This window comes from Ranitomeya variabilis, chromosome 4 (genome assembly GCF_051348905.1).
Source record: "Ranitomeya variabilis isolate aRanVar5 chromosome 4, aRanVar5.hap1, whole genome shotgun sequence".
Lineage (NCBI taxonomy): Eukaryota > Metazoa > Chordata > Amphibia > Anura > Dendrobatidae > Ranitomeya > Ranitomeya variabilis.
The window spans coordinates 757,594,478-757,882,835 of NC_135235.1; the positions used below are offsets into that span (position 1 = coordinate 757,594,478).

Sequence of the window (288,358 nt, forward strand, 5' to 3'; positions counted from 1 at the left end):
AAGGCACTCAAATCACCTTTCTTCACCATACTGATGCTCGGTTTGAACTGCAGGAGATTGTCTTGACCATGTCTACATGCCTAAATGCACTGAGTTGCCGCCATGTGATTGGCTGATTAGAAATTAAGTGTTAACAAGAAGTTGGACAGGTGTACCTAATAAAGTGGCCGGTGAGTGTATATATATATATCTATATATATAATTGTCTAAGGGTTTTTCCGTCTGTCTGTCTGTCTGTCTGTCCTGGAAATCCCGCCTCTCTGATTGGTCGAGGCCGCCGGGCCTCGACCAATCAGAGACGGGCACAGCATGGCGACGATGATGTCATAATGGAAATCCCGCGTCTCTGATTGGTCGAGGCCGCCAGGCCTCGACCAATCAGCGACGGGCACAGTATCGACGTAGATGTCATAATGGTTGCCATGGCGACGATGATGTCATAAAGGTATACTACGGGGACATGCATATTCTAGAATACCCGATGTGTTAGAATCGGGCCACAATCTAGTATATATATATATATATATATATATTTACGTGTGGAGTGAGTGTGGCTATGTGGAGTGGGTGGAGCTATGTGGAGTGGGCGTGGCTACACACACACACACACACACACACATACATATATATACATACAGTGGGGCAAAAAAGTATTTAGTCAGTCAGCAATAGTGCAGGTTCCACCACTTAGAAAGATGAGAGGCGTCTGTAATTTACATCATAGGTAGACCTCAACTATGGGAGACAAACTGAGAAAAAAAAATCCAGAAAATCACATTGTCTGTTTTTTTATCATTTTATTTGCATTTTATGGTGGAAAATAAGCATTTGGTCAGAAACAAACAATCAAGATTTCTGGCTCTCACAGACCTGTAACTTCATCTTTAAGAGTCTCCTCTTTCCTCCCCTCATTACCTGTAGTAATGGCACCTGTTTAAACTTGTTATCAGTATAAAAAGACACCTGTGCACACCCTCAAACAGTCTGACTCCAAACTCCACTATGGTGAAGACCAAAGAGCTGTCAAAGGACACCAGAAACAAAATTGTAGCCCTGCACCAGGCTGGGAAGACTGAATCTGCAATAGCCAACCAGCTTGGAGTGAAGAAATCAACAGTGGGAGCAATAATTAGAAAATGGAAGACATACAAGACCACTGATAATCTCCCTCGATCTGGGGCTCCACGCAAAATCCCACCCCGTGGGGTCAGAATGATCACAAGAACGGTGAGCAAAAATCCCAGAACCACGCGGGGGGACCTAGTGAATGAACTGCAGAGAGCTGGGACCAATGTAACAAGGCCTACCATAAGTAACACACTACGCCACCATGGACTCAGATCCTGCAGTGCCAGACGTGTCCCACTGCTTAAGCCAGTACATGTCCGGGCCCGTCTGAAGTTTGCTAGAGAGCATTTGGATGATCCAGAGGAGTTTTGGGAGAATGTCCTATGGTCTGATGAAACCAAACTGGAACTGTTTGGTAGAAACACAACTTGTCGTGTTTGGAGGAAAAAGAATACTGAGTTGCATCCATCAAACACCATACCTACTGTAAAGCATGGTGGTGGAAACCATGCTTTGGGGCTGTTTCTCTGCAAAGGGGCCAGGACGACTGATCCGGGTACATGAAAGAATGAATGGGGCCATGTTTCGTGAGATTTTGAGTGCAAACCTCCTTCCATCAGCAAGGGCATTGAAGATGAAACGTGGCTGGGTCTTTCAACATGACAATGATCCAAAGCACACCGCCAGGGCAACGAAGGAGTGGCTTCGTAAGAAGCATTTCAAGGTCCTGGAGTGGCCTAGCCAGTCTCCAGATCTCAACCCTATAGAAAACCTTTGGAGGGAGTTGAAAGTCCGTGTTGCCAAGCGAAAAGCCAAAAACATCACTGCTCTAGAGGTGATCTGCATGGAGGAATGGGCCAACATACCAACAACAGTGTGTGGCAACCTTGTGAAGACTTACAGAAAACGTTTGACCTCTGTCATTGCCAACAAAGGATAGATTACAAAGTATTGAGATGAAATTTTGTTTCTGACCAAATACTTATTTTCCACCATAAAATGCAAATAAAATGATAAAAAAACAGACAATGTGATTTTCTGGATTTTTTTTTCTCAGTTTGTTTCCCATAGTTGAGGTCTACCGATGATGTAAATTACAGACGCCTCTCATCTTTTTAAGTGGTGGAACTTGCACTATTGCTGACTGACTAAATACTTTTTTGCCCCACTGTATATGTATACATGATTGATTACCACTTCTGTCTCTGTTAAAACAATCCACTTTAACCCCTTTCCAACATCAGGCGTAAATGTACGCCAATGTCGGACTTCTTCCTTTTGATGTGGGCTCCAGCGCTGAGCAACATCTTTTCTGGCACATGTCAGCAAGCGCGTCGGAAATACCGCCCATCAGTGACCCCGTCACATGATCGCGGGTCACCGATGGGTTGGCAGGACAACCAGAGGTCTCCACCAGAAGTCTATGGTTGCCACTGCCGGATTGCTATGAGCGCCGCCCACTAGCAAAAAACGCATGGACCAGGGATCGTCTCGCCGAACTCCCGCTCTCCTTTTAATATGGGCAAAACACTAATCAGGCAACACAGGGTGAGGGTAAAACAGTGTGGCAAAGCTTTATTGAACTACAAAACAGGCAGATAACATATAGAACAGTTCCAGCACAGTACCCAAGATGGTGCACATTACAGAGTCTCACCCTTCTGCTGACTCGCCGGGATAATAGTAGCTGTGATGACTACAGATCTTCCAGGGTCATTACATCACCTGTGGCACACACAGAGAGGAGGTAATGACAAGTGTAGGAAGATGCCAGTCCATACAAGGCCAGTTGATCCAAGGATCACAACCTGGCTTCATATTCCAGGGTTGTTTACTCAACCTGTGGCATGCACACAGAGAGGAGGTAACAAGAAGTGTAGGAAGATGACAGTCCATTGAGTCCATACAAGGTACAAGGCCAGTTGATCTGAGGATCACAACCTGGCTTCTCCAAACATATCCATGGTTCAGCGATGGTCAATGGAGCAGATCTGTATTCTTCCAACCAAAGCTGAAAACTCCTAGGTTGTTTCCTATAGAATGATAGATCTGTGTCTCTCGTAATGGAGCCATGATGTAAAACGGCTGCTGTCCTGTCTCTGGTCCTTTTGAAATGTATGGATGTCTTGGCAGATTTTCTCTGGCCGCTTCTCTCTCTGAGTCTCTTTATACAGAGGCATGTAACCTATTTTTAGACTTAACAGGTGTCTCTCATTCAGTATTTACATAAAGGGTAATAATGGATAGAGAACAAGTAGCATTACTTGATTATTTAAACTATTTGCATAGTTTTTCCCTCTCTGGTTTAGAAGTCAACAAACTGGCTCAACAAAGGTACCTTCACACTAAGCGACGCTGCAGCGATATCGACAACGATGCCGATCGCTGCAGCATCGCTGTGTGGTCGCTGGAGAGCTGTCACACAGACAGCTCTCCAGCGACCAACGATGCCGAAGTCCCCGGGTAACCAGGGTAAACATCGGGTTACTAAGCGCAGGGCTGCGCTTAGTAACCCGATGTTTACCCTGGTTACCTTTGTAAAAGTAAAAACAACAAACAGTACATACTCACCTTCTGCTGTCTGTCACACGTCCCTCGCCGTCTGCTTCCCGCACTGACTGTGAGTGCCGGCCCTAAAGCACAGCACAACGGTGACGTCACCGCTGTGCTCTGCTTTTACTTTACGGCTGGCACTCAGAGTCAGTGCGGGAAGCAGACGGTGAGGGACGTGTGACAGACAGCAGAAGGTGAGTATGTACTGTGTTTTTTTTTTTACAATGGTAACCAGGGTAAATATCGGGTTACTAAGTGTGGCCCTGCGCTTAGTAACCCGATATTTACCCTGGTTACCATTGTAAAACATCGCTGGCATCGTTGCTTTTGCTGTCAAACACAACGATACACGCCGATCTGACGACCAAATAAAGTTCTGAACTTTCAGCAACGACCAGCGATATCACAGCAGGATCCTGATCGCTGCTGCGTGTCAAACACAATGATATCGCTATCCAGGACGCTGCAACGTCACGGATCGCTATCGTTATCGTTGCAAAGTCGGTTAGTGTGAAGGTACCTTAACACAATGCATAATTAGCATATCAGCAAACATCACTAGTAATCAAGGATAAGCCACAATAAAAGTTAATATTACCGGCCTACACAAACAAAAGTCTGTTTTCTTGACCAACCAGAAATCAACACTTAACTTGAAAGCCAACATACAGATAACATTCTATTATTCTTCATTTGCTAAAAAATAGTCATCTGGTTACTTAAGATACAATGCCGAATTTCTTCACAATGCCAAAAGTAAACAAAAAATGTTTTAAGAAATATAAAAAAAATATAAAAGTTCAAATCACCCCCTTTTGCCCCATTCAAAATAAAATAAAAAAAATCAAACATGCACATATTTGGTATCGCCACGTTCAGAATTGCTTGATGTATCAATATAAAAAAACAATTAACCCAATCGCGTAGCGCGAAAAAAAAGTCAAAACGCCAATTACTTTTTTTTGGTCACCGCAACATTGCATTAAAATGCAATAACGGGCGATGAAAAGAATGTATCTGCACCAAAATGGTATCATTAAAAACGTCAGTTCGGCACGCAAAAATAAGCCTTCACCCAAACCCAAGATCGTGAAAAATGGAGATGCGACGGGTATCGGAAAATGGCGCAATTCTATTATGCTTTACCTAATAAAGAGGAGTTATTTTTACTGATGTTTGTTTTGGGTCATTTATTTTCTGTCGGTATTTGGTTTATCCTATAAAACACCCATATAGTATTCCATCCTTGAACGCACGCTGCACACATCATGTTTTTGTACAATTTGTCAATAATATATATAGGTTCTCCCCATCTGAGTTATTTTTGAAGGTTAACAAAATACGATTTTCCTGTAATTCATTTCCCACACTCTAGGTATAATAATGACTTTTCCCTGTGTGGGATTTTTGCTGTTTATAAAGGTTGACAACTAGTTGGACAAGCCGTTCTCATTCCTCATGTTTGGTCCTGTTAAAATAAAAATCCTCATACAAACCTCCCATGGTGGCGCCGTTTCACTGGTGTTGGCGCTTGTGTTCTTTGGGCTCTTTTGAGGTTTTTACGTCATGTGAGCCCTGTGCCCAATCAGCGCTTACGTCAATGTCCCCACCTTCAGACAAATCAAGCATCATGAGGCAGTCAGAAAGCAGCCGTGACCCTGGCTTCCTGGTCATGTTCAATATGTCAGAAGGAAGGAACAGTGAAGCTGCCGCCGATTGGGTGCAGGGCTCGTGTGATGTAACAACCTCACATAAGCCCCAGGACAGTGAGTCTCGACACCGCTGAAGTGGAGCCGGCCGCCAGCAGAGTATGAACGTTTTTATTTTAATGAAGCCAAACAGGAGGAATGAGTTCACGGAGAGAAAAAAAAAAAAAAAAGATATATGTACCGTATTTTTTGGACTATAAGATGCACCTAGGTTTTAGAGGAAATTAGGCAAAAAAAAATAGAAGCAAAAAATGTGGTGAATTCTGTACTTAATATCCCCTATCCTGGTATATATGGCCCCCTCATCCGAACCCTGATACACATGGCCCCCTAATCCCTATCCTGGTATGCATGGCCCCCTCATCCCTAGCCTGGTATGCATGGATCCCTCATCCATATCCTAGTATGCAGGGCCCCATCTCTATTCTGGTATGACTGGCCCCCATCCCGGTCCTGGTATGCAGAGCCCAATCATTATAATTGGCCCCCACCACCATTCTGGTATGCATGGCCCCATTAGAGAACATAAAAAAACAACCATTACACTTGCCTACCCCGAGCGGGGTCTAGGACAATTTGTCTGCACTACTAATTAACAGCTGTTACAATACTAAACTAGGGCAGTCCCTATAGGAATAAAAACACAAGAATTATACTGTATTGTCACATACTATCTATTCCTGACACTGGAGTGGCTTATAAACTTACGAAGTATATAGTGTGAGGTCTGGGATCTGCCAATATGTGGCTGGTTTTCTGACTTTTGGATAACATGACACATGATTTTAGCTTTTTTTTTTTGTTTAGTCTCACTTGAATATAGTTCAATATTAAATAGTCTCCTGATGAGTCGCCTTTGGTGAGGGCGATGAAACCCGTAGAAATGAGAGGCTTGGAGAATGTGTATACGTCACCTCAACCTATATACGGAGATATGGGGTACATGTTTTTATATTAGTCACCTACTGACTAACCTTCAGGGGGTAAATTATGGGTATAGTTTTACACTTGGAATTAATTAAGGTTAGTTTTATCCTTTTGTCAGCAAACATGAGGAATGACAAGAGAGAACCCATTTAAGATTCAATTTTGGTTAAAACTATTCCAACATTATGAACATAAAAAAGGCTTCTCCCCTATGTGACGTATCTGATGTTTATTAACAGTTGATTTCCAAGTAAAATATTTCCCACATTAAGAAAATGTAAAAGGCTTCTCCCCTGTGTGACTGCTCTGATGTCTAACAAGATTACCTTTCTGGTTAAAACATTTCCCACATTCTGAACAGGAAAAAGGCTTCTCCTCTGTGTGAATGCTCTGATGTCTAACAAGATTCCTTTTCTGGTTAAAACATTTCCCACATTCTGAACAGGAAAAAGGCTTCTCCCCTGTGTGAGTTCTTTGGTGTCTAATAAATTGTGATTTGTTGGTAAAATATTTCCCACATTCTGAACAGGAAAAAAGCTTCTCCCCTGTGTGAGTTCTATGGTGATTAACCAAATCTGATTTACGGTTAAAACATTTCCCACATTCTGAACATGAAAAAGGCTTCTCTCCTGTGTGAGTTCTTTGGTGTCTAATAAATTGTGATTTGTTGGTAAAATATTTCCCACATTCTGAACAGGAAAAAGGCTTCTCCCCTGTGTGAGTTCTATGGTGATTAACCAAATCTGATTTACGTTTAAAACATTTCCCACATTCTGAACATGAAAAAGGCTTCTCTCCTGTGTGAGTTCTTTGGTGTTCATCTAGATTCCCTTTGTAGGTAAAACATTTCCCACATTCTGAACATGAAAAAGGCTTCTCTCCTGTGTGAGTTCTTTGGTGTTCATAAAGATTTCCTTTCTGGTTAAAACATTTCCCACATTCAGAACAGGAAAAAGGCTTCTCCCCTGTGTGAGTTCTCTGGTGACTAACAAGAAGCATTTTACCTTTAAAACATTTCCCACATTCTGAACATAAAAAAGGCTTCTCCCCTGTGTGAGTTCCATGGTGATGAACCAAATATGATTTCCATTTAAAACATTTCCCACATTCTGAACATGAAAAAGGCTTCTCTCCTGTGTGAGTTCTTTCATGTATAACAAGATGCCCCTTGGAGGTAAAACATTTCCCACATTCTGAACATGAAAAAGGCTTCTCTCCTGTGTGAGTTCTTTCATGTATAACAAGATTCCCTTTGGAGGTAAAACATTTCCCACATTCTGAACATGAAAATGACTTATTTGCTTTAGCAGCAGTTTGTTTTTTAATGCCTCTTTTGTGACTTTGATTTTCCTTAGTAGTCAGTAATGAATCAGAAGATGGGACCTGTTTCATAGGATCAGATGACAGATCTTTGCCGTGAATGGATGATGATATATCTGGAGTAACAGCAATCACTTCAGTTGTTTCTTGTAGGATCTTAAGATCATCAGATTTAAAAATTGAAGATGTCAGCTGTCCCTCTGATCGCCTGGTACAGTCATCTGCTAAGAAAAAAAAATATATATATATATTCTTGAGTTTTATATTTTTGAACATTTCTACTTAAACTGTCCATAAAAATGGAAAGCTATGTAAAAAAAACTTTACTTATTTACCAAGACAATGACAGTTCAAAGTCTAATAGAAGACCTTGTTGGATGAACCAGTAGTGTGTGGTGTTCAGCTGTTTGTTCATTCTGCTTCCCAAATATCGAATAAAAAGACACCAATCAATGTTATGTAGGCGAAAATAATACTAATTATCATCTCACAAAAAACAAGTCCTCACTTGGATCCCTGTATTTACCAATATTATAGTGACAAGAATCCACTTAATCTGCGGTGTGTGTCTCCTGGAGCACAATCTGGGCATTATGTGCTGGGTAATAAAATGTCAAATATGTAATTTTCACTCTCCAACATCCACTTCCAGAAAGTGGCTGTGGAGTCAAAATATTAATTCCACCTACATTTGTGGTCAAAATTGCTGGTACACCTCGTTAAATGACAGAAAAACCCACAATGGTCACAGAAATAACTTGAATCTGACAAAAGTAATAATAAATCAAAAATCTATGAAAATGAACAAATGAAAGTCAGACATTGCTTTTCAACCACGCTTCCACAGAAATAAAAAAAAAAATAAAACTCATGAAGTAGGCCTGGACAGAAATGATGATACCCTTAACTTACCTGCTTCGTGACCGCCAACGGTAGATGAACATCGGCGCTAGCAGGGCTTTGTACAGCGCCGACATTTGTCTACGGTCGGGAGTTTGGTGCTCATCAGGACGCCCACGTACCTTCTAACGAGGGGATTCCAGCGCACAACACTTCCTGTGACCCCAACCTCATCGAGACCAGATTGGTTCAGGTCCTGATGACATCAGCGTCACACCAGCCAATGAGACAAATCACCAGGAAAGTTTGTTGTAGCAATGAACTTTCCAGAGCGATCTGCTTCATAAAAACGCTGTTTCTCCTCAGATCTCCTGTCAGTTAGAGATTAGAGGAGAAACAGTGTTACAAGTGCTGCTGGCAACAAAAACAGATAAGGCAGGTTAGGGTTAGTGCCATAGTTAGGGTTAGTGTTGGGTCTTTTAACCACCCTTCTTTTATATCCACCTTTTTATCAGCTCCACTGTTCTTATTCTAATATTTTTTAAATATTTTTTTTACTATTTTAGGATATCATGATATTTAATTTTTCATCTATTGGCTCATCTTTTGTATCTGGTAGACTGATGGGATCATTCGACACCAGAACTGGATCTTATATGATGCGCATCTATTCTAAATAATTCATCTATGAAAATGAATAAATATAGTATTCTTATATATTGGTTATTTATTATTTATTATCACAATTATTATATTGGTAATTATTAATTATTATTTTTTTATTTTTTCTAATTTTCTATTTTTTGTTTTATTATTTATTTTATATTTATTTTATTATTCATGTCTTAACCCCTTCATGACCCAGCCTATTTTGGCCTTAATGACCTTGCCGTTTTTTTGCAATTCTGACCAGTGTCCCTTTATGAGGTAATAACTCAGGAACGCTTCAACGGATCCTAGCGATTCTGAGATTGTTTTTTCGTGACATATTAGGCTTCATGTTAGTGGTAAATTTAGGTTGATAATTTCTGAGTTTATTTGTGAAAAAAACGGAAATTTGGCGAAAATTTTGAAAATTTCGCAATTTTCACATTTTTATTCTGTTAAACCAGAGGGTTATGTGACACAAAATAGTTAATAAATAACGTTTCAAACATGTCTACTTTACATCAGCACAATTTTGGAAACAAATTTTTTTTTTGCTAGGAAGTTATAAGGGTTAAAATTTGACCAGTGATTTCTCATTTTTACAACAAAATTTACAAAACCATTTTTTTTAGGGACCACCTAACATTTGAAGTCATTTTGAGGGTTCTATATGGCTGAAAATACCCAAAAGTTACACCATTCTAAAAACGGCACCCCTCAAGGTGCTCAAAACCACATTCAAGAAGTTTATTAACCCTTCAGGTGTTTCACAGCAGCAGAAGCAACATGGAAGTAAAAAATGAACATTTAACTTTTTAGTCACAAATATGATCTTTTAGCAACAATTTTTTTATTTTCCCAAGGGTAAAAGGAGAAACTGGACCACGGACGTTGTTGTCCAATTTGTCCTGAGTACGCTGATACCTCATATGTGGGGGTAAACCACTGTTTGGGCGCACGGCAGGGCTCGGAAGGGAAGGAGCGCCATTTGACTTTTTGAATGAAAAATTGGCTCCAATCTTTAGCGGACACCATGTCGCGTTTGGAGAGCCCCCGTGTGCCTAAACATTGGAGCTCCCCCACAAGTGACCCCATTTTGGAAACTAGACCCCCCAAGGAACTTATCTAGAAGCATACTGAGCACTTTAAACCCCCAGGTGCTTCACAAATTGATCCGTAAAAATGAAAAAGTACTTTTTTTTCACAAAAAAATTATTTTAGCCTCAATTTTTTCATTTTCACATGGGCAACAGGATAAAATGGATCCTAAAATTTGTTGGGCAATTTCTCCTGAGTACACCGATACCTCACATGTGGGGGTAAACCACTGTTTGGGCACATGGTAAGGCTCGGAAGGGAAGGAGCGCCATTTGACTTTTTGAATGAAAAATTATCTCCATTGTTAGCGGACACCATGTCGCGTTTGGAAAGCCCCTGTGTGCCTAAACATTGGAGCTACTCCACAAGTGACCCCATTTTGGAAACTAGACCCCCCAAGGAACTTATCTAGAGGCATAGTGAGCACTTTAAACCCTCAGGTGCTTCACAAATTGATCCGCAAAAATGAAAAAGTACTTTTTTTTCACACAAAATTTCTTTTAGCCTCAATTCTTTCATTTTCACATAGGCAACAGGATAAAAATGGATCCTAAAATTTGTTGGGCAATTTCTCCTGAGTACGCCGATGCCTCATATGTGGGGGTAAACCACTGTTTGGGTGCACGGCAAGGCTCGGAAGGGAAGGAGCGCATTTGACTTTTTGAATGGAAAATTAGCTCCAATCGTTAGCGGACACCATGTCGCGTTTGGAGAGCCCCTGTGTGCCTAAACATTGGAGCTCCCCCACAAATAACCCCATTTTGGAAACTAGACCTCCCAAGGAACTAATCTAGATGTGTGGTGAGCACTTTGAACTCCCAAGTGCTTCACAGAAGTTTATACCGCAGAGCCGTGAAAATAAAAAAATAATTTTTCTTTCCTCAAAAATGATTTTTAGCCCAGAATTTTTTATTTTCCCAAGGGTAACAGGAGAAATTGGACCCCAAATGTTGTTGTCCAGTTTGTTCTGAGTACGATGATACCCCATATGTGGGGGTAAACCACTGTTTGGGCGCACGGCAGGGCTCGGAAGGGAAGGCACGCCATTTGGCTTTTTGAATGGAAGATTAGCTCCAATCATTAGCAGACACCATGTCGCGTTTGGAGAGCCCCTGTGTGCCTAAACATTGGAGCTCCCCCACAAGTGACCCCATTTTGGAAACTAGACCTCCCAAGGAACTAATCTAGATGTGTGGTGAGCACTTTGAACCCCCAAGTGCTTCACAGAAGTTTATAACGCAGAGCCATGAAAATAAAAAATAATTTTTCTTTTCTCAAAAATGATTTTTTAGCCCACAATTTTTTATTTTCCCAAGGGTAACAGGAGAAATTAGACCACAAAAGTTGTTGTCCAGTTTCTCCTGAGTACGCTGATACCCCATATGTGGGGGTAAACCACTGTTTGGGCACAAGTCGGGGCTCGGAAGGGAGGTAGTGACGTTTTGAAATGCAGGCTTTGATGGAGTGGTCTGCGTGCGTCACATTCCATTTCCAGAGCCCCTGACGTGCCTAAACAGTAGAAACCCCCACAAGTGACCCCATTTTGGAAACTAGACCCCCCAAGGAACTTATCTAGATGTATAGTGAGCACTTTGAACCCCCAAGTGCATCACAGAAGTTTATAACGCAGAGCCGTGAAAATAAAAAATCATTTTTCATTCCTCTAAAATTATGTTTTAGCAAGCAATGTTTTATTTTCGCAAGGGTAACAGGAGAAATTGGACCCCGATAATTGTTGCCCAGTTTGTCCTGAGTATGCTGGTACCCCATATGTGGGGGTAAACCACTGTTTGGGCACACGTCGGGGCTCGGAAGGGAGGGAGCACCATTTGACTTTTTGAACGCAAGATTGGCTGGAATCAATGGTGGCGCCACGTTGCGTTTGGAGACCCCTGATGTGCCTAAACAGTGGAAACCCCTCAATTCTAACTCCAACACTAACCCCAACACACCCCTAACCCTAATCCCAACCCTAACCCCAACACACCCCTAACCCTAATCCCAACTCTAGCCATAACCCTAATCACAACCCAACCCCAACACATCCCTAACCACAACCCTAACCCCAACCACAACTTTAACCCCAACACACCCCTAACCATAACCCTAACCACAAGCCTATTCTTAATCCTATTTCCAACCCTAGCCCTAATTCCAACCCTAACTCTAATTCCAACTCTAACCCTAAGGCTATGTGCCCACGTTGCGGATTCGTGTGAGATTTTTCCGCACCAGTTTTGAAAAATCCGCAGGTAAAAGGCACTGCGTTTTACCTGCGGATTTACCGCGGATTTCCAGTGTTTTTTATGCGGATTTCACCTGCGGATTCCTATTGAGGAACAGCTGTAAAACGCTGCGAAATCCGCACAAAGAATTAACATACTGCGGAAAATACAGCGCAGCATTTCCGCGCGGTATTTTCCGCACCATGGGCACAGCGGATTTGGTTTTCCATAGGTTTACATGGTACTGTAAACCTGATGGAACACTGCTATGAATCCGCAGCGGCCAATCCGCTGCGGATCCGCAGCCAAATCCGCACAGTGTGCACATAGCCTAATTCTAACGCTAACCCTAGTTCTAACCCTAACCCTACCCCTAACCCTACCCCTAACCCTACCCCTAACCCTAACCCTAACCCTAACCCTAGTTCTAACCCTAGTGGAAAAAAAAAATATTTTATTTTATTATTGTCCCTACCTATGGGGGTGATAAAGGGGGGGGTCATTTACTATTTTTTTATTTTGATCACTGTGATAAGTTTACCACAGTGATCAAAATGTACATGGAACGCATCTGCCGGCTGGCAGATTCGGCGGGCGCACTGAGCATGCGCCCGCCATTTTGGAAGATGGCGGCGCCCAGGGAGAATACGGACCGACTTCGGGAGGCTCGGTAAGTATGAGGGGGTGGTGGGGGGTTGGATCGGAGCACGGGGGGGGGGGGGGGAATCGGAGGACGGGGGGAGCGGACAGGAGCACGGGGGAGCGGACAGGGGGACGGAGGGGGGTACCGGACAGAACGGAGGACTGGGGAGGAGATCGGGGGCGGTGGGGGGGGGGGGGGCAGAACATGATTTTAGCCATGGCAGATGCTATTGCATCGGCCATGGCTGGATTGCAATATTTCACCATTTTCATAGGTGAAATATTGCAAATTGCTCTGATTGGCTGTTGCACTTTCAACAGCCAATCAGAGCGATCGTAGCCCCTGGGCTGAAGTACAACTCCCCCTCTCCCTGCAGATCGGGTGAAATAGGAGTTAACCCTTTCACCCGATCTGCAGGGACGCGATCATTCTGTGACACAGCATATCCGCCACAGGTCGGATTGGCACAGACTTTCATGACGCATACGCTGTGTCACAGGTCGGGAAGAGGTTAATTTTCATTTTTTATTTGTATTTATTTTTTCATTTTTCTTTTTTTTTGCCTCATTTTTTTGCATATATGAGATTATGATTGTACATATACATTTGTGTAGATCAATTGATGTGATATAGAATTATGATATTATGTATTAATATTTGTTTGTTCTACTGTATTTGACCATGATTATGTATATAGATTTGCATATGATGAGATTTTGTTCCATGATGTGATATCTTGAATTATATATTTGCTCGTTTTTGTATGTTTAGAATTATATCTATGACTTCATTTCCCCATTGATATTCCCTCGGATGCCGCGTCCCTAGTTGTGCGCATGCGCTACCCGAGTCCCCTGGTCTGTGCTCGCCGCGTCTGTGTGACCTAGGAAACGCCGGACCACAGTTCCGTGCATCCGGTCACATGACGTGGCTACCGAGGACTTCCGGGACCTCCTGGCGGCGCACGCGCCGCTACACTCGGGCTGCGTGCATCCCCGATAATATGAGACTATATAAATAAGAGCAGTTCGGACAGTATGCTCGCCCCTGATGAAGGACTTGCTCCGAAACGTGCGTCGGGGCGCGTGTATGCTGGACCCATTCATCCCTTAAAGGTATATCATTCTATACTTATAACCCAATATGCTTTGTAAGTTCACCTGATTATTGATTTGCACTGGTTCACTTCTTCAGAGTGCTGGCTTTTTATTTAGGGAACTGCTGTCCCTTGCACCTTATTTTTATATCACTTGGCACAATGTTGTGACAGTATATACGGTCGTTATTTTATATTTCATATATGTTTTTGCGTTCTTTGCACATTGCAATTTTTGCACAGATATATTAGCATATTGGTTTATAAATTATTATCCTTTCTAGGGATTTTAAATGATGTATTATGTATATTGATTTTTTTTTTCATATTTATCCTGCATACATGCGCATTGATTTTTATTAGTATTTTTATAGTGGAATGTTGTTACCACAAATAATTAATACAATTTTGTAATATTTCACCTATTTTCCTTGTCTGACTCCTGGTTAGTCCATTGCTTCTGCACCGTGGTGTTTTTCAAACTACTACACTAGCATAGCCCAGTCACAAAAATCATCAGGGGTTTCCACAATAACTGGGCAACGAAAAGTTCTGAAAGGGGCAGTCAGGAGCTTTACGCAATGGAGAGATGCTTGCTCTTAAGTATAAGGATAAAAAAGATATTTTTATCCTGAGCTCGATCCACACAGAGGCCACAAGGGCCACTGCAGACCAACAGGGATCCACTACTCCAACACCTGTGTCTGTCATTGACTACAACAAATATATGGGGGGTGTGGACCTTGCAGATCAGGTTCTACAGCCATACCGGGTATCAAGAAAATCATATATCTGGTATAAGAAGTTAGTCATTTATTTGTTTCAGGTGGCCACATATAATTCTTTTGTGCTATACAAAAAAGCTGGAAATGCAGATACTTTCCTTGATTATCTGGAAAAGGTCATTGAAAATCTTGTTTTTGAAAATGTCCCCGCCAATCCTTTAGAATCTGAAGATGTCAGAAGACTCACTGAGGGACATTTTATTGCCCTCATTCCAGCAACTGAAACAAGAAAGAACCCCAGAGAAGATGTCGTGTATGTTCCAAGAGAGGAATGAGGCATGATACCCGCTATTATTGCCCACAATGCCCATCATTGCCGGCCTTATGCCTCCATGGCTGATTTACAATCTTCCACACAGAACCACGTTTTAACCCCTTAGTGACGGAGCCAAATTTTTTAAATCTGACCAGTGTCATTTTATGTGGTAATAACTCTCGAACGCTTCAACAAATCCCAGTGATTTTGAGATTGTTTTTCGTGACACATTATACTTTATGATAATGATAAATTTAGGTCGATATGTTTTGTGTTTATTTACAAAAAATGTCAGAAATTTGAGAAAAATTTAAAAAAATAGCAATTTTCACACTTTGAATGATTATCCCTTTAATTCAGATAGTCATACCACAGCAAAACATTAATAAATAACATTTCCCACATGTCGGCTTTACATCAGCACCATTTGTCAAATGTTCTTTATTTTGTTAACATTTTAGGAGGTTTAAAAATGCAGCAGTAATTTTTCATTTTTTCAAGGAAATGTACCAAATTTTTTTTTAGGGACCTATCCATGTTTGCAGTGACTTTAGAGGTCTCATATATTGGGAAACCCCCAAAACTTATACCATTTTAAAAATAGCACCCCCTGACATATTGAAAACTGCAGTCAGATAGTTTATTAACCCTTCAGGTGATTTTCAGGAATTAATGCAAAGTGGTATGAGAGAAATGAAAATGTGTATTTTTACCACCTAAATGCCTCTAACTTCTGAACAGGTTACTACAGCCGTCAGACTCTAAGGCGGCTATTTGGTCATGAATTGCCATGGCAAACTTCAGGACCACTAAATGATGATCTGAGGGCACCAATTGGGATAAAAAGGAAGCCGCCACACTCTGTTAACCATTTATAATGAAGTAGTCACTATTGACAGCAGCATCTAAGGGGTTAAACAGATTTGGACGGTGCCAACACTGATCGTGGCTGATGCAGCAAGTTGTCAGCTATAGTGTACAGCCGGCAGCTGCTGGATTGTCACCTGTATGGGGAGGCTATTCTCTAAGGCTACGTTCACACTAGCGTTGTGCGCCGTTGCGTCGGCGACGCAACGCACGCAAAAACGCGTCAAAACGCATGCAAAAACGCTGCGTTTTGCGACGCATGCGTCGGTTTTTGCCGAAAATCGGACGCAAGAAAAATGCAACTTGTTGCGTTTTCTTGGTCCGACGCTTGCGGCAAAAAAGACGCATGTGTCGCACAACGCAACAAAAAAAAACGCATGCGTCCCCCATGTTAAGTATAGGGGCGCATGACGCATGCGTCGCCGCTGCGTCGCCGACGCAAACCCGACGCACATTAGCTTAACGCTAATGTGAACGTAGCCTAATATCTCAGGTCAGTTAAAAGACGTATTGGCCGTCATTAAGGGGTTAAATCTGTTTTGACAGTCAAGCATTTGGTTTATTTAGTGACAGACACATCTGAGTAGAGCTGACTTAATTTCCGGGGGTAGGTGGGGGGATGTCTCCAGAGACACAAGCTGGGCACAATATATTGGGCACTACAATTACATTTTTGCTCTAAAACTTCCACTACGTGTTTCTGGAAATCATCCATGTAGTGGAAATGGTCACTATATCCATAGATGAATAACCAGAGGGGTGTCATTTCCAAAATGGGGTCACTTCAGGGGGGAATTCTGTTGTTCTGGCACCCAGAATTCCCCCTGAAGTGACCCCATTTTGCAAATGACGCCCCTCTGGGAATTCATCTATGGGTGTAGTGACCATTTACCGATCTCCCTATTTTCCAATGTAAAATCTGGGGTTAAGACAACATTTCAGTGGTAAAAATGTAATTATTTTTTCTTCACTGCCCAATGGTGTAATTTTCTATGGAACAGCTTTGGTGTCAGTATGCTCACTGCACCTCTAGAAGATTTCATTCAGGGAAGTATTGTGTAAAATGCAGTCACTTTTGGGGGCTTATGTTGTTCTGGCACCTCAGGGGGCTTTGACAATGTGACATGTCACCCACAAACAATTCTAGAAAAATCTGCTCTCCAATCTGCGCTCCTTCCCTTCTGAGCTCTGCCATGCGCCCTAACAGTGGTTTACCCCCACATATGGGATGTCAGCATGCTCAGGAGAAATTGCACAACTTACTTTTGGGATCTCCTGTTACCCTTTTGAAAAAAAAAAATTGAGGGCCATAAGCTAATTTCTTGTGGAAAAAAAACCATGATTTTTTATTTTCAGGGCTCTACGTAATTAACTTCCGTGTAGCACTTGGGGGAAAGTGCCCACCACACCTAGATAAGTTCCTTGGGCGGGTCTAGTTTTCAAAATGGTGTCACTTGTGGGGGGTTTCCACTGTTTAGGCACATTAGGGGCTCTCCAAACGCGACATGGCAACGGCTAATTATTCCAGCATATTTTACATTCAAAAAATCAAATGGCGCTCCTTACCTTCCTAGCCCCACAACAGTAGATTTCCCCCACATATGGGTCATTCCATATCAAGTAATCCAAATATGAATATTTTTTTTACCTGACGTCTTTAGATTTTTTTTTATTTTTTGTTTTTATGAAGTACAACTTTAGTTAATTACAAATTAAAAGTTTAGAATTTTTTTCTTCATCAGTTAATTTTTTACAGATTTTTAAAGTTTTAAAAAAGCGCAGATTTTGGCCTGGTATGGCTTTACATTTTTTATTATATCTCGGGCTAGAATTAAGATATAGAGGTGGGAGAGGCATCATTTTTCTCAGAACGGTACCGGCTTTCATTTGATATGTCACAAGACTATGTTTCTTTATATTTTATTTTGGTGAAATCAAATTAAACATTTTGATGCGCAATTCTGAAAAAAACGTATGTTTTAGAATTGTGAAAACATGCATGTGTGTTACTTGTGTCCTTGTTTATATTTGCACAGGGATTCAACTTGGGACCTATCAAATTTTTATTTTTTTTTTAAGCCTTGAATCATCTGATTTTAGGTTTGTGCGAGTTTCTTCCCTTTTTCTTTTCAAATTACAACTTATTGCATTCAGCATTTATATGTAACAATAAAGAAACACAAAAAACAAATACCGAAGTGCCAGAATAAATACACTCACTGGCCACTTTATTAGGTACACCTGTCCAACTTCTTGTTAACACTTAATTTCTAATCAGCCAATCACATGGCGGCAACTCAGTGCATTTAGGCATGTAGACATGGTCAAGACAATCTCCTGCAGTTCAAACCGAGCATCAGTATGGGGAAGAAAGGTGATTTGAGTGCCTTTGAACGTGGCATGGTTGTTGGTGCCAGAAGGGCTGGTCTGAGTATTTCAGAAACTGCTGATCTACTGGGATTTTCACGCACAACCATCTCTAGGGTTTACAGAGAATGGTCCGAAAAAGAAAAAAAATTCAGTGAGCGGCAGTTCTGTGGGCGGAAATGCCTTGTTGATGCCAGAGGTCAGAGGAGAATGGGCAGACTGGTTCAAGCTGATAGAAAGGCAACAGTGACTCAAATCGCCACCCGTTACAACCAAGGTAGGCCTAAGAGCATCTCTGAACGCACAGTGCGTCGAACTTTGAGGCAGATGGGCTACAGCAGCAGAAGACCACACCGGGTACCACTCCTTTCAGCTAAGAACAGGAAACTGAGGCTACAATTTGTACAAGCTCATCGAAATTGGACAGTAGAAGATTGGAAAAACGTTGCTTGGTCTGATGAGTCTCGATTTCTGCTGCGACATTCGGATGGTAGGGTCAGAATTTGGCGTAAACAACATGAAAGCATGGATCCATCCTGCCTTGTATGGAGCATCTTTGGGATGTGCAGCCGACAAATCTGCGGCAACTGTGTGATGCCATCATGTCAATATGGACCAAAATCTCTGAGGAATGCTTCCAGCACCTTGTTGAATCTATGCCACGAAGAATTGAGGCAGTTCTGAAGGCAAAAGGGGGTCCAACCCGTTACTAGCATGGTGTACCTAATAAAGTGGCCGGTGAGTGTACATCTTAATCATCATAACAACTTGCTCAGCATTTTCAACCTGAATGCATTGAACAAGCCAAAAGAAAAAACGTGATCACATCCTCCAGTGTGGTTTTCTAAATACAGTCTGATCCTAATTATATGTTAAAAACCAGATTAAAAGAACCAATATTTCTACCACCTATTTATACATGGAACAATTTTTTTTCTACTATATCACTAAACATGTCATTTCTGAAGTGTTTAAGAAGAATAGTCCAGTAGTTAAATCCTCGTACTATAAAATATGAACTAATCAAACAATTAATAGTAGGTTTTTACACTGGCCTTCTATCATCAGTGTGTCCCTTCTAGTGGGTGAAATGTCATCTTGTCCATAAGCGCTCACTAGCAATGGCCATTTCCTTCTGTGTCAGAGTATGTGCGGCTGTCATGGCGCTCGGCTCCACCTGAGTTATATCTGATTTTTGTTCACTTTTACAACGTCTGGTTTTCTTGGATACACAAAGGACGGCGCCGGACCAGAAGGTGCAGAAAAGACACTTCTACGTCTTCAATTTCACAATCTTTGGAGAGTCCAGTAGCCGTCAGCGCTGATCATATTCACAGGTCACATCACCAGTTGTGTCATCCATTGCCGATCTTGTGCCGCCTTCTACCACGTCATGGACGTCACTGTCTTTATTTCCACTACATAGGATGACAGTCTGGTATTGCTGAGTCCCTGTGATGGGTTCTGCTTCCTGTAACCGATGTTATAACAAACTCTCCTCCTCTTCGTAGTCCTGGTTTGTACAATACATGAACTGGAGGTTAAGAATATGTTCCTCCCTCCATTTGAGGAGTTACCTCTCCTGGGTGATAAGATTTGGTGTGAATATGGCCTGTGGAGGCTCGAGCTGCCGGCCTGTCATCTGCTCTGCAGTCACCGTCTACCCCTGGTCATTCTCAGCCCCGACAAAGCTTCTCCTCTGTCCTCTCCTGCTTCTAAGCTCTAATGTAATAAAATAATACAGGAATATCTAACAATCTTGGATTATTTGGTAAATATGGACCCCACACTGTTAGACCACAGGCTGGACAGACCTGAAATCAAGATTTTTGAACTGACACGGTTATAGTTTTATTTTTTTAAATATGATCCCATCATGATCCCATCTTGTATTTTGGTACAGATGTGAATAGGAGCATAGCAGGCACATGTGCAGTTCTGGAAATTTTTAAATTAAACGTTTTTTTTCGGAAATGCGTTTTAAAGATTTGCGCTTGCGTTCGCATAGGTAAAATATTATTAAAGATACTCTTGTGACATATCTGGTGAAAGCCTGTACAGTTCTGAGTAGAATGGTGTTTATTTTGTTTCTCTATCTCTTTTCTAGCCTGAGTTATAGGGAGAAATGTAAGGGCAGGCAACACCGAAATTCGCACTTTTTCCGAACTTTGAAAATCAATAAAAAATAAAAAAAAATATCTAGAATTTTTTTTTCCTTCACATTTTGCATTCTCTAACACACTATTACCAAATAACAAAATCTCAAAAGAATTAAAAATATAGTGGTAAAAATCATTGGTTCACTTGACATGGAATGACCCATATGGGGTATCGGCATTCTCAGGAGAAATTGCAAAACAAAATGTATAGTCCATTTTCTCCTGTTACCCTTGCAAAAGTAAAAAAAATTAGGTCTAAAGGAAAAATTTTGAGAAAGAAAAGTAAATGCTTATTTTTTCCTACCGCATTCCATTCATTCCTGTGAAGCATCTGAAGAGTTAATAAACGTCTTGAATGTGGTTTTAAGCACCTTGAGGGGTGCACTTTTTAGAATGGTGTCACTTTTGGGTATTTTCTGTCATACTGACCCCCCAAACTCACTTCAAATGTGATGTGTGTCACGATATTGTATGAAATAATATAAGTTAGTTTTCTTGCTAGCATGCTGTGGGCTAAAGCCCCCCTTCTTGGGGTGATTCTGCAACAGCTTTTATGGATTTTAACTGCAAATTCCTGACTTTCAGCTCCCAAATCCCTCATGCCCCTCCCAAAAGAATTTTTACGATCGCTTGGGTAGGCTCAAACTCTTCTCCAGCTATAACTGGATTAGAAGTCTCCAGAAACATGAGGTTCTTTGTTCCATTATTGTAAGATATTGGGCCAACCATTTAGGCTATAGTACGAATCTGGGGTCTGGTGACATGACTGACACGGCATACACACATATGTGACACTAGAACAAAGGATTGTGGCATTGCTATACCCCATCGACTGTAATATCAAACTGCATTAACCAAAGTTGATTATTAACCATATTACCGCTCATCACAGCTGAAGTGACAAAGTTCAGCCCTAGTTGTCTTGGTGACAAGACCAGTGAAGGCAAGGGGAAAGCCTTAACTATTGCATTACTACTCACAGTAGTCTCATGTCTTGCTCTCACTGTGTACAAACTATAAGGCTGGGTTCACACTGCGTCAATGGTGTCCGTTAGACAGACCACGTTACACCGCGGCATAAACGCGGTGTAACGTAGTCCGTTACGGCCGCCATTGACTGCAATGTCGGACGCATTGCTAGCGCACGCCCACAGTGGGCATGCGCTAGGGATGTTCCGTCATTGAGTCAAGGACCCGGAGACGCGGGCTGCAGCGTTTCCGGGTCCGTCACTGCTAGCGCAGATAGAGCTGGCAGATGCTCTATCTGCGCTAGCGCGATGCAAACGCCGGCACTTGCGCTAACAGCAGCCCGTTAGCATATGTCCTGAATGGGCTGCTGCTAACGCAATGTGAACTAAGCCTAATATTCAGTATCTCACAAGAGGGTTGGCGCATTATTAAAGTAACATAGTTTCGTTTCGTTTGTTTGTTTAATCCCACCGGGAAACGAGTATTGAGATGGAAAATCCAGTATGCCTCTCGCGTAAGGAGACGCCTCCTGGCGTCTCCACCGCGAGGAGACATATTAACCTGTTCGATTCCCTGAACCTGGAAACATGTAGTACTTCGTGCATGGTGAGTAACAAAGTGTTTGGATGCTGCCGATATATTTCTATTGCCGCTCTGCGTATTGCCTATATCATATAAATGTTCCCGGAAGCGTGTTTTTAGTTTCCTAGTCGTGCATCCTACATAGGACAGATTGCACTCTCTACAATTAATCTTATACACTACATTGCTAGAATTGCAGTTAATATATTGCTTAGTATAGAATTTGATTGTTGCATCCGCATTATGGAAAATTTTGGCCACAACAGCATATTTGCAAGTACTGCAATTATTTGTACCACATCTGAAAACCCAGGATAGTTTAACCATGTTCTCATGTACTTTGTCCCCTCAGATCGAAACACACTGGGAGCAATTTTATTGCCAATAGTTGGCGCTCTCCTTGACACCACATTTATGCCTGATTGTAATATATCATATAGTTGTGGATCTTCATGAAGAATAGGCAAATGTCTATAAATAATATCTTTGATCTCAGTGAATTGAGGACTATACTGGAAACATATATACGTTTTTTTCTTCCTTTCTAGGTCTACATTTCTTTGTGTTGTTATCATCTCTTTACGATCTTTCCCTTCTACAATCTTTTTTGCCCTATTAATTGTCCATTGGGGGTATTTACGATTTTTTTATTTACTTGCTATCTGCTCAAACTCTCCCTGCAAGTCCTCTTCCCGATTGCAATTTCCCTTGATCCTGGTGTACTCGCCTACCGGAATTGATTTGATTGTATGTCTACTGTGGCTACTGCTGGCATGTAGAATGGTATTGCCTCTCACTGGTTTATGATATGTTCTAGTGATGATATTGTGATCCGTATAACCCGTAAGTTCCAGGTCCAGGAAAGAGATATTTCTACCATCATACTTATGTGTAAACCTAATGTCATAATCATTGGTATTGAGATAATCCATGAAGTGTGGTATGGCAGACACATCCCCCTCCCATATAATGAGGGTATCATCTTTGTATCTGCCATACCACACCACATGATCCAAAAACGGATTAGTCACAGAAAAAATTAATTCCATCTTCCAAAAGGCCATGACCAGATTTGCGAGGGAGGGTGAATATTTAGCACCCATAGCCACTCCCGTTTGTTGCAAATAAAACTGGCCATCAAAGGAGAAGAAATTACTTGTCAACAAAAATTGTATCACCATAATCAAATACCCAATTAAATCCTCGGAATAGTTACTAGATTTTACAAGATGATATTGTACCGCTCGTATTGCTAAGCTGTGGGGAATGCAGGTATACAAAGATATAACATCATCACAACATAGCCAGGAATAATTGGCCTGCCATATCTTATCATCCAGACTGTGTAATACCTCTTTAGAGTCTCTAATATATCCTGGAGTTCGTTTCACCAGGGGCTGAAGAAGTTAATCGACCCATTGGCAAAGTTTTTCATTGCAAGAACCGATTCCGGACACTATTGGACGCATAGGGGGTATACCCTCTTTTTTGTGTATTTTAGGTACCCCATATATAATAGGGAGAATTGAGTTTTCTACTGTGAGGTATTCTATTTGTTTTTTAGTTAATACCCCTAAGCTTTGACCCTCCATAATAATCAAATCTCTCTTTTTTATAATTTCCCGAGATGTATTTTGTGTCAATTTTTTGTATGTATTTTGGTCAGACAGTAGCTCTAACATTTTATTGTGGTAATCCACTGTATTTAACCCCTTCACCCCCAAGGGTGGTTTGCACGTTAATGACCGGGCCAATTTTTACAATTCTGACCACTGTCCCTTTATGAGGTTATAACTCTGGAACGCTTCAACGGATCTTGGCGATTCTGACATTGTTTTCTCGTGACATATTGTACTTCATGATAGTGGTAAAATTTCTTCGATATAACTTGAGTTTATTTGTGAAAAAAACGAATATTTGGCGAAAATTTTGAAAATTTTGCAATTTTCCAACTTTTAATTTTTATGCCCTTAAATCACAGACATATGTCATGCAAAATACTTAATAAGTAACATTTCCCACATGTCTACTTTACATCAGCACAATTTTGGAACCAAAATTTTTTTTTGTGACGGAGTTATAAGGGTTAAAAGTTAACCAGCAATTTCTCATTTTTACAACACCATTTTTTTTTTAGGGACCACATCTCATTTGAAGTCATTTTGAGGGGTCTATATGATAGAAAATACCCAAGTGTGACACCATTCTAAAAATTGCACCCCTCAAGGTACTCAAAACCACTTTCAAGAAGTTTATTAACCCTTCAGGTGTTTCACAGGAATTTTTGGAATGTTTAAATAAAAATGAACATTTAACTTTTTTTCACACAAAATTTATTTCAGATCCAATTTGTTTTATTTTACCAAGGGTAACAGGAGAAAATAGACCCCAAAATTTGTTGTACAATTTGTCCTGAGTACGCTGATACCCCATATGTGGGGGTAATCCACTGTTTGGGCGCATGGCAGAGCTCGGAAGGAAAGGAGCGCCATTTGACTTTTCAATGCAAAATTGACTGGAATTGAGATGGGACGCCAAGTTGCATTTGGAGAGCCCCTGATGTGCCTAAACATTGAAACCCCCCACAAGTGACACCATTTTGGAAAGTAGACCCCCTAAGGAACTTATCTAGATGTGTGGTGAGCACTTTGACCCAACAAGTGCTTCACAGAAGTTTATAATGCAGAGCGGTAAAAATAAAAAATCATATTTTTTCACAAAAATGATCTTTTCGCCCCCAATTTTTTATTTTCCCAAGGGTAAGAGAAGAAATTGGACCTCAAAAATTGTTGTGCAATTTGTCCTGAGTACGCTGATACCCCATATGTGGGTGTAAACCATTGTTTGGGCGCAGGGCAGAGCTCGGAAGGGAAGGAGCGCCATTTGACTTTTCAATGCAAAATTGACTGGAATTGAGATGGGACGCCATGTTGCATTTGGAGAGCCCCTGATGTGCCTAAACATTGAAACCCCCCACAAGTGACACCATTTTGGAAAGTAGACCCCCTAAGGAACTTATCTAGATGTGTGGTGAGCACTTTGACCCAACAAGTGCTTCACAGAAGTTTATAATGCAGAGCCGTAAAAATAAAAAATCATATTTTTTCACAAAAATGATCTTTTCGCCCCCATTTTTTTATTTCCCCAAGGGTAAGAGAAGAAATTAGACCACAAAAGTTGTTGTGCAATTTGTCCTGAGTACGACGATACCCCATATGTGGGGGTAAACCACTGTTTGGGCGCATAGCAGAGCTCGGAAGGGAAGGAGCGCTATTTTACTTTTCAATGCAAAATTGACTGGAATTAAGATGGGATGCCATGTTGCGTTTGCAGAGCCCCTGATGTGCCTAAACATTGAAACCCCCCACAAGTGACACCATTTTGGAAAGTAGACCCCCTAAGGAACTTATCTAGATGTGTGGTGAGCACTTTGACCCAACAAGTGCTTCACAGAAGTTTATAATGCAGAGCCGTAAAAATAAAAATTCTTTTTTTTTTTTCACAAAAATGATTTTTTAGCCCCCAGTTTTGTATTTTCACAAGGGTATCAGGATAAATTGGACCTCAAAAGTTGTTGTCCAATTTGTCCTGAGTGCGCTGATACCCCATATGTGGGGGGGAACCACCGTTTGGACGCATGGAAGGGCTCGGAAGTGAAGGAGCGCCATTTGGAATGCAGACTTAGATGGAATGGTCTGCAGGCGTCACATTGCGTTTGCAGAGCCCCTAATGTATCTAAACAGTAGAAACCCCCCACAAGTGACACCATGTTGGAAAGTAGACCGCCTAAGGAACTTATCTAGATGTTTGGTGAGCGCTTTGACCCACCAAGGGTTTCACAGAAGTTTATAATGCAGAGCCGTAAAAATAAAACTAAAAATTTTTCCCACATAAAATATTTTTCAGCCCCCGGTTTTGTATTTTCCCGAGGGTAACAGGAGAAATTGGACCCCAAAGGTTGTTGTCCTATTTGTCCTGAGTACCCTGATACCCCATATGTTGGGGTAAACCCCTGTTTGGGCACACGGGAGAGCTCGGAAGGGAAGGAGCACTGTTTTACTTTTTCAACGCAGAATTGGCTGGAATTGAGATCGGACGCCATGTTGCGTTTGGAGAGCCCCTGATGTGCCGAAACAGTGGAAACCCCCCAATTATAACTGAAACCCTAATCCAAACACACCCCTAACCCTAATCCCAACAGTAACCCTAACCACACCCCTAACCCTAACACACCCCTAATCCCAACCCTATTCCCAACCGTAAATGTAATCCAAACCCTAACCCTAACTTTAGCCCCAACCCTAACTGTAGCCTTAACCCTAGCCCCAACCCTAGCCCTAATGGGAAAATGGAAATACTTTTTTTTAATTTTTCCCTAACTAAGGGGGTGATGAAGGGGTGTTTGATTTACTTTTATAGCGGGTTTTTTAGCGGATTTTTATGATTGGCAGCCGTCACACACTGAAAGACGCTTTTTATTGCAAAAAATATTTTTTGCGTTACCACATTTTGAGAGCTATAAATTTTCCATATTTTGGTCCACAGTCATGTGAGGTCTTGTTTTTTGCGGGACGAGTTGACGTTTTTATTGGTAACATTTTTGGGCACGTCACATTTTTTGATCGCTTTTTATTCCGATTTTTGTGAGGCAGAATGACCAAAAACCAGCTATTCATGAATTTCTTTTGGGGGAGGCGTTTATACCGTTCCGCGTTTGGTAAAATTGATAAAGCAGTTTTATTCTTCGGGTCAGTACGATTACAGCGATACCGCATTTATCTCATTTTTTTATGTTTTGGCGCTTTTATACGATAAAAACTATTTTATTGAAAAAATAATTATTTTTGCATCGTTTTATTCTCAGGACTATAACTTTTTTATTTTTTTGCTGATCATGCTGTATGGCGGCTCGTTATTTGCGGGACAAGATGACGCTTTCAGCGGTACCATGGTTATTTATATCAGTCTTTTTGATCGCGTGTTATTCCACTTTTTGTTCGGCGGTATGATAATAAAGCGTTGTTTTTTGCCTCGTTTTTTTTTTTTTTTCTTACGGTGTTTACTGAAGGGGTTAACTAGTGGGCCAGTTTTATAGGTCGGGTCGTTACGGACGCGGCGATACTAAATATGTGTACTTTTATTGGTTTTTTTTATATATATTTAGATAAAGAAATGTATTTATGGGAATAATATATATATTTTTTTTTTCATTATTTTGGAATATTTTTTTTTATTTTTTTTTACACATTTGGAAATTTTTTTTTTTACTTTTTTACTTTGCCCCAGGGGGGGACAATACAGATTGGTGATCTGTCAGTTTGCATAGCACTCTGACAGATCACCGATCTGCGAGAAGTGCAGGCTGCTTCACAGTGCCTGCTCTGAGCAGGCTTCTGTGAAGCCACCTCCCTCCCTGCAGGACCCGGATCCGCGGCCATCTTGGATCCGGGACTGGAGCAGGCAGGGAGGGAGGTAAGACCCTCGCAGCAACGCGATCACATCGCGTTGCTGCGGGGGGCTCAGGGAAGCCCGCAGGGAGCCCCCTCCCTGCGCGATGCTTCCCTGCACCGCCGGCACATCGCGATCATGTTTGATCGCGGTGTGCCGGGGGTTAATGTGCCGGGGGCGGTCCGTGACCGCTCCTGGCACATAGTGCCGGATGTCAGCTGCGATATGCAGCTGACACCCGGCCGCGATCGGCCGCGCTCCCCCCGTGAGCGCGGCCGATCGCGTATGACGTACTATCCCGTCGGCGGTCATGGGGGCCCACCCCACCTCGACGGGATAGTACGTCTGATGTTAGGAAGGGGTTAATACCACCACTACCCCTCATTTATCTGACATTTTAATAGTAAGGTCTGCCATTTCTTTGAGCTCTTTTATTGCATTCTGAAGTTTTTTGGGTATATTCCTCTGGCTACTTTTACCATTAATTTTTTTGTTATTATATAGCCGTCTCAATTCCCTCTCTACACTATCCTGGAAACGGTCCATGCATTCTGATCTAGCCTGAACTGGATAATAATATGGATTTTTAGTACCGTATTTTCCGGCGTATAAGACGACTGGGCGTATAAGACGACCCCCCAACTTTACCAGTTAAAAAATAAAATCTTGTTAAAAGTCGGGGGTCTTCTTATACACCGTATGTCGTCTTATAGGGCCGGTGAATATGTGCCTTTTGGGGGGGGGGGGGGGTAGAGTGATCCTGATGACGACGAGGGGGCGTCTCACAGGAAAGTGAGTATCCCCCATTACCTTATCATAGCGCTGCAGCGTGGGGTCTCTGTGCTGGGAGCGGCGGCTGCTGTGCTGTGGTGCGGCGGCTCCTCTTCTGCAGTGTGGGGCCTCTGTGCTGTGGGGTGGCGGCGGCGGCGTATCTTTATGCAGTCGGGGCTCCTCCGGCATCTCATTAAAGCCTGGAGGCCCCGCCGGCAACTCCATCGGTACAATGCGGTGGCCTCCGGGAAAATGGCCGCTGCTCAGATTCAGATCTCGTCCCGAGATCTCGGGAGACGAGATCTGAATCTGAGCAGCGGCCATTTTCCCGGAGGCAGCTCAATAGGTGCGATGCGGTGGCCTCCGGGAAAATGGCCGCTGGGGGCTGCGCATGCTCAGATTCAGATCTCGTCCCGAAATCTCGGGACACGAGATCTGAATCTAAGCAGCGGCCATTTTCCCGGAGGCCACCGCATTACACCGATGGAGTTGCCGGCGGGGCTTCCAGGCTTTGAGATGCCGGAGGAGCCCCGACTGCATGAAGATACGCCGCCGCCACCGCCCCACAGCACCAGAGGCCCCACACTGCAGAAGAGGAGCCGCCGCACCACAGCACAGCAGCCGTGGCTCCCAGCACAGAGACCCCACGCTGCAGCGCTATGATAAGGTAATGGGGGATACTCACTTTCCTGTGAGACGCCCCCTCGTCGTCATCAGGATCACTCCCCCCCCCCACCATATACACCCGGCGTACAAGGCGATTCCTGGCGTACAAGACGACCCCCGACTTTTAAGAAGATTTTCAGGGGTTAAAAAGTCGTCTTGTACGCCGGAAAATACAGTACTAAAATCCTGAGAAAAATTAATTCGCTCTGTCACCTTGTTCATGTGATTTTTATTCTGGATATCATTAAAGACTGAATATTTTAAGGAGCTGGAACTCAACCTTTTTTCTTTTTCCTGATGAACTACTCGTCTTCCTGCAATGGAGTTCCGTGCACCTGCGGTGGTTACTGGTGAGCTGGCTACGTTTTTTCTTTGTTAGCATTATTAAAGTACTAGACACACCCGTCCGCAGATTCAACACTGGCTACACTGCCTTTTCAGCTGAATTTCCTGAATTCAAAGTGCTTAGACTGAACATTCACGCTAAGATATCTGTTCCTAGTCCAGAGGGTGCACTACTATACCATATCGAGTCTAATAGGTTGTATCATCCTACACACACAACACCCTTCAGGTGTATCCACAATTACGGTAGTCCAGAGGTATATGAAGTACGGTGGTTGGAACTTAAACTAACATGGGTACCAGCGAGTCTAAAACCAGTCACTTCTCTGCACAAGAGATAGTGGCAGAAAGAAAAGGCAAACAGTATGTTAAAAATGCAAAGCTCCTCCTGAAACTTACGGGATCTACAACCCGAGGGGGAAGGCTTGATGAGACAGAATGGAAAAGTATGTTGTCTAGCAAGAAAGGACTCTTACGAGATAATAATGTTTTAAGAGATGCCGAAGCATGGTATAGAACGGCAAAAGAGATTAAGAGACAAATGTTATGTTGGTATGTAGGGTTGAGCGAAACGGGTCGGCAATTTTCAGAAGTCGCCGACTTTTGGCAAAGTCGGGTTTCATGAAACCCCACCCGACCCCTGTGTGGGGTCGGCCATGAAGTCGGCGATCTTCTGAATCTGGAATCGGAATTCCGATACCGATTCCCGATATGTTTAAGATATCGGGAATTGGTATCAGAATTCAGATTTAAGTGTAAAATAAAGAATTAAAATAAAAAATATCGCTATACTTACCCTCTGATGCGCCCTGGTACTAACCGGGAACCTTCCTTCCTTAGAATCAGCCTTCCAGGACCTCGCGGTGACGTCGCGGCTTGTGATTGGTGCGCGGCCGCCCATGTGACCGTGACGTCACCGGAGGTCCTGGAAGGGCTGATTCTTAGGAAGGAAGGCTGCCGGAACGACGCAGGGCGTGTCCGAGAGTGAGTATATACCTAATAGGAATATACTCACCCTCGGCTTCGTTCCGGCAGCCTTCCTTCCTAAGAATCAGCCCTTCCAGGACCTCCGGTGACGTCACGGTCACATGGGCGGCCGCGCACCAATCACAAGCCGTGACGTCGCGGCTTGTGATTGGTGCGTGGCCGCCTATGTGACCGTGACGTCACCGGAGGTCCTGGAAGGGCTGATTCTTAGGAAGGAAGGCTGCCGGAACGACGCAGGGCATGTCCGAGAGTGCGTATATACCTAATAGGAATATACTCACCCTCGGCTTCGTTCCGGCAGCCTTCCTTCCTAAGAATCAGCCCTTCCAGGACCTCCGGTGACGTCACGGTCACATGGGCGGCCGCGCACCAATCACAAGCTGCGACGTCACCGCGAGGTCCTGGAAGGCTGACTCTAAGGAAGGAAGGTTCCCGGTTAGTACCAGGGCCCGTCAGAGTGTAAGTATAGCGATATTTTTTATTTTAATTCTTTATTTTACACTTAAATATGGATCCCAGGGCCTGAAGGAGAGTTTCCGCTCCTTCAGACCCTGGGAACCATTGGAAACCCAATGCACTGCATTGGGTTTCGAGTTTCGGCCGACCCCGACTTTTTTATAGGATCGGCCGATTTCACTCGACCCGACTTTTGAAAAAGTTGGGTTTCGTGAAACCCGACCCGATCCTATAAAAGTAAAGGTCGCTCAAACCTATTGGTATGGTATGTTATTTAATGTGGTCTTTCCTTTTTTTTCTCACTCTTAATACATGTAGGAGGCCGTAATGGCACAATGTAAATATAATACGTAGAGTAGGACTGCCCCATTATGAGAATGCCGTGAAGTGGCAGGGTAGCTCAAAGAATTGATCAATTGTTTGCTAAATGTCTCATATTTGAAAAACAGATAGCATTTAGTATGTGCACCTTATGTATTGTGTCCTAACCTTAAGCAGTGCTGGCTTCTCCTTTTTTTTGTCTTTAAGAGACAAATGTGGGTTGAAGAATGTAATTCTGCCACTGGTGAATATATGTACCGACCACCTCCCGATAAAATGGCTCTAGCAGCTGCACCCGCACCACAGATCACCCCCATACTCTCCAGAGGGAAGGACATGTGCAGTCTGCCAAAATCAGAATCCAGACTGGAGGGACACGTGTGCTGTGTGTGGGGCACCACGCAATCCTACTTCCTTGTACCCAGTCTTTAATACAAATGGCACGCCCCATGTCCCAGCGGCCATCTTGTGTCAGGCCACACCTACACCAGCCATTTTAAGTAAGGGCACAAGTCACCGAGCGGCCATTTTAGCTCTGGTAGCATCTGGCATATACACAAATGGGGATGAGGATAAAGATGAGGAAGAAAGGATTAAGGAGGAAAAGGTAGAAACCGTCCACCCTCCAACCATATCCTCACAGCAAGAAACAGACACCAGCAGTCCCACAGTAGGGCGGAAAGCGAACCCAAGAGACATTACAGCAGCACCGGACCCCTATACACCAAAAATATCCATACCCTACTATGTAGATGAGAGCCCAGAAAGGACCGGATCCATAAGTGGTTCGGATCACCTCCATATTAGGCGTACAGCTCCCATCCATGACAGCTTAATCCCTGCCAGAGGTAGCACCCGCTACGTGAGTTGGAAACGTCAGGAAGCTGCTACTCTAGTAAACAGTTTACCAGACCCGGAAGGGCACCCTATACCTTTCTACAGGAAGATGAGTCAGATACACAAGACACATGCTGCCTCATGGATAGACTTAATTGGACTAGCAGAAATTAAAAGCAGGTGACTCCTTCTGGCCCGTAATGGAACCAGCCTTGAGGCCCATAAGTGGGCTACCCGAATACTATCAGTCCCTATCAGGGCAGGACTTCCTCGACAACCTCCGACTTTGGGCTAAGGACTGCCTGGCAGAACAAGTCACCTCTCTGCAGGACACCATGCAGGAGAAAGGGAAGTCTGTGGAAAAATTTTACCACAGACAATCAATTGTTTACTGATCTAGGATTTGATCTCCTTGACAAAGCCCATCGCCAAATCTGGGTGCAGGACTTTGTGCAGGGCCTCCGAGAGCCAATACGCAAGCAGTTGCAGACCACAAGGCCAGAGTACCGAAGGCTAGATTCAGAAGTGCTCCACACAGTAGCAAAAGGGGTAGAGTTGAACCAACCAGCCAGGCCCCGTACACCACTCTCCTGTCCTCTCAGGACCCTTCTGACACCGCAAAACCACAAAGGCCTAGGGCCATCTGCTACAACTGTGGCAAAGTAGGGCACCTTAAAAGGAACTGCAGATCAGCTCCTCAGGAGGGGGCCATGGCAGCCGCAGCCCACCCAGGGACCACCTGGGCCCCATCCACAATAGGACAATGGCAAGCCGGATCCACTGCACACACCACTCATACTCTTACACTCCACAAAACAGCAGAGTGGACCAACGCCTACCATCCAGATACAGGTTGAGGGTAAACCCCTTAATTTCCTGGTGGATACCGGTGCAGCCAGAAGTGTATTCAGGAACATTGACTTACCCGACCCGGACTGTCTCACGGATGAAGTAGTGCCTTGTGTAGGGGTGGATGGTAACACACGGTACACTCCAATGACCAGACCCCTTCATATTGGTCTACAACCCACACATAGTATGCTGTCTCAACTAGTAGTCTCATCCACTTGCCCCGTCAACCTACTAGGATCAGACCTACTATCAAAACTCCAAGCCAGTATTCTGTTGCACGAGGATGGAACCCCACTTTCACAGGAGCAGTCTGCAGAAGTTTACGGTCTCTTCTCTTTACAGGACACACCTGTGGATTCTGTGGACATTGAACTGATGGCACTGATCCCAGACTCGCTGTGGGCTCGAGGACCAAGTCCAGCCTGTGAAGGTGGAGCTGAAACCAGGAGCTCTGTTGCCACGGAAACCGCAATACCCACGCTCCATGTCACAATCTGCCGTCATCACACAACAACTGAAAATATACCTGGAAAATAGAGCAATCATCCCCGCCAAGTCACCATGCAACACCCCTTTGTTTCTGGTAAAGAAGAAAACACCTAAAGGACAGCCTACAAAGTTCCGCATGGTACATGACTTGCGTGCTGTCAATGAAGCCACAGTGTTGGACACGCCCATTGTGCCCAACCCACACACACTGCTTTCATCAATCCCACCCACCTCCTCATGGTTCACGGTGATTGACCTGGCCAATGCCTTCTTCAGTGTACCTCTACATCCTGACAGCCAGTACCTGTTTGCTTTCACACACGAGGGTCGGCAATACACTTGGACTGTGATGCCTCAAGGGGCACAAAATAGCCCCTCCATGTTGACCCAAGCTATGACAATGGTCCTGGAACCCTGGAAGATGACACATCCCACTACAACTCTCCTACAGTACGTGGATGACCTCCTCCTCTGTGCTGACACCCTGTCAGAAGCACAGACCGAGTCCATTTCTTTACTACAGTTCCTGGCCAACAATGGATGCAAGGCATCTAAAGACAAGCTACAGTTCTGCAAGGAAAAAGTTGTGTTTCTGGGACACTGCATCTCCCACCAGACCAAACACCTAAGTGAAGACAGGAAAACAGCTGTCCAGAACATACCTCTGCCAACCAAGCCCCCACAACTGCAGTCCTTCCTTGTATCCTACTGCTGTCCCTGGATCCTAGATGCCTCTCTCCACATGCAACCCCTGTATGACTGCCTCATCGACACTCTGTTCAGTCTGACCAAGGAAGCCATTGATCAGCTAAAGGCTGCTATCACATCCTCTCCTGCCCTGGGACTCCCACACTACAGCAAACCATTCTGACTATTCGTCATGGAGAAGCAAGGCCATGCAACTGGAGTCCTCACTCAGCTCCACGGAGGCAGACATCGGCCTCTTGGGTACTACTCGGATAAACTTGACCCAGTGGCCCTTGGAGCCCCAACCTGCATGAGAGCTGTGTTTGCAACCCACCTGTTGCTGGATAAGACTTCTCACATAATACTAGGCCACGAACTGAAGCTAATGGCACCTCATGACATTACATCTATTCTGGCCCACACACAGCCAAAGCATCTGTCTGTCGCCTGCCATTTACGCCTACAATGCTCTCTTCTGCTTCCAGACAACATCACCATCTCCAGATGTGCTGTTCTTAACCCAGCTACTCTCCTACCTCTGCCAAGGGTGGGAGGAGGATGAAGCCCACATCTCTGACACAATGATGGAAGAGGTATTCGACTCTGAAATGGCTCAGCATGATAGTCTCGCTCTGATGAGACAGGAAACCTCCGGATTTGACTCAGTCACTGATGTACCTTTGGAAGATCCTGACCCGACACTCTTCGAGGATGGATCAAGGTACACAGACCAAGAAGGCCGCTTTCACACTGGTATAGCGGTGGTCACAGAAGATACTGTGCTGCTGGCACAACCACTGCCTCCATCCGTCTCTGCACAGGAGGCAGAACTGAGGGCCTTGACAGAAGCATGCAAAATGTCTGCCCAACTCAAAGCCACAATATACTCTGACTCACGCTACGCTCATTGCATATGTCACGACTATGGACCAATCTGGAGGGCAAGAGACTTCATCACGGCAAATGGAACGCCTGTCAGAAACCACAAAGCCATACAGGAACTGATGGAGTCCTTATTGATGCCAGAAAGAGTTGCAGTGGTAAAAATTAAGGCGCACACTGGAGGCACTTCAAAGGAAGCGGTGGGCAACAGACTGGCTGATGTCACAGCAAAAGAAGTGGCCTTACTACCACTTGACACAGAAACATCTCACCTGTACTCTCTTGTGGACTCTGAAGTAGAAGAAAAGAAGCAATCCTGGGAAAAGATGCTCTCCACACTCCAGAAGCTTGCTTCCAAGGAAGTAAAGGACCAATGGACCCAAGATGGAGCCACACAGGATGAAAGACACCTAATGATGAACAAGGGAAAACCCTGTCTACCCAGAGTCCTCTACCCTATGGTGGCCAAATGGGCCCATGTCACCACTCACCAGTCCAAGATTTAGATGCACAATCTTGTCCGCCAGTACTACCATGCCCCAGGCTTCTCGACAACAGCCACCAACATCACAAAGGGATGTCTTGTCTGTGTCCGATGCAATCCAGGGAAAACAGGAAAAATACCTCAGAAATGCACATCTAGACCCCTATACCCTTTCCAGTGCATACAGATAGATCATATACAAATGCCGCGCTCAGTGGGGTTTGAGTATGTCTTATTGGTGATAGACATATTCTCAGGGTGGCCAGAAGCCTTTCCAGTCAAAAATCAGTCAGCAAAGACCACTGCAAAGAAGCTCCTCTCTGAGATAGTGTGCAGATATGGTCTCCCAGAAACCACAGAGAGTGACCAAGGGCCTGCATTCACTGCTAACCTCACAAAAGAGCTATGGGACGCACTCGGGACCGACTTGGCCCTTCACACTCCATATCACCCACAGAGAAGTTGCAAGGTTGAGAGGTTAAATGGGATGCTGAAATGTAAAATGCTGAAAGCAGCACAGGAAACAGGGAAACCATGGCATGAGAGTCTCCCTCTTGCACTATTTAGTGTCACACACACACACCATCTGGTTCTACCAAACTTAGCACATATGAGATCCTGTTTGGAAGTGCTCCCAGGCTAGGATTGTACTTCCCACAGCAGTTGTCCATGCAGTATGACACTTTGACTAAGTTTGTGATTGAATTAACAAAGCACCCAACTAAAATACATTCTCGAGTGTTTTCATCCATCCCAGCTCCTGAGGACCTAGAGGGAACCCACCAGATCCAGCTTTGATTGGGTCCTAACCAAGGGGTTCAACTGATGTCCCCTCGAGACCAGATACGATGGCCCGTACCAAGTCCTGTTGACCACTGCCACAGCATTCAAGCTTGAAGGAAAGCCCACATGGATCCACGCTTCCCACTGCAAGAAGGTGCCAGATCCAGAGGCCAGTGGCGACTGCCACTCTTCATCCATCTGATACTTATCCTTTATCTAGCTCCAGCAGTAGCCAAGGGGCTATCACCCATGAGGAGGGTATAGTAACTTTCTGGTATAATGTCTCCACCCCCAGGGTCACATATCAATTTGATTATTGTCTCACAGTTGAATGCCCAGGCCCCATGGCACAGTTTGATATCTGGCCAGGCACTCAATTCATCTGTGTCACCACAGCTGAAAGGTAAGGGGGGGGGTCAAACTGTGAGGATTGGACACTTGTTGGGTGGCACGCCGGTGAAAGTAGTTGGGGATATCAGCCAGTCCTAGCCCTGCAACGAAGGGACAAACGGGGAGCCAGCCTAATCACCCGTATGACCCTGACCAGTGCCCCTTTCAAAGGCCAGAGAGCCTTTCGGGGTTCAGTGCTCCCCATCCCTGCCACCCACTGTCCCAAAGAGGGATGCATAGTTCTCTACCTTACTATTGACAATCCTTCAGAAGATGACCAAGGGTTATGTGTACTAGGCTCAAGTACAAAACTTGGTAGAGAGGGGGAAGAAGGTGACAAAATGGGGAAATTTCGATTGAGAAATCTTGATTCCAGGCGCATCTCTGAAACTGAAGAGATAGATGAAATAATACCAGGAGCCAAATTCCTGTTAGATTTGACCTATGAGGATAAACTTGCCATAGAAACAGGATTCTCTGACTCCAATGTCTGGCTCGAGTGGGTAAGATACACTGTTACTAATGCGAATCGCTCCTCATGCATAGCCTGTACCGCTGCCAGACCTCGTTTAGGCACAGTACCTTTCCCAATAGACCCACGAGTAGATGAAAAGGGATTCTTATGTGTCCTGTCCCTGTACATGGATAACCAACCAGGTAACTCACATAAATGCCAAACTGTATCTCACTTATACCCACCTCACCAAAGTAATGAACCAACTGGCCATGGGATCACCCCTTATCCAGGGAACTACACATGTTTTGAAAGGAAAGGTCCCGGACGACAGTAAATAACCTACCATCTGAATACTGTAATGACCAGATAATCCCGGTTCAGGAGGGCAGTCTATACAATGACTATTTACTGGTAGGCCAAATCTACCAATTGCCTGATGTATATTGGCTATGTGGGGACATGAAAATAAGGCCTAGACTTAATATCCCGTGGAAAGGACAGTGTGCTATGATAAAAGCCCTTTTAGATCTTTGATCTACCTATTTTTGTTTTCTAATCCTCCCAATAGCCACAATATTATAGGCGTTATCAACAATAATATCAACACTATTATATGCATTATGTAAAAACGGGGGCAGGTCAGTAAGGGATCAGCGACCTGTCATAAGCCAATAAGATGACTATGTAATCCGAGCACCACACAAAGCCACACTCTCACCCTCAGAGCACCAAAAAAGCTCCGCCCTCAGAGCACCACATAAAGCCCCGCCCACAGCACCAATAAAGCCACGCCCACAGCCCCACATAAAGCCCCGCCCCAGAGCACAAGAATCTCATTAACTGAAAACTACAAACAAAGATTAAAGAACAGTAAACCAGAGTTACATTCATCTATGGTGGACCATTAGAGCTACTATGAATCCTGACCAGAAGATTAGAGACAATAATATTGCTCCCCATTTCAGGAGAGACTGTGCAGTAATCTGAATTTCTTAGGATCAAAAACAATGTAATTTATGAGGTGGAGCGAATCCATGAAACCAGGGCTGGAGCCAACACATCTCCTGCAGGCGGGAATAAATGTATATTACAGCCATCAGCCACGCACAGCTCAGAGATATATCATGGCACCGGTGTGATGGGTTTATGTAGATTATCACAATCCTCCTGGAAGTTAGTCGGTTTTAATGCAAATTGAAAAGTCAGGATAAAGGGAAACTCTGTTATTGTCCAGAAATTCACACTTGGCCTCACTGCACATTTAATGTTGTCGACCATAAAAGTGAAGTTTGGCCAGAAAGACTGGACCTGGTCTTGTAGGGACCATATGATCACATTCAGCAGCACAGAAGGGAGAGAAGGGAGATTCATCCGATAAGATCTCAGGGTTCTAGGAAGCCAACAGCATCATTACCCTCCGCTTTCTCTTACAGGACCATCATAATAGTTTTCTCCAAGTGATTTTCTATCTTGTCAGCACATTCTACGTACGCTGTCATTTGGCTTTATAGATCACAGATCTGGGCAGGTAACAGCATCCCCTAAACCCAGGGGGTAGGTGGATCTACCAGGTTGTAAGTTCTATAGAAAAGGGCTCTCAATGACCAAAGTCATTAGAACAGTTTTGGGTGGAGGAGAATGTTGTGGTCTAGAGGCAAAATGGTGATCATGGTAATACGGCCGGACTACACCACCGATAAAGCAGCCACAGCCGGTGACTGAGAAGAATCTGTGACCTCTCTGCATTTAGTGGTTACTACTCACCTGGGTAGTCATATGTAGGAATCTTCTCTTTACACCACTCATCCCCCCTCACATGTGTCTCTGTAGTATTAATATGGGTCAGATCTTCACCCTGAAACAAATATTATAAAAGTCACCGACAGATGGAGAAGTCACATCTATGATCAGCCGTAATCCTGCCATCTCCACCGTTCTCATTACACAAGTATAAAACATATAATACTGGTGGATAAAACAAGACTGAGTAAAAGACCTTCACCGGCGTCTACACATCATAGGGGAGATCTCCTGACACCTTCTCTCCATCTACCTGATGATCCTGAGGAGCATTGGGATCTTCTTGGTTACAGTCCTGTGGAAGAGGACGGGGACATCTCTCTGGTGTTGTCCTCTTACTGGATAGATCTGGAGGAAACACATACAGGGAGTGAATTCATTCTTTACATACAGATAATTATAGGCTGTGTGTATTTAGTCCTGTCTATTACCTGGAGATGTGAGGGGCTGGGGAACCTCCATTATGACGTTCTTGTACAGATCTCTGTGTCCTTCTAAATACTCCCACTCCTCCATGGAGAAATAGACAGCGACATCCTGACACCTTATAGGAACCTGACACATACAATGATACCGTCATCCCCCGATCCCTTCATAGTGTTACTGTATAATGTCCCAGCATTCCCAGCAGTGTCACCTCTCCAGTCAGCAGCTCAATCATCTTGTAGGTGAGTTCTAGGATCTTCTGGTCATTGATGTCCTCATGGATCAGGAGGTGAGGTGGAGGCCCCGTGATTGGGCTCAGGGGTCTTCCCCATCCCTCAGACACAGGGTCCTGACAGCGATCACTAGAGGTCTTCTTCACCACTGTGTAATCCTGGTAATGGAGAGACACATTAATAAACCTCACTACAGACATTTCCAGAGTCCTCACCTCTCCAGTTCTGTCCATCTGTTATTCCCATAGATAAGAATGATGTAATGTGACGTCATCAGAATCTCTCACCTCTCCAGTAAGCCGGAAGAGGATCTCTAGGGTGAGGTGTAATATCCTCTCCGCCATCTTGTCTCTGTCCATATCCATCTTTGATGGGTAAATCAGGACAATTTTCTTTTGTAAAAGATCTTCACTGAGAGGATCCGATATTGTAGAGACCTGAATGAGAAGATGAGCTGATGGAACATCATAACAATCCTTCGTTATATATATGGGGGCACACGGGGGCCAGTAGTAATATATGGGGGCACACGGGGGCCAGTAGTAATATATGGGGGCACACAGGGGCCAGTAGTAATATATGGGGGCACACGGGGGCCAGTAGTAATATATGGGGGCACACAGGGGCCAGTAGTGATATATGGGGGCACACGGGGGCCAGTAGTAATATATGGGGGCACACGGGGGCCAGTAGTAATATATGGGGGCACACGGGGGCCAGTAGTAATATATGGGGGCACACGGGGGCCAGTAGTAATATATGGGGGCACACGGGGGCCAGTAGTAATATATGGGGGCACACAGGGGCCAGTAGTGATATATGGGGGCACACGGGGGCCAGTAGTAATATATGGGGGCACACGGGGGCCAGTAGTAATATATGGGGGTACACGGGGGCCAGTAGTAATATATGGGGACACACGGGGGCCAGTAGTACTATATGGGGGCACACGGGGGCCAGTAGTAATATATGGGGGCACACGGGGGCCTGTAGTAATATATGGGGGCACACGGGGGCCAGTAGTAATATATGGGGGCACACAGGGGCCAGTAGTAATATATGGGGACACACAGGGGCCAATAATACTATTTAGGGCCACATAGAAGGACTTATGGCCCCTGTAGGTGAATAGGGGAATATTACCATGTGGGGGAAGAAGGGAGAATTCTTACAGCGGCCGGTACACAGGGGAGGACATTACTGTCTGGAGACAAAGAGGAAAACGCACTCACTGCAGACACAGCCAGTACTCCCAGGTGTGAATAAGCGCTATAGTGAGGGGGCGGAGTATGGAGGCGATATAGGAGGAATCCCCTACATGGAGGAGGACGAGGACTGCGCAGACTCCACCTGCAGAGCCGCACACCGGGAACCCAAGGGGTGGAAGGAGCTCTCCAACACTAAACTGTGCGGCTCCTCCCAGGTGTGACATCATTTCCGGGACGTGTCACACTGGGGGCGTGCCCTGACTTAGTACAGGCAGAGAAGCCGCCATTACAGGGGCAGGCAGCGGCCATACAGCCCAGGCTCACCCGGGAAAACACAGAGCCCTGCCGTGTCCTGACCGCACTGTGCGGCCGGCGGCTCCAGCTCTCACCAGCCAGTGTGCTGCCCCCCTACTGCGCAGCCGCAGGAGGCCCCGCCCCCTGCCGTCCCGTGCCGCTCACAGAGTCACGATACTACATTTCCCGGCGTTCCCTGCGTGTCACTTCCAGAGTGACGCTCGGGTTGTCAAGTGCGGGTAACTTTCTCTGCAGCTTTTGCACAACATCCGGATGGCGGCTCTGTGCACACAGGACCTGTGATGAGGTCACAGGAGGGGAGGAGTCAGGGGTCACGTGATCAGGGCCTCAGTGTATGCAGGACTCTGCTGGTTGTTATGGTGCTGGATGAGGGGAAGTTTATGTGTGAGGTCAGGAGGGGCCTACAGTGTGGATGTAGCAGAGCCGTGTGTGTACGAGGTGTACGGAGCGGAGCCGTGTGTGTACGAGGTGTACGGAGCGGAGCCGTGTGTGTACGAGGTGTACAGAGCAGAGCCGTGTGTGTACGAGGTGTACGGAGCGGAGCCGTGTGTGTACGAGGTGTACGGAGCGGAGCCGTGTGTGTACGAGGTGTACGGAGCGGAGCCGTGTGTGTACGAGGTGTACGGAGCGGAGCCGTGTGTGTACGAGGTGTACGGAGCGGAGCCGTGTGTGTACGAGGTGTACGGAGCGGAGCCGTGTGTGTACGAGGTGTACGGAGCGGAGCCGTGTGTGTACGAGGTGTACGGAGCGGAGCCGTGTGTGTACGAGGTGTACGGAGCGGAGCCGTGTGTGTACGAGGTGTACGGAGCGGAGCCGTGTATGTACGAGGTGTACGGAGCAGAGCCGTGTATGTACGAGGTGTACGGAGCGGAGCCGTGTATGTACGAGGTGTGCGGACCGGAGCCGTGTGTGTACGAGGTGTACGGAGCGGAGCCGTGTGTGTGCGAGGTGTACGGAGCGGAGCCGTGTATGTACGAGGTGTACGGAGCGGAGCCGTGTGTGTACGAGGTGTACGGAGCGGAGCCGTGTGTGTACGAGGTGTACGGAGCGGAGCCGTGTGTGTACGAGTTGTACGGAGCAGAGCCGTGTATGTACGAGGTGTACGGAGCGGAGCCGTGGGTGTACGGAGCGGAGCCGTGTGTGTACTAGGTGTACGGAGCGGAGCCGTGTGTGTACGAGTTGTACGGAGCGGAGTCGTGTGTGTACGAGGTGTACGGAGCGGAGCCGTGTGTGTACGAGGTGTACGGAGCGGAGCCGTGTGTACTAGGTGTACGGAGCGGAGCCGTGTGTGTACGAGGTGTACGGAGCGGAGCCGTGTGTGTACGAGATGTATGGAGCAGAGCCGTGTATGTACGAGGTGTACGGAGCAGAGCCGTGTATGTACGAGGTGTGCGGACCGGAGCCGTGTGTGTACGAGGTGTACGGAGCGGAGCCGTGTGTGTGCGAGGTGTACGGAGCGGAGCCGTGTGTGTACGAGGTGTACGGAGAGGAGCCGTGTGTGTACAAGGTGTACGGAGCAGAGCCGTGTGTGTACGAGGTGTGCGGAGCAGAGCCGTGTGTGTACGAGGTGTGCAGAGCAGAGCCGTGTGTGTACGAGGTGTACAGAGCAGAGTCGTGTGTGTACGAGGTGTACGGAGCGGAGCCGTGTGTGTACGAGGTGTACGGAGCGGAGCCGTGTGTACTAGGTGTACGGAGCGGAGCCGTGTGTGTACGAGGTGTACGGAGCGGAGCCGTGTGTGTACGAGATGTATGGAGCAGAGCCGTGTATGTACGAGGTGTACGGAGCAGAGCCGTGTATGTACGAGGTGTGCGGACCGGAGCCGTGTGTGTACGAGGTGTACGGAGCGGAGCCGTGTGTGTGCGAGGTGTACGGAGCGGAGCCGTGTGTGTACGAGGTGTACGGAGAGGAGCCGTGTGTGTACAAGGTGTACGGAGCAGAGCCGTGTGTGTACGAGGTGTGCGGAGCAGAGCCGTGTGTGTACGAGGTGTGCAGAGCAGAGCCGTGTGTGTACGAGGTGTACAGAGCAGAGCCGTGTGTGTACGAGGTGTACGGAGCGGAGCCGTGTGTGTACGAGGTTAACGGCGCGGAGCCGTGTGTGTACAAGGTGTACGGAGTGAAGCCATGTGTGTACGAGGTATACGGAGCGGAGCCGTGTGTGTACGAGGTCTATATAGCGGAGCCGCGTCTGTACGAGGTGTACGGAGTGGAGCCGTGTGTGTACGAGGTGTACGGAGCGGAGCCGTGTGTGTACTAGGTGTACGGAGCGGAGCCGTGTGTGTACGAGTTGTACGGAGCGGAGCCGTGTGTGTACGAGGTGTACGGAGCGGAGCCGTGTGTGTACTAGGTGTACGGAGCGGAGCCGTGTGTGTACGAGTTGTACGGAGCGGAGCCGTGTGTGTACGAGGTGTACAGAGCGGAGCCATGTATGTACGACGTGTACGGAGCGGAGCCGTGTGTGTACGAGGTGTGCGGAGCGGAGCCGCGTGTGTACGAGGTGTGCGGAGCGGAGCCGCGTGTGTGCGAGGTGCGAGATTAGATATACGGTCAGCCCAGTTACCACTGCCCTATGAGCTGGTTTTGTGTTTGCAGACTTGGTATTTATTTCTGAGACCCTCTGCCATTGGGGTCATAACAGTTCACACTGAGCACATGTGACAGACGTGACAGTCTGGAGACACCATGGACAGAGATCTGCTGCCTGCAATATCTTTCAGCATGACCAGTTTGCAGTGGGTCGGTAATGGTGTGGTGTGGCATTTCTTTGGAGGGCCACACAGCCCTCCATGTGCTCACCAGAGGTAGCCTGACTGCCATTAGGTACCGAGATGAGATCCTCAGACTCCTTGTGAGACCATATGCTGGTGCGGTTGGCCCCTGGTTCCGCCTAATGCAGGACAATGCCAGACCTCTTGTGGCTGGAGTGTGTCAGCAGTTCTGCAAGATGAAGGCATTGAAGCTATGGACTGGCCCGCCCCTTCCCCAGACCTGAATCTGATTGAACACAACTGGGACATCATGTCTTGCTCCATCCACCAACGTCACGTTGCACCACAGACTGGCCAGGAGTTGGCGATTGCTTTAGTCCAGGTCTGGGAGGAGATCCCTCAGGAGACCATTCTCCACCTCATCAGGAGCATGCCTAGGCATTGTAGGGAGGTCATACAGGCACGTGGAGGCAACACACGCTATTGAGCATCATTTCCTTGTCTTGAGGCATTTCCACTGAAGTTGGATCAGCCTGCAATTTGATTTTCCTCTTTGATTTTGAGCGTTATTCCAACTCCAGACCTCCATAGGATAGTAGTTGTGATTTACATTGATCATTTTTAGGTTTTACTGTTCTCAACGCACTCCACTATGTAATGAATAAAGATTTACAACTGGAATATTTCATTCAATGATATCTAGGATGTGAAATTTTAGTGCTCCCTTTATTTTTTGGAGCAGTGTATATATTTATTAGATTATATATATACTGTATATATATATTTATTATACGGGGATTAGGGTGTGGAGTGAGTGTGGCTATGTGGAGTGGGCGTGGCTTCATATATACACACACATGTATGTTGTATACATGATTGATTACCACTTCTGTCTCTGTAAAAACAATCCCCTTTAACCCCTTTCCAACATCAGGCATAAATGTACGCTGATGTTGGACTCCTGGCAGGTGCGGTACTGAATAAGGTGTGCGCCTCTGACTGGGGAGCGCACAGAAAGAGCAGCATTAAAATGTCAGTGCCAGTTCCCCCCCGGCATCACTCCCCCTTAGTGATGCATTAATTAGGAGACCCCCGGCCGGCCAGTGGTCACTAGAGGGGAGGGGTCCTACGGCCACTCTTACAGGGGTTAAATCCAGGTGTTCGGCCGGGAACTTCCTCTTTTCCTCCCAGCGGACACCTGGAAGTTTTTGTATCCCTGCAGTAATGGCAGATCCCCTGGTTGAGGCCCTGCTGAGGAGAGTGGCACAGGAAGGTGAGCAATGGCTTCAGGACCTTTTTACCGGCGTCAGGGCTCACCTCCCTGGGTCTTCTCCCAATCCCAATTTGGCCTCCCTCACCCCTTCGCCCCCGGGTGCCCTTGGTCTGTCCTCCCTCACCCCTTCGCTCCAGGGTCCCCTTGGGCCTAGCTCACCTCCGCTGCCTTCTGGAGCGCCAGCACCCTGTGGACCAGAGGTTGGTGCAGCCCATATCGGTGGACAGAGGCCCCTCTCTGCGCCGCTGATGGTGCCGGGGCTCTCGGCTGCAGATGGTCTGGGGACCTCACAAAGGCGGCGGGGAAGAGCCGGGCGTCGCACCCGTCGGAGGGCGGTTGGCGTCTCCTCGCTGGCGGCGTCGCATGCTCCTGTGCGGGCTCCTGAAGGGGCGGAGGGTGGCGATGTGCAGCTGGCGCCGGGTGCTCCGTACTGGGTTTCAATCAAGGCGCTCAACAGCTGCACAACACACATTTACTGTGAAATTTCGTTAATGGCACCAAACACGGATACATTTACACCTCCCCCCACAGACCATATTCCCAATAAAAATTATCCGTTAACCGCTGCCCCGTTAAATCCCAATAATGGGTTTGAATGCAGTTACCTCCTACCCCCCCTTCTAAGTAGCACGACGGGACCGTTTATGGCCAATAATCCCCATCGGACTACTGATAGAATCCCTCCCATAACACCGCATAGTAACGGCGGACGAAGGCGTAGACGCCGCACGTCCTCCCAATCTTCCTCCGATAACTCCCATCGCCATTCGCGCTACCCCTCTATACGCCCCTCCCGTCACCGACGCAGACGCAGCTCCCATAGGAGCCGACGCAGATCGCGGGCCTCAGAATGGCCATCATCAGCAACATCCAAGGGGTCCGAGGTATCGCAGAGCCCGGATATCAGTTATCGTGCACGGGACATATCCTCTAAATCACGTGCACATGCTAGGGCTATCGGCCGGGGAGAACAGTCCCCCGCGGCTTCTGGCCACAACAACTGCCAGGAAGTCACTGAAGACAGAGCCATTAATCTGCCACTACGTGGTTGTAATCAGGCTCCAACATGCGATAGTCAGCACATCGGCCAGTCCCTCGCTGTAGCGGGAGCCAGTTTCCCCGTCCTGTGACATCACCCCGTCAACATCAGCGGGAGCCAGGGTTCCTCCAGGATCGGAGTACACTCGTCAAGAGTTACACAGCGGTGAGTGTTCCAAGGGTAGCGAGGAAATGTTAAGCTACGTGATTAACTTAAAGGAAATGGAGCTAACCTCAGCGTTAAAGGAGTTAATCCTACAATTATCACATCCGAGCGTAAAAGTGGTGAACAATACAGCACCACAGTCAGCTAATCTACACAAAGACGCCTTCTTCTGCGGGATCAGCCCACTAGGCGCTCATATAGATCAGGAAACTAGACAGAAAATCTGGAACAATGATTACATTGACATATGGTCGCATATATCAGCGGACCAACAAACGGTGGATAAAGCTAACGAAAGGGGTTTCGATAGGGAGAGATCAAGAATAGCATTAATCATGAATAATTGGCTACAGGCCTTCGCAGTATTGGGCTGTATTATGGGCCAGAAACATCCGGAACGCTGCTCTGAATTGTTTATATACAGTGGGGCAAAAAAGTATTTAGTCATTCAGCAATAGTGCAAGTTCCACCACTTAAAAAGATGAGAAGCGTCTGTAATTTACATCATAGGTAGGCCTCAACTATGGGAGACAAACTGAGAAAAAAAAATCCAGAAAATCACATTGTCTGTTTTTTTTATCATTTTATGTGCATTTTATGGTGGAAAATAAGTATTTGGTCAGAAACAAAATTTCATCTCAATACTTTGTAATAAATCCTTTGTTGGCAATGACAGAGGTCAAACGTTTTCTGTAAGTCTTCACAAGGTTGCCACACACTGTTGTTGGTATTTTGGCCCATTCCTCCATGCAGATCTCCTCTAGAGCAGTGATGTTTTTGGCTTTTCGCTTGGCAACACGGACTGTCAACTCCCTCCAAAGGTTTTCTATAAGGTTGAGATCTGGAGACTGGCTAGGCCACTCCAGGACCTTGAAATGCTTCTTACGAAGCCACTCCTTCGTTGCCCTGGCGGTGAGCTTTGGATCATTGTCATGTTGAAAGACCCAGCCACGTTTCAACTTCAATGCCCTTGCTGATGGAAGGAGGTTTGCACTCAAAATCTCACGATACATGGCCCCATTCATTCTTTCATGTACCCGGATCAGTCGTCCTGGCCCCTTTGCAGAGAAACAGCCTCAAAGCATGATGTTTCCACCACCATGCTTTACAGTAGGTATGGAATTTGATGGATGCAACTCAGTATTCTTTTTCCTCCAAACACGACAAGTTGTGTTTCTACCAAACAGTTCCAGTTTGGTTTCATCAGACCATAGGACATTCTCCCAAAACTCCTCTGGATCATCCAAATGCTCTCTAGCAAACTTCAGACGGGCCCGGACATGTACTGGCTTAAGCAGTGGGACACGTCTGGCACTGCAGGATCTGAGTCCATGGTGGCGTAGTGTGTTACTTATGGTAGGCCTTGTTACATTGGTCCCAGCTCTCTGCAGTTCATTCACTAGGTCCCCCCGCGTGGTTCTGGGATTTTTGCTCACCGTTCTTGTGATCATTCTGACCCCACGGGGTGGGATTTTGCGTGGAGCCCCAGATCGAGGGAGATTATCAGTGGTCTTGTATGTCTTCCATTTTCTAATTATTGCTCCCACTGTTGATTTCTTCACTCCAAGCTGGTTGGCTATTGCAGATTCAGTCTTCCCAGCCTGGTGCAGGGCTACAATTTTGTTTCTGGTGTCCTTTGACAGCTCTTTGGTCTTCACCATAGTGGAGTTTGGAGTCAGACTGTTTGAGGGTGTGCACAGGTGTCTTTTTATACTGATAACAAGTTTAAACAGGTGCCATTACTACAGGTAATGAGTGGAGGAAAGAGGAGACTTAAAGAAGAAGTTACAGGTCTGTGAGAGCCAGAAATCTTGATTGTTTGTTTCTGACCAAATACTTATTTTCCACCATAAAATGCAAATAAAATGATAAACAGACAATGTGATTTTCTGGATTTTTTTTTCTCAGTTTGTCTCCCATAGTTGAGGTCTACCTATGATGTAAATTACAGATGCCTCTCATCTTTTTAAGTGGTGGAACTTGCACTATTGCTGACTGACTAAATACTTTTTTGCCCCACTGTATCAGGACATGATATATAGTTCATACAAGTCGCATGGCGGTTCAGCCTGGAGGTGGTATGACGAGGAGTTCTGCAGGCGTCTGGCCCTACAGCCCAATCTAGGCTGGGGAGTCAAAGCAACAGACGTGTGGTTGCAACTGATGCTGTCCCAGAAGCAACCCCCCTTTTCAGCCACGACCACTAATTACTCCGCAGCAGCAGGTCAGAACTCAGTGGTCGTACGAAAACCCAGGGCCTGCTGGTTATTCAACAAGGGAAACTTCCGTTTCCATGCGTTATGCAAATTCAGACATGATTGCTCCGCTTGCGGAGGGGGGACACAAGGTGCACTTGTCAGCCATACAAAGCGCCTACAAGACAGAACCCCAGTGAGCGTAACCGTGATGGCCCCCTGGCTAAGTCTCTACCCCAATAAGAAAGCGGCACAGCAGTTACAAGCTGGCTTCTCGGACGGGTTTTTCATCCCCTTCAAGCTTACAAGAACTCCAACCCTATCGGATAACCTAAAATCTGCTCACGAATTCCCCGAAATACTTAGACAAAAAATAGAAATGGAGGTAGAATTGGGTAGAATAGCAGGCCCCTTCCAGTCGCTCCCCTTCAAAAACATTAAAATATCTCCGTTAGGCATCATTCCAAAAAAGGAACCCGGTAAATACTGCCTAATCCATCATTTATCTCACTCAAAGGGCGATTTGGTTAACGACGCAATTTCCCCTGAGGAAGCTTTCGTCACATACGCGTCTTTCGATAAGGCGGTTGAATTAGTCCGGGCTGCCGGACACGGCGCCCTGCTTGCCAAATCCGATATAGAATCGGCATTCCGGTTACTACCCGTGCACCCCGAATGTTTCCACCTTCTGGGCTGCAAGGTGGACCAGCTCTATTACATTGATATGTGCCTTCCGATGGGATGTTCCATCTCATGTCACTATTTCGAGCTATTCAGCACCTTCCTAGATTGGGTAGTTCGGTACGAAACGGGCAACAAATCCCTAATTCACTACCTCGACGATTTCCTGTTCGTGGGCCCCAGAAATTCTAAACTCTGCTCTGATCTACTAGAAAAATTCAAATCTATCTCACGCAAATTTGGCGTTCCGTTATCACCGGAGAAAACGGAGGGACCATGTAATGTATTGCCTTTCTTGGGCATCGAAATAGATACCAATTCGATGGTTTTCCATTTACCAAAAGAAAAAATTCTAAAAACCCAGAAAATGTTACAAGGCTTTCGTGAACTTAACAAGGTAACCCTCCAGCAAATGCAGGCATTATTGGGCCTACTGATGTTCGCGTGCCGCGTAATGCCGGTCGGCAGAGCATTCTCGCGAAGACTATATTTGGCAACTAAAGGTGCTTCTCAGCCCGGCCATAGAATTAGGCTCACTCATTCGCTAAAGGCAGATCTGCTAGTATGGCAGACGTTCCTACAATCGTACAACGGTCACACGTGCGTCATGGCTAGAGAGATCGCAAGGAAGGAATTAGGGCTGACAATAGGGTGGAACAGAAAAGCGGGTTTTGCGGCATTTTATTAAAACCAATGGTGCAAATCTGATTGACCAGAGCAATGGACGACGGCAAAATGGGGGCAAGACCCAGCCCTATGGGAATTGTTTGCGGTAGTAGCAGCGCTGGAGATATGGGCTGATCAGTTGAGAAACATGAACATTCGTTTCCAAACAAAAAATGCAAAAACAGCAAGGAATCTAAATCACATGTCTTCGCCATCCTTGCCCATACTAGTTCTTGCACCGGCTGGCGCTGATATGCCTTGAAAACAATATTTGGTGTAGAGCCACCGTGGTGGCGGAAGTAGATGATAACATCATTAACACACTGTTATTTTCCAATTGGCAGGCTTTCAGAATCCAGCAGCCCAACGCGCAACCCCGGGGTATTCTGTGTCCACTGTCCCTGTGGGACACTGTGGCCAATCATTGATGCCCTTAATCCGGGCCTCCGTTTCGCCAGCTACCTGGCAGGTGAATGTTAAGGCTTGGGAGGAGTAGTGCTCAATAATTCAGGGTAGGCCAGTTGATAAATGCAACCGAGCACGAAGCGCGGTGACAACTGATTTTCTATTACGGATGAGAGAAGGCAGGGCGTCGGGCACTTCGGCACAATGGAAATTATCAGGGCTAGCCTTTTTCAGTTATTGGGATGGGTAGACGTAACTAAATCCTTCTGCATAAAACAAGCCATTAAAGGTTGGAAAAGGCTTTAGCTAAGCCAAGAATGTCGCCGCCCCATATCATTGAGACTATTGCATGACCTAATTTCGATATCCCCGTCAGTCTGTTCATCACAACATGAGGCGGCCCTTATATTAGCAGCTTTTGCGACCGTTTTTTTTCGGAGCACTGTGCATTAGTGAATTTTTACCACGGTCAAAGAACGCGTCGGAAGGAGGCCTAATCAATGAGGACATAGTAATATGCAGCGACGCATCAGGGTTAGAAAATCCAAATGCGATCCCACCGGTAGGGGCACATGGGTCCTGGTTAACTCTACAGATTGCCCAGTTTGCCCGTTAAAAATTGTTAAAAAACACGCTGTAATAAGACACGTAGGGAGATTTTTCTTCACTCATACAGACGGCTCCCCTCTGACCAAGTACCAATTCCAGGCAATGTTCAAGCTATGCTTGGAAAAAAACGGCACAAATCCAAAGGAGTACGGAACACATTCATTCCAGATTGGGGCGGCTACAGAGGCAGTTAAGGCAGGAGTGTCAGAGGCCGAAGTGCAGAGAATGGGTCCCTGGAAGTCCGCATGCTTTGCTAGATACATAAGACCTGATTTGCTGAATTAACATGTGTTGTCTCTTACAGGGGTGGAAGTTTGGGTGGTAGGCGATTCCTAAGTATACTGGGCCGAAAAGAGGGCCAAACTACGGCCAGGAGGAACAAATCTTCACCTCCCAGGCATAAAAGTTAACTGGAGGGGGATCAGAGGCCTCCAGTGGAAACAGGTGTTCAAGGAGATGGTTGGCATAGCAAGGTTGGCGGAACGCCCGGTGATAATGGTGTTACACGCGCATGGCAATGACCTAGGCAAACAAAAGGCGGGCGAATTGTACAAATGGGTGACAACGGATATGGAACGGTTCAGCTGTCTATTCAAGAAAATAATAATGGCGTGGTCGGATATTACACCACGGGCTGTTTGGCGAGAAGCAAGAGATAAAAAAGCCATAGAGCGGACAAGGAGTAAATTCAATGCTCGGATCGGAAAATATGTGAGGAGAAGAGGTGGTATCGTGATTCGTCACCAACACCTACAAGGGGATAACACGCTACAATTGAGACCGGACGGAGTTCGCCTAACGGACATTGGTCTCGATATTTTTCTGTCTGGTTTACAGGATGGGGATGAACAGGCCCTAACATTGATGGGTGGGGTCGGAGTCCCGCATAGGTAACACACGGGATCCTCCGTGGCGGAAGAAGTGGAGGTGGGCAAAGGTCGAAACCGCTCGTTGGGCCAATTCTCCTGTCAATCACGGACAGGAGCTCGGCGTTAGCGCCCATTGCGATATGTAATTGCCTTTCTCTGCTTATTTAATTAATAAACTGTGACCGACCTGTTCAACTCACCTAGGACTGTGTTTCATTACGGGAGTGATGGGAAAGGGGAAGGCACTGGTTACGACACCCAGGTCTCCACAGTCTGGCAGGCGCGGTACTGAATAAGGTGCGCGCCTCTGACTGGGGAGCACACAGAAAGAGCAGCATTAAAATGTCAGTGCCAGATACCCCCTGGCATCACTCCCCCTTAGTGATGCACTAATTAGGAGACCCCCTGCCAGCCAGTGGTCACTAGAGGGGAGGGGTTCTACGGCCACTCCTACAGGGGTTAAATCCAGGTGCCCGGCAGGGAACTTCCTCTTTTCCTCCCGGCGGACACCTGGAAGCTTTTGTCCCACCCTCCCTCCCTTTTAAAGGCTATTGGCGATACTAACCCGTGGGATAATGTAAATTTGTAAATTCTATTGCAATATATATATAAAAAAATGTATATATGTATGTGGATGTAACTAACCTTAGTAATCTTTATTAAGTCACAGTGATAGAAGCAGAGGAGGGCAAAGGTCGTAACCGCTCGTTGGGCCAATTCCCCTGTCAATCACAGACAGGAGCTCGGCGCGAGCGCCCGTTGCGATATGTAATTGCCTTTCTCTGCTTATTTAATTAATATACTGTGACCGACCTGTTCAACCCACCTAGGACTGTGTGTGTTTCATTACGGGAGTGATGGGAGGGGGGAAGGCACTGGTTACGACACCCAGGTCTCCACAGTCTTCCCTTTGATATGGGCTCCAGCGCTGAGCCACATCTTTGTTGGCACATGTCAGGAAGTGTGCCGGAAATCCCGCCCATCAGTGACCTCGTCCTGAATCTGATTGAACACATCTAGGACATCAGGTCTCGCTCCATTCACCAACATCACATTGCACCACAGACTGTCCAGGAGTTGGTGAATGCTTTAGTCCAGGTCTGGGAGGAGATACCTCAGGAGACCATCCATCGCCTCATCAGGAGCATGCCCAGGCATTGTAGGGAGGTCATACAGGCAGGTGGAGGCCACACACACTACTGAGCATCATTTCCTTGTGTTGAGGCATTTCCACTGAAGTTGGATCAGCCTGCAATTTGATTTTCCACTTTGATTTTGAGCATCATTCCAACTCCAGACCTCCATGGGATATTAGTTGTGCTTTACATTGATCATTTTTAGGTTTTACTGTTCTCAACGTATTTCACTATATAATGAATAAAGATTTACACCTGGAATATTTCATTCATTGATATCTATAATGAGAGATTTTAGTGTTCCCTTTATTTTTTTGAGCAGTGTGTATATATATATATATATATATATATATATATATATATATATATATATATATATATATATATTGTAAGAGTCATGTCGGTCTGGTAGTTGGGGGCAGGTATATCTCGCCTAGATACCTGTCCTATGTGTGTTAGGCTGCTCTGTGTCTTCAGCATACTCATGGGTTAATTAGTGCAGGTTTAAAAGATGACCAGCTGGAGGAATCAGGTGTCAGCCTGGGGCACACAGAATGTCTGTCTGTGTGAGACAAATGTGAGTAAGGAGCTGTGCTCATGACCTGTGTTATGTTTGCTGGGTGGGAGTAGCCCCCCAGTTGTTAGATAGGAACGTGTCTGTTTAGTAAGTGCCGGACAGGCAAGGATTTCTTTTTATGATTTGTTTTCTGTATTTGCTTTCACTTTAATAAACCTGACCTGAGGTCAGTCTACCTGGAAAACTGCTGTCGCCTCTGAGTTTAATGCACAAACCACGTGACCTTTGACCCCAGCAAAGGCGATCCCGGAGTGTTTTGTCACATTGTGGTGGAGAACGCGGGCACTCCGTGGCACAGGCGACAGTATGGAAGACGTGGTGAAAGCCCTAGTACAGTCCACTGCCATACAGCAGCAGGCCACTGCAGCACAGCAGGAAGCTAACCGCTTGATGGCCGCACAGCTGAAGGAGTTAATGGACGTGACGACTGCAGACCGCCAGCTTCTCCAACAGGTGGCGCAGCGCCTGGTGAGCATGCCTGAGGCTAACCTGGAAGCAGAGTCCAGGAGAATCCATGTGAGTCGGTACTGGCAAAAGCTGACCGCAGAAGATGACGTCGAGGCGTACCTGACAACGTTTGAGCGGACAGCGTTGAGAGAGAAGTGGCCGAAGGAACGATGGGCCAATCTAATTGCTCCGTTTCTCTCCGGTGAGGCCCAAAAAGCTTACCATGACTTGGACCCGGAAGTCGCTCAGGACTTTGAGAGGCTGAAAGCTGAGGTCCTGGCCCGGCTGGGTGTGACGACGGCTGTCCGTGCACAGAGGGTACATCAGTGGACCTATCAGCCTGATAAACCGCCGCGATCGCAGATGTTCGACCTGATCTACTTGATAAAGAAATGGCTGCAACCCGAGGTACTGACAACTCCGGAGATAATCCAGCGGATCGTTCTGGACAAGTACCTGAGAGTACTACCACCGGCGCTGAAAAAGTGGGTGAGCCAAGGAAATCCCACGACAGCGGATCAACTTGTGGAATTGGTGGAGCGTTATTCCGTGGCGGAAGGACTTCCTGACGATACCTCCACCACCCGGTCTGTGCCTCCTCCTCGTGGAACCGGTAAGACTGTTCCAGGGACTGCGGGTGAGGGAAAATTACCTAAAACTGTGGGGGAGATACCCGGGACTGCTCGCGCTCCGAGACCGAGACTGTCGGACTATGGTCTCAATAGGGGGCCTGTTAGGTGTTTCCGCTGCCATGAGAAGGGCCATGTTTCTGCGAACTGTCCTGTTACCGCTGAACCCATGCAATGCGATGTTACAGACTCTAAAAAACGCATGTCTTTGGTTACACGGCTAGTGAGTGTGAATGCGGGTCAAAATGATGCAGCGAAACATCTGTGTGAATTATCTGTTGATGGGAAAAATGTTGTGGCGTTACTAGACTCTGGAAGTGTGGTGACTCTAGTGAATGCCAGTCTGGTGGCACTCCCGTCTGGCCCGTCTGACAAGTTTTCTGTAACATGTGTGCATGGTGACACCTGCTCGTATCCTACAGCGGTCATATGTATTTCCACTCCATATGGGTCTGTGCAACACAAAGTGGGACTCATTCCCGCGTTGTTACACGATATAATCCTGGGTAGGGATTTTCCCCATTTCTGGCAGTTATGGGAGAATCAGTTGCTCCTTCACGGTAGCTGTGAACCTTCCCCCATGCCGTCTGGAGGTCCCGAGTTCCTAGACGAGACCCCACAGGAAGATGTTGCTGGGGAGGTTATTGAATCTAACCTTCAGTTCCCCTTCTCAGTTATGGCGGGGGAAACTGAGGAAACTGAGGAAACTCAGCGAGAGGCGGAGGCAGACAGCCATCCAGCACCCTGCCTACCCGATTTGGGAGTCCAGTTGGATGACTTCCACAGCGAACAAATGAAAGATCCTACCCTGATTCAGGCTAGGAAAAATGTAAAAATGATTGATGGGGTACCCGTAGAACCTCTCACTAGGCTAGCGTATCCGTACATGGTTCTTGAGAATGATTTACTCTACCAGGTAGAGAAAAAAGGGGAAGACACTGTGCAACAGTTAGTGGTACCCAAACCTTATCGGCGGAAGGTACTGGACCTGGCCCACGGACATATAATGGGGGGACATCTGGGGGTACAAAAAACCACAGAAAGGATATTGCATTGTTTTGTGTGGCCTGGAATACACAATGAGGTGCGTAACTATTGTGAGTCCTGTCCAGAGTGCCAAATCTCTGCGCCTAAACCTCGGTTCTGTAGCCCTTTGGTACCCCTCCCTATTATTGGGGTCCCATTTGAGAGAATTGGGATGGATTTGGTTGGGCCCCTTCCCCGGTCCGCACGTGGGCATCAACATATCCTCGTCATCATGGACTATGCCACCCGTTACCCCGAAGCCATCCCTTTGCGTAACACTGCTACCAAAACGATCGCCAAAGAGTTGGTACAAGTGTTTAGTCGGGTGGGAATTCCAAAACAGATACTCACCGACCAGGGGACTCCCTTTATGTCAAGGGTGATGAGGGAGCTCTGCAGGCTCTTACAAATAGACCAGGTGCGTACGTCTGTCTATCACCCCCAAACAGACGGTCTGGTGGAGCGGTTCAATAAAACCTTAAAACAAATGCTCCGAAAGGCGATAGACAAAGATGGGAAGAACTGGGATTACTTGTTACCCTATTTGCTGTTTGCCATTAGGGAAGTTCCCCAGTCTTCCACAGGATTCTCGCCTTTCGAGCTATTATATGCCCGTCGTCCCCGTGGACTGTTGGACGTCGCAAAAGAAACCTGGGAAGGTCAAGTCACTCCCTTTAAAACGGTGATAGATCATGTAACGCACATGCAGGACCGTATTGCTGCTGTTATGCCCCTTGTGAGGGAACATATGTTACAGGCCCAGGGAGCCCAGAGGCAAAGTTATGATAGAGGCGCCAAGGTCCGTACGTTTGCACCCGGGGATAGGGTGTTGATCCTAATCCCTACGGTAGATAGTAAATTTCTGGCAAAGTGGCAGGGCCCCTTTGAGGTCATGGAACGAGTTGGAGAGGTAAACTATAAAGTATACCAGCCTGGTAAGAGAAAACCAGAGCAGATTTATCATGTGAATCTGATAAAACCCTGGAAAGACCGCGCTGCCCTAACAGCGGATCTGCCCCATCCGGTTTGTTCACCTACCATACCGGAGGTGCAGATTGCCGTGACTCTCTCTGAACGACAAAAATCTGAGGTTAAGCAGTTTTTGTTGCAGAACCAACAGTTTTTCTCGGAAAAACCTGGCCAGACTAGGCTAGTGAAACATGAGATTGTCACAGAGCCTGGTGTCACAGTTCATGTGAAGCCATACCGGATTCCGGAAGCACGCCGTGAAGCCGTCTCCCGGGAGGTGAAGGCGATGTTGGACTTAGGAGTCATTGAAGAATCGCACAGCGCCTGGTCCAGTCCAATCGTGTTGATACCTAAGCCGGATGGCTCTATACGATTTTGCAATGATTTTAGGAAACTGAATGCGGTTTCTAAATTTGATGCCTACCCTATGCCCCGGGTCGATGAGTTGATCGATTGGCTGGGTAAAGCCCGATATATTACGACCCTGGATCTAACAAAGGGGTACTGGCAGATCCCTCTGGCCGAAGCGGCCAGAGAGAAGACGGCATTTGCTACACCGGAAGGGCTGTTCCAATATATCTACATGCCGTTTGGACTTCACGGAGCCCCAGCAACGTTCCAGAGACTGATCGATCGAGTCTTGAGGCCCCACAGGCAGTACGCTTCTGCCTACCTCGATGACATCGTAATTTACAGCATGGACTGGGGGACTCACCTCCAGAAAGTACAAGCGGTGATTGATGACCTGAGAGACGCAGGCTTAACGGCGAATCCCAAGAAATGTCACATCGGCCTTGAAGAAGCCCGATACTTGGGCTACGTGATTGGCAGAGGAGTGGTTAAACCCCAGTTCGACAAAATACAGGCAATTCAGCGCTGGCCGCAACCAGTGAACAAAAAACAAGTTCAAGCGTTCCTGGGGATTGCCGGCTATTATCGCCGGTTCATACCCAACTTTGCAGCCATTGCCACCCCCTTGACGGATCTTACCAAAGGGAAGGATTCCGTCATGGTAAAGTGGACTTCAGCGGCCGAAGAGGCCTTCCACAGCCTGAAACGGGCTTTGTGCTCTCAGCCCGTACTAGTGACTCCCGATTTCAGCAGCGAGTTTGTGGTGCAAACTGATGCCTCTGATACTGGTATAGGAGCTGTTCTTTCCCAGGTGAAGGACGGAGTGGAACACCCGGTCCTCTACCTCAGCCGGAAATTAAATGTACATGAGCAGAGGTATGCCGTGGTTGAAAAAGAGTGCCTAGCCATTAAATGGGCTCTCGACTCCCTCAAGTATTACCTGGCAGGTAGGAAGTTTAAGCTGGTCACAGACCATGCCCCTCTCAAGTGGATGCACCTCCACAAGGACCGTAATAGTAGGGTAACTCGCTGGTTCCTAGCCCTGCAGGCCTACTCTTTCACAGTAGAGCATCGCCCAGGGGCGCAGATGGGAAACGCCGATGCCCTATCCCGAGTGCACTGTTTCGGGAGTGTCCTTGCTCGACCGGAGTGGTCTGAGCAGGAGGGGGGGATATGTAAGAGTCATGTCGGTCTGGTAGTTGGGGGCAGGTATATCTCGCCTAGATACCTGTCCTATGTGTGTTAGGCTGCTCTGTGTCTTCAGCATACTCATGGGTTAATTAGTGCAGGTTTAAAAGATGACCAGCTGGAGGAATCAGGTGTCAGCCTGGGGCACACAGAATGTCTGTCTGAGACAAATGTGAGTAAGGAGCTGTGCTCATGACCTGTGTTATGTTTGCTGGGTGGGAGTAGCCCCCCAGTTGTTAGATAGGAACGTGTCTGTTTAGTAAGTGCCGGACAGGCAAGGATTTCTTTTTATGATTTGTTTTCTGTATTTGCTTTCACTTTAATAAACCTGACCTGAGGTCAGTCTACCTGGAAAACTGCTGTCGCCTCAGAGTTTAATGCACAAACCACGTGACCTTTGACCCCAGCAAAGGCGATCCCGGAGTGTTTTGTCACAATATATATATATATATATATATATTTATTTACGTGTGGAGTGAGTGTGACCATGTGGAGAGGGTGGGGCTATGTGGAGTGGGCGTGGCTTCACACACACACACACACACACACACACACACACACACACACACACACACATATATACATATATGTATGTATACATGATTGATTACCACTTCTGTTTCTGTTAAAACAATCCACTTTAACCCCTTTCCAACATCAGGCGTAAATGTACGCTGATGTCGGACTTCTTCCCTTTGATGTGGGCTCCAGTGCTGAGCCACATCTTTTCTGTCACATGTCAGCAAGCGCGTCAGAAATCCCGCCCATCAGTGACCCCGTTGGGTTGGCAGGACAACCAGAGGTCTCCAGCAGAAGTCTATGGTTGCCACTGCCGGATTGCTATGAGCGCCACCCACTAGCCAAAAACGCATGGACCAGGGATCGTCTCGCCGAACTCCCGCTCTCCTTTTAACATGGGCAAAACACTAATCAGGCAACACAGGGTGAGGGTAAAACAGTGTGGCAAAGCTTTATTGAACCACCGAACAGGCAGATAACATATAGAACAGTTCCAGCACAGTACCCAAGATGGTGCACATTACAGAGTCTCACCCTTCTGCTCACTCGCTGGGATAATAGTAGCTGTGACTACAGATCCTCCAGGGTCGTTACATCACCTGTGGCACACACACAGAGAGGAGGTAATGACAAGCGTAGGAAGATGACAGTCCATACAAGGCCAGTTGATCCAAGGATCACAACCTGGCTTCATATTCCAGGGTTGATTACTCCACCTGTGGCATGCACACAGAGAGGAGGTAACAACAAGTGTAGGAAGATGACAGTCCATTGAGTCCATACAAGGTACAAGGCCAGTTGATCTGAGGATCACAACCTGGCTTCTCCAAACATATCCATGGTTCAGCGATAGTCAATGGAGCAGATCTGTATTCTTCCAACTGAAGCTGAAAACTCCTGGGTTGTTTCCTATAGAATGATAGATCCGTCTCTCTCGTAATGGAGCCATGATGTAAAATGGCTGCTGTCCTTTCTCTGGTCCTTTTGAAATGTATGGATGTCTTGGCAGATTCTCTCTGGCTGCTTCTCTATGAGTCTCTTTATAAAGAGGCATGTAACCTATTTTTAGACTTAACAAGTGTCTCTCGTTCAATATTTACATAAAGAGTAAGGCTGGTTTCACATTTGCGTTTTTTGCTGCTGCGTTTTACCGCAAAAAAAGCATGCGTTTTTTTCCCTATATTTAACATTAAAAACGCATGCGTTTTTTTTGCATGCGTTTTGCCGCGTTTGACAATGCATGCGTTGTTTCTATGCTTGCGTTTTTTTGCGGAAATGCAACATGTAGTAATTTCTAGAGGCTTTTTTTGCCGCAAAAAAAGTATTGCTGTTTATAAGCACATGCGTTTGTTTGCATTAAAAACGCATGCGTTTTTATAGAAAAAAACAAGAATACACACTGATAAGCCACCCCCCACCATCAAGGTGATAAAGGGATCCAAACCCTAACCCTAACCCTACCCCTAACACTAGGGATCCTAACCCTACCCCTAACCCTAGGGATCCTAACCTTAACCCTACCCTTAACCCTAACCCTAGCTATTTCTATTTATAGTGGGTTTTCTGGTTGATTTTGATGATTGGCAGCTGTCACACACTTCTCAGCATGCGTTTCAAAAACGCAAATGCAGGAAAAAATGCATGTAAACGCGGAAAAACACCGCGTGTTTTTTTACCGCATGCAAAAATGCATGCATCTAAAAAACGCAGCGTTTGCACGCGTTTACATGCGTTTTTTCACCACCTGCGTTTGCGATAAAAACGCTGCGTTTTTAAACGCAAATGTGCAACTAGCCTTAGAATGGAGACAAGGTCAAGTAGCATTACTTCATTATCTAAACTATTTGCATAGTTTTTCCCTCTCTGCTTTAAAAGTCAACAAACTGGCTCAATAACACAATGCTGTCAGGAATCCCACCGCTGCCACCAAATTGTCAGGTAATCCACACCTCTGCCACCAATTTGTCACGATTCCCACCGTGACCGTCACCCCTACGTCACGCATCGGAGTGACTTTAGGCTAACAGACGGCTATCACAGGTGCAGGGGGGCTTATCTTAGTTATTGCTCCACTCCACAATGTGATGAAAAAAACACACACAAGGCTATTGACCTCTTAGTTTACAGCAGGGGCTGCTCTTCCATATACCACGAACTGCAGGGATTTATGTATATCCCGCTTACAGTTCCATTTAACACTTGCCGCTCTCTGGCACCCCCTTACTCTCAGGTCAGATTAGGTACTGCACCTTGGGTAATTAGTCACCAGAAAGGCTGCCTGCTATGTACTGGCTATTGGGCACGCTGCAGCGACGCGATAAGCTACTCCCACTCAGGCAGGAACAATAATTATCAATGCCGCAGTCACTACAACAACACCCAAATGCCTGTACACGGTATTGCTGCCACCAGCTTCGATTAAACGGTCCAAAGCTGACTCAAAACAGTACTGTAATTCCCTTCAGGAGACAGGGCACGTTTTAGAGCATGAAGAACGAACTAGTATTAAATATTATACTACATAAAGTTTAGGCAGTGTTTTATCAAAATATTACAAGGATGTTACAAAAGAGACAATTGAAATATGTACAAGGTAATTATAAAAAAAAACACGGATTACATAAGAAATAACACTTACATGTGGTCAGATCATTTGAGGCAACCAGGCTAGTGGAGTTTCCATCTGTCCCAGTGCATTAGGACTCTTGGTAGGAACAGCTCTTCAAGGTAGACTCACATAGGCTCCAGCAGACAGAGTGTGATGTGGGGTGAGGGTAGAAACTGATAAAGGGTAGCTCGGTGACATCACCAAAAGGGTTGAGTTAAGATCGCCCTCCTTTTTCTTCAGTCTTAGTAAATGTCACACAAGTTTTTCTAATGCCTATATCTTTGCTCCAGAACATGTCATAGTCATAACAAACCCAGCATTCATCTCGTATTAACGTTGGCATTCTAATGAAATTAAATATGTCCTATTTGTGATGCATAATTACAGAGAAATCCAAACTTTTTACCTGATGGAGTTAGAAGCTCATGTTTACCGTAATGGATAGATGCTCCGATGGACTTTAGCAATCTCTATCTAAGATTCTCTTAGCCCCAGTTATTGGCCAATTACTCACAATAATGGAACAAAAGACCCTCATGGATTCTATAGACTTCTAATCCAGTTCTAGCTTGCAAAGCTTTCCAATGCAGCTATGCCGGTCGTAAATTCCTTTCTTCAATAAAACTCCCCCCACATACATTGGCAAGGCAAGGTATTGCCTGAGTGAAAGGGAAGGGGGTTTTTTAGCCCACAGCCTGGGCTAACAAGAGAAACTAAACATATGATATTTCATACCATATCGTGACAAATGCATAATTAGCATATCAGCAAACATCACTAGTAATCAAGGATAAGCCACAATAAAAGTTAATATTAACGGCCTACACAAACAAAAGTCTGTTTTCTTGACCAACCAGAAATCAACACTTAACTTGAAAGCCAACATATAGATAACATTCTATTATTCTTGATTTTCTAAAAATAGTCATCTGGTTAACTAAAATACAATGCCGAATTTCTTCACAATGCCAAAAGGAAACAAAAAATGTTTTAGGAAATATTAAAAAAATATAAAAGTTCAAATCACCCCCTTTCGCCCCATTCAAAATAAAACAATAAGAAAAATCAAACATCCACATATTTGTTATCGCCACGTTCAGAATTGCTTGATGTATCAATATAAAAAAAGAATTAACCAATCGCGTAGCAAGAAAAAAAAGTCAAAACGCCAATTACTTTTTTTGGTCACCGCAACATTGCATTAAAATGCAGTAACGGGCGATCAAAAGAATGTATCTGCACCAAAATGTTATCATTAAAAAGTCAGCTCGGCACGGAAAAAAATAAGCCCTCACCCAAACCCAGGATCGTCAAAAATGGAGATGCGACGGGTATCGGAAAATGGCGCAATTCTTTTATGCTTTACCTAATAAAGAGGAGTTATTTTTACTGATGTTTGTTTTGGGTCATTTATTTTTTGGTGGCATTTGGTTTATCGTATAAAACTCCCATATAATATTCCATTCTTTAACGCACGCCACGTGCATCATGTTTTTGTACAATTTGTCAATCTAATATATAAAGCTGAATGTGTGTGTGTGTATGTGTGTGTTTATGTGTGTATGTCTGGGACTGGCATCTGCACCGTCGCAGCTACAGCCACAAAATTTTGCACAGTCACACCTCTGGACTCCAAGAGCGTCATAGGCTATGTTGTGAGGCGAAATTTTAAATTCACCAAACAATTTTGCCCCTATCTACATAATGGGGAAAAAGCGTGTGTGTGTGTATCAGCCACACCCACTCCATATAGCAACCAATCACTAAGCATCTTTCATTTCACCAGAGCTGTTTATAAGAAGCTGTGATTGGTTGCTATGAGCAAGTTTTCCTTGTAGACAGTTGTGGTAACTGAGGCCTATTAATCTTATAATTTCTATGGTGTTATCGTCCTTCTGTAAAGCTGGAAATAACACAATTTATTATCGTGCCGACACAGACCCCCCTCTGCCACAGACTGCAGGGGGCCCAGAGGGAGCCCAGTATCTAACAAAGATTAGGCACGGCCCAGCAGACAGTATCACACAGGAGAGGATTAGATACACGGCTCAGCAGACTGTATCACACAGGATGGGATTAGATACACGGCTCAGCAGTCAGTATCATACAGGATAGGATTAGATACAGCTCAGCAGTCAGTATCACACAGGAGAGGATTAGATACACGGCTCAGCAGTCAGTATCACACAAGATAGGATTAGATACACAGCTCAGCAGACAGTATCACACAGGAGAGGATTACATACACGGCTCAGCAGACTATCACACAGGATGGGATTAGATACACGGCTCAGCAGACTGTATCACACAGGAGAGGATTAGATACACGGCTCAGCAGTCAGTATCACACAAGATAGGATTAGATACACAGCTCAGCAGACAGTATCACACAGGAGAGGATTACATACACGGCTCAGCAGACTGTATCACACAGGATGGGATTAGATACACGGCTCAGCAGACAGTATCACACAGGATAGGATTAGATACACGGCTCAGCAACCAGTATCACACATGATAGGATTAGATGCATGGCTCAGCAGACAGTATCACATAGGATAGGATTAGATACACGGCTCAGCAGACAGTATCACACAGGAGAGGATTACATACACGGCTCAGCAGACACTATCACACAGGAGAGGATTAGGTACACAGCTCAGCAGACTATCACACAGGATAGGATTAGATTCACAACTCAGCAGACTGTATCACACATGAGAGGATTAGATACACGGCTCAGCAGTCAGTATCACACAGGAGAGGATTAGATACACGGCTAAGCAGACTGTATCACACAGGAGAGGATTAGATGCACGGCTCAGCAGACTATCACAGGATGGGATTAGATACACGGCTCAGCAGACTATCACACAGGATTGGATTAGATACACGGCTCAGCAGACAGTATCACACAGGATAGGATTAGAGACATGGCTCGGCAGACTATCACACTTGATAGGATTAGATACACGACTCAGCAGAAAGTATCACACAGGATGGGATTAGATACACAGCTCAGCAGATTGTATCTCACAGGAGAGGATTAGATGCACGGCTCTGCAGTCAGTATCACACAGGATAGGATTAGATACACAGCTCAGCAGACAGCAACACACTGGATAGGATTAGATACACAGTTCAGGAGACAGTATCACACAGGATAGGATTAGGTACACAGCTCAGCAGACAGTATCACACAGGACAGAATTAGATACGCAACTCAGCAACAGGATGTGCCAAAGAAGAGGACCTTTTCATTCCAAGAATTCCACTCTTTCCATCTGATTTGCCTTTTCATTTTAAAGGCCTCCAGTTTCCACTTCGGCTGGCATTTGCAATGTCCACTAACAAGGCTCAGGGACAGTCCTTGAAAGTAGTAGGGATCGATTTGCAATCTCCATGATTTTCTCATGGTCAGCTTTATGTGGCCTGTTCAAGAGTTGGAACTGCCAAAAATCTGTTCATCTTTGCCCCGGAAGGAAAAACCATAAATGTTGTTTATCCAAAAGGCTCATGAATTAGTTGAAAATAAAATACTATCAATTCTTAGGTAATCGTTTAGTTTGTGTTGCAAATCTGTAGTGTTGAGTATATGATGTGTAATGTTTTTATGTGCAATATAATAATTGTAATTTGTTATAACTAACTAAAGTTAGTTACTATGCCCGGGCAAAGCCGGGCTCTTCAGCTAGTAATATATATAGGTTCTACCAGTCGGAGTTATTTTTGAAGGTTAACAAAATACGATTTTCCTGTAATTAATTTCTCACACTCTAGGTATAGTAATTACTTTTTCCTGTGTGGGATTTTTCATATTTAAAAAGGTTGACAACTAGTTGGACAAGCCTTTCTCATTCCTCATGTTTGGTCCTGTTAAAATAAAAATCCTCCGTCAAACCTCCCATGGTGGCATCGTTTTAGTGGTGCTGGCGCTTGTGTTCTTGGGGCACTTTTGAGGTTGTTACGTCATGTGAGCCCTGTGCCCAATCAGCGCTTACGTCAATGTCCCTACCTTCAGACAAATCAAGCATCATCAGGCAGTCAGACAGCAGCCGCGGCCCTGGCTTCCTGGTCATGTTCAATATGTCCGAAGGAAGGAACAGTGAAGATGCCGCTGATCGGGTGCAGGGCTCGTGTGATGTAACAACCTCACATAAGCCCCGGGACAGGGAGTCTCGTCACCGCTGAAGTGGAGCCGGCACGCCAGCGGTGTATGAACGATTTTATTTTAATGAAGCCAAACAAGAGGAATGAGTTCACTGAGAGAAAAAAAAGATATATACCGTATTTTTAGGACTATAAGATGCACCTAGGTTTTAGAGGGGGAAATTAGGCAAAAAATAGAAGCAAAAAATGTGGTCAATTCTGTACTTAATATCCCCTATCCTGGTATATATGGCCCCCTCATCCGAACCCTGATACACATGGCCCCCTAATCCCTATCCTGGTATGCATGGCCCCCACATCCCTAGCCTGGTATGCATGGATCCCTCATCCATATCCTAGTATGCAGGGCCCCATCTCTATTCTGGTATGATTGGCCCCCATCCCAATCCTGGTATGCAGGGCCCAATCATTATAATTGGTCCCCACCACCATTCTGGTATGCATGGCCCCATTAGAAAACAAAAAATAACAACAAAAAAAACCCAACCATTACACTTACCTACCCTGAGCGGGGTCTAGGACAATTTGTCTGCACTACTAATTAACAGCTGTTACAATACCAAACTAGGGCAGTCACTATAGGAGAAAAAACACAAGAATTATACTGTATTTTCACATACTATCTATTCCTGACACTGGAGTGGATTATAAACTTACAAAGTATATAGATTGAGGTCTGGGATCTGCCAATATGTGGCTGGTTTTCTGACTTTTGGATAACATGATACATGATTTTAGTTTTTTTTTTTAGTCTCGCTTGAATATAGTTCAATATTTAATAGTCTCCTGATGAGTCGCCTTTGGTGAGGGCGATGAAACCCGTAGAAATGAGAGGCTTGGAGAGTGAGTGTGTATACGTCACCTCACCCTATATACTGAGATGTGGGGTACATGTTTTTTCTATTAGTCACCTACTGACTAACCTTCAGGGGGTAAATGATGGGTATAGTTTTACACTTGGAATTAATTAAGTTTAGTTTTATCCTTTTGTCAGCAAACATGAGGAATGACAAGAGACAACCCATTTAAGATTCAATTTTGGTTAAAACTATTCCAACATCCCCTTCAAGATCTGAATTTGTAGCAGAGTGGAACCATCTCCTTCGTATGGAACAATTGGTTGGCCAGGATACGGGAACTTCAGATGTCTTAAACACATGGACTCCTTGGATAGTGTTTAGAGAGACTGAGGAACTGGTTACTTGGCTGGGTTAACTTACTGAATATACTATTGATACCCTCATGCATTTATATTCAAGGTGGTGGAACAATTATACTCTAATATTAATTAACAGCTGAGTTGGACAAGATACCAGAAACCATACCCTTCTTCCCCATCCCATCTCATCCTTTCGCTTTTCTTTCTATTTACTTTCTATTCTTCTTTGTTAATCATAAAGCTGGTTTAAATTACATTAAAGTTTTGCATAATGAAACAATCTAGATACTCTTACTCCAGTATTGTTTATCTTTAGTTAACGGAATGGGTCTTGGAGAATTGGACTTGCAATAACCATGAATCCCACTGCTAATAGTAGTAATCTGTTTTATAGTCAACAGGAGAGTGTCCATAGGTCCGATCTCTGGAACTTAGTCAATGTTTCCAGACTCTCTTTTGAATAGTTACTAGAATAGCATTCCTCATATTTAAAGGAGACCAAGAAATCATTTTACAGGTTGATACTGAAAAACTTTATTATATTTTTCTTGAATAACAGTGCTTGAAAGTGTCAAAAGGTACTTGATTTATTTCTGTTCGTTATTATACTAATTTGCAATGTACTTTTATATGCAACTTCTTTTAATAAACTTGATTTACACAAAAACTATTCCAACATTATGAACATAAAGGCTTCTCCCCTATGTGACGTGTCTGATATTTATGAACAGTTGATTTCCAAGTAAAATATTTCCCAAATTAAGAAAATGTAAAAGGCTTCTCCTCTGTGTGGCTGCTCTGATGTCTAACAAGAAGCAGTTTCCATTTAAAACATTTCCCACATTCAGAACAGGAAAAAGGCTTCTCCCCTGTGTGAGTTCTCTGGTGACTAACAAGATATGATTTCCGGTTAAAACATTTCCCACATTCTGAACATGAAAAAGGCTTCTCTCCTGTGTGAGTTCTTTGGTGTTGATCAAGAGTCCCTTTCTGGTTAAAACATTTCCCACATTCAGAACAGGAAAAAGGCTTCTCTCCTGTGTGAGTTCTCTGGTGTCTAACAAGAAGCATTTTCCCTTTAAAACATTTCCCACATTCAGAACAAGAAAAAGGCTTCTCCCATGTGTGAGTTCTATGGTGATTAATCAAATCTGATTTATGGTTAAAACATTTCCCACATTCTGAACATGAAAAAGGCTTCTCTCCTGTGTGAGTTATTTGGTGTCTAACAAGACTCTCTCTGTTGGTATAACATTTCCCACATTCTGAACAGGAAAAAGGCTTCTCCCCTATGTGAGTTCTATGGTGCCTAACCAAATCTGATTTCAGGTTAAAACATTTCCCACATTCTGAACAGGAAAAAGGCTTCTCCCCTGTGTGAATCCTATGGTGAGTAACAAGTAGTGATTTACGTGTAAAACATTTCCCACATTCTGAACAGGAAAAAGACTTCTCCCCTGTGTGAGTTCTCATGTGACTAACAAGATTCCCTTTTCGGTTAAAACATTTCCCACATTCTGAACATGAAAAAGGCTTGTCTCCGGTGTGAATTCTCATGTGACTAACAAGACAAGATTTCTGGTAAAAACATTTCCCACATTCTGAACATGAAAAAGGCTTCTCTCCTGTGTGAGTTCTTTGGTGTTCATCAAGATTCCTTTTGTAAGAAAAACATTTTCCACATTCTGAACATGAAAAAGGATTCTCCCCTGTGTGAGTTCTTTGGTGTCTAATACATTGTGATTTGTTGTTAAAACATTTCCCACATTCTGAACATGAAAAAGACTTATCTCCTGTGTGAGTTCTTTGGTGTCTAATACATTGTGATTTGTTGGTAAAACATTTCCCACATTCTGAACATGAAAAAGGCTTCTCTCCTGTGTGAGTTCTTTGGTGTTCAACAAGATTCCCTTTGTAGGTAAAACATTTCCCACATTCTGAACATGAAAAAGGCTTCTCTCCTGTGTGAGTTCTTTGGTGTTCAACAAGATTCCCTTTGTAGGTAAAACATTTCCCACATTCTGAACAGGAAAAAGGCTTCTCCCCTGTGTGAGTTCTACGGTGATTAACCAAATATGATTTATGGTTAAAACATCTCCCACATTCTGAACAGGAAAAAGGCTTCTCTCCTGTGTGAGTTCTTTGGTGTTCAACAAGACTCTCTCTGTGGGTAAAACATTTTCCACATTCTGAACAGGAAAAAGGCTTCTCCCCTGTGTGAGTTCTATGGTGATTTACCAAATCTGATTTCCGGATAAAACATTTCCCACATTCTGAACAGGAAAAAGGCTTCTCCCCTGTGTGAGTTCTATGGTGATTAACCAAATATGATTTCCATTTAAAACATTTCCCACATTCTGAACAGGAAAAAGGCTTCTCCCTTGTGTGAGTTCTATGGTGACTAATCAAATCTGATTTCCATTTAAAACATTTCCCACATTCTGAACATGAAAAAGGCTTCTCTCCTGTGTGAGTTCCATGGTGATTAACCAAATCTGATTTATGGTTAAAACATTTCCCACATTCTGAACAGGAAAAAGGCTTCTCCCCTGTGTGAGTTTTTTGATGTGTAACAAGATGCCATTTCTTGTTAAAGCATTTCCCACATTCTGAACATAAAAATGACTTATTTGCTTTAGCAGCAGTTTGTTTTTTAATGCCTATTTTGTGACTTTGATTTTCCTTAGTAGTCAGTAATGAATCAGAAGATGGGACCTGTTTCATAGGATCAGATGACAGATCTTTGCTGTGAATGGACGATGATATATCTGGAGTAACAGCAATCACTTCAGTTGTATCTTGTAGGTTCTCAAGATCATCAGATTTAAAAATGGAAGATGTCAGCTGTCCCTCTGATCGCCTGGTACAGTCATCTGCTAAGATAAAAAAAATTTTTTAATAAAATATCCTTAAGCTTTATATTTTTGAACATTTCTACTTAAACTGTCCATAAAAATGGAAAGCTATGTAAAAAAAACTTTATTTACCAAGACAATGACAGTTCAACGTCTAATAGAAGACCTTGTTGGATGAGCCAGTAGTGCGTGGTGTTCAACTGTTTGTTTATTCTGCCTCCCAAATATCGAATAAAAAGACACCAATCAATGTTATGTAGGCGAAAATAATACTAATTATCATCTCACAAAAAAGAAGTCCTCACTTAGGCCCATCATCTGTGAATGGAAAAACAGAGGTTCCCACACTATTAGTGGCTCAAAGGCTGTTGAAAAGCAACAGAGTTTCCATAAACCAATCCAGCAAAATCTGCTCTCTCTTTGGAGTCTTGCAGTGTGCTCAAACATATAGAATCCCTGTATTTACCAATATTATAGTGAGAAGAATCCACTTAATCTGCGGTGTGTGTCTCCTGGAGCACAATCTGGGCATTATGTGCTGGGTAATAAAATGGCAAATATGTCATTTTCACTCTCCAACATCCACTTCCAGAAAGTGGCTGTGGAGTCAAAATATTAATTCCACCTACATCCTTGGTCAAAATTGTTGTTACCCCTCGCTTAATGACAGAAAAACCCCACAATGGTCACAGAAATAACTTGAATCTGACAAAATAAAGCAAAAATTTATGAAAATGAACAAATGAAAGTCAGACATTGCTTTTCAACCATGCTTCCACAGAATTTAAAAAAATATAAAACTCATAAAATAGGCCTGGACAGAAATGATGATACCCTTAATTTACCTGCTTCGTGACCGCCAACGGTAGATCAACATCGGCGCTAGCAGGGCTTTGTACAGCGCCGACATTTGTCTACGGTCGGCAGTTTTATGCTCATCAGGACCCCCACGTACCTTATAACGAGGGGATTCCAGTGCACAACACTTCCTGTGACCCCAACCTCATCGAGACCAGATTGGTTCAGGTCCTGATGACATCAGCATCACACCAGCCAATGAGACAAATCACTAGGAAAGTTTGTTGAAGCAATGAACTTTCCAGGGCGATCTGTTTCATAAAAACGCTGTTTCTCCTCAGATCTCCTGTCAGTTAGAGATTAGAGGAGAAACAGTGTTACAAAGGTGGTTGTCAACAGCTGTTTCAGTCAGCGATTTTGCTATAAAGTAAAAAAACAGATAAGGCAGGTTAGGGTTAGTGCCATAGTTAGGGTTAGTGTTGGGGCTAAAGTTAGGGTTACTGTTAGGCTAAAGTTAGGGTTGCTGTTAGGCTAAAGTTAGGGTTGCTGTTAGGCTAAAGTTAGGGTTGCTGTTAGGCTAAAGTTAGGGTTGCTGTTAGGCTAAAGTTAGGGTTGCTGTTAGGCTAAAGTTAGGGTTGCTGTTAGGCTAAAGTTAGGGTTGCTGTTAGGCTAAAGTTAGGGTTGCTGTTAGGCTAAAGTTAGGGTTGCTGTTAGGCTAAAGTTAAGGTTACTGTTAGGCTAAAGTTAGAGATAGGGTTTATTCTAAAGTTAGGCTTAGGCTAAAGAATTAGGCTTTTCTCAATTGTCTCCCCAATAATTTGGTCACCTCAGTCATGTAACGTCGAATTTTCTATTTCCGAAAAAAAAAAAATAAAAACAAGTAAAATGGCCAATCAGCATTATAGTACAGACGAGACTTATGCACTTTTATGTTCTGACAGCAAAGAAAGTGCAGTGCCAGATGGCGATGTGGATTTTGAGGGCTTTAGTAGCAGCGACAGTGATAGCTCAGAAATGAGCAGTGATTCTGGTCCATCCTCACACACAAGGATCAGTACAAAAAGGAAGGACAAATTGCGCTTCGGGAGAAATGTCTCCAACTCAGGGAACAATGCCCAGTACTAGCGCTGTCCCTCGTGTTCGTGAATTGGTGCACATCAATTTGCAAGGGGCTTTGCCTCTTGATGTAGCATTTTCCAGATGGGAAGCTTCGGATTTGGCTACTCCATTCATCCCTAATTTTAATGCCATTCCTGGTACAAATGTGGAGGTTGAAAATTTTGGACCAGTTAATCTATTTCAATTTGCTTCTGACAGATAGCGTGCTAGAGCATATTAACCTACAAATTTATATGTGTCCCAATTCATCACCCAGAATCCACGATCCTATTATGCTAAGTCAAATTTATGGACACAAACTAATGTCCTAGAAATGAAAAAAAATTTAAGACTTACATTCGCTATTGGGCTTGTTAAAAAAAAACGAGCATTCGGTCCTATTGGTCCAACCGCCCTGTTCAAGCCACCCCAATGTTTTCTGCCATTCTTCCTAGGATCTGTTATGAAATGCTCATGAGGTTTTTTGCCATTTTAACGACAATAGTTGATGCCTGCCCAGAAATGCCCCAGAACATGACAGACTATTCAAAATCAGACCCATCATCTAAGATTTGACAGAAAAGTTCTTAAAGCTTTACACCCCAACAGAAACATTTCCATTGATGAGTACCTTGTAAAATTCAAAGGAAGACTGCACCTCAAGCAATTTATTCCTTCTAAGAGGGGAAGGTTCGGAATAAAGCTCTATAAATGTGCGAGAGTTCAACTGGATACACATCAGCTTTTCGCATTTATGAGGGGAAAGATAGCCAACTGAGCCCACCAGGATGCCCTACTTATCTGGGGACATCTGGAAAAACCGTTTGGGAGCGGATAACCCCATTTTTACAAAAACCTAACATGGGGGCTTGTGGGCTTGTGGGACCATTCACAAAAATCATCAGGGGTTTCCACAATAATTGGTCAATGAAAAGTTCCGAAAGGGGCAGTCAGGGGCTTTACGCAATGGAGAGCTGCTTGCCCTTAAGTATAAGGATAAAAAAGATATTTTTATCCTGAGCTCTATCCACACAGATGCCACAAGGGCCACTGCAGACCAACAGGGATCCACTACTCCAAAACCTGTGTCTGTCATTGACTACAACAAATATATGGGGGGTGAGGACCTTGCAGATCAGGATCTACAACCATACCAGGTATCAAGAAAACCATACACCTGGTATAAAAATTTAGTCTTATATTTGTTTCAGGTAGCCACATATAATCATTTTGCGTTATACAAAAAAGCCGTAAATGCAGATAATTTCCTTGATTGTTTTTTAAAATTTTGTCCAAGCCAATCCTTTAGAATCTGAAGATGTCAGAAGACTCGCTGAGTGACATTTTATTGCACTCATTCCAGCAATTGAAACAAGAAAAATCCCCCAGAGAAGATGTCGTGTATGTTCCAAGAGAGGAATGAGGCATGATACCCGCTATTATTGCCCACAATGCCCATCATTGCCAGCCTTATGCCTCCATGACTGCTTTAAAATTTTCCACACAGAACCACATTTATAAACTGTTTTGACATTCAATCATTTGGTTTATTTAGTGACAGACACATTTGAGTAGAGCTGGCTTAACAGTTTCCGGGGGTAGGTGGGGGGATGTCTCCAGAGACACAAGCTGGGCACAATATATTGGGCACTACAATGAAATTTTTGCTCTAAAACTTCCACTTCGTGTTTCTGGAAATCATCCATGTAGTGGAAATGGTCACTATATCCATAGATGAATTCCCAGAGGGGTGTCATTTCCCAAATGAGGTCACTTCAGGGGGGAATTCTGTTCTGGCACGTAGCGGCTCTCCAAAGTGCCATCCCCCCTCAGAAGTGACCCCAGAATCCCCCCTGAAGTGACCCCATTTTGGAAATGACACCCCCCTAAGAATTGGAAATGACACCCTTCTGCAAATTCATGCATGGGTGTAGTGACCATTTACCTATCTACCTATTTTCCAATGTAAAATCTGGGGTTAAACAACATTTTAGTGGTAAAAATGTTATTAATTTTTCATCACTGCCCAATGGTATAATTTTCTATGGAACAGCTGTGGTGTCAGTATGCTCACTGCACCACTAGAAGATTTCATTCAGGTTAGTATTTAGTAAAATGCAGTCCCTTTTGGGGGCTTATGCTGTTCTGGCACCTCAGGGGCTCTGGCAATGTGACATGTCGCCCACAAACATTTCAAGCAAAACCTGCTTTCCAATATGGCGCTCCTTCCCTTCTGAGCTCTGCCATGCGCCCAAACAGTCATTTACCCCCACATATGGGATGTCAGCATACTCAGGACATATTGCACAACTACTTTTGGGGTCTCCTGTTACCCTTTTGAAAAAAAAATTGAGGGCAAAAAGCTAATTTCTTCTGGAAAAAAATATTATGTTTTATTTTCAGGGCTCTACGTAATTAACTTCTGTGTAGCACGTGGGGGTTGAAAGTGCCCACCACACATCTAGATAAGTTCCTTGGGGGGTCTAGTTTCCAAAATGGTGTCACTTGTGGGGGGTTTCCACTGTTTAGGCACATCAGGGGCTCTCCAATCGTGACATGGCAACCGCTAATTATTCCAGCATATTTTACATTCAAATAATCAAATGGCGCTCCTTACCTTCCGAACCCTGCCGTGCCTCACAACAGTAATTTCCCCCACATATGGGGTATCGGCATGCTCAGGAGAAATTGCAAAACAAAATGTATAGTCCATTTTCTCCTGTGACCCTTGCGAAGGTTAAAAAAAAAAAAAAAAAAAGGTCTAAGGCTGGTTTCACACTTGCGTTTTTGTCTGCAGCGTTTTTTGCAAAAAAACGCATGCGTTTTTTCCCCTATATTTAACATTGAAAACGCATGCGTTTTTTTTGTATGCGTTTGGTCGCGTTTTCAAACGCATGCGTTTATTTTATGCATGCGTTCATTTTCAAAAATGCAACCTGTAGTATTTTTTTGCGCGTTTTTTTTGCCGTGAAAAAACGCATGCGTTTTTTCGCGGCAAAAAAATGCATTGCTGTCTATGTAAACGCACGCGTTTTTAAGCACATGCGTTTGTTTGCGTTAAAAACGCATGCGTTTTTATAGAAAAAAACCAGAAAACACACTGAAAAGTCACCCACCACCAAGGTGATAAAGGGATCCAAACCCTAACCCTACCCCTAATCAGTGGCCACTTATATAAGTGCCACGTATATAAGTGCCACGTATTTCAGTGCCACGTATTTCAGTGCCACGTATTTCAGTGCCACGTATTTCAGTGCCACGTATTTCAGTGCCACGATATTTCAGTGCCACGTATTTAAGTGCCACGTATTTAAGTGCCACGTATTTAAGTGCCACGTATTTCAGTGCCACGTATTTCAGTGCCACGTATTTCAGTGCCACGATATTTTAGTGCCACGTATTTAAGTGCCACGTATTTAAGTGCCACGTATTTAAGTGCCACGTATTTCAGTGCCACGATATTTCAGTGCCACGATATTTCAGTGCCACGTATTTCAGTGCCACGTATTTAAGTGCCACGTATTTCAGTGCCACGTACTATAAATACTATAACTACGTGGTTATACGTGGCACTGAAATACGTGGCACTTATATACGTGGCACATATATACGTGGCACTTATATACGTGGCACTTATATACGTGGCACTTATATAAGTGGCCACTGATTAGGGTTAGGGGTAGGGTTAGGGGTAAGGTTAGGGGTAGGGTTAGGGTTTGGATCCCTTTATCACCTTGATGGTGGGGGGTGGCTTAGGGTTAGGGTATGTGCACACGTTGCAGATTTCTTGCAGAAATTTCCTGAAGAAAACCGGAAATTTTCTGCAAGAAATCCGCATTTTTTTTCAGTTTTTTTCGCTTTTTTTAGCATTCTGCAAGCGTAATTAGCTTGCAGAATGCTAAAGTTTTCCAAGCGATCTGTAGCATCGCTTGGAAAACTGCCTGACAAGTTGGTCACACTTGTCAAACATACTGTTTGACAAGTGTGACCAACTTTTTACTATAGATGCTGCTTATGCAGCATCTATAGTAAAAGATAGAATGTTTAAAAATAAAAAAAATAAAAAAAATGCTTATACTCACCCAGACATCTCCTCAGCGGCGTCCCGTTCCTCTTCCTATAGCTAGTGTGTGCGCACAGGACCTTCCGTGACGTCACGGTCACGTGAGCGGTCACATGACCGCTCACGACCAATCACAGGACAGTGACGTCATCGGCAAGGTCCTTCAGCGTACATCAGCTACAGGAATAGGAAGCGACAGCGTGCAGTGGAGGCGGGAAGACATCGAGGGTGAGTATAGGACTATTTTTTATTTTAATTCTTATTTTTTGACCACTTATATGGTGCCCAGTGCGTGGAGGAGAGTCTCCTCTCCTCCACCCTGGGTACCAACCGCACATAATCTGCTTACTTCCCGCATCGTGGGCACAGCCCCGTGCGGGAAGTAAGCAGATCAATGGACCCCTAGGTGTGCGGAATCCCCTGCAATTCCGCATTTTAATGAACATGTTGCTTTTTTTTCCGCGATGCGATTTTTTCGTGGAAAAAAAGGCTACATTTGCACAAAAAATGCGGAATACACTTAAAATAATAGGAGGCATATGTTAGCGTTTTTTTCGCGTTTTTATCATGTTTTTATAGCGAAAAAACGCGAAAAAAACGCGAAAAATACTTAACGTGTGCACATGGCCTTAGGGTTTGGATCCCTTTATCACCTTGATGGTGGGGGGTGGCTTATCAGTGACCTGGTGACCAGGACATTCTAATAAAAAGCTACCCCTAACCCTAACCCTAGGGATCCTAACCCTAACCCTAAGGGTACCGTCACACAGTGAAATTTCCATCGCTACGACGGTACGATTCGTGACGTTCTAGCGATATCGTTACGATATCGCTGTGTCTGACACGCTACTGCGATCAGACATCACGCTGAGAATCGTACGTCGTAGCACATCGTATGGAACTTTCTTTCGTCGCTTGATCACCCGCTGACATCGCTGGATCGTTGTGTGTGACAGCGATCCAGCGATGTGTTCGCTTGTAACCAGGGTAAACATCGGGTAACTAAGCGCAGGGCCGCGCTTAGTAACCCGATGTTTACCCTGGTTACAAGCGTAAACGTAAAAAAAACAAACAGTAAATACTCACATCTCGGTGTCTGTCCTCCGGCGTCTCAGCTTCTCTGCACTGTGTGAGCGCCTGCCGGCCGGAAAGCGAGCAGAGCGGTGACGTCTGACGTCACCGCTCTGCTTTCCGGCCGCTGTGCATAACACAGTGCAGAGAAGCTGAGACGCAGAGGGACAGACACCGGAATGTAAGTATGTACTGTTTGTTTTTTTACGTTAACGCTGGTAACCAGGGTAAACATCGGGTTACTAAGCGCGGCCCTGCGCTTAGTTACCCGATGTTTACCCTGGTTACTCGGGGACTTCGGCATCGCTCCAGCGCCATGATTGCAAAGTGTCACCGCAGTCTACGACGCTGGAGCGATATTCATACGACGCTGCGACGTCACGAATCGTGCCGTCGCAGCGATGGAAATTTCACTGTGTGACGGTACCCTGACCCTAGCTAATTCTATTAATAGTGTGTTTTCTAGTTGATTTTGATGTTTGGCAGCTGTCACACACTTCTCAGCATGCGTTTCAAAAACGCAAACGCGGGAAAAAACGCATGTAAACGCGGGAAAACGCCGCGTTTTACCGCAAATTTTTTTTTTGGCCGCAAAAACGCATGCGTTAAAAAAACGCGGCGTTTTGCCGCGTTTACATGCGTTTTTTCACACATGCGTTTTTTTTTAAAACGCATGCAGATAAAAACGCAAGTGTGAAACCAGCCTAAAGGAAAATTTTTGAGAAAAAAATTGCTTATTTTTTCCTACCGCATTCCATTCATTCCTGAGAAGCATCTGAAGAGTTAATAAACTTCTTGAATGTGGTTATGAGCACCTTGAGGAGTGCAGTTTTTAGAATGGTGTAACTTTTGGGTATTTTCTGTCATATTGACCCACCCAAACTCACTTCAAAAGTGACGTGGTCTCAAAAAAAAAATGATTTGGTAAATTTTGTTGTAAAATGAGAAATCGCTGGTCAACTTTTAACCCTTATAACTTTCTAACAAAAAAAAATAAAAAATAAATGGTTTCCAAAATTGTGCTGATGTAAAGTAGACATGTGGGAAATGTTATTTATTAACTATTTTGTGCAATATGACTAATTTAAGAGCATAAAAATTTAAATTTAGAAAATTGTAAGATTTTCGCCAAATTTCCATTGTTTTAACAAATAAATGCAAGTTATATCAAAGAAATTCTACCACCATCATAAAGCATCATTGAAGCATTAGAGTTATGACCTCAAAGTGACACTGGTCAGAATTGAAAAAATTGGCCCGGTCACGAAGGCAAAAACAGGCTCTGGCGCGAAAGGGTTAATATTTTGTTGCACAACCTTTTGAGGCAATCACTGCAATCAAACGATTCCTGTAACTGTCAATGAGACTTCTGCACCTCTCGACAGGTATTTTGGCCACTCCTCAAGAGCAAACTGCTCCAGTTATCTCGTTTTTGAATGTTGCCTTTTCCAGACAGCATGTTTGAGCTCTTTCCAAAGATGATCAATAGGATTTATGTCAGGGCTCATAGAAGGCCACTTCAGAATAGTCCAATGTTTTCCTCTTAGCCATGGGTGTTTTTAGCTGTGTGTTTTGGGTCACTATCCTGTTGCAAGACTTAAGACCTGCGACTGAGACCAAGCTTTCTGACACTGGGCAGCACATTTCGCTCTAGAATCCCTTGATAGTCTTGAGATTTCATTGTACCCTGCACAGATTCTAGACACCCTGTGCCAGATGTAGCAAAGCAGCCCCAGAACATAACAGGGCCTCCTCAATGTTTCACAGTAGGGACAATGTTCTTTTTCGGGCAGCACGGTGGCGCAGTGGATAGCACAGCAGCCTTGCAGCGCTGGAGTCCTGGGTTCAAGCCCCACTAAGGACAACATCTGCAAAGAGTTTGTATGTTCTATCCATGTTTGCGTGGGTTTCCTCCGGGTACTCCGGTTTCCTCCCACATTCCAAAAGACATACTGATAAGGAATTTAGATTGTGAGCCCCAACTGGGACAGCGACGATAATGTGTGCAACCTGTAAAGCGCTGCGGAATATGTTAGCGCTATATAAAAAAAATAAGATTATTATTTTTTGTCTCATCTGTCCATAGGACATTCTCCCAGAAGCTTTGTGGCTTGTCAACATGTAGTTTGGCAAATTCCAGTCTGGCTTTTTTAATGATTTTTTTCAACAATGTCGTCCTCCATGGTCTTCTCCCGTGAAGTTCACTTTGGCTCATACGACGGATGGTGTGATCTGACAATGATGTTCCTGGAGTTTGAAGTTCACCTTTACTCTGTTTAGAAAGTTTTTCTGGGCTCTATTGTTACCATTCGTATTATAAGTGTCTTTGATTTGTCATCAATTTTCCACCTGCGGCCACATCCAAAGTGGTTGGCTACAGCCCCATGGATCTTAAATTTTTTAATATATGCAACTGTAGTCACAGGAACATCAAGCTGCTTGGAGATGGTCTTATACAGGGACGTATTTGCCACTAGGCAAGTGAGAACACGTGCCTCGGGCGCCAGGATGTGGGGGGGCGGCACCTGAGCAAGGCTTTTTATTCTTGAAGTCTGGGGTCAACCGTCCGCCCCCCTCCCCCTCCTTGAAGACGACATACTCCCCCTCCTCCAGCGGTGGCTGCAGCTCCGTTGGTTTCAGCGCCGGCAGCTTGTCCTGTGCTCACAGCGGTCACGTGGTACCACTCATTAAGGTGATGAATATGGACGCATATTCATGACCTTAATGAGCGGTACCATATGACGGCTCACACAGGAAGCTGCCACGCCGGGAGTCAGGACAGAGATGCAGGGAGTCCGTTCAGCACGCTGTGAGGAGGGAGAGTATGATGGCTGGGGGGAGGAGAACTGGGGAGGATGGAGGCCGACGGGGGAGCCACGAATACAAGATGGGAGGGGGAAAGCCGAGCCATGCATACAAGGATGTGAGGGGAGGAGCCATGCATACAAGTATGTGAGGGGAGGAGCCATGCATACAAGGATGTGAGGGCGGAGCCATGCATACAACGATGTGAGGGGGAGCCATGCATACAAGAATGTGGGGGGGGGAGCCATGCATACAAGATGGGACAGGAAAGCCATGCATACAAGAATGGGAGGGGGGAGCCATGCATACAAGATGGGACAGGGGTCCCATGCATACAAGATGGGACAGGGGAGCCATGCATACAAGGATGGGAGGAGGGAGAGCCAAGCCATTCATACAAGGATGGGAGGGGGGGAGCCGAGCCATGCATACAAGATGGGACTGGGGGACCCATGCATAAAAGATGAGACGGGGGAGCAATGCAGACAACATGGAGAGAGAGACAGGACGGGGGGAACCACACATACCGGGATAGGAATGAGGGGACAATGCATACCCGGCTTATACTCGAGTCAATAAGCCTATCCAGTTTTCTGTAGCAAAATTAGATGCCTCGGCTTATACTCGAGTCGGCCTATACTCTAGTATATATGGTATGTAGTACATACACATGTATGTGTGTGTGGAGATATATAGATATATATAGATAGATATAGATTATATATTGTAGAGGTGTCACTCACTCAGGTGTGACGGCTGACACTTAGGAGGCATGTTCCAACAAAAGTTCAAAGGTTTATTGCTCCATAAACCAACTAGCATAAACAGAAAACAAATAGCCTTTAGCTCAGGCAAAGGAAAAAGCAAGTGTCCATTCCTTCAGGCTCAGTCCTGGAGCCTTAACACACTCTGGAGGCTAGCACCTCCACACATATCTACCTGTGTTAAGCATTAACCTTTCTTTTATAGATCTAACCACACCCAGGAACCCATCACATGATTAGACATGTGGTTACGACATCACCACAGGTCCTGAAACACATATAGATAGCTATGGTTATATCACAGCGGCAAGCCACCTATGTGACACATATCTCCCGTCGATTGGACACCCTTTAGCCACACTACATACCTCCCCCCTCTGCCTAAAGCCATGGGGCTTTGCACTTTCCCCCACTAGACAAGGGATTCTTGACAGGGCATCAGCATTACCGTGCAGCTTCCTGGCCCTATGTTCCACATGAAAACAGAAGTCCTGCAGGGCTAAGAACCAGCGGGTGACCCTAGCATTTCTACCCTTCGTTTCCCTCATCCATCTAAGTGGGGCATGGTCGGATATCAGTCTAAATTTATGTCCCAGCAGATAGTACCGTAATGTGTCCACCGCCCACTTTATGGCCAAGCACTCCTTCTCTACAACTGAGTAGTTCTTTTCAGATGAGGACAGCTTCCTACTCAGATAGAGAACAGGATGCTCCTCCCCATGTAGTTCTTGGGAAAGGACTGCTCCCATCCCAACATCTGAGGCATCTGTCTGAAGAATAAACTCTTTCTTGAAGTTTGGGGCCATCAGAACGGGTTGCTTACACAGAGCCTCTTTCATTTCTTGGAAGGCTGACTGTTTCTTCGGACCATTTAACCATTACTGATTTTGTCCCTTTTAGCAGATCAGTCAGAGGCGCAGCCATCATGGCGAAGTTTGGGATGAACCTCCTGTAATATCCCACGATTCCCAGGAAGGCTTTAACTTGCTTTTTGGAAACTGGTTTTGGCCATGTTTGAATTGCCTCCACTTTACTTATTTGGGGTTTTATTTCTCCACGACCCACTATATATCCAAGGTACTTAGCTTCTTCTTTACCCAAGGCACACTTCTTCGGGTTTATTGTAAACCCCGCCTATCTTATAGCATCAAACACCGCTTGGACCTTTTCCAGATGACTCTCCCAGTCCGGGCTAAAGATGACGATATCATCCAGGTACGCAGCAGCGTATGCCTTATGGGGTGCAAGGATTCTATCCATAGCCTTCTGGAAGGTCACTGGAGCTCCCTGTAGGCCAAACGGCATCCGGACATACTGGAAGCATCCATCTGGTGTAGAAAACGCCGTCTTCTCCTTGGCTTCCTGTGCCATGGGAATTTGCCAATACCCCTTCGTCAAGTCCAAGGTGGTTATATACCTGGCAGGCCCAAGCCTTTCGATGAGCTCATCAACGCGGGGCATGGGATATGTGTCGAACTTTATGAGACCTCATTCAACTTCCTATAGTCGTTGCAAAATCTCCACTCCCCATCTGGTTTTGGGACCAGGACAATTGGGCTCGACCAACCGCTCTTGGATTCCTCAATGACTCCAAGCTTCAACATACGCTCCACTTCCTTGGAGATTACTTCTCGACGGGCCTCAGGAATTCGATAGGGCTTCACGTTCACCCGCACATGTGGCTCTGTCAGGACCTCGTACTCTATGACCTTCGTGTACCCTGGCAACTCTGAAAACAGGTCCCAGTTCTTCTGGAGTAACTCCCAGCACTGCTGTTTCTGGGCCTTCGATAGCGTCTCTGCTATAGTAACCCCTCCAACCTCACCTTCTGGGTTGCTTAGCAAAGACGGAGTTACTGCCGGCTCTCTATCTTGCCATGGCTTGATGAGGTTGACATGGTAGACTTGGATCGGTTTCCGTCTACCTGGTTGGTGAATTTTATAGTTTACCTCACCAAGCTTCTCGACGAACTCATATGGCCCTTGCCATTTGGCCAAGAACTTGCTCTCCACCGTCAGAACTAACACAAGAACTCGGTCTCCCGGATTTAACTGCCTAACTCTTGCAGACCGGTTGTAGACCCTGGCCTGACCTTCTTGTGCCCGGAGAAGGTGTTCTTTCACGATAGGCATCACCTTTGCAATCCTCTGCTGCATCAGGGCCACATGCTCAATGACGCTTCTGTGGGGCGTAACTTCGGCTTCCCAAGTTTCCTTGGCTATATCCAGGAGTCCTCTCGGATGTCGGCCATATAGAAGCTCAAACGGTGAGAACCCTGTGGAGGCCTGTGGAACTTCACGAATGGAAAACATCAGATATGGTAAAGAGACAGTCCCAGTCTCTACCGTCTTTCTCTATAGCTTTTCTCAGCATGCTCTTCAGTGTCTTGTTAAACCTCTCAACAAGACCATCTGACTGGGGATGGTACACCGAGGTCCTCAACTGGGAGATTTTCAGGACTTTGCATAACTCCCTCATCACCTTTCTCATGAAAGGTGTTCCCTGGTCCGTCAATCTCCTTCGGCAGACCTGTCCAGGAAAACACATGAACCAACTCGCGGGCTATACTCTTCGAGGAAGAATTTCTCAGAGGAATTGCCTCAGGATAGCGTGTGGCATAGTCCAGGATGACATATATACTGATGGCCCCAGGCTGATTTAACTAAGGGACCGACCAAGTCCATGGCAATTCTCTCGAATGGCACCTCAATAATGGGCAATGGCACAAGGGGGCTCCGGAAATGAGGAGTGGGGGCAGTTAGCTGACATGTAAAGCAAGACCTGCAATAGTTCACTATTTCCCGGTGACACCCAGGCCAATAGAACCTCTGCACAACCCGTTCTTGCGTTTTTTCCACCCCTAGGTGTCCACCCAATATGTGTGAATGGGCCATATCCAACACCTTCCGTCTATATGGACACGGCACTACCAACTGCTCTATCAACTCCTCCCTTATTTTCGTGACCCGGTACAACTCTCCACTCATCAGAAAATAGGGAAATCTTATGTCTGCCCCCGGCTCCTGTACAACCCCATTAACAACTGTGACATTATTAAAGGCTTCCCTCAGAGTTGGGTCCCTATGTTGGGCAGTCCCAAAATTTTCACCGGTTACCTCTAACTCCAGAATGTCAGATGTGGGGGACACTTCCTCCTCATCCCCAACCAGGACACAAAAAGGAAACCTGTCTGTCTCTGGGGGTGGCGATACCTTTTTAGGGTTCATTGGTTCCCTACTCTTGCTAGCGACCTCAGAACCCTTACCCCACAAATCCCAAAACAAACAGAAATCCCGACCAATAATTATAGGGTGCAACAAGTCCCAAACGACGCCGACTTCATGGGACTCAGTGCCACATGCCGTTTCAATATCCACCCTGGCCATAGGGTAGTCCTTTGCATCACCATGTATGCATCACACGCCAACCTTCTTTCCCGGGAGCAGGTGGAGAGGAAAAGTGGCCCTCACCAGGGTCACTAAGCTCCCCGAGTCTAACAGCGCCGTTACTGCTCGACCGTTCACCTTTACGGAACACACATGAGGCCCCTCGTTGGGCAGAGAGTTCACACTGCAGGCAGGATATGCATAGTATGAACTACGACGTCCCATGCTGCAGTCCATCTGCTCAGTGGTCTGTGTACAACGGGCAGCTATATGTCCTGGCCCGTGGCACCTCCAGCAAATATCACCCGTAAGGACCTTGGGCACCACCTCCCCCCACCCTTTGTGACCTTGGACGCCCCACCCCTTTTTGGGACTCAGCACCTTTCTGGGACCCCCAGTACGACATGGGCTGCCTCCCAAAGGAGCCTTCCATCCCTTGGTATCTCTCGACCAGTCCGATCAGTTCATCGGCATTCTGGGGATCACCCTGGGCAACCCAAGTCTGTATGGGCCTCGGGAGGGAGTGCACAAACCGATCCATCATCACCCGTTCTACCATCTGTGCAGGCGTAGAGGACTCTGGCTGCAGCCATTTCTGGACCAGGTGCAACAGGTCAATTATTTGGGAACGAGGCGGTTTGTCCCGGTGATAGGCCCAGCAGTGAATTCGCTGTGCCCTAACAGTTAGTGTCACCCCCAAATGTGCGAGAATCTCGGCTTTCAATTTGTGATACTCCTTGGCATCCTGCAAGGTCAAATCATAGTACGCCTTCTGAGGTTCTCCCGTCAGGTATGGCGCCAGTACCTCTGCCCACTGCTCTGGTGGAAGTTTTTCCCTCTCGGCAACCCTCTCAAACACCATCAGGAAGGCCTCAGCATCATCCCCAGGAGTCATTTTCTGCAATGCACATCTTACCGTCTTCCGGACGTGGGTGTCATCAGCCAGACCTGGGGTTGGGGTGCTCGTCTTGCCCTGCATGGCAGTTACCAGAAGCTGCATCTGCTGCTGTTGCTCCTGCTGGCTCTGTTGTATCTGCTGCATCAACAGCCTGTTGGTCGCTTGCTGTACCTGCTGCCGTTGCTCCTGCTGTGATTGCAACTGGACCAAGTGTTTCAGCAGGTCCTCCATTTTCCCTGGCAATGCTTGCTGGCTTACAGCAGACTTGACCCAGGACATTCAAAAATAGACTTACATCTCCACTGGGAACGCTGCCCGCATTCTCAACCAATTGTAGGAGTTTCACTCACTCAGGTGCGACGGCTGACACTTAGGAGGCACGTTCCAACAAAAGTTCAAAGGTTTATTGCTCCATAAACCAACTAGCATAAACAGAAAACAAATAGCCTTTAGCTCAGGCAAAGGAAAAAACAAGTGTCCATTCCTTCAGGCTCAGTCCTGGAGCCTTAACACACTCTGGAGGCTAGCACCTCCACACATATCTACCTGTGTTAAGCATTAGCCTTCTATATTTCTTTTATAGATCTAACCACACCCAGGATCCCATCACATGATTAGACATGTGGTTACGACATCACCACAGGTCCTGAAACACATATAGATAGCTATGGTTACATCACAGCGGCAAGCCACCTATGTGACACATATCTCCCGTCGATTAGACACCCTTTAGCCACACTACAATATATATAGTATGGACCAAAAGTTTGGACACCTTCTCATTCAAAGATTTTTCTGTATTTTCATGACTAAGAAAATCATACATTCACACTCTGGGCATAATATAGCCGGATTACTTACCGGTAATGCTCTTTTAATGAATCCATGACAGCACCCACTGGAGAGCTAGGGATCTGCCCCAAGGAACAGGAAACTTACAGAAGAATAAAAGGGGCGGTCCGCCTCTCCTCCTCAGTTTAATTTTCAGAGCACCCGGAGGACCACCAGTATTAGGCAAATATTTACACTTATATTTAAACTTATTTACTCTTACAAAGGAAGTAATTCAATTAGTAACTATTAATTATTAGGGAGGGATGTGACTGGGTGCTGTCGTGGACTCATTAAAAGAGCATTACCGGTAAGTAATCCGGCTATTTACCCTTCGCCACGACAGCACCCACTGGAGAGATTTCCAGAGACCAACACCTAGGGGGGGACCACCGTGCTGAGGACAGTCCTGCCAAAGTGTAGATCAAAAGTTGATGAAAGATCAAGCCTATAGTGGTTATAGAAGGTAGAAGGAGCCAACCACGTTGCCACCTTACATATGTCCTCAATTGGAACGTTTCCCCTTTCGGCCCAGGAGAATGCCATAGCTGTTGGAATGTGCTTTAATGCCATCCAGAGGTTCCTTATTTTTCATGGAGTAGGCCAGCCGGTTAGCGTCTCTAACCCACCGGGATAATGTGGCTCTTGTGACTCCATACCCCTTCTTTTTGCCCTTGAGGGATATGAAAAGAGCCCTACACTGCCTCCAACTACTAATTCTTTCAATATATTGTAAAAATTCTCTCCTGACATCTAGAGTGTGAAACTTGTATTCTTCAGGAGTGGAGGGGTCTTTAAAGAAAGTGGGAAGATGTATCTCTTGTGATCTATGAAATTTTCCCGCTACCTTAGGGAGGTATAAGGGGTCTGGTTTTAAAATTAGAAGTATATATAAAGGTAATACCTGCGCTTGGATGTATGCACTTGTGAGAAGCCCCTCACTGTGAACAGTTAATGTGAATAATTACCTTTTTTGTTGTTGTGCAAATGAGCTGGCTGATGCTGTATGTTCAGGTAGGCAGTTTCAGGGGAATATCTATGAATACAACTAAGATAAAGCACAAGGAGTTCAATATAATCCCTTATTTATCGGAAAATATACAAAAGGACACAATTGGAATAAGAAACTTCTTTTTGCAAGTGTATGTGAAACTATGTATCATAAGCAATATGTGGAGCCACGGTGGTAGATCTATCTACCAAATCAGTGAAATAAAATAAAAGCGGCAGGACTTATTAAAACAAAGTGGCAGGAGTTATTAAAACAAAGTACCTGTGCTTAAGGTACACATTGTTTCCGGAAGCGAATGTCTTGGAGTGAGACAATTAGATGTTTACTTATCTCCTTATCTCCTTAATCCTGTGCTGGCGGCTTGCAGGAGAATTTCAGAGCACACTGTCCCGGCCGGTGACAGGCGCTCGAAGTTGCTTCACTAGTACTAGGCGGCAGATTGCAGCTTGCAGGACCTGCGTGACGTTCGGGTCACGTGACTAGCCTGGTCACGTGGTGCCCCTGTGTGCAGTACGGCGTCTGAGAAGAGCCAAAAACCAACGCGTTTCGGAATGTCAACGGATTCCTTCATCAGGGTTGGCTCCCTCTGTGTCACGGGGCTTTAAATACCCTCCTTGTGACAAGCTCATAGATTGTTACGTTATTAATCAAAGGCAAATAGTTCCACTTCATTATTTAACCCCTTGGGTTTAAGGGTGTCCAGCTCAAAAATGAGTCTTGTTTCTTCTCTGGACATTTGTTTTATATAGTCCCCATTTCGCCAATCCTTTTTTACCACCTTTATGCCTGTCACTTTAACCCCTTGTAAGGATCCTCCATGGCAAGCTGCAAAGTGTTTAGACAGGGGGTGTTCATCATATTTATTTTTTATGTTGCACAAATGTTCATTTATTCTTCTGCAGAGGGGGCGTTTGGTGCGCCCTACATATAATTTTCTGCAGGGGCACTCGATCGCATATATAACCCCCTGTGTAGTGCACGTAATGAAGTCTGTGATCTGTATTTGGATATCATTCTGAGATGTCACAGACTTCTGCTTTACTAGATGTAGGGACTTACACATTTTGCACTTCCTACACGGAAAAAAACCTTTTGCGGCTTGTTTAAAATATCCCTTATTCATATTTGGTTGTGCAAAATTCCTTGTTGTAGGAGCAATAATAGTGTTTAGATTACGTGCTTTTCGAAAAACGAAACTAGGGTGGTCAGATAATATTTCCCCAATTACTTTATCCTCCTTTAGTAGGAACCAATGTTTATTAACAATTTTTTTAAAGATATTTATATTAGAATTATATTGGGTAATAATTGGAACAAACATTGGATTCGTTTCCTTCTCTTTTCTACTCCTTATTGAATCCTGGAGGAGTTGTTCTCTGGGGATATCTTGAACTATTCTCTGAGTTGTCAATAAATGCTGATGATTATAGCCTTTATTTAAAAATTTATCAATAAGGGTATTGGTTTCCCTGACATAGTCTGCACTATTAGAACAATTTCGATTTGCCCTCATAAACTGGCTACGTGGGACATTAAGCAGCCATCTTGGTAGATGGCAGCTGCCCATTGAGATAAAGCTATTAGAATCGGTTGGTTTGGTGAACGTGGATGTATGAATTTTACCCTCATCAATAAAAACTTTAAGATCCAAAAAATGTATGTTAGTTTTGCTGGTAGTAGCCGAAAATTGCAGATAAAAATCATTTTTATTTATATCGATTAAAAACTGATTTAGTGAATCTTCATCATTTTCCCATATAAAAAATACATCATCAATAAAACGTAGCCACAGGGCCAGACCCGCGCGCAGGGAACCCCCCGGGTAGATGTGGAGATCCTCCCACCTACCCACATAGAGGTTCGCATAACTGGGCGCGAATCTGGTCCCCATGGCTGTGCCCCACCGCTGGGCGTAGTAGTCCGCCTTGTATTTAAAAAAGTTATGTGTAAGAATAAATAGTGCACATTCTTTTAAAAATTCCACTTTTCCTGGAGACAGTTGTTTTGCTGTATTTAAAAAGTGACACATAGCTTCTGTGCCTTTCTCATGCTGTATCACTGTATATAAAGAGGATACATCAAGTGTGCCTAAAATATAGTTATTCTGCCATTCTAAATTACCAAGGATTTGTAGGATGTGTTTACTATCTTTCAGATAGGCTGGTAATGTAGGAACCACTTTTTGCAGGAAACAGTCCACATAATGGGACAAATTGGAGGTTAAATTATCAATGCCCGAAATAATGGGCCGGCCTGGTGGATCAATCATGTCTTTATGGACTTTAGGGAGATGGTAGAATATGGCCATTCTTGGATATGGAGTATATATATAATCATATTCCTGCTTATTTATAAATCCATCCTCTAGGCCTTGGGTGAGGAGTCTTTTTAGGTCGTTCGTGTATTCTATTGAAGGGTCATATGACAATTTCTCGTACGTCCTAGTATCGCCCAAAAGGCGTTGAGATTCCCTGTCATAATGTGTTTGATCCAAAATGACAATACCCCCCCCTTTGTCAGCCGGACGGATAACAATGTCCCTTTTTTGTTGTAGCTCTTGTATTGCGGAACGTTCTTTATATGAAAGATTATATTTAATTTGAGAACACCTTCGTTCACTTACTTTTTTTATATCATTAATTACATTTTTTTGAAAGGCCTCAAACGCTTGTGAGTACTCATTTTTGGATCTTAAAGTTTTTATTGATGAGGGTAAAATTCATACATCCACGTTCACCAAACCAACCGATTCTAATAGCTTTATCTCAATGGGCAGCTGCCATCTACCAAGATGGCTGCTTAATGTCCCACGTAGCCAGTTTATGAGGGCAAATCGAAATTGTTCTAATAGTGCAGACTATGTCAGGGAAACCAATACCCTTATTGATAAATTTTTAAATAAAGGCTATAATCATCAGCATTTATTGACAACTCAGAGAATAGTTCAAGATATCCCCAGAGAACAACTCCTCCAGGATTCAATAAGGAGTAGAAAAGAGAAGGAAACGAATCCAATGTTTGTTCCAATTATTACCCAATATAATTCTAATATAAATATCTTTAAAAAAATTGTTAATAAACATTGGTTCCTACTAAAGGAGGATAAAGTAATTGGGGAAATATTATCTGACCACCCTAGTTTCGTTTTTCGAAAAGCACGTAATCTAAACACTATTATTGCTCCTACAACAAGGAATTTTGCACAACCAAATATGAATAAGGGATATTTTAAACAAGCCGCAAAAGGTTTTTTTCCGTGTAGGAAGTGCAAAATGTGTAAGTCCCTACATCTAGTAAAGCAGAAGTCTGTGACATCTCAGAATGATATCCAAATACAGATCACAGACTTCATTACGTGCACTACACAGGGGGTTATATATGCGATCGAGTGCCCCTGCAGAAAATTATATGTAGGGCGCACCAAACGCCCCCTCTGCAGAAGAATAAATGAACATTTGTGCAACATAAAAAATAAATATGATGAACACCCCCTGTCTAAACACTTTGCAGCTTGCCATGGAGGATCCTTACAAGGGGTTAAAGTGACAGGCATAAAGGTGGTAAAAAAGGATTGGCGAAATGGGGACTATATAAAACAAATGTCCAGAGAAGAAACAAGACTCATTTTTGAGCTGGACACCCTTAAACCCAAGGGGTTAAATAATGAAGTGGAACTATTTGCCTTTGATTAATAACGTAACAATCTATGAGCTTGTCACAAGGAGGGTAATTAAAGCCCCGTGACACAGAGGGAGCCAACCCTGATGAAGGAATCCGTTGACATTCCGAAACGCGTTGGTTTTTGGCTCTTCTCAGACGCCGTACTGCACACAGGGGCACCACGTGACCAGGCTAGTCACGTGACCCGAACGTCACGCAGGTCCTGCAAGCTGCAATCTGCCGCCTAGTACCAGTGAAGCAACTTCGAGCGCCTGTCACCGGCCGGGACAGTGTGCTCTGAAATTCTCCTGCAAGCCGCCAGCACAGGATTAAGGAGATAAGGAGATAAGTAAACATCTAATTGTCTCACTCCAAGACATTCGCTTCCGGAAACAATGTGTACCTTAAGCACAGGTACTTTGTTTTAATAAGTCCTGCCACTTTGTTTTAATAAGTCCTGCCGCTTTTATTTTATTTCACTGATTTGGTAGATAGATCTACCACCGTGGCTCCACATATTGCTTATGATACATAGTTTCACATACACTTGCAAAAAGAAGTTTCTTATTCCAATTGTGTCCTTTTGTATATTTTCCGATAAATAAGGGATTATATTGAACTCCTTGTGCTTTATCTTAGTTGTATTCATAGATATTCCCCTGAAACTGCCTACCTGAACATACAGCATCAGCCAGCTCATTTGCACAACAACAAAAAAGGTAATTATTCACATTAACTGTTCGCAGTGAGGGGCTTCTCACAAGTGCATACATCCAAGCGCAGGTATTACCTTTATATATACTTCTGTCTTTAGTTTTTTCCCCACTGTGGTTGGGGATTATACTTGCAGCTGACCGCATGCACTCGCACTAGCGCCGCTACAATATACTTAATTTTTTGGTTTTAAAATTAGTCTGTCCTAAAATGTTAGAAGGAAATGTGGATCTATTGATAGGGCCTGAATGTCGCTAACTCTTCTAGCCGATATTAGTGCTACTAAGAAGGCCGGTTTTAACGATAAGTGTTTTAGAGACGCTGTATCTATAGGCTCAAATGGAGGTTGTTAGAGAGTCTAGAACTAGGTTTAAATCCCAAGGAGATACTCTAGGGATGTGGACAGGAGTAACTCGTTCACAGGCCGTGATGAAACGGGATACCCATTTATTCCCTGCAACATTATGGCCATAGAGGGCGCCCAGAGCGGATACTTGGACTTTTAGTGTATTAAGAGAAAGACCTAACTCTTTCCCTTTTTGTAAGAATTCTAAGATAGGTCTTATTGGAATTTCTGAGGGGTCAGAACCTGTATGGAACTGAATAATTTTTCCATATTTTGGTATAGATTTTTGTAGTAGGTGGTTTCCTGCTAAGCAATTAGACCTTTTGAAAAACCTCTAGAAATTAGTATCTGCCTTTCAAATTCCAGGCCGTCAAGTGGAGGCTGTCCACTTGGGGTGGAAGAAAGGTCCCAGAAAGAGTAGGTCTGGGATTGAGGGAAGGACCCATGGGTCTGTCACCGACATTGATTGTAGGCACGAGAACCATGTTCTCTTGGGCCAAAATGGTGCTATTAATATTATCCTGGCCCGCTCCGCTCTGATTTTCCATATGATTTGAGGAAGTAGAATTTTCGGAGGAAAGGCATATGCTAGATTGAATTGCCAGGGTATTTAAAGAGCATCTAGAATGTCCGGGTGATCTGCACGGGACCGAGATGCAAATTTCCCTACTTGTCTGTTTTGTCTCGTAGCAAACAGGTCTATCCGAGGCTGGCCCCATAATAATGTTGTCTTGTAGAAAATGCGAAGATTTAGGCACCATTCTCCCTGATGTAGAGTGTGTCGACTTAGGAAGTCCGCCTGTTGATTGTTCTCTCCCCTGAAGTGGAGGGCAGAGAGAGACAACATATGTTTTCCGGCCAGGTTCAAGATGTTCTCTGCGAAAGACATTAGAGCGTCCGACCAAGTACCCCCTTGGTTAAGTAAGCCACTGTCGTAGTGTTTCTGAACAGACTCTGACGTGATTTCCTCGGAGCTGTGGAAGAAATTGACATAATGCATAGTTTACTGCATTTAGTTAATTTAAATTAGATGAATATTGGATTTCTTCTTCATTCCACATTCCCTGGCAGAAACTAACCCTTATATGTGCGCCCCACCCGTGGGGACTAGCATCAGTAGTTAAAGTGTGGGATGGTGTTATCACCCAAGGGACCCACCCGCTAAATTTCTACTATCTAACCACCATATCAGGGATGCTAGAACATCTTGCGATAAGGTTATCTTAGATTCAAGGTGGCCAAGGAGTTTTTTCTGTTCCCGAAGAATTTGGTGTTGCAATGTTCGGGTATGGAATTTTGCCCACTGGACAGCTGGAGTACAGGAAGAAAGGGATCCCAAAAAGGACATTCCTTCCCTCAGTGACATTCGGGGTTTATGAATTGCAGCAGTTACTTTTTTCTCTATTAGTGATATTTTTCCGACAACTAAAAAATCATCCAAATAGGGGATGATTAAAGTGTCCTTTTGACGAAGGTAGGCCATCACCTCTAGCATCACTTTGGTGAAAATTCTTGGTGCCGTGGAGAGACCAAAGGGCATGGCCGTGTACTGGAAATGATGAATCTCCCCTTCGAGTGTTAGTGCGACTCTGAAGTATCTTTGATATCTTTTATGGATAGGGAGATGATAATAAGCATCTTTTGAATCAATGCCTCCCATTTTACAGTTTGGAAAAAGGAGCTTAATGGTGGATCTAATGGATTCCATTTTGAATTTATAATTTTAAATGTATTGAGATATTTTAAGATTTATAATTGTTCTGAACGAACCATTGGGCTTAGGGATTAGAAATAATGGACAGTAGAACCCACTACCCTCTAGTCCCTTTGGTACTTTTACTAAAACATTTTTATCTATCAGGCTTTGAATCTCAAGTTCAAGGGCTCTTTGTTGTATCAGTGAGCTAAGGGCTGTTATAATGAATGAATCGTGGGGGAATTTGGAGGAATTCTATCTTAATTCCTTCTTTAATGATAGGCTATCTGCACACGTTGCAGATTAGGCTTAGGAATTTCTGGTGCGGATTCTGCCTCTCCAGGAAGAAAATGCAACTGCGGATTTGTCGCGTTTTTTGTGCGGTTCTCCAGGGTTTTTGCTGCGGTTTTCTTGTGGATTTGCTGCGTTTTTTACCCCTTTTCTATAATGGAATGGGTACAAAAATGCTGCAGATTCACAAAAAAGTGACATGCTGCTACTTTTAATCCGCAGCGTTTCTGCAGCAAATTTTCCGCAAACTGTGCACAGCATTTTTTTTTCTCATTGATTTACATTGTACTGTAAATCAATTGCGGATCTGCAGCGTTTCTGCGCTGCAAAAAACGCTGCGGATCCGCAGAGAATCCGCAACGTGTGCACATACCCTTAGAATCCACGGATTTGATGTTATTTTTTCCCATTGAGGGAGGAATAATTTTAGCCTACCACCTACTGGAATGACCTGTGCTTTAATATTTATTGTCTCTGCGGAAGGGGGGTCCTTTAAACATAGTACTCCTTTGTTTTTCTTCCTTTGTGGTCCACCGCGTTGGTCTTTCATTTTGTCTCCTTTTACCGAATGATCTTCTCCTGAAAGTCTTCCTGTAGAAAGGAATTGAGGGGTCAGGGAAGGCTTTTTTCCTTTCTTTCGCTTTTTTAAAGATATCATCCAGAGCTTTTTCAAAGAGAAACTCACCCTCACACGGGATCGCACAGATTTTGGTCTTCGATTGCGTATCCCCCTTCCAACTCTTTATCCACAAGGCTCGTCTGGCATTAACTAAGCCTGCTGATCTTGCTGCAAGGCGTAGAGAGTCAGCTGATGCGTCAGCCATGAAGGCTGCCGCTCCTCTAATCAAAGGTATAGCATCCCGCATTTTCTGCCTAGAGACTCTTTGTTCAATCTGTTGATCTAATTGATCAATCCAGACCAGCATGGATCTAGCAGTACATGTACTGCCAGCTTAAATATGCCTGTGGAAGCTTCCCATGATCTTTTTAGTGACGATTCCGCTTTCCGGTCTAGAGGATCTGAAAGTAGGCCTGCATCCTCAACTGGTAAGGTGGATTGTTTTGAAGTGGAGGCGACCGCTGCATCCACTTAAGGGATCTTAGTCCATGATATAAGTTCATCATCACTAAAGGGGTACTTCCTTTTGGAGGCTGACGGGAGAAAACCTCTCTGGTCCTGTTTTTCCCATTCCCTCTTTCTCTAGTCACCTTTCACGACAGCATAGGAGGATGTCTCCATTCCCTAATGGGGGACAGGAAGCACAAAGAGGTTAAAAGGCCCCTCCTACCTCCAAATCGCCAGTGTCTTTCCTGTCCCCAATGGGGCATGGAGAGGTTTTTCTATGCTGCGTGGCCGGTGACCATGGCATACCTGATTTTTAGCCGGGCAGTGGTGGTTGTGGGCTCTGCCCTCCTCCACGGGTTGCGCTGCTCCTGTCTCCTCCGGACTCGGGAGTTGTCTTGGCCCACCTGCGCCTCATTGAGGTAAAGCGGGCCAGTGATCCCCGGCGGTGTCCTCCTGAGCTCACCGCCATGTTCCTCATCCTTCAGCGGCTCAGCGTTCCGGAAGTGACGTCGGCGGTCGCTCGCGCGTCAATTCCGGTTCCTGTGTTTTACCTCGTGGAGCGCACACACTTCCTGGTGTGGCCTTGCCGGCCTCCTGAGCCTCAACACCGCGGCGGCGCGCCCCCCACGTGGTGGCCTGCCTGGGACCCGAGGATGAGGAGGGGACTTTTGCACCTGCGCTGGGGGCTGGGTTTATGGCTATATAAACAAGCCTGAAGACACCTCCAGGTAAGACTGATCCCTTCAGTATGGATGGTGCTTTCTGCCCTGCTTCTGTAGAGCCCTGCGCTGCCCCAGCTCCTGTAAGTCAGTCGCGGGGTGGGTCCACGTCCAGGGTAATAGGGGCCTTATTTTAATTTCCGTCTCCACTCTCCCTTTATTTTAGGGAGACAAGTCGGCCCAGAGAAACCCGGTTAAGAAAACGGCAAAATGTGCAATCTGCAGTATAAAGCTTCGCTCTTTATGGGAGAAGAAACTATGTCAGGCCTGCACGGACAAAATTGTTAGAGCCAAGCAGCCTTCCCTGCTAGAAGAAATCCGTATGCTAGTCAAAAGTGAAGTGCAATCTTCCTTAGCTGCCTTCAATCCTCCTATGCCTCCTCAGAATCCTTCTCCTTCCAAAAAAAAGGAAAATTCAAACTGAGTATTCTGACTCTGATTCTGATTCTAACCGTTCCTATTCTTCCTCTTTGGAAAATTGGGGTGAAACCTCAGGTTATAAAATTTCCGAAGAAAGTATTTTTTCTCCTCAGATTACATTGACGAACTAGTGATGGCTGTACGCAGCACTATGGGGCTTCAGGAGGAACCTATATCTCAAACTATTCAGGATGAAATGTTTGGAGGATTGAAGTCAGAAAAGCGAATGGGGTTCCCAGTACATCAGAACATCATAGACATGATATCTCAGGAGTGGGAATGCCCGGAGAAGCGACTTGTTACACCATCAGAAATGAGAAACAGGTTTCCCTTAGAGGCAGGTTCCCCTTCCTGGGATGTACCAAGGGTGGACATACAGGTGGCTAGAGTGGCTAAGAAAACTTCACTCCCCTTTGAAGACTCCTCCCAGCTAAGGGATCCATTGGATAGGAAAATGGAGAGTCTATTAAAAAAAATCCTGGGAAACGTCCACCTCTGGTTTAAAATCTAACATTGCAGCTACCTGTGTCTTACCTGTGTCGCTAGAGCCCTTTCTCGCTGGATAGATGAGCTTGAGAAGCATATTTCTCAAGGCACATCAAGGGGAGAACTGCTGGATTCTCTACCCATGCTTTAAAAGGCGTCGGCCTTTCTCTCAGACGCCTCCTGTTATGATCCCAGTGGCTGAGGATCGCAAATCTGACCAGCTAAGTAACTAAACACAAAACCAGCTCTGGGGAAGTGGTAACTGGACTGACCGCATACCTGATCCTAACCGCACACAACTATAGGCAGCCGTGGAACGTTACCTAAAATCCTAGACGTCTCGTCACGGCCTGAGAAACTGACTACCCCTAGAGAGAAAGCAAGACCTCCCTTGCCTCAGAGAAATGACCCCAAAGATATAGAAAAGCCCCCCACAGATAATAACGGTGAGTTAAGGGGAAAATACAAACGCAGAGATGAATCAGATTTAGCAAAGGAGGCCCGCTAACACTAGATAGCAGAAAATAGAAAGGGATCTATGCGGTCAGTAAAAAACCCTTATGAAAATCCACTCAGAGAATGCGCAATCCCTCACACCAGCTAACGGTGTGAGGGGAGCAAACTCTGTACCCCAGAGCTACCAGCAAGCTGGACTAAACTCATCATACACAGAGCACATATTGACAATTGATGAGCAAAACTGAACAACAGAAACTTAGCTTCTCTGAAGAGACTGAGACCGGACGTAGTCAGATGAAATCAGAGTAGGTCTGAACACATTGACAGCAGGCAACAAGTGAAGTTGCAGCTGAGTTAAATAGGAAACCTCCCTAGTGGATAATGAGACAGCTGATCCAGCCATGGACCCGCAGGATGATAAAGCCACCAGAGGGAGCCCAAAGACAACACTCACACAGTACCACTTGTGACCACAAGAGGGAGCCCAAGAACAGAGTTTCACAACAGCCTCCATGGAGTCTATTAGGATTGCGGCTAGGTCTTTAGTCCAATCCAGTTCTGCACGAAGAGCCCTCTGGCTTAAAATGTGGAGTGGTGACGTAACCTCCAAAATTAAGCTGTGCTCAATACCCTTTAACCCCTTCATGACCCAGCCTATTTTGGCCTTAATGACCTTGCCATTTTTTGCAATTCTGACCAGTGTCCCTTTATGAGGTAATAACTCAGGAACGCTTCAACGGATCCTAGCGATTCTGAGATTGTTTTTTTGTGACATATTGGGCTTCATGTTAGTGGTAAATTTAGGTCTATAATTTCTGCGTTTATTTGTGAAAAAAACGGAAATTTGGCGAAAATTTTGAAAATTTCGCAATTTTCACATTTTTAATTTTTATTCTGTTAAACCAGAGAGCTATGTGACACAAAATAGTTAATAAATTACATTTCCCACATGTCTACTTTACATCAGCACAATTTTGGAAACAAATTTATTTTTTGCTAGGAAGTTATAAGGGTTAAAATTTGACCAGTGATTTCTCATTTTTACAACAAAATTTACAAAACCATTTTTTTTAGGGACCACCTCACATTTGAAGTCATTTTGAGGGTTCTATATGGCTGAAAATACCCAAAAGTGACACCATTCTAAAAACTGCACCCCTCAAGGTGCTCAAAAGCACATTCAAGAAGTTTATTAACCCTTCAGGTGTTTCACAGCAGCAGAAGCAACATGGAAGTAAAAAATGAACATTTAACTTTTTAGTCACAAAAATGATATTTTAGCAACAATTTTTTTATTTTCCCAAGGGTAAAAGGAGAAACTGGACCACGAACGTTGTTGTCCAATTCGTCCTGAGTACGCTGATACCTCATATGTGGGGGTAAACCACTGTTTGGGCACACGGCAGGGCTCGGAAGGGAAGGAGCGCCATTTGACTTTTTGAATGAAAAATTGGCTCCAATCTTTAGCGGACACCATGTCGCGTTTGGAGAGCCCCTGTGTGCCTAAACATTGGAGCTCCCCCACAAGTGACCCCATTTTGGAAACTAGACCCCCCAAGGAACTTATCTAGACGCATAATGAGCACTTTAAACCCCCAAGTGCTTCACAAATTGATCCGTAAAAATGAAAAAGTACTTTTTTTTCACAAAAAATTATTTTAGCCTCAATTTTTTCATTTTCACATGGGCAACAGGATAAAATGGATCCTAAAATTTGTTGGTCAATTTCTCCTGAGTACAACGATACCTCACATGTGGGGGTAAACCACTGTTTGGGCACATGGTAAGGCTCGGAAGGGAAGGAGCGCCATTTGACTTTTTGAATGAAAAATTATCTCCATTGTTAGCGGACACCATGTCGCGTTTGGAAAGCCCCTGTGTGCCTAAACATTGGAGCTCCTCCACAAGTGACCCTATTTTGGAAACTAGACCCCCCAAGGAACTTATCTAGAGGCATAGTGAGCACTTTAAACCCTCAGGTGCTACACAAATTGATCCGCAAAAATGAAAAAGTACTTTTTTTTTTTCACACAAAATTTCTTTTAGCCTCAATTCTTTCATTTTCACATGGGCAACAGGATAAAAATGGATCCTGAAATTTGTTGGGCAATTTCTCCTGAGTACGCCGATGCCTCATATGTGGGGGTAAACCACTGTTTGGGTGCACGGCAAGGCTCGGAAGGGAAGGAGCGCCATTTGACTTTTTGAATGGAAAATTAGCTCCAATCGTTAGCGGACACCATGTCGCGTTTGGAGAGCCCCTGTGTGCCTAAACATTGGAGCTCTCCCACAAGTGACCCCATTTTGGAAACTAGACCTCCCAAGGAACTAATCTAGATGTGTGGTGAGCACTTTGAACCCCCAAGTGCTTCACAGAAGTTTATACCGCAGAGCCGTGAAAATAAAAAATAATTTTTCTTTCCTCAAAAATGATTTTTAGCCCAGAATTTTTTATTTTCCCAAGGGTAACAGGAGAAATTGGACCCCAAATGTTGTTGTCCAGTTTGTCCTGAGTACGATGATACCCCATATGTGGGGGTAAAGCACTGTTGGGGCGCACGGCAGGGCTCGGAAGGGAAGGCACGCCATTTGGCTTTTTGAATGGAAGATTAGCTCCAATCATTAGCGGACACCATGTCGCGTTTGGAGAGCCCCTGTGTGCCTAAACATTGGAGCTCCCCCACAAGTGACCCCATTTTGGAAACTAGACCTCCCAAGGAACTAATCTAGATGTGTGGTGAGCACTTTGAAACCCCAAGTGCTTCACAGAAGTTTATAACGCAGAGCCATGAAAATAAAAAATAATTTTTCTTTTCTCAAAAATGATATTTTAGCCCACAATTTTTTATTTTCCCAAGGGTAACAGGAGAAATTGGACCCCAATAGTTGTTGCCCAGTTTGTCCTGAGTACACAGATACCCCATATGTGGGGGTAAATCCCTGTTTGGGCACAAGTCAGGGCTCGGAAGGGAGGTAGTGACGTTTTGAAATGCAGGCTTTGATGGAGTGTTCTGCGTGCGTCACATTCCATTTGAAGAGCCCCTGATGTGCCTAAACAGTAGAAACCCCCACAAGTGACCCCATTTTGGAAACTAGACCCCCCAAGGAACTTATCTAGATGTATAGTGAGCACTTTGAACCCCCAAGTGCTTCACAGAAGTTTATAACGCAGAGCCGTGAAAATAAAAAATCATTTTTCATTCCTCTAAAATTATGTTTTAGCAAGCAATGTATTATTTTCACAAGGGTAACAGGAGAAATTGGACCCCAATAATTGTTGCCCAGTTTGTCCTGAGTATGCTGGTACCCCATATGTGGGGGTAAACCACTGTTTGGGCACACGTCGGGGCTCGGAAGGGAGGGAGCACCATTTGACTTTTTGAACGCAAGATTGGCTGGAATCAATGGTGGCGCCATGTTGCGTTTGGAGACCCCCGATGTGCCTAAACAGTGGAAACCCCTCAATTCTAACTTCAACACTAACCCCAACACACCCCTAATCCTAATCCCAACTGTAGCCATAACCCTAATCACAACCCTAACCCCAACACACCTGTAACCCTAATCCCAACCCTAACCCTAATCCCAACCCTAACCACAACTGTAACCCCAACACACCCCTAACCCTATCCGTAACCCTAACCACAAGCCTAATCTTAACCCTATTTCAAACCCTAGCCCTAATTCCAACTCTAACCCTAAGGCTATGTGCCCACGTTGCGGATTCGTGTAAGATTTTTCCGCACGATTTTTGAAAAATCTGCAGGTAAAAGGCACTGCGTTTTACCTGCGGATTTACAGCGGATTTCCAGTGTTTTTTTGTGCGGATTTCACTGCGGATTCCTATTGAGGAACAGGTGCAAAACGCTGCGGAATCCGCAAAAAGAATTGACATGCTGCAGAAAATACAACGCAGCGTTTCTGCACGGAATTTTCCGCACCATGGCCACAGCGGATTTGGTTTTCCATAGGTGTACATGGTACTGTAAACCTGATGGAAAACTGCTACAAATTCCAATCTGCTGCGGATCCGCGGCCAATCCGCTGCGGATCCGCGGCCAATCCGCTGCGGATCCGCAGCCAAATCCGCACTGTGTGCACATGCCATAACCCTAACCCTACCCCTAACCCTACCCCTAACCCTAGTTCTAACCCTAGTTCTAACCCTAACCCTAGTGGAAAAAGAAAAAAAAATATTTTCTTTATTTTATTATTGTCCCTACCTATGGGGGTGATAAAGGGGGGGTTTATTTATTATTTTTTTTATTTTGATCGCTGTGATAGAACCTACCACAGCGATCAAAATGTACTTGTAACGAATCTGCCAGCCGGCAGATTCGGCGGGCGCACTGAGCATGCGCCCGCCATTTTGGAAGATGGCGGCCCGACACCAGGAGCCTCGGTAAGTATAAGGGGGGGGGAGATCGGGGCACGGGGGAGGCATCGGAGCACGGGGGGTGGCATAGGAGCAGGGGGGAGCGGACAGGAGGACGGGGGAGCGGAGCACAGGACGGAGGGGACTACGGGACAGATCGGTGGCTTGGGGGGGGGGGTCACTTCAGTATTTCCAGCCATGGCCGATGATATTGCAGCATCGGCCATGGCTGGATTGTAATATTTCACCAGTTTCTTAGGTGAAATATTACAAATCGCTCTGATTGGCTGTTTCACTTTCAACAGCCAATCAGAGCGATCGTAGCCACGGGGGGGGTGAAGCCACCCCCCCTGGGCTGAAGTACAACTCCCCCTCTCCCTGCAGATCGGGTAAAATAGGAGTTAACCCTTTCACCCGATCTGCAGGGACGCGGTCATGGGTCGGATTGGCACGGGTTTTCATGACGCCTATGTGGCGTCATGGGTCGGGAAGGGGTTAAAGGTGACTACCTATTTGGCCCCTCTCTAGATGAAATTCTAAAAAAGGCAACGGATAGGAAAAAGGCCCTTCCGGAGCAAAAGACTATTAGGAAGCGTTTTCTTCGTGCTCCCCAGTGAAGTACCCCTCAGGCAAGAGGTAAAGGTAAAACGGGGAGATGGAGCTATGCCAAAGGGAGGGGAAAAATATCCTCATACCCCAGCAGCAGCAGCATCAGCAGCAAGAGAAATGACTCCATACCGGTGGGGGGGAGGCTCGCAAAATTCGTCCATCACTGGCGGGCTATCTCCGAATCTCAGTGGGTCCTCAATATAGTACAAGAGGGCCTTCTGATAGAATTCTCCCCCCCCCCTTGGAATCTGCGAATTACCTCCCCATCATCGCAGAGAGACTTTTTGACAATGATGACAGGCCTGAGGGAATTGCTAAAATCAAACGCAATTTCCCAGATACCTCCAGAAGAATGGGGTGTAGGACATTATTCCTGGTTATTCCTGGTAAGGAAACCCACAGGGGACCCAAGAGTTATTATAAACCTGAAAGAGCTGAATCGTCACATTGTATACCACAGATTCGAGATGGAATCCGTGAAGTCTGCCATTCCCCTAATAGGTCCTGGGTTCTTTATGGTAACGATAGACCTAAAAGACGCTTATTTTCACGTGCCCATTCACCCCGTCACAGAAAATTCCTCAGGTTTGCGATTCAGTTCAATCAGCAAGTGACTCATTTTCAGTTCAATGTGCTCCCTTTTGGAATCTCTTCAGCTCCAAGAGTTTTCTCAAGGAAAATGGCAGAGACAGTATCTCATATCTGCAAACAGGGCGTCTGTATCATCCCTTATCTGGACGATCTGCTTCTAATAGGCCCTTCAGTTCAGACTCTCACCGATCATGTTGCGAGAACCCTGGACATTCTCAAAACATTAGGGTGGCTCCTGAATTTTAAAAAATCCCAGTTACAACCTTCCAAAACAAGAAGGTTCCTGGGAGTTCTGCTGGACTCAGTGAAACAGAAATCTTTTCTCCCGGAAGACCATCTTCGGGCCCTAACAAAAAAGGTGATAGATTTCAGAGAAACCAGATCTCCGACCATATGGAAGGGCATGTCGGTCCTAGGCTCCATGACGGCATGTATCCAGTCAGTGTCTTGGGCTCAGGCCCATTCCAGAGTCCTCCAGGCCCACATCCTTGCAAACTGGGATGGAAATGAGGGTTCCCTAAACAAAAGAGTGTTTACCCCAGGTCGTGTGAAGGCATCTCTTGCATGGTGGTTGAACCCCAGAAATCTTCGCAGGAGGGTAAGCTGGTCACAATCTCCCCTTGTGACAATCACGACGGATGCCAGGAAGCGGGGTTGGGGAGCGGTAATCCTGCATACTCCGTTTCAGGGCCTCTGGAGTCAGTCAATAAGTGCCAGATCCTCCAATTTCAAGGAACTGAAAGCAGTGGAGGAAGCCCTCAAAGCAGCAAGCAGCTTAATTTCTGGGAAACATGTCCAGATTTACTCAGACAATACAACTACTGTCGCCCACCTCAAACATCAGGGGTGCTCAAAATTCAACAACTTGGCAGGCGTCTCGAGTCAAATTTTTTGCTGGGCAGAAAAAAGCCTTCTCTCCCTCATGGCTGTCCATCTGAAGGGGTCATCAAACATCCAGGCGGATTTCCTGAGTCGTCAGGACATTCAACCCGGGGAGTGGAGCCTGAACAGAAGAACTTTCAGGATGCTGGTGTACAAATGAGGCCTTCCGGAGGTAGATCTCTTTGCCTCAGGTCAGAATGCCCAGGTGAAAACATTTTTTTCCCTAAATCCCAGGGACAATCCCAGAGGGGTAGATGCCATGGTCCAGGCCTGGAATTTTCAACTGGCATACGCTTTCCCACCAATTCCTCTGTTGGCGAAAGTTCTGCGGAAGATACGAGAGGAACAGGTACCTACCATACTGGTAGCTCCGGCATGGCCGAAGAGGAGTTGGTACAACCTCATCGTCAAACTACATGCAGATGGGCCAGTCCTTCTACCGGTGGATGCCGATCTTCTCATTCAGGGGTCCTTTCAACACTGTAACCCCCAGAAATGGAACCAAACTAGCAGCCTGGTTGTTGAAACCCAGGTCCTAAAGGCGGGGGGACTATCAGATGCAGTAATTTCAACTTTACAAAGATCAAGAAAACCTGTCACAAATGCAATCTATAGTAAGGTATGGAAGACCTTCTCCACCTTTTGACTTCCAAGTATTCCTGATCCTCTCCGTCCTAAAATATCTAAAATATTAGATTTTCTTCAGCGCGGCTTAGAATTAGGGCTTAAGCCTAGCACATTGAAGGTTCAAGTCTCTGCTCTCAGTGCTGTCTTCGATCAGGAGCTGGCCAACCATCGTTGGATCAGAAGATTTATGGTATCAGCTCTCAGATTGCAACATGTAAAACAACCAGTTATTCCCTCTTGGGATTTAAACCTGGTCCTCAAGGGTCTCACTCAAGCACCGTTTGAACCCCTGTCTTCTTGCTCTCCTCACCTCCTATCCTACAAAGCTGCCTTTTTAGTGGCAATAACCACTGCAAGAAGAGTAGGAGAGCTTCAATCCTTATCAGTAAGAGAACCCTACTTGACAATAACAGACGACTCCATAAATCTCCGTCTGGATCCCTTTTTTCTACCTAAAGTGGTGTCTGATTTTCACCGATCTCAAAATATCATCCTTCCCTCCTTCTGTCAGAATCCGACAAACTCTAGAGAGGAAGAATTCCATACTCTTGATGTTAGACGTATCATCATACACTACCTTGAACAAACTAGCTCTTTCAGAATCGACCAGAACCTGTTTGTCCATATGTCAGGTCAGAGGAAAGGGAAGAGGGTGGCAAAAAGCACCATCTCTAGCTGGATTAAGAGGCCTATACAAGAATCTTATCTAGCCCAAAAGCTAACACCACCAACTGGAGTCAGGGCTGAATGAGCGGGCGCTTCCATCGAGCAGATCTGCAGGGCCGCAACTTCGTCTTCACCACATACATTTACCAAACACTACAGATTGGACTTACTGTCCAACCGGGATCTAGTCTTTGGCCAGAAAGTGCTCCAGGCTATTGTCCCTCCCTAGTGCTGAATTGGTTGATACTCCTCCTATGCTGTCGTGGAAGGTGACTAGAGAAAATAGAATTATTCTTACCGTTAATTCGGTTTCTAGGAACCTTCCACGACAGCACTAATTCCCTCCCTTCCTTTGGATTTATCCTGGGTTTATTAAGGTAGCTAGTGCTATGGTATCCGTTATAAGTCACTGGCGATTTGGAGGTAGGAGGGGCCTTTTAACCTCTTTGTGCTTCCTGTCCCCCATTAGGGAATGGAGACATCCTCCTATGCTGTCGTGGAAGGTTCCTAGAAACCGAATTAACGGTAAGAATAATTCTATTTTATCAATGCTTTAACTGCAGGGATTACTGGGAAAGCTCTCCTTTTCCTCTCCGCTAACCTTGCAAACATGATATCTTGCGTCGTCTGGTCATCCTTTGTATCTTCATAACCTATTGTGTTTCTGATTGATTTTACTAGGTTGTCCACCCCATCAAGGGGAAAACAAAACCGACCTTCAATATCTGATGTTAATGAAGATGAAGATGAGGATGATGCGTGTGAGGAGTCTGAGTTGATTACGTGATCCTCATCGGACTCAGAGCTGGACGCTATTTTTCCTTCACTAGTTTTCTTAAGGGGTGCGTCTCGGGTGATGGCTTGTAACTCTTCCCTGATTATGGCCCGTATATCCGTAACGGACATAGATGGACCCTGCATGGTTTCACTAATACATTGCTTGCAGAGTTTTTTAGGGTAGGAATCTGGGAGAGGTTGATCACATAACGCACATTGTTTATGTTTGGATTTTTGTTTCCTTTTGGCCTGGGGGGGAGAATATTGTAGAAAAAGTGTCAGCTTAATAGGTAGAGGTTTTTAACACTCACCCAGTGAAGCTCTTTGGTACCGGATCAGGTGGCCGAAGCGCCGTTCTGGACCTTGAATCCGCGGTATCACTCTTACGGCTGATGTCCGAGGACCTCCTGCTGGCTGAATCCCCTGCTTGGTCCACCGTCTTGCCTGGGGATGACATGTTGCATCGCCTGTGTGCCCGCAACCATCCCCCTTTTTAAACATAAGATCCGGTCTCCATTTTTTTTCCTTTTTGCGGTGTACTGCGCATGCGCGAATTGCGCTTTCCCCCCCACCGCTGTGCTGAATGCCCCGAAAGTGCTATGATCACTTCCAGACAGGTAATGGAGACTCACACCGATCTGCGCATGCGCGGCTGCGTTCTTACCTTGGCCCGCGCTATGGAGTGGCGACTCAGCTGCTGCTGGAGACAGTGCGGTGGACCCCCGGACCCCATATGCCGGCCGATGTCCCAGAGCTATCTTCCAGCCCGCACATCTCGCCGCAGAGCTCCTCGGTGAGACCGGGCGGCCTCTCCCGGATCCAGTCATCACTGTGCCGAACAGATGAGGGGGGAGCCATCTAATGGAAACTCCCCCGACGCTGCATCTGGACTGCATCCCCTGCCATTCCCGCAGAGACCACACAGGCGGATGCCCTGGCCCAGGTATGGTCTTCTGAGAATCCAGAGAACCTATCCCCTGGGAACAGGAAACCTAAACTGAGGAGAAGAGGCGGACCGCCTCTTTTATTCTTCTGTAGGTTTCCTGTTCCTTGGGGCGGATCCCTATCTCTCCAGTGGGTGCTGTCGTGGCAAAGGGTAAAACTATGAATTAACACATTTGGAATTATATACTTAATAAAAAGTGTGAAACAACTGAAAATATGTCTTATATTCTAGGTTCTTCAAAGTAGCCACCTTTTGCTTTGATTACTGCTTTGCACACTCTTGGTATTCTCTTGATGAGCTTCAAGAGGTAGTCATTGGAAATGGTTTTCACTTCACAGGCGTGCCCTGTCAGATTTAATGAGCGTGATTTCTTGCCTTATAAATGGGGTTGGGACCATCAGTTGTGTTGTTCAGAAGTCTGGTGGATACACAGCCGATAGTCGTACTGAATAGACTGTTAGAATTTGTATTGTGGCAAGAAAGTCTTAGTTACTCACCGCTTAATGGTGTTTTTCGGAGTCTATGACAGCACCACAGAGAGAGAGGGGATCCGCCCTTCAGGAACAGGAAACCTACAGATACATAAGGGCGGCACCTCTCCCACACATCAGTTGGTTTAGAGAGCACAAGAGGACCACCAAGGTTAATAGCATACTTAATAAACAACAATACAACTACTAACTATTCACTACCCGTGAATTATATAAACAAAGGAAGAGGTGTATACCCAGAACTTAAGACAGGAAGGTATGTACGGGTGCTGTCATAAACTCCGAAAAACACCGTTAACCGGTGAGTAACTAAGACTTTATCGGTCGTCCATGACAGCACCACAGAGAGAATTACTGAGAGTAAAGGTACCTTCACACTGAACAACTTAACAACGATAACGATAGCGATCCGTGACGTTGCAGCATCCTGGATAGCGATATCGTTGTTTTTGACACACAGCAGCGATCAGGATCCTGCTGTGACATCGTTGGTCGGAGCTAGAAGGCCAGCACCTTATTTCGTCACTGGATCACCCGCTGACATCGCTGAATCGGTGTGTGTGACGCGGATTCAGCGATGTCTTCACTGGTAACCAGGGTAAACATCGGGTTACTAAGCGCAGGGCCGCGCTTAGTAACCCGATATTTACCCTGGTTACCATTGTAAATGTAAAAAAAACCCCAAACACTACATACTTACATTCCGGTGTCTGTCGAGTCCCCCGGCGTCCGCTGCCCTGCACTGTGTCAGCGCCGTCCGGCCGTAAAGCAGAGCACAGCGGTGACGTCACCGCTCTGCTTTAGGGCCAGCGCTTACACAGTGCAGGGAAGCGGATGCCGGGGGACGTAGGGGGATGTAGTGTTTGGTTTTTTTTACATTTACACTGGTAACCAGGGTAAACATCGGGTTACTAAGCGCGGCCCTGCGCTTAGTAACCCGATGTTTACCCTGGTTACCCGGGGACTTCGGCATCGTTGGTCGCTGGAGAGCTGTCTCTGTGACAGCTCTCCAGCGACCACACAACGACGAAACAGCGACGCTGCAGCGATCGGCATCGTTGTCTATATCGCTGCAGCGTCGCTTAATGTGACGGTACCTTAACTGTTTTAGGGAGGGACTGCGGCTTGCAGCACCCTTACACCAAAAGAGAGGTCAGAAGAGGCACCCAGGTTTAGTCTATAGTGGTTATAGAAAGTGTTTGGAGAAGACCAAGTAGCAGCCTTACAAATTTGGTCGATCGACACCTCCAACCTTTCCGCCCACGAGGCCGCCATAGCTCTAGTGGAATGCGCTTTTAGACCTCCAGGCGCCGGTTTGCCTTTTGAGATGTATGCCAGCGAAATAGCCTCCCTTATCCATCTAGCTAATGTAGATTTTGATGCTCTATGACCTTTCCTGCTACCCTGATAGGACACGAATAGGGCGTTACCGATTTTCCAAGGATCAGTCACTGCTAGATACTCCAGGATACATTTTTTACATCTAAAGTGTGTAGTTTCCTTTCCTTATTAGTAGGATTAAGGAGGAAAGATGGAAGAACTATTTCCTGTGTTCTGTGGAACTTGGACACTACCTTAGGAAGATATGCTGGATCAGGGGACAGTATCACTCTATCATCCATAAGTTGCATGTGAGGGGGAACCCTGGATAACGCCTGGATGTCGCCTATCCTACGCGCTGACGTTAGGGCCACCAAGAAGGCTACTTTAAGAGACAGATTTTTAATAGAGGCTGAAGAAATTGGCTCAAATGGGGCCTCTGTTATGGCTGAGAGGACTAGGTTTAGGTCCCACGGCATGACCCTATTCTTCACCATTGGCCTAGAACGTTTTGTCGCCCTGATGAATCTGCTGACCCAGTAATTTTCGGCTATGTTGCAGCCAAAGAGGGCCCCTAAGGCTGACACCTGTACTTTAAGAGTATTTGGGGATAACCCCATATCCAACCCCTTTTGCAAGAATTCCAAAATCTGGTCTATTGGTGTTGACTGACCAGCTACTACCCCTGAGTTTTGAAGAAATGTCTTCCAAATCCTAACATAAATTTTTGTGGTGATTATTTTTCTGCTCTTCAGCAGAGTGTTAATGAAGCCCGGAGAGAACCCCCTATCTTTTAACAGCGCCCGCTCAAAATCCACGCCGTCAGATGAAGGTCAACCACCCGAGGATGATAGACTGGGCCCTGGGATAGGAGATCCGGGATGTCTGGTAAGACCCATGGGTCGGATATTGACATAGTCCTGAGGCATGGAAACCACGTCCTTCTGGGCCAGAAGGGGGCAATTACTATAAATGTGGCCTTGTCCTTCCTGATTTTCCTCACTACCAGAGGAAGTAGAGATAGGGGAGGAAAGGCGTAAGCTAGCCTGAAGTTCCAGTCTATGAGGAGGGCGTCTACTGACAGGATTTTCTCTGGGGTTCAGAGAGCAGAATTGTGTCACTTTTCTGTTTTCCTTTGTGGCGAAAAGATCTACCTCCGGTTGACCCCACCTTTCCACAATGAGGTTGAAGATGGAGCCGTTTAGGGACCATTCTCCCTGCCTCAATGTGTTGCGGCTTAAGTAATTCACCATAGTATTTTCTGCTCCTCTTATGTGAAGATCCGCCAATGACAGAAGATGTTGCTCTGCTAGCTGGAACAGACGACCTGCTACGTTCATTAGGGATTTGGAACGGGTTCCGCCTTGGTGATTTATATATGCCACGGCGACCCGATTGTCGGAGAATATCCGCACGTGGTGGCCCTGTAGATTGACAAGGAGTGTTTCAACTGCCTGTTCCACTGCCGTTAATTCCTTCAGGTTGGAGGACATTTCCGTCTGACGCTGATCCCAAAGCCCCTGGATCAATATTTCACCCATGTGAGCCCCCCAACCAGAAGGGCTGGCGTCTGAGGTGACTATACGAGTTACATTATATTCCCAGGGGACCCCTGTGGATAGGTTCTCTCGGTCTAGCTACCATTCAAGGGATACAATAGTGTTTTGGGACAAAGTCAGCTGGCTCTCTAGACGACCCCCCAACATTTTTTGTTGTGACAGCACCTCGCCCTGAAGTATTCTTGTATGATACTGGGCCCATCGGACCGCTGGAATGCAGGACGAGAGAGAGCCCAACAGAGACATCGCTTTCCTAAGGGACATGGTGGGGTTTTTAGAGGCACTCAGCACCTGAAGGTGCAGGCGATCAATTTTTTCATGAGGTAAACAGCATTCTAGAACCTGGGAATCCAAGGTGAGACCTGAAAATCGCGGCACCGTCATGGGCTGTAACCGTGATTTTTTAACATTTAGCAACCACCCCAGACGCTCCAGGGCAGACATTACTTTAGGAATTGTTCTAGACAGTGATCCGCCGTTTTACCCACGATAAGGAGATCATCGAGGTAGGGGATTACCAGAATGTCAGACTCATGCAGGTGGGCCATGACCTTAGTAAATACCCGGGGGGCGACCGATATACCAAAAGGGAGGGCCATATACTGTAAATGTCTGACCACCCCATCCAACCGGACCGCCACCCTCAGGAATCGTTGGTGTCCTGCATAAATGGGGATATGGTAATAGGCGTCCTTTAAATCCAATACTACCATAAAGCAGTTTTTAAACAGTAGCTTTATTGCGGTGTTAACAGTTTCCCTTTTAAATGATTGTACGGTCAGAAAATTGTTAAGAGCCCTAAGGTTGATAATAGTTCTGAAGGAGCTGTCTGGTTTACGTATCAGGAATAGAGGAGAGTAGAATCCTCTACCCTGTTCTCCTTCCGGAACCTCTGATAGGACATTCTTATTGAGCAGATCATGAACTTCCATTTCCAGGGCCAGCTGTTCTGCTGGAGAGGACCTGAGCGGGGTAACTCTGAAAAAATTATGAGGGATAGAGGAGAACTCTAGCCGCAGACCCGTAGCTATTATTCCTAAAATCCACTTGCTACTGGAAATTTTGGACCAGGCCGGGTAGAAGGCAGATAGTCTACCTCCCACCGGGGCGACTAGTCATTGGGGTGGTTTTTTGATCTCACCGGATGGTTCCTGACGTCCCCCACCTCCAAACAGAAATCCAGTACCTTTTTTCTTTTTATCATCCCATCTGCTCTGGTCCCTAGCCGGTCTTCTGCGAAAGAACCTCTTTCCTGTGAAGGGATGCCTATAAGTGGTCGGTAGACTGGGAAATTTCTTTTTCTCGTCTCCGGCTTTCTCCAGCAGTTCGTCTAGGACTGGACCGAACAGGTATTCTCCTTCACACGGAATAGAGCACAGACGGGATCTGGATTGAAGGTCACCTGGCCAACATTTCAGCCATAGGGCCCTGCGTGCCGCATTTGATAATCCTGCCACCCTAGCCGCCATCCATGCAGAATCTGCAGATGCGTCCGCGAGAAAAGCAGCGGCATTCTGAATTGTTGGCAGAAATTTTAACATGGATTCTCTGGAGACTCCATCTTCTAGTTTAGAGCCTAGTTGATCCAGCCAGACCATCATTGATCTGACTGCACATGTCGCAGCTACTGCAGGTCTTAGGGCACCCGTCGACATCTCCCAAGTCCCTTTAAGAAACGAGTCTGCTTTCTTATCAAGAGGATCTTTTAAGGAAGCCACGTCATCAAAAGAAATAGAGGATTTTTTAAACGCCTTAGCCACCGCTGCGTCCAATTTGGGTGCCTTATCCCACGTGTTCACCAAGGGTTCATCAAAGGGATATCTCCGTTTAAAGGCAGGTGGAAGGGAGCCCTTTTTCTCTGGCTTTTTCCATTCCCTTTTAATAAGGTTCTGAACCTTGTCATTAAGCGGAAATGATTTACGCTTTTTCGGGTCTAGACCGCTAAACATTAGGTCTTGCGCTGAAAGCTCTGGCCTTTCATCAGCCACCCCCATGGTGGATCTAACTGATTTAATCAGCTTGTCCATCTGGTCCAGCGGGAAGCAGAATCGATTAGAATCCTCTTCTGAAGAGGACGCCGAGGAGATGGATGTTTCCGAATCATTTTCCTTTCTAGGGCCAGTGGACGAATCTGAATCTGAGACGCTAGGCTCCCTTTTTCTCTTGAAAGGCTCCCCCCGGGACAAGGATTTTAGGGAATCTTTCACTTCTTTCCTGATAATCTCTCTAAGGTTTGAAGTAAAATCGGGAGACTCTTCCACCACCTATGGGAGCGGAAAAAAAAGAAAAAACCCTATGTAATTTAACTGGTGCTACCGCTACACAATGTTCCCATCGTTTTATTCCCTACCGTCTGTCGCACACACGACTGACATAGTCTCTTAGGGTAGGCGTCTGGCAAAGGGCAGCCGCATAGTGCGCACTTCTTATTCTTTACTTTACCAGTGCATTTTTTCCCCTAAGGAAATAAACATAGGAAAAAGACTGCATCAGGGTACGTTCACGAAGATCTCTTACCCAGGCAGTAGCGGTAGGTACCGGATTACTGGGGGAGCGGACCGGATCCTTCAGTCTAGATTTGCGACTGGGCTGGTTACTGCGTCCGCGGGTCTTCAGCTGGGGGTTTGCAAGTGACCTTTCTGAGGCTCTGTCCTGCTCCTGCTCCAGCAGACCAACGGCAGCTTCTGGCTCATCCATAGCTGCAGATGGGCTCACAAGCATCCCTGCAGCCTTCTGGACGGCTATACAGTCATGGCCAAAAGTATTCACACCCCTGCAATTCTGTCAGATAATACTCAGTTTCTTCAGGAAAATGATTGCAAACACAAATTCTTTGGTATTATTATCTTCATTTAATTTGTCTTAAATGAAAAAACACAAAAGAGAATGAAGCAAAAAATTGATCATTTCACACAAAACTCCAAAAATGGGCCAGACAAAAGTATTGGCACCCTCAGCCTAATACTTGGTTGCACAACCTTTAGCCAAAATAACTGCAACCAACCGCTTCCAGTAACCATCAATGACTTTCTTACAATGCTCTACTGGAATTTTAGACCATTCTTCTTTGGCAAACTGCTCCAGGTCCCTAATATTTGAAGGGTGCCTTCTCCAAACTGCCATTTTTTAGATCTCTCCACAGGTGTTATATGGGATTCAGGTCTGGACTCATTGCTGGCCAACTTAGAAGTCTCCAGTGCTTTCTCTCAAACCATTTTCTAGTGCTTTTTGAAGTGTGTTTTGGGTTATTGTCCTGCTGGAAGACCCATGACCTCTGAGGGAGACCCAGCTTTCTCACACTGGACCCTACATTATGCTGCAAAATTTGTTGGTTGTCTTCAGACTTCATAATGCCATGCACACGGTCAAGCAGTCAAGTGCAAGAGGCAGCAAAGCAACCCCAAAACATCAGGGAACCTCCGCCATGTTTGACTGTAGGGACCGTGTTCTTTTCTTTGAATGCCTCTTTTTTCTCCTGTAAACTTTATGTTGCCTTTGCCCAAAAAGCTCTACTTTTGTCTCATCTGACCAGAGAACATTCTTCCAAAACATTTTAGGCTTTTTCAGGTAAGTTTTAGCAAACTCCAGTCTGGCCTTTTTATGTCTCGGGATAAGAAGTGGGGTCTTCCTGGGCCTCCTACCATACAGTCCCTTTTCATTTAGACGCCGATGATAGCATGGGTTGACACTGTTGTACCCTCAGACTACAGGGCAGCTTGAACTTGTTTGGATGTTAGTCGAGGTTCTTTATCCAACATCAGCACAATCTTGCGTTGAAATCTCTTGTCAATTTTTATTTTCTTTCCACATCTAGGGAGGTTAGCCACAGTGCCATGGGCTTTAAACTTCTTGGTGACACTGCGCACGGTAGACACAGGAACATTCAGGTCTTTGGAGATGGACTTGTAGCCTTGAGATTGCTCATGCTTCCTCACAATTTGGTTTCTCAAGTCCTCAGACAGTTCTTTGGTCTTCTTTCTTTTCTCCATGCTCAATGTGGTACACACAAGGAAACAGGACAGAGGTTGAGTCAACTTTAATCCATGTCAACTGGCTGCAAGTGTGATTTAGTTATTGCCAACACCTGTTAGGTGCCACAGGTAAGTTACAGGTGCTGTTAATTACACAAATTAGAGAAGCGTCACATGATTTTTCCAACAGTGCCAATACTTTTGTCCACCCCCTTTTTTATGTTTGGTGTGGAATTATATCCAATTTGGCTTTAGGACAATTCTTTTTGTGTTTTTTTCATTTAAGACAAATTAAATGAAGATAATAATACCAAAGAATTTGTGTTTGCAATCATTTTCAGGAAGAAACTGAGTATTATCTGACAGAGTTGCAGGGGTGTGAATACTTTTGGCCATGACTGTATATAGCCCTTCCCCCGCATCCGGATTGTCAGCAGGTGTGAGGCCAGCGGTACCGCCCCCTCCCCGTGTGGCCGCCAGTCCCCCTACAGCCTCCGACCGCCCCCCACGCCGCCGCCATCGCTGCATGTGGCCGCAGCACAGCACATCCTCCGGACTCCGCTCCCCTGCTCACTGTCGTGGAGCCCTACTCGGACCCACCGTGGCGCTTCCAGGGACCTGCACTGCCCGAGGTAGGAGACCCCCTCGCTGCCCGAGTCGGACAGCCGGCCCGGAGATGTCTGTAGGGCATCCTGTCCTCCAGGAACAGGAAACAAACTGATGCGTGGGAGAGGTGCCGCCCTTATGTATCTGTAGGTTTCCTGTTCCTGAAGGGTGGATCCCCTCTCTCTCTGTGGTGCTGTCATGGACGACCGATAAAAAAGCAGCTAAGAAAAACAAGTGGCCATAAATACATTAAGAAATGAAGGTCAGTCAGTCCGAAAAATTGGGAAAACTTTGAAAGTGTCCCCAAGTGCAGTTGCAAAAACCATCAAGCGCTACAAAGAAACTTGCTCACATGAGAGTGTTGCCATAAGTGATCTGTTACGCAGCAAATGCAGAAAAACTGCCGGATCTGCTGCAAAAGGCTACTTTCACATCAGCGATTTTTGCCAAAGTCACTGCCGATAGTGTCATACTCACCAATGGGGGAGGCAGCACTAAAGGTGACTAGGGCAGCAGGAACTCTAAATACGGCCCTGGACTTATAGCTTTTACCTTTAACATGTTTGTCTATAATTTTCTTTCTAATCTCCTCAGACAACTCTTTCACTTCCTTTGGTCCATGTTGAGTGTGATACACACCATGTCACCAAACAGCACAGTGAATGATGCTAGTTAGTGGACACACCGAGATTTCACATGTCCCTTTGTCACATTATTTTCAGGGGTCCCATCATTTCTGTCCAGGCCTATTTTATGAGTTTTATTTTCATAGATCTTTTATTTCTTATTACTTTTGTCAGATTCAAGTTATTTGTGACCATTGTGGGTTTTTCTGTCATTAAACGAGGGGTACCAACAATTATGACCACATATGCATAAATTATAGCCCTCAGTGAATTAACCCCTTCATGACCCAGCCTATTTTGGCCTTAATGACCTTGCCGTTTTTTGCAATTCTGACCAGTGTCCCTTTATGAGGTAATAACTCAGGAATGCTTCAACGGATCCTAGCGATTCTGAGACTGTTTTTTCGTGACATATTGGGCTTCATGTTAGTGGTAAATTTAGGTCGATAATTTCTGAGTTTATTTGTGAAAAAAAACGGAAATTAGGCGAAAATTTTGAAAATTTAGCAATTTTCACATTTTGAATTTTTATTCTGTTAAACCAGAGAGTTATGTGACACAAAATAGTTAATAAATAACATTTCCCACATGTCTACTTTACATCAGCATAATTTTGGAAACAAATTTTTTTTTTGCTAGGAAGTTATAAGGGTTAAAATTTGACCAGTGATTTTTCATTTTTACAACAAAATTTACAAAACCATTTTTTTTAGGGACCACCTCACATTTGAAGTCAGTTTGAGGGTTCTATATTGCTGAAAATACCCAAAAGTGACACCATTCTAAAAACTGCACCCCTCAAGGTGCTCAAAACCACATTCAAGAAGTTTATTAACCCTTCAGGTGTTTCACAGCAGCAGAAGCAACATGGAAGTAAAAAATGAACATTTAACTTTTTAGTCACAAAAATGATCTTTTAGCAACAATTTTTTTATTTTCCCAAGGGTAAAAGGAGAAACTGGACCAGGAACGTTGTTTTCCTATTTGTCCTGAGTACGCTGATACCTCATATGTGGGGGTAAACCACTGTTTGGGCGCACGGCAGGGCTCGGAAGGGAAGGAGCGCCATTTGACTTTTTGAATGAAAAATTGGCTCCAATCTTTAGCGGACACCATGTCGCGTTTGGAGAGCCCCCGTGTGCCTAAACATTGGAGCACCCCCACAAGTGACCCCATTTTGGAAACTAGACCCCCCAAGGAACTTATCTAGAAGCATAGTGAGCACTTTAAACCCTCAGGTGCTTTACAAATTGATCCGTAAAAATGAAAAAGTACTTTTTTTTCACACAAAATTTATTTTAGCCTCAATTTTTTCATTTTCACATGGGCAACAGGATAAAATGGATCCTAAAATTTGTTAGGCAATTTCTCCTGAGTACACCAATACCTCATATGTTGGGGTAAACCACTGTTTGGGTGCACGGCAAGGCTCAGAAGGGAAGGCGCGCCATTTGACTTTTTGAATGGAAAATTAGCTCCAATCGTTAGCGGACAGCATGTCGCGTTTGGAGAGCCCCTGTGTGCCTAAAAATTGGAGCTCCCCTACAAGTGACCCCATTTTGGAAACTAGACCCCCCAAGGAACTTATCTAGATGCATAGTGAGCACTTAAAACCCCCAGGTGCTTCACAGAAGTTTATAACGCAGAGCCATGAAAATAAAAAATTATTTTTCTTTCCTCAAAAATGATCTTTTCGCAACAATTTATTTATTTTCCCAAGGGTAATAGGAGAAATTGGACCCCAAATGTTGTTGTCCAGTTTGTCCTGAGTACGATGATACCCCATATGTGGGGGTAAACCACTGTTTGGGCGCACGGCAGGGCTCGGAAGGGAAGGCACGCCATTTGGCTTTTTGAATGGAAAATTAGCTTCAATCATTAGTGGACACCATGTCGCGTTTGGAGAGCCCCTGTGTGCCTAAACATTGGAGCTCCCACACAAGTGACCCCATTTTAGAAACTAGACCTCCCAAGGAACTAATCTAGATTCATAGTGAGCACTTTGAACCCCCAAGTGCTTCACAGAAGTTTATAACGCAGAGCCATGAAAATAAAAAATAATTTTTCTTTTCTCAAAAATGATTTTTAGCCCACAATTTTTTATTTTCCCAAAGGTAACAGGAGAAATTGGACCCCAAAAGTTGTTGTCCAGTTTCTCCTGAGTACGCTGATACCCCATATGTGGGGGTAAACCACTGTTTTGGCACACGTCGGGGTTTGGAAGGGAAGTAGTGACGTTTTGAAATGCAGACTTTGATGGAATGCTCTGCGGGCGTCACGTTGCGTTTGCAGAGCCCCTGATGTGCCTAAACAGTAGGAACTCCCCACAAGTGACCCCACTTTGGAAACTAGACCCCCAAGGGAACTTATCTAGATGTGTGGTGAGCACTTTGAACCCCCAAGTGCTTCACAGAAGTTTATAACGCAGAGCCGTGAAAATAATAAATGTGTTTTCTTTCCTCAAAAATATTTTTTTAGCCCACAATTTTTAAATTTTCCCAAGGGTAACAGGAGAAATTTGACCACAAAAGTTGTTGTCCAGTTTCTCCTGAGTACGCTGATACCCCATATGTGGGGGTAAACCACTGTTTGGGCACATGCAGGGGCTCGGAAGGGTAGTGACGATTTGGAATGCAGACTTTGATGGAATGGTCTGCGGGTGTCACGTTGCATTTGCAGAGCCCCTGATGTGCCTAAACGGTAGAAACACCCCACAAGTGACCCCATTTTGGAAACTAGACCCCCCAAAGAACTTATCTAGATGTGTGGTGAGCACGTTCAACCCCCAAGTGCTTCACAGAAGTTTACAACGCAGAGCCGTGAAAATAAAAAATAATTTTTCTGTCCTCAAAAAAGATGTTTTAGCAAGCAATTTTTTATTTTCACAAGGGTAGCAGGAGAAATTGGACCCCAATATTTGTTGCCCAGTTTGTTGTGAGTACGCTGGTACCCCATATGTGGGGGTAAACCACTGTTTGGGCGCACGTCAGGGCTTGGAAGGGAAGTAGTGACATTTGAAATGCAGACTTTGATGGAATGGTCTGCGGGTGTCACGTTGCATTTGCAGAGCCCCTGATGTGCCTAAACAGTAGAAACACCCCACAAGTGACCCCATTTTGGAAACTATACCCCCCAAGGAACTTATCTAGATGTGTGGTGAGCACTTTGAACCCCCAAGTGCTTCTCAGAAGTTTATAACGCAGAGCCGTGAAAATAAAAAATAATTGTTGTTTCCTCAAAAATTATGTTTTAGCAAGTAATTTTTTATTTTTGCAAGGGTAATAGGAGAAATTGGACCCCAACAGTTGTTGCCCAGTTTGTCCTGAGTATGCTGGTATCCCATTTGTGGGGGTAAACCACTGCTTGGGTGCACGTCGGGGCTTGGAAGGGAGGGAGCACCATTTGACTTTTTGAAAGCAAAATTGGCTGGAATCAATGGTGGTGCCATGTTGCGTTTGGAGACCCCTGATGTGCCCAAACAGTGGAAACCCCTCAATTCTAACTTCAACACTAACCCCAACACACCCCTAACCCTAATCCCAACTGTAGCCCTAACCCTAATCACAACCCTAACCCAAACACACCCGTAACCCTAATCCCAACCCTAACCCTAATCCCAACCCTAACCACAACTGTAACCCCAACACACTCATAACCTTATCCGTAACCCTAACCACAAGCCTAATCTTAACCCTATTTCCAACCCTAGCCCTAATTCCAACCCTAACTCTAATTCCAACCCTAACCCTAAGGCTATGTGCCCACGTTGCGGATTCGTGTGAGATTTTTCCGCACGATTTTTGAAAAATCTGTAGGTAAAAGGCACTGCGTTTTACCTGCAGATTTACAGCGGATTTCCAGTGTTTTTTTGTGCGAATTTCACCTGCGGATTCCTATTGAGGAACCGGTGTAAAACGCTGCGGAAACCGCACAAAGAATTGACATGCTGCGGAAAATACAACGCAGCGTTTCCGCACGGAATTTTCCGCACCATGGGCACAGCGGATTTTGTTTTCCATAGGTGTACATGGTACTGTAAACCTGATGGAAAACTGCTACGAATTCGCAGCAGCCAATCCGCTGCGGATCCGCGGCCAATCCGCTGCGGATCCGCAGCCAAATCCGCACTGTGTGCACATGCCCTAACCCTAACCCTAACCCTACCCCTAGTTCTAACCCTACTTCTAACCCTAACCCTAGTGGAAAAAGAAAAAAAAATATTTTCTTTTTTTTTTTTATTGTCCCTACCTATGGGGGTGATAAAGGGGGGGGGGGGGGTCATTTACTATTTTTTTTATTTTGATCACTGTGAGGTTTTATCACAGTGATCAAAATGTACATGGAACGAATCTGCCGGCTGGCAGATTCGGCGCCCAGCGAGGAGACGTACGGACACCGGGAGGATCGGTAAGTATGAAGGGGTGGGGGTGGGGGGTGGATCGGAGCAGGTGGGGGGGTGGATCGGAGCACAGGGGGGGTGGACCTGAGCAAGGAGGGAGCGGACAGGAGGACGGGGGAGCGGGCAGGCGGACGGAGGGGACCGGACCACATAACGGAGGACTGGGGATGAGATCGGTGGGGGGGGTCACTTCAGTATTTCCAGCCATGGCCGATGATATTGCAGCATCGGCCATGGCTGGATTGTAATATTTCACCACTTTTCATAGTGAAATATTACAAATCGCTCTGATTGGCTGTTGAACTTTCAACAGCCAATCAGAGCGATCGTAGCCACGGGGGGGTGAAGTCACCCCCCCTGGGCTAAAGCACCACTCCCCCTGTCTCTGCAGATCGGGTAAAATGGGAGTTAACCCTTTCACCCGATCTGCAGGGACGCGATCATTCTGTGACACAGCATATGCATCACAGGTCAGATTGGCACCGCCTTTCATGATGCATACGCTGTGTCACAGGTCGGGAAGGGGTTAATTTATAAAATGGAATCACTTTATGGGGATTTCGACTCTTCTGGTTTAATTTCATGTAGTTTTATTAGGACTTCTGCATATGGTGTGTCCAATCTCATCTGGGATCTGTTCCTGCTGTCCAGCTGGAGTAATCTGCTCCCTACCTCAGCCAATTGGAAAGTACCACACCCTACTAAAGCTCAAAGCACATGGCCAGAATCTGCCAGAAACAGCGTTGTTCTCCTCTGGTTCAGTCCTCTGTGCTCAGCTTGCGGCTTGTGTATTTGTTTACTGTTGTGACCGTGGCCCGTTTACCGACTACTCTTGTGTCTTCTGATTCTGTCCTTCCAGTACTAACCCAGCTACCTATTGTTCTTGCCATCTAATACGACAGAATAGCAGGTAACACCATGGTCCAAGCCTAGGGGTCCCAGTGTAAGTCCAGATCCATGTAATGGTGTTAAAGGGCGAGATGAGCAAGGCAATCCTTGGGATATGGTGTTAAGGAATGTATGGCATATGAAGATATACTGAAATCAAACTATATGGATGCTTTGCTTAATATTAGATTTGTGTAACTTTAAGGTTTTCTGATTCACTGTTATAAGACTTAAATTCTGTTTATTAATCTATACCAGGATGTGCCAAGATATGCCAATGTCTAGATGGACTTTGTAATTCCCCTAGTATTATCAAGAATAAACGCACCTGCACGTAGGGAGGTCAATTCCCAATAAACCAAAGATCAGTAGAATACATGCATAGACAGTTGTCCGCCTGACCTAGAGCAGGCCATTAGGGTGATAACGGTACAGAATAATCAACAAGCAATAATCAATCAAAAGTGACTTGTGATAATTGTTATGTTGGAAAAATCCATGATGCAATGTGTTGAGACTGCCTGATTTCTCCTATAAAAGGAGGTATTCTGCGAAGCATTAAAGCAGGGAAGAATAATTTGATACATGATCCACCGTGTCTTGTGTGTTCTTTCCTCCGTGCACGTATCATCTCTTTCAGAGACCCAATTTGGCCACAGACAATTAAGAGGGGTCACACCCTTGTGTGACAGAATTCACATATTGCGCTACCAACGTGGGGCTCAGGACGATACCCAGACGACTACAGCCGCACCAAGTCTCCCCCCGTCATCGGTGGGAAGAGTCTGCAGCTCTGAACAAGGTAAGAAAATATATCATCTTACCTGACCTCTGTATTCACGTCCGGGCCTGGGTCAAGATATTTGGCTGTCGTCTCTAGGACAATAGACCACATTTGAAAGTCCCGAGTCTACGAACCTGGTCTGATATATACTTCCTAAAGGTACCGTTACACTAAACGACTTACCAATGATCACAACCAGCGATACAACCTGGCCGTGATCGTTAGTAAATCATTGTGTGGTCGCTGGGGAGCTGTCACACAGACAGTTCTCTCCAGCGACCAACGATCAGGGGAACGACTTCGGCATCATTGAAACTGTCTTCAACGATGCCGAAGTACCCCTGCAGCACCCGGGTAACCAGGGTAAACATCGGGTTACTAAGTGCAGGGCCGCGCTTAGTAACCCGATATTTACCCTGATTACCATTGTAAAGGTAAAAAAAAAAAAAACACTACATACTCACATTCTGATGTCTGTCACGTCCCCCGCCGGCGTCCACCGGCGTGCACTGAATGTGTACAGTCAGTGCAGGGAAGCTCTCGGCAGCAGTGCGTGCATATTAGCAGCACTCCTGCCGACTGCAGTTTTAACCCTGTGGACGCCGGGGGACGTGACAGACATCAGAATGTGAGTGTGCACTGGTTTTTTTTTAACTTTTACAATGGTAACCAGGGTAAATATCGGGTTACTAAGCGCGGCCCTGCGCTTAGTAACCCGATATTTACCCTGGTTACAAGTGAACACATCGCTGGATCAGCGTCCCACACGCCGATCCAGCGATGACAGCGGGTGATCAGCATAAAAAAAAAGGTCCTGATCATTCCCATCGACCAACGATCTCCCAGCAGGGGCCTGACCGTTGGTCGCTGTCACACGTAAATGACATCGTTAGTGGGATCGTTGCTACGTCACCAAAAGCGTGACGTTGCAACGATATCGTTAACGATATTGTTATGTGTGACTCAGCCTTTAATTGTCTGTATCTGTGTGTATTGTCCAGTCCAATTAAGGGTGTGTCTGGTGTCTAGGCATAAGCCATCCCACACTGTGCAAGGGCTGTTAGAATAGTACAGTGCGGAGGGGGTGTTATTTTAACACCGTGCAATTGCCCTGGTTCCGACCTTAGATGGTCAATGAGTTAGGCTAGGTTCACATTGCGTTAATGTGTGCACGCTAACGGACAGCGTTGCACGGCGAAAATGTCGCAATTAACGCCGTGCAACGGGTCCGTTAGCGCACCCATTGACAGCAATGTAAATTTCGCCTGCAGCGCATCACTAGCGCGTGCCTTTTTCGGCTCGCGCTAGTGATGTGCCGTTCTTCTGTGGCGCGCCTTGGACGCTGCTTGCAGCGTCCGCGGCGCGCCCGAGGTCCGTTCCCCGCTCTCGCAGATCGGGGATCTGCGAGAGCGGGGACGTTAACGCGACCCCTAACGCGGCACCTAAATAAACATTGCGTTAGCGCAATCCGCTAGCGCTAAACGGATTGCCCCTACGCAATGTGAACCTAGCCTTAAACTTATACAGGTGCTCACGTCCGGCCATTCGCCCCATAGTGCGAATCTGCGGTTTGGTGACATGACTGACACGGCATACACACACATGTGACACTAGAACAAAGGATTGTGGCATTGCTATACCCCTCCACTGTAATATCAAACTGCATTAACCAAAGTTGATTATTAACCATATTACCGCTCATCGCAGCTGAAGTGACAAAGTTCAGCCCTAGTTGTCTTGGCGACAAGACCAGTGAAGGCAAGGGGAAAGCCTTAACTATTGCATTACTACTCACAGTAGTCTCATGTCTTGCTCTCACTGTGTACAAACCCTAATACTCAGTATCTCACAAGAGGGTTGGCGCATTATTAAAGTACTAGACACCCCCGTCCGCAGATTCAACACTGGTTACACTGCCTTTTCAGCTGAATTACCTGAATTCAAAGTGCTTAGACTGAACATTCACGCTAAGATATCTGTTCCTAGTCCAGAGGATGCACTACTATACCATATCGAGTCTAATAGGTTGTATCATCCTACACACACAACACCCTTCTGGTGTGTCCACAATTACGGCAGTCCAGAGGTATATGAAGTTTTGGCAAAACAGGAAGTACGGTGGTTGGAACTTAAACTGTAACATGGGTACCAGCGAGTCTAAAACCAGTCAGTTCTCTGCACAAGAAATAGTGGCAGAAAGAAAAGGCAAACAGTATGTTAAAAATGCAAAGCTCCTCCTGAAACTTACAGGATCTACAACCCAAGGAGGAAGGCTTGATGAAACAGAATGGAAAAGTACGTTGTCTAGCAAGAAAGGACTCTCACGAGATAATAATGTTTTAAGAGATGCCGAAGCATGGTATAGAACGGCAAAAGAGATTAAGAGACAAATGTGGGTTGAAGAATGTAATTCTGCCACTGGGGAATATATGTACCGACCACCTCCCGATAAAATGGCTCTGGCTCTAGCAGTTGCACCCGCACCACACAGATCACCCCCATACTCTCCAAAGGGATGGACGTGTGCAGTCTGCCAAAATCAGAATCCAGACTGGAGGGACACGTGTGCTGTGTGTGGGGCACCACGCAATCCTACTTCCTTGCATCCAGTCCTTAATACAGATGGCACGCCCCATGTCCCGGCGGCCATCTTGTGTCAGGCCACACCTACACCAACAGCCATTTTAAGTAAGGGCACAAGTCACCGAGCGGCCATTTTAGCTCCGGCAGCATCTGGCATATACACAAATGGGGATGAGGATAAAGATGAGGAAGAAACGATTAAGGAGGAAAAGGTAGAAACCGTTCACCCTTCAACCATATCCTCACAGCAAGAAACAGACACCAGCAGTACCACCGTAGGGCGGGAAGCGAACCCAAGAGACATTAAAGCAGCACCGGACCCCTACACACCAAAAATATCCATACCCTACTACATAGATGAGAGCCCAGACAGGACAGGATCCATAAGTGGTTCGGACCACCTCCGTAGTAGGCATACAGCTCCCATCCGTGACAGCTTAATCCCTGCCAGCCGGAGCACCCGCTACGTGAGTTGCAAGCCTCAGGAAGCTGCTACTCTCGTAAACAGTTTACCAGACCCGGAAGGGCACCCTATACCTTTCTACAGGAAGATGAGTCAGATACACAAGACACATGCTGCCTCATGGATAGACTTAATTGGACTAGCAGAAATTAAAGCAGGTGACTCCTTCTGGCCCGTAATGGAACCAAGCTTGAGGCCCATAAGTGGGCTACCCGAATACTATCAGTCCTTATCATCAGGGCAGGACTTCCTCGACAACCTCCGACTTTGGGCTAAAGACCACCTGGCAGACCAAGTCACCTCCCTGCAGGACACCATGCAGGAGAAAGGGGAGTCTGTGGAAAAATTTGACCACAGACAATCAAATGTTTACTGATCTAGAATTTGATCTCCTTGACAAAGCCCATCGCCAAAACTGGGTGCAGGCCTTTGTGCAGGGCCTCCGAGAGCCAATACGCAAGCAGTTCGCACCACAAGGCCAGAGTACCGAAGGCTAGATTCAGAAGTGCAACACACAGTAGCAAAAGGGGTAGAGTTGAACCAACCAGCCAGGCCCCGTACCACTCTCATTTTCTCTCAGGACCCTTCTGACACCGCAAAACCACAAAGGCCTAGGGGCATCTGCTACAACTGTGGCAAAGTAGGGCACCTTAAAAGGAACTGCAGATCAGCTCGTCAGGAGGGGGCCATGGCAGCCGCAGCCCACCCAGGGACCACCTGGGCCCCATCCACAATAGGACATTGGCAAGCCGGATCCACTGCACACACTACTCATACTCTTACACTCCACAAAACAGCCGAGTGAGTGGACCAACGCCTACCATCCAGATACAGGTTGAGGGTAAACCCCTTAATTTCCTGGTGGATACCGGTGCAGCCAGAAGTGTAATCAGGAACACTGACTTACCCGAACCGGACTGTTTCACGGATGAAGTAGTGCCTTGTGTAGGGGTGGATGGTAACACACGGTACACTCCAATGACCAGACCCCTTCATATTGGTCTACAACCCACACAAAGTATGCTGTCTCAACTAGTAGTCTCATCCACCTTCCCCGGCAACCTACTATGATCAGACCTATCAAAACTCCAAGCCAGTATTCTGTTGCACGAGGATGGAATTGTCACTCTTACAACCCCACTCTCACCGGAGCAGTCTGCAGAAGTGTACGGTCTCTTCTCTTTACAGGACGCACCTGTAGATTCTTTGGACATTGAACTGATGGCACTGATCCCAGACTCGCTGTGGGCGCGAGGACCGGAAGATATTGGCAGGCTCAAAGTCCAGCCTGTGAAGGTGGAGCTGAAACCAAGAGCTCTGTTGCCACGGAAACCGCAATACCCACTCTCCACGTCACAATCTGCCGCCATCACACAACAACTGAAAATATACCTGGAAAATAGAGCAATCATCCCCACCAAGTCACCATGCAACACCCCTTTGTTTCTGGTAAAGAAGAAAACACCTAAAGGACAGCCTACAAAGTTACGCATGGTACATGACCTGCGTGCTGTCAATGAAGCCACAGTGTTGGACACGCCGATTGTGCCCAACCCCCCCCCCCCCCACACACACACACTGCTTTCATCAATCCCACCCACCTCCCCATGGTTCACGGTGATTGACCTGGCCAATGCCTTCTTCAGTGTACCTCTACATCCTGACAGCCAGTACCTGTTTGCTTTCACACACGAGGGTCGGCAATACACTTGGACAGTGATGCCTCAAGGGGCACAAAATAGCCCCTCCATGTTGACCCAAGCCATGACAATGGTCCTGGAACCCTGGAAGATGACACATCCCACTACAACCCTCCTACAGTACGTGGATGACCTCCTCCTCTGTGCTGACACCCTGCCAAAAGCACAGACCAAGTCCATTTCTTTACTACAGTTCCTGGCCAACAATGGATGCAAGGCATCTAAAGACGAGCTACAGTTCTGCAAGGAAAAAGTTGTGTTTCTGGGACACTGCATCTCTCACCAGACCAAACACCTAACTGAAGACAGGAAAACAGCTGTCCAGAACATACCACTGCCAACCAAGCCCCCACAGCTGCAGTCCTTCCTTGGACTTGTATCCTACTGCTGTCCCTGGATCCTAGATGCCCCTCTCCACATGCAACCCCTGTTTGACTGCCTCAAGGACACTCCGTTCAGTCTGACCAAGGAAGCCATTGATGGGTTCTACATACTAAAGGCTGCTATCACATCCTCTCCTGCCCTGGGACTCACAGACTACAGCAAACTATTCTGCCTATTTGTCATAGAGAAGCAAGGCCATGCAACTGGAGTCATCACTCAGCTCCACAGAGGCACACAACGGCCTCTTGGGTACTACTCGGATAGACTTGACCCAGTGGCCCTTGGAGCCCCAACCTTTATGAGAGCTGTGTTTGCAACTCACCTGTTGATGGATAAGACTTCTCACATAATTCTAGGCCACGAACTGAAGCTAATGGCACCTCATGACATTACAGCTATTCTGGCCCACACACAGCCAAAGCATCTGTCTGTCGCCCGCCATTTACGCCAACTGATGTACCTTTGGAAGATCCTGACCTGACACTCTTCGTGGCTGGATCAAGGTACGCAGACCAGGAAGGCCACTTTCACACTGGTATAGTGGTGGTCACAGAAGATACTGTGCTGCTGGCACAACCACTGCCTCCATCCATCTCTGCACAGGAGGCAGAACTGAAGGCCTTGACAGAAGCATGCAAAATGTCTGCCCAACGCAAAGCTACAATATACTCTGACTCATACTACGCTCATTGCGTATGTCACGACTATGGAGCAATCTGGAGGGCAAGAGACTTCATCACGGCGAATGGAACGCCTGTCAGACACCACAAAGCCATACAGGAACTGATGGGGTCCTTATTGATGCCAGAAAGAGTTGCGGTGGTAAAAATTAGGGCGCACACTGGAGGCACTTCAAAGGAAGCGGTGGGCAACAGACTGGCTGATGTCACAGCAAAAGAAGCGGCCTTACTACCACTGGACACAGAAACATCTTATCTGTACTCTCTTGTGGACTCTGGAGTAGAAGAAGCAATCCTAGGAAAAGATGCTCTCCACACTCCAGAAGCAGGCATCCAAGGAAGAAAAGGACCAATGGACCCAAGATGGAGCCACACAGGATGAAAGACACCTGATGATGAACAAGGGAAAACCCTGTCTACCCAGAGTCCTCTACCCTATGGTGGCCAAATGGGCCCATGGCACCACTCACCAGTCCAAGATTAAGATGCACAATCTTGTCCTCCAGTACTACCATGCCCCAGGCTTCTCGACAACAGCCGCCAACATCACAAAGCAATGTCTTGTCTGTGCCCGATGAAATCCAGGGAAAACAGGAAAAATACCTCAGAAATGCACACCTAGACCCCTATACCCTTTCCAGCGCATACAGATAGATCATGTACAAATGCCGCACTCAGTGGGGTTTGAGTATGTCTTATTGGTGATAGACATATTCTCAGGGTGGCCAGAAGACTTTCCAGCCAAAAATCAGTCAGCAAAGACCACTGCAAAGAAGCTCCTCTCTGAGATAGTGTGCAGATATGTTCTCCCAGAAACCATAGAGAGTGACCAAGGGCCTGCATTCACTGCCAACCTCACAAAAGAGATATGGGACGCACTCACGACTGAGTAGGCCCTTCACACTCCATATCACCCACAGAGAAGTTGCAAGGCTGAGAGGTTAAATGGGACGCTGAAATGTAAAATACTGAAAGCAGCACAAGAAACAGGGAAACCATGGCATGAGAGTCTCCCTCTTGCACTATTTAGTGTCAGACACACACCATCTGGTTCTACCAAACTTAGCCCATATGAGATCCTGTTTGGAAGTGCTCCCAGGCTAGGATTGTACTTCCCACAGCAGTTGTCCATGCAGTATGACCCTTTGACTAAGTTTGTGATTGAATTAACAAAGCACCCAACTAAAATACATTCTCGAGTGTTTTCATCCATCCCAGCTCCTGAGGACCTAGAGGGAACCCACCAGATCCAGCCCGGTGATTGGGTCCTAACCAAGAGGTTCAACAGACGTACCCTCGAGCCCAGATACGACCGCCCGTACCAAGTCCTGTTGACCACTGCCACAGCAGTCAAGCTTGAAGGAAAGCCCACATGGATCCACGCTTCCCACTGCAAGAAGGTGCCAGATCCAGAGGCCAGTGGCGACTGCCACTCTTCATCCATCTGATACTTAGCCCCTTGGCTACTGCTGGAGCTAGATAAAGGATATCACCCATGAGGAGCTTATAGTAACTTTCTGGTATAATGTCTCCAGCCCCATAATCAAATTGATATTTGACTCTTGTCTCATAGTTGAATGCCCAGGCCCCATGGCACAGTTTGATATCTGGCTAGGCACTCAATTCATCTGTGTCACCACAGCTGAAAGGGGGGGGGGGGGGGGGAAGGGTCAAACTGTGAGGATTGGTCACTTGTTGGGTGGCACGCCGGTGAAAGTAGTTGGGGATATCAGCCAGTCCTAGCCCTGCAATGAAGGGACAAATGGGGAGCCAGCCTAATCACCCGTATGACCCTGACCAACGCCCCTTTCAAAGGCCAGAGAGCCTTTCGGGGTTCAGTGCTCCTCATCCCTGCCACCCACTCTCCCAAAGAGGGATGCATAGTTCTCAACCTTACTATTGACAATGCTCCAGAAGATGACCAAGGGTTATATGTACTAGGCTCAAGTACAAAACTTGGTAGAGAGGGGGAAGAAGGTGACAAAATGGGGAAATTTCGATTGAGAAATCTTGATTCCAGGCACATCTCTGAAACTGAAGAGATAGATGAAACAATACCAGGAGCCAAATTCCTATTAGATTTGACCTATGAGGATAAACTTGCCATAGAAACAGGATTCTCTGACGCCAATGTCTGGCTCGAGTGGGTAAGATACACTGTGACTAATGCGAACCGCTCCTCATGCATAGCCTGTACCGCTGCCAGACCTCATTTAGGCACAGTACCTTTCCCAATAGACCCACGCATAGATGAAAAGGGATTCTTATGTGTCCTGTCCCTGTACATGGATAACCAACCAAGTACCTCACATAAATGCCAAACTGTATCTCACTTATACCCACCTAACCAAAGTAACGAACCAACTGGCCATGGGATCACCCCTATCCAGAGAACTACACCTGTTTTGAAAGGAAAGGTCCCGGACGACAGTAAATAACCTACCATGTCAAACTGCACCTTTAACCCAATCCCGCCTCTTCCTTCCCTTATCCTCCCCTCTTTTGAAGTCCATTCTGTCCGCATCTACTCCCCCTCCAACCTCCAAGTGGCCGTCATATACCGACCTCCAGGCCCAGCCACTGCCTTTATTGACCAATTCTCCACCTGGCTTCTTCACTTTCTCTCTGCTGACATTCCCACCATCATCATGGGTGACTTCAACATCCCCATTGATAACCTTCAGTCAACAGCCTCCAAACTTCTGTCCCTTACCTCATCCTTTGGACTTACTCAATGGTCCTCCGCAGCCACCCACACAGACGGGCATACACTAGACCTGGTATTCACCCGTCTCTGCTCTCTATCTAACTTCAACACCTCCCCTCTCCCTCTATCCGACCACCATCTGCTCACCTTCTCATCCCTGTCCTCCTCACCGGTCATCCATTTCCAGCAACATGCGCACCCCCGCAGAAACCTTGCACACCTAGACACCCACACACTCTGACTCCATCCTACCACTGGCATCCATATCCTCACTCCACGACACAGACGCTGCCACTGCTTTCTACAATGCCACTCTCGCATCAGTTATTGACACGGTTGCCCCTCTCGTCCATGGCAGAGTGTGAAGTATCAATAGACAACCTTGGCACAATAGCACCACTAAAAAGCTCCGGCAAGTGTCCAGAGTTGCGGAGCGGCATTGGAAGAAAACACACTCGCAAGATGACTTCACTGTAATCAAACAAGCAACACTCACTTTTAAATCTGCTCTCACCTCTGCTAAACAGGCCTACTTCACAACCCTCGTATCTTCCCAATCCTACAACCCCAAAAAGTTATTCAAAACCTTAAACTCCCTCCTCCGCCCCCAACTGCCCCCTCCAACCTCCCTCATCTCTGCTGAGGACTTTGCCACACACTTTAAAAATAAGATCGACCAGACAAGGCAAATCTTCATTGTTCAACCACCACAACCCCTTTGTATACCAGACCAATGCTCAAACCCCATAACATCCCTATCCAACATCACTGAACGGGGGCTTAACTGTCTCCTCTCCAAATCGCACCTCACGATCTGTGCGCTCGACCCCATCCCATCCCACCTCCTCCCCAACCTCACCACCACACTTATCCCATCCCTAACCCACCTGTTCAACCTATCACTAACTTCTGGCACCTCCTCCTTCTAGACCTGTCCTCTGCTTTTGACACAGTTGACCACTGCCTCCTACTACAGATCCTCTCCTCCTTTGGCATCAAAGACCTCGCCCTATCCTGGATCACCTCGTACCTTTACAACCGCACTTTCAGCATCTCCCACTCCCACACTACCTCCTCATCCCACCCTCTCTCTGTTGGAGTCCCCCAAGGCTCTGTTCTAGGACCCCTACTCTTCTCAATCTATACACTTGGCTTGGGACAACTCATAAAGTCCCATGGATTCCAGTCCACCTCTATGCTGATGACACTCAGATCTACCTCTCTGGCCCAGACGTCACCGCTCTGCTGTCCAGAATCCCAGGGTGCTAATCAGCCATATCCTCCTTCTTCTCCTCTCGCTTCCTCAAACTCAATGTGAACAAATCTGAGCTCATCATCTTTCCTTCATCCCACAGATCTTCCTTATCTGACCTATCTATCGCAATCAATGACATCATGCTTTCCCCCGTACCGGAAGTCCGCTGCCTCGGAGTAACCTTCGACTCTGCCCTGTCCTTCAAACCGCACATTCAAGCTCTTTCCACCTCCTGTCGCCTCCAGCTCAAAAATATCTCCAGAATCCATCCTTTCCTCAACCTTCAATCTACTAAAATGCTTGTGCATGCCCTCATCATCTCCCGCCTTGACTACTGCAACAATCTTTTCTGCGGCCTACCTGCTAACACCCTTGCACCTCTCCAGTCCATCCTTAACTCTGCTGCCCGACTAATCCATCTCTCTCCTCGCTACTCCTCCGCTTCCCCCCTCTGCAAATCTTTTCACTGTCTCCCATTCTCTCAGCGTATCCAGTTCAAATTACTAATACTGAACTACAAAGCCATCCATAACCTGTCTCCTCCATATATCTCTGAACTAATCTCCATATATCTTCCCTCACGTAATCTCCGGTCCTCCCAAGACCTCCTTTTCTCCTCCACACTTATTCGCTCCTCATCCAATCGCCTCCAAGACTTCTCCCGAATATCCCCCATCTTCTGGAATTCTCTGCCCCAACACGTCCGGTTATCCACCACATTCGGATCCTTCAGACGGAACCTGAAAACTCATCTCTTCTGGAAAGCCTATAGCCTGCACTGACCCCGCTGCCTCCTCACCACTACCGGAGATACCGCCTCACCAACACTGGAGCTCCTGCAACCCTCAACCTACTGTCTCCTTCCCCATAATCCTGCAGAATGTAAGCCCGCAAGGTCAGGGTCCTCGCCCCTCTGTATCAGGCTGTCATTGTTAGTTTGTTTATTGTAAGTGATATCTGTAACTTGTATGTAACCCCTTCTCATGTACAGCACCATGGAATCAATGGTGCTATATAAATAAATAATAATAAAAAATCTAAATACTGTAATGACCAGATAATCCCAGTCCAGGAGGGCAGTCTAAACAATGACTCTTTACTGGTAGGCCAAATCTACCAATTGCCTGATGTATATTGGCTATGTGGGGACAGGAAAATAAGGCCTAGACTTAATATCCCTTGGAAAGGACAGTGTGCTATGATAAAAGCCCTTTTATATCTTTGATCTACCTAATTTTTTTTTTTTAAGCCTCCAATAGCCACAATATTATATGCATTATCAACAATAATATCAATGCTATTATATGCATTATGTAAAAATGGGGGGCAGATCAGTGAGGGATCAGTGACCTGTCATAAGCCAATACAGATGAATATGTAATCAGAGCATCACATAAAGTCCCGCCTACAGCCCCGCCCCAGAGCATGAGAATCTCATTAACTGAGCACTACAAATACAGATTACACAACAGTAAACCAGAGTTGCATTCATTTATGGTGGACCATTGGAGCTACTATGAATCCTGACCAGAAGATTAGAGAAAATAATATTGCTCCCCATTTCAGGACAGATTGTGCAGTAATCTGAATTTCTTAGGATCAAAAACAATGTAATTTATGAGGTGGAGTGAACCCATGAAACCAGGGCTGAAGCCAACACATCTCCTGCAGGCGGGAATAAATGTATATTACAGCCATCAGCCACGCACAGCTCAGAGATATATCATGGCACCGGTGTGATGGGTTTATGTAGATTATCACAATCCTCCTTGAAGTCAGTCAGTTTTAATACAAATTGAAAAGTCAGGATAAAGGGAAACTCTGTTATTGTCCAGAAATTCACACTTGGCCTCACTGCACATTTAATGCTGTCGATCATAAAAGTGAAGTTTGGCCAGAAAGACTGGACCTGGTCTTGTAGGGACCATATGATCACATTCAGCAGCACAGAAGGGAGAGAAGGGGGATTCATCCGATAAGATCTCAGGGTTCTAGGAAGCCAACAGCATCATTACCCTCCGCTTTCTCTTACAGGCCCATCATCATATTTTTCTTCAGGTGATTTTCTATCTTGTCAGCACATTCTACGCACGCTGTCATTTGGCTTTATAGATCACAGATCTGGGCAGGTAACAGCATCCCCTAAACCCAGGGGGTAGGTGGATCTACCAGGTTGTAAATTCTATAGAAAAGGGCTTTCAATGACCAAAGTTATTTGAACAGTTTTGGGTGGAGGAGAATGTTGTGGTCTCGAGGCAAAATGGTGATCATGGTAATACGGCCGGACTACACCACCGATAAAGCAGCCACAGCCGGTGACTGAGAAGAATCTGTGACTTCTCTGCATTTAGCGGTCACTACTCACCTGGGTAGCCATATGTAGGAATCTCCTCTTTACACCACTCATCCCCCCTCACATATGTCTCTGTAGTATTAATATGGGTCAGATCTTCACCCTGAAACAAATATTGTAAAAGTCACCGACACATGGAGAAGTCATATCTATGATCAGCTCTAATCCTGCCATCTCCACCGTTCTCATTACACAAGTATAAAACATATAATACTGGTGGATAAAACAAGACTGAGCACAAGACCTTCACCGGCGTCTACACATCATAGGGGAGATCTCCTGACACTTCTCTCCATCTACCTGATGATCCTGAGGAGCATTGGGATCTTCTTGCTTGCAGTCTTGTGGAAGAAGAGGACGGGGACATCTCTCTGGTGTTGTCCTCTTACTGGATAGATCTGGAGGAAACACATACAGGGAGTGAATTCATTCTTTACATACAGATAATTATAGGCCGTGTGTATTTAGTCCTGTCTATTACCTGGAGATGTGAGGGGCTGGGGAACCTCCATTATGACGTTCTTGTACAGATCTCTGTGTCCTTCTAAATACTCCCACTCCTCCATGGAGAAATAGACAGCGACATCCTGACACCTTATAGGAACCTGACACATACAATGATACCGTCATCCCCCTGATCCCTTCATAGTGTTACTGTATAATGTCCCAGCATTCCCAGCAGTGTCACCTCTCCAGTCAGCAGCTCAATCTTCTTGTAGATGAGTTCTAGGATCTTCTGGTCATTGATGTCCTCATGGATCAGGGGGTGAGGTGGAGGCCCAGTGATTGGGCTCAGGGGTCTTCCCCATCCCTCAGACACAGGGTCCTGACAGCGATCACTAGAGGTCTTCTTCACCACTGTGTAATCCTGGTAATGGAGAGACACATTAATAAATCTCACTACAGACATTTCCAGAGTCCTCACCTCTCCAGTTCTGTCCATGTGTAATTCCCATAGATAAGAATGATGTAATGTGACGAAATCAGAATTTCTCACCTCTCCAGTAAGCCGGAAGAGGATCTCTAGGGTGAGGTGTAATATCCTCTCCACCATCTTGTCTTTGTCCATATCCATCTGTGATGGGTAAATCAGGAAAATTCTCTTTTGTAGAAGATCTTCACTGAGAGGATCCGATATTGTAGAGACCTGAATGAGAAGATGAGCCGATGTAACATCATAAGAATCCTGTGTAATATACGGGGGAACATGGGGGCCAGTAGTAATATATGGGGCACACGGGGGCCAGTAGTAATAAATGGGGGCACACGGGGGCCAGTAGTAATATATGGGGGCACATGGAGTCCAGTAGTAATATATGGGGCACACGGGGGCCAGTAGTAATATATGGGGGCACACGGGGGCCAGTAGTAATATATGGGGGCACACGGGGGCCAGTAGTAATATATGGGGCACACGGGGGCCAGTAGTAATATAATAATAATAATCTTTATTTTTATATAGCGCTAACATATTCCGCAGCGCTTTACAGTTTGCACTCATTATCTATGAGGACACACAGGGGCCAGTAGTAATATATGGGGGCACACAGGGGCCAGTAGTAATATATGGGGCACACGGGGGCCAGTAGTAATATATGGGGGCACACGGGGGCCAGTAGAAATATATGGGGCACACAGGGGCCAGTAGTAATATATGGGGCACACGGGGGCCAGTAGTAATATATGGGGGCACACAGGGGCCAGTAGTAATATATTGGGCACACAGGGGCCAGTAGTAATGTATGGGGCACACGGGGGCCAGTATTAATATACGGGGGCACACAGGGGCCAGTAGTAATAAATGGGGCACACAGGGGCCAGTAGTAATATATGGGGGCACACGGGGGCCAGTAGTAATATATGGGGGTACAAAGGGGCCAGTAGTAATATATGGGGCACACAGGGGCCAGTAGTAATATATGGGGCACACAGGGGCCAGTAGTAATATATGGGGGCACACAGGGGCCGGCGTCTACACATCATAGGGGAGATCTCCTGACACCTTCGATCCATCTACCTGATGAGCCTGAGGAGCACTGGGTTCTTGTTTACAGTCCTGTGGAAGAAGAGGATGGGGACATGTCTCTGGTGCTGTCCTCTTACTGGATAGATCTGGAGGAAACACATACAGGGAGTGAATTCATACTTTACATACAGATAATTATAGGCTGTATGTATTTAGTCCTGTCTATTACCTGGAGATGTGAGGGGCTGGGGAACCTCCATTATGACGTCCTTGTACAGATCTCTGTGTCCTTCTAAATACTCCCACTCCTCCATGGAGAAATGGACAGCGACATCGTGACACCTTATAGGAACCTGACACATACAATGATACCGTCATCCCCCGATCCTTTCATAGTGTTATTGTATAATGTCCCAGCAGTGTCACCTCTCCAGTCAGCAGCTCAATCATCTTGTAGGTGAGTTCTAGGATCTTCTGGTCATTGATGTCCTCATGGATCAGGGGGTGAGGTGGAGGCCCAGTGATTGGGCTCAGGGGTCTTCCCCATCCCTCAGACACAGGGTCCTGACAGCGATCACTAGAGGTCCTCTTCACCACTGTGTAATCCTGGTAATGGAGAGACACATTAATAAATCTCACTACAGACATTTCCAGAGTCCTCACTCTCCAGTTCTGTCCATCTGTTATTCCCATAGATAAGAATGATGTAATGTGACGTCATCAGAATCTCTCACCTCTCCAGTAAGCCGGAAGAGGATCTCTAGGGTGAGGTGTAATATCCTCTCCGCCATCTTGTCTCTGTCCATATCCATCTGTGATGGGTAAATCAGGAAAATTTTCTTTTGTAGATCTTCACTGAGAGGATCCGATATTGTAGAGACCTGAATGAGAATATGAGCCGATGGAACATCATAAGAATCCTGTGTAATATTTGGGGGCACACGGGGGCCAGCAGTAATATATGGGGACACACGGGGGCAAGTAGTAATATATGGGGGCACACGGGGGCCAGTAGTAATATATGGGGCACACGGGGGCAGTAGTAAAATATGGGGGCACACAGGAGACAGTAGAAATATATGGGGACACACAGGGGCCAGTAGTAATATATGAGGCACACAGGGGCCAGTAGTAATATATGGGGGCACACGGGGGCCAGTAGTAATATACGGGGGCACACAGGGGCCAGTAGTAATATATGGGGGCACAAAGGGGCCAGTAGTAATATATGGGGCACACAGGGGCCAGTAGTAATACATGGGGCACACAGAGGCCAGTAGTAATATATGGGGGCACACGGGGCCAGTAGTAATATATGGGGGTACAAAGGGGCCAGTAGTAATATATGGGGCACACAGGGGCCAGTAGTAATATATGGGGGCACACAGGGGCCAGTAGTAATATATGGGGGCACACAGGGGCCAGTAGTGATATATGGGGGCACACAGGGGCCAGTATTATTATTATTATTATAGCGCCATTTTTTCCATGGCGCTTTACATGTGAGGAGGCGTATACATAATACAAACAAGTACAATAATCTTGACCAATACAAGTAATATATGGGGCACACAGGGGCCGGTAGTAATATATGGGGCACACAGGGGCCAGTAGTAATATATGAGGGCACACAGGGGCCAGTAGTAATATATGGGGGCACACAGGAGCCAGTAGTGATATATGGGGGCACACAGGGGCCAGTAGTAATATATGTGGCACACAGGGGCCAGTAGTAATATATGGGGGCACTCGGGGGCCAGTAGTAATATATGGGGGCAGACGGGGGCCAGTAGTAATATATGGGGGCACACAGGAGCCAGTAGTAATATATGGGGGCACACGGTGGCCAGTAGTAATATATGGGGGCATACGGGGGCCAGTAGTAATATATGGGTGCAAACAGGGGCCATTACTAATATATGGGGCAAACAGCGGCAGTAGTAATATATGGGGGCACACGAGGCCAGTAGTAATATATGGGGGCACACAGGGGCCAGTAGTAATATATGGGGGCACACGGGGGCCAGTAGTAATATATGGGGGCACACGGGGGCCAGTAGTAATATATGGGAGCACACAGGGGCCAGTAGTAATATATGGGGGCACACAGGGTCCAGTAGTAATACAGAACCATCCTTAGGGGTGCACGCGTCACAGAAGCAAAGCATCACGGAAGATAAGCGTCGTGATACAGCAGTTATTTCATGGCAGTTAGTCAGGCCAGTAGTCAGGTAACCCACACTCTGTCCTCCCTTTTATCCATGTGCTTTATTCCTATCCTCCTATGCTCCCTTGCAATCCACATTCACCGCCCAATCCCCCCTCCACGACTCATACACATCAGCTCCTCACTCCTTCCCTCTCCCATGTACAGCTCCCATGCACTTCTCACCTTCCTGAAAAACCTCAGCCCATCTTACCCAAACACACTGCACAAAAAAACTTCAAACACTTCCAAAAACTACATGCTTTTTATCTTGTTACTCCTACTGATTTCGGGGGACATATCCCCCAACCCCAGTCCCCCATCCTCAACCGCTACCCTACCTCATATCAAAACCATACTAACCTTATTAATATTACTTGCACTCCCTCATCTGTCTCTTTCAACTGTGCCCTTTGGAATCCACAGTCTGTATGTAACAAGCTTCCTTTCCTGCACAACTACTTTCTGAACAACTCTCTAAATCTGTTGGCCCTCACTGAAACCTGGATCCAGGACTCTGACACTGTCTCCCCTGCTGCCATTTCCCATGGTGGCTTACAATTCTCCCATTCCCCAAGACCCACAAACAGACCTGGTGGTGGAGTCGGCATACTCTTGTCCCCCCAATGCACGTTCCAGGTTATACCCCCAGTTCCTTCACTTTCATTCCCTTCTTTTGAGGTCCACACCATCAGGCTCTTCCGTCCCCTCTCCCTCAGAGTAGCGGTCATATACCGGCCCCCAGGCTCACCCACCCATTTCCTGGACCACTTTTCAGCCTGGCTGCCGCACTTCATGTCCTCAGAACTACCAACCCTTATCCTGGGAGACTTCAACATTCCCATTAACAGCCCCACTTCCACATCTGCATCCCAGCTTCTATCACTAACCACTTCCCTAGACCTCTCACAGCTCTCAACCTCTGAAACACACAAAGACGGTAACACCCTGGACCTGGTCTTTGCCCGGCTCTGTTCAATCTTACCTAGATAACTCACCACTTCCCCTCTCTGACCACAACATTCTCTCCTTCACACTCACAATTCCTCGCCCACCCCAGCACCCTCCTACCTACCACACATTCAGAAATCTACATGCCATTAACCCTCATACACTTTCAGACTCCTTACACTCATCACTGTCCCCAATCTCCTCTTTTTCCTGTCCTGATCTGGCTGTACATCACTACAATGACACTCTTAGAAGCACCCTTGAACAAGTACCTCCCCTCACCCTCAGAACCTCCAAACACAGAATGAAACAGCCCTGGCTCACATCGCAAACCCGATTTCTCCAGCGATGCTCTAGGTGTGCTGAACGCTTATGGAGGAAAACTCGCACCCTAGAAGACTTCATACACTTCAAATTTATGTTAAGGACCTATAACTCTGCCCTTCACCTCGCCAAACAGTCCTACTACACCACCCTGATCTCCTCACTATCCAACCACCCCAAGAAACTTTTTGACACCTTTCACTCCCTCCTCAGGCCAAAAGCACAAGACCCTATCACAGACATTTGTGCTGATGACCTGGCTTCCCACTTTATAGAGAAAATAGACAATATCCGTCCCAGACACCAAGTGCAATGACTCCCATTCCTCCCTGCATCTCCCCTGGCTCACTCTCCACATTTGATCTCATCACAGAAGAAGTCTCCAAGCTCCTCTCCTCTTCTCGTCCGACTACATGCTCTACCGACCCCATTCCCTCACACCTCCTCCAGTCTCTCCAGTTGTCACAACTCACCTAACTACAATTTTTAATCTCTCCCTCTCCTCTGGCATTTTCCCCTCCTCCTTCAAACACTCTATCATTACTCTATTACTAAAAAAAAACACCCTTGACCCATCATGCACAAACTACAGACCGGTCTTCAATCTCCCCTTCATCTCAAAACTCCTGGAGCGCCTAGTCTACTCCCACCTTACCCGTTACCTCTCCACTCATTCCCTCCTAGACCCTTCACAGTCCGGGTTCCGCCCCCTACATTCAACAGAAACTGCACTCATCAAGGTGACCAATGACCTTCTGACAGCAAAATGTAACGGTGACCACTCTCTGCTCATTCTCATCGATCTTTCTGCAGCTTTCGACACTGTTGACCACCCTCTCCTACTCTCTAGGCTCCAGTCACTAGGCAATAAGGACACTGCTCTCTCCTGGTTCTCTTCCTATCTTTCTGAACGCTCCTTCAGTGTTCTGTTCTCCGGCTCCACTTCATCTCCTCTTCCTCTCACTGTCAGGGTACCTCAGGGCTCAGTCCTTGGCCCCCTTCTCTTCTCCCTCTACACGGCCCCAATTGGACAGACCATCAGCAGATTTGGCTTTCAGTACCATCTTTATGCTGATGACACACAACCATATACGTCATCCCCTGACCTTACCCCCGCTGTACTACAGAACGCCACTGACTGTCTGTCTGCAGTCTCCAACATCATGTCCGCTCTCTATCTGAAACTCAACCTCTCCAAAGCTGAACTTCTTCTGCTCCCGCCTTCTACTAACCTCCCTAAATCTGACATTTCCCTCTCCGTGGGTGGCACCATAATAACACCCCGGCAGCAGGCACGCTGTCTGGGTGTTATGTTTGACTCCGATCTCTCCTTCACCTCCCACATACAATCTCTTGCCCGCTCGTGCCGCTTACACCTAAAGAACATCTCTAGAATCCGCCCTTTTCTCACCATGGAGACAACAAAAACCCTCACTGTCGCCCTAATCCACTCCCGTCTGGACTACTGCAACTCTCTTTTAATTGGCCTCCCTCTCACGCGACTTTCCCCTCTCCAGTCTATCCTTAATGCAGCAGCCAGGGTCGTCCATCTGGCTAATCGTTACTCGGACGTGTCCGCTCTTCGCCAGTCGCTACACTGGCTGCCCATTCATTACAGGATACAATTCAAAGTACTTGTTCTCACCCACAAAGCTCTCCACAGTGCGGCCCCCCTTACATCTCCTCCCTCATTTCTATTGGCCTAGCCGACCACTGCGCTCTGCAAACGACTTTCGACTAACCTCTGCACTAATCCGTACCTCCCACTCCCGACTCCAAGACTTCTCCCGTGCTGCGCCAATCCTCTGGAATGCTCTACCCCAAGATATTAGGACCATCCACAACTTGCATAGTTTTAGGCGCTCGCTCAAAACACATTTGTTCAGAGCAGCCTACCACGGTCACTAATCAAACTCATTTTATGTTTGTGTGTGTGGCCCATTCACTATCTCCATCTACCCCACACTCCCTGAAGATGGCTGGACCATCATTGTAAATACACACCTGTACTTTGTATCTCCCCCTCCTCATTGTAGATTGTAAGCTCTCACGAGCAGGGTCGTCGTATTTCGCTTTAATTATTGTATTGTTAACGTTCTTACTTATGACTTTTGTGTTTGAAACTGTTAAGCGCTGCGGAATAGGTTGGCGCTATATAAAGATTATTATTATATGAGGGCACACAGGGGCCAGTAGTAATATATGAGGGCACACAGGGGCCAGTAGTAATATATGGGGGCACACAGGGGCCAGTAGTAATATATGGGGGCACACAGGGGCCAGTAGTAATATATGGGGGCACACAGGAGCCAGTAGTAATATATGGGGGCACACAGGAGGCAGTAGTGATATATGGGGGCACACAGGAGCCAGTAGTGATATAAGGGGGCACACAGGGGCCAGTAGTAATATACAGGGGCCAGTAGTAATATATGGGGCACACAGGCGGCAGTAGTAATATATGGGGGCACACAGGGGCCAGTAGTAATATATGGGGCACACAGGGGCCAGTAGTAATATACAGGGGCCAGTAGTAATATATGGGGCACACAGGCGGCAGTAGTAATATATGGGGGCACACAGGAGCCAGTAGTAATATATGGGGCACACAGGGGCCAGTAGTAATATATGGGAGCACACGGGGGCCAGTAGTAATATAGGGGGCCAGTAGTAATATACGAGGGCACACGGGGGCCAGTAGTAATATACGGGGGCCAGTAGTAATATACGAGGGCACACGGGGGCCAGTAGTAATATAGGGGGCCAGTAGTAATATACGAGGGCACACGGGGGCCAGTAGTAATATACGGGGGCCAGTAGTCATATATGAGAGCACATGGGGGCCAGTAGTAATATATGGGGGCACACAGGGGCCACTAATACTAGTTAGGGCCACATAGAAGGACTTACGGCTCCTGTAGGTGAATAGGGGAATATTACCATGTGGGGGAAGAAGGGAGAATTCTTAGGCCATGTTCACACGTTCCTGATTCCACTGTGGATTTTTCCGCTGCAGATTTGCAAAACCCGCAGTGCAAAACCGCGGTGCTTTTCACTGCTTTTTTTTGTGCGGATTCTACTGCGGTTTTCCAACTGCACTTTCCTATTGGTGCAGGTGGAAACCCGCAGCGGAAGCCGCAGAAAGAATTGACATGGTACTTCTTTTTTTCCGCAGAAAATCCTTGCGGATTTTCCAAGGGAAAAAAGCTAAGTGGGCACAGCAGTTTTTGTTTTCCATAGGGTAACATTGTACTGTACCCTGCATGGAAAAAGGATGCGGATCCGCAGTGGCAAATCCGCTGCGGATCCGCAGCAAAAACCGCACCGTGTGAACATGGCCTTACAGTGGCCGGTACACAGGGGAGGACATTACTGTCTGGAAACAAAGAGGAAAACGCACTCACTGCACAGACACAGCCAGGACTCCCAGGTGTGAATAAGCGCTATAGTGAGGGGGCGGAGTATGGAGGCGATATAGGAGGAATCCCCCACATGGAGGGTGACGAGGACTGCGCAGACTCCACCTGCAGAGCCGCACACCGGACACCGGGAACCCACGGGGATAAGAAGCTTCTGGACGAATCTGGAGTAAATACTAAACTGTGTGGCTCTCCCAGGTGTGACGTCATTTCCGGGGCGTGTCACACTGGGGGCGTGCCCTGACTTAGTGCAGACAGAGAAGCCGCCATATGGGCTGGCTGCGGTCAGGGCAGGCAGCGGCCATACAGTCCAGGCTCACCCGGGAGAACACAGGTCCCTGCCGTGTCCTGACCGCACTGTGCGGCTCCAGCTCCCACCAGCCAGTGTGCTGCCTCCTACTGCGCAGCCCGCGGAGGCCCCGCCCCCCGCTGTCACGTGGCGCTCACAGAGTTACGGTACTACATTTCCCGGCGTTCCATGCGTGTCGCTTCCGGAATGACGCTCGGGTTGACAAGTGCGTGTTCTTTTGCACAACATCCAGATGCGAGTATTGAATTCGCAGGCTGAATGTGTTGTGGGCGTGTCAGAGGAGTGATAGTCCTTGTCAGCTGCAGCGCTGATTGGTTCATCAGGGCATCGAAGGCGGCGCCTTTTAGGAGCGCGCTCTGTTCCTGAGACAGGCTTGCGATATGTAAGGAGCACATTCAGGAGTGCGCGTTTAATCATTTGTTTAATTTATTTATTTATTTAATCATTTATTCGGCGCGCATTTCGCATGTAAGGAAGCGCGCATTCGGGATCGCGGATCCGTATTCTGCCTGTAGTGAGCTGTTGCCTTTATTCCCAGCGGATCCGTATTCTGCCTGTAGTAACCTGTTGCCTTTATTCCCAGCAGATCCGTATTCTGCCTGTAGTGAGCTGTTGCCTTTATTCCCAGTGTATCCGTATTCTGCCTGTAGTGAGCTGTTGCCTTTATTCCCAGCAGATCCGTATTCTGCCTGTAGTAATCTGTTGCCTTTATTCCCAGCGGATCCGTATTCTGCCTGTAGTAACCTGTTGCCTTTATTCCCAGCAGATCCGTATTCTGCCTGTAGTGACCTGTTGCCTTTATTCCCAGCGTATCCGTATTCTGCCTGTAGTGACCTGTTGCCTTTATTCCCAGCGGATCCGTATTCTGCCTGTAGTAACCTGTTGCCTTTATTCCCAGCGGATCCGTATTCTGCCTGTAGTGACCTGTTGCCTTTATTCCCAGCGGATCCGTATTCTGCCTGTAGTGACCTGTTGCCTTTATTCCCAGCGGATCTGTATTCTGCCTGTAGTGAGCTGTTGCCTTTATTCCCAGCGTATCCGTATTCTGCCTGTAGTGAGCTGTTGCCTTTATTCCCAGCGTATCCGTATTCTGCCTGTAGTAATCTGTTGCCTTTATTCCCAGCGGATCCGTATTCTGCCTGTAGTGACCTGTTGCCTTTATTCCCAGCGGATCCGTATTCTGCCTATAGTAACCTGTTGCCTTTATTCCCAGCGTATCCGTATTCTGCCTGTAGTAACCTGTTGCCTTTATTCCCAGCGGATCCGTATTCTGCCTGTAGTAACCTGTTGCCTTTATTCCCAGCGTATCCGTATTCTGCCTGTAGTGAGCTGTTGCCTTTATTCCCAGCGGATCCGTATTCTGCCTGTAGTGAGCTGTTGCCTTTATTCCCAGCGTATCTGTATTCTGCCTGTAGTAACCTGTTGCCTTTATTCCCAGCGGATCCGTATTCTGCCTGTAGTGAGCTGTTGCCTTTATTCCCAGCGTATCTGTATTCTGCCTGTAGTAACCTGTTGCCTTTATTCCCAGCGTATCCGTATTCTGCCTGTAGTGACCTGTTGCGTCTATTCCCAGCAGATCCGTATTCTGCCTGTAGTAACCTGTTGCCTTTATTCCCAGCAGATCCGTATTCTGCCTGTAGTAACCTGTTGCCTTTATTCCCAGTGTATCCGTATTCTGCCTGTAGTAAGCTGTTGCCTTTATTCCCAGCGTATCCGTATTCTGCCTGTAGTGACCTGTTGCCTTTATTCCCAGCAGATCCGTATTCTGCCTGTAGTAACCTGTTGCCTTTATTCCCAGCGGATCCGTATTCTGCCTGTAGTGAGCTGTTGCCTTTATTCCCAGCGTATCCGTATTCTGCCTGTAGTGAGCTGTTGCCTTTATTCCCAGCGTATCCGTATTCTGCCTGTAGTGAGCTGTTGCCTTTATTCCCAGCGGATCCGTATTCTGCCTGTAGTGAGCTGTTGCCTTTATTCCCAGCGGATCCGTATTCTGCCTGTAGTGACCTGTTGCCTTTATTCCCAGCGGATCCGTATTCTGCCTGTAGTAACCTGTTGCGTCTATTCCCAGCGTATCCGTATTCTGCCTGTAGTAACCTGTTGCGTCTATTCCCAGCGGATCCGTATTCTGCCTGTAGTAACCTGTTGCCTTTATTCCCAGCGGATCCGTATTCTGCCTGTAGTGAGCTGTTGCCTTTATTCCCAGCGTATCTGTATTCTGCCTGTAGTAACCTGTTGCCTTTATTCCCAGCGTATCCGTATTCTGCCTGTAGTAGTCTGTTGCGTTTATTCCCAGTGGATCCGTATTCTGCCTGTAGTGAGCTGTTGCCTTTATTCCCAGCGGATCCGTATTCTGCCTGTAGTAACCTGTTGCCTTTATTCCCAGCGTATCCGTATTCTGCCTGTAGTAACCTGTTGCCTTTATTCCCATTGGATCCGTATTCTGCCTGTAGTAACCTGTTGCCTTTATTCCCAGCGTATCCGTATTCTGCCTGTAGTGAGCTGTTGCCTTTATTCCCAGCGGATCCGTATTCTGCCTGTAGTGAGCTGTTGCCTTTATTCCCAGCGTATCCGTATTCTGCCTGTAGTAACCTGTTGCGTTTATTCCCAGCGGATCCGTATTCTGCCTGTAGTAACCTGTTGCCTTTATTCCCAGCATATCCGTATTCTGCCTGTAGTGAGCTGTTGCCTTTATTCCCAGCATATCCGTATTCTGCCTGTAGTGACCTGTTGCCTTTATTCCCAGCGTATTCGTATTCTGCCTGTAGTAAATTTTTGCCTGTATTCCCAGCGGATCCCTATCCTGCCTGTAGTAATCTGTTGTTTATTCCCAGCGGATCCGTATTCTGCCTGTAGTAAATTTTTGCCTGTATTCCCAGGTGCTGCATCTCCTGGAACGTGTGGATTTGCCAGAGCTGCTGATTCAATTAGCAACATTGGCTATTTCGGAGACTGTGGATGACCTGAAATGTCAGGTAATGCCATGTACAAGCTCTCGTCTCCTCTATGTATCTATGATATTTTTAGGTGAGTGACCAGATGTCTCCTGATTGTAGGCAACTTTGAGGACTCGTATCTTCAATCATCACCTGGATTCGGAGACACAACCACCAGTCGTACAACGCTGTCGCGCATATTCCCGATCACAGCAGGTGGAATGTAGGTCCGATTACTCGTGGTGTGGGGTGCAGGGCCGACAGCTCGTGGTGTGGGGTGCAGGGCCGACAGCTCGTGGTGTGGGGTGCAGGGCCGACAGCTCGTGGTGTGGGGTGTAGGGCCGACCGCTCGTGGTGTGGGGTACAGTGCTGACAGCTCGTGGTGTGGGGTGCAGGGCCGACAGCTCGGGTGTGGGGTGCAGGGCCGACAGCTCGTGGTGTGGGGTGCAGGGCCGACAGCTCGTGGTGTGGGGTTCAGGTCCGACAGCTCGTGGTGTGGGGTGCAGGGCTGACAGCTCGTGGTGTGGGGTGCAGGGCCGACAGCTCGTGGTGTGGGGTGCAGGGCCGACAGCTCGTGGTGTGGGGTACAGTGCCGGCAGCTCGTGGTGTGGGGTGCAGGGCTGACAGGTCTTAGTGTGGGGTGCAGGGCTGACAGCTCGTGGAGTGCAGGACTGACAGCTCGTGGAGTGCAGGGCTGACAGCTCGTGGAGTGCAGGGCTGACAGCTCGTGGAGTGCAGGGCTGACAGCTCGTGGAGTGCAGGGCTGACAGCTCGTGGAGTGCAGGGCTGACAGCTCGTGGAGTGCAGGGCTGACAGCTCGTGGAGTGCAGGGCTGACAGCTCGTGGAGTGCAGGGCTGACAGCTCGTGGAGTGCAGGGCTGACAGCTCGTGGAGTGCAGGGCTGACAGCTCGTGGAGTGCAGGGCTGACAGCTCGTGGAGTGCAGGGCTGACAGCTCGTGGAGTGCAGGGCTGACAGCTCGTGGAGTGCAGGGCTGACAGCTCGTGGAGTGCAGGGCTGACAGCTCGTGGAGTGCAGGGCTGACAGCTCGTGGAGTGCAGGGCTGACAGCTCGTGGAGTGCAGGGCTGACAGCTCGTGGAGTGCAGGGCTGACAGCTCGTGGAGTGCAGGGCTGACAGCTCGTGGAGTGCAGGGCTGACAGCTCGTGGAGTGCAGGGCTGACAGCTCGTGGAGTGCAGGGCTGACAGCTCGTGGAGTGCAGGGCTGACAGCTCGTGGAGTGCAGGGCTGACAGCTCGTGGAGTGCAGGGCTGACAGCTCGTGGAGTGCAGGGCTGACAGCTCGTGGAGTGCAGGGCTGACAGCTCGTGGAGTGCAGGGCTGACAGCTCGTGGAGTGCAGGGCTGACAGCTCGTGGAGTGCAGGGCTGACAGCTCGTGGAGTGCAGGGCTGACAGCTCGTGGAGTGCAGGGCTGACAGCTCGTGGAGTGCAGGGCTGACAGCTCGTGGAGTGCAGGGCTGACAGCTCGTGGAGTGCAGGGCTGACAGCTCGTGGAGTGCAGGGCTGACAGCTCGTGGAGTGCAGGGCTGACAGCTCGTGGAGTGCAGGGCTGACAGCTCGTGGAGTGCAGGGCTGACAGCTCGTGGAGTGCAGGGCTGACAGCTCGTGGAGTGCAGGGCTGACAGCTCGTGGAGTGCAGGGCTGACAGCTCGTGGAGTGCAGGGCTGACAGCTCGTGGAGTGCAGGGCTGACAGCTCGTGGAGTGCAGGGCTGACAGCTCGTGGAGTGCAGGGCTGACAGCTCGTGGAGTGCAGGGCTGACAGCTCGTGGAGTGCAGGGCTGACAGCTCGTGGAGTGCAGGGCTGACAGCTCGTGGAGTGCAGGGCTGACAGCTCGTGGAGTGCAGGGCTGACAGCTCGTGGAGTGCAGGGCTGACAGCTCGTGGAGTGCAGGGCTGACAGCTCGTGGAGTGCAGGGCTGACAGCTCGTGGAGTGCAGGGCTGACAGCTCGTGGAGTGCAGGGCTGACAGCTCGTGGAGTGCAGGGCTGACAGCTCGTGGAGTGCAGGGCTGACAGCTCGTGGAGTGCAGGGCTGACAGCTCGTGGAGTGCAGGGCTGACAGCTCGTGGAGTGCAGGGCTGACAGCTCGTGGAGTGCAGGGCTGACAGCTCGTGGAGTGCAGGGCTGACAGCTCGTGGAGTGCAGGGCTGACAGCTCGTGGAGTGCAGGGCTGACAGCTCGTGGAGTGCAGGGCTGACAGCTCGTGGAGTGCAGGGCTGACAGCTCGTGGAGTGCAGGGCTGACAGCTCGTGGAGTGCAGGGCTGACAGCTCGTGGAGTGCAGGGCTGACAGCTCGTGGAGTGCAGGGCTGACAGCTCGTGGAGTGCAGGGCTGACAGCTCGTGGAGTGCAGGGCTGACAGCTCGTGGAGTGCAGGGCTGACAGCTCGTGGAGTGCAGGGCTGACAGCTCGTGGAGTGCAGGGCTGACAGCTCGTGGAGTGCAGGGCTGACAGCTCGTGGAGTGCAGGGCTGACAGCTCGTGGAGTGCAGGGCTGACAGCTCGTGGAGTGCAGGGCTGACAGCTCGTGGAGTGCAGGGCTGACAGCTCGTGGAGTGCAGGGCTGACAGCTCGTGGAGTGCAGGGCTGACAGCTCGTGGAGTGCAGGGCTGACAGCTCGTGGAGTGCAGGGCTGACAGCTCGTGGAGTGCAGGGCTGACAGCTCGTGGAGTGCAGGGCTGACAGCTCGTGGAGTGCAGGGCTGACAGCTCGTGGAGTGCAGGGCTGACAGCTCGTGGAGTGCAGGGCTGACAGCTCGTGGAGTGCAGGGCTGACAGCTCGTGGAGTGCAGGGCTGACAGCTCGTGGAGTGCAGGGCTGACAGCTCGTGGAGTGCAGGGCTGACAGCTCGTGGAGTGCAGGGCTGACAGCTCGTGGAGTGCAGGGCTGACAGCTCGTGGAGTGCAGGGCTGACAGCTCGTGGAGTGCAGGGCTGACAGCTCGTGGAGTGCAGGGCTGACAGCTCGTGGAGTGCAGGGCTGACAGCTCGTGGAGTGCAGGGCTGACAGCTCGTGGAGTGCAGGGCTGACAGCTCGTGGAGTGCAGGGCTGACAGCTCGTGGAGTGCAGGGCTGACAGCTCGTGGAGTGCAGGGCTGACAGCTCGTGGAGTGCAGGGCTGACAGCTCGTGGAGTGCAGGGCTGACAGCTCGTGGAGTGCAGGGCTGACAGCTCGTGGAGTGCAGGGCTGACAGCTCGTGGAGTGCAGGGCTGACAGCTCGTGGAGTGCAGGGCTGACAGCTCGTGGAGTGCAGGGCTGACAGCTCGTGGAGTGCAGGGCTGACAGCTCGTGGAGTGCAGGGCTGACAGCTCGTGGAGTGCAGGGCTGACAGCTCGTGGAGTGCAGGGCTGACAGCTCGTGGAGTGCAGGGCTGACAGCTCGTGGAGTGCAGGGCTGACAGCTCGTGGAGTGCAGGGCTGACAGCTCGTGGAGTGCAGGGCTGACAGCTCGTGGAGTGCAGGGCTGACAGCTCGTGGAGTGCAGGGCTGACAGCTCGTGGAGTGCAGGGCTGACAGCTCGTGGAGTGCAGGGCTGACAGCTCGTGGAGTGCAGGGCTGACAGCTCGTGGAGTGCAGGGCTGACAGCTCGTGGAGTGCAGGGCTGACAGCTCGTGGAGTGCAGGGCTGACAGCTCGTGGAGTGCAGGGCTGACAGCTCGTGGAGTGCAGGGCTGACAGCTCGTGGAGTGCAGGGCTGACAGCTCGTGGAGTGCAGGGCTGACAGCTCGTGGAGTGCAGGGCTGACAGCTCGTGGAGTGCAGGGCTGACAGCTCGTGGAGTGCAGGGCTGACAGCTCGTGGAGTGCAGGGCTGACAGCTCGTGGAGTGCAGGGCTGACAGCTCGTGGAGTGCAGGGCTGACAGCTCGTGGAGTGCAGGGCTGACAGCTCGTGGAGTGCAGGGCTGACAGCTCGTGGAGTGCAGGGCTGACAGCTCGTGGAGTGCAGGGCTGACAGCTCGTGGAGTGCAGGGCTGACAGCTCGTGGAGTGCAGGGCTGACAGCTCGTGGAGTGCAGGGCTGACAGCTCGTGGAGTGCAGGGCTGACAGCTCGTGGAGTGCAGGGCTGACAGCTCGTGGAGTGCAGGGCTGACAGCTCGTGGAGTGCAGGGCTGACAGCTCGTGGAGTGCAGGGCTGACAGCTCGTGGAGTGCAGGGCTGACAGCTCGTGGAGTGCAGGGCTGACAGCTCGTGGAGTGCAGGGCTGACAGCTCGTGGAGTGCAGGGCTGACAGCTCGTGGAGTGCAGGGCTGACAGCTCGTGGAGTGCAGGGCTGACAGCTCGTGGAGTGCAGGGCTGACAGCTCGTGGAGTGCAGGGCTGACAGCTCGTGGAGTGCAGGGCTGACAGCTCGTGGAGTGCAGGGCTGACAGCTCGTGGAGTGCAGGGCTGACAGCTCGTGGAGTGCAGGGCTGACAGCTCGTGGAGTGCAGGGCTGACAGCTCGTGGAGTGCAGGGCTGACAGCTCGTGGAGTGCAGGGCTGACAGCTCGTGGAGTGCAGGGCTGACAGCTCGTGGAGTGCAGGGCTGACAGCTCGTGGAGTGCAGGGCTGACAGCTCGTGGAGTGCAGGGCTGACAGCTCGTGGAGTGCAGGGCTGACAGCTCGTGGAGTGCAGGGCTGACAGCTCGTGGAGTGCAGGGCTGACAGCTCGTGGAGTGCAGGGCTGACAGCTCGTGGAGTGCAGGGCTGACAGCTCGTGGAGTGCAGGGCTGACAGCTCGTGGAGTGCAGGGCTGACAGCTCGTGGAGTGCAGGGCTGACAGCTCGTGGAGTGCAGGGCTGACAGCTCGTGGAGTGCAGGGCTGACAGCTCGTGGAGTGCAGGGCTGACAGCTCGTGGAGTGCAGGGCTGACAGCTCGTGGAGTGCAGGGCTGACAGCTCGTGGAGTGCAGGGCTGACAGCTCGTGGAGTGCAGGGCTGACAGCTCGTGGAGTGCAGGGCTGACAGCTCGTGGAGTGCAGGGCTGACAGCTCGTGGAGTGCAGGGCTGACAGCTCGTGGAGTGCAGGGCTGACAGCTCGTGGAGTGCAGGGCTGACAGCTCGTGGAGTGCAGGGCTGACAGCTCGTGGAGTGCAGGGCTGACAGCTCGTGGAGTGCAGGGCTGACAGCTCGTGGAGTGCAGGGCTGACAGCTCGTGGAGTGCAGGGCTGACAGCTCGTGGAGTGCAGGGCTGACAGCTCGTGGAGTGCAGGGCTGACAGCTCGTGGAGTGCAGGGCTGACAGCTCGTGGAGTGCAGGGCTGACAGCTCGTGGAGTGCAGGGCTGACAGCTCGTGGAGTGCAGGGCTGACAGCTCGTGGAGTGCAGGGCTGACAGCTCGTGGAGTGCAGGGCTGACAGCTCGTGGAGTGCAGGGCTGACAGCTCGTGGAGTGCAGGGCTGACAGCTCGTGGAGTGCAGGGCTGACAGCTCGTGGAGTGCAGGGCTGACAGCTCGTGGAGTGCAGGGCTGACAGCTCGTGGAGTGCAGGGCTGACAGCTCGTGGAGTGCAGGGCTGACAGCTCGTGGAGTGCAGGGCTGACAGCTCGTGGAGTGCAGGGCTGACAGCTCGTGGAGTGCAGGGCTGACAGCTCGTGGAGTGCAGGGCTGACAGCTCGTGGAGTGCAGGGCTGACAGCTCGTGGAGTGCAGGGCTGACAGCTCGTGGAGTGCAGGGCTGACAGCTCGTGGAGTGCAGGGCTGACAGCTCGTGGAGTGCAGGGCTGACAGCTCGTGGAGTGCAGGGCTGACAGCTCGTGGAGTGCAGGGCTGACAGCTCGTGGAGTGCAGGGCTGACAGCTCGTGGAGTGCAGGGCTGACAGCTCGTGGAGTGCAGGGCTGACAGCTCGTGGAGTGCAGGGCTGACAGCTCGTGGAGTGCAGGGCTGACAGCTCGTGGAGTGCAGGGCTGACAGCTCGTGGAGTGCAGGGCTGACAGCTCGTGGAGTGCAGGGCTGACAGCTCGTGGAGTGCAGGGCTGACAGCTCGTGGAGTGCAGGGCTGACAGCTCGTGGAGTGCAGGGCTGACAGCTCGTGGAGTGCAGGGCTGACAGCTCGTGGAGTGCAGGGCTGACAGCTCGTGGAGTGCAGGGCTGACAGCTCGTGGAGTGCAGGGCTGACAGCTCGTGGAGTGCAGGGCTGACAGCTCGTGGAGTGCAGGGCTGACAGCTCGTGGAGTGCAGGGCTGACAGCTCGTGGAGTGCAGGGCTGACAGCTCGTGGAGTGCAGGGCTGACAGCTCGTGGAGTGCAGGGCTGACAGCTCGTGGAGTGCAGGGCTGACAGCTCGTGGAGTGCAGGGCTGACAGCTCGTGGAGTGCAGGGCTGACAGCTCGTGGAGTGCAGGGCTGACAGCTCGTGGAGTGCAGGGCTGACAGCTCGTGGAGTGCAGGGCTGACAGCTCGTGGAGTGCAGGGCTGACAGCTCGTGGAGTGCAGGGCTGACAGCTCGTGGAGTGCAGGGCTGACAGCTCGTGGAGTGCAGGGCTGACAGCTCGTGGAGTGCAGGGCTGACAGCTCGTGGAGTGCAGGGCTGACAGCTCGTGGAGTGCAGGGCTGACAGCTCGTGGAGTGCAGGGCTGACAGCTCGTGGAGTGCAGGGCTGACAGCTCGTGGAGTGCAGGGCTGACAGCTCGTGGAGTGCAGGGCTGACAGCTCGTGGAGTGCAGGGCTGACAGCTCGTGGAGTGCAGGGCTGACAGCTCGTGGAGTGCAGGGCTGACAGCTCGTGGAGTGCAGGGCTGACAGCTCGTGGAGTGCAGGGCTGACAGCTCGTGGAGTGCAGGGCTGACAGCTCGTGGAGTGCAGGGCTGACAGCTCGTGGAGTGCAGGGCTGACAGCTCGTGGAGTGCAGGGCTGACAGCTCGTGGAGTGCAGGGCTGACAGCTCGTGGAGTGCAGGGCTGACAGCTCGTGGAGTGCAGGGCTGACAGCTCGTGGAGTGCAGGGCTGACAGCTCGTGGAGTGCAGGGCTGACAGCTCGTGGAGTGCAGGGCTGACAGCTCGTGGAGTGCAGGGCTGACAGCTCGTGGAGTGCAGGGCTGACAGCTCGTGGAGTGCAGGGCTGACAGCTCGTGGAGTGCAGGGCTGACAGCTCGTGGAGTGCAGGGCTGACAGCTCGTGGAGTGCAGGGCTGACAGCTCGTGGAGTGCAGGGCTGACAGCTCGTGGAGTGCAGGGCTGACAGCTCGTGGAGTGCAGGGCTGACAGCTCGTGGAGTGCAGGGCTGACAGCTCGTGGAGTGCAGGGCTGACAGCTCGTGGAGTGCAGGGCTGACAGCTCGTGGAGTGCAGGGCTGACAGCTCGTGGAGTGCAGGGCTGACAGCTCGTGGAGTGCAGGGCTGACAGCTCGTGGAGTGCAGGGCTGACAGCTCGTGGAGTGCAGGGCTGACAGCTCGTGGAGTGCAGGGCTGACAGCTCGTGGAGTGCAGGGCTGACAGCTCGTGGAGTGCAGGGCTGACAGCTCGTGGAGTGCAGGGCTGACAGCTCGTGGAGTGCAGGGCTGACAGCTCGTGGAGTGCAGGGCTGACAGCTCGTGGAGTGCAGGGCTGACAGCTCGTGGAGTGCAGGGCCGACAGCTCGTGGTGTGGGGCGGAGGGCCGACAGCTCGTGGTGTGGGGCGGAGGGCCGACAGCTCGTGGTGTGGGGCGGAGGGCCGACAGCTCGTGGTGTGGGGCGGAGGGCCGACAGCTCGTGGTGTGGGGCGGAGGGCCGACAGCTCGTGGTGTGGGGCGGAGGGCCGACAGCTCGTGGTGTGGGGCGGAGGGCCGACAGCTCGTGGTGTGGGGCGGAGGGCCGACAGCTCGTGGTGTGGGGCGGAGGGCCGACAGCTCGTGGTGTGGGGCGGAGGGCCGACAGCTCGTGGTGTGGGGCGGAGGGCCGACAGCTCGTGGTGTGGGGCGGAGGGCCGACAGCTCGTGGTGTGGGGCGGAGGGCCGACAGCTCGTGGTGTGGGGCGGAGGGCCGACAGCTCGTGGTGTGGGGCGGAGGGCCGACAGCTCGTGGTGTGGGGCGGAGGGCCGACAGCTCGTGGTGTGGGGCGGAGGGCCGACAGCTCGTGGTGTGGGGCGGAGGGCCGACAGCTCGTGGTGTGGGGCGGAGGTGTGTACATTGTGCCTGAGCCTTAGACCCCAGCATATGCTCCATACATGGCCAAATGGAGGATGGAAGCATATCTTTTTAGTGACAGGCCCTGATCATGAGCCGCTCCGTACACCGGCTCCTGGCCTGTAACATACATGCAACTCAATGGTTGGGAATGTATTAAAGGCACCGCAGGAAATGGCAATGGGCAGAAATCTCACAGTGACCCCACTTGTTAAAGTGAACCTGTCACGTCGGTTTGCCCCTGTAAGCTGTGGCCACCGCCTTTCAGGGCTTATATACAGTATTCTATAATGCTGCAGATAAGCCCCCTGTCCAACCTGAAATAGAAGAAAAACAAGTTTTATTATACTCACCCTGGGGCGGTCGGTTCCGATGGGTGTCTCAGGTCCAGGTCCGGCGCCTCCCATCTTCATGCGATGACGTCCTCCTCCTTGCTTTGTGTCGCGGCAGGCGTACTTATCTGCCCTGTTGAGGGCAGAGTAAATTACAGCAGTGCGCAGGTGCCTGGAAAGGTCAGAGAGGCACAGAGACTGCAGTACTTTGCTGTGTCCTCAACAGGGCAGATCAGTACGGCTGCGCAGGAGACGCGACACGAAGCAAGGAATAGGACGTCATCGTATGAAGATGGGAAGCTCCGGACTGCGATGCCCATCGAACGGGGCAGCCCCCCCCCCTTCCCGTGTGAGTATAATCTTGTTTTTCTTCTATTTCAGGGTAGATCGGAGGCTTATCTACAGCATTACAGAATACTGTAGATTAGCCGTGAAGGGCGGTGGCCGCAGCTTAGGCCTCTTTCACACTTCCATCTTTGAGCTCCCGTCACAATCCGTCGATTTTTGAAAAAACAGGATCCAGCAAATTTTTCTGCTGGATCCTGTTTTCCTCAGACTTGTATTAGCGACTGATTGTGACGGATGGCCTTCCGTTTCATCGTGCAGTGGATCCATCTGAAAATTGCAGTCCGTCGGGTGGAGAAAACGTTCAGAGGAACGTTTTTTCTGCATGTCGTAAAATCGCTCAGCGACGGATCCTGCGCTGTCCGTCGTTGGCTATAATGGAAGCTTATGGATGCAGGATCCATCGCTGACCGTCAAAAGCAGGAATCCAGCGACGGGTCCCGTCTTTTGAAACTGATCATGTGTGGAAGAATTTCCCGTGAGGGAAATTGTCTCTCGCTCGCTCTCTTTTTACTATTTATGCTGCCTATGCAGCATCAATAGTAAAAAGATATCATGTTACAAATGTGAAAAAAAAAATAAAAAAATTGCAATATTCTTACCTTCCGGGGTCCCGCGCAGCGTTACCGATGCTCCCGATAGCTCCATTTCCAGTAATGCATTGCGAAATGATCCGATGACCTCGCGGTCTCGCGAGACCGCTAGGTCTTCTGGGTTATTGCCACAATGCATTACTGGGAACGCTAGCTGCTGGGAGCATCGCGACCATCGGTAACGCTGCGCGGGATGCCGGAAGGTAAGAATATTGTGATTTTTTTTTTTTTTCACATTTGTAACATGATATCCGTCATTTCAACTTCTTGACGGATCCTGTGCAGATTTGGAAGACAGAAGTGTGAAAGAGGCCTTACAGGGCCAAAACGATGTGACAGGTTCCCTTTAACCCTCACTTAGCCAGAGTAGGTGCCCAGTTACATGCTGCGGGAGTGCTGGAATATTAGGGGCTGGTTGGTTCCTCATCCCCCGTCCCCCCTTTTTGCAGACAGCTGGATTGCCTTCGGCAGCTGGTCATCATCCTGTGTGAACGTTCACAGCTCCATGAACTTGTGGAATTCCCTTACGTGAATTTACAGTGAGGTGAGCGGTTGCCCGGTCGGAGCCATCGTCTTCTTACCGAGCCGGCTGTATATCACTGCTGTCTCCCTCAGGTTGTGAGCATCATTGAAGCTCGTGTTCGAGCCGCAGATCTGCTGACCCATAATTACTACGAGCTCCTGTATGCTTTCCATATTCATCGGCACAAACTCTTCTGATCTTATCTCTAGTAGGAGATTGTATTACAAATTCTGGAGCCGCTAATTTTAGTACCGTACATTCCTCCTGGATATATGTGCATTATGTGAGGCCCCTCCATTTGTCTTTGCACACAGAGGGGGGGCACACTCGGGGGTCAGGTAGTTATCCGTCGTATTTGGGATTGTCCCCTCTAGTGATCTCCATTCCTCTTTTAATTTCCGTCTCTGCTGAATGTCGTTGTCTCCTTCCTCAGCCGGCACCGTGATGTTTGTGTACAGGATGCATCTCCGCAGAGAGGTCCGAACCCTTATAGGTCTTCAGAGGCAAGTGAATGTGTATCTGGCGTGTCTGAACTGTCTGCAGCTTATACGGCCCGAATACTCCAGGATTGTGCAGCCGGCGTCGGGGGCAGTGGGAAAGAAATGTATAGTTACAGGGGTTTCCTGTCCAGGGGTGGATTCTCGTCTCAGGCGTTCACGGTAAAATCTGTCAGTCAGCACAAGTGTATGCCATTTATCATTATAGCGCCATTTTTTTTGTTACAGCACCATTTATTGCAGTACGCTGTAATACGCCATTTACCAAACTCTTCATTAAGAGTCACAGAACCGGCGCAGCACACCCATATCCGTAGCTTCAACCCTTAAACTTATATTGGGGTCGAAGCCGTGAACGAACTCTATGCGCTGGTCGGAGCTGTGGAAATGGCTGAGCTGGTCGTGCAATGCCATTCCTGTAAGTGGATGGGCGGCGGCCGATGTGTCTGTAACTCTGAACACTTGACATATTCCCATCAGTGAGTGAGATAAGAAAGCCCCTTTTATTTATCCCACATAACCAGAGCAATTTATTTAGCATGATCCAGATTGATAAACTTCTCCGTCTAGAAACTTCTGTTATAAATTTTTATTCTTTGCGATCCAGTATACTTCTCACCAGTGGCCTCTGTCCGCCTTGTCTCCTTTGGTTTGGCTGCTGTATTCCTCCATCGATCACCTTCTGCAAGCGCTGGAAGAAAATAACAGTCGGCTAAACCGAGAGGTAAGAGTCACAGTCACACATGCGTGTGGTGTTCGGAGGGCTTGGTATGTGCTCCAATTATAGGACTTGTCCTCCATTAGGCGCTGCACATTCTGCCACCATACTTACCGGATGCCACAGTAGACCCCATTCTAAGTCTGTGCTGCCTGGCGCTGCTGGGATGATTGACATGTAAGGCCTCATACCCATTTGTGCGAGAAACAGACGAGTGCAATCCGATAAAAAATCAGATTGCACTCGGACCAATGTTATTCAATAGGGGACATCTCATTTGCGAGATTATTCTCATCCTAAATAGGACTGATTAAAAAAAAAATCGCACCATGCGAGTGCTCTCCGATTTTTATTTTTATTTTTTTAACGCTTCGGTGTCCTTAGAAAAGCCGGTAATTCATTTGCAGTGTACAGTAAAATCACACTGACAGGTTAGAATAGAATAGATATCTATATACATAGAATAGGTATATATATAATTTCTCCTACGCCTCATTGGGGGACACAGACCGTGGGTGTTATGCTGCTTGCCACTAGGAGGACACTAAGTGATACAAAGAAAGTTAGCTCCTCCCCTGCAGTATACACCCTCCTGCTGGCCCTCAGCTAACCAGTTCTTGCTTAGTGTCTGTAGGAGGCACTTGGGTCTGTTTTCAGACCCCAACTTTCTTATTTTAATTTTAATTTTTATTTTTTATTCAACGGAGTGAAGGGGGCGACGGATCCTTTTTTATGGGACCCGCTCTCCCCCGAACCAGCAACAGGCGAGCACGGCGAGTATACCTCCCCGTCCCTCTCCTGCGACGTTGGAGCACGCCAAATTTTACTCAGGCAACGGGTTTCCATCTTTGGTCCCGATTTCCCTTCCCCCTGCAAGACGGCGAGCACATAGAGCCTGCTCTAATGTTCTTCTCCGGTGGCCCGACATACAAGGCCCACATCACATGGCGTTGCATACTTGCGGCAGAGCCCAAAGGGATTGCAGAAGAGGATGAGGATGGAGCGCGCAGGGACAGGGGGACCTGCATTACCGGACTGTGAGTACATCAGGAGTTCCCCTCCTGCGCTCCGGATCGCTTTGCGGCCGCGCCACCTCACACCGCCGGGCAGGCCGGAAATTTAGTCCCCGGCTTTTCAGCCGGAGTAGGCCGCAGTGGCCTCTATGGGGTAGGCGCCGGCGGTACTTACGGCAGAGCCCCTGGGGACAGGCGCCGGCGGTCAGGAACTGCGGCGGTTAGCGTCGCTCCGTTGCGGCCGCCGCGCATCCCCAGGCAGGCTGGAAATTTAGTCCCCGGCTTTTCAGCTGGAGTAGGCCGCAGTGGGCAGATCCCTCCCACGGCCGTAACCCCGCCCCCTATATCGGCGCTTCTCGTCTGGGACGAGAGGCGCCCTGCAGATCTCGGGGGCCATGCTTCCTCACGCTGCCTGCCTGGAAGATGCGGTCCTGGGGGTGCCACTGGCCGGTACGCCAGCGGCAATCATTCGGCGCGCGGCCCGCCGACGCGCTCCACCGGCAGGCTCCATAAATTTAGTCCCCGGCTTTTGCAGCCGGACTAGGCCGCAGTTGAAATCCCTTTCAGGAGCGGAGGTGCTTTCATGGTCCCGATGGGCTGAACTTCGTGGAAGCCCCCCTCCATGGTCCGGGCAGCCTCCACCACTGTGAAAGCGGACAAGGAGGCGGACGGTTCCTCTCCACCTCCCTAACAAAGGGATGATGGATTGAGGTTTGTCTCTCTACCCCTGCACCGTCCACGCTGCAATACCCGACATCCGCGGCGGCTCCTGCCGGGACGCGCACCGTTGGTAAGTGGATCCTGCCAGCAATGGGCTTCTGCAGCGGGATATTGACAGGCGGTCTCAGACTTCCCTGTGGCCACCTCCCTGAGGTAACGCTCCAGCCGGCTAACAAATTTAGCTCCCGGCTTCGGCCGATGTGTAGTCCGCACCTCCAGAAGCGCACTGTGTCGCCTCAAGGCGGCTTAGCCTTTTTTTCCTGGCGCTTAGCGCCTGACGCGGAAGCGCTCAATTTTCTCGAGCAACGGGTGACCACCCCTAACTCTTACGCTGACGCCGGCTGCAGAAATTTACGCCCCGGCTGGGGCCTATCATGGAAGTTTCGAGGCTCCGCCCACGTCGTGCCTGTAGCTCCGCCCCCTAAATTGGCGCTTCTCGCTCGCTGCAAGATTTTACCTAAACCCGCATGACCAGTATTCTCTGGTCTTAAAGGCACGTGACCGGTATTCCCTGGTCTTAAAGGCACGTGACCAGTATTCCCTGGTATTAAAGGCACGTGACCAGTATCCCCTGGTCTTAAGGGTACGTGACCAGTATTCCCTGGTCTTAAAGGCACGTGACCAGTATTCCCTGGTCTTAAAGGTGCGTGACCAGTATTCCCTGCTCTTAAGGGCGCGTGACCAGAATTCCCGGGTTTTAAAGGCACACGTCCAGTATTCCCTGGTCTTAATGGCGCACGACCAGTATTCCCTGGTCTTAAAGGCACACGACCAGCATTCTCTGGTCTTAAAGGCACACGACCAGTATCCCCTGGTCTTAAAGGCACACGACCAGTATCCCCTGGTCTTAAAGGCACACGACCAGTATCCCCTGGTCTTAAAGGCACACGACCAGTATCCCCTGGTCTTAAAGGCACACGACCAGTATCCCCTGGTCTTAAAGGCACACGACCAGTATCCCCTGGTCTTAAAGGCACACGACCAGTATTCCCTGGTCTTAAAGGCACACGACCAGTATTCCCTGGTCTTAAAGGCACACGACCAGTTTTCCCTGGTCTTAACGGCACACGACCAGTATTCCCTGGTCTTGAGGGCACCATGACCAATCCGAAACTGGTCATAAATGAGGAGCCCTCTGCCGCCGATCCCAGTTTATCCCAGTGTAACTAGTTCCCTCAGCCTAAACTCCCTCGTAGAGCTTTTGCCATCCAGTCCGGATATGCGATTCACTGGACAGAAGCCTCTACGCGGGACGCTATGCCTGGTCTGATTTTTAAGAGCGACAGGCACTTTAAAGGGCGCCGGTCTCCCCACACCATCAACAGACGGGCACTCGAAGGTCCAGGCCTAACGCCAGACAGCCTGTCCTGTCCACCCGGAGACCTGCACTCTGTGGATGTACAGAGGCATCCTTTTTTTCGGGCGTCTGAGCACCCCCCTCTGCATCACCACTATTTAACAGAAGATGCAAGTAGGCGAATTTCCCTCTCCACTTCCTTGTTAAGAGGATGGTGGATCGAGGCTCCTAATTTTTAACTCTGCAATGACCTGCTGGAAGCAGCGGCGCATTCTGCCACTCGGCAGATTAACCGGGTACAATCTCCTGTGGGTTACCTACCAGTATCCCTGCCCGATATGTCCTCAATTAAAAATGCCACGATCTGTCAAATAGCACATCTGGTTTGTTCCGTTTGGCAGCTACGGGTCCAGCCCTTTAACCTCCCTATCCGCCGCATGGATGCTAGAGCAACGGTCTCCTGCTTAGAGCCCTTAACTACTTTGATTCACACCAGTATCCCTTTCCTGAAGACAGTTCAGCTGGTCAATCATATTCTTAAGCGGGAGTCTAACGAACAATCGTACGTTTCCGCAGCCCCGACCAACAGTGAAAGGGTTGTCCAGGACAGTCTAGATCTAAGGGATCTTGGTTACTAAAAGGTGGAACGATAAGTAGGACCGATTCCGGACCTCAAACTTCTAACAATCTTTTCACAAGGTTCTTCTTCGAATGGAGTCTCATCCGCTCAGCCATTACTTCAACAAAAAAGGTGCAGTTTCGGGCATCCATCGACATCGGGATGCCTAACCTCTTCAAAAATTCCTTTGCTTTTCCATTCGTGAATAGCATTTAAGTCACGACCTTGTTCTTCGGCCTTGCTACCGCATCCAGGGTGTTCGCAAGGGTCATGGTGGCTGTCATCTTGCACCTAGAGGCGTGGTCGTCCTATCCTGTTTGACCGACTGTTTACCCACCCTTGCAGGACTACGCTAAGTCGTCTATATCTCTTGCGATACCCTCTCACCTGGGCTGGTGGCTAGACTTAGACAACTCCTCATTTCCAGCCCAGCAGATATCCTTTTTGAGGATGATCCAGTATTCTTCCAGAAGGGTGGTAAATCTCCCTCCAGACAAGGTCATGGTTTTACAACAGGGAGCTCGCGCTCTTGCTCACTCATCCCCTCATTTCATTCGATTTGCTGGGAGGGTTCAAAAAAAAAAAAAAAAAACGGAGACGACAATGGAAACAGTTTTCTTTGCTCCGTTAGTTTTCAGCAAGTCAAGCAGCCTTTCAGACGATAGTCTCTGAGCTCCTTCTTCATCCGGAGTGTTTTCTCCCGGTTCCATGGTTACTAGTAACTTCCAATGCCAGTCCTCTTCTCCCGATCATTGCTCTGGAGATCTCAAGGGTAGTCCTATAGTAGGTCCACTCCTTATGGCGGGTCAACCCATCCAAATTCAATTGGACAACGCCACGGCTGTGTCATACGTCAATCATCTAGCGAGTACCCACGTTCAAGCACCATGGCCAAAGTACCTCACATGGGCCGAGATCTATCACTCGGTGATCTTGGCAGTTCATATCCCAGACGTAGAACTCTGGGCTGCGAACATATTTAGCCGTCAGGGTTTCACCTCAAGTGAGTGGGAACTTCACCGGAAGTATTCCATCAGACCCGCCTTCACTGGAGCTCTACAGTTGTAGCTCGGATGGCGTCCTGACTGATCGCCGGCGTACTGGAGTTGGTTTTTCGGCCTCGAGATCCAGGAGCCTTCGCACTGCATGCTCCGGTTATTCCGTGGTACCAGTTTCCACTTCCGAAAGCTTTTCAGAAGCAGAAAGGGCCCCAGTGATCCTCGGAAATCCGTACTGACCACGTCAGTTCGCTTGCGGAGCTGGTAGCTTTCTGTATTTCTGCAACAAAACTGCAAGTAGGGACCACCTCGTAGGATGTTTTTCACATGTAATTCTTCCCTATTGCATACCGTTAGATCATTGGGATCTATTCTATTAGGGAAGGTTGCCCCCTTTTCTCTCGGCTATATCCTCATCCTGACGAGTCTTCGGTGCTAACGGGTCTTTTCAGACTTTTTTCTCTTATTTCCTTCAAGGCAAGGTTGTCCTCAAGCCTTCCCTGTCCCTAGTTACCAAGGTGGTATTGTATTACTACTGTCATGAGGGCATAGTTCCTCCCTCATCTCTTTTGGCACCACTCCACAAAATGGAATGAGGTCCCCATATTCCGGACAGAGCAAGTGCTCTGAGTAGGTATGTCTTGAGGACGGCGTCCTTCCGAAGGTTGGACACTGTATCTTGGGTTTCCTACCGGTAAGAGGAAGGCTTCCTGACTTTTACAGGAAGGGTTTGGCCGTCTCCATCGGCCATTTAGCCTGGTGTATTCTTTCACCATCCAGTAGTCCTTCCGTGTTAGATGACAGCCTATCTCCCCGTCTATCGTGGGTTCCAGGCACCAGGCGTCAACAAGACACGCCTGCACGTTTGCGGATTCGTCCAGTCCGCATGCATTCTTGAAGCATTATAATTCCCAGACGTCCACAGATGTGACTCTGGGCAGGCGGACTCTGCAGGCCGCGGTGGCGCACTTGTAAGTAGCAGTTACACAGGGCCTGATCTGACGTTGTCCCCACCCAGGGACTGCTTTGGTACGTCCCACGGTCTGTGTCCCCCAATGAGGCGTAGGAGAAAAGGAGATTTTTGTTTACTTACCGTAAAATCTTTTTCTCCGAGCCAATCATTGGGGGACACAGCTCCCACCCTAGTATTGGCTTATGCTTGTTTTTACAATCCGATATGCTATACTCTCATATATAATATGACATGCTGTAAGCTAATATGTTGTTACTGATCTCCTACTGCTTTTTGCACCGAACTGGTTAGCTGAGGGCCAGCAGGAGGGTGTATACTGCAGGGGAGGAGCTAACTTTCTTTGTATCACTTAGTGTCCTCCTAGTGGCAAGCAGCATAACACCCACGGTCTGTGTCCCCCCAATGATTGGCTCGGAGAAAAAGATTTTACGGTAAGTAAACAAAAATCTCCTTATCTCTTAGTATTTCATAGATAGATAGCAGAAAAGCTGGTAATTCAATTGTCGACTTCTGCATAATCATTACAGAACCCGACAGGATATGAGACATGGTTTACAAACAGTGAACCATTGCATATCCGTTAGATTTTTATATGTCCCACACTAAAGCCCCTGTCTCACATAGCGAGATCGCTAGCGAGATCGCTGCTGAGTCACAAGTTTTGTGACGCAACAGCGACCTCAGTAGCGATCTCGCTATGTGTGACACGTACCAGCGACCAGGCCCCTGCTGCGAGATCGCTGGTCGTGTCGGAATGGCCTGGACCATTTTTTGGTCGTTGAGGTCCCGCTGACATCGCTGAATCGATGTGTGTGACACCGATCCAGCGATGTCTTCACTGGTAACCAGGGTAAACATCGGGTTACTAAGCGCAGGGCCGCGCTTAGTAACCCGATGTTTACCCTGGTTACCAAAAAAAACAAACAGTACATACTCACCACCTGATGTCCATCAGGTCCCTTGCCGTCTGCTTCCTGCTCTGACTGACTGCCGCCGTACAGTGAGAGCAGAGCGCAATGGTGACGTCACCGCTGTGCTGTGCTCTCACTTTACGGCGGCACTCAGAGCAGGAAGCAGACGGCAAGGGACCTGACGGACATCAGATGGTGAGTATGTACTGTTTGTTTTTTTTGGTAACCAGGGTAAACATCGGGTTACTAAGCGCGGCCCTGCGCTTAGTAACCCGATGTTTACCCTGGTCACCCGGGTGCTGCAGGGGGACTTCGGCATCGCTGAAGACAGTTTCAACGATGCCGAAGTCGTTCCCCTGATCGTTGGTCGCTGGAGAGAGCGGTCTGTGTGACAGCTCCCCAGCGACCACACAGCGACTTACCAACGATCACGGCCAGGTCGTATCGCTGGTCGTGATCGTTGGTAAATCGCTATGTGAGACGGGGCCTTAATAGTGATAGTAGTGTGTGTGTGAAAAATTTTGGAGCTGTAGGTGTTAAATTAAAGTATTAATACACACAACAGTATCACGGACCTGCCTGTTGTGTTCCTTGGTCTTCATGATGCTCTCTGTGCTTCAAACAGAACCCAGAGACTATCACAGAGCAGGTGCATTTTACAGAGACTTGATTACACACAAGGAAAAGGTTGAAAAGTTCCAGGCGGCCGAATACTTTCGCAAGGTGTGTATATATATATATATATATATATATATATATATATATATACATACATACATACATACATACATACATACATACATACATACATACATACATACATACATACATACATACATACATACATACATACATACACACACACATACACATACACATACACATACACACATACACACATACACACATACACACATACACACACACATATACACACATATACACACACACATAGAATAAAGAAGAGCTCCACCAGTACATCAAACCGGTGAAGAGAGGAGACAGCCACATATGGTTTAAAATCAGCAGCTCCATCCTCACCGCTCAGTCTGATTGCTACGTCTGCGCCATCTATATACCACCACCAGAGTCACCCTACTTCAATCCAGAGAGCTTTGAGATCTTACAAGGAGAAGCTGCCCATTTTCAGGCCCTGGGCAAAGTTCTCATCATCAGAGACCTCAACGCTAGAACTGGGAGAGAAAAAGACTTTCTGACCACGGATGGAAACACCTACATTCTTGGTGCAGAGACTGACAGCCATGACTCAGTACACATGGAGAGAAACAGCTACGACAGTACAGTCAACAAAAGTGGCAAAAAGATCTTGAACCTATGTAGAAGTTTAGGACTTCATATTCTTAATGGTCGCACCAAGGGAGACTCCCTAGGAAGATACACATTAAACTCCCATGTAGGAAGGAGTGTAGTAGACTACGCCATTACAGATATGGAAAATATCGGCGGCTTCATAGTCACCCCACAAACGCACCTGTCAGATCACAGCCAACTTCTTCTGTAAATAAAATCTACAGAGAAACCATCGGCACAAAAGCCTCAGCAGAGCGGCCTCTTCAACCTGCCTCCATCCTATAAATGGTCCAAGACGTCAGCAATAAAATATCAAGAGGCTCCCAGCAGACACAGAATACAGGGGATGCTCCACCACTTCTACAACTACGAGTACAAGCCTAACCCAGAAGGAGTGAACCAAGCTACAAAAGACCTCAACGATATATTCTACACCATGGCCGAACTGTCCGACCTGAAAAAAGTCAACTATAAAAGGCCAAAAGATAAACAGACCAATGGTTGGTTTGACAGAGAATGTAAAACTATACGGAAGACCCTGAGAACAGCCTCAAACAAGAAACACAGAGACCCCAACCATCCGGGTCTGAGGGATGCCTACGACACCATACAAAGGCAATACAAAACCATCCTCAAGAGGAAGAAACAAAGTTACATCTCCACCAAACTTAACCAACTGGAAGACGCCCTCCAGGACAACTCCTTTTGGGAACTATGGAACCACATGGGCACAAAAAACAAGAAGAACATTATCCATATCCAAAATGGCAATATCTGGCTTCAGTACTTCAGAGACCTCTACAAAGACATCCCGAAAGAAGAACTAAACCAAGAACAGAAAAACATAACGAAAAAACTAAAAGCTATGGAGGAAAAAGTCAAACATTTCCAAAACCCACTGGATACACCAATCACACTTCAGGAAGTTACAGAGAGAATATCTTCCATAAGGTGTAGAAAAGCCAGTGGCCCAGATGGAATCCCGCCAGAAATGCTGAAGTACAGCCCACCAGAAATACTGGCAGCAATGGTCAAATTGTTCAATATTGTGCTGAGTGCTGGCTACTTTCCTCGTACCTGGAATCAAGGCCTCATCTCACCCATTCACAAGAGTGGGGACAGGTACGACCCTGCCAACTACAGAGGCATATGTGTCAGCAGCAACCTGGGGAAACTGTTCAATAGCATCCTGAACAAAAGGATCCTTAATTTCCTCACCGAGCATAACGTACTCAGCAAAAGCCAAGCAGGGTTCATGCCAAACCATCGCACTACCGACCACATCTACACCCTGCACAGCCTCATTCAGAGCCACGTCCACAACACTAAGCACGGGAAGATGTACGCTTGTTTTGTGGATTTCAGAAAGGCTTTTGACTCAGTGTGGCACCCGGGCCTGTTACTGAAACTGCTCGAGAGCGGAATAGGAGGAAAGACCTACGATGTCATCAAAAGCTCCTACACCGAGAACCGCTGCAGTGTGAGTGTGAATGGTAGAAGAACGGCTGATTTCCAGCAGAGCCGCGGAGTCAGACAGGGCTGCACTCTAAGCCCAACGCTCTTCAATATCTAAATCAATGAGCTGGCCACCACTCTGGAATCTTCCACGGCACCAGGTCTCACACTCCATAATGCCCAGGTGAAATTCTTGCTGTATGCAGATGACCTATTGCTCCTGTCACCAACTGAGAAAGGTCTCCAAGACAACCTGAAAATCCTGGAGAAATTCAGCTCCACGTGGGCACTACCGATCAATGCAAAGAAAACCAACATCATGGTGTTCCAGAAGAGAAGACCAAGACCGAACCAGCACCTTTCATTCATGCTAAACAACTGCGCTCTTACAGAAAAGAACAAATATACCTACCTGGGCCTGAAAATTCACCAGTCAGGGAGCTTCAAACAAGCCATGGAGACAATGAAGGACAAGGCCTGCAAAACCTTCTATGCCATCCGAAGGAAGCTCTACCATCTGAAGCCACCAGTGAGGGTCTGGCTAAAAATCTTCGATGCCATAATCACCCCAATCCTCCTATACGGCAGTGAAGTCTGGGGCCCTCACACATACCCAGACTGGTCAAAGTGGGATTCCAGTCCAACAGAAATATTCCACCTGGAATTCTGTAAACACCTTCTCCAGGTCCATCGGAGCACCACCAACAATGCCTGCCGAGCTGAGCTGGGCAGATTCCCACTGCACCTAGCAGTCCTGAAGAGGGTGCTGTCCTTCCAGGCTCACCTACAGAGTAGCAACCCAAGCTCCCATCACCATAAAGCCATGCTACATACAGGTGGTCCCCACAAACCAGGACCCCCGGAACAGCTCACCAAAACCCAACCTGCCCGAACCGTCAACCAAAACAACTCGACAAAAGCCACAATCAGGAAGATGGTAGAGGAGGGGCAGGAGAGGTACGTCAGTGTCTGGAGGAACGAGATCAGCAGCTCACAGAAACTGACAGTGTACCAGAGTCTACAGAGAGACTTCAGACTGGCTCCATATCTGGGGAAACTCTCGGATCCCAGAGACCGCCAGATCCTAAGCCAGTATAGACTCAGTGCCCACAGTTTGGCCATCGAGGTCGGCCGGCACAGACAGAGCTACAAGCCCAGGGAGGACAGACTGCCTACACTGTGACCTGGAGGCCCTGGAGGATGAGACCCACTTCCTGCTACACTGCCCCAAATACTCAGCAGTGAGGGACACTCGCTTCAGGAGACTCTCCGATCTCTTCCCGGATTTCAGCTCCATGAAGGAGGAAGAGAAAACATATGCTGCTGGGAGAAGAGAGCGCAGTGGAGATAGCAGCGCGGTATGTGAGCGAATGTAATAGACTGCGAGAAAGACAGCCATGATATGCCATGGACTTCCTTACCCCCACCCTGCACCCCATCCATCGTCCCTGCAGTCCCCATCCATCGTCCCCGCAGTCCCTACCCATTATCCCCACAGTCCCTAGTCCCTACTGTACTTGTGCTTTGGCAAGACAGATGTTTATTTGGTCCTGCCAATAAAGCTTCTTTGAATTTGAATTGATTTTGAATATATATATATATATATATATATATATATATATATATATATATATATATATATATATATATATATATATATATACACACATATACACACATATACACACATATATACACATATATACACATATATACACATATATACACATATATACACATATATACACATATACACACATATACACATACACACACACACACACACACACACACACACATACGCATATATATATATATTAGCTGAAGAGCCTGGGCATAGTAAATATCTGTGGTTAGTTATAGCACCTCACTTCTCTTATTTTCCCATCACGCCTCATTTTCCCCATCACATCTTTCATTTTCCCCCTCACTCCTCTCATTTTATCCCTCACACCTCTCATTTTCCCCCTCACTCCTCTCATTCCCCCCTAACACTTGTCATTTCGACCTCACATCTGTCATTTTCCGATCACTCCACTATTTTCCCTCACTCCTCTCATTTTGCATTCACACCTTTTCATTTTCACCTCACACCTCTCATTTTCACCTCACACCTCTCATTTTCACCTCAGTATATACATGTTTGTCATCTTCCTTATATATAGTATACACCTGTATGTCATCTCCTGTATATAGTATATACCTGCTGTGTCATGTCCCCTGTATATAGTATATACGTGTGTCATCTCACCTATATATAGTATATATCTGTGTGTCATCTCCTCCTGTATATAGTATATACCTGTGTCATCTCCTCCTGTATATAGTATATACCTGTGTGTCATCTCCTCCTGTATATAGTATATACCTGTGTGTCATCTCCTCCTGTATATAGTATATATCTGTATGTCATCTCCTCCTGTATTAGACCTCGTTCACACGTTATTTGGTCAGTATTTTTACCTCAGTATTTGTAAGCTAAATTGGCAGCCTGATGAATCCCCAGCCAACAGTAAGCCCACCCCCTGGCAGTATATATTAGCTCACACATACACATAATATACAGGTCATGTGACTGACAGCTGCCGGATTCCTATATGGTACATTTGTTGCTCTTGTAGTTTGTCTGCTTATTAAACAGATTTTTATTTTTGAAGGATAATACCAGACTTGTGTGTGTTTTAGGGCGAGTTTCGTGTGTCAAGTTGTGTGTGTTGAGTTGCGTGTGTCGACATGCATGTAGCGACTTTTGTGAGATGAGTTTTGTGTGGCGACATGCGTGTAGCAACTTTTTGTGTGTCGAGTTGCATGTGACAGGTTAGTGTAGCAAGTTGTGTGCAGCAAGTTTTGCGCATGGCGAGTTTTGCGCGTGGCGAGTTTTATGTGTGGTGCCTTTTGAGTATGTGCAAGTTTTGTGTGAGGCAACTTTTGCATGTGTTGCAACTTTTGTGCATGTGGCAATTTTTCCGCGTGTGCAAGTTTTCCATGAGGTGAGTTTTGCATGTGGAGAGTTTTGCGCGTGGCGAGTTTTGAGCGGCGACTTTTGTGTTTCGACTTTTATGTGGCGAGGTTGGTGTATGTGTGGTGAAATGTGCGCTGAGGGTGGTATATGTGTTCGAGCACGTGGTAGTGTGTGGCGCATTTTGTGTGTGTGTTCATATCCCCGTGGTGGTGTGGTGATTATCCCATTTTGGGGCCCCACCTTAGCAACTGTACGGTATATACTCTTTGGCGCCATCGCTCTCATTCTTTAAGTCCCCCTTGTTCACATCTGGCAGCTGTTAATTTGCCTCCAACACTTTTCCTTTCATTTTTTCCCCATTATGTAGATAGGGGCAAAATTGTTTGGTGAATTGGAAAGCATGGGGTTAAAATTTCACCTCACAACATAGCCTATGACGCTCTCGGGGTCCAGACGTGTGACTGTGCACACACACACACACACACACACATTCAGCTTTATATATTAGACTAGCTGTACTACCCGGCTTCGCCCGGGGTAATAACTGCTGTTAGCAAAATAGAATGTGTTAACAAAAATTTATTCTGCACAAAAAAAACACAAAACAAATAGTTTTTGCCTTTTAATAATTACATTTCTATCTAAGCTAATAGAAGCATTTTACAACATATATTTCAACACCAGAGATATTCCACACAGATTTAACTAAATTGGCCAAGTAATGTGAAGTAATCTTCTACTACTTATTCGAGAGCCTTTTGATAAACGACATTATTAGTTTTTCCTTCAGGTGCAAAGACAAACAGATTTTTGGCTGTTCCAACTCTTGAACAGGCCACATAAAGTTGACCATGAGAAAAGCATGGAGATTGTAAATCTAAGCTAGCTGAAGAGCCCGGCGTTGCCTGGGCATATTAAATATCTGTGGTTATAGCACCTCACTTCTCTTATTTTCCCATCACGCCTCTCATTTTCCCCATCACATCTTTCATTTTTCCCCTCACATCTCTCATTTTCTCCCTCACACCTCTCATTCCCCCCTAACACTTGTCATTTCGACCTCACATCTGTCATTTTCCGATCACTCCACTATTTTCCCTCACTCCTCTCATTTTGCACTCACACCTTTTCATTTTCACCTCACACCTCTCATTTTCACCTCAGTATATACATGTTTGTCATCTCCCTTATATATAGTATACACCTGTATGTCATCTCCTGTATATAGTATATACCTGTATGTCATCTCCCCTGTATATAGTATATACCTGCTGTGTGTCATCTCCCCTGTATATAGTATATACCTGTATGTCATCTCCTATATATATTATATACCTGTATGTCATCTCCTGTATATAGTATATACCTGTATGTCCTCTCCTCCTGTATATACTATATATCTGTAGGTAATCTGCTCCTGTATATAGTATATACCTGTGTGTCATCTCCTTCTGTATATAGTATATACCTGTATGTCATCTCCTGCTGTATGTAGTATGTACCTGTATGTCATCTCCTCCTCTATATAGTATATACCTGTGTCATCTCTCCTGTATATAGTATATATCTGTGTGTCATCTCCTCCTGTATATAGTATATACTTGTGTGTCATCTCCTCCTGTATATAGTATATATCTGTATGTCATCTCCTCCTGTATTAGACCTCGTTCACACGTTATTTGGTCAGTAATTTTACCTCAGTATTTGTAAGCTAAATTGGCAGCCTGATAAATCCCCAGCCAACAGTAAGCCCACCCCCTGGCAGTATATATTAGCTCACACATACACATAATAGACAGGTCATGTGACTGACAGTTGCCGGATTCCTATATGGTACATTTGTTGCTCTTGTAGTTTGTCAGCTTATTAATCAGATTTTTATTTTTGAAGGATAATACCAGACTTGTGTGTGTTTTAGGGCGAGTTTCGTGTGTCAAGTTGTGTGTGTTGAGTTGCGTGTGGCGACATGCATGTAGCGACTTTTGTGAGATGAGTTTTGTGTGGCGACATGCGTGTAGCAACTTTTTGTGTGTCGAGTTGTATGTGACAGGTTAGTGTAGCAAGTTGTGTGCAGCAAGTTTTGCGCGTGGCGAGTTTTATGTGTGGTGCCTTTTGAGTATGTGCAAGTTTTGTGTGAGGCAACTTTTGCATGTGTTGCAACTTTTGTGCATGTAGCAATTTTTCTGCGTGTGCAAGTTTTGCGTGTGGCGAGTTTTCCATGAGGTGACTTTTGCACGTGTGGCGAGTTTTGCATGTGGAGAGTTTTGCGCGTGGCGAGTTTTGAGCGGCGACTTTTGTGTTTCAACTTTTATGTGGCGAGGTTGGTGTATGTGTGGTGAAATGTGCGCTGAGGGTGGTATATGTGTTCGAGCACGTGGTAGTGTGTGGCGCATTTTGTGTGTGTGTGTTCATATCCCCGTGTGTGGTGATTATCCCATGTTGGGGCCCCACCTTAGCAACTGTACAGTATATACTCTTTGGCGCCATCGCTCTCATTCTTTAACCCCTTCCCGACATCGGACGTACTATACCGTCCGATGTCGGGTCCCCTGCTTTGATGTGTGCTCCGGCGGTGAGCGCACATCAAAGTCGCGACATGTCAGCTGTTTTTTACAGCTGACATGTGCCCGCAATAGCGGCGGGTGAAATCGCGATCACCTGCCGCTATTAACTAGTTAAATGCCGCTGTCAAACGCAGACAGCGGCATTTAACTACCGCATCCGGCCGGGCGGCCGGATATGACGTCATCGCCGACCCCCGTCTTATGATCGGGGGTCGGCGATGTGTCAGGAAGGTAAACATAGAGGTCCTTGAGACCTCTATGGTTACTGATCGCCGGTGGCTGTGAGCGCCCCCCTGCGGTCGGCGCTTACAGCACACCTGCATTTCTGCTGTGTAGCAGCGATCTTATGATCGCTGCTGCATAGCAGAGCCGATCGGGTTGTGCCTGCTTTTAGCCTCCCATGGAGGCTATAGAAGCTTGGCAAAAGTAAAAAAAAAAAAAAAAGTAAAAAAAAATGTGAAAAAAATAAAAAAAATATAAAAGTTTAAATCACCCCCCTTTCGCCCCAATCAAAATAAATCAATAAAAAAAAATCAAACCTACACATATTTGGTATCGCCGTGTTCAGAATCGCCCGATCTATCAGTAAAAAAAAGCATTAACCTGATCGCAAAACGGCGTAACGAGAAAAAAAATCGAAACGCCAGTTTTACGTTTTTTTTGGTCGCCGCGACATTGCATTAAAATGCAATAAAGGGCGATCAAAAGAACGTATCTGCACCAAAATGCTATCATTAAAAACGCCAGCTCGGCACGCAAAAAATAAGCCTTCACCCGACCCCAGATCACGAAAAATGGAGACGCTACGGGTATCGGAAAATAGCACATTTTTATTTATTTTTTTTTTTTGCAAAGTTTGGAATTTTTTTTCACCACTTAGGTAACAAATAACCTAGTCATGTTAGGTGTCTATGAACTCGTAATGACCTGGAGAATCATAATGGCAGGTCAGTTTTAGCATTTGGTGAACCTAGCAAAAAAAAACAAACAAAAAACAAGTGTGGGATTGCACTTTTTTTGCAATTTCATCGCACTTGGAATTTTTTTGTCATTCAAAAGTACAACTCGTCCCGCAAAAAATAAGCCCTCACATGGCCAAATTGATGGAAAAATAAAAAAGTTATGGCTCTGGGAAGGTGGGGAGTGAAAAACGAAAACGGAAAAACGAAAAATCCCACGGTCATGAAGGGGTTAAGTCCCCCTTGGTCACATCTGGCAGCTGTTAATTTGCCTCCAACACTTTTCCTTTCATTTTTTCCCCATCATGTAGATAGGGGCAAAATTGTTTGGTGAATTGGAAAGCGCGGGGTTAAAATTTCACCTCACAACATAGCCTATGACACTCGCGGGGTCCAGACGTGTGACTGTGCAAAATTTTGTGCCTGTAGCTGCGACGGTTCAGATGCCAATCCCGGACATACACACACACACACACACACACATTCAGCTTTATATATTAGATATATATATACAGATATGTGTGTGTGTATGTGTATATATATATGTGTGTGTGTGTGTGTGTGTGTGTGTGTGTGTGTGTACACACACACACACACACACACACACACACACACACACACACACACACACACACACACACACACACACACACACTTATACTAGATGGTGGCCCGATTCTAACGCATCGGGTATTCTAGAATATGTATGTTTATAGCAGCCACATAGTATATAGCACAGGCCACGTAGTATATAGCAGACAAATACTACATGGCCTGTGCTATATACTATGTGGCTGCTATATACATACACACATATTGTAGAACACCCGATGCGTTAATACAGGCCACGCAATATATAAGGCTACTTTCACACTAGCGTTAACTGCAAATGCGTCGTTTTGCCGAAAATACGCATCCAGCAAAAGTTCTTGCTGGATACGTTTTTTCGTCATAAACTAACATTAGCGACGCATTTGCGACGCATTGCCAAACGTCGCGTCCGTTTTGCGACGCTTGGGCGTGTGGTAGCGGACCGTCGGGAGAAAAAAACGTTACATGTAACATTTTTTGCTCCCGACGGTCCGCTTTTTCCGACCGCGCATGCGCGACCGGAACTCCTCCCCCACCTCCCCGCACTTCCCCGCACCTCACAATGGGGCAGCGGATGCGTGGGAAAAATGCGTGGGAAAAATGCATCCGCTGCCCCCGTTGTGCGGCGGAGACCACACTAGCGTCGGGAACGTCGGCCCGACGCACAGCGACGGGTTGTTCCCGACGCTAGTGTGAAAGTAGCCTAACAGTGGCCGCGCAGTAACACAGCCCACGCAGTATATAGCAGCCATGCAGTATATAACACAGGCGAAGTAGTATATAGCAGAGGCCATGCAGTATATAACAGTGGCCACGTAATATATAGCACAGGCCACATAGTATCTAACACTGCCCACGTAGTATATAGCTGTCTGTGCGGTATATAACGCAGCCCATGCGGTATATAACACTGGCCACGTAGTATATAACACTGCCCACGTAGTATATAGCAGTGTGGGCACATATCCGTGTTTAAAAAAAAAAGATAATTAAAACAAAAAATAGTTATATATTCACCCCCTGGGATCCAGCGAAGCTGTCCCTATGCGCGCGGCTGCCGCCATCTTCCGTTCGCAGGATGCATTGCGAAATTACCCAGATGACTTAGCGGTCTCGCGAGACCGCTAAGTCTTCTGGGTAATTTCGCAAAGCATCTCTGGTAACGGAAGATGGCAGCAGTCGTGAGCGCATTGTCGGACTACGGAGGGTGAGCATAGCAGGTTCTTTTTTTATTATTTTTAACATTAGATCTTTTTACTATTGACGCTGCATAGGCAGCATCAATAGTAAATATTTGGGGAGACACAGGGTTAATAGCAGCGGTAACGTTACCCGCGCTATAGCACGGTACGTTACTGCTGGTATTAACCCTGTGTGAGCGGTGACTGAAGGGGAGTATGCGGGCGCCAGGCACTGACTGCAGGGGAGTAGGGAGGGACTAATCGGACTATGCCCGTCACGGATTGGTCGCGGCAGCCATGACAGGCAGCTGGCGAGACCAATCAGCGATGCGGGATTTCCGTGACGGAAGTTGCAGACAGAAAGATGGAAGTACCCCTTAGACAATTATATATACATATATATATATACATATGTGTGTTTTGATAAATATTTAGTATTAAAATGATGTGTAAATGACGGAGAACTGCTGTATGTAAAAGCTCATGTTCAAATCGCATTGCATACGGATGTTGCGATAAAAAAATCGCATTGACCTCGCATGACACTCGCATATGTTTTTCTTTTTTTTCTGTCCGGAAATCGGACCTTTTTTTTTTTTTTTATCGCAAATGGGTATGAAGCCTAAAGATGAGAACCGGCAAAGCCAAAGCTTGTCCTCCGCATGCGCCTGGACTCCCTGAGCGTTTATGGTGAGAATTCCCATCACATGACCGTCGTGACCAGCAATTTCTCATTTTTACAACAAAATTTACAAAACCATTTTTGTTAGGGACCACCTCACATTTAGGAGTCTATATAGCAAAAAATACCCAAAAGTGACACCATTCTAAAAACTGCACCCCTCAAGCTGATCAAAACCACATTCAAGAAGTTTATTAACCCTTCAGGTGCTTCATGAGAGCTAAAGCAATGTTGAAGGAAAAAATGAAAATTTAACTTTTTAGTCATGAAAATGATCTTTTAGCAACAATTTTTTTTTATTTTCCCAAAGGTAACAGGAGAAACTGGACTGCAAAAGTTGTGTCCAATTTGTCCTGAGTACGCTGATACCCCATATGTGGGGAGGGGGGGGGGACCACTGTTTGGGCACATGGCAGGGCTCGGAAGGGAAGGAGCGCTGTTTGATTTTTTTCAACCTAAAATTGCCTGGAATTGCGATCGGACGCCATGTTGCGTTTGACGAGCCCCTGATGTGCCTAAACAGTGGAAACCCCCACAAGTGACCCTATTTTGGAGACTAGACCCCCTAAGGAACTTATCTAGATGTGTGATGAGCACTTTAAACCCCCAGGGGCTTCACAGAAGTTTATAACGCCCGGGCGTGAAAATAAAAAATCATATTTTTTCCACAAACATGACACAAGTTTAGTCCCCAATTTTTTATTTTCACAAGGGTAACAAAAGAAATTGGACCACAAAAGTTGTAGTCCAATTTGTCCTGAGTACGCCGATACCCCATATGTGGAGGGGAACCACTGTTTGGGCGCATGGCAGGGCTCAGAAGGGAAGGAGCGCCATTTGACTTTTTCAAGCTAAAATTAGCTGGAATTGAGATCGGACGCCATGTCGCGTTTGGTGAGCCCCTGATGTGCCTAAACAGTGGAAACCCCCAACAAATGACAGCATTTTGGAAACTAGACCCCCTAAGGAACTTGTCTAGATGTGTGATGAGCACTTTTATCCCCCAAGTGCTTCACAGAAGTTTATAATGCTGGGTGGGAAAATAAAAAATCCTATTTTTTGCCCATTAAAAATGATTTTTAGTCCCCAATTTTTTAATTTCCCAAGGGTAACAGGAGAAATTGGACTGCAAAAGTTGTTGTCCAATTTGTCCTGAGTACGCTGGTATCCCATATGTGGGAGAAAACTACTGTTTGGGCACACGTCAGGGCTCTGAGGGGAACTAGCGACGTTTTGAAATGCAGGCTTTGATGGAATGTTCTGCGGCCGTCATGTTCCGTTAGACGAGCCCCTGATGTGCCTAAGCAGTGGAAATCCCCCACAAGTTACCCCATTTTGGAAACTAGACCCCCTAAGGAACTTGTCTAGATGTGTGGTGAGAACTTTGAACCCCCAAGTGTTTCACTAAAGTTTATAACGCCCGGGTGTGAAAATAAAAAATCCTATTTTTTGCCCACAAAATTGATCTTTTAGTCCCCAATTTTTTAATTTCCCAAGGGTAAAAGGAGAAATTGGACCGCAAAAGTTGTTGTCCGATTTGTCCTGAGTACGCTGGTACCCCATATGTGGGAAACAACTGTTTGGGCACGCGTTGGTGCTCGAAAGGGAAGTACTGAAGTTTTGGAATGCAGACTTTGATAAAATCGTCTGCGGGCGTGATGTTCCGTTTGCAGAGCCCCTGATGTGCCTAAACAGGAAAAAACCCACAAGTGACAACATTTTGTAAAGTAGGCCCCCAAAGAACTTACGTAGATGTGCCTCCTTTGGAATGAATCTGTTTCCTGTAAATTAGTAGTGCATGGAGGTGTGGTACAATTTAAAGCAATCCTTCATACACAGGCCAGGTTTTTCGGGGCAGGTGTCGCATTGATGGTGTCCTTGCGTATTCCTCTTTTGTAGCACACTCGGCACCTTTTTGCAGCTTACGTTTTCTTCCAGTTGGCGGGACCACCCCCGGAAAATGCTGACCTGGTACGATACGTGTACCTTCAGTTCCAGAAGTACTGGGGCCCGCTCCTTCCCTCGTGCCAAACATCAGGGCCTTAACCACTACCTCCTGGAAATGAAGGTACGACGTATCGGTATTGTGTGCACATCTTGACAGCAGGAAAGCGTTGAGCATTGCCATTTGTACAATGTGCATGGACAGCTTTTTGTACCACACCCTGGCCTTTCTCAAAGCACTGTACGGTTGGAGGAGTTGATCAGAGAGATCAACGCCCCCTATGTTTTTGTTGTACCCCAGTACACAGGTCGGTTTGCTGACCTCTGTAGAGGTACACCTTACAGTGCTGAGGGCGCTGCCATCACCGTGTATGGTGATCAATAGAAGGACATCCCTTTTGTCCTTGTACTTGACCACCAGCAGGTGGTCACTACATTGGGCTTTGCTCTCACCTTTTCTGAGTCTGCCCAAGTAGCGTCTTCGGGAGGCCTCTCTGATTTCTGCGGACAGTACCGCAGGCTGCGATACCTCGCGCAGAGAGAGATTTGTAGAGTGGGATGCTGGTGTAAAAGTTAGCGGTATAGAGGTGATAACCTTTTATCCAGCAGTGGGTGCACCAAATCCCACACAATTTTCCCACTCACTCCCAGGATAGGACACTCAGGCGGTTCAATCCTGTCCTGTGTCCTTCCCTTCGTAAACTCTAAAGCTGTAGGTGTACCCTGAGATACTCTCACACAGCTTGTAGAGTTTGATTCCGTACCTGGCCCTTTTGCTAGGCAGGTATTGACGGAATTTGAGCCACCCCTTAAAATGAATTAAGGACTCATCCACGTAGATGTCCCTTTGAGGCACGTACACTTCACCAAACTTTTTGTTGAAGTGTTCGATGACCGGCCGAACTTTGAACAGACGGTCAAAGTTGGGGTCATCTCGTGCGGGACACCGTGCATTATCGTTGTAATGCAGGAACTTATGGATGGCCTCTAAACGCGTCTGGGTCATGACCATTCGGAACACTGGAGTGTTATATAAAATATCAACACTCCAATATTGCCAAAGTTCAGGCTTCTTCAGGATCCCCATGTGGAGGACCAGGCCCCAAAACTGCATCATTTCAACTGCGTCTACTGGAGACCAGTTAGAATGTGATGAACCCGAGTTTTGGTCCAAAAATTGCCGAGTATACAAGTTAGTTTGCTCCACCATGAGGTTAAAAGCCTCAGAGAAAAAGACTTTGAAAAAGTCTAGTTCTGTGAGGCCGGTGGTGTCAAACTTGATTCCTGATTCTGCCACAAAATCAGGAATCAGTGGCTCGTAATTTTCGGGTGGCGAGGTCCATATGGGGTCCACAGTGGGTTGCGCTGGTTCGTCTTCAGCAATGGTGGGCGCTTCATCATCATCTTCATCAATGATGGGCCTTGCCTCATCTTCTGTCCTGCGGCGTCTGCGTGGCGGTTCTACAGGGTCGGAGGAGGAAGATGAAGAGGAAGAATCTGAAAAATAAAAGTGGGATCCTCTCCCTCGCTATCAGTGTCGGAGGCAAGGATAGAATATGCCTACTCCGCTGAATAGCGCTGTTGTGACGAACGGGACATTTTTTTTTATAAGTGTGGTACTTGGGTGTACTTTATTGGTAACTGTGTAAGTGTGGGGGGGATAGTGCTTGGTGCAAACTATTCTGAAAAGAAAAAGCTAAAGGAAAAAGCAAATAGACTTTTCTTTCACAGGTATTTTTTTTCCCTAAAACAGCAGGCCCTAGCTCTGATAAGTGAACTGCGTCACTTATCAAAGTTCGGCCGCTGCTGGGTGTGCAAACGGGGATGTGAAAAAAAAAAACGGCAGGCACGAGAGCTCTGATAAGTGAACCGCGTCACTTATCAAAGTTCAGCGGCTGCTGGGTGTGCGCACGGAGATGTGAAAAAAAAAGAAAAAGAAGGCATGGGTTAGACGCGGCGGCTGGGTGAGCGCAAGGAGATGTGAAAAAAGAAAAGGAAGGCACGTGTTAGGCTACGTTCACATTTGCGTTGTTCGGCGTTGCGTCGGTGACGCAACGCACAACGCATGCAAAACGCATTGTTTTGTGATTAATGCGTCCATTTTTGGCATGATTTTTGACGCACAAAAAATGCAACTTGCTGCGTCCTCTGTGCCCTGACGCGTGCGCCACAAAAGACGCATGCGTCACAAAACGCAAGACAACGCATGTCCATGCGCCCCCATGTTAAATATAGTGGCGCATGACGCATGCGTCGCCGAACCTGCGCCCGACGCAACGCAAATGTGAACGTAGCCTTAGACGCGGCAGCTGGGTGAGTGCAAGGAGATGTGAAAAAGAAAAGGAAGGCACGGGTTAGACGCGGCGACTGGGTCAGCGCACGGAGATGGGAAAAAAAACGGCAGGCACGACAGCTTTGATAAGTGAACCACGTCACTTATCAAAGTTCAGCAGCTGCTGGGTGTGTGCACGGAGATGTGAAAAAAAAAGAAAAGGAAGGCACGGGTTAGACGCTGCGGCTGGGTGAGCGCAAGATGTGAAAAAAGAAAAGGAAGGCACGGGTTAGACGCGGCGGAAAAAAAAAACGGCAGGCACGACAGCTTTGATAAGTGAACCACGTCACTTATCAAAGTTCGGCGGCTGCTGGGTGTGCGCACAGGTGTGGTGAAAAAAAAAGGAAAACGGCAGACACAAGCTCTGATAAGTGAACTGCGTCACTTAACAAAGTTTGATGGCTGCGGGATGGGTGTACGGAATTGGGCAAAGGGGGCTGATGAAAAAAAAGCGAGCATGAGTGTTGATCGGTGAACTGCGTCACCAATGAACGCTCGGTGGCTGCTAAATGTGTGCACGGAGGCGGCGTAAAGAGGGACGGAGGGGGTTAAAAAAGGGGGAAGGGGGGGTGAAGAGAGATCGGGTAGGAGCTGTTAACACTTACGTTTGTAGTCTCTTCTTTCTTCGGTTTTCTTTCTTTCGCTCTTTTCTAACGCAGGGGATTGTGGTGTTACAGGCTTCTGTAGCACCATAAGGCCCAGCAAGACCAGATCTGGCTGTTTGGCCGCTTTGCAGGAGTCCTCAGCTAGAGTGGGGACCCCTGCAGAGAGGTCAGACAGGTCACCTGCAGGTGACAGACAGGTCACAGAGCGGACACACCGCTGCTGTGAGCTGTCATTGGTGGGATCGAATGATAACATCGAACCCACCAATCCCTGCAGGCCCTGGTGACCATGGCAACTGCCTAGGATCCCTCCGATCCTAGGCAGGTCACAGCCAGGTCACCAGCAGGGCACACAGCGGTCACAACGTGACCGCTGCTGTGCCCTATGATTGGCGCGATCGTCGATAGCATCGATCGCGCCAATCAGCTCCTGCAGGGCCTGCACTAGTCTCTGGCCTGCGATTGGTGCGATTGCAGCACCGATCTAGGCCGCTACAGCAGGGGACAGCCGGGTACATCAGGGCACAGCGCGGTAATAACGCCGCTGTGCCCTGCGATTGGCACTATCGATCGGCGATCGCGCCAATCCGGGGGCAATGCCAGGCACCGGCCCTAGGATCGAGTACATCGGTACTCGATCCTAGCCTGGGACCTCATTGTTTCAGCCGCTCCGATTGGCTGAAACAATGAGAAACGCTGTGATTGGCTGTTCAGAATTGAACAGCCAATCACAGCGATCGTGAGGCCTGGGGGGCGGAGCCAGGCCCTAGGATGCCGACGTCATCTTCCTGCAGCTAAGATGGCGCCGGAAATTTAAAGCGATCACCGCGACTTAAGTCGCGATGTCGCATTAAACAGTATGACGTTCTATCCCGTCGCAGGTCACCTTGACGGGATAGTACGTCATATGGGATTAAAGGGTTAATAGCCTAGAGAGGGACCATGGTTATTAGTTCCCCCCTGGCTAAAAACATCTGCCCCCAGCCACCCCAGAAAAGGCACATCTGGAAGATGCGCCTATTCTGGCACTTAGCCACTCTCTTCCCACTCCCCTGTAGTGGTGGGATATGGGGTAATAAGGGGAATACGGATCCGCTGGGAATAAAGGCAACAACTTACTACAGGCAGAATACGGATCCGCTGGGAATAAAGGCAACAGGTTACTACAGGAAGAATAGGGATTCGCTGGGAATAAAGGCAACAGCTCACTACAGGCAGAATACGGATCCGCTGGGAATAAAGGCGACAGGTTACTACAGGCGGAATACGGATCCGCTGGGAATAAAGGCAACAGCTCACTACAGGCAGAATACGGATCCGCTGGGAATAAAGGCAACAACTTACTACAGGCAGAATACGGATACGCTGGGAATAAAGGCAACAGCTCACTACAGGCAGAATACGGATCCGCTGGGAATAAAGGCAACAGGTTACTACAGGAAGAATAGGGATTCGCTGGGAATAAAGGCAACAGCTCACTACAGGCAGAATACGGATCCGCTGGGAATAAAGGCAACAGCTCACTACAGGCAGAATACGGATCCACTGGGAATAAAGGCAACCGCTCACTACAGGCAGAATACGGATACGCTGGGAATAAACGCAACAGGTTACTACAGGCAGAATACGGATCCGCTGGGAATAGACGCAACAGCTTACTACAGGCAGAATACAGATCCGCCGGGAATAAAGGCAACAGGTTACTACAGGCAGAATACGGATCCGCTGGGAATAAACGCAACAGGTTACTACAGGCAGAATACAGATCCGCCGGGAATAAAGGCAACAGGTTACTACAGGCAGAATAGGGATCCGCTGGGAATAAACGCAACAGGTTACTACAGGCAGAATACGGATACGCTGGGAACAAAGGGAACAGCTCACTACAGGCAGAATACGGATCCGCTGGGAATAAACGCAACAGGTTACTACAGGCAGAATACGGATCCGCTGGAAATAAAGGCAACAGGTTACTACAGGCAGAATACGGATCCGCTGGGAATAAAGGCAACAGCTTACTACATGCGGAATACGGATCTGCTGGGAATAAAGGCAACAGGTTACTACAGGCAGAATACGGATACGCTGAGAATAAAGGCAACAGGTTACTACAGGCAGAATACGGATACGCTGGGAACAAAGGCAACAGCTCACTACAGGCAGAATACGGATCCGCTGGGAATAAACGCAACAGGTTACTACAGGCAGAATACGGATCCGCTGGAAATAAAGGCAACAGGTTACTACAGGCAGAATACGGATCCGCTGGGAATAAAGGCAACAGCTTACTACATGCGGAATACGGATCTGCTGGGAATAAAGGCAACAGGTTACTACAGGCAGAATACGGATACGCTGAGAATAAAGGCAACAGGTTACTACAGGCAGAATACGGATACGCTGGGAATAAAGGCAACAGGTTACTACAGGCAGAATACGGATACGCTGAGAATAAAGGCAACAGGTTACTACAGGCAGAATACTGATACGCTGGGAATAAACGCAACAGCTTACTACAGGCAGAATACGGATCCGCTGGGAATAAAGGCAACAGCTCACTACAGGCAGAATACGGATCCGCTGGGAATAAACGCAACAGGTTACTACAGGCAGAATACGGATCCGCTGGGAATAAAGGCAACAGCTCACTACAGGCAGAATACGGATACGCTGGGAATAAAGGCAACAGCTCACTACAGGCAGAATACGGATACGCTGGGAATAAAGGCAACAGCTCACTACAGGCAGAATACGGATACGCTGGGAATAAAGGCAACAGGTTACTACAGGCAGAATACGGATACGCTGGGAATAAAGGCAACAGCTCACTACAGGCAGAATACAGACACGCTGGGAATAAAGGCAACAGGTTACTATAGGCAGAATACGGATACGCTAGGAATACACCGGATTACTCACCGGTAATGCTGTTTTATAGAGCCACGACAGCACCCACTTGAGAGAGGGGATCCGCCCCTAGGAACAGGAAACCCTATGGAGAGATAAAAGGGGCGGTCTCCCTCGCTCCCACAGTTGGGTTACAGAGATTGCGAGGAACCGCCCACCAGATTTAGTAGGCAATTTGATTTCATCATTTATCATTAGTTAACTTAAGTATGGCTAACTACAAGAACCAAAAACACCGTTAATTGTGCTACTATATAAAAATAACTTATTAGGGTGGGAAGTAAAGGGGGTGCTGTCGTGGCTCTATAAAAGAGCATTACCGGTGAGTAATCCGGTGTTTTCTCTTCGCCACGACAGCACCCACTTGAGAGACTTTCAGAGATAGTCATTTGGGAGGGATCACAGTGTTAAGAACTGATCTACCAAAGGACAGGTCAGATGAAGTAGATAAATCCAATCTATAGTGATTATAGAATGTAGTAGGAGAAGCCCAGGTTGCGGCCTTATATATTAGTTCTATTGGAACTTCCGCTCGCTCGGCCCAGGATGATGCTATCGCCCGAGTGGAATGTGCTTTTACGGTCTCAGGCGGGTTCTCCCCCTTGGATGAATAGGCCAGACATATTGCATCCCGAATCCACCGAGATAAGGTACCCTTCGTGATTCCATCTCCTTTTCTATGGCCCTGGAAGGAAACAAAGAGAGCCCTGCTCTTCCTCCAGGCGCTAGTTCTATCTAAATAGGCTATTATGGCTCTCCTCACATCTAACGTGTGGTACTTTTGTTCCTCCTGATTCGTAGGGTTATCATAGAAGGAGGGAAGGAAAATTTCTTGCGATCTATGAAATTTAGTGCATACTTTGGGTAAGTAGGAAAGGTCCGTTTTTAGGACAATTCTATCTGGAAATATAGACATAAATGGTGGATCTATCGATAATGCCTGTATGTCACTTACTCTTCTAGCCGATACTAACGCGACAAGAAGAGCTGTCTTGATGGAGACGTGTTTTATGTGAGCTGAATGTAGTGGCTCAAAGGGGTGGTCTGTCAGAGCTTCGAGGACTAAATTAACATCCCAAGGTGGTACATGGGGAATTTGAACTGTCTCTGACCTTTGGCAAGCTGCGATAAACCTGGCTACCCACTTGTCACCTGCAATATCGTGACCATATAAAGCACCAAGCGCAGAAATATGTACTTTTAAGGTACTGACTGCCAGACCTAAATCGCGTCCTTTTTGAAGAAATTCTAGAATCATAGGAATATGAATTTCGTTTGATAGTGCTGTCGGGTAGAGGTTTAAAATTTTTTTCCACACTCACATAAATGGATGTGGTGGATTTTTTCCTACTTAGTAGCAAAGTGTCAATTACTTTGTTAGAAAACCCTCTCATCTTTAGCAGCTGCCTCTCAAATTCCAGGCTGTCAACCGTAGACCCTTCACATGAGGGTGGTTGAAGGGGCCCTGGAAGAGAAGATCCTGATCCTCCGGAAGGATCCACGGGTCTGAAATTGACATGGCTCTTAGCCAGGAAAACCATGGCCTCTTGGGCCAAAACAGAGCTATTAAGATCACATTTGCTCTGTCCTCCCTTATCTTCCTGATCACCGTTGGAAGAAGTATTAATGGGGGAAAGGCATATGCTTTCTGGAATGTCCATGGGACTTGCAGAGCATCGAAGATATCTGGATTGTCGGATCGGAACAATGAAGCGAACTTTTTGACTTGTCTGTTAAGTCTCGTCGCAAAAAGGTCTATCTCGGGAGTGCCCCATTTTTTGATTATCATTAAAAAGATACGACGGCTGAGAACCCACTCTCCTTGGCGGAGAGTGTGGCGGCTGAGGAAATCCGCTTTTGGATTGTCGACTCCTCTCACATGCAGTGCTGATAAGGATAGGAGGTGCTCCTCTGCTATGGATAGAATGTCGCCGGCTATAGACATGAGAGCTTCTGATCTTGTTCCCCCTTGGTGGTTTATGTATGGCACCGCTGTCATGTTGTCTGAAAAGATTCTTGTATGCGTTCCGTGTAGCTGCGGAAGAAATTTACATATGGCATGATAGATAGCCTTCAGTTCTTTTTTATTAGAGGAATCATTCGATTCTCTAAGAGACCACAGACCTTGAACTATTTGATCTCCTAAGTCTGCTCCCCAACCACTAGGACTGGCATCGGTGAAGATTGTTTTTGAAGGTTTAACCACCCAGGGAACCCCACTGGTAAAATGATTCTGATCTAACCACCAGTTAAGAGATTTTAACACGTCTGTTGGTAAGGATAAGCGACTATCTAATTGGCCCTGTAATCTCTCCTCTTCTTGTAGAATTGTATACTGTAATTTTCTACTATGGAATTGAGCCCAAGGGACAGCCGGAATACACGACGTGAAAGAACCAAGAAGGGACATCTCTTCTCTTAGCGAAATTAGGGGGTTATTAATCACCGATTATACCTTGTTTATAATTGCTATTTGTTTAGAGTCAGGAAGAAAGCACCTTTGATTTGTAGAATCTAGAATAAGCCCTAGGAATGTTTGTCGAGTTGTGGGGGATAATTTGGATTTTTCCCAGTTTACTTGATACAATTTCGTCCCTGCAGGAATTGGGGTGGTTAGTGAACGTTGATGGCATTGGGAAAGGGAGTTACCCACTATCAGAAGGTCATCTAAATATGGTATTACAAGTGTGTCTTTTAATCTCAAAAATGACATTACTTCTGACATTAATTTTGTGAAGACTCTCGGAGCTATCGACAGTCCAAAGGGCATTGCTGTATATTGATAATGCCTTATTTGACCTTTCATCATAACTGCCACCCGTAGATATTGCTGATGTTCGATGAAGATCGGTAGATGGTAATACGCATCTTTGAGGTCAAGTACTGCCATAAAGCAATAGGGAAACAGAAGCTTTATAGTTGATCGTATAGACTCCATTTTAAAAGTTTGGTTTTCTAAGAAGACGTTTAGTCTTTTCAGATTAATTATGGTTCTGAACGATCCGTCTGGTTTCGGAATCAAAAATAAAGGGGAATAAAAACCCCTTCCTTTTTTATGAAAAGGGACTTCCACTAGTACCCCTTTGGACAGGAGATGTATTATTTCCTGTTCTAAGGCCTCCTGTTGTGATTGAGACCTTAAGGAAGTCAATAAGAATGAGTCCGGAGGGACTCGGGCAAATTTTAATTTTAGACCCGTAGATATAAGGCTAGTTGCCCACGGATTGGAAGTTATCGTCAGCCATTGAGAAGAGAAGAAAGACAACCTACCACCAACGGGTAGATCTGTCCTAACGGGGTTTATCCTCAGGTTTGAATGGACGTTTTCCGAAAAACGCTCCTTTCTGTTTAAAGTCTTTATTAGCCCAGCGGTCTTGGTTTTTATAGTCCTTTCTCCTATTAAACATGGGCTTTCGGAACGCTCTCCTGTAGGATGGAAGATAAGTATTATTGGGGAACCCCTTCTTCCTCTCACCCGCTTTAGTTAGTATTTCATCTAACTTAGTACAAAATAGGTACTCACCCTGGCATGGAAGACCACATAATTTAGACTTTGTTTGGGGATCTCCTTTCCACCCCTTTAGCCATAAGGCTCGACGAGCCGCGTTAGTCAGACCTGCCGATTTGGCAGCTAGCCGTATGGAATCAGCTGAGGAATCCGCTAAAAAGGCTGTAGCTCCTCTGATTAACGGCATGGAAGAGATCAGTTTATCTCGGGAAAGGCCGCTTTTTAATCCTTCTTCTAAATCATTCAACCAGACTAACATGGACCTGGCAGTACATGTAGCCGATATAGCCGGCCTGAAAGCTCCTGTACAGGATTCCCATGCTCTTTTTAGGAGGGTATCCGCTTTCCGGTCCAGCGGGTCTTGCAAGGAGCCGGAATCTTCCACGGTTAGCAAAGATTTCCTAGAAGTGGAGGCCACTGCTGCATCTACCTTCGGGGCTTTTAACCATATGGAGAAATCTTCGTCATTAAAGGGATAGCGTCTTTTTGACGAAGACAGCAATCCTCTTTGACCCTGGCTTTCCCACTCCTTTTTTACTACATTTTTTATTGCTGGAATTACAGGGAAAGAAGGTTTTTTCCTTTCTGACAGGCCTGCAAACATCACGTCCTGTGGTGTTTTAGGGATTTTCGTGTCCTCAATACCCATGGTGTTACAAACTGATCTGACTAAATTATCGATACTGTCTGTGGGAAAGCATGTATCCCGCTCATCATCTGAGGAAATGATTCTTTGGGAACCATCCGAATCTTTATCTTCAATATCAGAGGACTGCTCAGACCTGGGGGAATTATATTTTTTCCTACCCTCGGGAATTTTTTCTGAGCTTCGGAAGGCCTGTAATTCTTCTCTAATCATACTCCTTATATCTTCCGACCTTACCGAAGATTCCTCACGTAAGGTGGATTCGATGCAAGACTGTCACAGCTTCTTTAAATAACTATCGGGGAGCGGCTGAGAGCATAAAGCACATTGTCTATATTCCTTAGGCAAAAAGAACGGGGAAAACCAAACACATACAAAGAGGGGGACTATAATCAGCCTAAGAGGGTACACACACACTCACCCAGTGAGGTTGTTGTTACAATACCGGCTGATGAGGAGGAGACTGAGGCACAGATGGAACCGACCGGCCTGATTTCTTATCTCTGGCGCTTTTAGAAGATGATCTGCGACTGCTGCTTGTCCGGCTACCAGGCGTAATAGCGGTGACTTCGGATGAAGCCATCGCCGGGTCCTGCGGAGATGCCATGATGGACGCCGGAGGATCAGTGCCGGCGTCCTTTTCTAATGGGGGCCGCCATCTTGCTTCCTGCGGCACCCGGAAGTGACCGATACATCCGGGTCGCGGCCATGCTGTATGCGCCTGCGCACCCACCAGTGTCAGCGCAGGCGCCGTCCCTCCTGAATCACCCCGGAAGTTGCGATACTGCTTCCGGGGGACAGTACACCGGACCCACGCTGCCTGCGCACCATCGGAGATGGCGCCGAAGGATCTCCTTACCCCAGCGATTCGGTCCCCGCAGGTCCGCTGGGTGGATCTTTGTGAGCCAGGCGACTCCCCGGACCCGGCCTCACGGTACCTGCCAGCAGAGGGGGGAAGCTGCCATAGGACCCCCGACGCTGCTTCCAGCTTCTGGAGCCCTTGCCGTCCCATAAAGGTAAACTGCGCAAGCGGCATCCAGGCTGGGTATCCTCTTCTCTCCAAGCGTCTCCCGTAGGAACAGGAAACCAACTGTGGGAGCGAGGGGGACCGCCCCTTTTATCTCTCCATAGGGTTTCCTGTTCCTAGGGGCGGATCCCCTCTCTCAAGTGGGTGCTGTCGTGGCGAAGAGAAAAAAGGCAACACCTTACTACAGGCAGAATACGGATCCGCTGGGAATAAAGGCAACAGCTCACTACAGGCAGAATACGAATCCGCTGGGAATAAACGCAACAGGTTACTACAGGCAGAATACGGATACGCTGGGAATAAACGCAACAGGTTACTATAGGCAGAATACGGATCCGCTGGGAATAAAGGCAACAGGTTACTACAGGTAGAATACGGATCCGCTGGGAATAAAGGCAACAGCTTACTACAGGCGGAATACGGATCCGCTGGGAATAAAGGCAACAGGTTACTACAGGCAGAATACGGATACGCTGGGAATAAAGGCAACAGCTCACTACAGGCAGAATACGGATACGCTGGGAATAAAGGCAACAGGTTACTACAGGCAGAATACGGATACGCTGGGAATAAAGGCAACAGGTTACTACAGGCAGAATACGGATCCGCTGGGAATAAAGGGAACAGGTCACTACAGGCAGAATACGGATACGATGGGAATAAAGCAACAGCTCACTACAGGCAGAATACAGATCCGCTGGGAATAAACGCAACAGATTACTACAGGCAGAATACGGATCCGCTGGGAATAAACGCAACAGGTTACTACAGGCAGAATACGGATCCGCTGGGAATAAAGGCAACAGGTTACTACAGGTAGAATACGGATCCACTGGGAATAAAGGCAACAGGTTACTACAGGCAGAATACGGATCCGCTGGGAATAAGCCGGATTACTCACCGGTAATGCTCTTTTAGTGAGTCCACGACAGCACCTCACTGGAGAGAGGGATCCGCCCCGCAGGAACAGGAAACCTATTGAGAAATAAAAGGGACGGTCCGCCTCTCCTCCTCAGTTTTGATTTCAGAGTACCCGGAGGACCGCCAGTATTAGGCAAATATCATTTATTTCATTTTTTAAACTTATTTGCTTATGATTAAAAGGATTTTACTCAACAGTATGTTTTATATTAATCTAGGGAGGGATGTAAGAGGGTGCTGTCGTGGACTCACTAAAAGAGCATTACCGGTGAGTAATCCGGCTTTTTACTCTTCGCCACGACAGCACCCCACTGGAGATCTTTCAGAGACCATCACCTAGGGAGGGGACCACCGTGCTGAGGACAGTCCTGCCAAAGTCTAGGTCAGAAGTTGACGATAGGTCTAGCATATAGTGGTTATAGAATGTAGAAGGACTTGACCAAGTTGCCGCCTTACATATAGTTTCAATCGGGACGTCTCCCCTCTCTGCCCAGGAGGATGCCATCGCTCTGGTAGAGTGTGCTGTTATGCCTTCCGGAGGGTTTTCTTTCCTCGCGGAATAAGCCAGTCTGATAGACTCTCTGATCCACCGGGATAAGGTGCTTTTTGTTACTCCATGACCTTTCTTGTGACCCTGGAAGGAAATAAACAGAGCCCTACTCTGTCGCCAGCTGCTGGACCTTTCAATGTATTTTAACACTACTCTTTTAACGTCTAGAGTGTGATATTTCTGTTCTTCAGGAGTGGAGTGGAGGGATTACTGAAGAAAGTGGGCAAGATTATTTCTTGTGACCTATGGAATTTTTTTGCTACTTTGGGAAGGTAGGAAGGGTCTGGTTTAAGAATTAACTTATCCTGAAAAGTTAACAAAAAAGGTGGATCTATAGAGAGTGCTTGGATGTCACTGATTCTCCTAGCTGAAGTCAGTGCTACCAAGAGGGCCGTTTTTAGTGATAGACATTTAATGGGTATTGAGTCTATTGGCTCGAATGGAGAGTCTGTTAGAGCTTGTAAAACTAAATTTAAATCCCAGGGTGGAATCCTAGGTATGTTAACTGGATTTATTATTTCGCAGGCTGTAATAAATCTGGATACCCATCTATCCCCCGCAATTTTATGGCCATAGAGGGCTCCTAATGCTGAAACATGAACCTTTAAGGTGTTTACAGTTAAACCTAGTTCTCTCCCTTTTTGAAGAAATTCCAGGATAGATTGTATCGGAATTTCTGACGTGTTGGTAGATGTATGGGATTGTAAAAATTTCTTCCATATTCTCGTGGTGGAGGGTTTTCTACTCTGGAGAAGTGTATCAATCAAACCCCCCGAGAATCCTCTCGATCTTAGCATCTGCCTCTCAAATTCCAGGCCGTCAGGTGGAGATTGTCCACCTGAGGGTGGAAAAACGGACCCTGGAAGAGAAGGTTGGGTGTTGAGGGGAGGACCCAAGGATCTGAGACCGACATGGTCTGTAGCCATGAGAACCATGGTCTCTTGGGCCAGAATGGAGCTATCAGTACAATTCTCGCTCCTTCTTCTCTGATTTTGCGTATGACTTGAGGTAGCAATATGATCGGAGGAAACGCGTACGCCAGACTGAACTGCCAAGGGGCTTGGAGAGCGTAAAGAATGTCCGGATGATCCGCTGGAGATAAGGAGGCAAATCTCCGGACTTTTCTGTCTCTTCTTGTGGCGAAGAGATCTATCTGAGGACGGCCCCAAAGAGATATTATGTCCAGAAAAATTTGCTGGTTTAGGCACCACTCTCCTTGTCTCAAGGTGTGTCGACTTAAAAAGTCCGCCTGCTGATTGTTTGCTCCTTTTATGTGCAGCGCAGTAAGGGATGTTAGGTGACTTTCTGCTAGATTTAAGATTTCTGTAGCAGAAGACATCAGAGTCTCTGATCGCGTACCTCCTTGCCTGTTTAGATACGCCACCGTGGTGGTGTTGTCGGACAAGACTCTGACGTTTTTCCCCCGAAGCTGTGGGAGGAAATGGAATAAGGCGTATTTTACAGCATTTAGTTCTTTAAAGTTAGAGGAGCTGGAGCTTTCCTCCATGCTCCATGACCCCTGGCAATAATCATTCCCCATATGAGCGCCCCATCCATGAGGACTGGCGTCAGTGGTTATGGTATGAGATGGCGTTATTACCCATGGAACCCCACTCATCAAATGGTTTGAGTCTAGCCACCACTCTAAGGAAGTTAAAACCTCCTGAGATAAGGTTATTTTTGCATTTAGGTGACCAAATAACCGTCTATCCTCTTGTAAAATTTGATGTTGTAGTGTTCGAGTATGGTGTTGAGCCCATCTTACTGCAAGTATACAAGAGATAAGAGACCCTAATAACGACATAGCTTGTCTTAGGGATATACGTGGATTATTTATTGCGGCTAGGACTTTGTGTCTGATCAGTAGAATCTTTACCTGTGGCAGAAGACACTTTTGAGATATGGAGTCTAAATGGAACCCCAAGAACGCCTGACGGGAAAGCGGAGTGAGTCTGGATTTGTCGGTATTGATTATCCAGCCCAGGTCCTGTAGAGAGGAAATTGCGTGAGCTAAACGATCAGTACATTGAGTAACTGAATTTCCTATTACCAAAAAGTCATCCAGATAGGGCACAATCACAGTCTCCCTCTGGCGAAGGTATGCCATCACCTCTAGCATTATCTTGGTGAAGATCCTCGGCGCTGTTGAGAGGCCGAAGGGTAAGGCCGCATACTGGAAGTGACGAACCTCGTTGTTGATTTTTACCGCCACTCTGAGGAATTTTTGGTATCTGTCATGAATAGGGAGATGATAGTAAGCATCTTTTAGATCAATGCCCCCCATCATACAGTTTGGGAAGAGGAGCTTTATGGTGGACCTAATGGATTCCATTTTAAATGTATAGTTTTCAATAAATGAATTGAGTTTTTTAAGGTTTATGATTGTCCTGAAAGAACCGTCGGGCTTAGAAATTAGGAATAGGGGAGAGTAGAATCCCCTACCCTCCTGTCCCACCGGCACTTGGACTAAGACCTGTTTTGATAATAGGGTTTGAATTTCAAGCTCTAGTGCCTGTTGCTGTATAGGCGAGCTGAGGGATGTTATAATATAAGACTCGTGAGGAACACGAGATAATTTTAATTTAATTCCATCTCGGATGATATTTAAAACCCACGAGCTAGATGTTATTTTCTCCCATTGAGTGGTGAAAAACTTCAGTCTGCCCCCAACTGGTATATCCTCAGTATTTGTTGTCTTTTGGGGGGTTGGGTCTTCTAAACATGGTACCTCTCTGCTTGTCGTCTTTAGCGGTCCATGTTGTAGACCTATCCGTTTGCTTCCTTTTGCCAAACGGTCTCCTTTTAAAGGCTCTCCTGTAAAAGGGAATAGAGGAATCAGGAAAAGCTTTCTTCCTGTCCTTTGCCTTTTTGAGTATCTCGTCTAAGGTTTTACCAAAGAGGTACTCACCCTCACATGGGATTGCGCATATTTTGGATTTAGATTGCGCGTCCCCTTTCCAACTTTTCATCCATAGAGCTCTTCTTGCGTTATTCACAAGGCCTGCAGATCTTGCTGCTAAACGGAGTGAGTCGGCGGAAGCGTCTGCCATAAAGGCCGCTGCTCCTCGTATTAAGGGGATGGCTGCTCGTAGTTTTTCTCTTGAGCTTTTATTTTCGATTTGCTGGTCTAATTGATCAATCCAGATGATCATTGACCGGGCAGCGCAAGTGCTGGCTACTGCAGGCTTGAATATTCCTGTAGCCGCTTCCCAAGACCTTTTAAGGGATGACTCGGCCTTACGATCCAAAGGATCGACCAGTAGTCCCGCATCCTCCACAGGTAGAGTGGATTGTTTAGAGGTAGAGGCTACAGCTGCGTCGACCTTAGGGACTTTGGTCCATGTAAGAAGCTCCTCCTTGAAGCTGAGAGTAGGAAGCTTCTCTGATCCTGCTTCTCCCACTCTCTTTTAATTAATGTTTTCACTGCCGGTATAACCGGAAAACATCTCCTCTTTCTGTCTGCCAAACCCGCGAACATTATGTCCTGCGCGGTTTGCGCACCCTTAGTTTCCTCACACCCCATGGTATTGCGAATTGACTTTACCAAGTTGTCCACACTGTCTAAGGGAAAACATAAGCGTCCCTCGATCTCTGATGAGGATGATGATGATGAACATGATGATAGGGAGGCGTCTGACAGTACAGGTTGGTCACTGTCGGAGTCTGACACAAGTGTCGGTGTTTTGGACTTAGTACTACGTGGTTTGTCCTGGGTCATATTTTTTAATTCCTCCCTAATAATGGCCCGTAGGTCCATAATGGACACTGCTGCTCCCTGTGTTGTTTCCTTAAAACAGTCTTTGCAAATTTTTTGGGGGTATGAGTATGGAAGGGGCTGGCTACACAAGGCACATTCCTTATGCTTCGTTTTTTGTCGCTTTTTGCCCTAGGCGTAATAAGCAGAGAGAGAAAGAGAGAAGTAGGGAGACAGCGTCAGCTTAATAGGCAGAGTTCACAAACTCACCCAGTGAAGCAAATAATACCGGATCAGAAGGCCGAGATCCTGTTCTGGAACCGTCACTTTTACGAGCGGTCTCCGAGGATCCTCTGGCGTGATCTTTGGCGGGGGGTACTGGATCTCCAGCTGTGGGGTCCATGGCACCTGGGGATGACATCTCTGCATTACCGTTTTACCGTTCGTGTGCAGTTTAAATAGTGCGCCCAAACTTTTTTTTTTTTTTTTTTGCGCATGTGCAGATCGGCGCCTACTCCCCCGCCCTAGATCCGGCCTAGGCGCCCCGGAAGTCCATTAATCATTTCCGGGGTAGCCTGTATTGCGGCGGTCGGCGCATGTGCGGCCCGGGATTCGCGTCGGACCGCAATAGGAGTGCAGCCATTCTCCTACCTCCAGCCGTATCGCCACCGCAGATGATGCCGGGCGGCCCTCCCCGGACCCGGCCGTCTGCGTGCTCCTTCAGACGAGGAGGGAGCCGTCTAACGGAACTCCCCCGACGCTGCTTCTGAGCCGCAGCCCCTGCCGTTCTCACAGATACTGCGCAGGCGGCATGCTAGCCCAGGTATGTTCCCTTGTAGAAGTCATGTCGTTCCCGCAGGAACAGGAAACCTAAACTGAGGAGGAGAGGCGGACCGCCCCCTTTTATTTCTCAATAGGTTTCCTGTTCCTGCGGGGCGGATCCCTCTCTCCAGTGGGGTGCTGTCGTGGCGAAGAGTAAAAAAGGCAACAGGTTACTACAGGCAGAATACGGATACGCTGGGAATAAACGCAACAGGTTACTATAGGCAGAATACGGATCCGCTGGGCAGGGGCGTAACAACAGTCCTGCGGGCCCCGGTGCGAACTTTTGAATGGGGCCCCCCCCCCCCCCCCCAAAAAAAAAAAAAAAAATGATATACAGACACACGCATACAATGTTAAACTAAGAAGTAAATATCTATTGCAAAAAAAACACCCCCCCCCTAGCTGACCAATAGCACTATGCAGGGCACCCCCCCCCAGCTAAACGATAATGGCACCGGCTCCTGCCGCCCGGACATACCTGGGCCCGGCGATCGGCATCGCCAGGCAGCCCGGGACCTGGGAAGAGCATGGCGCACCCACATGTCGCACCCCCCACATGTCCCACATGTTGCTGCACGTACCTTCACCGCTCGAAGTCCCCCAGGCAGCGCGCGCGCGCGCCTGGCAGCCCCGCGAAAAGGAGGAGGAGGAGCCGAGGAACGTGACGCCGCACGGCCTGCCCCCACAGTCAGGGCCGTATTTAGAGTTTCTGCTGCCCTAGTCCATACTGTATAATGACCGCACATGATGCTCCATACACTGTATAATGACCGCACATGATGCTCCACACTGTATAATGACCGCACATGATGCTCCATACTGTATAATGACCGCACATGATGCTCCATACTGTATAATGACCGCACATGATGCTCCACACTGTATAATGACCGCACATGATGCTCCACACTGTATAATGACCGCACATGATGCTCCATACTGTATAATGACCGCACATGATGCTCCATACTGTATAATGACCGCACATGATGCTCCATACTGTATAATGACCGCACATGATGCTCCACACTGTATAATGACCGCACATGATGCTCCATACTGTATAATGACCGCACATGATGCTCCATACTGTATAATGACCGCACATGATGCTCCACACTGTATAATGACCGCACATGATGCTCCATACTGTATAATGACCCCACATGATGCTCCATACTGTATAATGACCCCATATGATGCTCAATAGTGTATAATGACCCCCTCCCATCTTGTATGCATGGCTCATATCCCCCCGCGTATGCATGGCTCATAATTCCCCCCCCCCCGTATGCATGGCTCATATCCCCATATGCATGGCTCATTTCCCCCCCACCTCCTGTATGCATGGCTCATAATTCCCCCCCTGTATGCATGGCTCATATCCCCCCCACCTCTTGTATGCATGACTCATATTCCCCCTATGCATGGCTCATCACTCCCCACTACCCCCCCCATGCATGGCTCATCACTCTCCCCCCCCATGCATGGCTCATCACTCCACCACCCCCCTCCGCTCCCCGCTCCTTCTCCCATGGCACGGGCGGCTTACCGTCCTCCTTCAATCCCCCCTGTCCTCTGTCATACTCACCTGTCAGCTGACAGTCTCACACCAAGCGGGCGCGCCGACGGCGACATCCCTCCGGCTCTCTGTCCCGACTCCCGGCGCACAGGCGCAGGCTCGCAGCTCCTGCTTCCTGCGTGAGCGGTCACGTGATACCGCTCTCATTAAGGCTCATGAATATGCGCATATTCATGAGCCTTAATGAGCGGTACCACATGACCGCTCACTCAGGACGCGCTACAGCTGAGCTAAGCTGAGCTTAGCTGAGACCAGGCATGAGTGACCGGCCGCTCAGCCTGCAATTCATCCTGGCGGCGGCCCGGTAAGCTGCGCCCACGGCGGACTACCGAGGTCGCAGAGGTCGCGGCGGCACCGGGCCCTCTTTTGGGCCCGGGCCCTGGTGCAGCCGCGACCTCTGCGACCCCGGTAGTTCCGCCCCTGCCGCTGGGAATAAAGGCAACAGCTCACTACAGGCAGAATACAGATCCGCTGGGAATAAAGGCAACAGCTCACTACAGGCAGAATACGGATACGCTGGGAATAAAGGCAACAGGTTACTACAGGCAGAATACGGATCCGCTGGGAATAAAGGCAACAGCTTACTACAGGCAGAATACGGATACGATGGGAATAAAGGCAACAGCTTACTACAGGCAGAATACAGATCCGCTGGGAATAAACGCAACAGGTTACTACAGGCAGAATACGGATCCGCTGGGAATAAAGGGAACAGCTCACTACAGGCAGAATACGGATCCGCTGGGAATAAAGGCAACAGCTCACTACAGGCAGAATACGGATACGCTGGGAATAAACGCAACAGGTTACTACAGGCAGAATACGGATACACTGGAAATAAAGGCAACAGGTTACTACAGGCAGAATACGGATACACTGGGAATAAAGGCAACAGCTCACTACAGGCAGAATATGGATACGATGGGAATAAAGGCAACAGCTCACTACAGGCAGAATACGGATCCGCGATCCTGAATGCGCGCTTCCTTACATGCGAAATGCGCGCCGAAAGGCATAAATGCGCGCTCCTGAATGCGCGCCGGCAGAAATGCGGGAATTGTGCGTCGGCAGAAATGCGTGCTCCAAACGCGCACTCCTGAATGTGCTCCTTACATATCGCAAGCCTGTCTCAGGAACAGAGCGCGCTCCTAAAAGGCGCCGCCATCGATGCCCTGATGAACCAATTAGCGCTGCAGGTGACAAGGACTGCCACTCCCCTGATACGCCCACAACACATTCAGCCTGCGAATTCAATACTCGCATCCCGGCCGGGACAATAGTTGTCCCGCACTACGTGCCTAGGGCGGGGACAATGCAGGGGGCGGCACCTGAGCAAGGTTTGTGGCTGTTTTTTTTTTTTTTTTTATAAAGGTTGGGTAACCTCCCGCCCGCCCACCACCATCCTTGAAGACGATACTCACCCTGCTCCAGCGATGGCTGGTCTCGGCTTCTGCAGCGCTCCTGAATGAGTGGTCACGTGGTACCGCTCATTTAAGGTCATGAATATGTGCATATTCATGACCTATAATGAGTGGTATCACATGACCGCTCACCCAGGAAGAAGGTGCTGAGCCGGGACACAGAGCGAGAGGGATGACCGCGAGGTGAGGAACAGGTAAGTATGAGGGACGGGGGACAGGGTAGGGGGGATGAAGGAGGATGGTAATCCACGCCGTCGCCATTCAAGATTGGAGCAGGGGGGGGAGGGGGGGTGTAGAGATGAGCCATGCATCATACAGGAGGGGGAAATATGAGCCATGCATAGGGTGGGGGGGGAATATGAGCCATGCATAGGGTGGGTGGGGGAATATGAGCCATGCATAGGGTGGGGGGGGGGAATATGAGCCATGCATATAGGGTGGAGGAGAGAATATGGGCCATACATACGGGGGGGGGGAATATGAGCCATGCATACAGGAGGGGTGTCAGTATACAGTATTAAGCATCATGTGGGATCATTATACAGTATGGAGCATCATGTGCAGCCATTATACAGTATGGAGCATCATGTGCAGTCATTATACAGTATGGAGCATCATGTGCAGTCATTATACAGTATAGAGCATCATGTGCGGTCTTTAGACAGTATGGAGCATCATGTGCAGTCATTATACAGTATGGAGCATCATGTGGGATCATTATACAGTATGGAGCATCATGTGCAGCCATTATACAGTATGGAGCATCATGTGCAGTCATTATACAGTATAGAGCATCATGTGCAGTCATTATACAGTATGGAGCATCATGTGTTCATTATACAGTATGGAGCATCATGTGCGGTCATTATACAGTATGGAGCATCATGTGCGGTCACTATACAGTATGGAGCATCATGTCTGTTCATTATACAGTATGGAGCATCATGTGCAGTCATTATACAGTATAGAGCATCATGTGCAGTCATTATACAGTATGGAGCATCATGTGTTCATTATACAGTATGGAGCATCATGTGCGGTCATTATACAGTATGGAGCATCATGTGCGGTCACTATACAGTATGGAGCATCATGTCTGTTCATTATACAGTATGGAGCATCATGTGCGGTCATTATACAGTATAGAGCATCATGTGCGGTCATTATACAGTATAGAGCATCATGTGCGGTCATTATACAGTATGGAGCATCATGTGCGGTCATTATACAGTATGGAGCGTCATGTGTGGTCATCATACAGTATGGAGCATCATGTGTGGCAATATACAGTATTGAGCATCATGTGTGGCCATTATACAGTATGGGGCACTGTGTGGCCATATTTTTTTGTTTATAATTATTGTATATGAAACCGTGTGATCAGCAGTGCTAAATGGGTGTGGTTGGGACGTGGATATGGGTGTGACTAATTATGAATGGGTGTGGTCAGAGGCGTGGCTGCAAACTGTTCCTCTTTCCCATCTTCAAAAGTTGGGAGGTATGGTATATTGCCCAGCCACGTAATATACAGCACAGAGCCACGTAGAATATTGCATAGCAACATACTATACAGCACAGAGCCACATAGTACATTGCCCATCCACGTATGTCACAGGTTAAAAAAAAAAAATAAACATACTCCCCTTCCGAGGGCCATTTGTAGTTCGATCACATGACCGTGACGTCATGGCAGGTCCTTCTTGCGCAGGACCTGTGATGACATCGCGGTCACATGACCGTGACGTCACGGCAGGTCCTTCTCGCGCAGGGCCTGTGATGGCGTTGTGGTCACATGACCGTGACGTCGTGGCAGGTCCTTCCCCCATACCACCGGAACCTGCCGCTTGTATGGAGCGTAGCGAGGAGCGGGAAAGGCAGCAGAAGGTGAGTATACAATGATTTTTATTATTTTTAACATTAGATGTTTTTACTATTGACGCTGCATAGGCAGTGACTGCAGGGAGTAAGGAGCAGCCATTTTTTTCCCGGACTGTGCACATTGCTGATTGGTCGTGGCAATAGTCCGTGGGCGTTTTGCCACGACCAAACAGCGACTTGGATTCCATGACAGACAGAGGCCGCGACCAATGAATATCCGTGACAGATACATAGTTACATAGTTACATAGTTATTAAGGTTGAAGGAAGACTGTAAGTCCATCTAGTTCAACCCATAGCCTAACCTAACATGCCCTAACATGTTGATCCAGGGGAAGGCAAAAAAAAACCCATGTGGCAAAGAGTAACTCCACCATGGGGAAAAAAATTCCTTCCCGACTCCACATACGGCAATCAGACTAGTTCCCTGGATCAACGCCTTATCAAGGAATCTAGTGTATATACCCTGTAACATTATACTTTTCCAGAAAGGTATCCAGTCCCCTCTTAAATTTAATTAATGAATCACTCATTACAACATCATACGGCAGAGAGTTCCATAGTCTCACTGCTCTTACAGTAAAGAATCCGCGTCTGTTATTATGCTTAAACCTTCTTTCCTCCAGACGTAGAGGATGCCCCCTTGTCCCTGTCTCAGGTCTATGATTAAAAAGATCACCAGAAAGGTCTTTGTACTGATAGAAGGACAGACAGACAGACGTGACCCTTAGACAATTATATAGGAGATATATATATATATATATTTACGTGTGGAGTGAGTGTGACTATGTGGAGTGGGTGGAGATATGTGGAGTGGGCGTGGCTTCACACACACACACACATACATGTATACATGATTGATTACCACTTCTGTCTCTGTTAAAACAATCCACTTTAACCCCTTTCCAACATTAGGCGTAAATGTACGCTGATGTCGGACTTCTTCCTTTTGATGTGGGCTCCACTGCTGAGCCACATCTTTTCTGGCACATGTCAGCAAGTGCGTCGGAAATACCGCCCATCAGTGACCCCGTCACATGATCGCGGGTCACCGATGGGTTGGCAGGACAACTAGAGGTCTCCAGCAGAAGTCTATGGTTGCCACTGCCGGATTGCTATGAGCGCCGCCTACTAGCCAAAAACGCATGGACCAGGGATCGTCTCGCCAAACTCCCGCTCTCCTTTTAATATGGGCAAAACACTAATCAGGCAACATAGGGTGAGGGTAAAACAGCGTGGCAAAGCTTTATTGAACCACAAAACAGGCAGATAACTGTTATGGAAATATTAGGGTTGGATAAATCTATCCCTGTGTGTGCTGTGGCCGCTCCCAATTAGACTGAGTATTTTGAGCGCTCATCAAGAATGGACTGTAAACAACTGTGACAGAACAACATTCCATCAATACTGAAACTTTATTGTACATACATAGTTTTATATTTTCACATAGAAAGGAGTGGTTAGGGGTTGTCAGGGGTGGTTAGTTAATTACCATATTGTCTAGCTCCTCTGTCATTGGTTATCTAAACATATATGGAATATTGTGATTAATGCTCATATGACTGCAGATTAAGGAACTAAAATGTACCTCTGTATGTAGGACAAAGATGAGACATTTGATCAGCAGTCACCAAACATCTGACTCTGTTCTGCTTTTAGGGACGGAAAACCCCATATGATCTGTCTGGGTTATATTAGTTCGTGTCAACCATTTTAAACCATTTATTATAATGTATATATTAGCTGTGAGTATAAGAGTATATATGATTATAGAGGAGTATACATGCAAGTGAGATCTACATGATATATATATTTCTATCACAAGCCCCCCTTAGTTATCACTTGCCCTAATCCTAGCCTCCTGTCCCAAAGCGCTACAACTCTTTTGTGCTGTCGGCGAACTGACACAAGCCTAACGCCTGTGCCCCACTCCGTACAGACTTTTCGCAAATGGGCGGTCAGGAGATCTGTCCCTAACGGGGGTTCGTTGCAATCAGTCTCTTAGTCAATAGCATGTGTAGTGAGCGATGTGTAGTCTTTATCAGGTAGGCCATCTATTCGGTCAGGCCGCAACATCATTCTGGCTTGGATGTCATCTTCTGGTAGGGGAGCTTTCTTGCAATGCGATGAGTGGATCCAAGTGGGTCTTCCCTCCAGTTTCACAGAGTTTGGTGTCATCAGCAGCACTTGAGCAGGACCATCAAATCTGGGATCGAGTGGTGTTCTCCTTACAAACTTTTTCACCAACACCCAGTCTCCTGGCTTCTAGGAGTGCATACCGGACACTGAATCTAGATCTGGGAATGAAGAAAAAAACTCGAGAATGGATGTTAGCAAGTTTCTTGGTGAGTTCAATTACACAAGCAGACAAAGTATCATATTACATAGTCAGCTGCTGAGGGAAGAGATACCCCTAACCTGGGACTAGACACAAACAAAATTTCATATGGTGACAGCTTTTCTGGGCCTCTGGGAGTGTGCCTAACACTGAGTAGTGTGATTGGGAGTGTGTAGGCCTAAGTATGACCCTACTGCTGACTAGATCTCTCGTGTGAGATTTGCTGTGAATGCGGGTCCCTGGTCACTCTCTATCACTTATGGGACCCCATAGCTGCATATCTCGTCTCTGAGAGTAGCTTCTTTGCAGTAGTCTTTGCTGACTGGTTATTCACTGGGAAAGCTTCTGGCTGTCATCCTGAGAACATGTCCACGACTACAAGGGCATATATTCGAATCCTCCACTTGGCGGCATCTGGATGTGGTCTATCTGGATCCTCTGGAAGGGGTACAGTGGTCTGGCAAGATGATGTGTGGGAACTTTCTTCATTCTTCCAGGGTTGCATTTGCCACAGGTCAGACAGCTGTTTATGAACTTGGCTGTTAGGGTGGAGATTTCTGGAGCGAACCAGTAAGCACCAATCGGATCATTCATCTGTGTCTTTAATCTGTGTGTGGGCCCATGTGCCCACTGGACCACCATAGGGTACATGCTTCGGGGTAAACCTGGTTTGTAGTCCATTTAGTATACCCTTCCTTCTTCATGTGCTGCTCACTTCTGCATCCAGCATTCCTTCTTGTCCTTTGCGGCTTGCTCTTGCAGCTTTTTTGAGCTGATCACAGGACGTCATTTGGTCAGGTTTCTTGTCTTCAGTCGTCATGTAGTAGCCGTCTGGCTCTACGACCTCTTCCACTTTTCCATATTGTCTTCCCTTGACTGCTTCTTTGGCTGCCATATCCGCCATGTTGTTGCCTCGTGCCCCTACTGTGTTTAGTTTTCCATGCGCTTTGACTTTTAGTATTGTCACCACTTTTGGAAGTTGAAGTGTGTTCAGCAGGTCCTTAATGGCTCCATGATGCTTCACAGTTGTTCCGCTTGCTGTGATGAAGTCCCTTGCAGCCCAGATGGGTCCGAAGTCGTGTGCTATGCCATGCGAGTACCTTGAATCGGTATACATTTTCTCAGTCTTGTCTTCTGCCATCTGGTAGGCCTTCATCAGCGCTATCAGTTCTGCTTCCTGGGCTGACAGACTGGGCGGCAGACTTCTGGACCACAGGATCTCTTGATTGCTGGTCACTGCACATCCCGTGTGGAATCTTCCTTCATCATCTGCAAATCTGGAGCCATCCACATAGAGGATCAACTCTGGGTTGGTCAGTGGCTCGTCTGCCACCTTGGGTAGTCCTGCTGTTTCCTGTTGCATGATGCTGAAGCAATCATGGTCATCCGTCCGGAGCAAATTCAGATCCCATGCAGACTTTTTATCTGAGGGTCCATATCTGTATCCCCCCTTGGGAGTGGGAATAGAGTGGACGGGTTGAGGACTGTGCATCTGGAGATGGTGACATTGTTGGGCAGGAGTAGAGAGCACTGGAGGCGAAGATGCCTGGCGGTGGAGAGATGTTTTAGCTGGGTTTGGTTGAGGATTGCTGAGATGTCATGCAGAGCCAGGATTTCCAATGGTTTTTTCCACTGATGTCAGTAGACCTGTCCAGGAGGGCGTGTGCTGCAACTGCTGCTCTCATGCGGGAGGAAGAGGCTTCCCTTGCAACTGGATCCAGGCAAGCTGAAAAGTAGTCCGAAAGTCTCTGCTTTCCCCCCTGAAGCTGTGTCAGGACTCCAGTAGCAAGGCCTTCTCTTCTCCTCAAGTAGAGATGGAATGGCTTCTTGTAGTCAGATAGGCCTAGTGCTGGCTCTGAGACTACAGAGCCTTTTAACTTCTTGAACGAACTGAAGGCCACATCTGTCTGGAGGAACGGGGTCACGCTGACGTATTCACACAGAGGCTGCATTAGGACGGAAGCATCAGGGATCCAGGCTCTGCAATATGAAACTAGACCAAGGAAGGCCTGTAGCACCTTCGGAGTTGTTGGAGGAACCATCTTCTCCACTGTGGTCTTCTGGTCATCTGTCAGGCGTTTCGCCTGGTGAGCAATACAGTGTCTCTGGAACGTAACTTGCTTCAGACACCACTGGACTTTGTTCTTTGAGATCTTGCAGTGCTGCTCCGCCAGGTAGAGTAGGAGATACAAGGAATGGGTTTTACACGTGTCAAAGTCAATTGCACAAAGAAGTAGATTGTCCATGTATTGTAGCAGGGTTACTTCTGCATGTTCTGCGACCCAGTTGGTGAGGACTGTGGACATTGCTTTGGTGAACTGTGGAGGGCTGTTCTGGGCCCACTGTGGCATCACTGTCCATGTATGATGTCCCCCCTGGTGCATTAAGGCAAACAGGAACTGGTCTTCCGGATGAAGGGGAACACTGGAGAAAACATTAGCCAGGTTGTTCACTGTGAACACTTTTGCTGTGGCAGGCACATTTGAGAGCAGAGTGTGCGGATTCGGCATAATTTCAGTTTCAAACACCGTGGCGTCATTCACAGCTCTCAGGTCATATACCATTCTGAACTTGGCTGGCTCTCCTTTTACAGTCTTTTTCTTGACGGGGAAAAGCGGGGTATTGCAAGGCGATGTGCGAGGAACAATGATTCCTATTTCCAGGTAGACCTTCAGTTGGTCAGAGGCAGCTTGACTCTAGGCCTAGCCTGGGCCTTACGAGGGTACGGGGTACATGGCTTGAGTGACACCCGTACTGGGGCAACTTGAGGTTTTCTCATGTGCTGGGGACCCTTAGACCATAGACTTTCTGGTACTACATCCAGTACCTCCTTGGGTAGGCCTCATCGATTGTTTAATGTTCTTGTAGGGCCGCCAGCATGACTCTTCTCGGGTCAGGGATGAAGAAAGTGTCACTGTCCCATCTTCCTGGAACACTGTGGTTGCCTTCAGCTTCTGCAGTAGGTTCGCTCCCAGCAGGTTGAGTGGCAGGTCCTTTACACCACAAACTGGGACAGGATAGAGTGTCCTGGCTGAGTGCACACGCTCAGTGGCTTTGTAAGCTGAGAATGTCTGACTTGACCATCAATGCCCATGCGAGACACAGAGGATTCTGATAGGCAGGTGGGATCAGCGAGTTCCACAGGTGTCATCACACTTCTGGCTGCACCACTTTGGGTCTGACAACGCCATCCACTTTAAGGATTATTTGAGATATTGGTCTTGCAGATGAAGTTTTATATGTCAGGAGCGTAGTGTCTTGCGAACCTGGCTTGCTTGCCCCTGTCCTTCGGATGGGGTACTTCACTGCTTTCTGCACTTCTTCCTTGACCTGTTTCTCTGGACCAACTCTTGGGTTGCATGGGTCCAGTCTCTTCGGGGGCGTGGGTGCTTTGCACTGGTTCTGGTAATGGACAAACTTGCCACAGATGTAACACTTGACACTTCTTCTGTCTTTGTAGGGTGGTTGCGCTTCCAGGTCAGTAGTCACCATGAGAGGGGCCATCCTCTGCAATCCTGGTTGGGACTCGGTCCCTTTGGCTACTGTGGACAACGGCATGATGGGTACTGTAGCGGCAGCGGGGTCCGGCCTGCTGATTGAAGCTGCGGTGGTAAGACGGGGCCTGCAGGTGCATTTGTGGCGAGGCCCGGGGGTGCCATGAGACCGGCGGCTGCATCCAACCCAAGGTCTTGGGGCATTACAGGGGCTGTGGCTGCATCTGCCATCACTTCTTCCCCCTTCTCCAACATAGCTTCTCCCCTTTGCTAACCTTATTGAGGTCGGTGTCTCCTCTATGGAGTCTGCAGTGGTTCTTCCGGTGTGTCGATTGGCACTTTGTAGCGTCTTCACCTCTGGCTTCCCTTCTGGCGTTCTCAGCAGCACGGCACCCGTTTCCTTCTTCGCGCTCTTTGCGGTGCTATAATGGCGGCAGTTTTGGCAACAATTAGCAATAAACAGTCTCCTAGGCGCACATAAAACATTTTTTCTGGGTCAGTCCACTGCTATTGGCCTGTTCCTAGGCCTAGCCACTATCAGTGGTTTCCTGATTGGCTATCTCAGTCCATGCCCAAAGGCCTGTGTATCTGGTCATGAATGGTAAAGCCCAAGTCTTGGGATACTTGCATTACTCTGCCATGAAACTTCTTTACAGACTCTGTCTTTTCTTGGCTCATGTCATGGCTCACTCTCTGAGCTGTTCAATTAGCTGTGGCCCTGACTCCCAAGCGTGTATGTCTGATTCTGCTGGAAGTTTGAATTGTTCCTTCATGATTGGCCAGAGTGCATCACCTGCTTCTATTTTCATTCATGGCCCAGAGATCATTCCAGCTGGCTGCATATGTTTACTGCTTCTGCTACATTCTTCGGTAAAATGGCATGGGATGCATCCCTGGGTCTGGAAGATTGTCATCTGACTTGAAGTGCAGTGCACATAGTGTAATGGTGGTGCCTCTATCTGCCCCTGCATTCTTGGTGCCTGTGGGTTTCTTTTCCTAGTACTGGACAGCATGTATGATGTTCCCTCTTCATCTTCATCAGAGGAATAGTTGTGATAGCTTGTACTGGGGTCATACACTGACTGATATTGGACTTAGAAGTTGCTTTTTTATGTGAGGATGTCTCCCCCCCTTGCTGAAGCTATGATGGATTAGGCTTATAATTCCATGTTGGTGTGAATGTAGGCAGCTCTGACCGGTGCTGAAGCTGTACATTATCAATACATGGTGATATCAAAGTTCATGTAAAACCTTAATGGTTACAATATTATTGACTGTGAAATGAGGTAACGGAGGATCTGTCAGTGAGCTCGTTCTGATATCATTCCTCCCCCCTCTGCACCCAGGGCTGAGCTGTCTGCTACCTGATGTGTCTGGGGGCTGCCCACTGCATTGTGTGTAGGGGGATTTTCACTTTCTTTCCCCGATATCACAACTGGCTGTGCTGTAAGCACCATATTGTTTGAATTGGGCGTTGGCCCAGCCGGCAATGAAGAGGAAAAAAGAGGAAGAAGAAGGAGGGGTTGAGGAGTGAGACAAAGGAATAGTAGGAGGGGAGAGAGAGAATGTGGAGAGAGAGAGAAGGAGGGGAGATAGAGAGGGGAAGAGAGAGAAAAGGAGGGGAGATGAAGAGAAAAAAAATGTGGAGGAAGAGGAGAGGAAAGGAGAGAGAGAGAATGCGAAGAGAAAAGACTGACAGAGAAAAAAAGAGGATAGATGAGAACAACAAGAATAATAGAGAGGAGCAATCATGCCTTCTCCCTGTAGGGAGAGACGGGGCGCACCACATACTGTGCAAAAATAACTACCTACTGCGCAGATTCTCCTGTCTCATACCCACAAAAATCACTTCCTGGTTTGCTCACATAACTTTCTGTACCACCTAAACGATGTAAGCTCTGCTGCTACTTCATACCATGTATTAGTATTCAGCAATCTAACATCAGCTAACTTCCTTTATTTTCCTTTCTACGTCATGCTACTCCGCAGCTTGAAGTCTGCCATTCTAATGAATTTCACGTACTTTATACCTTCCAAAATCTTCACATACTTAACACCTTCCAAAATCTTCACATACTTAACACCTTCGTGTTCTGCCACTATCTAGGGGCTGTTTGCTCATCAGGAAGTAAAAAGACTTTCCTGTTGCTCGGCCACTTTATTCCCCATGGCAAAAGCAAAAAAATGAAAAACACACAAAAATGAAAAAAAACGGTGCTAAATAATAAAAAAACTTCTACAAATGAGTATATAAAACTCTAAGAAAAACCCAAAACGATAAGAAAAACCGTCAAAAACTTAGTTCACAACCAAAAACTCAAAACTTTGATACAAAAGGGAAAAAAAACTTTTTTCAAAAATAAATAAATAAAAAATAAAAAGGTAAAGAGATTGAAGATTGAGGAAAACTTAATTAAAAAACTTTAAAATGCCGCAAAAAGAAAAAGACCCTTTAAGAGAGTAAAAAAAATTAAAAATTAAAACGGCTTTTCTCTTCTCCTTTTATATGTGTATGCTATTGCAATAATATCAAATGTCACTAAAATAACGTATCTGAAAACATGTATGTCACATCAAAAATGATAGATACAATTTAAATTTAACTTCTTCACAAAAAGCTTACACATAGCCAGCATTGCAGCTGAAAACCGTCAGTAAAAAAAACCCGATGTGACAGTGTGATTTACAATGCATATCTCTCTGCTAAACAGCACGGAGAAAGAGGAAGTTCGGAGAAGAGCGAGAAAAGAAAAAAAACTTTCTTTTACAGTTATATGCCCTTAAAGCGGCAATAGTACATGACACAAACAGAAACAGATAGACAATCCGAGAGACGCCCTTTTAAATTCTGTGACACATGCAGGTTGCGCTGGGAACAGACTACTGCCAATCGCACTGGCACGCATATGCCGGGTTCTACCACCCTCCGCTCCGGTCGTCCTGACTGGCCGCCGGCTACGGGAATCTGCAGTAGCCCCTCTAAGTTATCACTACCCGTGCCTGGAACATGGGACTACCTGCCCCGGAACTCTGTGTTCCTCCTATGCACGTGAATCCTGCAATAACTTATCGAGCGATTTGACCTCCTGCGGTCTGTTTCCCAGCAACCACAAACAAAAGTCACTTTTTCCTTCTTCTCTCGGATTTTACACAAACACATACACGGTCCACAGCAGACACCTCCCAGGGTGGATTCGTGGCTACGGATTTTTTACACTACCTGGGAAATCGTGACCACACCTGACCGGCAAGAGGCATAGACAAGGACTGGGCACAGGGGACTTTCAGGTAAGATGATAACATTTTCTTACCTTACTTATGGAGCTGCGCAGTCTCCTGTCCCTGTGCCCAGGCCACGCTACAACTTCCGTATCTCCGGTTAGAAGGATCCCGTGCTTTCATCCGTGCCTCGCTGTTGGGGGCCATTAATGTTATGGAAATATTAGGGTTGGATAAATCTATCCCTGTGTGTGCTGTGGCCGCTCCCAATTAGACTGAGTATTTTGAGCGCTCATCAAGAATGGACTGTACACAACTGTGACAGAACAACATTCCATCAATACTGAAACTTTATTGTACATACATAGTTTTATATTTTCACATAGAAAGGAGTGGTTAGGGGTTGTCAGGGGTGGTTAGTTAATTATCATATTGTCTAGCTCCTCTGTCATTGGTTATCTAAACATATATGGAATATTGTGATTAATGCTCATATGACTGCAGATTAAGGAACTAAAATGTACCTCTGTATGTAGGACAAAGATGAGACATTTGATCAGCAGTCACCAAACATCTGACTCTGTTCTGCTTTTAGGGACGGAAAACCCCATATGATCGGTCTGGGTTATATTAGTTCGTGTCAACCATTTTAAACCATTTATTATAATGTATATATTAGCTGTGAGTATAAGAGTATATATGATTATAGAGGAGTATACATGCAAGTGAGATCTACATGATATATATATTTCTATCACATAACATATAGAACAGTTCCAGCACAGTACCCAAGATGGTGCACATTACAGAGTCTCACCCTTCTGCTGACTCGCCGGGATAATAGTAGCTGTGACTACAGATCTTCCAGGGTCGTTACATCACCTGTGGCACACACACAGAGAGGAGGTAATGACAAGCGTAGGAAGATGCCAGTCCATACAAGGCCAGTTGATCCAAGGATCACAACCTGGCTTCATATCAGGGTGGATTGATTTAAATCACGCCGATTTAAATCATGATTTAAATCACGATTTAAATCAAAAGATTTTTTTCTATTTAAATCGGATCGATTTAAATCATGATTTTAATCATGATTTAAATCACTGATTTAAATCAAAAGGTTTTTTTTAATATAAATCACGATTAAAATGAGAAGTGAGAGCAGTGCGCATGTGCGCCCATAGTTACACGGACGAAACTAGGGGCAACGATCTAACGCCAGGGTGAGGGGGGGACCCCAAAGTAAGTAAAAATCTTTTTTGTTTTACTATATGGCAATAGGTAGGTGTTTAAAAGCAGCATGTCTTAATTGTATAAACTATTAATAGCCTCCACATTTTGTTCATACTGCCCCTTTAATTCCACACTTCTAGCTTGGTTTCACTTTTGGTTTAGTTTCTTTTTCCATTCAGTTGACATGCCCAAACTTGTTGGATAGTCAGCATCCTACAGAAACCTCTGGAAGAGCATGGCATTGTGAATGTTACACATATACAGCCTTTATTCTACTGAGTTAAACAACTCAGCTTTATCTCATGATGGAAGAACCTTTGGATGGTAAAATATTTTCCTCAAAAAGCAGTTTATTGAAAAAAATCCGATTTAAATCAAAAAAATCCGATTTAAATAAAAAAAATCCGATTTTTTTGATTTTTTAAAAAAAACATTGATTTTTATCCACCCTGCTTCATATTCCAGGGTTGTTTACTCCACATGTGGCATGCACACAGAGAGGAGGTAACAACAAGTGTAGCAAGATGACAGTTCATTGAGTCCATACAAGGTACAAGGCCAGTTGATATGAGGATCACAACCTGGCTTCTCCAAACATATCCATGGTTCAGCGATGGTCAATGGAGCAGATCTGTATTCTTCCAACCGAAGCTGAAAGCTCCTAGCTTGTTTCCTATAGAATGATAGATCTGTGTCTCTCGTAATGGAGCCATGATGTAAAATGGCTGCTGTCCTGTCTCTGGTCCTTTTGAAATGTATGGATGTCTTGGCAGATTTTCTCTGGCCGCTTCTCTCTCTGAGTCTCTTTATAAAGAGGCATGTAACCTATTTTTAGACTTAAAAGGTGTCTCTCATTCAGTATTTACATAAAGGGTAAGAATGGAAAGAGATCAAGTAGCATTACTTCATTATTTAAACTATTTGCATAGTTTTTCCCTCTCTGCTTTAGAAGTCAACAAACTGGCTCAATAACACAATGCATAATTAGCATATCAGCAAACATCACTAGTAATCAAGGATAAGCCACAATAAAAGTTAATATTACCGACCAACACAAACAAAAGTCTGTTTTCTTGAGCAACCAAAAATCAACACTTAAAGGTACCTTCACATTTAGCGACGCTGCAGCGATAGCGACAACGATGCCGATCGCTGCAGCGTCGCTGTTTGATCGCTGGAGAGCTGTCACACAGACCGCTCTCCAGCGACCAACGATGCCGAGGTCCCCGGGTAACCAGGGTAAACATCGGGTTGCTAAGCGCAGGGCCGCGCTTAGTAACCCGATGTTTACCCTGGTTACCAGTGTAAAATAAACACTACATACTCACATTCACGTCCCCTGCCGTCCGATTCCTGGACTGACTGAGCGCCGGCCCTAACAGCACAGCGGTGACGTCACCGCTGTGCTGTACTTTCACTTTACGGCGCTCAGTCAGTGCAGGAAGCGGACAGGAGGGGACGTGAAGGTGAGTATGTACTGTTTGTTTTTTTTACATTTTACACTGGTAACCAGGGTAAACATCGGGTTACTAAGCGCGGCCCTGCGCTTAGTAACCCGATGTTTACCCTGGTTACCAGTGTAAAACATCGCTGGTATCGTTGCTTTTGGTGTCAAACACAACGATACACGGCGATCTGACGACCAAATAAAGTTCTGAACTTTATTTAACGATCAGCGACATCACAGCAGGATCCTGATCGCTGCTGCGTGTCAAACTAAACGATATCGCTAGCCAGGACGCTGCAACGTCACGGATCGCTAGCGATATCGTTTAGTGTGAAGGTACCTTAACTTGAAAGCCAACATATAGATAACATTCTATTATTCTTCATTTGCTAAAAATAGTCATCTGGTTACTTAACCCCTTAGTGACGGAGGCACATTTTTTAAATCTGACCAGTGTCACTTTATGTAGCAATAACTCTGTAACGCTTCAACAAATCTCAGTGATTTTGAGATTGTTTTTTCATGACATATTATACTTTATGATAATGGTAAATTTAGGTCAAAATGTTTTGTGTTTATTTATAAAGAATATCAAAAATTTTAGAAAAATGTTAAGAAATTTGCAATTTTCTAAACTTGAATGATTCTCCCTTTAATCCAGATGGTCACACCACAGCGAACCATTAATAAATAACATTTCCCACATGTCTGCTTTAGATCAGGACCATTCGTAAAATGTTATTTTATTTTGTTACCATTTTAGGAGGTTTAAAAATGTAGCAGCAATTTTTCATTTTTTCAAGGAAATTTAAAACATTTATTTTTTTAGGGACTTATCCATGTTTAAAGTAACTTTAGGGGTCCCATATATTGGGAAACCCCCAAACGTGATACCATTTTAAAAACGCCACCCCCTGACATATTGAAAACTGCAGTCAGGTAGTTTATTAACCCTTCAGGTTCTTTACAGGTATTAATGCAAAGTGGTATGACAGAAATGAAAATGTGTATTTTTACCACCTAAATGTCTCTAACTTCTGAACAGATTACTACAGCAGTCAGACTCTAAGGGTACCGTCACACAGTACCATTTACATCGCTACGACGGCACGATTCGTGACGTCGCAGCGTCGTATGGTTATCGCTCCAGCGTCGTAGACTGCGGTCACACGTTGCAATCACGGCGCTGGAGCGATGCCGAAGTCCCCGGGTAACCAGGGTAAACATCGGGTTACTAAGCGCAGGGCCGCGCTTAGTAACCCGATGTTTACCCTGGTTACCAGCGTAAACGTAAAAAAAAAAAAACCGTACATACTCACCATCTGATACCCGTCAGGTCCCTTGCCGTCTGCTTCCCGCTCTGACTGAGATCCGGCCGTACAGTGAGAGCAGAGCGCAGCGGCGACGTCACCGCTGTGATCTGCTCTCACTTTCCGGCCGGCAGACAGTAAGAGCGGAAAGCAGACGGCAAGGGACCTGACGGGCATCAGATGGTGAGTATGTACGGTTTGTTTTTTTTTACGTTTACGCTGGTAACCAGGGTAAACATCGTTTACTAAGCGCGGCCCTGCGCTTAGTTACCCGATGTTTACCCTGGTTACCAGCGAACGCATCGCTGGATCGCTGTCACACACAACGATCCAGCGATGACAGCGGGAGATCCAGCGACGAAAGAAAGTTTCAAACGATGTGCTACGACGTACGATTCTCAGCTGGGTGCCTGATCGCAGTAGCGTGTCAGACACTGCGAGATCGTAACGATATCGCTACAACGTCACGAATCGTGCCGTCGTAGCGATAAAAATGCCACTGTGTGACGGTACCCTAAAGGCCCCGTCTCACACAGCGACGCTGCAGCGATACAGACAACGATGCTGATCGCTGCAGCGTCGCTGTGTGGTCGCTGTGTGGTCGCTGGGGAGCTGTCACACAGACAGCTCTCTCCAGCGACCAACGATCAGGGGAACGACTTCGGCATCGTTGAAACTGTCTTCAACGATGCCAAAGTCACCCTGCAGCACCCGGGTAACCAGGGTAAACATCGGGTTACTAAGCGCAGGGCCGCGCTTAGTAACCCGATGTTTACCCTGGTTACCAGCGTAAATGTAAAAAAAAACAAACAGTACATACTCACCATCTGATGTCCGTCAGGTCCCTTGGCGTCTGCTTCCTGCTCTGACTGAGCCGCCGTACAGTGAGAGCTGAGAGCAGAGAGCAGCGGTGACGTCACTGCTGCGCTCTCACTTTACGGCGGCTCAGTCAGAGCAGGAAGCAGACGCCAAGGGACCTGACGGGCAACAGATGGTGAGTATGTACTGTTTGTTTTTTTTTACATTTACGCTGGTAACCAGGGTAAACATCGGGTTACTAAGCGCGGCCCTGCGCTTAGTAACCCGATGTTTACCCTGGTTACCAGTGAAGACATCGCTGGATCGGTGTCACACACACCGATTCAGCGATGTCAGCGGGACCTCAACGACCAAAAAAAGGTCCAGGCCATTCTGACACGACCAGCGATCTCGCAGCAGGGGCCTGATCGCTGGTACGTGTCACACATAGCGAGATCGCTACTGAGGTCGCTGTTGCGTCACAAAACTAGTGACTCAGCAGCGATCTCGCTAGCGATCTCGCTATGTGAGACGGGGCCTTAAGGCCATTATTTGTTCATGATTTGCATTGGCAAACATCAGGACCACACAATAATCATCTGAGAGGACCAATTTGGATAAAGAGGAAGCCCCTACACTCTGTTAACCATTTAGAATGATGTAGTCACTATTGACAGCAGCATCTAAGGGGTTAAAGAAATTTGGATGGTGACAACACTGATCGTGGCGGATGCAGCAAGTTTTCAGCTATAGTGGACAGCCGACAGCTGCTGGATTGTCACCTGTATGGGGAGGCTAGTCTCATATCTCAGGTCAGTTAAAAGACGTATTGGCTGTCATTAAGGGGTTAAGATACAATGCCGAATTTCTTCACAATGCCAAAAGTAAACAAAAAATGTTTTAAGAAATATAAAAAAAAATATAAAAGTTCAAATCACCCCCTTTCGCCTCATTCAAAATAAAACAATAAGAAAAATCAAACATCCACATATTTGGTATCACCACGTTCAGAATTGCTTGATGTATCAATATAAAAAAACAATTAACCCAATCGCGTAGCGCGAAAAAAAAGTCAAACCGCTAATTACTTTTTTTTGGTCACCCCAACATTGCATTAAAATGCAATAACGGGCGATGAAAAGAATGTATCTGCACCAAAAAGGTATCATTAAAAACGTCAGCTCAGCACGCAAAAATAAGCCCTCACCCAAACCCAGGAGATGCGACGGGTATCGGAATGGTGCAATTCTATTATGCTTTACCTAATAAAGAGGAGTTATTTTTACTGATAAATGTTTGTTTTGGGTCGTTTATTTTCTGTTGGTATTTGGTTTATCCCATAAAACTCCCATATAATATTCTCACCTTGAACGCACGCTGCACACATCATGTTTTTGTACAATTTGTCAATAATATATATAGGTTCTCCCCGTCTGAGTTATTTTTGAAGGTTAACAAAATACGATTTTCCTGTAATTCATTTCTCACCCTCTAGGTATAATAATGGCTATTACCTGTGTGGGATTTTTGCTGTTTATAAAGGTCGACAACTAGTTGGACAAGCCCTTCTCATTCCTCATGTTTGGTCCTGTTAAAATAAAATTTCTCATACAAACCTCCCATGGTGGCGCCGTTTTAGTGGTGCTGGCGCTTTTGTTCTTGGGGCTCTTTTGAGGTTTTTACGTCATGTGAGCCCTGTGCCCAATCAGCGCTTAAGTCAATGTCTCCACCTTCAGACAAATCAAGCATCATGAGGCAGAGAGCAGCCGCGGCCCTGGCTTCCTGGTCATGTTCAATATGTCCGAAGGAAGGAGCAGTGAAGCTGCCGCTGATCGGGTGCAGGGCTCGTGTGATGTAACCACCTCACATAAGCCCCGGGACAGCGAGTCTCGACACCGCTGAAGTGGAGCCGGCCGCCAGCGGAGTATGAGTGTTTTTATTTTAATGAAGCCAAACATGAGGATTGAGTTCACTGAGAGAAAAAAAAAAGAAAAAAAGATATATATACCGTATTTTTTGGACTATAAGATGCACCTAGGTTTTAGAGGAAATTAGGCAAAAAAAATAGAAGCAAAAAATGTGGTCAATTCTGTACTTAATATCCCCTCTCCTGGTATATATGGTCCCCTCACCCCATCCTGATACACATGGCCCCCTCATCCCTAGCCTGGTATGCATGGATCCCTCATCCATATCCTAGTATGCAGGGCCCTATCTCTATTCTGGTATGATTGGCCCCCATCCTGATCCTGGTATGCATGGCCCCATTAGAAAACATAAAAAAAAAAAAACCATTGCACTTACCTACCCTGAGCGGGGTCTAGGACAATTTGTCTGCACTACTAATTAACAGCTGTTACAATACTATACTAGGGCAGTCCCTATAGGAGGAAAAACACAAGAATTATACTGTATTGTCACATACTATCTATTCCTGACACTGGAGTGGCTTATAAACTTACGAAGTATATAGATTGAGGTCTGGGATCTGCCAATATGTGGCTGGTTTTCTGACTTTTGGATAACATGATACATGATTTTAGCTTTTTTTTTTGTTTAGTCTCGCTTGAATATAGGTCAATATTAAATAGTCTCCAGATGAGTCGCCTTTGGTGAGGACGATGAAACCCGTAGAAATGAGAGGCTTGGAGAGTGAGTGTGTATACGTCACCTCACCCTATTTACTGAGCTGTAGGGTACATGTTTTTCTATTAGTCACCTACTGACTAACCTTCAGGGGGGTAAATTATGGGTATAGATTTACACTTGGAATTAATTAAGGTTAGTTTTATCCTTTTGTCAGCAAACATGAGGAATAAAGGTACCGTCACACATAGCGACGCTGCAGCGATACAGACAACGATGCCGATCGCTGCAGTGTTGCTGTTTGGTCGCTGGAGAGCTGTCACACAGACTGCTCTCCAGCGACCAACGATGCCGAAGTCCCCTGGTAACCAGAGTAAACATCGGGTTGCTAAGCGCAGGGCCGCGCTTAGTAACCAGATGTTTACCCTGGTTACCAGTGTAAAATGTAAAAAAACAAACACTACATACTCACCTTCGCGTCCCCCGGCGTCCGCTTCCTGCACTGACTGAGCGCCAGCCCTAACAGCAGAGCGGTGACGTCACCGCTGTGCTTTTACTTTCACTTTAGGGCCGGTGCTCAGTCAGACTCAGTGGCTGCAGGATGCGAAGGTGAGTATGTAGTGTTTGTTGTTTTACATTTTACACTGGTAACCAGGGTAAACATCGGGTTACTAAGCGCGGCCCTGCGCTTAGTAACCCGATATTTACCCTGGTTATCAGTGTAAAACATCGCTGGTATCGTTGCTTTTGCTGTCAAACACAACGATACACGGCGATCGGACGACCAAATAAAGTTCTGAACTTTATTCAACGACCAGCGACATCACAGCAGGATCCTGATCGCTGCTGCCTGTCAAACTAAACGATATCGCTAGCCAGGACGGTGCAACGTCACGGATCGCTAGCGATATTGTTTAGTGTGACGGTACCTTAACAAGAGACAACCCATTTAAGATTCAATTTTGGTTAAAACTATTCCAACATTATGAACATAAAAAAGGCTTCTCCCCTATGTGACGTCTCTGATGTTTATTAACAGTTGATTTCCAAGTAAAATATTTCCCACATTAAGAAAATGTAAAAGGCTTCTCCTCTGTGTGACTGCTCTGATGTCTAACAAGATTCCCTTTCTGGTTAAAACATTTCCCACATTCTGAACAGGAAAAAGGCTTCTCTCCTGTGTGAGTTCTTTGGTGTCTAATAAATTGTGATTTGTTGGTAAAACATTTCCCACATTCTGAACAGGAAAAAGGCTTCTCCCCTGTGTGAGTTCTATGGTGCTTAACCAAATCTGATTTATGGTTAAAACATTTCCCACATTCTGAACATGAAAAAGGCTTCTCTCCTGTGTGAGTTCTTTGGTGTCTAATAAATTGTGATTTGTTGGTAAAATATTTCCCACATTCTGAACAGGAAAAAGGCTTCTCCCCTGTGTGAGTTCTATGGTGATTAACCAAATCTGATTTATGTTTAAAACATTTCCCACATTCTGAACATGAAAAAGGCTTCTCTCCTGTGTGAGTTCTTTGGTGTCTAATAAATTGTGATTTGTTGGTAAAACATTTCCCACATTCTGAACATGAATAAGGCTTCTCTCCTGTGTGAGTTCTTTGGTGTTCATCTAGATTCCCTTTGTAGGTAAAACATTTCCCACATTCTGAACATGAAAAAGGCTTCTCTCCTGTGTGAGTTCTTTGGTGTTCATAAAGATTTCCTTTCTGGTTAAAACATTTCCCACATTCAGAACAGGAAAAAGGCTTCTCCCCTGTGTGAGTTCTCTGGTGACTAACAAGAAGCATTTTACCTTTAAAACATTTCCCACATTCTGAACAGGAAAAAGGCTTCTCCCCTGTGTGAGTTCTATGGTGATGAACTAAATCTGATCTCCATTTAAAACATTTCCCACATTCTGAACAGGAAAAAGGCTTCTCCCCTGTGTGAGTTCTATGGTGATGAACCAAATCTGATTTCCATTTAAAACATTTCCCACATTCTGAACATGAAAAAGGCTTCTCTCCTGTGTGAGTTCTTTCATGTATAACAAGATGCCCCTTGGAGGTAAAACATTTCCCACATTCTGAACATGAAAAAGGCTTCTCTCCTGTGTGAGTTTTTTGGTGTCTAACAAGATGCCATTTGTCGGTAAAACATTTCCCACATTCTGAACATGAAAATGACTTCTTTGCTTTAGCAGCAGTTTGTTTTTTAATGCCTCTTTTGTGACTTTGATTTTCCTTAGTAGTCAGTAATGAATCAGAAGATGGGACCTGTTTCATAGGATCAGATGACAGATCTTTGCCGTGAATGGATGATGATATATCTGGAGTAACAGCAATCACTTCAGTTGTTTCTTGTAGGATCTTAAGATCATCAGATTTAAAAATTGAAGATGTCAGCTGTCCCTCTGATCGCCTGGTACAGTCATCTGCTAAGAAAAAAATATATATATATATTCTTGAGTTTTATATTTTTGAACATTTCTACTTAGCTTTCCATTTTTATGGACAGTTTATGTAAAAAAAACTTTAATTATTTACCAAGACAATGACAGTTCAAAGTCTAATAGAAAACCTTGTTGGATGAGCCAGTAGTGCGTGGTGTTCAGCTGTTTGTTCATTCTGCTTCCCAAATATCGAATAAAAAGACACCAATCAATGTTATGTAGGCGAAAATAATACTAATTATCATCTCACAAAAAACAAGTCCACTTGGATCCCTGCATTTACCAATATTATAGTGAGAAGAATCCACTTAATCTGCGGTGTGTGTCTCCTGGAGCACAATCTGGGCATTATGTGCTGGGTAATAAAATGTCAAATATGTAATTTTCACTCTCCAACATCCACTTCCTGAAAGTGGCTGTGGAGTCAAAATATTAATTCCACCTACATCCGTGGTCAAAATTGTGTTACACCTCGTTAAATGACAGAAAAACCCACAATGGTCACAGAAATAACTTGAATCTGACAAAAGTAATAATAAATCAAAAATCTATGAAAATGAACAAATGAAAGTCAGACATTGCTTTTCAACCATGCTTCCAAATAAAAAAAAAAAAAAAAAAACTCACGAAGTAGGCCTGGACAGAAATGATGATACCCTTAACTTACCTGCTTCGTGACCGCCAACAGTAGATGAACATCGGCGCTAGCAGGGCTTTGTACAGCGCCGACATTTGTCTACGGTCGGCAGTTTGATGCTCATCAGGACCCCCACGTACCTTCTAACGAGGGGATTCCAGCGCACAACACTTCCTGTGACCCCAACCTCATCGAGACCAGATTGGTTCAGGTCCTGATGACATCAGCATCACACCAGCCAATGAGACAAATCACTAGGAAAGTTTGTTGTAGCAATGAACTTTCCAGGACGATCTGCTTCATAAAACCGCTGTTTCTCCTCAGATCTCCTGTCAGTTAGAGATTAGAGGAGAAACAGTGTTACAAGTGGGGCTGGCAACAAAAACAGATAAGGCAGGTTAGGGTTAGTGCCATAGTTAGGGTTAGTGTTGGGTCTTTTAACCACCCTTCTTTTATATCCACCTTTTTATCAACTCCACTGTTCTTATTCTAATATTGTTTTAATATTTTTTTACTATTTTAGGATATCATGATATTTAATTTTTCATCTATTGGCTCATCTTTCGTATCTGGTAGACTGATGGGATCATTCGACACCAGAACTGGATCTTATATGATGCTCATCTATTCTAAATAATTCATCTATGAAAATGAATAAATATAGTATTCTTATATATTGGTTATTTATTATCACAATTATTATAATGGTAATTATTAATTATTATATTTTTTTCTAATTTTCTATTTTTTGTTTTATTATTTATTATTTATTTTATATTTATTATTTATTCATGTCTTAATTTTCATTTTTTTTTATTTATTTTTTCATTTTTCTTTTTTTGCCTCCTTTTTTTGCATATATGAGATTATAATTGTGCATATACATTTGTGTAGATCAATTGATGTGATATAGAATTATGACATTATGTATTAATATTTGTTTGTTCTACTGTATTTGACCATGATTATGTATATAGATTTGCATATGATGAGATTTTGTTCCATGATGTGATTTGATATCTTGAATTATATATTTGCTCGTTTTTGTATGTTTAGAATTATATCTATGACGTCATTTCCCCACTGATATTCCCTCGGATGCCGCATCCCTAGTTGTGCGCATGCGCTACCTGTGTCCCCTGGTCTGTGCTCACCACGTCTGTGTGACCTAGGAAACGCCGGACCACAGTTCCGTGCGTCCGGTCACATGACATGGCTACCACGGACTTCCGGGACCTTCTGGCGGCGCACGCGCCGCTTCACTCGGGCTGCGTGCATCCCCGATAATATGAGGCCTATATAAATAAGAGCAGTTCGGACAGTATGCTCGCCCCCTGATGAAGGACTTGCTCCGAAACGTGCGTCGGGGCGCGTGTATGCTGGACCCATTCATCCCTTAAAGGTATATCATTCTATACTTATAACCCAATATGCTTTGTAAGTTCACTTGATTATTGATTTGCACTGGTTCACTTCTTCAGAGTGCTGGCTTTTTATTTAGGGAACTGCTGTCCCTTGCACCTTATTTTTATATCACTTGGCACAATGTTGTGACAGTCTATACTGTCGTTATTTTATATTTCATTTATGTTTTTGCGTTCTTTGCACATTGCAATTTTTGCACAGATATATTAGCATATTGGTTTATAAATTATTATCCTTTCTAGGGATTTTAAATTATGTATTATGTATATTGATTTATTTTTTTCATACTTATCCTGCATACATGCGCATTGATTTTTATTAGTATTTTTATAGTGGAATGTTGTTACCACAAATAATTAATACAATTTTGTAATATTTCACCTATTTTCCTTGTCTGACTCCTGGTTAGTCCATTGCTTCTGCACCGTGGTGTTTTTCAAACTACTACACTAGCATAGCCCATTCACAAAAATCATCAGGGGTTTCCACAATAACTGGTCAACGAAAAGTTCTGAAAGGGGCAGTCAGGGGCTTTACGCAATGGAGAGCTGCTTGCCCTTAAGTATAAGGATAAAAAAGATTTTTTTATCCTGAGCTCGATCCACACAGATGCCACAAGGGCCACTGCAGACCAACAGGGATCCACTACTCCAAAACCTGTGTCTGTCATTGACTACAACAAATATATGAGGGGTGTGGACCTTGCAGACCAGGTTCTACAGCCATAACAGGTATCAAGAAAATCATATACCTGGTATAAAAAGTTAGTCATTTATTTGTTTCAGGTGGCCTCATATAATTCTTATGTGTTATACAAAAAAGCCAGAAATGCAGATACTTTCCTTGATTATCAGGAAAAGGTCATTGAAAATCTTGTTTTTGAAAATGTTGTCCCCGCCAATCCTTTAGAATCTGAAGATGTCAGAAGACTCACTGAGCGACATTTTATTGCCCTCATTCCAGCAACTGAAACAATAAAGGTCCCCCAGAGAAGATGTCGTGTATGTTCCAAGAGAGGAATGAGGCATGATACCCGCTATTATTGCCCACAATGCCCATCATTGCCGGCCTTATGCCTCCATGACTGATTTACAATCTTCCACACAGAACCACGTTTTAACCCCTTAGTGACGGAGCCAAATTTTTTAAATCTGACCAGTGTCATTTTATGTGGTAATAACTCTCGAACGCTTCAACAAATCCCAGTGATTTTGAGATTGTTTTTCGTGACACATTATACTTTATGATAATGATAAATTTAGGTCGATATGTTTTGTGTTTATTTACAAAAAATGTCAGAAATTTGAGAAAAATGTAAAAAAAATAGCAATTTTCACACTTTGAATGATTATCCCTTTAATTCAGATAGTCATACCACAGCAAAACATTAATAAATAACATTTCCCACATGTCGGCTTTACATCAGCGCCATTTGTCAAATGTTCTATATTTGGTTAACATTTTAGGAGGTTTAAAAATGCAGCAGTAATTTTTCATTTTTTCAAGGAAATTTACTAAAAATTTTTTTAGGGACCTATCCATGTTTGCAGTGACTTTAGAGGTCCCATATATTGGGAAACCCCCAAAACTTATACCATTTTAAAAATAGCACCCCCTGACATATTGAAAACTGCAGTCAGATAGTTTATTAACCCTGCAGGTGATTTTCAGGAATTAATGCAAAGTGGTATGACAGAAATGAAAATGTGTATTTTTACCACCTAAATGCCGCTAACTTCCGAACAGATTACAACAGCCATCAGACTCTAAGGCCGCTATTTGGTCATGAATTGCCATGGCAAACATCAGGACCACACAATCCTGATCTGAGGGCACCAATTGGGATAAAGAGGAAGCCACCACACTCTGTTAACCATTTATATGATGTAGTCACTATTGACAGCAGCATCTAAGGGGTTAAACAGATATTGTCAGTGCCAACACTGATCGTGACTGATGCAGCAAGTTGTCAGCTATAGTGTACAGCCGGCAGCTGCTGGATTGTCACCTGTATGGGGAGGCTAGTCTCTAATATCTCAGGTCAGTTAAAAGACGTATTGGCCGTCATTAAGGGGTTAAAACTGTTTTGACATTCAAGCATTTGGTTTATTTAGTGACAGACCCATCTGATTAGAGCTGACTTAATTTCCAGGGGTAGGTGGGGGGATGTCTCCAGAGACACAAGCTGGGCACAATATATTGGGCACTACAATGACATTTTTGCTCTAAAACTCCCACTACGTGTTCCTGGAAGTCATCCGTGTAATGAAAATGGTCACTATATCCATAGATGAATAACGAGAGGGGTGTCATTTCCAAAATAGGGTCACTTCAGGAGGGAATTCTGTTGTTCTGGCACGTAGCGGCTCTCCAAAGTGCCATCCCCCCCCCCCCCTCAGAAGTGACCCCATTTTGGAAATGACACCCTTCTGCAAATTCATTTATGGGTGTAGTGACCATTTACCCATCTACCTATTTTCCAATGTAAAATCTGGGGTTAAACAACATCTTAGTGGTAAAAATGTAATTATTTTTTCTTCACTGCCCAATGGTATAATTTTCTATGGAGCAGCTGTGGTGTCAGTATGCTCACTGCACCACTAGAAGAATTCATTCAGGAAAGTGTTTTGTAAAATGCAGTCACTTTTGGGGGCTTATGCTGTTCTGGCACCTCAGGGGCTCTGGCAATGTGACATGTCACCCACAAACAATTCCAGCAAAATCTGCTCTCCAATAGGGCGCTCCTTCCCTTCTGAGCTCTGCCATGCGCCCAAACAGTGGTTTACCCCCACATATGGGATGTCAGCATACTCAGGACAAATTGCACAACTACTTTTGGGATCTCCTGTTACCCTTTTGAAAAAAAAATTGAGGGCCATAAGCTAATTTCTTGTGGAAAAAAAAAACATGATTTTTTATTTTCAGGGCTCTACGTAATTAACTTCTGTGTAGTACTTGGGGGTTGAAGTACCCACCACACCTAGATAAGTTTCTTGGGGGGGGGGGTCTAGTTTTCAAAATGGTGTCACTTGTGGGGGGTTTCCACTGTTTAGGCACATTAGGGGCTCTCCAAACGCGACATGGCAACGGCTAATTATTCCAACATATTTCACATTCAAAAAATCAAATGGCGCTCCTTACCTTCCTAGCCCCACAACAGTAGATTTCCCCTACATATGGGGTATCGGCATGCTCAGGAGAAATTGCAAAACAAAATGTATAGTCCATTTTCTCCTGTTACCCTTGCGAAAGTAAAAAAAATTAGGTCTAAAGGAAAAATTTTGAGAAAGAAAAGTAAATGCTTATTTTGTCCTACCGCATTCCATTCATTCCTGTGAAGCATCTGAAGAGTTAATATACTTCTTGAATGTGGTTTTGAGCACCTTGAGGGGTGCACTTTTTAGAATGGTGTCACTTTTAGGTATTTTCTGTCATATTGACTCACCCAAACTCACTTCAAATGTGATGTGTGTCACGATATTGTATGAAATAATATAAGTTAGTTTTCTTGCTAGCATGCTGTGGGCTAAAGCCCCCCTTCTTGGGGTGATTCTGCAACAGCTTTTATGGCTTTTAGCTGCAAATTCCTGACTTTCAGCTCCCAAATCCCTTATGCCCCTCCCAAAAGAATTTTTACAATCGCTTGGGTAGCTCAAACTCTTCTCCAGCTATAACTGGATTAGAAGTCTCCAGAAACATGAGTTTCTTTGTTCCATTATTGTAAGATATTGGGCCAACCATTTAGGTTATAGTACGAATCTGGGGTCTGGTGACATGACTGACACGGCATACACACATATGTGACACTAGAACAAAGGATTGTGGCATTGCTATACCCCATCGACTGTAATATCAAACTGCATTAACCAAAGTGGATTATTAACCATATTACCGCTCATCGCAGCTGAAGTGACAAAGTTCAGCCCTAGTTGTCTTGGTGACAAGACCAGTGAAGGCAAGGGGAAAGCCTTAACTATTGCATTACTACTCACAGTAGTCTCATGTCTTGCTCTCACTGTGTACAAACTATAAGGCTGGGTTCACACTGCGTCAATGGTGTCCGTTAGACAGACTACGTTACACCGCGGCATAAACGCGGTGTAACGTAGTCCGTTACGGCCGCCATTGACTGCAATGTCGGACGCATCGCTAGCGCATGCCCACAATGTGCGTGCGCTAGGGATGTGCTGTCATTGAGTGACGGACCCGGAGACGCGGGCTGCGTTTCCGGGTCCGTCACTGCTAGCGCAGATAGAGCTAGCAGATGCTCTATCTGCGCTAGCGCGATGCAAACGCCGGCACTTGCGCTAACAGCAGCCCGTTAGCGTATATCCTGAATGGGCTGCTGCTAACGCAATGTGAACTAAGCCTAATATTCAGTATCTCACAAGAGGGTTGGCGCATTATTAAAGTAGTTCATCAGGAAAAAGAAAAAAGGTTGAGTTCCAGCTCCTTTAAATATTCAATCTTTAATGATATCCAGAATAAAAATCACATGAACAAGGTGACAAGCTCCCTCCGGTGGGTGCCCTGGAGCAAGAGAAGCTATACGGCAACGCGTTTCGATCAAACGATCTTTATTAAAGCCATACTATAAACTGGTTGTGCTCCTCTATATGAGGAAACTCACCCAACCAGATTCCCACAATAAATCACGTGACAATTTGTAAGGTCCTACCCTAAAAACATTAGCCTATATTTATACATTATAAAATATTCACTTCACAGTTAGCAATAATGTAACATAGTTTCGTTTCGTTTGTTTAATCCCACCGGGAAACGAGTATTGAGATGGAAAATCCAGTATGCCTCTCGCGTAAGGAGACGCCTCCTGGCGTCTCCACCGCGAGGAGACATATTAACCTGTTCGATTCCATGAACCTGGAAACATGTAGTACTTCGTGCATGGTGAGTAACAAAGTGTTTGGATGCTGCCGATATATTTCTATTGCCGCTCTGCGTATTGCCTATATCATATAAATGTTCCCGGAAGCGTGTTTTTAGTTTCCTAGTCGTGCATCCTACATAGGACAGATTGCACTCTCTACAATTAATCTTATACACTACATTGCTAGAATTGCAGTTAATATATTGCTTAGTATAGAATTTGATTGTTGCATCCGCATTATGGAACATTTTGGCCACAACAGCATATTTGCAAGTACTGCAATTATTTGTACCACATCTGAAAAACCCCTCAGATCGAAACACACTAGGAGCAATTTTATTGCCAATAGTTGGCGCTCTCCTTGACACCACATTTATGCCTGATTGTAATATATCATATAGTTGTGGATCTTCATGAAGAATAGGCAAATGTCTATAAATAATATCTTTGATCTCAGTGAATTGAGGACTATACTGGAAACATATATACGGTTTTTTCTTCCTTTCTAGGTCTACATTTCTTTGTGTTGTTATCATCTCTTTACGATCTTTCCCTTCTACAATCTTTTTTGCCCTTTCAATTGTCCATTGGGGGTATTTACGATTTTTTTATTTACTTGCTATCTGCTCAAACTCTCCCTGCAAGTCCTCTTCCCGATTGCAATTTCCCTTGATCCTGGTGTACTCGCCTACCGGAATTGATTTGATTGTGTGTCTACTGTGGCTACTGCTGGCATGTAGAATGGTATTGCCTCTCACTGGTTTATGATATGTTCTAGTGATGATATTGTGATCCGTATAACCCGTAAGTTCCAGGTCCAGGAAAGAGATATTTCTACCATCATACTTATGTGTAAACCTAATGTCATAATCATTGGTATTGAGATAATCCATGAAGTGTGGTATGGCAGACACATCCCCCTCCCATATAATGAGGGTATCATCTTTGTATCTGCCATACCACACCACATGATCCAAAAACAGATTAGTCACAGAAAAAATTAATTCCATCTTCCAAAAGGCCATGACCAGATTTGCGAGGGAGGGTGAATATTTAGCACCCATAGCCACTCCCGTTTGTTGCAAATAAAACTGGCCATCAAAGGAGAAGAAATTACTTGTCAACAAAAATTGTATCACCATAATCAAATACCCAATTAAATCCTCGGAATAGTTACTATATTTTACAAGATGATATTGTACCGCTCGTATTGCTAAGCTGTGGGGAATGCAGGTATACAAAGATATAACATCATCACAACATAGCCAGGAATAATTGGCCTGCCATATCTTATCATCCAGACTGTGTAATACCTCTTTAGAGTCTCTAATATATCCTGGAGTTCGTTTCACCAGGGGCTGAAGTGAATCGACCCATTGGCAAAGTTTTTCATTGCAAGAACCGATTCCGGACACTACTGGACGCATAGGGGGTATACCCTCTTTTTTTGTGTATTTTAGGTACCCCATATATAATAGGGAGAATTGGGTTTTCTACTGTGAGGTATTCTATTTGTTTTTTAGTTAATACCCCTAAGCTTTGACCCTCCATAATAATCAAATCTCTCTTTTTTATAATTTCCCGAGATGTATTTTGTGTCAATTTTTTGTATGTATTTTGGTCAGACAGTAACTCTAACATTTTATTGTGGTAATCCACTGTATTTAATACCACCACTACCCCTCATTTATCTGACATTTTAATAGTAAGGTCTGCCATTTCTTTGAGCTCTTTTATTGCATTCTGAAGTTTTTTGGGTATATTCCTCTGGCTACTTTTACCATTAATTTTTTTGTTATTATATAGCCGTCTCAATTCCCTCTCTACACTATCCTGGAAACGGTCCATGCATTCTGATCTAGCCTGAACTGGATAATAATATGGATTTTTAGTACTAAAATCCTGAGAAAAATTAATTCGCTCTGTCACCTTGTTCATGTGATTTTTATTCTGGATATCATTAAAGACTGAATATTTTAAGGAGCTGGAACTCAACCTTTTTTCTTTTTCCTGATGAACTACTCGTCTTCCTGCAATGGAGTTCCGTGCACCTGTGGTGGTTACTGGTGAGCTGGCTACGTTTTTTCTTTGTTAGCATTATTAAAGTACTAGACACACCCGTCCGCAGATTCAACACTGGTTATTCTGCCTTTTCAGCTGAATTTCCTGAATTCAAAGTGCTTAGACTGAACATTCACGCTAAGATATCTGTTCCTAGTCCAGAGGGTGCACTACTATACCATATCGAGTCTAATAGGTTGTATCATCCTACACACACAACACCCTTCAGGTGTATCCACAATTACGGTAGTCCAGAGGTATATGAAGTACAGTGGTTGGAACTTAAACTAACATGGGTACCAGCGAGTCTAAAACCAGTCAGTTCTCTGCACAAGAGATAGTGGCAGAAAGAAAAAACAAACAGTATGTTAAAAATGCAAAGCTCCTCCTGAAACTTACGGGATCTACAACCCGAGGGGAAAGGCTTGATGAGACAGAATGGAAAAGTATGTTGTCTAGCAAGAAAGGACTCTCACGAGATAATAATGTTTTAAGAGATGCTGAAGCATGGTATAGAACGGCAAAAGAGATTAAGAGACAAATGTTATGTTGGTATGGTATGTTATTTAATGTGGTCTTTCCTTTTTTTTTTTCTCACTCTTAATACATGTAGGAGGCCGTAATGGCACAATGTAAATATAATACGTAGAGTTAGGACTGCCCCATTATGAGAATGCCGTGAAGTGGCGGGGTAGCTCAAAGAATTGATCAATTGTTTGCTAAATGTCTCATATTTGAAAAACAGATAGCATTTAGTATGTGCATGTGCACCTTATGTATTGTGTCCTAACCTTAAGCAGTGCTGGCTTCTCCTTTTTTTTGTCTTTAAGAGACAAATGTGGGTTGAAGAATGTAATTCTGCCACTGGTGAATATATGTACCGACCACCTCCCGATAAAATGGCTCTAGCAGCTGCACCCGCACCACAGATCACCCCCATACTCTCCAGAGGGAAGGACATGTGCAGTCTGCCAAAATCAGAATCCAGACTGGAGGGACACGTATGCTGTGTGTGGGGCACCACCTACTTCCTTGTACCCAGTCTTTAATACAAATGGCACGCCCCATGTCCCGGCGGCCATCTTGTGTCAGGCCACACCTACACCAGCCATTTTAAGTAAGGGCACAAGTCACTGAGCGGCCATTTTAGCTCTGGTAGCATCTGGCATATACACAAATGGGGATGAGGATAAAGATGAGGAAGAAAGGATTAAGGAGGAAAAGGTAGAAACCGTCCACCCTCCAACCATATCCTCACAGCAAGAAACAGACACCAGCAGTCCCACAGTAGGGCGGAAAGCGAACCCAAGAGACATTACAGCAGTACCGGACCCCTATACACCAAAAATATCCATACCCTACTATGTAGATGAGAGCCCAGACAGGACAGGATCCATAAGTGGTTCGGATCACCTCCATATTAGGCGTACAGCTCCCATCCATGACAGCTTAATCCCTGCCAGACGTAGCACCCGCTACGTGAGTTGGAAACGTCAGGAAGCTGCTACTCTAGTAAACAGTTTACCAGACCTGGAAGGGCACCCTATACCTTTCTACAGGAAGATGAGTCAGATACACAAGACACATGCTGCCTCATGGATAGACTTAATTGGACTAGCAGAAATTAAAAGCAGGTGACTCCTTCTGGCCCGTAATGGAACCAGCCTTGAGGCCCATAAGTGGGCTACCCGAATACTATCAGTCCCTATCAGGGCAGGACTTCCTCGACAACCTCCGACTTTGGGCTAAGGACTGCCTGGCAGAACAAGTCACCTCCCTGCAGGACACCATGCAGGAGAAAGGGGAGTCTGTGGAAAAAATTTTTACCACAGACAATCAATTGTTTACTGATCTAGGATTTGATCTCCTTGACAAAGCCCATCGCCAAATCTGGGTGCAGGACTTTGTGCAGGGCCTCCGAGAGCCAATACGCAAGCAGTTGCAGACCACAAGGCCAGAGTACCGAAGGCTAGATTCAGAAGTGCTCCACACAGTAGCAAAAGGGGTAGAGTTGAACCAACCAGCCAGGCCCCGTACACCACTCTCCTGTTCTCTCAGGACCCTTCTGACACCGCAAAACCACAAAGGCCTAGGGCCATCTGCTACAACTGTGGCAAAGTAGGGCACCTTAAAAGGAACTGCAGATCAGCTCCTCAGGAGGGGGCCATGGCAGCCGCAGCCCACCCAGGGACCACCTGGGCCCCATCCACAATAGGACAATGGCAAGCCGGATCCACTGCACACACCACTCATACTCTTACACTCCACAAAACAGCCGAGTGGACCAACGCCTACCATCCAGATACAGGTTGAGGGTAAACCCCTTAATTTCCTGGTGGATACCGGTGCAGCCAGAAGTGTATTCAGGAACATTGACTTACCCGACCCGGACTGTCTCACGGATGAAGTAGTGCCTTGTGTAGGGGTGGATGGTAACACACGGTACACTCCAATGACCAGACCCCTTCATATTGGTCTACAACCCACACATAGTATGCGGTCTCAACTAGTAGTCTCATCCACCTGCCCCGTCAACCTACTAGGATCAGACCTACTATCAAAATTCCAAGCCAGTATTCTGTTGCACGAGGATGGAACCCCACTTTCACAGGAGCAGTCTGCAGAAGTTTACGGTCTCTTCTCTTTACAGGACACACCTGTGGATTCTGTGGACATTGAACTGATGGCACTGATCCCAGACTCGCTGTGGGCGCGAGGACCAAGTCCAGCCTGTGAAGGTGGAGCTGAAACCAGGAGCTCTGTTGCCACGGAAACCGCAATACCCACGCTCCATGTCACAATCTGCCGTCATCACACAACAACTGAAAATATACCTGGAAAATAGAGCAATCATCCCCACCAAGTCACCATGCAACACCCCTTTGTTTCTGGTAAAGAAGAAAACACCTAAAGGACAGCCTACAAAGTTCCGCATGGTACATGACTTGCGTGCTGTCAATGAAGCCACAGTGTTGGACACGCCCATTGTGCCCAACCCACACACACTGCTTTCATCAATCCCACCCACCTCCTCATGGTTCACGGTGATTGACCTGGCCAATGCCTTCTTCAGTGTACCTCTACATCCTGACAGCCAGTACCTGTTTGCTTTCACACACGAGGGTCGGCAATACACTTGGACTGTGATGCCTCAAGGGGCACAAAATAGCCCCTCCATGTTGACCCAAGCTATGACAATGGTCCTGGAACCCTGGAAGATGACACATCCCACTACAACTCTCCTACAGTACGTGGATGACCTCCTCCTCTGTGCTGACACCCTGTCAGAAGCACAGACCGAGTCCATTTCTTTACTACAGTTCCTGGCCAACAATGGATGCAAGGCATCTAAAGACAAGCTACAGTTCTGCAAGGAAAAAGTTGTGTTTCTGGGACACTGCATCTCCCACCAGACCAAACACCTAACTGAAGACAGGAAAACAGCTGTCCAGAACATACCAAGCCAACCAAGCCCCCACAGCTGCAGTCCTTCCTTGGACTTGTATCCTACTGCTGTCCCTGGATCCTAGATGCCTCTCTCCACATGCAACCCCTGTATGACTGCCTCAAGGACACTCTGTTCAGTCTGACCAAGGAAGCCATTGATGGTTCTACATGCTAAAGGCTGCTATCACATCCTCTCCTGCCCTGGGACTCCCACACTACAGCAAACTATTCTGACTATTCGTCATGGAGAAGCAAGGCCATGCAACTGGAGTCCTCACTCAGCTCCACGGAGGCAGACATCGGCCTCTTGGGTACTACTCGGATAAACTTGACCCAGTGGCCCTTGGAGCCCCAACCTGCATGAGAGCTGTGTTTGCAACCCACCTGTTGCTGGATAAGACTTCTCACATAATTCTAGGCCACGAACTGAAGCTAATGGCACCTCATGACATTACATCTATTCTGGCCCACACACAGCCAAAGCATCTGTCTGTCGCCCGCCATTTACGCCTACAATGCTCTCTTCTGCTTCCAGACAACATCACCATCTCCAGATGTGCTGTTCTTAACCCAGCTACTCTCCTACCTCTGCCAAGGGTGGGAGGAGGATGAAGCCCACATCTCTGACACAATGATGGAAGAGGTATTCGACTCTGAAATGGCTCAGCATGATAGTCTCGCTCTGATGAGACAGGAAACCTCCGGATTTGACTCAGTCACTGATGTACCTTTGGAAGATCCTGACCCGACACTCTTCGTGGATGGATCAAGGTACGCAGACCAAGAAGGCCGCTTTCACACTGGTATAGCGGTGGTCACAGAAGATACTGTGCTGCTGGCACAACCACTGCCTCCATCCGTCTCTGCACAGGAGGCAGAACTGAGGGCCTTGACAGAAGCATGCAAAATGTCTGCCCAACTCAAAGCCACAATATACTCTGACTCACGCTACGCTCATTGCATATGTCACGACTATGGACCAATCTGGAGGGCAAGAGACTTCATCACGGCAAATGGAACGCCTGTCAGAAACCACAAAGCCATACAGGAACTGATGGAGTCCTTATTGATGCCAGAAAGAGTTGCAGTGGTAAAAATTAAGGCACACACTGGAGGCACTTCAAAGGAAGCGGTGGGCAATAGACTGGCTGATGTCACAGCAAAAGAAGCGGCCTTACTACCACTTGACACAGAAACATCTCATCTGTACTCTCTTGTGGACTCTGAAGTAGAAGAAAAGAAGCAATCCTGGGAAAAGATGCTCTCCACACTCCAGAAGCTTGCTTCCAAGGAAGTAAAGGACCAATGGACCCAAGATGGAGCCACACAGGATGAAAGACACCTAATGATGAACAAGGGAAAACCCTGTCTACCCAGAGTCCTCTACCCTATGGTGGCCAAATGGGCCCATGTCACCACTCACCAGTCCAAGATTTAGATGCACAATCTTGTCCACCAGTACTACCATGCCCCAGGCTTCTCAACAACAGCCACCAACATCACAAAGGGATGTCTTGCCTGTGTCCGATGCAATCCAGGGAACACAGGAAAAATACCTCAGAAATGCACACCTAGACCCCTATACCCTTTCCAGTGCATACAGATAGATCATGTACAAATGCCGCACTCAGTGGGGTTTGAGTATGTCTTATTGGTGATAGACATTCTCAGGGTGGCCAGAAGCCTTTCCAGTCAAAAATCAGTCAGCAAAGACCACTGCAAAGAAGCTCCTCTCTGAGATAGTGTGCAGATATGGTCTCCCAGAAACCACAGAGAGTGACCAAGGGCCTGCATTCACTGCCAACCTCACAAAAGAGATATGGGACGCACTTGGGACCGAGTTGGCCCTTCACACTCCATATCACCCACAGAGAAGTTGCAAGGTTGAGAGGTTAAATGGGATGCTGATATGTAAAATGCTGAAAGCAGCACAGGAAACAGGGAAACCATGGCACGAGAGTCTCCCTCTTGCACTATTTAGTGTCAGACACACACCATCTGGTTCTACCAAACTTAGCCCATATGAGATCCTGCTTGGAAGTGCTCCCAGGCTAGGATTGTACTTCCCACAGCAGTTGTCCATGCAGTATGACACTTTGACTAAGTTTGTGATTGAATTAACAAAGCACCCAACTAAAATACATTCTCGAGTGTTTTCATCCATCCCAGCTCCTGAGGACCTAGAGGGAACCCACCAGATCCATCCCTGCCACCCACTGTCCCAAAGAGGGATGCATAGTTCTCTACCTTACTATTGACAATCCTTCAGAAGATGACCAAGGTTTATATGTACTAGGCTCAAGTACAAAACTTGGTAGAGGGGGAAGAAGGTGACAAAATGGGGAAATTTCGATTGAGAAATCTTGATTCCAGGCGTATCTCTGAAACTGAAGAGATAGATGAAATAATACCAGGAGCCAAATTCCTATTAGATTTGACCTATGAGGATAAACTTGCCATAGAAACAGGATTCTCTGACTCCAATGTCTGGCTCGAGTGGGTAAGATACACTGTTACTAATGCGAATCGCTCCTCATGCATAGCCTGTACCGCTGCCTGACCTCATTTAGGCACAGTACCTTTCCCAATAGACCCACGGGTAGATGAAAAGGGATTCTTATGTGTCCTGTCCCGGTACATGGATAACCAACCAGGTAACTCACATAAATGCCAAACTGTATCTCACTTATACCCACCTCACCAAAGTAATGAACCAACTGGCCATGGGATCACCCCTTATCCAGGGACCTACACCTGTTTGGAAAGGAAAGGTCCCGGACGACAGGTAAATAACCTACCATCTGAATACTGTAATGACCAGATAATCCCGGTCCAGGAGGGCAGTCTATACAATGACTCTTTACTGGTAGGCCAAATCTACCAATTGCCTGATGTATATTGGCTATGTGGGGACATGAAAATAAGGCCTAGACTTAACCCCTTTCTGACATCTGACGTACTATCCCGTCGAGGTGGGGTGGGCCCATATGACCATCGACGGGATAGTCCGTCATATGCGATCGGCCGCGCTCCCGGGGGGAGCGTGGCCGATGAAAGTAAGATCGCCGATCTGACAGAGTGCTGTGCAAACTGTCAGATCGGCGATCTGTGATGTCCCCCCCTGGGACAAAGTAAAAAAGTTAAAAAAAAAATTTCCACATGTGTAGAAAAAAAAATAAAAAATTACTAAATAAAGAAAAAAATATATATATTATTCCCATAAATACATTTCTTTATCTAAAAAAAACAAAACAATAAAAGTATACCTATTTAGTATCGCCGCGTCCGTAATGACCCAACCTATAAAACTGTCCCACTAGTTAACCTCTTCAGTGAACACCGTAAGAAAAAAAATAAAAAAAACGAGCCAAAAAACAACGCTTTATTATCATACGGCCGAACAAAAAGTGGAATAACACGCGATCAAAAATACGGATATAAATAACCATGGTGCCGCTGAAAACGACATCTTGTTCGCAAAAAACGAGCTGCAATACAGCATCATCAAAGAAAAAATAAAAAAGTTATATAGTCCTCAGAATAAAGCGATGCCAAAATAATTATTTTTTCTATAACATAGTTTTTATTGAATAAAAGCGCCAAAACATAAAAAATGATATAAATGAGGTATCGCTGTAATCGTACTGACCCGAAGAATAAAACTGCTTTATCAATTTTACCAAACGTGGAACGGTATTAACGCCTCCCCCAAAAGAAATTCATGAATAGCTGGTTTTTGGTCATTCTGCCTCACAAAAATCGGAATAAAAAGTGATCAAAAACTGTCACGTGTCCGAAAATGTTACCAATAAAAACGTCAACTCGTCCCGCCATACGCCCAAACAGTGGTTTACCCCCACATATGGGGTATCAGCGTACTCAGGACAAATTGTACAACAACTTTTGGGGTCCATTTTCTCCTGTTACCCTTGGTAAAATAAAACAAATTGGAGCTGAAATACATTTTGTGTGAAAAAAAGTTAAATGTTCATTTTTATTTAAACATTCCAAAAATTCCTGTGAAACACCTGAAGGGTTAATAAACTTCTTGAATGTGGTTTTGAGCACCTTGAGGGGTGCAGTTTTTAGAATGGTGTCACACTTGTGTATTTTCTATCATATAGACCCCTCAAAATGACTTCAAATGAGATGTGGTCCCTAAAAAAAATGGTGTTGTAAAAATGAGAAATTTCTGGTCAACTTTTAACCCTTATAACTCCCTAACAAAAAAAAAATTTTGGTTACAAAATTGCGCTGATGTAAAGTAGACATGTGGGAAATGTTACTTATTAAGTATTTTGTGTGACATATCTCTGTGATTTAAGGGCATAAAAATTCAAAGTTGGAAAATTGCAAAATTTTCTAAATTTTCGCCAAATTTCCATTCTATTCACAAATAAACGCAAGTTATATCGAATAAATTTTACCACTATCATGAAGTACAATATGTCACGAGAAAACAATGTCAGAATCGCCAAGATCCATCAAAGCGTTCTAGAGTTATAACCTCATAAAGGGACAGTGGTCAGAATTGTAAAAATTGGCCCGGTCATTAACGTGCAAACCACCCTTGGGGGTAAAGGGGTTAATATCCCTTGGAAAGGACAGTGTGCTATGATAAAAGCCCTTTTATATCTTTGATCTACCTAATTTTTTTTCTAATCCTCCCAATAGCCACAATATTATAGGCATTATCAACAATATCAACACTATTATATGCATTATGTAAAAACGGGGGGCAGGTCAGTGAGGGATCAGCGACCTGTCATAGGCCAATAAGCCCCGCCCCAGAGCACCACATAAAGCCCCGCCCCAGAGCACGAGAATCTCATTAACTGAAAACTACAAATACAGATTACACAACAGTAAACCAGAGTTGCATTCATTTATGGTGGACCATTGGAGCTACTATGAATCCTGACCAGAAGATTAGAGGAAATAATATTGCTCCCCATTTCAGGAGAGATTGTGCAGTAATCTGAATTTCTTAGGATCAAAAACAATGTAATTTATGAGGTGGAGTGAATCCATGAAACCAGGGCTGGAGCCAACACATCTCCTGCAGGCGGGAATAAATGTATATTACAGCCATCAGCCGCGCACAGCTCAGAGATATATCATGGCACCGGTGTGATGGGTTTATGTAGATTATCACAATCCTCCTGGAAGTTAGTCGGTTTTAATACAAAGTGAAAAGTCAGGATAAAGGGAAACTCTGTTATTGTCCAGAAATTCACACTTGGCCTCACTGCACATTTAATGTTGTCGATCATAAAAGTGAAGTTTGGCCAGAAAGACGGGACCTGGTCTTGTAGGGACCATATGATCACATTCAGCAGCACAGAAGGGAGAGAAGGGAGATTCATCCGATAAGATCTCAGGGTTCTAGGAAGCCAACAGCATCATTACCCTCCGCTTTCTCTTACAGGCCCATCAGAATATTTTTCTTCAAGTGATTTTCTATCTTGTCAGCACATTCTACGTACGCTGCCATTTGCTTTATAGTTCGCAGATCCGGGCAGGTAACAGCGTCTCCTAAACCCAGGGGGTAGGTGGATCCTCCAGGTTGTAAGTTCTATAGAAAAGGGCTTTCAATGCCCAAAGTCATTTGAACAGTTTTGGGTGGAGGAGAATGTTGTGGTCTAGAGGCAAAATGGTGATCATGGTAATACGGCCGGACTACACCACCGATAGCCACAGCCGGTGACTGAGAAGAATCTGTGACCTCTCTGCGTTTAGTGATTACTACTCACCTGGATAGTCATATGTGGGAATCTCCTCTGTACACCGCTCATCACCCCTCACATATGTCTCTGTAGTATTAATATGGGTCAGATCTTCACCCTGAAACAAATATTATAAAAGTCACCGACAGATGGAGAAGTCCCATCTATGATCAGCTCTAATCCTGCCATCTCCACCGTTCTCATTACACAAGTATAAAACATATAATACTGGTGGATAAAACAAGACTGAGCACAAGACCTTCACCGGCGTCTACACATTATAGGGGAGATCTCCTGACACCTCTCCATCTACCTGATGATCCTGAGGAGCATTGGGATCTTCTTGGTTACAGTCCTGTGGAAGAAGAGGACGGGGACATCTCTCTGGTGTTGTCCTCTTACTGGATAGATCTGGAGGAAACACATACAGGGAGTGAATTCATTCTTTACATACAGATAATTATAGGCCGTGTGTATTTAGTCCTGTCTATTACCTGGAGATGTGAGGGGCTGGGGAACCTCCATTATAGCGTTCTTGTACAGATCTCTGTGTCCTTCTAAATACTCCCACTCCTCCATGGAGAAATAGACAGCGACATCCTGACACCTTATAGGAACCTGACACATACAATGATACCGTCATCCCCCCGATCCCTTCATAGCGTTACTGTATAATGTCCCAGCATTCCCAGCAGTGTCACCTCTCCAGTCAGCAGCTCAATCATCTTGTAGATGAGTTCTAGGATCTTCTGGTCATTGATGTCCTCATGGATCAGGGGGTGAGGTGCAGGCCCCGTGATTGGGCTCAGGGGTCTTCCCCATCCCTCAGACACAGGGTCCTGACAGCGATCACTAGAGGTCTTCTTCACCACTGTGTAATCCTGGTAATGGAGAGACACATTAATAAATCTCACTACAGACATTTCCAGAGTCCTCACCTCTCCAGTTCTGTCCATCTGTTATTCCCATAGATAAGAATGATGTAATGTGACGTCATCACAATCTCTCACCTCTCCAGTAAGCCGGAAGAGGATCTCTAGGGTGAGGTGTAATATCCTCTCCGCCATCTTGTCTCGGTCCATATCCATCTTTGATGGGTAAATCAGGTAAATGTTCTTTTGTAGAAGATCTTCACTGGGAGGATCCGATATTGTAGAGACCTGAATGAGAAGATGAACAGATGTAACATCATAAGAATCCTGTGTAATATATGGGGGCACACGGGGGCCAGTAGTAATATATGGGGGGCACACGGGGGCCAGTAGTAATATATGGGGGCACACGGGGTCCAGTAGTAATATATGGGGGCACCCGGGGTCCAGTAGTAATATACGGGGGCACACGGGGGCCAGTAGTAATATATGGGGGCACCCGGGGTCCAGTAGTAATATATGGGGGCACCCGGGGTCCAGTAGTAATATATGGGGGCACCCAGGGGCCGGTAGTAATATATGGGGGCACACAGGGGCCAGTAGTAATATACGGGGGCACACGGGGGCCAGTAGTAATATATGGGGGCACACAGGGGTCGGTAGTAATATATGGGGGCACACAGGAGCCAGTAGTAATATATGGGGGTACACGGGGGCCAGTAGTAATATATGGGGGGCACACGGGGGCCAGTGGTAATATATGGGGGCACACGGGGGCCAGTAGTAATATATGGGGGCACACGGGGGCTAGTAGTAATATATGGGGGCAAACGGGGGCCAGTAGTAATGTATGGGGGCACACGGGGGCTAGTAGTGATATATGGGGGCACACGGGGGCCAGTAGTGATATATGGGGGCACACGGGGACCAGTAGTAATATATGGGGGCCAGTAGTAATATATGGGGGCACACAGGGGCCAGTAGTAATATATGGGGGCACACAGGGGCCGGTAGTAGTATATGGGGGCACACGGGGCCAGTAGTAATATATGGGGGCACACAGGGGCCGGTAGTAATATATGGGGGCACACGGGCCGGTAGTAATATATGGGGGCACACGGGGCCAGTAGTAATATATGGGGGTACACGGGGGCCAGTAGTAACATATGGGGGCACACAGGGGCCGGTAGTAATATATGGGGGCACACGGGGGCCAGTAGTAACATATGGGGGCACACAGGGGCCGGTAGTAATATATGGGGGCACACAGGGGCCAGTAGTAATATATGGGGGCACACGGGGGCCAGTAGTAATATATGGGGGCACCCGGGGTCCAGTAGTAATATATGGGGACACACAGGGACCAGTAGTAATATATGGGGGCACACAGCGGCCGGTAGTAATATATGGGGGCACACGGGGGCCGGTAGTAATATATGGGGGCACACGGGGCCAGTAGTAATATATGGGGGCACACGGGGGCCGGTAGTAATATATGGGGGCACACGGGGCCAGTAGTGATATATGGGGGCACACGGGGGCCGGTAGTAATATATGAGGGCACACAGGGGCCACTAATACTAGTTAGGGCCACATAGAAGGACTTATGGCCCCTATAGGTGAATATTACCATGTGGGGAAGAGAGAATTCTTACAGTGGCCGGTACACAGGGGAGGACATTACTGTCTGGAGACAAAGAGGAAAACGCACTCACTGCACAGACACAGCCAGGACTCCCAGGTGTGAATAAGCGCTATAGTGAGGGGGCGGAGTGCCGCACACCAGACACCGGAAATCCAAGGGGAGAAAGCAGCATCTAACGCTAAACTGTGCGGCTCCTCCCAGATATGACGTCATTTCAGGGGCGTGTCACACTGGGGGCGTGTCCTGACTTAGTGCAGGTAGAGAAGCCACCATTACACGGGCAGGCAGCGGCCATACAGTCCAGGCTCATCACCCGGGAGGAGAACTCAGATCCCTGCAGTGTCCTGATCGCACTGTGCGGCTCCAGCTCCCACCAGCCAGTGTGCTGCTCTGCCCTCTACTGCGCAGCCGCCCGGAGGCCCCGCCCCCCCACCGTCACGTAGCACTCACAGAGTTACGGTACTACATTTCCCGGCGTTCCCTGCGTGTCGCTTCCGGAGTGACGCTCGGGTTGTCAAGGGCAGGTAATCTCTGCAGCTTTTGCACAACATCCGGATGGCTGCTCTGTGCGCACAGGACCTGTGATGAGGTCACAGGAGGGGAGGAGTCAGCGGTCACATGATCAGGGGCCTCAGTGTCTGCAGGAGGTTGTTATGGTGCTGGATGAGGGGAAGTTTGTGTGGGGTCAGGAGGGGTTTACAGTGTGGATGTAGCAGAGCCGTGTGTGTACGAGGCGTACGGAGCAGAGCCGTGTGTGGTGTGCGCGAGGTGTACAAAGCGGAGCCGCGTGTGCGCGAGGCGTACGGAGCGGAGCCGCGTGTGCGCGAGGCGTACGGAGCGGAGCCGCGTGTGCGCGAGGCGTACGGAGCGGAGCCGCGTGTGCGCGAGGCGTACGGAGCGGAGCCGCGTGTGCGCGAGGCGTACGGAGCGGAGCCGCGTGTGCGCGAGGCGTACGGAGCGGAGGCGCGTGTGCGCGAGGCGTACGGAGCGGAGCCGCGTGTGCGCGAGGCGTACGGAGCGGAGCCGCGTGTGCGCGAGGCGTACGGAGCGGAGCCGCGTGTGTCCTAGGTGTACGGAGCAAAGTCGTGTGTACTTAGCGGAGCCAGGTGTGTACAAGGTGTACGGAGCAGTGCTGCTTGTGTACGAGGTGTACGGAGGGCAGCCATGTGTGTTCTAGGTGTATGGAGCGGAGCCATGTGTGTACTTAGCGAGCCACATGTGTACGAGGTGTACGGAGCAGTGCCGCTTGTGTACGAGGTGTACAGAGCGCAGCCATCTGTGTTCAAGGTGCATGGAGTGGAGCCATGTGTCTACTTAGCGGAGCCACGTGTGTACGGAGAAGTGCCGCTTGTGTACGAGGTGTACAGAGCGCAGCCATGTGTGTTCTAGGTGTATGGAGCGGAGCCATGTGTGTACTAGGTGTACGGAGCGGAGCCGTGTGTGTACGAGGTGTGCGGAGCCTCTTGTGTACGAGGTGTATGGAGAGTAGCCGCGTGTGTACAAGGTGTACGGAGTGGAGCCGCGTGTGTACGAGGTGTGCGGAGCGCATCCGCATGTGTTCGAGGTGTACGGAGCGGAGCTGCGTGTGTATGAGGTGTACGGAGCACAGCCATGTGTGTACTAGGTGTACGGAGCGGAGCCGCGTGTGTATGAGGTGTGTGGAGTGGAGCCACGTGTGTACGAGGTGTACGGAGCAGTGCCGCTTGTGTACAGAGCGGAGCCTTGTGTGTACGAGGTGTATGGAGAGGAGCTGTGTGTGTATGAGGTGTATGGAGAGGAACTGTGTGTACAAGGTGTACGAAGCGGAGCCACGTGTGTATGAGGTGTGCGGAGCCGTGTGTGTACGAGGTGTATGGAGCGGAGCCGTGTGTGTACAGAGCAGAGTCGCTTGTGCATAACTCCCAACCGTCCAGGATCCAGCATGTAAGTCCCGATTGTGATACTCTGTCCCGGCCGGGATCCTCCTTTTCCCGCATGGCCTCAGACCAAATGTACCGCCACTTTAAAATGTTTGCACGATCGCTAGCTGTGTTGGATCGGAGCAGATATTGCTCCTCGCTCTGACTCTGACTGGCACAGGAGACACGGAGAGGTCTTTATCAGAGGCGTACCGGAGCTGCAGCGACGTGAGCAGTCAGCGGCGCGACTGGATGACATGATTTAGCGCCGGGGGAGAGGAAGCTGCCGGCTGCTGCGAGGGAGCGCTGTGAGAGATGTGTATGTGTAGTGATGGAGAAGGCAATGATGGGGGTGGGGTAACTATGTGTGACCATTATATTGTACGCAGCATCATGTGGGGCCATTATACAGTATGGAGCACTGTGTGGCCATTATACAGTATGGAGCACTGTGTGGCCATTTTTTGTGAACTCTGTTTTTGGGCTCCCTCTTGTGGTCACAAGTGGTACTGTGTGAGTGCTATCTTTGGGCTCCCTCTGGTGGCTCTTTTTGTCTTTCTGCGGGTCTGTGGCTGGGACCAGCTGTCTCGTCATCTGCTAGTTGGTTCCCTATTTAGCTCACCTGGACTTTCAGTTGTTGCCTGCTGTCTATGTATTCAGTGCTATTCTGAGTTCCCCTGACTACATTCGTTATCAGTCTCTCCAAGAGAAGCTAAGTTTCTGTTTGTTCATTTTTTGCTCATCTGTGTTTAATGTGTTTCTTGTTTATGATGAGTTCTGTCCAGCTTGCTAATATGTGATTTCCTCGCTTGCTGGTAGCTCTAGGGGGCTGAGTTTCTCCCCTCACACCGTTAGTTGGTGTGGGGGTTCTTGAACTCTCAGCGTGGATATTTTGGATAGGGTTTTTTATTGACCGCACAGTTTCCTATCTATCTTCTGCTATCTAGTGTTAGCGGGCCTCATTTGCTAAATCTGTTTCATTTCTAGGTTCGTATTTTCCCCTTATCTCACCGTTATTATTTGTGGGGGGCTTTCTATATCTTTGGGGTATTTTCTCTGAGGCAAGTGAGGTCTTTGCTTTCTCTCTTTAGGGGTAGTTAGTTTCTCAGGCCGTGACGAGACGTCTAGGATTTCAGGTAACGTTCCACGGCTACTTTTAGTGTGTATTGGATAGGATCAGGATTGCTTTCAGTCCAGTTACCACCTCCCTAGAGCTCGTCATATGTTCAGTTACTTAGCTGGTCAGATCTGTGATCCTCAGCCACTAAGGATCATAACAGCCATTATACACTATTGAGCATCATGTGGGGCCAATATACTGTACGCAGCATCATGTGGGGCCTTTATACTGTACTAGGTGGTGGCCCAATTCTAACGCATCGGGTATTCTAGAATATGTATGTAGTTTATTTATGAAGATTTAAGAATAATGCAATGAATGCACAGGATTCGTCCGGGCGCACCCAAACAGCGAAGTGTGGATCAAATCCCGTGCCAATTCGCGGCCGGACTGCGCCTGTCGCTGATTGGTCGCGGCCGGCCGAGAACAATTAGTGAAGCCAGGGCCAGCTCCAGGTTTTTGAGGGCCCCGGGCAAAAGAGTCTCAGTGGGCCCCCGTCTTTAACACACACCACGATTTATGATGCACAGATACAGCAGAGAAATATAGCACAGCCACGTAGCATATAACACAGCCCACGTAGCATATAACACAGCCCACGTAGCATATAGCACAGCCATGTAGCACATAACACCGCCCACGTAGTATATAACAGCCCACGTAGCATATAGCACAGCCACGTAGTAAATAACAGCCCACGTAGCATAACAGCCCACGTAGTGTATAACACAGCCCACGTAGTATATAGCACAGCCCACCTAGTATATAGCACAGCCCATGCAGTATATAACACAGCCAATGCAGTATATAACACAGCCAGTGCAGTATATTGCACAGCCACGTAGTATATTGCACAGCCCACATAGTATATAGCACAGCCACGTAGTATATAACAGCCCACGTAGCATGTAGCACATAACACCGCCCACTTAGCATATAACACAGCCCACGTAGTGTATAGCACAGCAACGTAGTATATAGCACAGCCCATGCAGTATATAACACAGAAAGCCACGTAGTATATAGCACAGCCCACGTGGTATATAGCACAGCGACGTAGTATATAACACAGCCCTCATAGTATAAAGCACAGCCCACGTAGTATATAGCACAGCCCATGTAGTATATAGCAGCCACGTTGTGTATAGCACAGCCACGTAGTATATAGCACAGCCCACGCAGTGTATAGCACAGTCCACGCAGCATATAGCACAGTCCACGCAGTATATAGCACAGCCCACGCAGTATATAGCACAGCCCACGCAGTATATAGCACAGCCCACGCAGTATATAGCACAGCCCACGCAGTATATAGCACAGCCCACGCAGTATATAACACAGCCCACATAGTATATAGCAATGTGGGCACCATATCCCTGTTAAAAAAAGAATTAAAATAAAAAATAGTTATATACTCACCTTCCGGCGGCTCCCGAATCCAGCCGAGGCCTTTAGCGATCCTCCTCGCGACGCTCCGGTCCCAAGAATGCATTGCGGCAATAACACGTGATGATGTAGCGGTCTCACGAGACCACTACATCATCGGACGTTATGCTTTCTTGGGACCGGAGCGGCGCGCAAGGAGCCGGAAAGGCGCCGGAAGGTGAGAATATAATGATTATTTTTTATTATTATTTTTAACATATATTTTTACTATTGATGCTGCATAGGCAGCATCAATAGTAAAAAGTTCATCACACAGGGTTAATAGCAGCATTAACAGACCGTTACACTGCGTTATGCCGCGGTGAAACGCAGTCCATTTAACGCTATCTGGGCGCTGACTGGAGGGGAGCATGGAGGGGGCACTGTTATGATCCGGTGACTTTGGAGCCGCATGAAACTTTCTCTGGAGTAGGTGGAAACTGTACTGACCGCAAACCCTGGACTAACACCGCAACTAGAAGTAGCCGTGGGGTGTGCCTAACAAACCCTAGACACCTCGGCACAGCCGAAGAACTAAATACCCCTGTAGATGGAAATAGGAATACTACCTTGCCTCAGAGCAGAACTCCAAAGGATAGGCAGCCCCCCACGAATATTGACTGTGAATAGGAGAGGAAAGACACACACAGGCAGAAAACAGAATTTCGCAAGAGGCCACTCTAGCTAAATAGGGAAAGATAGGACAGAATACTAAGCGGTCAGTATTAAAACCCTTCCAAAAATATCCACAGCAGATAATACAAAAAGTTCCACAATCTAACTAAAGACATGGAATGTATATCTGCCACTCCAGAGAATCCAACAAGACTGAGAAAATACTGACACAATCTAAGCTGGACAAAAAATGAATAGCACTGAATTATTGAGCACACAGCATGTGTGCCACAGAAACAAAACCAGACACTTATCTTTGCTGAATTGGCAGCAAGGCAGAAGAAACCAAACAAGGACCAACACCTCCCAAAAACCATGGACAACTGGCAAGGACTAATGAATCCTGCACGCCTAAATACCCCAGTCAGAACTGCAATCAGCAGATACACCTGACCAGGACTGCAACCCAGGGACAACTGCATTACCACCTACAACCACCGGAGGGAGCCCAAAATCAGAATTCACAACAGGGCACTGACTGCAGGGGCGTAGGGAGGGGCCAATTCGTGGCCGGACTGTGCCTGTCGCTGATTGGTCGCGGACGGTCAGCCATGAACAATCAGCGACTTGGGATTTCCGTGACAGACAGACAAACAGACGGAAGTGCCCCTTAGATGATTATATAGATAGATGCAGCATCAAATGGGCCCATTATACTCTTATACTCTACACAGCATCATGTGGGTCCATTATACTCTTCCCAGCATCATGTGGGCCCATTATACTATATGCAGCATCATGTGTGGTCATTATACTGTACGCAGCATCATGTGGGTCCAATATACTTTACGCAGCATTGTGGGCCCATTATACTTTTCCCAGCATCATGTGGGCCCATTATACTGTACGCAGCATCATGTGGGGCCATTATACGGCATGGAGCATCATGTGGGGCCGTTATACTGTATCCAGCATCATGGGAAGTCATTATACAGTATGCAGCATCATGTGGTCCCATTATACTGTACCAAGCATCATGTGTGGCCATTATACAGTATGGAGCACTGTGTGGCCATTATACTGTATGCAGAATCATGTGGGCCCATTATACTGTACGCAGCATCATGTCGGGCCATTATACAGTATGCAGCATCATGTGTGGCCATTATACAGTATAGAGCACTGTGTGGCCATTATACGGTATGGAGCATCATGTGTGGCCATTATACGGTATAGAGAAGGTACACACGGCACTCAAGGTCCTCGTTGGTGGTGCACAAGTCAAGTTTCCAGCACGTCAATTAGTAATCACAAAAAACTTGGCACTCAAAGTTTTGCAGAAAAGAATTGAACATTTCTTTTTTGTGCATCCAGTTCAAAGATTTTAAACGTTTTCTGTCCAAGGCGCCTTGGAAGTTTTCCTCACAATCTTCCTACTCTGTGTCCTTCACGGTATAGAAGCTGCAGTAACGCTATATACTAACGTATATGGTCAAATGTCTACATCACGCTTCATTCCTTCCTTATCCACGTTCACAGTCTATAGATTTTTTTTCAATTGGAACCTCCACGGCTCACGGAGCACTAGCTTGGATTTAATCTCAGCCGCCACTGTTGTCACCTTTTGCCTTCTGACTGACGGAATTTGGTTACAGATAGAATTAATTGTGATTTATGTTTTCTCTTCATTCAGATTATCTTAAACCTTATTCTGATGAAGGTCTTGTGAATAGACCGAAAACGTTTAAATTCTTTGAACTGGATGCACAATAAAAGAAATGTTCAATTCTTTTCTGCAAAACTTTGCCAAGTTTTTTGTGATTACATTATACGGTATGGAGCACCATGTGTGGTCATTATACAGTATGGAGCACCATGTGTGGCCGTTATACAGTATGGAGCACCATGTGTGGCCATTATACTGTATGAAGCATCAGTTGTGGCCATTATACAGTATGGAGCACCATGTGTGGCCATTATACTGTATTGAGCATCATATATGGCCATTATACAGTATGGAGCACTGTGTGGCCATTACTAGATGGTGGCACGATTCGAACGCATCGGGTATTCTAGAATATGTATATATGTATGTTGCTCTGTGAGTGGGGGTGTGTGAAGTGACATTAACGATTCTAAAAGGAAGAAAAACAATAAACATGATTAGACAAGGAAAGAAAAGTTTCCTATATAGCAAAATGTCATATATCACATTAAAATAAGAACATCACATTATAAGAAAGCTGATACATCATATTCTCTGTTTAATATCTTTGGTTCTAAGGTCTGCAGAGTAAAAATCCAATATGCTTCCCTCCTTTTGAATGTTTTAATTCTATTCTGGCCTCTCCTAAGGGGGTCAATTTGCTCCAGAACCTGGAATCTAAGGGTACCGTCACACAGTGCCATTTTCATCGCTATGACGGCACGATCCGTGACGTCGCAGCGTCGTATGATTATCGCTCCAGCGTCGTAGACTGCGGTCACACTTTGCAATCACGGCGCTGGAGCGATGCCGAAGTCCCCGGGTAACCAGGGTAAACATCGGGTTACTAAGCGCAGGGCCGCGCTTAGTAACCCGATGTTTACCCTGGTTACCAGCGTAAACGTAAAAAAAACAAACAGTACATACTCACATTCCGGTGTCTGTCCCCCGGCGTTCTGCTTCTCTGCACTGTGTAAGCACCATAGCCGGAAAGCAGAGCGGTGACGTCACCGCTGTGCTCGCTTTCCGGCCGGCAGGCGCTCACAGTGCAGAGAAGCTGAGACGCCGGGGGGTCAGACACCGGAATGTTAGTATGTACTGTTTGTTTTTTTTACGTTTACGCTGGTAACCAGGGTAAACATCGGGTTACTAAGCGCGGCCCTGCGCTTAGTTACCCAATGTTTACCCTGGTTACAAGCGAACACATCGCTGGATCGGTGTCACACACAACGATCCAGCGATGTCAGCGAGTGATCAAGCGACAAAAGAAAGTTCCAAACGATCTGCTACGACGTACGATTCTCAGCATGATGTCTGATCGCAGTAGCGTGTCAGACACAGCGATATCGTAACGATATCGCTAGAACGTCACGAATCGTGCCGTCGTAGCGATGAAAATTTCACTGTGTGACGGTACCCTAAGTTGAGATATATTGTGTTGTTTTTCAAGAAAATGGTGTGGGAGAGGGAGATGTTGTTTTTGGTTTTTTTTACATCGGATGGTGGATTTATGTTGTGACAGTCTGTCCCTTACTGCTTGCGTGGTTTCCCCCACATAGGCTAAGACACATAGGCATTTGATTAAATAAATTACGAATGAAGATTCGCATGTGTTTCCTTTCCTGTGTGGGGATGAAACACCGAAGAGCCCTTTTGTATGTTGTTACACTGTAGGCAGTTAAGACAAGGGAAGGTACCCCGTCTCTGTGTCTGCATAAAAGACTGCCTAGGAAGGGTCGTGCTTGGGCCCACATCCTGTTTGACCGATCTGTCTTTCAGATTCTTGGCCCGTCTGAAACAAGAGAGAAATGGTAATTTAAATTCTGGAATGTGTGGATAACTTTTAGCCAGTATATTCCAGTGTCTCCTGATGGTGGATTGTACTACACCAGAAAAAGGATGATAGGTGGTGACAAAAGGAATTCTCTTGTTGCCAACATTGGACTTTGTAGATGTCATGTTCTGTTTGGCCTTAGTAAGAACCCCGTGTGGGTAACCCCTTGTAACGGGGTCTACCGTGCTGGAGTACCTCTTTCAGTACCTCCCCATGTTTCAGGAGGTCCACTCTGGTTTGGCTGAAGTCTGAATGAAAGGACGCTGGCTGGAATTGCTTGGTTACATGGGCGCATATAAAAGATCACTGCTTCTCCACGTATTTCCAGTGTGAACACCCTTTACTCACAGGACACAGAATATATATCACACAGATACAGAGGGCAGGCCAATTGAAAAGCTGCAGGCCAGACATAAATTACAATAGCAGCAGGAGGCCGGAGCCTGCCGACTTTCGCACTCGGGACCAAAATTGGTTGTCCCGGCTACAGGAGGTGTTCAAGGGGGATACCAATGTTATTTTAACTCCGGATAGAGGAGACTCTGGAGAGAGGATTGTCAAATTAAAATCATTATTATACAAGAGGACGAAGCTGTGGTGGAATAGGGCCTCTCTGGGCCAATATCTGGCCCGTAATTTAATCCCTAGGGGCCTGCGGGTCCAGATATTCCCTTCATTTGTAATAGATGATGAGAATTTCAAGGGAAAGTGGGAGAATTTGGCCACTACATGCTCTAGGGGGTTTATCGAGGTACTCATGGGATTAGATGAGACAAAGCTGAGTGAGATTGAAAAAGACATTGATACTCTTCAAGCTCAAATTAAAGATGATCTAACATCTGAGGCCTTAGAAAAGTTAAATGGAGACCTTGATAAAGACTTCTTGAGGTGGGAACAGGAAATTGGCGCAGTTAAGACCAAAAAATTGCAGAGGGACAACTCTGATTATCAAGATAATAAAGTATATCGATGGAGAAATGCCAATACCAAGAGAGGTCGGTTACCACCTCAGTCTCGCTCTGGTTCTGTTTCATCCCTTACCTCCATGGATGAATCAAGTATAGCATCTGACCAGTCAAGGAATAAACAACCAATCAGAAAGGTGCAACCAGGCAGAGTGGCAAAGAAAAGAAATTTAAATAAGAATAAATTTTCAACAGCAGTGACATATGACTGTAAATCTAAATCTTCTGATTTGGAGGTAATTAATTTGTCATCCCACCACCTTTCACAGACACAGGTGGAATTACTAAAATTGGGTCTTAATTTTGTGCCTTGTAATAATTATGATTTTTTTACAGTCTTAAAGGACACACATCTATTTTGTCGCAAGCTGATACTCAAGAAGTTGTATAGTCAAAGAGATTCTGGTCACAATTCATCTGAGGATATGGAGCATGAAGCCTTAGAAGCTTTGGAGGTATTGCTGAGGGAACAGGATTCTGATTTCCCAGGTAAATTTCCCCCGTCGGTTGTGTCCGGATCCCTATCATTCCCTCCCTTGTCTCTTTGTCCGCAAGTCGAGATCTTTTGCAAACTTGTTGCGGAGGATCTGAGAAAAATACCAGGATTCAGACGGAATGATAATCTTACCCATATACAGAGGAGGGCCCTGAGAGAATTACAATCTTTAGACTCAGTGGTCTTCAAACCAGCGGACAAGGGGGGGAATGTGGTTGTCTGGCCAACCGACAAATACGAGAAAGAGGCATTTCGGCAGCTCAAAAATAAAACCACTTACCGTGTCTTACCTAAGAATCCTATGCAATCTTTCCTTAACGAATTGGAAGTAATTTTAATCTATGCTGGTGAATCGGGTATTGTCCCTAAGAAAGTCCTTGATGGCCTACTTCCTAAATTTCCTAAGGTACCCACCTTTTATTTACTGCCAAAGGTGCACAAGGACGCTGTTAATCCCCCTGGCAGACCTATTGTCTCTGGCATAGGGGGGCTATGCGACAATGTGTGTAAATTTATTGATTTTTATCTTAAACCTCTTGTTGAGACGCTCCCCTCCTATGTCAGAGACACTACTGATGTTTTAACGAGGGTTGATGGCCTGTCCCTTGAGGCGGGCATGCTCTTAGTTACCATCGACATAGAGTCTTTATACACGTCGATACGTCATAGTGATGGGTTGGAGGCGGCACGCTTCTTCCTCGAAACAGCCAACTGGGATGGACATTTCACAGAATTTATTTTGGATTTATTGGAATTTATTTTGAAACATAACTTTTTTGTTTTTAAGGATAAATTTTTTTTGCAATTACAAGGGACTGCAATGGGCGCGGCCTGCGCCCCGTCTTATGCTAACCTATTTTTGGGGTACTGGGAAAGAACTATCTTCCAGGGAGACGGGGCGCATGCCGCGGACCAGGTGGTGGGCTGGTTTCGTTACATCGATGATGTGCTCATGATTTGGAGCGGTGACGAGGCCAGCCTCACCCAGTTCATGCAGGACCTTAATCACAACCGGTTTAATTTAAAATTTACGTATTGTTGGGATAAATCTCAGATTAGTTTTTTGGACATTATTCTTTGTGTTGCCGAGGATGGCTCTATTGAGACAGATCTATATCGAAAGGAGACGGCTGTCAATTCCTTACTCCATGCCTCCTCGGCACACAACTATTCAACCATTAAGGCCATCCCAGTTGGCCAGTTTTTGAGGAACAGGCGTGTCTGCTCCACCGAGGCCCGCTTCGAGGGACAGTCCGCGACACTTACGGATAGGTTTGTGGCCAGGGGGTACAGTCGTCGGTGTATCAAGGCAGGTTATAAACGGGCTAAGCAAACTCAGAGACAGGATCTATTGGTGCCATTTGGTAGGAAGAGGCAATCAAGGGACCCCGAGATACGATTCATCTCGACAGCTAATTGCCAGTGGGATCGGATCCGTGACATCCTGACCAAACATTGGTCTGTTTTGTTAACGGATAGTGTCCTGGCTAAATACTTGTCTCGAGCTCCATGTATGGTGCAACGCAGGGGAAAGAACCTAAAAGACAGTCTGGTGAAGAGCCACTATGTGGCCAAACAGGACACTTCTTCTTCTTTTTTATCAAAATCTAATCCCAGACTGGGTTGTTTTCCCTGCGGGTCATGTGTCGCGTGTCCTAACATCCTGAGATGTGGGACCTTCAAATCATCTGATGGGAGCAGGGAATATACAATACGTCAATATATCTCGTGTAATACTACTCACGTGGTGTATTATGCCACATGTCCCTGCTCCCTCATTTACGTTGGTCTCACGTCAAGGGAATTGAAAGTTAGGACGCGCGAACATGTCCGCGACATTTTGGCAGCAAAAGAGACAAAGGATATAACAACATTGAAAACGTTGCCACGACATTTCCGTGTATGTCATGGATCCGATCCTACTGGCCTTAAGGTTAGGGGAATTGACAGGATCCGTTGGGGTGTCAGGGGTGGCAATCTTAAACAAATACTTGCACAACGGGAGTGCAGGTGGATTGTCACCCTTGACACCATGTCCCCGAAGGGACTTAACGAACAACTCAGCTTTGTTCCATTCTTGTGAGACTAAATCTGGTGGGAGGCGGTACTCAACCACAGCTTCGTCCCCTCCTTCTTTATTATTGTATATTATTGTATATTGTGTATCCTCTCTCCAGCTGATACTCCTTTATTTGTTTTTAATTTTTTGTGGTCTAATAAGTGTGTTTCTCTTGTTTTAGTTATATATGTATGGGACGCTGCCACAATATAATACTCCTTATAACCATCTATTGGACCTTTGGAGGCCTGTTGTCAAGCAAGATCTAGACGAATAGCTCTTTTCTGGAAGAATGCTAGTTGTATGGAATATCGTGAATAACTATATATGTCATTGTATATACAATACTGTGTTAAAATGTTATGTATTCTGATTTTTTGTATGGATTAATGTTGCTTGTGTTATATATTATCAATATCTGCAATGATGGTCTGACATTGAGGACTTTGTCAGGGCAATGTATTGTGACCCCCCCTGATCGTTCCCAATGTATTTTATTTATAATGGGATTTATTTGGGTAGGGATGTTTAATGTTGATTCTCAGAGGCACCATTGTAATTAAGTACCTCCCACGGTTATTTCTATGGTGGGAAGTGATCCCCTGTATAGGTGGTAGATCATCACCATTTAAATAATAGATGTGTGGGATTAATTGATGTCTCTGAGATACGGTGCACTTTGCATCACGTTGTATTTTAACACACTTGAATAACTGATAACTGGTCGTGCTCTGATAAAATGAGTTTGCACGACTCTTGTGAGTTGTAGATCTCTTTATATATATGACAGATATCGATGTTAGATCACCTGGAAAATGGCTACGCTCATGGTCTCCTGAGGGTGTTCCTTTCGGCTGTGCGCGTGCGCACCTTGAGCTCTGTGTTCCGGAACTCCTGGGTGGTTATCTCCATACGCCGAGCACACACAATCTGACGTCATTGAGCGGATTTCCGCCCTGTGTGTGCTCGACTTAGACGACCGCAGGGAACAAGGGAATGGAGTTCCGGGTCCGCATGCGCCGTTATGCCGGGTGAGATTTCCGGTCAGCGCCCTATTTTAACTCGTGGGAGAGCGCGGCACTACTAAACCCCTTTTGAGAAAGCATAATTGCGAAACGTGCGTTAAGGGGCGGTGAGTGGAGCGGTCTGAGACGCTTGGAACTTGATGGGTAAGCTGCTACCATGATGGTCAGTATGAGAGAATTAGTATAAGGTGTAATGTGACACTTTACCGGTGGATATAGGTTGACACTATGGCATATACCTGACATAATGGAACGCAGACATTTGTATTCTGATGTATATACTTTCATTGCTATTGCCGGTTTGAGGGGCTCAGCCTAAGGGTGCACTGTGACACTTTATTTATTGATAGAGGCTGGCACTATTGCACTTTATTTCATCCAACTAACTACTTTTTGACATATGAATGTCTAGCTATCATGAATTATGTATCAGCAGTCCCTGTGGTGTTGTATATATTTTCTAACTGCTCCCCCACTGTCATTTGGTTCCTCCTTTGCATTTTATCCTGTGACAGATGTATTTGTAATACTGTCTCACTTGAGTGTTATTGTCTTGATTAAATTAATAAAAATATATAATCTATATTAATAATGTGTTTTGGGATTTATATACTCCGTTTGTTGGTTTTCTATCCTCTTTGACCGATCTGTCTTTCAGATTCTTGGCCCGTCTGAAACAAGAGAGAAATGGTAATTTAAATTCTGGAATGTGTGGATAACTTTTAGCCAGTATATTCCAGTGTCTCCTGATGGTGGATTGTACTACACCAGAAAAAGGATGATAGGTGGTGACAAAAGGAATTCTCTTGTTGCCAACATTGGACTTTGTAGATGTCATGTTCTGTTTGGCCTTAGTAAGAACCCCGTGTGGGTAACCCCTTGTAACGGGGTCTACCGTGCTGGAGTACCTCTTTCAGTACCTCCCCATGTTTCAGGAGGTCCACTCTGGTTTGGCTGAAGTCTGAATGAAAGGACGCTGGCTGGAATTGCTTGGTTACATGGGCACATATAAAAGATCACTGCTTCTCCACGTATTTCCAGTGTGAACACCCTTTACTCACAGGACACAGAATATATATCACACAGATACAGAGGGCAGGCCAATTGAAAAGCTGCAGGCCAGACATAAATTACAATAGCAGCAGGAGGCCGGAGCCTGCCGATATTTACTGTGGGAATTACAAAGGTGGGGGAGGTCAGAAGGGGGATATCTTGTCCCCTCCCCCCAGGGGCGCAGCCTGTGGGCTGATGTATTAGGGACATGCATCTCACATGGAACCTATTATACATACATACATATAACTGCACAACATATTCTGGGTGCTGGGGGGTTCCGTAACACAGCTCCCCTTTTCAGCGACGCGATCGGCATACACAGTCTGATCTTTAACGGATCGGTTTGGGGATGACTGAAGTTTATGGGGTTGGTACATGTTCCGTTTGTTGACTTAGTCCATCGGCGTTACCGTTTTGTTTGCCGGGTCTGTAGTGGATGGTGAAGTCCAGAGGTTGTAGGGCTAAACCCAACCGCAGTAATCTGGCATTGTCTCCGGAGACCCGATTAAGCCAGACTAGGGGATTATGGTCCGTTAGGAGGGAAAACTGTCGTCCATACAAATATGGTTGTAACTTTTTGAGTGCCCATACTACTGCCAGGCACTCCTTCTCGATGGCCGCATAGCTCACTTCACGGGGCAGTAGTTTCCGACTCAGGTAAGCTACCGGGTGTTCTTGGCTGTCCGGCCCGACTTGGCTCAGTACTGCCCCCAATCCAAACATAGAAGCGTCTGTGTGAACCAGGAAACGTTTAGTTGGATCGGGTGCGGCCAATACAGGGGTATTGGTGAGGGCGTCCTTTAGCTGGCGGAAGGCTTCCTCACACTCTGGGGTCCAGGTTACCTGGCGGGGTTGGTTCTTACGGGTCAGATCAGTGAGGGGCTTGGCTACGCTGCTGTAATTGGGAACGAATTTCCTGTAATACCCCGCTGTCCCTAGAAATGCCATGACCTGAGTTTTAGTGCGTGGGGTGGGCCATTTGGCTATTGCCTCAATCTTGGCTGGTTCTGGTCGCTGTTTCCCACTTCCCACCCAATGCCCTAAATACTGAACCTCTGCTTTGCCCACGTGACACTTGTTTGGTTTCAGGGTGATTCCGGCCTTGTGGATCCTGTCCAACACTGTCTCTAGGTGATTTAGATGCTCTTCCCATGTCGCGCTGTAGATGGCGATGTCATCCAGGTAGGCACACGCATAGTCCTGGAGACCATCCAGAAGCCGGCCAGCCAGCCTCTGGAAGGTCGCCGGGGCAGTCTTCATCTCGAATGGCATAAATCGAAACTGGAATAAGCCAAACAGGGTGACAAATGCCAACTTGGGAATAGCGTCAGGACTAAGGGGAATCTGCCAGTAGCCTTTGCATAGATCGATGGTGGTCAAATACTTTGCCCCCGCCAGCCGGTCTAACAGCTCATCCACGCGCGGCATGGGATACGCATCCGTCACTGTTTTCTCATTGAGTTTACGATAGTCTACACAAAACCGTGTAGTCCCATCCTTCTTGGGCACTAACACTACGGGGGATGCCCAGGGACTATCTGACTCTTCAATGACCCCTGAACGCAACATCTCTTGTATCTCTTGTCGCATCCCTTCTCATACAGACTCCGGGACGCAGAAGGGGGGTTGTCGCAGGGGGGTCTGATCCTGGGTCTCAACCTTGTGTTGTGCCAGGTGAGTGTACCTGGGTTTCCCCGAAAACATCCTCTGTCGCTGCCTCAACAATGCCTCCGCCTGCTGTCTCTCCCGGGGGCCTAGGTCTTCACCCAAGTGTACCTGGTCCCATGTTTTAGATGCAGTCCTTTCCCATAAAACATCAAGCAAGGGAAGTCCGGCTAAATCCTCTGCTTCAGGTGCACAGATGGCCACTACCTCTTCAGGGCACTCCCGGTAGGGCTTCAGCATATTCATGTGGAACATGCGGATAACCCTGGGGTCGTCACAATCGGCGACATTATAGGTGGTGTCGGCTATTTTCCCCACTACCTGGTAGGGCCCCTTCCAATGAAGCTTGGAACTTGTTCTGCCTAGTGGGCTCTGACACCAGGACCTTCTGTCCTATTTCCAAGGTGCACTCTCTGGCCCTCCGATCGTACCATACGCGCTGGTGCCTGCATGGTCCCACGTACAGCCTGGGTCAGCTCCTGTAGGCAGTCCCGGAATTCCAGCACATAGGGTACAATAGGTACCCCTTCTATGATGCCCTCCCTTTCCCAGTGTTCTAGCACTAAGTCTAGGGGTCCCCTTACCCGTCTCCCGTATACCAGTTCGAACGGGGAGAACCCCGTGGATTCTTGGGGCACCTCCCGATAGGCAAACAGGAGGTGAGGCAAGAATTTCTCCCAGTCCCTGTAGGTCCTGGTAAAAGTCCCAATGAGTTGTTTTAACGTCCCGTTAAAGCGTTCACACAACCCATTGGTTTGCGGGTGGTACGGGGCGGTTCTAATGGACTTTACGCCACACAGCTTCCACAGTTGGTTGGTCACTTCTGCTGTAAACTGGGTACCCTGGTCCGAGATAATCTCCAAGAGAAATCCAACCCGTGAGAAAACCTGGAGCAGGGCAGCCGCCACCGTCTCTGCCAGTATGTTAGGTACCGCAACCGCCTCTGGATACCGTGTGGCATAATCTACCACTGTCAATATATACCTTTTCCCTGACTGACTGGGTTTGGCTAACGGCCCTATCAGATCGATCGCTACTCGGCTAAATGGTTCCTCCACAATGGGGAGGGGGCGTAATTTGGCCTTGCATCGATCTCCCCTCTTGCCAATGCACTGGCAACTGTCACAGGTCTGGCAGTACTGACGAACAGCATAGGTTACCCCCGGCCAAAAGAAGTTTTGTGTTGTGAATTTACCTTTTTGGCTCCCTCTAGTGGTTACTAGTGATTTGACTCTGGGAATGTCTGCCATCCCTTGTATGCTCACCTGGGTCGTTAGGTCAGGGGTGTTGCTATATAAGCTCCCTGGACCTTCAGTTCAATGCCTGGCAACGTTGTAATCAGAGCTAATCTGTTGTGCTCTTGTCTACTGATCCTGGTTCCTGCTAGATTAAGCTAAGTCTGCTTTCTTGCTTTTTGCTATTTGTTTTTCTTTGCATTTTTGTCCAGCTTGTACATAATCTGTATCCTAACCTTGCTGGAAGCTCTAGGGAGGCTGGAGTTCTCCCCCCGGGCCGTTAGACGGTTCGGGGGTTCTTGAATTTCCAGTGTGGATTTTTTGATAGGGTTTTTGTTGACCATATAAGTTATCTTACTACATTCTGCTATTAGTAAGTGGGCCTCTCTTTGCTAAACCTAGTTCATCTCTGTGTTTGTCATTTCCTCTTACCTCACCGTTATTATTTGTGGGGGGCTTGTATCCAACCTTTGGGGTCTATTCTCTGGAGGCAAGAGAGGTCTTTGTTTTCCTCTTCTAGGGGTAGTTAGTCCTCCGGCTGGCGCGAGACATCTAGCGACCAACGTAGGCATGTTCCCCGGCTACTTCTAGTGTTGGCGTTAGGAGTAGATATATGGTCAACCCAGTTACCACTGCCCTATGAGCTGGATTTTTGTACTTCGCAGACTTACTTGTTCCTCTGAGACCCTCGCCATTGGGGTCATAACAGTTTGCCAGGCCAGTATTAAATGTTAAATGCATTGCAGAAGCGGGATTATAAGAAAGAAAATTCTGAGTTTTTTTTTTTTTTTCTCTTTCTCATTTTTTTTTCTTTTCCCCTTTACCTCTGAGTGGCTTGTGTTTGCTGCAGACATGAATGTCCAGACCTTGATTACAGGTGTGGACCAGCTTACTGCTCGTGTGCAGGGCATACAAGATTATGTTATCAGAAATCCTATGTCAGAACCTAAGATACCGATTCCTGAACTGTTTTCCGGAGACCGATTTAAATTTAGAAATTTCAGGAATAATTGTAAATTGTTTTTGTCCCTGAGACCCTGTTCATCTGGAGACTCCGCTCAGCAAGTGAAAATTGTTTTCTTTTTTACGGGGCGACCCTCAGGATTGGGCCTTCTCGCTGGCGCCAGGAGATCCGGCATTAGCTGATATTGATGCGTTTTTTCTGGCGCTCGGTTTGCTTTATGAGGAACCCAATCTTGAGATTCAGGCAGAAAAAGCCTTGCTGGCTATGTCTCAGGGCCAGGACGAGGCTGAAGTGTATTGCCAAAAATTTCGGAAATGGTCCGTGCTGACCCAGTGGAACGAGTGTGCATTGGCTGCAAATTTCAGAAATGGCCTTTCTGAAGCCATTAAGAATGTGATGGTGGGTTTTCCCATTCCCACAGGTCTGAATGATTCCATGGCCCTGGCAATTCAAATCGACCGGCGGTTGCGGGAGCGCAAAACCGCAAATTCCCTCATGGTGTTGTCTGAACAGGCACCTGATTTAATGCAATGTGATAGAATCCTGACTAGAAATGAGCGGAAAATTCATAGACGCCAGAATGGCTTGTGTTACTACTGTGGTGATTCTACACGTTATCTCAGCATGCTCTAAACGTCTTACTAGGGTTGTTAGTCCTGTCGCCATTGGTAATTTGCAACCTAAATTTATTCTATCTGTAACTTTGATTTGCTCACTGTCATCGTATCCTGTCATGGCGTTTGTAGACTCAGGTGCTGCCCTGAGTCTGATGGATCTGTCATTTGCCAAGCGCTGCGGTTTTGTTCTGGAGCCATTAGAAAATCCTATCCCTCTTAGGGGTATTGATGCTACACCTTTGGCAAAAAATAAACCGCAGTTTTGGACACAGGTTACCATGTGCATGACTCCCGAACATCGGGAGGTGATACGTTTTCTTGTTCTGCATAAGATGCATGATTTGGTTGTTTTGGGTTTGCCATGGTTACAGACCCATAATCCAGTCTTGGACTGGAAGGCAATGTCGGTGTCAAGTTGGGGCTGCCATGGAATTCATGGAGATTCCCTGCCCTTGTCTATTGCTTCTTCTACGCCTTCGGAAGTTCCGGCGTTTTTGTCTGATTATCAGGATGTCTTCAGCGAGTCTAAGTCCAGTGCACTGCCTCCTCATAGGGAATGTGACTGTGCAATAGATTTGATTCCTGGCAGTAAGTTTCCTAAGGGGAGACTGTTTAATTTGTCGGTACCTGAACATACCGCGATGCGTTCATATATCAAGGAGTCTCTTGAGAAGGGGCATATCCGTCCTTCTTCTTCCCCTCTTGGTGCGGGATTCTTTTTTGTGGCCAAAAAGGACGGATCTTTGAGGCCTTGTATTGACTATCGGCTTTTAAACAAGATCACTGTCAAATTTCAGTATCCTTTGCCGCTGTTGTCAGACTTGTTTGCCCGGATTAAAGGTGCCAAGTGGTTCACCAAGATAGACCTTCGTGGTGCGTACAACCTTGTGCGCATTAAGCAAGGCGATGAATGGAAAACCGCATTCAATACGCCCGAAGGTCATTTTGAGTACTTGGTGATGCCATTTGGGCTCTCTAATGCACCTTCAGTTTTTCAGCTCTTCATGCATGACATTTTCCGGAAGTATCTGGATAAATTTTTGATTGTTTATCTGGATGATATTCTGTTTTTTTCTGATGATTGGGACTCGCATGTGGAGCAGGTCAGGATGGTTTTTAAGATTTTGCGGGAAAATTCTTTGTTTGTTAAAGGCTCAAAGTGTCTCTTTGGTGTACAGAGGGTTCCCTTTTTGGGGTTCATTTTTTCCCCTTCTGCTGTGGAGATGGACCCAGTCAAGGTCCGAGCTATTCATGATTGGACTCAACCCTCGTCAGTTAAGAGTCTTCAGAAGTTCTTGGGTTTTGCTAACTTCTACCGTCGTTTTATCGCAAATTTTTCTAGCGTTGTTAAACCATTGACGGATATGACCAAGAAAGGCTCTGATGTAGCTAACTGGGCTCCTGCTGCCGTGGAGGCTTTCCAGGAGTTGAAACGCCGGTTTACTTCGGCGCCTGTTTTGTGCCAACCTGACACCTCACTTCCCTTTCAGGTGGAGGTGGATGCTTCGGAGATTGGGGCAGGGGCCGTTTTGTCGCAGAGAGGTCCTGGTTGCTCTACTATGAGACCTTGTGCCTTTTTTTCCAGGAAGTTTTCGCCGGCAGAGCGAAATTATGATGTGGGCAATCGGGAGTTGTTGGCCATGAAGTGGGCATTTGAGGAGTGGCGTCATTGGCTCGAGGGTGCTAAGCATCGTGTGGTGGTCTTGACTGATCACAAAAATCTGATGTATCTCGAGTCTGCTAAACGCCTGAATCCTAGACAGGCCCGCTGGTCATTGTTTTTCTCCCGTTTTGACTTTGTGGTCTCGTATTTACCAGGTTCTAAGAATGTGAAGGCCGATGCTCTGTCTAGGAGCTTTGTGCCTGATGCTCCTGGAGTCGCTGAACCTGTGGGTATTCTTAAGGAAGGAGTTATCTTGTCAGCTATTTCTCCTGATCTGCGGCGTGTGTTGCAGAGATTTCAGGCTGGTAGGCCTGACTCTTGTCCATCTGACAGATTGTTTGTGCCTGCTAAATGGACCAGCAGAGTCATTTCCGAGGTTCATTCCTCAGTGTTGGCAGGGCACCCGGGAATTTTTGGCACCAGAGATCTGGTGGCCAGGTCCTTTTGGTGGCCTTCCTTGTCTAGGGATGTGCGGTCATTTGTGCAGTCCTGTGGAACTTGTGCTCGAGCTAAGCCTTGCTGTTCTCGTGCCAGCGGGTTGCTCTTGCCCTTGCCTGTCCCGAAGAGACCTTGGACACACATCTCTATGGATTTCATTTCTGATCTTCCGGTGTCTCAGGGCATGTCTGTCATCTGGGTGATATGTGATCGTTTCTCCAAGATGGTCCATTTGGTTCCTTTGCCTAAGCTGCCCTCCTCTTCTGATCTGGTTCCTGTGTTCTTCCAGAACGTGGTTCGTTTGCACGGCATTCCTGAGAATATTGTGTCGGACAGAGGATCCCAGTTTGTTTCCAGGTTCTGGCGATCCTTTTGTGGTAGGATGGGCATTGATTTGTCGTTTTCGTCCGCTTTTCATCCCCAGACTAACGGACAAACGGAGCGAACTAATCAGACTCTGGAGGCTTATTTGAGGTGTTTTGTCTCTTCTGATCAGGATGATTGGGTTTGGGTAACCTTCTTGCCGTTGGCTGAATTTGCCCTTAATAATCGGGCTAGTTCCGCCACCTTGGTTTCGCCATTTTTCTGCAACTCTGGTTTCCATCCTCGTTTTTCCTCGGGACATGTGGAGCCTTCTGACTGTCCTGGGCGTGGATTCTGTGGTGGATAGGTTGCAGCGGATCTGGAGTCATGTGGTGGACAACTTGAAGTTGTCACAGGAGAAGGCTCAGCGTTTTGCCAACCGCCGCCGCGGTGTGGGTCCCCGACTTCGTGTTGGGGATTTGGTATGGCTGTCTTCTCGATTTGTTCCTATGAAGGTCTCCTCTTCCAAATTTAAGCCTCGCTTCATTGGTCCTTACAAGATCTTGGAAATCCTTAATCCTGTATCCTTTCGCCTGGATCTTCCGGTGTCGTTTGCCATTCACAACGTATTTCATAGGTCCTTGTTGCGGCGGTACGTTGTGCCTGTGGTCCCTTCTGCTGAGCCTCCTGCTCCGGTGTTGGTTGAGGGCGAGTTGGAGTACGTGGTGGAGAAGATCTTAGATTCTCGTCTCTCCAGGCGGAGGCTTCAGTACCTGGTCAAGTGGAAGGGCTATGGTCAGGAGGATAATTCCTGGGTGGTCGCCTCTGATGTGCATGCGGCCGATTTGGTTCGTGCCTTTCACACCGCTCATCCTGATCGCCCTGGTGGTCTTGGTGAGGGTTCGGTGACCCCTCACTAAGGGGGGGGTACTGTTGTGAATTTACCTTTTTGGCTCCCTCTAGTGGTTACTAGTGATTTGACTCTGGGAATGTCTGCCATCCCTTGTATGCTCACCTGGGTCGTTAGGTCAGGGGTGTTGCTATATAAGCTCCCTGGACCTTCAGTTCAATGCCTGGCAACGTTGTAATCAGAGCTAATCTGTTGTGCTCTTGTCTACTGATCCTGGTTCCTGCTAGATTAAGCTAAGTCTGCTTTCTTGCTTTTTGCTATTTGTTTTTGTTTGCATTTTTGTCCAGCTTGTACATAATCTGTATCCTAACCTTGCTGGAAGCTCTAGGGAGGCTGGAGTTCTCCCCCCGGGCCGTTAGACGGTTCGGGGGTTCTTGAATTTCCAGTGTGGATTTTTGATAGGGTTTTTGTTGACCATATAAGTTATCTTACTACATTCTGCTATTAGTAAGTGGGCCTCTCTTTGCTAAACCTAGTTCATCTCTGTGTTTGTCATTTCCTCTTACCTCACCGTTATTATTTGTGGGGGGCTTGTATCCAACCTTTGGGGTCTATTCTCTGGAGGCAAGAGAGGTCTTTGTTTTCCTCTTCTAGGGGTAGTTAGTCCTCCGGCTGGCGCGAGACATCTAGCGACCAACGTAGGCATGTTCCCCGGCTACTTCTAGTGTTGGCGTTAGGAGTAGATATATGGTCAACCCAGTTACCACTGCCCTATGAGCTGGATTTTTGTACTTCGCAGACTTACTTGTTCCTCTGAGACCCTCGCCATTGGGGTCATAACAGTTTTGTGTCAGACGATGCCTGGTGCGACTGATGCCGAAGTGCCCGGCCAAGGGTATGTCATGAGAGATTCGCAGTAACTCCTGCCTGTACTTCTTGGGAACTACCAGCTGTCGTTTTATATTGGGGCTCGTCCCTGTGTGGTGCTGCTCTGTGATCTGGTAGAGGAGTCCCTGCTTCCATATAAACTGTTCCCCTTCCAGTTCCCCTCTCCCCTCTTGTGCCTTCACGATATCCCTCCAATGAAGGATCCTCAAGTAACTCCCTCTTAAATTCATCTGGTGTGGCCCAAGAAATGTGCCTGGCTATGGGAATACACGTAGGGCTGGGATGTCTTACCTGGGCCTCCTCTGAGTGTGATTTCGCCTCCGCAGCTCGAGCTTGTCTCCGGGTGGTCACAGGATATGTCTCAGCCAGAGGGGCAACCGAGAAGGCAGACAACATGGGCCCCAAGTCATTTCCCAGCAAGACATCTGCAGGCAAATACATCAAGCCGACCTCAACAAGGCCATCCCCGACTCCCCAGTTCAGGTGAATCCGGGCACTGGGCAGTCGATGTATGGCTCCCCCTGCTACACGGACTGCCACTGTCCGGTCCGTCTTCTCTTGGTCCCGAACGAAATGAGGCTTCACAAGGGTCAAAGTTGCCCCTGAATCTTAGTCCCTGCATATGTTTCCCATTAACCCACATGACCTGTCGATGCTGTTGTCGGTTATCTGCCCGGGCTGTCTGCACGGGGTCCACTTCATGCAGCACTTCCTCCATCTCTTCCACCCCCTGGTTAGTCATAGCCCCCAATGCCGGGTCAGCTTCGCCTTGGTAGCAGTGTACAGCGGCCCGGCTGAAAGTAGCTGTTCCCGCCTTTGGCCACTGGGTATGCTGAGTCCGGTTGGGACATTGTCTTTGCAGGTGGCCCAGCTGATGGCAGGTGTGGCATCGGGCCCCAGGGGGACTGTGGTAGGCCGGGTTTTTAGCTGGTTCCCCTGCAATCTTCTGTGGTTTGGGGGCCTCCAGGTCCATGGGCAGACCCCTAGTGACCATCTTTGATCCGGGCAACTGAGGCCTCCTGGCATCATGATGTTCATCGGCCAGACGAGCGGCCTCCTCAAGAGTCGTTGGCCGCCTTTCCCGAAGCCATTCCTGTGTCTCGGGGGTTAGTCCATTAAAGAATCGTTCTAACAAGAAGAGCTGGAGGACGTCCTCCTTAGTGGTTGCTTGGCTTCCTTGTACCCACTGTAGCAGTGACCGCCGTAATTTACAGGCCCATTCAGCGGGGGTATCGGTTACACGTTTTATAAGTCCGCGGAACTTTTGGCGGTATGCCTCTGGTGTCAGTGCATACCGAGCCAAGATCACTTCTTTGATCTGCTCATAGTCCATACAGTCCTCATCAGGTACCGTGCGATAGGCGTCCGCTGCCCTGCCTGTCAACTTGCTGGCCAGAATCTGAACCCGTTCCTCCGGCTTCACTTGATGAAAGGCACACTGCCGCTCAAACTCCTGCAGAAAGCCATCAATGTCTTCCTCTGCCTCCCCCAACTGTCGGAAGGCATTATACTGGATCTTTTTGTGGCTTACTGTTGAAGGTACCTGGGCAGAGGCCAGAGCTCCCCCTGCTCGCTGACTCTCCATCTTGGCCAGCTCCACTTTGGTCCGCTCTGCCAACTCCATCTTGGCTAGCTCTATCCTGGTCCGCTCAGCCATCTTTTCTTCCAGATCAGTACGCACATCAGCCATCACCTCTCGTATGATCTCTACTGCAGGGTTTGGGCCATAGAACCCCAGTCTGTTCTTTACCTCTCTCTGTATTCAGTCTCCTCCACGTTCACATTGGAGGGCGCTGCACTGTCGTGTTCCATGATGGCTGCTATCAAATCCGCTTTTGTTTTGTTGCTGGCGATTAACCCTCGGGCTTCCACCAGATCTTTTATTGTAGTCCTCTTTAACTTCTGGTAGTTGTTTTCCATTCATTCCTTTCCTCCAGTAGACGGGGTATCACATCCCGCTGTCTGCCACCAGTGTAACGGGGTCTACCATGTTGGAGTACCTCTTTCAGTACCACCCCATGTTTCAAGAGGTCCACTCTGCTTTGGCTGGAGTCTGAATGAAAGGACGCTGGCTGGAATTGCTTGGTTACATGGGCGCATATAAAAGATCACTGCTTCTCCATGTATTTTCAGTGTGAACACCCTTTTACTCACAGGACACAGAATATGTATCACAGATACAGAGGGCAGGCCAATTTAAAAGCGGCAGGCCAGACATACATTACAATAGCCGCAGGTGGCCGGAGCCTGCCGATATTTACTGTGGGAATTACAAAGGTGGGGGAGGTCAGAAGGGGGATATCTTGTCCCCTCTGCCCAGGGGCGCAGCCTGTGGACTGATGCATTCGGGACATGCATTTCACATGGAACTTATTATACATACATATAACTGCACAACATATTCTGGGTGCTGCGCGGTTCCGTAACACCCCTATTGGAGAATTTACATTCCATCTCAGATAGTCTAACTTCCTTAATATTCCCATCAGAGACAATTTTGTCTACCCGTTGGAATTGTAATTTGGGAATTGAATTCTTAATGGACGGGGGGTGACAACTACTGAAATGTAAAAGACCATTCCGGTCTGTAGGTTTATTAAATAGGTCGATGGCGAGAATACCCTCTCTCTCCTTGTAGATTAAAGTGTCCAAGAAGTTGATTCGTTCTGTACTGTGTTGTATGGAAAATTTTAATTCAGGCCAATGTTGTTAATATGACTGTCAAACTGTAAAAGTGATTCAATTGATCCATCCCATATACAAAAGATATCATCTATGTATCTCCGCCAGATTTTACAGTGATCAATAAACAAAGGATGAGTATAGACAAAATCTTTTTCAAAAGCTGCCATATAGGCGATAGCGTAAGGGGGCGCTACGTTCAAGCCCATAGCTGTACCCTGTTGCTGGATATAGAAAGTGTCCTGGAACATAAAATAATTCTCTTTAAGTAACAGGTCTAAAAGATCAGAACAAAAATGTCGGATTTTACTATCAACACCCTCTTCACTGAGAAGTCTATCTGCTGCCAACATCCCCTTGTTTTGTGTTATGGATGTATATAAACTGTTTTTACATCCCAGGTGATCAGAAAAGATGTAGTGGTAAAGGGCCCAGGGATCTAATGACTCTGATGAATTAATTTGTGTCTAATAAAAAGGACTGAGTTTATTTGACCAATGGTGTAAGTATTTTTTCCAACACTATCGCCAATGGTGATAAAATGGAGTCGGTCAAGGACCCAATGTGCCGTCTAGGTGGTTTGAACAATCTTTTGTGTATCTTGGGTAAGATATAAAATATTGAGGTGATGGGATCTGATTTAATGAGGAAATCCCTCATTTTGCCGTCGATAGTACCCGCAGTATCCGGGCCGGGCAATATTGAAAGGTATAGTCTTATTTCCCCTGCCTTATAATCCTTTTATGCATCATGCACATGGCCTTTATTAGGACTCCTCTCACTTAGCACCCGTTTTTATATGGGTGTATTTCAATATTTGGAGTCCCCTTTCACTTTACCCACTAACTTGTATATTTTTTTGCAAACAATTGCACTAGTTTTGTGGTCACTTTGCTATACACAGTTTTTTTCATATAGATATACTTTTTGAATATTTGGTTGTTTTTTTTATGGATATTTCACATATACATGTGGGTCTCATCTATTTGTGAGCTTATGGAGCTAAAAATGTTGTGGGAGATGAGATAAATTATATATTAACTATACCTTGTCTGCCATAGGATAGATTGGTCCTTGATTTTATATATTGTATATTAATTAATCCGTTTAAATATATATTTTTTGTTATTCGGATACGTGCACAATTGTATTTATTTTTGCTGTTCTATTGTCATTAATAACATGAGATAAAATAAAATATACCGTATATACTCACGTATAAGCCGACCCCCCTAATTTTGCCACAAAAAACTGGAAAAACTTAATGACTCGAGTATAAGCCTAGGGTGGGAAACGCAACAGCTACCGGTAAATGACAAAAGTAAAAATAGATACCAATAAAAGTAAAATTAATTGAGACATCAGTAGGTTGTGTTTTTGAATATCCATATTTAATCAGGAGCCCCATATAATGTTCCATAAAGTTAATGATGGCCCCATAAGATGCTTCATATTAAAACATGCTCCACATAATCCTGCATAAAGGTTAATAATGGCACCATAAGATGCTCCATAGACACATTTGCCCAATATAATGCTGCACAAACGTTAATTATGGCCCCATAAGATGCTCCATAAAGATATTTGCCCCATATAGTGCTGCACAAATGTTATGGCCCCATAAGATGCTCCATACAGACATTTGCCCCATATAGTGCTGCACAAACGTTAATTATGGCCCCATAAGATGCTCCATAAAGATATTTGCCCCATATAGTGCTGCACAAACGTTATGGCCCCATAAGATGCTCCATACAGACACTTGCCCCATATAGTACTACACAAACGTTGGTTATAGCCCCATACAGACACTTGCCCCATACGGTGCTGCACAAACGTTGATTATGGCCCCATACAGACACTTGCCCCATATAGTGCTGCACAAACGTTATGGCCCCATAAGATGCTCCATACAGACACTTGCCCCATATAGTACTGCACAAACGTTGGTTATGGCCCCATACAGACACTTGCCCCATACGGTGCTGCACAAACGTTGATTATGGCCCCATACAGACACTTGCCCCATATAGTGCTGCACAAACGTTATGGCCCCATAAGATGCTCCATACAGACACTTGCCCCATATAGTACTGCACAAACGTTGGTTATGGCCCCATACAGACACTTGCCCCATACGGTGCTGCACAAATGTTGATTATGGCCCCATACAGACACTTGCCCCATATAGTGCTGCACAAACGTTATGGCCCCATAAGATGCTTCATACAGACACTTGCCCCATATAGTACTGCACAAACGTTGATTATGGCCCCATACAGACACTTGCCCCATATAGTACTGCACAAATGTTGATTATGGCCCCATACAGACACTTGCCGCATATAGTGCTGCACAAACATTAATTATGGCCCCATAAGATGCTCCATAAAGATATTTGCCCCATATAGTGCTGCACAAATGTTATGGCCCCATAAGATGCTCCATACAGACATTTGCCCCATATAATGCTGCACAAACGTTAATTATGGCCCCATAAGATGCTCCATAAAGATATTTGCCCCATTTGCTGTTGCTGCGATAAAAAAAATCACATACTCACCTCTCTGTCGCTCAGGCCCCCGGCACTTTCAGTATTCACCTAACTTCGTTCCGGCGCCACTCCATCTTCAGCGTCGTCTGCACTGACGTTCAGGCAGACGGCGGGCACTAACCACGTCACCGCACCCTCTGACATGAGCGTCACTGCAGAAGGCTCTGAAGACGGAGCAGGTGAATATCGCGCAGCGCAGTGCTCCCCTCACCATTATACTCACCTGCTCCTGGCGCGGTGCAGTCCCTGTTTTCCCGGCGCCGCAGCTTCTTCCTGTACTGAGTGGTCACCGTTACCGCTCATTACAGTAATGAATATGCGGCTCCACCCCTATGGGAGGTGGAGCAGCATATTCATTACTGTAATGAGCGGTACCATGTGACCGCTTAGTACAGGAAGAAGCTGGGGCATCGGGGAGCCAGGGATCTGCAGGGACCGCGCCAGGAGCTGGTGAGTATAATTAGACAGCTCCCGCTCCCCCTCCCCTGCCGACCCCTGGGTATGACTCGAGTATAAGCAGAGAGGGGGACTTTCAGCCCCAAAAAATGGACTATAGATTATATATGAAAATCTAGAACCGGTTTAATTTTTTGAGCTATCCGGATTTATAGACCGAAGTATCATTAAGCTGTCTGAACACTTCCTCTAAATTATCAGATTTATCCATTGTCACAGTAGCCCTACCCTTATCCGCTGGTTTTATTATCAGTGTTTTGTCAGAAGATAATTGATCAAGAGATAATCTCTCAGACTGCGTGAGATTAGTTTGGTAGTGAAATTCCCCCCAATTCACCTCTCGATTGAAAATATTAATATCCCTTTCAACTAGGGAAATAAATGTTTCCACTGGTGGATTGTCCCTTGGTGGCATATAGGAACTGGAAGTCAGTAATCCCAGTCCCCGGAGTTCAATCAAAGGGGTAATACCCTGACGTGATGAATCCATAGCAGGTGGCTGTTCTGAAAAGTGAACTCGTAGTCAGAGGTGTTGTGAAATTGGATTCTGGGCTCCCCCGGTGGCGACTTGTGGAATTGTACTTGTGTGCATCATCCCCTCTGTTCACCTGCTCCTATCAGGATGTGGGAGTCGCTATATAACCTTGCTCCTCTGTCAGTTTCATGCCGGTCAACAATGTAATCAGAAGCCTTCTGTGCATGTTCCTGCTACTAGACAACTCCTAGCTAAGTTGGACTTTTGTCCTTGTGTGTTTTTGCATTTTGTTCCTGTTCACAGCTGCTGTTTCGTTACTGTGTCTGGAAAGCTCTTGTGAGCGGAAATTGCCACTCTGGTGTTATGAGTTAATGCTAGAGTCTTAAAGTAATTTCTGGATGGTGTTTTGATAGGGTTTTCTGCTGACCATGAAAGTGCCCTTTCTGTCTTCATGCTATCTAGTAAGCGGACCTCGATTTTGCTAAACCTATTTTCATACTACGTTTGTCATTTCATCTAAAATCACCGCCAATATATGTGGGGGCCTCTGTCTGCCTTTTGGGAAAATTTCTCTAGAGGTGAGCCAGGACTGTCTTTTCCTCTGCTAGGATTAGGTAGTTCTCCGGCTGGCGCTGGGCATCTAGGGATAAAAAACGTAGGCATGCTACCCGGCCACTTCTAGTTGTGCGGCAGGTTTAGTTCATGGTCAGTATAGTTTCCATCTTCCAAGAGCTAGTTCTCATATATGCTGGGCTATGTTCTCTCGCCATTGAGAATCATGACACAGAGGTTATGATAGAATCCCTGTAAGTCCATGCTGCGTTCAAAAGAGGTAAATTTGTACACTGGGCAAAAAGATAAGCCCTTTTGAAGTAGAGATAGTTGGTGCGTGTCTAGATTCTTGGAGAGGTATCGATCAAAAGTGGGAGGTCCTTACCTGTGATCTGGTTGATATCTGATTTCTGGAGTCCCCGGCGGCATTGACCCCCCCCCCCCCCTCCCGCCTCATCTTCCTTTTTGCCGACCCCGGCTGTTCCCTAAAATAGTGTTAGAAGTAAGTATTTGAAGTGCCGGGTCTGCTGTCGGTCAAGCCAGAAGAGCTTAGAGAGCTGCGTCGCCTGGTGAAATGCCAAGTATCCCGCCACTGGTAAACGCGGTTCTGCAAATAATCCTCCGTGTCCTTCAGAAATTTTGATAATTTTTTCTTTTCTAGCTCCAACCTGTGTGTACGTAACGACTCTTGATTTTATTTGTTTTGAGTTCTTGAAACTCCTCCTGGGATATCGTACTTGTTAGTTGATTCTCGATAGCACTTATTTGGGTATTTATGGTGTCCAGGTTCTTTTGCAAATAGGATAAGGTTAGCATCATCAGGTCTGCCGAACATTTGTTGAGGATGTGTTCAAATTTTGTACAGTAATCCTTGTCTTCCCTAAAAAACGTAGGTTGCAGAGGAACCCGCAAACCCCTGGGGATCCGTTGAACCCGGAGATATTCAGCTAATGTAATAATGTAAAGTTGTAAATTGACTGCTTTTCTGGACTCTCGTTTGAAGTCCCGTTTTTTGATCTCTTGTGTGGGAAATTGAAGAAAATCGCTTGGTGCAGTCACTTTGGAAAGAATCTCGGCTGCTTCCGTTGCGTTATAAGAGAAAGTCTCACTTGACCTTGTCCGAGGTGCTCGTGTAAGGAAGGATCAATGAAGAAGGTACACACGGCACTCAAGGTCCTCGTTGGTGGTGGCACTCAAGGTCCTAAACCCTTCATCCAATTTTAATGTGGATACCCTCAAATGAAAGCTGAAAGTCTGAACTTCAACTACATCTGAATTGTTTTGTTTAAAATTCATTGTGGTAATGTCTAGAACCAAAATTAGAAAAATGTTGTCTGTGTCCAAATATATATGGACCTAACTGTATTTATGAAGATTTAAGAATAATGCAATGAATACACAGGATTTTCCGGGTAAAATATATACATTATCAGTGAAGCTGTGTTTAAATCCCGCGCCAATATAACTGATTGGTCGCGGCTGGCCGGGCGCAATCAATCAGCGCAGCGGGGTTCAAATCCCGAGCCAATATTGCTGATTAGTGGTGGCTGGCCAGGCGCGACCAATCAGCGAAGCGTGGTTCAAATCCCGCGCCAATTCGCGGCCGTACTGCACCTGACGCTGATTGGTCGCGGGCAGCTGGCAAGACCAGACAGCAACACAGGACTTTCTTTACAGACAAACCAAACAGACAGAATTAGACGATTATATAGTAGATACCCGATGCGTTAGAACCGGGCCACCATCTAGTATTCATATAAACATTGGTGCTTACATTTATGTTTTAACCCATTGGACACACTGCCATTGTTTTTCTCCTGTCTTTATTTTAACGCCTTTCTGACATCCGACGTACTATCCCGTCGAGGTGGGGTGGGCCCGTATGACCACCGACGGGATAGTACGTCCAGCGTGATCGGCCACGCTCACGGGTGGAGTGTGGCCGGGTGTCAGCTGATTATCACAGCTGACATCCGGCACTATGTGCCAGGAGCGGTCACGGACCGCCCCCGGCACATTAACCCCCGGCATACTGTGATCAAACATGAAAAAAAAAATATATATTATTCCCATAAATACATTTTGTAAGAGTCATGTCGGCCTGGTAGTCGGGGGCAGGTATATCTCGCCCAGGTATTTGTCCTATGTGAATTAGACCGCTCAGTATCTCCAGGATACTGATGGGTTAATAACTGCAGGAATAAAAGACCAGCTGGGGGTTGTGAGCGTCAGCCTGGGGCACACAGAATGCCTGTCTGTGTGATACAAACGTGAGTGAGAGCTGTGCTCATGAACTGTGTAATGTTAGCTGGTCCACTGCCGTACAGCAGCAGGCCACTGCCGCACAGCAGGAAGCTAATCGCTTGATGGCCGCACAGCTGAAGGAGTTACTGGACATGACGGTTGCAGACCGCCAACTTCTCCAACAGGTGGCGCAGTGCCTGGTGAGCATGACTGAGGCTGACCCGGAAGCAGAGACCAGAAGGATCCATGTGAGTCGCTACTGGCAAAAGCTGACTGCAGAAGATGACGTCGAGGCATACCTGTCAACGTTTGAGCGGACGGCGTTGAGAGAGAAGTGGCCGAAGGAACGGTGGGCCGATCTGATTGCCCCATTTCTCTCCGGTGAGGCCCAAAAAGCTTACCATGATTTGAACCCGGAAGCTGCTCAGGACTTTGAGAAGCTGAAAGCTGAGGTCCTGGCCCGGCTGGGTGTGACGACGGCTGTCCGTGCACAGAGGGTACATCAGTGGACCTATCAGCAAGATAAACCGGCGCGGTCTCAGATGTTCGACCTGATCTACTTGATAAGGAAATGGCTGCAACCCGAGGTACTGACAACACCGGAGATAATCCAGCGGGTCGTCCTGGACAAGTACCTGAGAGTACTACCACCAGCGCTGAAAAAGTGGGTAAGCCAAGGAAATCCCGCTACAGCGGATCAACTTGTGGACTTGGTCGAGCGTTATTCCGTAGCGGAAGGACTTCCTGATGATACCGCTACTACCCGAACTGTACCTCCTCCTCGTGGAACCGGTAAGACTGTTCCAGGGACTGCGGGGGAAGGAAAATTGCCTAAAACTGTGGGGGAACACGGGACTGCTCGCACTCCGAGGCCAAGAGTGTCGGACTATGGTCTCAATATGGGGCTTGTTAGGTGTTTCCATTGCCATGAGAAGGGCCATGTTTCTGCGAACTGTCCTGTTACCACTGAACCCATGCAGAGCGACGTTACAGACTCTAAAAAACGCATGTCTTTGGTTACACGGCTAGTGAGTGTGAATGCGGGTCAAAATGATACAGTGAAACATCTGTGTGAATTATCTGTTGATGGGAAAAATGTTGTGGCATTACTAGACTCTGGAAGTGTGGTGACTCTAGTGAAAGCCAGTCTGGTGGCACGTCCAACTAGTCCGTCTGACAAGTTTTCTGTAACGTGTGTGCATGGTGACACCTGCTCGTATCCTACAGCGGTCATATGTATTTCCACTCCCTATGGGTCTGTACAACACAAAGTGGGACTCGTTCCCGCATTGTTACAGGATATAATCTTGGGCAGGGATTTTCCTAATTTCTGGCAGTTGTGGGAGAATCAAGTGCTCCTTCACGGTAGCTGTACCCGCGAATCTTCTCCCACGCCAACTGGAGGTCCTGAGCTCCTAGAGGAGACCCCACAGGAAGATGTTGCTGGGGAGGTTATTGAATCTAACCTTCAGTACCCCTTCTCAGTTATGGCGGGGGAAACTGAGGAAACTCAGCGAGAGGCGGAGGCAGACAGCGATCCAACACCCTGCCTGCCAGACTTGGGAGTCCAGGTGGATGACTTCCACAGCGAGCAAATGAAAGATCCTACCCTGACTCCAGCTAGGAAAAATGTAAAAATTATAGATGGGGTACCCGTAGAACCTGACACTAGGCTAGCGTACCCGTACATGGTTCTTGAAAATGATTTGCTCTACCAGGTAGAGAAAAAAGGGGAAGACACTGTGCAACAGTTAGTGGTACCCAAACCTTATCGGCAGAAGGTACTGGACCTGGCCCACGGACATATAATGGGGGGACATCTGGGGGTGCAGAAAACCACAGAAAGGATATCCCATTGTTTTGTGTGGCCCGGTGTTGTGAATTGGATTTTTTGGCTCCCTCTTGTGGTCACTAGCGACATGACACTTTGAGTTTCTTTTCTGTTGTGAATTTGGATTCTGGGCTCCCCCGGTGGCTACTGGTGGAATGGAACTGGTGTCTTCATCTTCTCTGTTCACCTGTTCCCATCAAGATGTGGGAGTCGCTATATAATCTTGCTGCTCTGTTAGTTGCTTGCCGGTCAACAATGTTATCAGAAGCCTCTCTGTGCTTGTTCCTGCTCCTAGACAACTACTAGATAAGTTGGACTCTTGTCCATGTTTGTTTTTGCATTTTTGTTCCAGTTCACAGCTGTAGTTTCGTTACTGTGTCTGGAAAGCTCTTGTGAACAGGAATTGCCACTCTGGTGTTATGAGTTAATGCCAGAGTTTTAAAGTAATTTCTGGATGGTGTTTGTGATAGGGTTTTCAGCTGACCATGAAAGTGTCCTTTCTGTCTTCTGCTATGTAGTAAGTGGACCTCAAATTTGCTAAACCTATTTTCATACTACGTTTGTTATTTCTTCTCAACTCACCGCCAATACATGTGGGGGGCCTCTGTCTCCTTTCGGGGTATTCCTCTAGAGGTGAGCTAGGACTAATATTTTCCTCTGCTAGCTTTATTTAGTCCTCCGGCTGGTGCTGGGCATCTAGAATCAACGTAGGCATGCTACCCGGCCACTGCTAGTTGTGCGTTAGGTTTAGTTCATGGTCAGCTCAGTTCCCATCTTCCAAGAGCTAGTTCCTATATATGCTTATGCTATGTTCTCTTGCCATTGAGATCATGACAGTTTGACCGGCCCTCAAAGTGTTAATTGTTTGGGCTGAAGCAGGAAAAAAAGAAGTGTTGAAGGGAAATTTTTTTTTTTTTTTTCCCCTCAGAGTTTTGCTGCCTAGCCCTTAATTGCTGTCTAGCTGCTTCTTACCTCCTCTTAACCCTTGAATGGCTCTGTGTCCACCTGTTTGTAATGGATCTTCAGAGTGTAACTGCAGGTTTGAATAATCTTGCCACGAAGGTACAAAATTTGCAAGATTTTGTTTGTCATGCACCTGTATCTGAGCCGAGAATTCCTTTGCCGGAATTTTTCTCGGGGAATAGATCCGGGTTTCAGAATTTTCGAAATAATTGCAAATTATTTTTGTCCCTGAAATCTCGCTCTGCCGGAGACCCTGCACAGCAGGTCAGGATTGTGATTTCCTTGCTCTGGGGCGACCCTCAAGACTGGGCTTTTTCATTGACACCAGGGGATCCTGCGTTGCTCAATGTGGATGCGTTTTTTCTGGCCTTGGGGTTGCTTTATGACGAACCTCATTTGGAGCTTCAGGCAGAAAAAACTTTGATGTCCCTATCTCAGGGGCAAGATGAAGCGGAAATTTACTGCCAAAGATTCCGTAAATGGTCTGTGCTTACTCAGTGGAATGAGTGCGCCCTGGCGGCGACTTTCAGAGAGGGTCTCTCTGATGCCATTAAGGATGTTATGGTGGGGTTTCCTGTGCCTGCGGGTCTGAATGAGTCCATGACAATGGCTATTCAGATCGATAGGCGTTTGCGGGAGCGCAAACCAGTGCACCATCTGGCGGTGTCCACTGAGAAGTCGCCAGAGAGTATGCAGTGTGATAGAATTCTGTCCCGAAGCGAGCGGCAGAATTTTAGACGGAAAAATGGGTTGTGTTTCTATTGTGGTGATTCTACTCATGTTATATCAGCATGCTCTAAGCGCACTAAAAAGCTTGGTAAATCTGTTTCCATTTGCACCTTACCGTCTAAATTTATTCTATCTGTGACCCTGATTTGCTCTTTGTCATCTATTACCACGGACGCCTATGTCGACTCTGGCGCCGCTTTGAGTCTTATGGATTGGTCCTTTGCCAAACGCTGTGGGTATGATTTAGAGCCTTTGGAGACTCCTATTCCTCTGAAGGGGATTGACTCCACCCCATTGGCTAATAATAAACCACAATACTGGACACAAGTAACTATGCGTATTAATCCGGATCACCAGGAGATTATTCGCTTTCTGGTGCTGAATAATCTACATGATGATTTGGTGCTAGGATTGCCTTGGCTGCAATCTCACAACCCAGTCCTCGACTGGAGAGCTATGTCTGTGTTGAGCTGGGGATGTAAGGGGGCTCATGGGGATGTACCTGTGGTTTCCATTTCATCATCCATTCCCTCTGAAATTCCTGAGTTCCTGTCTGACTATCGTGACGTCTTTGAAGAATCCAAGCTTGGTTCGTTACCTCCGCACCGAGAGTGCGATTGTGCCATAGATTTAATCCCGGGTAGTAAATACCCAAAGGGTCGTTTATTTAATCTGTCTGTGCCTGAACATGCTGCTATGCGAGAATATATAAAGGAGTCCTTGGAAAAGGGACATATTCGTCCATCGTCATCTCCCTTAGGAGCCGGTTTTTTCTTTGTGTCAAAAAAAGACGGCTCTTTGAGACCATGTATTGATTATCGGCTTTTGAATAAAATCACTGTTAAATATCAATACCCATTGCCGTTGCTGACTGATTTGTTTGCTCGCATAAAGGGGGCCAAGTGGTTCTCTAAGATTGACCTTCGTGGGGCGTATAATTTAGTGCGAATCAGGCAGGGGGATGAGTGGAAAACCGCATTTAATACGCCCGAGGGCCACTTTGAGTATTTAGTGATGCCTTTTGGTCTTTCTAATGCTCCGTCAGTTTTCCAGTCCTTTATGCATGATATTTTTCGCGATTATTTGGATAAATTTATGATTGTGTATCTGGATGATATTCTGATTTTTTCGGATGACTGGGACTCTCATGTCCAGCAAGTCAGGAGGGTTTTTCAGGTTTTGCGGTCTAATTCTTTGTGTGTGAAGGGTTCTAAGTGTGTTTTTGGGGTACAGAGGATTTCCTTTTTGGGATATATTTTTTCCCCCTCTTCCATTGAAATGGATCCTGTCAAGGTTCAAGCTATTTGTGATTGGACGCAGCCCTCTTCTCTTAAGAGTCTTCAGAAATTTTTGGGCTTTGCTAACTTTTATCGTCGATTTATTGCTGGTTTTTCGGATATTGCTAAGCCATTGACCGATTTGACTAAGAAGGGTGCTGATGTTGCTGATTGGTCCCCTGATGCTGTGGAGGCCTTTCGGGAGCTTAAGCGCCGTTTTTCCTCTGCCCCTGTGTTGCGTCAGCCTGATGTTGCTCTACCTTTTCAGGTTGAGGTCGACGCTTCTGAGATCGGAGCTGGGGCAGTGTTGTCGCAGAAAAGTTCTGACTGCTCCGTGATGAGGCCTTGTGCCTTCTTTTCCCGTAAATTCTCGCCCGCTGAGCGGAATTATGATGTTGGGAATCGGGAGCTTTTGGCCATGAAGTGGGCTTTTGAGGAGTGGCGCCATTGGCTTGAGGGGGCCAGACATCAGGTGGTGGTATTGACTGACCACAAAAATTTGATTTATCTTGAGACCGCCAGGCGCCTGAATCCTAGACAGGCGCGCTGGTCATTATTTTTCTCTCGGTTTAATTTTGTGGTGTCATACCTACCGGGTTCTAAGAATGTTAAGGCGGATGCCCTTTCTAGGAGTTTTGAGCCTGACTCGCCTGGTAACTCTGAGCCCACAGGTATCCTTAAGGATGGAGTGGTATTGTCAGCCGTTTCTCCAGACCTGCGGCGGGCCTTGCAGGAGTTTCAGGCGGATAGACCTGATCGTTGCCCACCTGATAAACTGTTTGTTCCTGATGATTGGACCAGTAGAGTCATCTCTGAGGTTCATTCTTCTGCGTTGGCAGGTCATCCTGGCATTTTTGGTACCAGGGATTTGGTGGCAAGGTCCTTCTGGTGGCCTTCCCTGTCACGAGATGTGCGAGGCTTTGTGCAGTCTTGTGACGTTTGTGCTCGGGCCAAGCCTTGTTGTTCTCGGGCTAGTGGATTATTGTTGCCCTTGCCTATTCCTAAGAGGCCTTGGACGCACATCTCGATGGATTTTATTTCAGATCTGCCTGTTTCTCAGAAGATGTCTGTCATCTGGGTGGTGTGTGACCGTTTTTCTAAGATGGTCCATTTGGTTCCTCTGCCCAAGTTACCTTCTTCTTCCGAGTTGGTTCCTCTGTTTTTTCAAAATGTTGTTCGTTTGCATGGTATTCCTGAGAATATCGTTTCTGACAGAGGGACCCAATTCGTGTCTAGATTTTGGCGGGCATTCTGTGCTAGGATGGGCATAGATTTATCTTTTTCGTCCGCTTTCCATCCTCAGACGAATGGCCAGACCGAGCGGATTAATCAGACCCTGGAGACATATCTGAGGTGTTTTGTGTCTGCTGACCAGGATGATTGGGTTGCTTTTTTGCCATTGGCGGAGTTCGCTCTCAATAATCGGGCCAGCTCTGCCACTTTGGTGTCCCCGTTTTTCTGTAATTCGGGGTTTCATCCTCGATTTTCCTCTGGTCAGGTGGAATCTTCGGATTGTCCTGGAGTGGATGCTGTGGTGGAGAGATTGCATCAGATCTGGGGGCAGGTGGTGGACAATTTGAGGTTGTCCCAGGAGAAGACTCAGCTTTTTGCCAACCGCCACCGTCGTGTTGGTCCTCGGCTTTCTGTTGGGGATTTGGTGTGGTTGTCTTCTCGTTTTGTCCCTATGAGGGTCTCTTCTCCTAAGTTTAAGCCTCGGTTTATCGGCCCGTATAAGATATTGGAGATTCTTAACCCTGTTTCCTTCCGTTTGGACCTCCCTGCATCCTTTTCTATTCATAACGTTTTTCATCGGTCATTATTGCGCAGGTATGAGGTACCGGTTGTGCCTTCCGTTGAGCCTCCTGCTCCGGTGTTGGTTGAGGGTGAGTTGGAGTACGTTGTGGAGAAAATCTTAGACTCTCGTGTTTCCAGACGGAGACTCCAGTATCTGGTCAAGTGGAAGGGATACGGCCAGGAGGATAATTCTTGGGTGAATGCATCTGATGTTCATGCCTCCGATCTGGTTCGTGCCTTTCATAGGGCCCATCCTGATCGCCCTGGTGGTTCTGGTGAGGGTTCGGTGCCCCCTCCTTGAGGGGGGGGTACTGTTGTGAATTTGGATTCTGGGCTCCCCCGGTGGCTACTGGTGGAATGGAACTGGTGTCTTCATCTTCTCTGTTCACCTGTTCCCATCAAGATGTGGGAGTCGCTATATAATCTTGCTGCTCTGTTAGTTGCTTGCCGGTCAACAATGTTATCAGAAGCCTCTCTGTGCTTGTTCCTGCTCCTAGACAACTACTAGATAAGTTGGACTCTTGTCCATGTTTGTTTTTGCATTTTTGTTCCAGTTCACAGCTGTAGTTTCGTTACTGTGTCTGGAAAGCTCTTGTGAACAGGAATTGCCACTCTGGTGTTATGAGTTAATGCCAGAGTTTTAAAGTAATTTCTGGATGGTGTTTGTGATAGGGTTTTCAGCTGACCATGAAAGTGTCCTTTCTGTCTTCTGCTATGTAGTAAGTGGACCTCAAATTTGCTAAACCTATTTTCATACTACGTTTGTTATTTCTTCTCAACTCACCGCCAATACATGTGGGGGGCCTCTGTCTCCTTTCGGGGTATTCCTCTAGAGGTGAGCTAGGACTAATATTTTCCTCTGCTAGCTTTATTTAGTCCTCCGGCTGGTGCTGGGCATCTAGAATCAACGTAGGCATGCTACCCGGCCACTGCTAGTTGTGCGTTAGGTTTAGTTCATGGTCAGCTCAGTTCCCATCTTCCAAGAGCTAGTTCCTATATATGCTTATGCTATGTTCTCTTGCCATTGAGATCATGACACTTTTCTCTGCTTGGTACCCACCTGTCTCGTTAGTCCAGGGGTGTTGCTATTTAAGCTTCCTGGATTTTCAGTCTGGTGCCTGGCATCGTTGTAATCAGTTCCTTTCTGTTTGCTCCTGTCTGCTGGTCCTGGTTCTTGCAAAATAAGCTAAGTCCTGCTTTCTTATTTTTTGGTTATTTGCATTGCTCTTATTTTTTGTCCAGCTTGTACTAAATGTGATTCCTGATTTTGCTGGAAGCTCTAGGGGGCTGATATTCTCCCCCCGGGCCGTTAGACGGTTCGGGGGTTCTTGAATATCCAGCGTGGAAATTTTGATAGGGTTTTTGCTGACCGTATAAGTCATCTTCCTATATTCTGCTATTAGTCAGTGGGCCTCTCTTTGCTAAAAACCTAGTTCATTCTTACGTTTGTCTTTTCTTCTTACCTCACCGTTATTATTTGTTGGGGGCTTGTATCCAACTTTTGGGGTCTTTTCTCTGGAGGCAAGAAAGGTCTATCTTTTCCCTTCTAGGGTTAGTTAGTTCTCCGGCTGGCGCGAGACGTCTAGAACCAACGTAGGTACGTTCCCCGGCTGCTGCTATTTGTGGTGCTAGGATCAGGTATACGGTCAGCCTAGTTACCACTGCCCTATGAGCTGGTTTTTGTGTTTGCAGACTTGTTTATCATTTCTGAGACCCTCTGCCATTGGGGTCATAACAGTATGCCAGGCCATTGGCGGAAAATAAGCCGCAGTTTTGGACACAGGTAACCATGTGCATGACTCCTGAACATCGGGAGGTGATTCGTTTTCTTGTTCTGCATAAAATGCATGATTTGGTCGTTTTGGGTCTGCCATGGTTACAGACCCATAATCCAGTCTTGGATTGGAAGGCAATGTCTGTGTCAAGTTGGGGCTGTCAGGGAATTCATGGTGATTCCCCGCTGGTGTCTATTGCTTCCTCTACTCCTTCGGAAGTTCCTGAGTATTTGTCTGATTATCAGGATGTATTCAGCGAGTCCAGGTCCAGTGCTCTTCCGCCTCATAGGGACTGTGACTGCGCTATAGATTTGATTCCAGGTAGTAAATTTCCTAAGGGAAGATTATTTAATCTGTCTGTACCTGAGCATACCGCAATGCGTTCGTATATCAAGGAGTCTCTGGAGAAGGGGCATATCCGTCCATCCTCTTCCCCTCTTGGTGCGGGATTCTTTTTTGTGGCCAAGAAGGACGGATCTTTGAGACCTTGTATAGACTATCGGCTTCTGAATAAAATCACTGTTAAATTTCAGTATCCTTTGCCTCTGTTGTGGGACTTGTTTGCCCGGATTAAGGGTGCCAAGTGGTTCACCAAGATAGATCTTCGTGATGCGTATAACCTTGTGCGCATTAAGCAAGGAGATGAATGGAAAACTGCATTTAATACGCCCGAAGGTCATTTTGAGTACTTGGTGATGCCTTTTGGGCTCTCTAATGCTCCTTCAGTGTTTCAGTCCTTTATGCATGACATCTTCCGGAAGTATCTGGATAAATTTATGATTGTTTATCTGGATGATATTCTGTTTTTTTCTGATGATTGGGACTCCCATGTAAAGCAGGTCAGGATGGTGTTTCAGGTTTTGCGTGAGAATGCTTTGTTTGTTAAGGGTTCAAAGTGTCTCTTTGGAGTACAGAAGGTTCCCTTTTTGGGTTTTATTTTTTCCCCTTCTGCGGTGGAGATAGACCCAGTCAAGGTCCGAGCTATTCATGATTGGACTCAACCCACGTCAGTTAAGAGTCTTCAGAAGTTCTTGGGTTTTGCTAACTTCTACCGTCATTTTATCGCTAACTTTTCTAGCGTTGTTAAACCTTTGACGGATATGACCAAGAAAGGTTCTGATGTTGCTAACTGGGCTCCTGCAGCCGTGGAAGCTTTCCAAGAGCTGAAGCGCCGGTTTACTTCGGCGCCTGTTTTGTGCCAGCCTGATGTCTCACTTCCCTTTCAGGTTGAAGTGGATGCTTCTGAGATCAGGGCAGGGGCCGTTTTGTCGCAGAGAGGCCCTGGTTGCTCGGTAATGAGACCATGTGCTTTTTTTTCTAGGAAGTTTTCGCCTGCTGAGCGGAATTATGATGTTGGCAATCGGGAGTTGTTGGCCATGAAGTGGGCATTTGAGGAGTGGCGTCATTGGCTCGAGGGTGCTAAGCATCGTGTGGTGGTCTTGACTGATCACAAAAATCTGATGTGTCTCGAGTCTGCTAAACGCCTGAATCCTAGACAGGCCCGTTGGTCATTGTTTTTCTCCCGTTTTGACTTTGTGGTCTCGTATTTACCAGGTTCAAAGAATGTGAAGGCTGATGCTCTTTCAAGGAACTTTGTGCCTGACTCTCCTGTAGTCTCAGAACCAGCTGGTATTCTTAAAGAGGGAGTAATCTTGTCAGCCATTTCTCCGGATTTGCGACGTGTGTTGCAGAGATTTCAGGCTGGTAGACCTGATTCTTGTCCACCTGACAGACTGTTTGTTCCTGATAAATGGACCAGCAGAGTCATTTCCGAGGTTCATTCCTCGGTGTTGGCAGGGCATCCGGGGATTTTTGGCACCAGAGATTTGGTGGCTAGGTCCTTTTGGTGGCCTTCCTTGTCACGGGATGTGCGGTCATTTGTGCAGTCCTGTGGGACTTGTGCTCGAGCTAAGCCTTGCTGTTCTCGTGCCAGCGGGTTGCTCTTGCCCTTGCCTGTCCCGAAGAGGCCTTGGACACACATTTCCATGGATTTCATTTCAGATCTTCCGGTGTCTCAGGGCATGTCTGTCATCTGGGTGGTATGTGATCGCTTTTCCAAGATGGTCCATTTGGTGTCTTTGCCTAAGCTGCCTTCCTCTTCCGATCTGGTTCCTTTGTTCTTTCAGAATGTGGTTCGTTTGCACGGCATTTCTGAGAATATCGTGTCTGACAGAGGATCCCAGTTTGTTTCCAGGTTCTGGCGATCCTTTTGTGCTAAGATGGGCATTGATTTGTCGTTTTCGTCTGCCTTTCATCCTCAGACTAATGGCCAAACGGAGCGAACAAATCAGACACTGGAGGCTTATTTGAGGTGTTTTGTTTCTGCAGATCAGGATGATTGGGTGACCTTCTTGCCATTGGCTGAGTTTGCCCTTAATAATCGGGCTAGTTCCGCTACTTTGGTTTCGCCATTTTTCTGCAACTCTGGTTTTCACCCTCGTTTTTCCTCAGGACTTGTTGAGCCCTCTGACTGTCTTGGGGTAGATTCTGTGGTGGATAGGTTGCAGCGGATCTGGAATCATGTGGTGGACAACTTGAAGTTGTCACAGGAGAAGGCTCAGCGTTTTGCCAACCGCCGCCACGGTGTGGGTCCCCGACTTCGTGTTGGGGATTTGGTGTGGCTGTCTTCTCCGTTTGTTCCTATGAAGGTATCCTCTCCTAAATTTAAGCCTCGCTTCATCGGTCCTTATAAGATTTTGGAAATCCTTAATCCAGTGTCCTTTCGCTTGGATCTTCCGGTGTCGTTTGCCATTCACAACGTGTTCCATAGGTCTTTGTTGCGGCGCTACGTTGTGCCTGTGGTTCCTTCTGTTGAGCCTCCTGCTCCGGTGTTGGTTGAGGGCGAGTTGGAGTACGTGGTGGAGAAGATCTTGGATTCTCGTCTCTCCAGGCGGAGGCTTCAGTATCTGGTCAAGTGGAAGGGCTATGGTCAGGAGGATAATTCCTGGGTGGTCGCCTCTGATGTTCATGCGGCCGATTTGGTTTGTGCCTTTCACGCTGCTCATCCTGATCGTCCTGGTGGTCTTGGTGAGGGTTCGGTGACCCCTCCTTAAAGGGGGGGTACTGTTGTGAATTGGATTTTTTGGCTCCCTCTTGTGGTCACTAGCGTCATGACACTTTGAGTTTCTTTTCTCTGCTTGGTACCCACCTGGCTCGTTAGTCCAGGGGTGTTGCTATTTAAGCTTCCTCGATTTTCAGTCTGGTGCCTGGCATCGTTGTAATCAGTTCCTTTCTGTTTGCTCCTGTCTGCTGGTCCTGGTTCTTGCAAAATAAGCAAAGTCCTGCTTTCTTATTTTTTGGTTATTTGCATTGCTCTTATTTTTTGTCCAGCTTGTACTAAATGTGATTCCTGATTTTGCTGGAAGCTCTAGGGGGCTGATATTCTCCCCCCGGGCCGTTAGACGGTTCGGGGGTTCTTGAATATCCAGCATGGAAATTTTGATAGGGTTTTTGCTGACCGTATAAGTCATCTTCCTATATTCTGCTATTAGTCAATGGGCCTCTCTTTGCTAAAAACCTAGTTCATTCTTACGTTTGTCTTTTCTTCTTACCTCACCGTTATTATTTGTTGGGGGCTTGTATCCAACTTTTGGGGTCTTTTCTCTGGAGGCAAGAAAGGTCTATCTTTTCCCTTCTAGGGTTAGTTAGTTCTCCGGCTGGCGCGAGACGTCTAGAACCAACGTAGGTACGTTCCCCGGCTGCTGCTATTTGTGGTGCTAGGATCAGGTATACGGTCAGCCTAGTTACCACTGCCCTATGAGCTGGTTTTTGTGTTTGCAGACTTGGTTATCATTTCTGAGACCCTCTGCCATTGGGGTCATAACAGCCCGGTATACATGGTGATGTGCGTAACTATTGTAAGTCCTGTCCAGAGTCCGAAATCTCCGCGCCTAAACCTCGGTTCCGTAGCCCTTTGGTATCCCTCCCGATCATTGAAGTCCCATTTGAGAGGATTGGGATGGACTTGGTTGGGCCCCTTCCCTGGTCCGCACGTGGACACCAACATATCCTCGTCATCGTGGACTATGCCACTCGTTACCCGGAAGCCATCCCTTTGCATAAAACAGCTACCAAAACGATCGCCAAGGAGTTGGTACAAGTGTTTAGTCGGGTGGGAATTCCAAAACAAATACTCACCGACCAGGGGACTCCCTTCATGTCAAGGGTAATGAAGGAGCTCTGCAGACTCGTACAAATAGACCCGTTACGTACATCTGTCTATCACCCTCAAACAGATGGGTTGGTTGAGCGGTTCAATAAAACCTTAAAACAGATGCTCCGAAAGGCGATAGACAAAGATGGGAAGAACTGGGATTACTTGTTACCCTATTTGCTGTTTGCCACTAGGGAAGTTCCCCAGTCTTCCACGGGATTCTCGCCTTTCGAGCTATTGTACGCCCGTCGTCCCCGTGGACTATTGGACGTGGCAAAAGAAACCTGGGAAGGTCAAGTCACTCCCTTTAAAACGGTGATAGACCATGTAACGCAAATGCAGGACCGTATTGCCGCTGTAATGCCCATTGTTAAGGACCATATGTTACAGGCTCAGGGAGCCCAGAGGCAAAGTTATGATAGAGGTGCTAAGGTCCGTACCTTTGCATCCAGGGATAGGGTGTGGATCCTAATCCCTACGGTGGAAAGTAAATTTCTGGCGAAATGGCAGGGTCCCTTTGAGGTCCTGGAAAGAGTTGGTGAAGTGAACTATAAGGTGTACCAGCCTGGTAAGAGAAAACCAGAACAGATTTATCATGTGAATCTGATAAAACCCTGGAAAGACCGCTCTGCCCTAACGGCGGATCTGTCCCGTCCGGTTTGCGCACCTACCGTACCGGAGGTGCAGATTGCCGAGACTCTCTCGAAACGACAAAAATCTGAGGTGAAGTAGTTTTTGTTACAGAACCGACAGTTTTTCTCGGAAAAACCTGGCCGGACTAAGCTGGTGAAACATGAGATTGTCACAGAGCCTGGTGTCACAGTTCATGTGAAGCCCTACCGGATTCCGGAAGCACGCCGTGAAGCCGTCTCCCGGGAAGCGATGGCAATGTTGGACTTAGGAGTCACTGAGGAGTCGCACAGCGCCTGGTCCAGTCCAATCGTGTTGATACCTAAGCCGGATGGCTCCATACGGTTTTGTAATGACTTTAGGAAACTAAACGCGGTTTCTAAATTTGATGCGTACCCTATGCCCCGGGTCGATGAGTTGATCGACCGGCTTGGTAAAGCCCGATACATTACGACCTTGGATCTAACAAAGGGGTACTGGCAGATCCCTCTGGCCAAGGCGGCCAGAGAGAAGACGACATTTGCTACACCGGAAGGTCTGTTCCAGTATGTCTACATGCCGTTTGGACTTCACGGAGCTCCAGCAACGTTCCAGAGATTGATGGACCGAGTCTTGAGGCCCCACAGGCAGTACGCTTCTGCCTACCTAGACGACATCGTAATTTACAGCATGGACTGGGAAACTCACCTCCAGAAGGTACAAGCGGTGATTGATGACCTGCGAGATGCAGGCTTAACGGCAAACCCCAAGAAATGTCACATCGGGCTTGAAGAAGCCCGATACTTGGGCTATCTGATTGGCAGAGGGGTGGTTAGACCCCAGATCGACAAAATACAGGCAATTCAGGGCTGGCCGCAACCAGTGAACAAAAAACAAGTACAAGCTTTCCTGGGGATTGCCGGCTATTATCGCCGGTTCATACCCAATTTTGCAGCCATGGCTACCCCCTTGACGGATCTTACCAAAGGGAGGGGTTCCGTCATGGTAAAATGGACCTCAGCGGCTGAAGAGGCCTTCCATAGCCTGAAACGGGCTTTGTGCTCTCAGCCCGTGCTGGTGACTCCTGATTTCAGCAGCGAGTTTGTGGTGCAAACTGATGCCTCTGATACCAGTCTCGGAGCTGTACTTTCCCAGCTGAAAGACGGAGTGGAACACCCGGTCCTCTACCTCAGCCGGAAGCTGAATGTACATGAGCAGAGGTATGCCATGGTTGAAAAAGAGTGCCTAGCCATTAAATGGGCTCTCGACTCCCTCAAGTATTACCTGGCAGGTAGGAAGTTTAGGCTGGTCACAGACCATGCCCCTCTCAAGTGGATGCACCTCCACAAGGACCATAATAGTCGGGTAACCCGGTGGTTCCTTGCCCTGCAGGCTTATTCTTTCACGGTGGAGCACCGCCCCGGGATACAGATGGGGAACGCTGATGCCCTGTCCCGAGTGCACTGTTTCAGGAGTGTCTTTGCTCGACCGGAGTGGTCTGAGCAGGAGGGGAGGATATGTAAGAGTCATGTCGGCCTGGTAGTCGGGGGCAGGTATATCTCGCCCAGGTATTTGTCCTATGTGAATTAGACCGCTCAGTATCTCCAGGATTATAACTATAACTGGGTTAATAACTGCAGGAATAAAAGATGACCAGCTGGGGGTTGTGGGCGTCAGCCTGGGGCACACAGAATGCCTGTCTGTGTGAGACAAACGTGAGTGAGAGCTGTGCTCATGAACTGTGTAATGTTAGCTGGGTGGGAGAAGCCCCCCCAGTTGTTAGATAGCAACATATTTGTTTAGCTAGTGCCGGACAGGCTAGGATTTATTTTTATGTTTTTGTTTTTGTTATGATGGCTTTCACTTTAATAAATCTGACCTACGGTCAGTCTTCTCAGAATCCTGCTGTACGCCTCAGAGTTTAATGCACAAACCACGTGACCTTTGACCCCAGCAAAGGCGATCCCGGAGTGTTTTGGCACAATTTCTTTAAATAAAAAAAAAGAAAAACAATAAAAGTACACATATTTAGTATTGCCGCGTCCGTAACGATCCAACCTATAAAACTGTCCCACTAGTTAACCACTTCAGTGAACACCGTAAGAAAAAAAAGAGGCAAAAAACAACGCTTTATTATCATACCGCCAAACAAAAAGTGGAATAACACGCGATCAAAAAGATGGATATAAATAACCATGGTACCGCTGAAAACGTCATCTTGTCCCGCAAAAAACGAGCCGCAAAACAGCGTCATCGGCAAACAAATAAAAAAGTTATAGTCCTCAGAATAAAGCGATCCCAAAATAATTATTTTTTCTATAAAATAGCTTTTATCGTATAAAAGCGCAAAACATAAAAAAAGATATAAATTAGATATCGCTGTAATCGTACTGACCCAAAGAATAAAATTATTTTCATGGCTCTGCGTTATAAACTGCAGTGAAACACTTGGTGGTTCAAAGCTCTCACAGCTCTCAAAACACATCTAGATAAGTTCCTTAGGGGGTCTACTTTCCAAAATGGTGTCACTTGTGGGGGGTTTTAATGTTTAGGCACATCAGGGGCTCTCCAAACGCGACATGGTGTCCCATCTCAATTCCAGTAAATTTTGCATTGAAAAGTAAAATGGTGCTCCTTCCTTTCCGAGCTCTGCCATGCGCCCAGTCGTTTACCCCCACATATGGGGTATCGTCGTACTCAGAACAAATTGCACAACAACTTTTGTGGTCTAATTTTTTTTCTTACCCTTGGGAAAATAAAGAATTGGGGGCGAAAAGATAATTTTTGTGAAAAAAAATATGATTTTTTATTTTTATGGCTCTGGATTATAAACTTCTGTGAAGCACTTGGTGGGTCAAAGTGCTCACCACATATCTAGATAAGTTCCTTAGGGGGTCTACTTTCCAAAATGGTGTCACTTGTGGGGGGTTTCAATGTTTAGGCACATCAGGGGCTCTCCAAACGCAACATGGCGTCCCATCTCAATTCCAGTCAATTTTGCATTGAAAAGTAAAATGGCACTCCTTTCCTTACGAGCTCTGCCATGTGCACAAACAGTGGTTTACCCCCACATATGGGGTATCGGCGTTCTCAGAACAAATTGTAAAACAACGTTTAGGGTCCATTTTCTCCTGTTACCCTTGGTAAAATAAAACAAATTGGAGCTGAAATAAATTTTGTGTGAAAAAAGTTAAATGTTCATTTTTATTTAAACATTCCAAAAATTCCTGTGAAACACCTGAAGTGTTAATAAACTTCTTGAATGTGGTTTTGAGCACTTTGAGGGGTGCAGTTTTTAGAATGGTGTCACACTTGGGTATTTTCTATCATATAGACCCCTCAAAATGACTTCAAATGAGATGTGGTCCCTAAAAAAAAAATGGTGTTGTAAAAATGAGAATTTGCTGGTCAACTTTTAACCCTTATAACTCCCTAACAAAAAAAAAATTTGGTTCCAAAATTGTGCTGATGTAAAGTAGACATGTGAAAAATGTTACTTATTAAGTATTTTGTGTGACATATCTCTGTGATTTAAGGGCATAAAAATTCAAAGTTGGAAAATTGCAAAATTTTCAAAATTTTCGCAAAATTTCAATTTTTTTCACAAATAAACGCAGGTAATATCAAAGAAATTTTAACACTATCATGAAGTACAATATGTCTCGAGAAAATAATGTCAGAATCACCGGGATCCGTTGAAGCGTTCCAGAGTTATAACCTCATAAAGGGACAGTGGTCAGAATTGTAAAAATTGGCCTGGTCATTAACGTGCAAACCACCCTTGGGGGTAAAGGTGTTAAGAGTCAAAACTTTGTTAGTCATCTATGCTGTATGACAGCTTGTTTTCTACAGGATGACTAACAGTTTTCAAAGACACCATTTATTTTACCATATGATAAACTTTAAAACGGGGAACATTTTTATTCTCTCCCTCACACACTGTCCTAAATGCTGTTCTCTCCCTCACACACTGTCCTCCATGTTATTCTCTCCCTCATAGACTGTCCTTCATGTTACTCTCTCCCTCACAGACTGTCCTCCATATTATTCTCGTCTTCACAGACTGTCCTCCATGTTATCTCCCTCACAAACTGTCCTCCATGTTATTCTCTCTCTCAGACTGTCCTCCATGTTACTCTCTCCCTCACAGACTGTCCGCCATGTTATTCTCTCCCTCACAGACTGTCCTCCATGTTATTCTCTCCCTCACAGACTGTCCTCCATGTTATTCTCTCCTTCACAGACTGTCCTCCATGTTATTCTCTCACAGACTGTCCTCCATGTTATTCTCTCCTTCACACTGTCCTCCATGTTAGTCTCTCCCTCACAGACTGTCCTTCATGTTATCATTGCTCTCACAGACTGTCCTCCATGTTGTTCTCTCCCTCACAAACTGTCTTCCATGTTATTCTCTCCCTCACACACTGTCCTCCATGTTATTCTCTCCCTCACACACTGTCCTCCATGTTATTCTCTCCCTCACACACTGTCCTCCATGTTATTCTCTCCCTCACAGACTGACCTCCATGTTATACTCTCCCTCAGACTGTCTTCCATGTTATTCTCTCCTTCACAGACTGTCCTCCATGTTATTCTCTCCCTCCTTCATGTCCGGAGTCGCAGGGAAGACGGATGCGTGTTTCCACGCATAGTGGACACGGGATTTCATAAAATCCCCACCACTATGCTGGAACATCTGGACGCTGCATGTTTGACGCTGCAGCTCTGCGCAGCGTCAAACACGCAGCGTTTCCTGACCGTGGACATGTACACTAAGGGGTAAAGGACAGGGAAGGTGAGCTGTGATTTTATTACTCTCTCTGAAGTCCAAGCATGGATGCCGCCCTCCATCCTATTACCAAACCCCAAAGTGACTGGAGAGGAGCATGGCCGTATATGACCCTTAGGCCGGGGACACACTTAACGTATAAAAAAACGGTCCGTTTTTCACGGACAAGAATCGCACAAATGTTTCAAAAACTGATCCGTGTGCAGTGCGAGTATGCGATTTCCTCGCATCAAATGATCCGTGTGACATCCGTGTGTCATCCGTATGCCATCCGTATGCCGAGATTTTCACGCAAGCTTGCAAAATGGACATATAACGGTTTTGGCACCTGTAAAAATTTAAATCATCACCCAGAACATGATTTAAGGGCCCTAAAACAGGTGGCAGCCACCAATCAAGGCAGCAGAGTCCCTGCTTGTGTTGGTGCACTTCTGCTTGATGAGCAACATGTTGGATCTACTGACTTTTAACACCACAGAGCGTGTGCTTTACAACTGGGTACTTTCCCAACGTTTTGGAGAGCCATACCCAGTCATTGTTGATCCGAGGAGGCGAAGACGGATGTGGGTACATGAAGCAACGGATCAAGAAAGGACATTTCCAATGTCTGTATGCTGCTCTGAGGACCAATCCAGACAAGTTCTTCAACTATTGTCAGATGCGGATCCAAACCTTTGATATTTTGTTGGAGATTTTGCGACCAGGGATTACCAAGAAGGACACCAGGATGCGAAAATCAATTTGTGCAGAGGAGCGCCTTATCCTTACTTTACGGTATGTATCAATCCTCTGTTTCCCAACAAAGATTTGTGTTTAAGGGTATTACCCATTGTGAAAAATAGCTACTTAAATGTTTCCTAAACTTCAACATACCCGTAGTTTCCGGCATATAAGACGACCCCCGACTTTTTTTGAGTTTTTCTGGGGTTAAAAATTAGTCTTATCAGCCATAAAACACCGTAATTTAGGATAAAGTTGGAATATTTGAGCAAATCGAACATCGAAGCCATCGCATGTCCTTAATGTTTGTGGAATCATGGCATATTATTTTGACAATTGTATTTTTGCCACAGAGAACACTGGAATGTTTGAATTTTGTAGGGTAAACAAATTATCTTGTTTCTTTTAGCTTCCTTGCCACTGGACTATCATATGCGGCACTGCATTTAGAGTTTTTACTTGGCAAATCTACAATTTCAGGAATTGTGCGGGATACATGCACGGAAATATGGCGAAGACTCCATCAAGAGGTGATGCCAGAGCTGAAAATGTCCGATTGGTTACGGATTGCCCAAGGATTTCAGGACACCTGCCAGTTTCCGCACTGTATTGGGGCTCTGGACGGAAAGCACATCCGTGTGCGTAAGCCGCCGGGCTCAGGGACCCAATTCTATAATTATAAACAGTTTTTCTCTGTAGTGCTGTTGGCCCTGGTCGACAGCAACTACAGGTTTATAATTGTAGATATTGGGGCCTATGGGAGAACTGGAGACTCTAGAGTCTTCAGTTCTTCCTTAATGGGTCGGCGGCTGCGCAACAATGATTTGGATCTCCCACCCCCAAGTAACCTACCAGGGGCGAATTTAGATGCGGTGCCTTACATGATGGTAGCAAATGAGGCGTTTCAATTATCCCGGAACGTCATGAGGCCATATCCACGGAGAGGCCTGGACTACCGGCGTCGAATTTTTAATTTGCGCCTTTCACGTGCCCGCCGTCTGGTAGAGTGTTCATTTGGCATTCTCACTGCTAAATGGCGGGTACTTCAGTCCGCAATACAACTGAGTGAAGGC

The 288,358-nt window shown here is 46.7% G+C and overlaps 4 protein-coding genes across 16 annotated transcripts; 1 reads left to right on the plus strand and 3 right to left on the minus strand.

Moving 5' to 3' along the window:
• Window positions 1-3,735: 3,735 nt before the first annotated feature.
• On the minus strand, window positions 3,736-41,121 carry LOC143766826 (uncharacterized). Of its 4 annotated transcripts, none has more exons than XM_077254805.1 (7): window positions 40,745-41,121; window positions 39,714-39,863; window positions 39,405-39,584; window positions 39,199-39,322; window positions 39,021-39,115; window positions 38,732-38,822; window positions 3,736-7,798 (listed from the first exon to the last, which is right to left on the minus strand). In XM_077254805.1, exons 1-7 carry the CDS (start codon window positions 40,859-40,861, stop codon window positions 6,525-6,527), a joined length of 2,031 nt encoding a protein of 676 aa, XP_077110920.1. In that variant the 5' UTR covers window positions 40,862-41,121; the 3' UTR covers window positions 3,736-6,524. The 4 variants fall into 4 exon arrangements, with proteins under 4 accessions (XP_077110920.1, XP_077110919.1, XP_077110922.1 ...); XM_077254804.1 differs by having other exon boundaries at window positions 3,736-7,801; XM_077254807.1 differs by having other exon boundaries at window positions 40,659-40,834.
• Window positions 41,122-66,845: 25,724 nt separating this feature from the next.
• On the minus strand, window positions 66,846-141,276 carry LOC143766815 (uncharacterized). 8 transcript variants are annotated; one of them, XM_077254780.1, is made up of 11 exons: window positions 140,988-141,276; window positions 134,717-134,863; window positions 134,409-134,588; window positions 134,212-134,335; window positions 134,034-134,128; window positions 133,014-133,163; window positions 132,705-132,884; window positions 132,498-132,621; window positions 132,317-132,414; window positions 132,029-132,119; window positions 66,846-69,209 (listed from the first exon to the last, which is right to left on the minus strand). In XM_077254780.1, exons 1-11 carry the CDS (start codon window positions 141,090-141,092, stop codon window positions 67,096-67,098), a joined length of 3,408 nt encoding a protein of 1,135 aa, XP_077110895.1. In that variant the 5' UTR covers window positions 141,093-141,276; the 3' UTR covers window positions 66,846-67,095. The 8 variants fall into 8 exon arrangements, with proteins under 8 accessions (XP_077110895.1, XP_077110894.1, XP_077110898.1 ...); XM_077254779.1 differs by having other exon boundaries at window positions 66,846-69,212; XM_077254783.1 differs by having other exon boundaries at window positions 140,868-141,103.
• LOC143766850 (nuclear pore complex protein Nup160-like) lies at window positions 141,153-217,411 on the plus strand. Of its 2 annotated transcripts, none has more exons than XM_077254837.1 (5): window positions 141,153-141,338; window positions 144,069-144,164; window positions 144,246-144,348; window positions 154,436-155,223; window positions 217,321-217,411. In XM_077254837.1, the coding sequence occupies exons 1-4, from the start codon at window positions 141,153-141,155 to the stop codon at window positions 154,663-154,665; spliced, it is 615 nt and encodes a 204-aa protein (XP_077110952.1). In that variant the 3' UTR covers window positions 154,666-155,223; window positions 217,321-217,411. The 2 variants fall into 2 exon arrangements, 1 of the variants encoding a protein (XP_077110952.1); XR_013213649.1 differs by lacking the exon at window positions 141,153-141,338 and adding an exon at window positions 141,642-141,660.
• LOC143766846 (uncharacterized) lies at window positions 211,663-227,692 on the minus strand. 2 transcript variants are annotated; one of them, XM_077254831.1, is made up of 2 exons: window positions 227,553-227,692; window positions 211,663-216,142 (listed from the first exon to the last, which is right to left on the minus strand). In XM_077254831.1, the coding sequence occupies exon 2, from the start codon at window positions 215,991-215,993 to the stop codon at window positions 214,785-214,787; it is 1,209 nt and encodes a 402-aa protein (XP_077110946.1). In that variant the 5' UTR covers window positions 215,994-216,142; window positions 227,553-227,692; the 3' UTR covers window positions 211,663-214,784. The 2 variants fall into 2 exon arrangements, with proteins under 2 accessions (XP_077110946.1, XP_077110945.1); XM_077254830.1 differs by lacking the exon at window positions 227,553-227,692 and adding an exon at window positions 216,255-219,654 and having other exon boundaries at window positions 211,663-216,145.
• Window positions 227,693-288,358: the final 60,666 nt, after the last annotated feature.

Excerpts from the sequence above, each read along its gene's own strand:
- LOC143766826 (XM_077254804.1), bottom strand. The coding sequence starts at position 40,861 with ATGATGTCACACCTGGGAGGAGCCGCACAGTTTAGTGTTGGAGAGCTC. Across the intron at positions 39,323-39,404 it reads TTGAGCTGCTGACTGGAGAG|GTTCCTATAAGGTGTCAGGA; the intron begins GTGACACTGCTG and ends TGTATGTGTCAG. Across the intron at positions 39,116-39,198 it reads CCAGCCCCTCACATCTCCAG|ATCTATCCAGTAAGAGGACA; the intron begins GTAATAGACAGG and ends TGTTTCCTCCAG.
- LOC143766815 (XM_077254779.1), bottom strand. The coding sequence starts at position 141,092 with ATGACGTCACACCTGGGAGAGCCACACAGTTTAGTATTTACTCCAGAT. Across the intron at positions 134,864-140,987 it reads TCCGGTGTGCGGCTCTGCAG|GTCTCTACAATATCGGATCC; the intron begins GTGGAGTCTGCG and ends ATTCTCATTCAG. Across the intron at positions 69,213-132,028 it reads TCCTACATATGGCTACCCAG|CAGATGACTGTACCAGGCGA; the intron begins GTGAGTAGTGAC and ends TTTTTATCTTAG.
- LOC143766850 (XM_077254837.1), top strand. The coding sequence starts at position 141,153 with ATGGGCTGGCTGCGGTCAGGGCAGGCAGCGGCCATACAGTCCAGGCTC. Across the intron at positions 144,165-144,245 it reads TGGATGACCTGAAATGTCAG|GCAACTTTGAGGACTCGTAT; the intron begins GTAATGCCATGT and ends TCCTGATTGTAG. Across the intron at positions 144,349-154,435 it reads CCGATCACAGCAGGTGGAAT|CCGGCACCGTGATGTTTGTG; the intron begins GTAGGTCCGATT and ends CTCCTTCCTCAG.
- LOC143766846 (XM_077254831.1), bottom strand. The coding sequence starts at position 215,993 with ATGAAACAGGTCCCATCTTCTGATTCATTACTGACTACTAAGGAAAAT.